Raw genomic sequence first — 288,358 nt, 5'->3', positions numbered from 1 at the left:
AACAGTGCAGCTGCTGTACCATACCGTGAAGCAGGCGGTCAGGATGCTCTCGATGGTACACCTGTAGAAGTTGGTCAGGATTGTGTCCGCCCCCATGTTTTGACAGCAATTTCCATGCCTGCACCTTGAGGCATCAGGAGCGTATAAAACCCCTACATAAAACACATGTTTTGTCTCACTGATGTTGGGGCTCTTGAAGAACATTGGATAAATCCCCAGGGCCTGATGGGATCTATCCCAAGTTATTGAGAAAGGCTAGAGAGAACATAGTGGGAGGCTTAACAAAGATTTTTGCATATTCTCTAATCACATGTGAGGACCATGAATACGGTGGAGTAGCTAATGTTATTCCTTTGTTTAAGAAGGGAAGTGGGCAGAATCCGGGGAATTATAGGCTAGTAAGCCTCACATAGGAAGGTATTAGAGAGGATTCTTCAAGATATGATTTTGCCCTATTTGGAAGAAAATTGATTAATTATAGACTGTCAGGTCATGTGTTGAACGGGTTTTATGAGGAGGTGACAAAGATGATTGATGAAGGTATGGCAGTGGATGTTGTCTCCATGGATTCTACCGATGCCTTTTAATGAGCCCCCCGTGGTGGGTTGATCTAGAAGAATAAGATTCACAATGACTTGGTCATATGGATTCAGAAATGGTTTACTGATAAAAGATAGGTTGTAGTGGAAGGACAATATTCAGGCTGGAAGTCAGTGACCAGTGAAGCTTCACAGCTTCAATGCCGGAACCTCTATTGTTTGTGATATATATAAATGACTTGGACATAAACGTAGACAGGTTGGTTAGTAATCTTGCAGGTGACTGTGAGATTGCTGGATCGCGAACCATGAGGAAGACTGTCAAAGTACAGTGGGATATAGATCAGCAACAGAAATGGGAGAAGGAGTGTAATCCAAGCAAATATTGCAATTTGGGAAATCAAATGCGTGGGGAAAATAAACATTCAATGGCATGACCATTAACAGCATCGACATACAGAGGCATCTTGCAGTTCATGTTCATAACTCCCTGAAAGTGGCAACATAAGTCAATAGAGTGGTAAAGAAGGCATGTGGTGTACTAGCCTTCATAGTTCAGGGCATTGAGCATAAGAGTCAGATGCAGCTTTATAGAACTTTGGTTAGGCCGCATTTGGAGTATTGCATGCGGTTCTGGTCATTGCATTACAGGAATGCTATGAAGGCTTGGAAAGGGTTTACAGAATAATGCCTGGATTTATGGTATTAGCTACAGAGAGAAGTTGGACAGATGGTTTTCTCTGAAATATCAGAGGTTGAGGGGAACCTGATAGAAATATATAAAATTATGAGAGGCATAGATAGGATAGACAGATAATTTTTCCCAGGATTGAAATATCAAACACTAGAGGGCATAGCTTTAAGGTGAGAAGGCCAAAGTTAAAGGAGATGTGCATGGCAAGTTTTTTGCACAGAGGGAGGTGAGTGCCTGGAATGCGCTGCAAAGGTGGTGGAGACAGATACGATAGTAGGATTTAAGACACTTTTGGATAGGCCAAATGATATGCAGGGAGCAGAGGGATATGGATTATGTGCAGGCAGATAAATATTGGTCCTGGCATCAGGCTCGGCACAGACACTGTGAGCCGAAGGGCCTGTTCCTACGCTGTACTGTTCCTCTGGTTAATTGTCTATTGCGGAATCTGCAGCTTTTTGTCCTCCACTTATATTCTGCCAATCTCTATTGCTATCTCTCCACACCCTCCCCCTGCCAGCTGACTGACTTTTATCTGCCAATCAACCCCTTCTCACCTGTATTCACTTATTGCTTGTTAGCTCTGGCCCCACCCCTTTCCCCCTCCACTTCTTTATGTTGACTACACCCCGTTCAGTTTTGTTGAATGGTGTCAACCTGAAATATCAATAATTCATTTACCTCGACATATGCTCCTTGACCCAATGTGTTCATCCAGCGGCTCTCCTTTTTTGTAGCCCCACATGAGAAGGACCACCTCACAACCACCCACCTGCCCACCCCAGAAGGCACCTCCCTCTCCATCTGTAGAGGAGTCTCCTGTTCCCTCCTTGGCCTCATTAAACACCTCAGAACACACAGAACGGGAGTGAATGCAAATTAACTTTGATCCCAAGAGATTGGGTAAGTCAGAAAATTATTTGTATTCTGCTGTAGTTTGGTGGATAATCTTTTTGCCCCCTAAACCATGGGTCTGTTATTCATCTCACTTCAAAGATTTGAGCACATAATCTCGGTGCAACAGTGCTACTGCAGAAACTGCAGCAGGTGTACTGGTCCGGTGACTCGGGTTGGATTTTGACCACTGATGTTGGAGTTTGCACTCTTTCCCCCATGACTGTGGGGGCTTTCTCCAGCTGCCCTTTTTCCTCCCACATCCAAACATATGCTGTTTGGTGGATTAAATGGCTGTTGTAAATTACCCCTGGTGTGAGTAGGTGCTAGGAGCATGAATGGTTGGAGTTGTTAGTTGTTACATAGAAGAATAGGTTGCAGGAAAGAGTGAGGTAATGAGATTGATGAGGTTGCTCTGAGAGCCGCCATGGTCTTGATGGTCTTCTCGTGTTGGAAGGAAATATGAGAACTCTGAGGTTAATGATTTGGAAGAGGGAATTAGGAGCAACACTCCTAATTTGCGGATGACACAAAGCTGGGTGGCAGTATGAACTGTGAAGAGGATGTTAGGTGGTTGCAGGGTGATGTGGACAGGTTGAGTGAGTGGGCAGATGCAGTATAATATAGATAAATGTGAGGTTATCTACTTTGGCGGCAAATACAAAGATTATTATCTCAATGGGGTTAGGTAAGGTGGAGGTACAGTGACACCTGGATGTCCTTGTAAGTCACTGAATGTCACTGAAATTTGGCATGCAGGTACAGCAGGCAGTGAAGAAAGCTAATGGAATGTTGGCCTTCATAACAAGAGGATTTCAGAATAGGAGTAAAGTGGTTGAAGAACTGCAGTTGTATAGGGCTCTGGTAAGACCACATCTGGAGTATTGTGTGCAGTTTTGGTCCCCTAATTTGGGGAAGGACATCCTTGTGATTGAGGCAGTGCAGCATAGGTTCACGAGATTAATCCCTGGGATGGCATGACTGTCATATGAGGAAAGATTGAAAAGACTAGGCTTGTAATCACTGGAGTTTAGAAGGATGAGGGGAGATCTTATAGAAACATATAAAATTATAAAAGGACTGGTCAAGCTAGATGCAGGAAAAATGTTCCCAATGTGGGGCGAGTCCAGAACCAGGGGCCACAGTCTTAGAATAAAGGGGAGGCCATTTAAGACTGAGGTGAGAAAAAAACTTTTTCACCCAGAGAGTTGTGGATTTGTGGAATTCCCTGCCACAGTGGCCAGTGGAGGCCAAATAACTGGATGGATTTAAGAGAGAGTTAGATAGAGCTCTAAGGGCTAGTGGAATCAAGGGATATGGGGAGAAAGCAGGCACGGGTTATTGATTGGGGACGATCAGCCATGATCACAATGAATGGTGGTGCTGGCTCGAAGGGCCGAATGGCCTCCTCCTGCACCTATTTTCTATGTTTCTGACCTTCTCAATACTCATACAATACTCCGTGCAAAAGGAAAGCCATAATTTTGGAATTACCCCTGAAAGAATGAAATGTTGAACCCCATAAGCCCTCAGGTACTCATGACAGTGTTGTCCTGACTAATATGTTCCTTAGTGAAGACATGGAAAGACAGTTGTTGTTTTGCAAGATCTTGCTCTGCACAAATGGTTGCCAGTTTTTCCCACATAGAAACCTAGAAAAATATGTGCAGGAGTAGGCCATTCGGCCCTTCGAGCCAACACCGCCATTCAATGTGATCATGGCTGATCTAAAATCAGTGCCCCATTCCTGCTTTTCCCCCATATCCCTTGATTCCTTTAGCCTTAAGAGCTAAATCTGCATTCAGGGAAAGTACTGTATTCAGGGAAAAGAGCATTCGCACATGCTGAAGCTGTGATAGGTTTATCAATGGAAGTCTTCATTTGTTCCAACTCCATATAGATGCTGTTTGGATCACTGTCTAAACATGTTCATTGATAGCAGCAGTCTCATAATTTAATTGAGCTATGACTATTATTCTTTAATAAGCATTTGGCACAACAATGATGTTGAGTTACATTGATTGATTAGTCATTCAATGGCAGAAATCAATTGCAAAATTAATCATGTGTAAGAAAGAACTACAGATGCTGGTAAAATCAAAGTAGACACAACATGCTGGAGTAACTCAGCGGGTGAGGCAGCATCTTTGGAGAGAAGGAATGGGTGATGTTTCGGGTCAAGACCCTTCTTTAGACTGCAAAATTTATCATGCTGGTTATTCTATGGGAGATCAGTCTATGGGCCACAGATTTAATTCTGAAATCTTGCCCATTGTGTGGCTATGGAATCGTTATCCTTCTCTAACATGTGAGGATGAAAATAGGCACAGGGATGTGCAGTGAATCGAGGTATAGGGATCATGTAAATGCAGATTAGATCTGCTTATCTTGGCTTCATGTTTTGTGCAAACATTGTGGGCTGAAGGGCCTGCTTCTGTTCTGTAATGTCCCATGTTCTATGTTCTATGAAAATAGTGTGGGCAATAGGGCCATATTATGAGCCATTCATGCGTATGAAGAGCTGTTTCAGAAAGCATATAAATACTCTGGAAATCTGGAGTTAAATCAGGAAATGCTGGAAATAATGAATTAATTATTAACACTATCCTACACACACATAGTACATACAATTTGACATTATAATACCAAGCCAATTAACCTACAAACCTGTACATCTTTGGACTGTGGGAGGAAACCAAAGTTCTCAGAGAAAGGTCACGGGGAGAACGTATAAACTCCGTACAGACAAGCACCTGCAGCCAGGATTGGACCCGGGTCTCTGGCACTGTAAGCTGTAAGGCAGCAACTCTACCACTGCTTTAATAAGGAATTTTATCCCCACACGGAAAGTTAATTAACCAGAACATTTGGGTTTGAGGTGTTTGGTAGATGAGTTAGAGGGGAGCTGAGAACAAATATATTTACATCAAATATCAATGGAGTTCTGGAGCTTACTATCTGATGGGGTGATGGAGGCAGAAATACTCATCACACTTAGATGGGCAAACACTTATGGGCTGCATACCAGAGCTGGAAAATATCTTTCATGGCTCAATTTTTGCTGCAAAAGGCACAATGGTAAATGGCTTCCTTCCACACTCACATTTTCTTTGATTCCATGTATCATTCAGAAGCCACTATACAGTATCTAATAAAACCATTGAGACATTAGAGACTGCAGATGCAGGAGTCTACCCAGGTACTTACCTCTGCAACATCATAGATGTCCCGATACAAGGTTAAAGAGCTGGAGGTGAGATATGACAAATTATTCAATGCAGTGCATTATTAAGATATGGAACACATTGCTCAAAGGGACAGTAGAGGTTTATTCAATAATAACAAGGGAATGAAAAGAATGTCTGCAGCAGAAGAAATTGCTGGGGAAATGTAGGGAGAACAGTGCAGGGATGCAGTATCAATTATAAGAACCAGTTGCTGACATGTTGGGCCAAATAACCCCTTGGTATTGTATCATTCAGTGATTCCTTTGAAAAAATTCTTTCATGTTTTATGTTTCAATGTTGTTCTTATCAATAGGCAAAGTTGGAAGGACCTGAGGGCAGGATATTAACACAGGCTGAATAAATAGGAGGGAAGACAAAGTGAATATAGATATAATGAGTAAGTTATACAAAGTTTGTGCCTATATCCAAGAGAGAATGCAAAATAAACATTGACTAACGGGGAAAAAAAAGTCTCGTACAAGATAATTGACTCGTGGAGAATAGTGATCAAAAAGATTACTTTCCTCATAAGAAGAGTCAGTGGTATAACATAGCATTGGGATTTTAAAAATGCATGGCCAATTAGATAAGTCACAAGCTGCAAGTATTGGTTTTGGCAAGACACCAAAGGACTGAGAATCAAAAGGGGCAGGAATTCAGCTTTGTTCCAATAAAACTGTCTTTAACAATTCCAGAAATTCCATAAAATTAAAGCAGAGATGAAGACCAAGTTGGCAGATTCTTCTATGAGGTGGAATGTGAAGAGAGAGAAAAGAAGCAAGATATAAATCAAGAGGAGTTTGACCTGAAGCATTGTAAGTTCTCAAAGATGGCATCAACTCTCTCACTTGTAAAGGTAGCAAAGGGGATACAAACAGCAAAGAAATATTACAGGACACTTCAACTTTAACTCAGTTGATTCATTTATCCTGCCTCTCCAATCCCAAATAAGCCTTGATTTTGAAGTACCTTTCCATTAATAGCATCAATGCAATTCACCAATCCTTCTACTAGCAAATTTCACAATTGCACCACTTTCTAGATAAAGGAGGTTCCTCCTCAATTTAATTTTGGATTTAATTATTATGGACGCATATACAGCCCTAGAAGAGAAAGGAAGGGCAATGGGTTGGTACATTCTTAGTACAGCATCCAGTGTGTTTTGTCCACCATGGGAGATGTGGATTCAGGGCAAGTTGGCAAATTGGATCCAAAAGTGGTTTAGTAACATGGGACAGAACGTGATGATGGAGAATTGATTTTTGTTATTAGAATCCTGTGATCAGCATAGTGCCACAAGGATCAGTGCTGGAACCTGAATTGTTTGCTGCATGCATTAATGATATGAATGTAGGAGGTATGATTATTAAGTTTTAAAATGACATGAAAATAGGCATTGTTGATGGAGAGGAAAATAGCTGTTTAGTCCTCTCCAAGTTTGTTCTCCAGTGTTGGGGATAGTGGGCCGAAGGACCTGCTTCTGGGCCGTACAAATGTGTAACTATCTGTCCATGATGCTTTAACTCTCTCCACGATGTGGGAATATTATTTATTTGAGCAAGCATGATATTTACCAGATTTAGAGTGGAATTCCAAGGCGTTTTCCTGTTTCCTGTAAATCCAGAAGGAAGGCAGAAGTCTTCAATATATTACAGTTAACATGTTAATCTTGGCATAGATTACATACATTGATGGGTTACTCAGAGCAACTGAGAAGGAAAATCCTTTGGTGAATTCAAATGTCCCGAAAGCAAACAATCAAATAAAAGAGGGTATAAAAAATCAATCCTCTTCTCCATGTCCTTGGAGGGTGTGATTCATAAATCTGCAGAACAGGATGTCAAGATTATTTTGCATATGCATGCCCTCAAGAAGGTAATGGCGAGTCTCCATCATAAAATATTTTTTTTAGAAAAGCTGCTCCTATAGTGCCATTGGTGAGATCGTTCCAGGATTTTGATACAGCAGCACTCTTCTTCTTGCGAATGAAACATAAATAAACCAAATGAATAGTTAGATCTCAAGCCAGGTGTTGAGCAGCCAGGTTGTTGTCAATGTGTGCCAGGTCCTGAGCTCCATTTGGTAGAGCGGGCACTCGGAGATTTGGTAGGTGGGAGAGCAGCACTGAAAGGGCAGAAGTATACTTCCAAGTCAAAATGATAATATTTTGAAGGGAAACCTGCAAGTTGTAGTTGCCCATGTTCCTGCTTTCCTTTTAAGGTCATGGTTTTTAAGGGTCAATCAAAGAAGTCTTGGCAAGTTGACGCAATGAATCTTATAATTTTCTTGGATACTGAAACCACAGTGTGATGCGAGTGAATGCTTTGGATGGGGTCCCATTCAAATAGATTTCCTCGTATTAGTAATGTTGAGCATTTTGAATGTTGCTGGAACTGCATTCATCCAGAGAAATGAAGGGGTTTCTATCACACTGGGCTTGACTTGCAGATGGTGTGAGAATGTGAGTCATTTATCACTAGATATGCAGTCCCTGACTCGCTCTTCCCGACAGGGTATTTTTTGTGGCTTCTCCAGTTAAGTGTCTGATTAACAGTAACCCCAGGATTTAGACAATTGCAGGTTGAGTGATAGTGATGCCATTAAATATGAACGAAAGTATCTGGGCGCTCTTGTATTGGAAGTGTTGAATGTTCATGACTAGGATTGAAATATTGCCTTAGTCTTGCTGCATGCAAGTACAAAATGAAGTTATCTGTTGTTAAAGAGTTGCAAATGGAATTTTACATTCACTGTGGCCTAATTATATGGGTGGTAATCCACTGATGGAGCCACTAAAGGAAGCCGGTTCTAGAATACCATCTTGAAGAATTTTGAAGTGATGTTGAGGGATAGAGATGGTTAATCTCCAACATGCACAATTATCTTTACAGTAACCCCTAATTTTAACGGATCCTTTTATAACTGATTTTGGATATCGCGGCCAAACCTGCCGATATTTCCCTTGGCTCACACTGCCTTTGCGCCCGCTTATAGCCCCGGCTTCTGCCACCAGCAACAAGGTGTACCAGCGAGCCTTTCTTCACCCACCTCACAGTCAGGTTGACGTTGCTGTTGTTGTGGTTCACATTGTAGCCCGTGGGGACAGCACTTACTTCGGGCTGCCACCAACGACGGGACGCGTTCGGTCACTGTGGAGCTTCCTCGCCTCAAAACCTGCTGCTGCTTCTTCCAGTTTACTGTCGCTTTGTCCGCTCCCGCTCATCCGCCACTGCCACCTCCTTCTACCGTCGCTCTTTTCACTCCCCCCCCCCCCCCACCTCCTCCTCCTTCATCACTGACTTACTCTACGTTGAAAGCAACAGCACGTTAGAAGTGAGGGAGCTCCAAGGTCACTGAGCACATCCTGTTGGTGGCAGCGACCTGAATAAAGAGCTGATTGCCAGGGGCTACAACATGAGCTGCAACAATAGCCATCTCACTGGACCATGCAGTGGGTGACTAATACCTCGCTGGTGCAGACCAGTGACTTTGCCGCCGAGTTTTAAGGTGAAACGACACAAAGTGCTGGGGTAACTCAGCAGACTGAATCAGTCTGAAGAAGGGTCCCGACGGCACCTATCCAAAATATCATCTATCCATGTTCGCCAAAGATGCTGCCTGATGCGTTGAGTTACTCCAGCACTTTTTGTCCTTTTGTATATTAACCATCACCTGCAGTTCTTTGTTTCAACTGCATTCAATGATGATACCTTGCTCGGTTATAACAGACAATCTGCTTTAACGGACACTGTCCCCGCCCCCAATGGCCCATTATAACAAGGGTTGACTGTATTTATAAATCTGAATAGTGCAGAGTTATCCAGTGAATCTCGTTGACCTTGGTTTCTTAGATGTTAACAGAAGTCACTCTCAGATGTTGGTTGTGAGCTTCTATGATAATTGGCCAAAATAAGTTTAAACGGTCTACTGTTGAATGAAGAACAGCTAACCCAGATCACACCATCTTTGTGCTCCACGTCCAACTCAGCCTACCAGCTGAGGCCTAATAGTCATAGAGCTGCTTCTGCTCCCACTAGCAGAGGAATAACTATCCTTTTAGATTCTGCTAACTAATCCAGTAATAGTTCATTTGGAAAATGTCCGACTTGAATAAGCTTCCTGTGTCAATTTGTTCCTTATGCTAAAGTTGAAAAGCCCTTTGTTCTGCTCAGTAACTTTAAAAATAATTTTGTACTATTTTGGTATTCCTGCTAATTCCTCGATTTTATTTTTGATTTTTTGGTCCACGCTCAAAACTGGTAGGCTAAATTTTAATTCCATCAGCTGAAGTGCAGGTTTTAGTTTAGTTTCACTCTCTAGTCATGCTCAAAATTGAAAGCAGATTGTTTGATCTCTGTGTTTGATTTAAAAATTCCTGTTCTCCACTAGTCAATACTGGTAGCGGGATGCCACAATGACGAAACCAAAATGTAAAAATGTTTATAATAGTTACTGTCATTGATGTGAGATTCTTTTCCACAAAAGGAGTATCATAGCATTTGAGGAGAAAGTATAAGGTTCATGTTCATAAGAGATAGGAGCAGAATTAGGCCATTCGGCCCATCAAGCCTACTCCCCCATGGCTGATCTATCTCTTCAACCAAATTGGGAGCCATCATGATCATAGGCCTAGGCTTAAGCATTCCATTACAAAAGAAAATATTATTGTGGATTCCATGTTGATATTTATAAAATTATGATTGTTAAGTGCATTTGATTGCTGAGTGTGCCAGTTATCCAGTTCTAGATGTAGAGTATGGAAAGAATTGTGATAAAGTTCTGTGCAGATGAAGCATGTGAATGGCATGGACACACACACAAAATCAGCTCTTAACTGAGGGTTGTTGGCTGTTTCAGAATTAAAGTAGCGTAAAATCAAATAAATGGCAGATGCTGGGAATCTAAAATAAATTGCTGGAAATACTCAGCAAGTCAAACGGCATCTGTGGGAAGAGAAACGGTGTAAATGTTTCAGACTGAAGACTATTTGTCAGAACAGTCCGTTATCTCGGTGCTGGGACTGCAGCTATTTACAATATACATTAATGATTTAGATGAAGGGATTAAGAGTAACATTAGCAAATTTGCAGATGACACAAAGCTGGGTGGCAGTGTGAACTGTGAGGAGGATGCTATGAGGATGCAGGGTGACTTGGACAGATTGGGTGAGTTGGCAGATGCATGGCAGATGCAGTTTAATGTGGATAAATGTGGGGTTATCCACTTTGGTGGCCAGAACAGGAAGGCTGATAATAAATACGAATGGTGTCAAGTTAGGGAAAGGGGAAGTACAACGTGATCTGGGTGTCCTTGTTCATCAGTCATTGAAAGTAAGCATGCAGGTACAGCAGGCAGTGAAGAAAGCTAATGGAATGTTGGCCTTCATAACAAGAGGAGTTGAGTATAGGAGCAAAGAGGTCTTTCCGCAGTTGTACAGGGCCCTAGTGAGACCACACCTGGAGTATTGTGCGCAGTTTTGATCTCCAAATTTGAAGAAGGACATTCTTGCTATTGAGGGAGTGCAGCGTAGGTTCACGATGTTAATTCCCGGGATGGCGGGACTGTCGTATGTTGAAAGAATGGAGCGACTGGGCTTGCATACACTGGAATTTCGAAGGATGAATGTTCTTATTGAAACATATAAGATTATTAAATGATTGGAGGAAACATGTTCCTGATGTTGCGGGAGATCAGAACCAGGGGCTACAGTTTAAGAATAAGGGGTAGACCATTTAGAACGGGGATGAGGAAACACTTTTTCACCCAGAGAGTTGTGAATCTGTGTGATTCTCTCCCTCAGAAGGCAATGGAGTCCAATTCGCTGGATGCTTTCAAGAGATAGTTAGATTAGATTAGATTAGATTAGATTTACTTTATTAATCCCCTTATTCAGGGGAAATTCAGATGTCCTTGCAGCACACTAATAAAAATACAACATAGCATTCAAGAAGTTCAACACCAAAACACAAAAACACAAAAACATCCCCCCATAGTGGTTCCCACTGTGGGGGAAGGCACAAAGTCCAGCCCCCATCCTCTTGTCCACCCAGAGTCGGCCCTATTGAGGCCTCCACAGTCACTGCCACGGCGCCCGATGTTCTCGCCGGGTGATGGTGCTCTGGCGTCGGGAGAACCCCCAGCGGCTTGGGGTGCCAGGAACGGCCGCCTTCTTACCGGAGATCGCGGCTTCCAAGCCAACAGACCGCGTTTGACGGAGCTCCACACACTGGCGATCTCGGCGAGAGATCCCAGGCTCCGGGATGTAAAGTTCAGCGCCGCAGCTGGCCGCTCCACAGAACCGCGGCTCCACAATGTTTTCATCGGCGGTCCCAGCATACTGGAGTTCCAGCACGGCGACCCAGGAAAGGCATCGCCCGCTCCGCAATAGCGCTCCAGCGCTGCGCCGCCGCCAAAGCCGAGGTTCTGGCCAGGTCCCCTCAGGAAACGTCGCTCCAGGACCCGCTGGTAGGCCGCGAGGACAGGTCGAAGGTGCTGCTCGGAGGAAGGCAGCCTCTCCGACCAGGTAGGGACTTGAAAAAGCAGTTTCCCCCTTCCCCCCCACCATCCCCCACACATAAAAAGATTAGATCCCCCGACTACACACTTTAACGTACTAAAAATAATTAAAAAGAAGTGAAAAAAACGACAGCTGCAGGACAGGCAGCCGTACAGGACAGCGCCTCCTTAGATAGAACTCTTAAAGACAGTGGAGTCAAGGGATATGGGGAGAAGGCAGGAACGGGGTACTGATTGGGGATGATCAGCCATGATCACAGTGAATGGAAGTGCTGGCTCGAAGGACTGAATGGCCTCCTCCTGCACCTATTGTCTATTGTATCACTTCCCATAGCTGCAGCGTGGCCAGAGTATTTCCAGCATGTTTTGATTTATATGAGCCTGTTTTACGTGACACATACATTACTTCAGTAATGTCTAAGCCAGTGGTGGAGGCTTGAGAATATGAAGACTTTATTCATACCAGAACCACACTCCTTCTCCTCCATGATTTATTCTCATTACAGTTGGAGCTGTACTTGATGATTAATGTAAGATCGCTCTTATCTCTGTATACAGAAATGACATTGGAATGAACATGAGAGACTCTGCATTAGCGTTTGCTGATGGTAATTCAATAACACAAACCACAAGGAAAACACAGGTAATTGGAGAATATCATCAGTGAAGGCAACACATAGGTCAAGCTGGCAGGTCAATATGTCAGTCTGTAGAACAACTTGAGATAAAAGGAGAATAGATAGGTAGTAAATGTTAAGGTTTCCATGGGGTGAAGGAACAGAATATTCCTGATTGCTGTTAAGATCTTTGAATGCAGAATTGCAGACAGAAGAAGCCATTAAGGTGGGAAATTAAAATCCGAGTTTCATGTACGACTCTGCCTTTAAAATCAAGAATGCTCCATCTGATCAATGGTTTGATGGACAGTACTCACTGGGGCAAAGAAGGTTAAGGGCAAGAAAATAAGCGGGAGGATGGAGAGTGGAGGAGGCAGAGTTATCAAAGGAATTGAGTGAGGAGATATTGGAAGATTGTTTTACCGGTTAGTTAATGTAAAGTTACATAATGATGAAATATGCTCTCTTCCCCTCTCTTTATTTGGCCTCTCAATTTGCCCCAATCTTATGGTAGCACATTCAATAGCCTTGTCTACCACAAGAGGTGATGAGAGAGTCTGTTCACATGTAGATTGGGTGCCACCAATCCCTAGCAATGGTCTGCGCCATTGTGCCAGCCAGGTGCAAACCGGAGTCTCAGATCACAACGCTAACTGACTGCACCTCTTGCCCCATCCCGCCCAACACCAACCCTCACAGGCAGCGTTTGCTGTGCACTGAAGTACACAATGATGAGATCACTTCACCCAATTCATTGCTGGGGAGCGCCAGTCAAGGTCTGAAATCACAATCAAGAAGCAGTGTTGGAGAGAGCAGGAGTTTGCTGTGCTGCCAGTGATAAATCTCTCTCTGTATATTATGCTCCAAGTACCCCTTTTACCACTGATTAAATTTGCCATCCTGAACAGGTATCCTTGTGAAATCCAGGTTTGGGTTTTGAAATTAGACCCGAAGCCATCCTGGATTATGTGGTTCAGTAGCATATAGTCACTCATCCCCCTTCTGTCATGGGGTAGACTGAGACTGCCAGCTCTTTTCCTCCGCCCCCCCTCCCCCCTCCCATTCTTAGCACATCCCCAATCCTTTCCACTCATCACGTTAATTTCATGCTTCATGTATTTTGCGTTTTTATGACTGTTGGCAGATCAACTTCCCTCCTGCAATAAATAAAGTTCCATCGTGTCATATCGTAGTGTACAGTTGCCTACAATCCTAGCAATACAAACTGTGTCCTGTAGGTGGAGAAACACAAAAAGCCACGCGTTTCTTTCCACAGCTATAGGTCATCTTAAAGTGCCAATTAAGTACTTTTGAAACCCAGTCATGGTAGCCTCTGGGTAGCACAGTGCGGCTAGTAGAGCTGATGCCTTGCAGCTCCAGTGACTTGGGTTCAACCCGAACCTTTGGTGCAATCTGTGTGGACTTTGCACATTTTGCCTGTGACCACATAGATTTGGGTGTTCTGGTTTCCTCCCAAAATGCGCATAGAGTAATTGAACTTTATAGATTGCTTCCAACGTGTAAGGGAGGAGCAGAATCTAGGGGAAGTTGGTGGGAAAGTGGGACGAATTAAAAATGGGATTAGTGTAGAATTGATTATTTGTGTGGAATTGATTGTGGACTTTAGGAGAGCTCCCCCTCCCCATACCCCACTCACCATCAACAACACCACAGTCACATCTGTGGAGTTTTTTTAAGTTCCTTGGAACCATCATCTCCAGGGACCTTAAATGGGAGGCCACCATCCTCTCCACAGTCAAAGGCTCAGCAGTGGATGTACTTCCTGTGGCAGCAGAGAAAACAAAATCTTCCACAGGCAATGATGGTCCAGTTTTATACTGCCGTCATAGAGTCTATCCTCACCTTCTCCATCATGGTCTAGTTTGGCTCAGCCACCAAGCATGACATCCGGAGGCTGCAGCGAACCATTCGATCAGCCAAGAATGGCTGCAACCCCCCCCCCCCCCCCCCATCGTTGACCTGTACACTGCCAGGGCCAGGAAGAGAGTGGGTAAGTCATCTCTGACCCCTCTCACCCTGGCCACAAATTCTTTGAAGCACTTCCCTCTGGAAGGCGACTCCGGACTGTCAAAGCCACCACAGCCAGACATAAAACCAGCTTTTTTCCACGAGGAGTTGCTCTACTCAACAGCCAAACGTCTGCAGCCATCTTGTGCTCTGGTATTTTTTTTCCTTCTTCACATGTTAAATTATAATGATTTATTTTTAATTGTCTACTGTGCAGTATATTGTGTTGTTACTTGCGAGCAAAGCACCAAGGCAAATTCCTTGTATGTATACATATTTGGCTATTAAAATGTATTTAGTTCAATACAATCTACACTTCACACTGCCTCGGGAAAGCAGCCAACATAATCAGGGACCACTTACACCCCAGTCATTTAGTTTTCCCCCTTTTCTCTCCTCATCAGGCAGAAGGTACGAAAGCACTTACTACCATATTCAGGAACAGCTTCTTGCTAACTGTTGTCAGATGACTGAACGGACGGACCTCTCATAAACCAAGGCTGTAGTTCCAATCTCCCAGTCCACACAAATAGGCCATTGCACATTTTTATCTGCACTTTCTCTTTAGCTGTGTCACTATAACATTGTTATTCTGAACTAAGATTTTTTATTTATTTTTTAATTACACTACCTATTATTCTTGTGTAGGGCTGGGTTGTACGCGTATGATTTGCCAGGACAGCATACAAACACAGCTTTTCATTGTATCTCAGTACATGTGACAAAAACTGAGATGGAGAATAAATGTCAACACTGTCAATGACACCCCCATCCTGCAAATGGATAAATGTAAAAATATATATGACATCATTACTAAAAAGTAAGTTGCTTTATAAATATGATTCCTTCTTTTCCTTTATACTGAACCCGGTCAGGGTTGGCAACCTGCAGATGAGTTGTGTGCACTGCCCATGTTCCTGACTAGCATCATGCTACTATTTAATTTGAGAAAAATATGGACCTTCAGCATTTAGCAGGCATCTTAGACAATCGATAGCGAGGTGGTGAGGGAGCGGGAGGGGTTCATCCAATGGCTCCCGGCATTTGAGGTGCCTTAGCCCGCAACCAGCCTGCAACTTTCCGCCCCCCCCAACTCCGACAAATTACAGCTGGAGGAATCTAGGCTGATCTGGATAAATGTTTAGGACCATCAGCCTCGGAGTCCCGGATCCCTGGAACAAAATACAAAGGCGCTCACAACAGCAGAAGTATTTGCACAAAGGACATGATATCATGATTTTCTGAAAGCCTTTTCTCAGGGAAACAACAGACCCATTCATATACGTACAATATATGATGCTTTTCTCATCTGTCTATTTTGAGCTGATCCATTGGCAAAGGATAGAGATGAAGTAATGATACACTAGACCGGTCCTCAAACTTGTCTCATATTCACAATATAACATGAGTTGCATTCTAAGTCCAACACAATTTTTCTCAGAAGTTCCCTTTAATTTGTTTCCAGGACCATTCGATAAAATTTATATCTATCTTACCCCATCACGACTTAGAAGGAGGCCATTCAGCCTGCCGGGTTCATGCTGGCTCTCAGGGGAACAATCAAATCCCTACAACTTATTCGCTCTTACACATGCCACCATGTCCATTTTGACTCTTTTTGTCGTTAACCTACAGGATGGCTAATTTACAGCTGCTAATTGACTACATGTTGCAGAGCACCTGAAGGAAATCCCATATGGTCACAGGGAGAACATGCAAACTCTGCACAGTTAGCACCTATGGTCAACATTGAACTGGGTGCACTGTGCCACCCTCAATAACATAAGCAACAGCAGCACAGAGTTCCATTGCCCCTCTGAGGTGCCGATGCTTCCTTAGATTTTTAACATGAGCATGATCAAAGGTTTATCATGGAGCAACATGAGAGCAACATCGGGACGAGTGACCAGAAGGCTCAGTGAAAGGGAAAGGTTTGAAAAGACATATTAAGGGGAAGGAGTTCCACAATCTAGGGACTTGCACAAAGCATGACCTCCAGTAGTAGAGAAAATAGAAGTACATCTCATCTTAAATTCATACTCATCTACTCGCATTCCAGTCCAAATTTTGGTCTATCAGTTCCCTATAATTCAAGCTAACACAGTTCTGTCATGGGCATCCTGAGCCAGCCCTTCATTAACACACATTGTTATCAATCGTAGACCCATTTGCTGTACTAACTTGCATTAACATTGAACTTTAAATCAATGTTAAATCAAACTGAAATAAATCATTCCAAGAGCCACTTCACATGAGGCACAAACTGATACCTAAACCGTATCATGAATAATCTGGATGGTGGGCAATAGCTTTGTTGGAAGGGGCAGATCTTATGAGTCACCTAAAGGTATAGAAAGTGATAGACAGAGTTGCAGGAGGGAATGTCACAGCTTGTGTGTGTAGGAAAGAACTGCAGATGCTGGTTTAAATCGAAGATAGACACAATAAGCCAGAGCTTAGTAGTTAAAGCCACAGTGGATCGGTTAAATTCAGGGAAAGTAGGAAGCGAGAATTGGAAGCGCACCTATGTGTAGGTTAAGGTTTATTATTGTCAAGTGTACTGAGGTACAATGAAAAGCTTTGTTTTGTATGCTAACCAATCAAATTAGATAATTCTATACAAAAACACAATTAAGCCAAACTCAAGTGTAATAGGTAGAACGAAGTGGAAGATGCAGAGCATTGTAGAGCACAGTTCCATAGACAAAGTTCCAATATCCACAATGGGATGGAGGTGCATCGGGCATTACCTTAGTTTATGGAAGAACTGTTCAGCAGCCTGATGACATTGAAGAAAATACTGCTCGTGAGTCTGGTGGTGCACGTCAAGCTTCTGCACCTTTTGCTTGGTGGGAGCTTGGAGAAGAAGGGACGTCCCACATGGTGGCGATCACAATAACAGGGGTAATGGAAATGTCAGAAAATAATGAGACCTTTAAAATCAAGGCTTGGCTTAATTAGGAACCATTGCAAGACCAAGCGCGGGGTGGTGAATGAACAGGACATGATACAAGGAGGATTCGGACATCCTCTTCTGGAAATTAATTCTATGTACCCATTTATGGATAAGTTAATAAAGATTTGTTCTCAAATTCCAGAGACACACAGACTGCAGGTGGTGGAATCTGGAGCAACGAACAATCTGCTGGAGGAACTCAGTGGGATGGGCAGCACCAGACTGTTTGTTTCTTCAAATTCCACTTACAGATTAACAAACCTACTTGAAGTCAGCTGTGAACTGATTAGCGAAGGATATTAATGGAACTGTGGTAGTCAGGTTAAATTAAGAACCAGGCAGCTCTGATCTAAATGAAAGGCAGAATGGACTCGAGTTGAATGGGCCAGTCCTGGTCCAAGTTCCTTAAATAGTTTTCTTGTCTCTCACGGGTTTGGCCTGCGGCTGTTTGACTTTGACAGCTGCTCAGTCATTGGACAGCTGCACTGCCTCAGATTATTCAGGACCAGAATAAAGAAGAGATGTTGTCAGAGCTGCAGCGATCCCACAGCATGCAGGCATTGGACAGAATGATGATATACGTTCAGCAGGTGCTAGCTTTGCCAGGAAGGCGGATAGTCTACACGTTGAGTCCCACTATCAGGTGATGCCAAGATGGTACAGAACACCAAGAAGTTTTTTTTTTTTAAAGATATTCTATTGAGCAACTTCGTATCAGCATCTTTCAGCATAATTCAGCAGTAACGCTCTTATCATTTGGGGTGGAAAGGTTTAGAATCAAATTCTGTTTCAAAATCTTGGCCATATGATCTGGGGGCACCAGTATTAAGGAGGGGGCCCTGCTGGCCTGTTGCTGCATCACTCACTGTGGCCGTGCCTCTGGGCCTGACTTTTCTCTTGCACCCTTGGACCAGTGACACTCGGTAAGGATGTGGACATGCACAACTCTGTTGCCAACCCCTGTATCTGTTGACAAACACCATGATCTGATTTAGCAATGACATTATGTTACATTTCTCACCATCTTTTCAAAATATGGAATTCCCTCCTGAATTACTGTCCCTCCCTGTCTCTCTTCCATCATTTAAGACATTCTTCCAAGCCTACCTCGTTCACATGCCACTTGCATGGGTTGCAGCCACGCTTGTCTTTATGGCGGTTACTTTGAAAACTCCTTGCTCCAAACATATCCCAAGACCATTCCCAACTTTTTCTCCGCTACATCGATGGTTAAGATGGTGAGATCATGTTGGTGGTTGGTAGATCATTATTACACCCTAGCTTATGGGAGGACCATTCTGTAATCTGATGTGGATGAACATGTTCCTGAATCTGATAGGTGATTTCAAGTGTTTTATCTTCTGTCCGATGGCCTGAGGGAACGACTAGTGTGATAAAAGTCCTTTATTATGTTGAAGATAGGCACAAAGTGCTGGAATAACTCAATGGGTTAGGCAGCATTTCTGGAGAAAAAGGATGGGTGATATTTTGGGTCGAGAACCTTCTTCAGACTGAAAGTCAAATACGTTGGCTGATTTTCTGAGGCAGCGGAGTGTAGATGGAGTTGATGGTGGGGAGGCTAGTCTGTGTGATGGACTTGCCAACATCTACAACTCACTGCTATTTCTTGCATTCTTGGGCAGAGCTGTTGCCAAACCAATCAGTGATGCATCCCAATTGGATGTTTTCAAGGGTACATCTCTAGAAGTTGGTAAAGTTATTGGAGACTTGGCCAACCTCCTTTGACATATGATGAAGTAAAGGCATTGGTGTGCTTTGTTGACCACAGCTTCAATGTGGTTGGTTCAGCGCAAATGGTTGATGATATTTATGCCAAAGAAATTGATGCTTCGACTATCTCCACTTCAGCGCCATTAATGCTGATTTGAGCGTGTACTCCACCTCGCTTCCTGAAGTCAATAACTAGCTCCTTTATCTTGCTGACATTGAGGGAGAGGTTGCTGTCTTGACATAATGTTACTAAGCTCTCTCTCTTTCCTGCATTTTGTCTCTTCATTGTTCGAGATCCCGTCCACTACATGGGTGATGTCATCTGCAAACTTATTAATAGAGTTAGATTTGTATTCATGCAACAGATTTCGGCGTTGAAAGCAATCACAGTAGCAATTAACAAACAAATTTGATGTTATGCCGCCTAAGGAATTGTGAGAGTAGAATACCAAAGCTTTCAAGTTTTAAGAACCACCCTTAATAAGGAAAGAGAAGTGGAGTTCAGGCAAGGAGTTCTGGAGCTCATGGAGATTTTGCTTATGCTATGGGGAATAACAAACGTTCAGGACAGGGGGCGCGTATGCAGGGTTATGGGTTGCAGCAGATTGCAGATGGGTGAGATTTTAATTATAAGGGCCATATTGGCATTTATTACTGTTCCTGTTAGAGCCTCTGTGCATCATTGGCAGGGCCAGAGTTTATTAACATAATCGCCTTGCGAAGGTAGTGGTAAGGCCCTTTCTTGACTTAGCGCAGTCCTTCTAGTGAAAGTACATTAGGGAGGATTTTCTGAGATTCAGACAGCGATGATAAATGACTGGTGATACACTCCCAAGCCAGGATGGCATGCATCTTGGAGGGGAATGTGCAGTGTTCCCCTGTGCTAGCTACACCTGGCGGTAGAGGTTGGGAATATGGTATGGTATGGTATGGTAAGTAACTGGGCTAAGTGTTCGGCTGGCGACTGGAAGGTAGCCGGTTCGAATCCCGCTTGGAGTGCATACTGTTGTTGTGTCCTTGGGCAAGGCACTTCACCCACCTTTGCCTGTGTGTGAATGTGTGTGAGTGACTAGTGGTGGTCGGAGGGGCCGTAGGCGCAGATTGGCAGCCACGCTTCCGTCAGTCTGCCCCAGGGCAGCTGTGGCTACAGAAGTAGCTTACCACCACCGAGTGTGACTGAGGAGTGAATGAATAATGCGATGTAAAGCGCCTTGAGTATTAGAAAGGCGCTATATAAATCCCATCCATTATTATTATTATTATGTTATAAATGGTTTACTGTATATAGCAGCAGTGAAATAGGGGGCCAATTCACGGATGATTTGACCTCGATGATATCAGTCTCTGGAGAATTGGTGGAGCTGCACTCATCCATCCATCCATCCTCCCTGATTTATGCCTTGTGAATGATGCGAAAGTCCAAGATGTCACACAGTCAGTATATGCTGCAGGATGACCTTCTCCCACGGTCAAAGAGTTTATATGATTGGTACAGATGAGTTTCTATTTCATGGTAATGAGGCAGGCATGCCAACATGCAGCAACATATTTAATTTAGGGGTAAACGTGTCAAGTAACATAGAACTGTGCAGCACAGAAACAGACCCTTCAGCCCACAATGTCCGTGCTGAACATGATGCCAAGACCAACTCTTATCTGTCTGTATATAATCTCTATCCCTCCATTCCCTGTATATCCATGTGCTTATTTAAGAATAAGGAGTAAGCCAGTTATAACGGAGACGAGGAAACACTTTTTCTCACAGAGAGTGGTGAGTCTGTGGAATTCTCTGCCTCAGAGGGCGGTGGAGGCAGGTTCTCTGGATACTTTCAAAAGAGAGCTGGATAGAGCTCTTAAAAATAGCGGTCAGGGGATTATGGGGAGAAGGCAGGAACGGGGTACTGATTGGAGATGATCAGCCATGATCACATTGAATGGCGGTGCTGGCTTGAAGGGCCAAATGGCCAACTCCTGCACCTATTGTCTATCAAACATCTCTTCAATGCCACTATCATATCTGCTTCCCCTACCCCCCGTATATCTCCTATAAACTTCGCCCCTCTCAACTTAAAGCTGTGCCCTGGAGCATTTGATATTTCCACCCTGAGAAAAAAGTTCTCACTGTCTATGCCTCTCATAATTTTATATACTTCTATCAGGTTTACCCATAAACTCTGGCACAACATTTAGGCCATAAAAGCATTCCAGGCAATGACTATCACCAACAAGAGTCGAACTACCGACTGATGGCCATGGTGATGCCAGGGTGTTTAAAGTGGGGCAGTCGATAATGTTTGTGCCATTAATTGCCAGGAGCTGGTAGTTCAACTCTCTCTTGTTGGAGATGGACATTGCCTGGGATGTTTATTGTCTAACATCACATTTAATCCAAACCAGAATGTTGTCTAGGTTTTGCTGCATTCAGGCATACTTGCCTCATTTGCCAAAGAATTGTGAGTAAAAATGATCACTGTGCAATCATCAGGGGACATCCCCAATTCTGACCGTACTATGGTAGTAAGGTCATTGATGATTCAGCTGAAGATGTTTGGGCAGAGGACACTGCCTAAAGAACCTTAGCAGTGATGTCCTTGGAGAGGAAACCTTGACCTTCAACAGCCACAACCATCTTCCTCTGGACAGGAGGTACACAAAAATGCTGGAGAAACTCAGCGGGTGCAGCAGCATCTATGGAGCGAAGGAAATAGGCAACGTTTCGGGCCGAAACCCTTCTTCCTTTTTTGGGCCAAAACCCTTCTTCCTGCCAGTAATTCCTCTGGACAGGCATGGCTCCAACTATTGCAATGTTTCCCTTTGATGCAGATTGATGTTCATTTTACCAGGGCTCCTTGATGTCTCACGTTGTCCATTGTTTCTTTGGTGTTCAGGTTAGTCAGTTCTCAGTTCACCCCTAGATGATTTTATGTATAAATAAACATTTTGCATATAAATAAACATTTGAAATTGCAGCAGATTGAGCCACTTGGGCCTATTTAATCAGCCTACTGAGATCTGGTTGTAAACTCAACTCTGCATTACAGTCTAGCCCCCCAAGTAACCTTATGTTCGCTGTCTTATTAAGGCTGTATCTATCTCTGGATTAAAATATTAATTGATTCTACTATATCTGCTCTTTAACAAGAACACCTATGCCAGAATCCTGTACATTGACTTCAGCTCAGCCTTTAACACCATCATCCCACAGAGACTTGTAGAGAAACTAACCCTGCTGGGCCTCAACACCACCCTGTGTCACTGGATCCTGGACTTTCTGACAGAGAGACTGCAGTCAGTCCGTGTTGGCAAGAACACCTCAGGCTCGATCACGCTGAGCACTGGCTCCCCTCAAGGCTGTGTGCTCAGCCCGCTGTTGTTCACACTGCTCACACATGACTGTGCTGCTAGATTCAGGGACAACAGGATTATAAAATTTGCAGATGACATCACAGTGGTGGGACTCATCAGTGGAGAGGATGAAACAATGTACAGGGAGGAAGTGAAACAACTAGTGGACTGGTGCGGCAACAACAATCTAGAACGAAACGTAGAAAAAACAAAGGAGATGATTGTCGACTTCAGGAGGTCGCAGCCCAAACACACACCCCTCAACATCAGTGGCACCACGGTGGAGAGAGTGGAGAGCATAAAGTTCCTCGGAGTGCAAATAACAGATAGTCTCACCTGGTCCAGGAACATCACTGGGATTGTCAAACGGGCCCATCAGCGACTGCACTACCCGAGGAAACTCAAACAGGTCTCACTTCCCACCAACATCCTTAGGACTTTTTACAGGGGCACGGTGGAGTCTGTACTCACGTACTGCATGAACACGTGGTACTCCACCTGCAACTGCTCAGACAGGAAGTCTCTGCAGAGGGTAGTGAGGGGAGCAGAGAGGATCATTGGTGTCTCGCTACCCTCGGTACAAGAACTGTTCCAGAGCCGCTGCCTGAAAAAAGCACTGAGCATAGCAAAGGACAGATTGCACCCCCTCCACACACATCTAGATCTCCTGCCATCAGGAAAGAGATACCGCAGCATCAAAGCCCGGACAACCAGACTGCTAAACAGCTTCCTTCCACAGGCTGTGAGGCTGCTAAATAGTAATTCCACCTGATTCTGCTGCTTTTGCACTGACAATTTAATAACTGGCACTGAGTAATAACTCTGGCACTGGCTCAGGTCACTTAAATCAGCTGCCCTGGACATTTTACGACTTTTTTTTAAATTGTATTTTAATGTTGCTTTTTTACCTGCACTTTTTTAAACTATTCGTACTGTTTTTATCAGGAACTGGATTGTTTTTATTTATATGTGAAATGTTTAAGTTTTTATGTGCGATGCTCCGGTATTCCCTGAGAAACGTCTTCTCATTTTGCACTGTACAATTTGTTGCTTTGCATGATGACAATAAAGGATGATGATGATGAAGAGTTGAAAGATTCATGCCTTTCTGAACCAAGGCTGTGATGAGGTCTGGGGGCAAATTCTCATCACTTTGCTGAAGACTGTATGGACTGATGTAACAGTGATAATGCGTTGGATTTGGCCTGCTTTTTACAAAGTGGACTGACGGGGTGATCTGTATCTTGACGGGTCGATGCTAGTGTTGGAACTGTGCTGGAATGATTTGCCGAGAAGTACAGCTAGTTCTAGAGCCAGACACAAAATGCTGGAGTAACTCAGCGGGTGAGGCAGCATCTCTGGAGAGAAGGAATGGGCGACGTTTCTGTACCCGAAACGTCGCCCATTCCTTCCCTCAGAGATAGTGCCTCACCTGCTGAGTTACTCCAGCATTTTGTGTCTACCTTCGATTTAAACCAGCATCTGCAGTTCTTTCTTACAATACTTCTAGAGCCAGGTCTTCAGTACTATCGATGGGATGTTGCCTGGTCCTGTTATACTCAGAGCTTTAAGCAACTTCTTGACACCACAGGGAGTGAATCAAATTTCCACCCCATTTGCAGTTCACGACTACTTTGGGCTCCAGCAAGCAGCAAGCACTGTTTGATCTGCAGCAGCACACAGGTAAACCACAGAGCAGTGCATTCCAACACTCTGGGGGGCGAATAGACCTGTGGCATCAATGGAACGTTTTGCCACTAATACATTAATCTCCTCGGCCACAGAACTGATTCATCGACTTCCACATATTTCTTTTCATCCCTCTTAATATTTGACAGCCTTCAAGGTTAATTTAGAAATCTGCAAATTTATCAGCTCTTCTGTTAAATGTCATTAGTCCTGCTCTTGGATAGTTTATGTGATTCTCCTGAGAAGAGCTGTTCCCATCTGATGGCTGTCTCGTGCATAGAATTATCCTTGCCTTTTATGCACTAAGCCTTGTCAGTCCCTCGAATGTTTTGCTTTCACATCACATACCCCTGCTGAATGCCACAACCATCTCATTAGTCAATGTCCTCATATTGAAGAAGAGAAAGGACCTGATTGCATACAAATTGCATTACAATCTAATGTGATTCACTCCAAAGCCAGTGACTGCAGCCAATTTATCTTGTTCTGGTATGTCAGTAATCAGAATAATTGGTCTGTACTTATAACTGAAGGTATATTGATAAAAGCCCACATATCGCAGACAAATTGAGCATCAGTTAAACATACTTTCTGTCTGGTATATTATTGGTATTTGTCTAATTTGATCGCCAGTCTAAGATTGTACAGTTCAAATTTGTCAATAATTTTTCCCCTAGTGGCCATCTGACGGTAATACTATAGGGATGTGTAGGAAGGAACTGCAGATGGCTTAAACCGATGATAGACACAAAAAGCTGGAGTAACTCAGCGGGTCAGACTGCATCTCTGGAGAAAAGGGATAGGTGACGTCTCGGGTCGAGACCTTTCTTCAGACCAACTATCGGGACGACTGGAATGCGGAATGTGAATGTTACATCTTTATGATAAAATATTCTGATTGTTTTTTTAGGGTTAAATTTCAATGCGAGAGTGGATCAGAAGAAGCAATAATGCTAAATACCTTTATGAGATTTAAGCATGTTACTGATGGGGTCAGAGCATCAGCACCAGGTGGAACTGTGATGTATGAAACCTTAATGAATACAGAACATGAATATGAAAAAGAGTAGGCCATTAAACCAGTTGATATTGTTCTGGCATTCAATTTGACCTGCCTGCAGGGAGAGGGGGAAGAGGGTGATACAAGAGTCAAGAGAGGGATGGAAAAAGGCCTTAACATCAATGCCACACAAGTAGATGCCTGTAGGAACAAGGAACTGCAGATGCTGGTGTACAACAGCAAACACAAAGTGCTGGAGTAACTCAGTGGATCAGGCAACATCGATAAGTGACATTTTGGGGCGGTAAACCTGTTTGGTCGTGAATAGTAGCCCAAAGAGTCGTACCTTTTTCTGGTCGTCACTGGATTTTCAACATTTTGAAAAATTTCGGCGACCTGCTGCGACTATGACGGGTGCTGGCAAGTCGCCAAAAAAAATTGCGTAAATGGGACAGGTCCTTAACCACATTCGCACTTTGTGCTAGTAATGACATTATGTACTTTAATTGACATCATTGTCTATGCCAAGCAGTCTCTCTGTATGTGTACACGACAGACTTGCATCAAATTTCCTGCAAGTGTGTTCCACACACACACATGGTGTGGTTTTAGATCAGATTTGTTTGACAACAGGGCATTTTTTAACCCTAGCGTTGTAATAGTGATTTTGAAATTACAACATTCTTCCAAATCAAAGCATCTAGCTCACTCACATCCCTTTGGAGATGGGAATCTGCAATCCGCACTTAAGGGCCTGTCCCACCAGCACGCGATTGCATGCGTCAAGCGCGACCAAACGTGGTGGCTTGAGCCGTACGGCCTCGCGGGGCCGGTCCCACTTCCAACCACGGAGTCCTCTGGAGTTGTGCGGGGCTGGTCCAGACATCATACTCACCAATCAGCTGGGCAGGATGTGGGCCGACTGAATTTGGATGGCGCACAGCGTCGGGTGGTTACGTCATCACTCAATGGCACTCCGGGCAGTGACGTCATTGCGCAACGCCACGCGCTAGGCGTACGGTGTCATGACGCTGCGTACGTTGTCGAGATGGTGCGTAAGCCCGTCGAGGCGCTGCGTACGGCCTCAATGCGGCTGCAGGCCGACAGGCCGTTGCCGAGCGGAATTTTTGGACAGTCAGTTTTCCGGAGCAAGTTTTTCGATGTCGGGACCAGCTCCGCACAACTCCATACGGCTCCGGTGATTGAAGTGGGACCGACCCCATGAGGCCGTACGGCTCAAGCGACCATGTTAGGTCGCGCTCGCTGCATGCAGTCGTGTGCTGGTGGGACATGCCCTTTACTCAGCTTAGGTACCTTTTGGCCCCCACAGCTATGACATTGCAGTTGGCACTTAACTTCCTTCTAAAATAGTATAGTACGTCATTCAGCTAAGAAGACAGCTCTCCTCCATCCTCTTCAGAATAGACAATAAACAGTGATCTTTCAGTGATGCCCACAATATGCAAGTGAATTAAAATAAGATTAGGTGGTCAAAGGAAGACATGTTCCTGGTCAGGGTCAACGCTCCTTTACTCTTCCTTTTAAATCTCAGGTTTCAGCTTCTCACAACAATCCTTCACAAGCTGAGGTCCATCCCTGCTCCCCTGAAAGGCCAACTATGATCAGTCTTTGCCCACCCCCACCCCCAGTTTGTGAGCTAAAGATGAAAGTGGTGCGAAGAGGTAGTTGCTACACAGCAGACTGTGGAAGGAAGAATCCAAACCTAAAGGAATGATTCAGCAGTAGCAACGTGTCTTCAGGTTTGGTTAATAAAGAGTGATCTATAAAACTGTTAAAACCTAAAGACAACGGTAACTGAACCATCCTACCAACCATTCCTGAACTACTATCTACCTCATTGGAGACCCTCGGACAGTCTTTAATCGGGCTTTACTGACTTTATCTTGTACTGAACGTCATTCATGTTATTCCCTTCATCATGTATCAGTACACTGTTGATGGCTCGATTGCCATCATGTATTGTCTTTTCGCTGACTGGTTAGCACGCAACAAAAGCTTTTCATTGCACCTCGGTACACGTGAAAATAAACTAAACTCAAACTCAAAGTAAACTAACAGAATTATATCAATTATAACACATTTGAAATAGTTTAAAGACATTTAGCAATATAATTTTAGTCATCAATTCTCAGCTTAGTTCATAAAGCAAAAAAATTGTTCTTCAATGAGAACAAATAGATAACGTCAAATTCTGAAGAATTCCAAAAATGTGCTCTCTATTCATGTGAGCTACACACTGGGCACGTTTTAATATCCTAATTCTCCAGTGATCGTGCAAAAGCAGGAGTGAATTATTTCCACATTCTGCTGGGGTTTTATGTGGCACTTCTTTTATGAGCCTCTTTTATGTGGCACTTCTGTGAACAAGCCGCTACAATAGACGGCTTGCTGCTGTGAATGAGCCAGAATGAGCTTGGGTTTGGTAAAAAAGGGAGAGATGAAAATTGCTCTCTCAGAGATTGGGAGAGATTGGGTCCTGCATTCATGAGAGGCTGTGAGAATTGGGATAGAAGAGATATTGGTCATGTCACCTGCCTGGCAACTGAAGAATTTGACTTTGTTCTCTCACATCCCCTCTCTCTTTTGCACTCTCCCTCTTGTTTATTTTTTCTCTCTCTCTCTCTCTCTCTCTTTTTTTTTCCATCCTCTCTCTCGCTCTCGCTCTCGCTCTCGCTCTCTCTCCACCGCTCTCTCTGTTACATTCAACTAAAGGAGGTGACAGCAAGAATAAAATGTTGCCCGAGTCACCATGCTGCCTGACATAAAAGCACCATTAAGTTGCACCTTTTCACCCAGGCTGTGTAGAGTGATGCATCCAACCATGCCCTCAGCAGTAGGTAATGGAAGTCTGCAATTGAAATAAGCTTTATCCTAATGAACAGGCGAGGAGAGAACATCCAGAAAAGGAGAAAGTCTAATTATGGTTCACTCTCTCGTTTAGTTTCAGCTTTATCACGCTGTCAGGTTTAATTTGCCTCAGACGTGTCTAAAATCTACATCCCAAGATGAGCCAGGTGATATCAATTATGATCCCAATAGTTTACGAATAAATTGCTCTGCTGAAGTTGTGATTGATGAAACAGCCCATGCCTCAACTATCTGGAGTTTTGAGGCAGCAACAGTACTAGCTGCACCAGTGTGACCTTCCCCACCACCGAATAAAGAGACATCTTTTCTTGTGCCCCTGCAAGTTATTCTCTCTAACACGTGTGGACGGTCATGGTGGCGCAGCGGTGGAGTTGCTGCCTTTTAGCGAATGCAGCGTCGGAGCCCCAGGTTTGATTCCGACTACGAGTGCTTTCTGTCTGGAATTTGTACGTTCTCCCCGTGACCTGCTTCGAGATTATTCTCCGAGATCTTCGGTTTCCTCCCACATTTCAAAGACAAACAGGTTTGTAGGTTAACTGTTCAAAGGGGAACTGCAGATGCTGGAATATCGAAGGTACACAAAATTGCTGGGGAAACTCAGCGGGTGCAGCAGCATCTCAAAAGGGAACTGCAGATTCCATAGATGCTGCTGCACCCGCTGAGTTTCCCCAGCAATTTTGTGTACCTTGTAGGTTAACTGGCTTGGTAACTGCAAAAATTGGCCCTAGTGGCTGGGTGTAGGATAGTGTTAATGTGCGGGGATCGGTGATCAGCGGGACTCAGTGGGCTGAAGGGCCTGTTTCAGCACTGTATCTCTAAACTAAACATGCTCATCAACTCCTTATTGATTCACTTTGCCAACAAGCTACGCTGTGGGATAAAGTACAGTTTACATGTCACCACTTCTTTCGACTAATGGCAATGGACAACCGACTATGAGTATCAAATGCAGATGTGGAAAGGTTTGCAAGAACAGCCGAGGCCTGAAGATTCACCAGACCCGGATGAAGTGTTTGGAGGGACAGGGAGTGTCACAACGCACAGGTATTTTACCTGGTGAGACGCAGGATGAGCCGGGCCCGGAATCACCCCATAGAGCCCGAAGCCTCCAAGTGGCGCAACTAGTCCCTCGGGACAGTTCTCCGGAGAAGGTTCGAGTCAAATGGCCTCAGGCCTTTAAGACGGCAGTCTGGCATCAGTTCGGCGAGGACGTCGACAAGGTGCTAGAAGCAACTGCGAAGGGAGACGTGGACCGAAGGCTGTGGACGATGACGACAATCATCGTCAGCCTAGCTGTGGAAAGGTTTGGAGCAGTGGAGATGAAGCCGGCAGAACACCTTTCACCATAAACCAACGAGCCACAAGATCCGGCAGGAACTGAAGTCCCTCACCTTCGTGAAGGCCGGAGTGCAGCTGCCAAGAACCACAGCAGCCAGGAATCAGTCAGGAATCCTGGCGACTGCGCAGGACTGGCAGATTTCCGTAGACCTGGTGAAACAGCTGAAGTTCCCACAGCACATTGCCACGACCACCCTGAGTCCAGACATCCTCCTGGTCTCGGAGGCGACCAAAAACATTGTCTTGTTGGAACTGACAGTGCCGTGGGAGGACCGTCTGGAGGAGGCCCACGAGAGGAAGATGGCCAAGTATGAAGAGCTAGTCATAGACTGCCGCAAGCAGGGCTGGAAGGCAAGGTGTATGCCCATCGAGGTTGGCTGCAGAGCAGGGCAATCGCTCTACAAAGCCTTGAGTGCACTGGGCATCAACGGAGTGGTTAGGAGAAAGGCCATCAAGAACACCACAGAGGCAGCGGAGAAGGCCTCGAGATGGCTCTGGATCAGGAGAGGAGGTCCATGGGGAGGAGCGAATGCCACCTGAACACAAGTCGTGGTCTGATCAACCACGGCTGGGTCGCCTGGGTGAGGGTTTCTGATGTTGAAAGACCCGAAACACCCAATGACCCTAGGTTACATCGCTGATGATGTGTTCAGGAGCATCTATCGATGTATTTGTATCAATGGGATGTGGTGGGAAAGCAGAGAACCCAGAGAAAATGTGCCTGACAGCAGAGCAAATTCCACGCAGGCAGCCTCAGCGAGTAGGTTTGAACACGGGTCACTGGAGCTGTGAAGGCGACAGAGTGGCACTGCTGATAGAGCTGCTGCCTCACATCACCAGAGATACGGATTCAAGCTTGATCTGGATTCTGTCTGTGTGAAGTTTGCACATTCTCCCTGTGACCACACGGGTTTCTTCCAGGTGCTCTGGTTTCCTCCCACATCACATCTGGTTTCCTCCCACAAAGATACATAGGTTTGTAGATTGCCTGCCTGGTTGCTGGCATGGGCCCGACAAGCAGAACGATCTTCTGGGTACCTGTAACAAGTGTAGCACTTCTTCAATGTGGCAACAAAGTATCAGCCTAGGGGTTTTGTACTCAATGGTTTTATACGGTCTTGTGACTTTCAGAGGCTGGAGGCAAGGCTGACACTATAAACTGTCATTGTAATTATACATCACCACACACAGTGTTGCCCACTTACATTGTTGGACCATTCTTTCACAGAGCCGTTATGTGTTCCATCTGGCACACATCAAGCAACTTGAAATCCGACTTGATTTTACACAGAGAGTGGTGAATCTGTGGAATTCTCTGCCACAGAAGGTAGTTGAGGCCAGTTCATTGGCTGTATTTAAGAGGGAGTTAGATGTAGCCCTTGTGGCTAAAGGGATCAGGGGGTATGGAGAGAAGGCAGGGATGGGATACTGAGTTGGATGATCAGCCATGATCATATCAAATGGCGGTGCAGGCTCGAAGGGCCGAATGGCCTACTCCTGCACCTATTTTCTATGTTTCTATGTTTCTAAATCAACCCTTCAGTTATCAATGAATTGAATTCAACAACAACAACAAAAACTTGGCCTTTTGTGTCAACTGTCTGGATTCTTTGCAGAACAACACTCACACTCAAAACAAAGGAACGTGAGAGCTTTTAGAAGCACTCGATTCCACTGAAGCAGTGGAGTCTTGACAGTCTGATAGATTGCAAAATAATGTTCCACATGCCACTGAGTGAATGTCATTTAACTGTGGCCCATTAACCTATTATCACCTTAAATAGCAGACAAGGGCTATTAGCTCTCAAGCCCTCTGACAGTCAGAAGGCTGTGAGTTCAAGCCTCCCTTCGGTGCAAGTCTGAGAATGCTTGTACGAGAAGCCAACCTTCTGATAAGATGTCCGCTATAAGGAAGTGGAGAGTGAGCATTTGTCAAATGCTCTGGATATGAACCAGAGCAATGGAAATCTAACTTGTTGCAGCTCCACAAGCTCCACGATGTTAGGCCCAACGACACCGGAGACTCGACAGGGAAAAGTCGGGTCCCCGTACAGGGATGAGATTAAACGGTTTCCCCCACCCACTCCCCCCACCCCCCACATATAAACAGCTAAAAAATAATAAAAACTAGAATCAAAAACATACATTTAACGGGACAAAAATTTTTTAAAAAGACCGACTGACTGCAGTCGACCGCTGCCGTTAGGCGCTGCAACACTCCAGGCTGTTAAATAGTTGCCCCTCACATTCCTATTTACATTTTTTACCTCTCACCTTAAACCTATGTCCTATGGTTCTTGATTCGCCAACTCTGGGTAAAGACTTTATGGATTTACCCTATTTATTCCCTTCATGATTTTATACAACTCTATAAAATTATGCCCTTATCGTCCCATGCTCCAAGGAATTAATTTTTGGAGATGTATATTTTTCACATTGAAGTCTGGCTCAGCCAATGACACCTAGGAATAGACTGGGTGACAACCAAGACTAGTTTGGTGACTATTGGAGAGACAGTTGACGGCACGGGAAGCGGCACCCGGGACAGGCTGGGTTAGCATCCCAGTCTGTGTCTTTCGTGAGTAAGACACCCAACAAAGCTACGGAAAGGCCTAATGAACCACCGTGGCCTAAAAATCCATCAGGCGAGACTGAAATGCTCGGAGAAGGAGAAAGAGGTGCAGCGCACAGGCCTTGAACCATGTGAGATGCAGGAGGAGCCCGGCCAGGACTCACCCCACAGAGCCCAGTCCCTCCACGCACTAGAGTCTCCCAACCCTCGCAGAGTAGTTATTAAGATGGCTGATCCGTGGGCGGTTGCTGCTGGGACGCAAGTCTGGGCCTGATCAACCTCGGCTGGGTCGCCTGGGCGAGGGTGTCTGTTGTGAGATCCGAAACACCCGATGACCAGGCATCACTGAGGATGCGTCCCAGCGCATCTAGAAGATGTATATTTTTCACATTGCTGCTAAACTAATTTTACATCCTAATGGCTGAATAAAGGTGAGCTGAATCATCCCCAATGACTCTGTAAGATAAGAAGTGCAGGAATAGGGTCCTAGCCTGCCCAACTTCTACCTACAGCTCAGGTCCACAAGTCCTGGCAACATCCTTGTATCTTCCATGTTCAGTGCTTTGCATGGGAAAATCCATTTTTCCTAGAGTGGAATGAGATTGCAATCATTTTATAGAGTCAGAGAGTAATACAGTGTGGAAACATGCCCTTCAGCCCAACTTGCCCACACCAGCCAACATGTCCCAGCTGCACCAGTCCCACCTGCCTGCATTTGGTCCATAGCCCTCCAAACCCGTCCTTTCCATGTACCTGGTGTTGGGCGAATCTCTACATCGGTGAGACCAAGCACAGGCTTGGTGATCGCTTCACCCAACACCTCCGCTCAGTTCGCACTAACCAACCTGATCTCCCGGTGACTCAGCACTTCAACTCACCCTCCCATTCCGAAACCGACCTTTCTGTCCTGCAACTCCAGCCCAGCCAGAACCGACAGATGGGTTCCCATAGCCGACTTGCATGGCTGACTTTGCGAGCCGGTCTCTCGCCCTCCTGAAGCCATGACCCTCGTTGGTCTGGCAAAATGGATAACACGATAAGGCTGGAACCAAGGATGCTGGAAAATTAATGCTGGGCTTGAACGTTTAGAAGTACTTCACTGGTTGTAAAACACTGTGGGACATGTTCAGGTTGGGGAAAGGCATTATATTGATACAAATCTACCATTGTGTTAGGCTGCCAGAGTTACTCTCACACTCTGGCTATGCTGTCATCAGCCTATCCCAATCATTTGAACCTGGCCTTAAAGTTCAAGGGGCGTATATGCCAACATACACATTTCCCTAAAAGACCATTGTTTACATAATTTATTGAAACTTTAAAATGCTTGATTTTTGTTTTTCCAGTTTTTTGTAATGGCAACAAGGTAGTGGTGTAGCACCAAATCTCATCTACTATACAGCAAATATATCAAAGAGCAGATGTATCTGAATGCATAAGAGTCTGATGTTATAATACTAGGCTCAGGTAACAAGAGAATACATTTATTTCATGGATTAATCAACAAAACATGGCCAGATATTGAGAGAATTCATTATTGTCAGGCAGTTATTGTAAACCTGAAAGGGGGGGGGGGGGTTAGGGACTATGGATCTCATGTTACGATTGCCTTTGAGGAGAATTATCGTGTCAATTCCCATGTACCACATCTGTAACCATAATTAACTGGAAATAGCACTAATTTTACATAACTTGGCAAGTACTGCTCTAAATATATGCCTTGGTTCGTGAGGAGACCTACACTTGTGAAAGCCAAGAACAACTGTCAAATAATTGTGTTAAATTGGGTTGTTTCATGCATTTTCCTCATGAAAAGGATACAAAACGTTCCAAAAACCGGTGTGACATGATTCATCTTTGTAAGAATAAAAACATCCAAATCATTTAAGCTGATTAATTTATTAATGGAAACACTGACAATAAATATAAATAAAAATATCCAAATCATTTAAGCTGATTAATTTATTAATGGAAACACTGACAATAAATATGACTTAAAAAAAATTAACAATCCAGAATATGAAGTAGACTTGGAAATTGATTTGCGTTCCATTTCATGATTGGAATCAGCAATGAGAGGCATTTGGGAGACTGTGTCTGGCCGAGAATCACGCTTCATATCATCTATATAAAGGTTATATAATATAACATATAAACTAGTGCCTGCCACATCTCCATGCATGCTTGTGGCTAAGGGGATCAGAGGGTATGGAGAGAAGGCAGGTACGGGATACTGAGTTGGATGATCAGCCATGATCATATTGAATGGCGGTGCAGGCTCGAAGGGCCGAATGGCCTACTCCTGCACCTAATTTCTATGTTTCTATGTTTCTATACATCAAACATTATATGTCAAAAGATGTCTGATTGCCTGCCTTACTGCCCAGAATAGTTTAGTGGAGTTTGGGGAGCATAGGACACAGCTCTGCTTCTCTTCCCTCTGTGAGGGTTCCCAGTAAATACAAAATTGTATAAAATACAGGCCGAACACAGATTTTCCGGCACCCTTGGCTCCAGAGTCTTCCCGTGTTATCCATTTTCCCGGACCAACAGAGGTCAGTAATAGTGTACATAGACTTTCAGAAAGCATTTGATAAGGTCCCACATTGGAGATTAGTGGGCAAAATTAGGACACATGGTATTGGGGGTAGAGTGCCGATATGGATAGAAAATTGGTTGGCAGACAGGAAACAAAAAGTAGGGATTAACGGGTCCCTTTCAGAATGGCAGGCAGTGACTAGTGGGGTACCGCAAGGCTCGGTGCTGGGACCGCTGCTATTTACAAAATACATCAATGATTTAGATTAAGGGATTCAAAGTAACATTAGCAAATTTGCAGATGACACAAAGCTGAGCGGCAGTGTGAACTGTGAGGAGGATGCTATGAGAATGCAGGATGACTTGGACAGGTTGGGTGAGTGGGCAGATGCATGGCAGATGTAGTTTAATGTGGATACATGTGAGGTTATCCACTTTGGTAGCAAGAACAGGAAGGCAGATTATTATCTAAATGGTGTCAAGTTGGGAAAAGTGGAAGTACAATGGGATATGGGTGTCCTTGTTCATCAGTCGATGAAAGTAAGCATGCAGGTATAGCAGGCAGTGAAGAAAGCGAATGGCATATTGGCCTTTATAACAAGAGGAGTTGAGTATAGGAGCAAAGAGGTCCTCCTGCAGTTGTACAGTATTGTGTGCAGTTTTGGACTCCTAATGTGAGGAAGGACATTCGTGCTATTGAGGGAGTGCAGCGTAGGTTCAGAAGGTTAATTCCTGGGATGGCGGGACTGTCATATGCTGAGAGAATGGAGCGGCTGGGCTTGTATACTCTGAAATTTAGAAGGATGAGAGGGTATCTTATTGAAACATGTAAGATTATTAAGCGTTTGGACACACTAGAGGCAGGAAACATGTTCCCAATGTTGGGGGAGTCCAGAGCCAGGGGCCACAGTTTAAGAATAAGGGGTAAGCCATTTAGAATGGAGATGAGGAAACACTTTTTCACACAGAGAGTTGTGAGTCTGTGGAATTCTCTGCCTCAGTGGCCGGTGGTGGCCGGTTCTCTGGATACTTTCAAGAGAGAGCTAGATAGGGCTCTTAAAGATAGCGGAGCCAGGGGATATGGGGAGAAGGCATGAACGGGGTACTGATTGTGGATGATCAGCCATGATCTCATTGAATGGCGGTGCTGGCTCGAAGTGCTAAATGGCCTACTCCTGCACCTGTTGTCTACTAAAACCAGTTGCCGGAAAATCGGTGTTCGACCTGTTGTTGCTCACAGATACTTGTGTCCTGTCACTTATTTTAGCTTGTACTGATTAATAAGATAGTCTGAGTGGGATGGACCAGAAGCCTGCTCAGCTTCTGTGAGGGATTCTGAATTATACCTTGGATCCTTACAAAGAAAGGGGAACATAGAAAGATCATTCGGCCCCTTGAGTATTTTCCATCATTCAACACCACCATGGCTGATCCTATACTTCATGTCCACTTTCCTGCCTGTTTCCATTTCCCTGATTTTTTTCCCATGTCCCAAAAACCCATTCATCTCACACTTGAACACAAAGTTGGGCATCCTCAACCTCTGGAGCAGAGAATTGTCTGAAGTTTCAACCCTTTATCCTGAGACTGTGACTCTCCTGCCTAAAGACATTTCCACTCAGCAGCCGCCCTTTCAGGTTCCAACATATTCAATGCATTCATTTGAACACATGATGGATAGCTCAGCCTAATTTCAGGGAGAATGTTTTCCAGCCACCCTTGCAGTAAGGCCATAGCTTTCCATATGTGTAGGAAGGAACTGCAGATGCTGGTTTATACCGGATAGACACGAAAAGTTGGAGTAACTCAATGGGACGGGCAGCATCTCTGGAGAGGAATGGGTGACGTTTCGGGTTGAGACCCTTCTTCAGACTAGTTAGGATCTAGTTATCCCTAACTAGTCTGAAGAAGGGCCTCGACCCAAAACGTCACCCATTCCTTCTCTCCAGAAATGCTGCCTGTCCCGCTGAGTTACTCCAGCTTTCCATATGTGGGCCTGTTATCCCTGTGAACAAGTCTCTCTACTCCATACTCTTTAAAGCATACCAGAAATAACACGTCTGCAAAGGATTTGATGGCTGCTCCCTTCAAATCACTGCACGTTGAATAGTGGTGTGCTTTGGGATTTACGGGACATTTTCAAAAAGACGAAGCAGACAAAGGCTTATTCACATTCACACACTGCTCTTATTAGCTGCGTAACTTCCTGTCATATGGATATTTAATCTGCACATCTGTGAGCCTTCACTGATTTAGGTTGCAAACTTGGTACATGAGTCACAGGAACAGAATTCGGAGCATGTCGCTAGACATCCAGCACATTCGTTGCTTCAAGTATGCATGGGGTATGAATTGCATAAGAATGTCTGAACTGCCACAGAGATAAATCACCTGTCCACTGCTATAGAAAGCAATTTAATCACCGATTTCAACAGACAGTTTGGAATGTGTGACTGGACTTCCACTCAAAGGAGCAACAGTATCACATTGAAGGAAGACTCGCCTTTCTATCACACGTTTAATGACCGCAAGAAAGTGACAAGAGCTTAATGCTCAACAAACTCCTTTGAAAGTCTGTTGTGCTTTATGAAATCCAGCAGCCAAATTTACATGCAGTAAGCTCCCACAAATTTTGATAAGAAGGGTTTTGGCCTGAAACGTTGCCTATTTCCTTCGCTCCATAGATGCTGCCTCACCCGCTGGGTTTCTCCAGCATTTTTGTCTACCTTCGATTTTCCAGCATCTGCAGTTCCTTCTTAAACAGAATTATGTATTTCTCAGGTTTCTGACTAGATCGCTCTTACATCCACCTGGGTGGATGTCAGACTTTAAATTGCCAGCTCCTCTGGAAAATCTAAGATAATTTAGGTCATTCTGATATTTCTGATGCTGGATAATAATAATAATGATGTTTTGGTTTCTTTCCAGAACATTGCTCGTGAGAATATTTTATATACTTGCTGATTCTACTTTTTAATGTTCACATATGAATTCTTCATGACAGCTTCCACCACAGCAATTCGCTTCCACAAAAGAAAGTCTCCAACAAGTGGAGTGGGAGAGGGCAGTAGAAAAGAGGGGGAGAATATGCAGAAATGTAGTGCAATATCCATCCATCATTTTAACTGATCTGTGCAGTGTGTGTGTGCGCATGTCTATGTGTGTGTGTTTATATGTGTGTGTGATCGTACACATGTGCATGCATGTATATGTGTTTATCAGAATATATGTGCACGTGTTTTGGTGTTTGTTCATGTAAGTATGCATCTGATTGGTTGTTATCTGGCTGCTTGTACCTGTGCATCTGCATGTTCCTTTGTGTACATTTGTCTGTCTCTAACTGAACGTGTTTATATATATAATAGTGTGTGTCTAACACGGTGTATATGCATATGTGCAAGCCTAAATTTGTGCATGTGCGTTTGCGCATGTGTGTGTTTCTGTGTTGGTGTGTTTCTGTGTGTCTATGTGTGTATTTCTGAATGCCTGTATGTGTGTTCGACTAATCTCAGCTGGAGGGATAGACAAAAAATGAGTCATTTCCTCTGCTAAACTTTCAACACTTATGTGGTGAAGGATACAATGTTCCCCTTTTGGCTAATGATGCTAAAATAAACCGAAATAAGCATGAATTAATTTGAGAAGTCATCAGGGAAAGTTTGCATTAATAGAGAGTTTTGTTAGACTTACATGAGTCTAAGACCTTTGCTTGGACTTGGCTGATCCAGTATTCCATTACTCATTTGCCCAGCATTGAACTTTTCAAACCCAAACTTCTTTCCAAGTTCTTTCATGTGAAAAGATTTTAACAGGTGGATGAAAATAAATAAAGGATGTGCTCAACGTATCCTTGAAGAAATACAAAATTAGTTGTGATAAATGTGCTGCCTTCTGCATGAAATCTTTTTTCCCCATTGCTTGTAGTTCTTTAACCTCAGGCTGTGGTGTTCAGTCTAAATTTCCATTTGTGATCTAAATTCTAAACTGCCAGAGATGTCTGTGAATAGTTCTCAAGAAATTTGCATTCATCATGTAAATTACATGGCCTTGCTTAAAGCTGAAAAAATACTCCCTTGCATCCGATTCTGATATCTGTCTTTGATGATAGAATGACACACAAGGGCACAGGCCCTTTGACCCAGTGAGATTATGCCGATCATCAAGAACCCAATTACACTAATCCTTACAAAATTCTTAAGGGGTTGGACAGGCTAGATGCAGGAAGATTGTTCCCGAAGTTGGGGAAGTCCAGGACAAGGGGTCACAGCTTAAGGATAAGGGGGAAATCCTTTAAAATCGAGATGAGAAAAAAAAATTTACACAGAGAGTGGTGAATCTCTGGAACTCTCTGCCACAGAGGGTAGTCGAGGCCAGTTCATTGGCTATATTTAAGAGGGAGTTAGATGTGGCCCTTGTGGCTAAGGGGATCAGAGGGTATGGAGAGAAGGCAGGTACGGGATACTGAGTTGGATGATCAGCCATGATCATATTGAATGTCGGTGCGGGCTCGAAGGGCCGAATGGCCTACTCCTGCACCTAATTTCTATGTTTCTATGTTTCTATACACCAAGCCCATTTTGGTTTCCCCATATTCGAGACATTTAAAAAGCAGGTATTTCATTGACTCGGGAAGAGACAGGCCAGCCAATAAAAAGATGGCACAGTTTAGCAGAATGGCCTATTGGGAGCAGCCGGGTTGTGAGAAATCCTGTGTTGTGGTTAAGTGCTGTGTTGAAGAGAAGTGCAGTACTGAGGCTTTGGTTCAAGAAGCCTCAGCGAGAGGGTTGAGCAGGCGGTGGAGGCAGGTTAAGGTATGATCTGGTTTTTTTCTGTATCATTCTTCCTAGGTTTTTGGTGCTGTAGGTGGGATGGTGGAATGCTCCTCCTGCAGGTGTTGGAAGTCAGGGGAATTTCCAGTGCCCTTGAGGACTACACCTGCTGTTATTGCATTGAGCTGCAGCTGTTACAGACCACATTAAGGAACTAGAGCTGCAGCTAAATAACCTCAGGATAATCTGGGGTGTCATAGATAGGAGTTATAGTGAGGTGGTCATGTCTTACTTTGCCAGGGAGTGGATGGGTGACCATTAGGAAAGGAAGTAGGTAAAGAGCGCAGGAATACCCTGTGGCCATTCCCCTCGACAACAGGTTTGCGGGAGAGGGGAGCAGCAGCAGTTGTCTGGTCTGTGGTGCCGGGTCTGGCTCAGAAACACAGCTGGGATGGGAAAAATCAAGCAGATGCCTGGATTAGTGGTATTAACTCTAGGGAGAGATTGGATAGACCTGGATTATTTGCTCTGGAACACTGGAGATTGTGGGGAGATCTGTATATAAAGTAATTTTATATAAGTATATAAAATTATTAGAGGCATTAACTCTGTTGACAGTCAGAACCATTTCCCCATTTTTAAGGTGAGAGGGGCATAAGAGATGTGAGGGGCAATTTTTTTTTACACAGATAGAAACATAGAAAATAGGTGCAGGAGTAGCCTGCACCGCCATTCGATATGATCATGGCTGATCATCCAACTCAGTATCCCATCCCTGCCTTCGCTCCATACCCCCTGATCCCTTTAGCCACAAGGGCCACATCTAACTCCCTCTTAAATATAGCCAATGAACTGGCCTCAAATACCTTCTGTGGCAGAGAATTCCACAGATTCACCACTCTCTGTGTAAAAAATGATTTTCTCATCTCGGTCCTAAAAGACTTCCCTCGTATCCTTAAACTGTGACCCCTAGTTCTGGACTTCCCCAACATCGGGAATAATCTTCCTGCATCTAGCCTGTCCAACCCTTTAAGATGATGGGGAGTGCCTGTAAGGTGCTGCCAGGGATGGTGGTTGAGGCAGATATGATAGTGGCATTTGAGAAACTTTTGGATAAGCACATAGATATGCTGAGAATGGAGGGATATAGATTATGTGCAGGTAGATAAGAGATGGTCTTGGCATCATGTTCGGCACAGACATTGTGGGCTGAAGAGCCTGGTCTTGTGCTGGACTGTTCTACATTCTACATTCCATGCCTATCAACTCCTCCCAGTTACTGCCAAAAATGACAATTTGCGGTGCTCAGTAAAATCTACCAGATTGCACAACTTTGGGAGGAGACCCAAGCACCCAGTGGAAACTGATGAAGTCACAAGGAGAACATCCAAACTCCACACAGTCAGCACCAGGATCGAACCAGGATTGCTGGAACTGTTAGGCAGCAGTTCTACGAGTTGCGCCACTGGGCTGCCCAGGTGGCTCAGATGAGGCTGGCAAGTCAAGCATGAAACTCCACATCTGCATGCATGTGGTTCAACATGGAAAGAGGCCAGGTTGTCCACCATACCAATGCCAGCTTTATGAACAGCCTATCTAATTAATCCACTCGCACATAGTCTTGTGAATAGTTTTCCTTCTGATGTTGTATAAAATGACCACTTCAGGCAGAGCATTGGTGCTTGAAATATTTTCTCCCGTTGCTTAAACTTCTTTAGCTTTGCATTATGGTGTTGTCTAAATTTCCGGTCCATTTACCAAGGAGCTACCAAGAGAGTCACAGCCAGGTATTCCTTTACCCTCACAGCTCTGTGTGCCGGTGGGTCAATTATAAATACACTGTGCATTGTGCAGATAAATTCCATGCAACTAAATAATGTCCGCTGGGACCTCACAGAGACTATCCGTCACCAGCCCCTTTACAATTGCTTGTTCCTGTGTGCACGGAATCTTTGTTTAACTTTTAACAGCATTGAGAAATTATTAGCCTTGGGCATCATTGAGACTCTGTGCTACATTAAAAATCTTACCACTTTCAACCATAAAATGTTTCCAGCCTCTGTAAATCTCAGGAGACCGTATGTTGGTTAATAGAAACATGCTAAATGATGGCTCGCTATCTGTTTAAATTTTTTTACAGTACAAGCACTTGGAAAATGTCGACTACTTAATGGTTACATTTATAAAGAACAATCAGAATAAGTATATCCAATCATTTCAGTGCTATTGTCCATTTGTTTGAATTGAACTTTGCAAAATATTACATGCCAGAAATGTACTTTGATGCACCAGCAAAATCTTTTTGATTGTGTGTGACTGACTACCTCAGATTGGTGATGACTATTTAGCACAGCCCTATAGATTTTAGTTTATTTGGTGAAATGTGAATCACAAGAGATACAGTAGGTGACATGTGGTTGAAATGCCATCACTCATTTTCCATTATTGGCCTGAGTAGAAATCTCTCCCAATGCCCTTGAGTGAATCCCTTAGCTGTAGAAAATGAGTCAGTCAGACCCATTTGCCACAGTCTAAAAACAAAGTGCCAGAAGAACTCAGGGGGTTAAGCAGAATCTACGGTAGGAAATGGACAGATGATCTTTCATATCGGGAGCTTCTACTGATCCAACCCAAAACGGCATCTGTCCATCTCCTCCACAGATGTTGCCTGACCCGCTGAGTTCATCCAGCGCTTTGTTATTTGCTCAGGATTCCAGCATCTGTGGATCTCCGTGGCTGCAGTCAGACATGGTGTGAGTTAATGATGCAGGAGAATGGGAGAAGACGCCAAAGTCAAAGTGGTTTTCATCACTTGATTACTTCTTCTTCTTATCGAGTCCACACACAAGATTAGAAGTTGTTCAGCCAGAGCTGAACACACTTCTCGGCATCTGCCCAATGGTGTCTGTCTTGCGCTTCTTGTGCTTCTTGTGCGTGGTGGTGGAAAGATTGGTTGAAACAGGGCCGCGACGTGAACGCTCTTTCCTTGGCCCCACTTGATTACTTGAAGTTAGAGTAATCAATGTTCATACCACTGGGTTGTAAGCTGCCCAAGCAATATATGAGATGCTGTTCTCCCAATTTGCATCAGTCTGACATCAGCCTGGATGAGAAGACAACCTTTCATTCAGGTTGATCCAAGGAGTGAAAGTAAAGCCATTGCATTGCCTTTGCACTTTGAGAGCAATGATTCTAACACTACTGGTGAAACAGAATGAGACAGAAAAATTTGCATAGGAAACATGTTGACCCAGCTGAAAGAACTAAATATTTGTTTGGCGTATTGTCCAGGCATGACTGGGGTCAATATTGAAGATGTTGCCATGTTTGGACTTTATAGTTACTGCACCAAAATCTAATTAGACTGTAGACTTTAGAGACACAGCATGGAAACAGGCCCTTCGGCCCACTGAGTCCATGCCGACCAGCGATCATCACCATACAATAGCACTATCCAGCACGCTAGGGACAATTTATAATTTTTGCCAAAGCCTACAAATCTGCACATAGAAACATAGAAAATATGTGCAGGAGGAGGCCATTCGGCCCTTCGAGGCAGCACCGCCATTCATTGTGATCATGGCTGATTGTGCCCAACCAATAACCCGTGCCTGCCTTCTCCCTATATCCCTTGATTCCACTAGCCCCTAGAGCTCTATATAACTGTCTGTTAAATCCATCCAGTGATTTGGCCTCCACTGCCCTCTTGTTATGAAGGCCAACATTCCATCAGCTTTCTTCACTGCCTACTGTACCTGCACGCCAACTTTCAGTGACTGGTGTACAAGGACGCCCAGGTCTCGCTGCACCTCCCCCTTACCTAACCTAACCCCATTGAGAAAATAATCTTCCCCTTTGTCTTTGCCGCCAAAGTATATAACCTCACATTTATTTATATTATACTGCATCTGCCACACATCTGCCCACTCACTCAACCTGCCCAGGTCACCCTGCAACCTCCTAACATCCTCTTCACAGTTCACACTGCCACCCAGCTTTGTGTCAACCGCAAACTTGCTAGTGTTGCTCCTAATTCCCTCTTCCAAATTATTAATATATATGGTACACAGTTGCGGCTCAACCCCGAGCCTTGCGGCACTCCACTCGCCACTGCCTGCCATTCTGAAAAGGACCTGTTCACTCCTACTCTTTGCTTCCGGTCTGCCAACCAATTTCTATCCATGTCAACACCTTATCCCCAATACCATGTGCTCTAATTTTAGTCACCAGTCTCCCGTGCGGGACCTTATCAAAGGCTTTCTGAAAATGTAGATACACCACATCCACTGGCTCCTCTTCATCCATTTTACTTGTCACATCTTCAAAAAATTTCAGAGGATTAGCCAAGCATGATTTCCCTTTCATAAATCCATGTTGACTTGGACTAATCCTTTTACTGCTATCCAAATGCCCCATTATTACCTCTTTAATAATTGACTCCAGTATCTTTCCCACCACCTTTCATGCTAACAGGACTGTAATTCCCCGTTGAAAAGTGGGATAACATTAGCTATACTCCAATCCACAGGAACTGATCCTGAATTTATTGAACATTGGAAAATGATCACCAATGCTTCCATTATTTCTAGAGCCACGTCCCTGAGGACCCTGGGATGCAGACCATCCGGCCCAGGGGATTTATCATCCTTCAGTCCCATTAGCCTACCCAATACAATTTCTCGGGCTAATGACAATTTCTTTCAGTTCCTCTACCCCCTTAGATCCTCTGTACTCCAGTACATCTGAGAGATTGTTTGTGTCTTCCTTAGTGAAGACAGATCCAAAGTACTGTTCAACTCTTCTGCCATTTCCTTGCTACCAATAATAATTTCACCTGTATCTGGCTTCAAGGGACCCACATTTAACTTTGCTACTCTTTTTCCCTTAACATATCTAAATAAGCTTTTACTGTCCTTCTTTATATTCCTGGCCAGCTTACTTCATCTTTTCAGCCCGTATTGCCCGTTTTGTTTATTTCTTGTGTCCTATGAAAGTTTCCCAATCCTCTGGCTTCTGGCTACTCTTTGCTGTGTTATACATCTTTTCTTTTAGTTTTATCTATCCCTAACTTCTCTTGTCTGCCACGGTTGCCTCTTGCTTACAATCTTTCTTCCTTTTTGGAATGAAATTATCCTGCGTCTTCCAGATTATGCCCAGAAATTCCTGCCATTGCTGTTCCACCGACATTCCTGCTAGGATCCCTTTTCAGTCTACCTTGGTCAACTCCTCTCTTATGCCTTCATAGTCCCCTTTGTTCAACTGCATCACTGACACTTCCGATTTAACCTTCTCCTTCTCAAATTGCAGATTAAAACTAATCATTTTATGATCACGCCCTCCAAGCGGTTCCTTTACCTCGAGTTCACTTATCAAATCTGGTTCATTAGACAACACAAAATCCAGAATTGCCTTTTCTCTGGTCGGCTCTATTACAAGCTGCTCTAAGAATCCATCTTGGAGGCACTCTACAAACTATCTTTTTTGGGGTCTTGAACCAACCTGATTTTCCCAGTCTACCTGCATATTGAAATCCCCCATCACCACAGTGGCATAACCTTTGTTACATGCCAGTTTTAACTCCTGCTGCAACTTACACCCTACATCCGGGCTACTATTGCTGGTGCTGTAAGGCAGCAACCTTACTGCTGCCCCACTGTGCTGCCCTTATTTGGCACAAAAAAGAGGAAACCAAGCTTCACATAGCTGGACTTGAACTACCAACCAATTAGAATAATTCCAACAAAATTGCTGAAGTAGAATTTTTCTAAGATAAAGATTTTCTTTATGTTTAAATAGTTGTTTGAATTACTGTTAAAGAATGCAATAGCCAGCAACAGGAAGTAATCTTACTTGTTCAATGACTAATTTCAACACTGATTAGGTCCAGCTAAAACAGAATGGAATTAACTATTTATTTTTCAAATTCTATGGCTGCTGTTAATTGTTAATTCTCAGGGCAATGATAAAGCACAAACTACTCTACACTCGGTGTTTAACCAAGTACAGACCCTTGTGTCAGCTACCCTCACTTGTGCTGCCTTCGTGTATTGGGCCTTTATCACAGGAATAATGTGCTCATTCTCAACACTCCATGTAAAAGAGATTCCTGTTAGCTTGAATAGTAAACTTCCAGCTTCTCTGAGGTGAAGCACAGTGCTTGGCTTTGTGTGGCTATACAGTTGTGATATTCAGTTATGAAATAATGACAGTTTACATAAGAATTAAGTTAAAACCACCCATGAAACCCAAATTAATCCTGAGTTAACAAACGTGAGAAACAATAACATTAAATTCCTAAAGGGTTCAATAGGATAGATGTGAAGTTGGTGTTTCATCTGACTGGGATATCATAGTCCTAACATAATGGGTCAGCCATGCAATACAGTTGTCATATATAAAATTCTTCATTCAAAGAATAGACATTTTGAAGTTTCTTACCTAAAAAGATGTGTTTAGTTTCAAAGTCTTCTTCTTCTTATGTATGGCGTGCATGGGCTAAAGTTGTAGTACTTCTTGTTCTATTTGATCTTATTTGATTGTTCATGCCAGGTTGATTGCATTCGTCGAAACAGGGTGGACCAGGTGAAGGTTGCAATCTCCCACCCCAAGTTTCAAAGTGTATTTGGGATAGAGATCAATTGATTCTTTGATGTTAGAACAATATTCAATACTGGAAATTAAAGGATATGGCATTAATGCAGGCAGAGGCTCTGATGAAAAGATTAGCACAATCTTATTGATTGATAGAGCAGACTCGTCACTAAATGGCCTACTCCTACTTAGGACATAGAACAGCACAGCACTGGAGCGGACACTTTAACCAACATTGTTTGTGTCGAAACATGATGTCAAGTTAAACTGATCTCATCTGCCAGTACATGGTTTATATCCCTCTATTCCTTGCACTTCCATGTGCTTATCTAATATTCTGTTAAAAGCCACTATTACATCTGCCTCCACCGCCATCTCTGGCAATGCATTCCAATCCCTCGCTTCTCTCTGGGTAAAAAACACTTGCCCCACACATCTTCATTAAACTTTCCCCCTTTCATCCTACAGCTGGGGCCAAGGAAAGAGTGTACACATCACAGCTCTGTTTCCACCATTCTTTCCACCACTACGCAAAAGAAGCACAAGGAGCGCAAGACGCCTTTGTATGCAGATACCGAGAAGTGTGTTCAGCTCTGGCTGAACTATTTCAAATCTTGTGATGTGGACTCGATAAAATTCAGCGATGGACATTGCCACCCTGGGAAAAAGATTTTGACAGTCAACTCTATCTATACCGCTCATAATTCTATATACTTCTATCAAGACTCCCCTCATCCCCCAACGTTCTAGAGAATCCAATCCCAGTCTATCCAACCTCTCCATGCCGCCGAAACCCTCTAATCCAGGCAGAATTCTGCTAAACCTCTTCTGCACCCTTTGCAAAGCCTCCACATCTTTCCTGTAATGGAGTGATCACAACTGCACTCAGCACTCCAAATACTTCTATTTCCAGAGCTCTAATCCACCTCAACAGAATTTGGGCTAAATTGCGGTTTTCTGCTTTGGAAAATATGAAAGTTAGCCTCTGCTTTAATCTGATTAAAGGGGCTGGTTAAACTCTTAAGAAAACTGCCTCACCAACCACAGACTTCACCAAAGCCTATACTTTGGTGGCATTGCACCAATTTGGATAAAAGCTATTATTTTACAGTTGGGATAAAGACTTAAATTATGTGGTAGAGTGGTAATGAGTAGTCCTATGCTTTCTTAAACATAAAAGGTTAAGGAGTGATTTAATTTATATATTTAATACGATTAAATAAATCGATTGATGATTAAAAGCAACTGATTCCTCTAACCTTCTCACCCCTCTCTCTTCTCCCCTCTACCATCAGGCAAGAGGTACAGAATTGTGAAAACGCAAACCTCCTGATTCTGGGACAGTTTTTCCCCCAGCTGTTATCAGGCAACAGAACCATCCTATCAACAACTAGAGAACGGTCCTGAGATACCATCTATGTCATTGGACACCCTCAGACTATCCTTAATTTGACTTTATCTTGCACTAAACATTATTCCCTTTATCATGTATCTGTACACTGTGGATGGCTCAAATGTAATCACATACAATCTTTCAACTGACTGGTTAGTATGCAACAAAAAGCTTTTCACTGTACATCAGTAGATGTGACAATAAACTAAACTAAACTACAGAAAGGGCAGAAACTGATGGAGCACAATACGAAAGTTAGTGATTTCAGAAACATTTCTTCATGTAATGGAAACTGCAAATCTTTCCCTCTCCTAAATAGGAATTTGGCCCTGCTAGTCCATGCCGACCAAGTCATCTATCTGAGCTAGTCCCATTTTCCTGTGTCTTAACGAGATTAGTATACAAACTTAAAGCACAGGGCATTGGGGGTTCAGTATTCAGTATTGATGTGGATTGAGAACTGACTGGCAAACAGGAAGCAAAGAGTAGGAGTAAACGGGTCCTTTTCACAATGGCAGGCAGTGACTAGTGGGGTACCGCAAGGCTCAGTGCTGGGACCCCAGCTATTTACAATATATATTAATGATCTGGATGAGGGAATTGAAGGCAATATCTCCAAGTTTGCGGATGACACTAAGCTGGGGGGCAGTGTTAGATGTGAGGAGGATGCTAGGAGACTGCAAGGTGACTTGGATAGGCTGGGTGAGTGGGCAAATGTTTGGCAGATGCAGTATAATGTGGATAAATGTGAGGTTATCCATTTTGGTGGCAAAAACAGGAAAGCAGACTATTATCTAAATGGTGGCCGATTAGGAAAAGGGGAGATGCAGCGAGACCTGGGTGTCATGGTACACCAGTCATTGAAAGTAGGCATGCAGGTGCAGCAGGCAGTGAAGAAAGCGAATGGTATGTTAGCTTTCATAGCAAAAGGATTTGAGTATAATGGATGGGATTTATATAGCGCCTTTCTAGAATACTTTCTAGAATACTCAAGGAGCAGGGAGGTTCTACTGCAGTTGTACAGGGTCTTGGTGAGAGACCACACCTGGAGTATTGCGTACAGTTTTGGTCTCCAAATCTGAGGAAGGACATTATTGCCATAGAGGGAGTACAGAGAAGGTTCACCAGACTGATTCCTGGGATGTCAGGACTGTCTTATGAAGAAAGACTGGATAGACTTGGTTTATACTCTCTAGAATTTAGGAGATTGAGAGGGGATCTTATAGAAACTTACAAAATTCTTAAGGGGTTGGACAGGCTAGATGCAGGAAGATTGTTCCCGATGTTGGGGAAGTCCAGGACAAGGGGTCACAGCTTAAGGATAAGGGGGAAATCCTTTAAAACCGAGATGAGAAAAACTTTTTTCACACAGAGAGTGGTGAATCTCTGGAACTCTCTGCCACAGAGGGTAGTTGATGCCAGTTCATTGGCTATATTTAAGAGGGAGTTAGATGTGGCCCTTGTGGCTGAGGGGATCAGAGGGTATGGAGAGAAGGCAACTACGGGATACTGAGTTGGATGATCAGCCATGATCATATTGAATGGCGGTGCAGGCTCGAAGGGCCAAATGGCCTACTCCTGCACGTAATTTCTATGTTTCTATGTTTCTATGTAAACCTTTCCTGTCCATGTATCTGTCAAAATGCCTTTTAAACATGTGGCCTTTTAGGACAAAATCCTTCCTCAGACTGAGAGTCAGGGGAGAAGGAGACTGGAGGTATGAAAAGGTTCAGACCAAATCAGTGCCGACATCAATGACCAGGGAAAGTTGGAGCCCACAATGGTCCATTGTTGACTGTGGAAGAGGTGATAAAAAATGATATATGGACGTGAAAAGTGGAACTAGCAGCACAACTGGGGGAGGGGTGGAGAAGGAGAGAATGCAGGGGTTACTTGATGTTAAAGAAATAAACATTCATATCGTTGGGTTGTAAAATGCCAGGTGAAATATGAGGTACTGTTCCTACAATTTGCATGTGGCCTCACTCTGACATTGGAGGAGGCCCAGGACAGAAGGGTCAATATGGGAATGGGAAAATGAGTTCAAATGTTTGGCAACTGGGAGATCACGTAGGCCAAGTCGCACTGAGCGTGTTCAGCAAAACGTTTGCCCAGTCTGTGCTTGGTCTCGCCAATATAAATGAGTCCAAACGGAGAACATCAGATTGAAGGAACAGCACCACATATTTCGCTTGGGCAGCTTATGCCCAATTGAAGGAACAGCACCTCATGTACGCTTGGGCAGCTGACAACCCAGCAGTATGAATTTTGATTTCTCTAATTTCAAGTAACCCCAAGATTCCCTCTCACCACCCCTCCCCCACCCCAGTTGTCCTGCCAGTTCCACTGTTCACACCCATATATCCCTTCATTATCACCTTTTCCACAGCCAACAATGAACGATTATGGACTACACCTTTCCCTAACTCAATGAGAGTAGGGAGGAGGGAAAAGGACCAGGAGGACTGAATGGGGGAGGGGGTTGGTGGTGGGAGATAGTTGGAGAAATGGATGTGCACCAAGATGGAGGAGGGGCACAGGAAAGAGAGGGGCAAGTGTCACAAAATTGGAGAATTCAATGTTCAAACTGTTGGGTTGTGAGTTACCCAAGCAAACAACTGAGGTGCGGTTCACAGTTTCCATGTGGTACTCTTGCAATGGAGTAGATCGCGGACACGAATGGTGGTTTAGGAATGGGAAGAGGAGTTAAAAAGATTGGTAACTGGGAGATCCAGCAGGTCTCAGCGGTCAAAGTGCAAATGTTCAGCGAAACAGTCTGTGTTGGTCTCACTAGTGTAAAGGATGTCACATTGGGCACCACCGCGGGGCGTGGACTTCATATCGGAGCTGATCCCTTGCCTGGGATCGCTCCAACAATGGCCTGCGGACTTACCATCAAGAGCTCGCAGCTTGTCCCAGTTCTGCAAAAGGCACATTTAGATTGACCAAATGGCCTAGCAGCACAGAAGCCTTTACTCAATTTTAGTGTCCTGGCATCTCCAATTTGGCCAGAATTAACACCTGCTCCTTTCCCTTCCTCGACCATCTCATCTCCCATCCCTGAGACCCATATTTCCCAAGGGTGGTGGTAGCCAAAGCCCTAAAGAAGATGTTTGCATATGTAGAAGAGCTCAGCAAGGCCATTGACAGCCTGGCCTCAGGCAAGGCCCCAGGCAGCAATGGGATTCCCCCTGACCTGATCAAGCATTGCAAGACTACCTTACTGCTCCCTTTATATGAAGTCCTCTGCCAGTGCTGGCAAGAAGGAGCTGTACCGCAGGACATGAGGGATACAACGATTATTACCCAATACAAGAACAAGGGCGAGAGAAGCGACTGCAACAACTAAAGAGGCATCTCCCTCCTCTACATCGACGGCAAGATCTTTGCTCGGATCAACTTGATCCGCCTGCAGAAGCTGGCAGAACGTGTTTACCCAGAGTCACAGTGCGGTTTCCGAGCTGGAAGGTCAACAGTAGACATGGACTTCTGCCTTCGCCAGCTCCAGGAGAAGTGCAGAGAACAGCTGATGCCCCTGAATGTGGCTTTCATTTACCTCACCAAGGCGTTCAACCTCATCAACAGAGATGGCCTATTTAAGGCTCTGCCAAAGATCGGATGCCCACCAAAACTGCAGAGCATGATAGAATTCTTCCACATGAACATGAAGGGGACAGTGCAGTTCAATGGCAGCTTCTCTGAGCCCTTCGACATCCGCAGTGGCGTCAAACAAGGCTGCATCCTCGCTCCCATACGCTTTGGGATTTTCTTTGCTCTGCTCCTGAAACATTCCTTCGGCACTGCAACAGAGGGGATCTACCTGCGTACTAGATCAGCTGGCAGACTCTTCAACCTCACCCGCCTCAGAGCAGACAAAAGTACGTGAAGCTCTCATCAGAGATATGTTGTTTGCCGATGACGCTGCAGTTGTGTCCACACCCAGCAGGAACTACAATCACTGATGGACCGCTTCTATCGGGCTTGCAAGGACTTCGGGCTGACCATCAGCCTGAAGAAGACGAACGTCCTCGGGCAGGGTACAGAGGCACCGCTTGTCATCACAGTTGACGACTACGAACTTGATGCCGTCCATCAGTTGACGTACCTCGGCTCCACCATCACCGACAACCTCTCCTTGGACACAGCGATTGATAGGAGGATCGGGAAGGCAGATACAACTCTCGCTCGCCTCACAACTCGAGTGTGGACCAACCCGAAGCTGACAGTGAAGACAAAGATAGCAGTCTACAACGCTTGTGTCATCAGCACGCTGCTGTACGGCAGTGAGACATGAACTACATGTGCCAGACAGGAGAGAAGACTCAACACCTTCCAAATGAGAAGCATCCGCTGTATCCTGGGCATATCCTGGCAAGACAGAGTGTCTCGCGGGCTGGGCCATGTCCACTGCATGGAGGATGGCCATATTCCAAAATACATCCTCTATGGAGAGCTGACATCTGGGAGGAGAACCATCGGTCGCCCCCAGCTACGTTTCAAGGATGTCTGCAAGAGAGACATGAAGGCGCTCAACATCGATGTGGAGTCCTGGGAGAGCCTTGCAGCTGACCGCACGAGGTGGAGAGGTACCCTGAACCAACATCTCAAAACGGGGGAAGAGAAACTGTTGAACGCAGCGGCAGACAAGCGGGCACGGAGAAAAGAGCGCAGCAACTTCAACAAACCAGAGACCACACACAAATGTGACCTTTGCCATAGAGACTGTCACTCCCGCCCGCATTGGTCTCTTCAGCCACAAGCGACGCTGCTCTAGCCGAGGTTTGGAGCAAGCAGCCAACAACTAGGATGCATCACCCATGGTCAGTCATGACCGAGGGGGATCTATGGAGGTATTTGACAAGGTTGCGCACAGTACCCTTTCCAGAAGGATCAGTGCTTGGACCTTGGTTTTTTGTGATATGTATTATGGTTTGGATGTGAATGTACAAGATATGATTGGCAAGTTTGCAAATCATCTAAAAGTTGATGCTGTGGACAGTGAAAAGGTTGTCTAAATACACAGTGGGATACTCAATTCCTCAACAAGAAATTGAGAAATTCATGTTGACCAGGGATCTTGGGAAAGTTGATGGTCATATCTTGAAAACTGTTGTTCTCAAGATATGACCATCATGTATAGCACCATGGAGGTGCTATACATCTTAAGGCTTATGAAGGAGTGGAGATGCACAGTCTCCCGGTGCAGAAAGACTGGGGGGTGACTAATGCTGTGTCTCTATTTAAGAATGGCTGCACAGAAAAAATTGAGAACTATGGACCAGTGAGCCTAATAGTTGCTGTAAGAAAGTTACTGGAATGAATTCTGCGGGATAAGATATACATTTATTTGGAATGACAGGGTTTCATTAGGGATAGTCAGCATGGATTCAAGTGTGGGAGATCATATCTCACAAATTTGACTGAGTTTTTTTGAAGTAACCAAGAAGATGGATGAGGGCAGGACTGTATATGTAATCGATACGGACTTTAGCAAGTCCTTTGGTAGGCTGCCCTGGAAGGTTAGATCACATGGGATCCAGAGGGAGCCAGCTAATACAAAATTGGCTTCATCGTAGGAAGTACAGGGTGGTGGTGGAAGGTTGTGTTTCAAACTGGTGTCCTGTGACTAGTATTTAAGAAGGAACTGCAGATGCTGGAAAATCGAAGGTAGACAAAAATGCTGGAGAAACTCAGCGGGTGAGGCAGCATCTATGGAGCGAAGGAAGTAGGCAACGTTTCGGGCCGAAACCCTTCTCAGGGGGTTCTGTGACAAGTGTTGTGCTTCAGGGATCGTTGCTGGGCCCACTGCTGTTTAACATAGAACAGTACAGCACAGCAGAGGAACAGGCCCTTCAGCCCACAATGTCCATGCCGGACATGATGTCACGTTAAACTAATCTCCTCTGCCTGCCCGTGACCCATATCTCTCCATATCTGTGTCTATCTAAAAGACACTTGAATGCCACTATTGTATCTGCCTCCACCACCACTTCTGGCAGCTGATTCTAGGCTCCCACCACTCTCTGTGTAAAAATCCTTGCCCTGCACATTTTCTTTAAATTTAGCCTATGGCCTTGAGCTTGCAATATAATCTCAGGACTTGAGGGAGTGCTGTCTAAAGTACTTTTCAACAGCGCTTTTTTGTGACAGTACAGTGGCTTGCAAAAGTATTCATACCCCTTGAACTTTTCCACATTTTGTCACGTTACAACCACAAACGTAAATTTATTTTATTGGGATTTTATGTGATAGACCAACACAAAGTGGTGCATAATTATGAAGTGAAAGGAAAATGATACATGGTTTTCAAATTTGTTTACAAATAAAAAACTGAAAAGTGTGGCGTGCAAAAGTATTCAGCCCCCTTTACTCTGATATCCCTAAATAAAATCCAGTGCAACCAATTGCCTTCAGAAGTCACCTAATTAGTAAATAGAGTCCATTTGTGTGTAATCTAATCTCAGTATAAATACAGCTGTTCTGTGAAGGCCTCAGAGGTTTGTTAGAGAACATTAGTGAACAAACAGCATCATGAAGCCCAAGGAACACACCAGACAGGTCAGGGATAAAGTTGTGGAGAAGTTTAAAGCAGGGTTAGGTTATAAAAAAATATCCTAAGCTTTGAACATCTCACAGAGCACTGTTCAATCCATCATCCAACATCATCATCGGTTGTAACGTGACAAAATGTGGAAAAGTTCAAGACGTATGAATACTTTTGCAAGCCACTGTATGTGCCTCACGGTCAGGCATACCGGCGTGTCTAAGAGGTTAACACCTTTTTGACTGCAAAAAAAGCAGTGCTTTTGAAATAAGCGTACTTTGTAATGTGAGGAAAGCAACAAATAATTAGCACGCAGTAAAACCCATAAAGTTGTAAGGACCAAATAATGAAGGGAAGATTTAAGGCAAGGACAGGGCAACAGCAAAAACTCTTGTATTATTTGTCAAAGTCAGGCTGTGGGATCTGTTCACCCCTCCAGCCAGCATCATTGCAATTAAACACCTCATTTGGAACTGCACAAAACATTGCCTGAAGAAGGGCCCCGACTCGAAATATCACCTATCCAAGTTCTCCAGAGATGCTGCCTGACCCGCTGAGCTACTCCAATACTGTGTGTCTTTTGTAAACCAGCATCTGCAGATCCTTCTTTCTACCTTCAGTCTTGATATTTTTCCATTTTGGATTCAAAATGTCAATAACAATTGAACACACGGTTTCAGCAATTGTCAATCAGCCACAGCTGACACTGTGTGCAGTTGCCATTTAGTGATACCATAATGAAATAAATAACCACATTCTCCATTTTGAAATGGTAAACATTGAACAGAGCCAAGTCCCTTCATATCCTTCAGTTGTAACTTAGATCCAGTTGATATCGACATTTGAAACCCAAAATGGAAAAATAAATGTTAGTTTAGTTTGGCGATACAGTGCAGAAACAAGCCCCTTAGGCCACCGAGTCCACACCGACAAGCGATCCCCACACACTAAAACCGCTGTCTCACGGTGCGAGTCGACCCACGAGTGACCCCGAGTTTAAATCAAATTAAACTCATGGTAATCACGTACAATTAACATAGCGGGAACGTCGGAACTCGTGGACGCAACTTAGCGACTCGTGGCGCTGACGGTAGGTACCCGGGAAACTTGTTAACTCTTGAAAATTTTTAAACATGTTAAAAGATTTCCATGAGTCAAATCTACTCTTGAAGTTAAAATTTGAAATATTTAAACTCGTTGTAAGAACGTAGTGGCCCGTGAGTTTACCGTAGTGACTATTGAGTCTACTGTGGGTTTGACCCGAGTGCCAGAAGTGAAATGTTGAAGATTAGTCAGATCTTAATGGAAAATGAATGAATGAATGAATGGATGGATGGATAGGGGGTCTGAAATTAACTTGGATATTTTCAATGGGAGAGAGCCGCCGATGAAGCTGAAGGTACAGAGTGAAGATGGGGGCTCAAGCATTGATGGGAAGGGTTAATACCGGGCGGGACGCGTGAAACGTGACCATACTGAGGGAATTCCCACATATATGAAGGAGAGAGAAACGTGTGTTCTACATAGATTATGTTTGAGCCAGCGAGGAGACATTTCTCAGATAATGATTTTACAATGTGAGGTGACATTATAAGCCATGGGATATAGACACAAAATGCTGGAGTAACTCAGCGGGGCAGACAGCATCTCTGGAGAAAAGGAATTGGTGACGTTTTGGGTCGTTTTGTGCTGTGCTGTTGCGGTATCTCTGGATAGAAGTAATGGGTCTCGACCCGAAATGTCACCCATTCCGTCTCTCCAGAGATGCTGCCTGTCCCGCTGAGTTACTCCAGCATTCTGTGTCCATCTTCGCTGGCGAGGAACCGTGCCTGCCCTTTGCAAGTTTTCGCTCTCGAACACAGATAGCAGCGGATTATTATGGGAAGAAACTCGCGTTCATGCCGCACGACGTGTTTGACCACCTGCCCCCGCTTCTCAAGAAACTTGTGCTGAGCGGTAACCAGCTGCGGAGCTTCAACTGGGGCAGGCTTTACCTGCTAGGCTGGTTGGAGCTGCTGGACCTCGGTAGCAACCTGTTGACCACGGTGCCTCGCATGCTGTCCAACTGCACCCAGACCCTGCGCGTCTTCAACCTCGCCCGCAACCAGATCTCCAAGCGGACCAAGGACTTCCTGCAGGACGTGACCTCCCTGCAGTACCTGGATCTCAGCTACAACAACCTGAAGACCATCCAGGCCTCCAGTTTCCCGAACAGCGCCATCAAACACCTTCGGGAGCTGTGGCTAAGCGGCAACCACTTTCTCTGCACCTGTGACACCAGGTGGTTCGTGTGGTGGATTAATCGGACCACGGTCTACATCCCTCGCCTGGTCACCAATGTCACCTGCGCCTCCCCCAAAACCCACCACGGCCACGGCGTCGTCATGGTGGACCTGCGCTCCTGCGAGTTGGACTACCTGGTCATTGGCCTCTACACTTTCTCCGCCTTGATCACCTTCTTGCTCCTCTATTTGATACTTAAAACAGGCCTTCATTCACGGTGGTGCAACTGCCACAGCGAATGCTGCATCAGAGACCCGGGTTCGATCCCGACTACGGGTGCTGTCTGTACTGTGTAAGTTCTCCCTGTGACCTGCGTGGGTTTTCTCCGAGATCCCCCCACACTCCAAAGACGTACAGGTTTGTAGGTTAATTGGCTTGGTGAATGTAAAATTGTCCATAGTGGGTGTAGGATGGTTTAAGTGTGCGGGGCTCGCTGGTCGGCGTGGACTCAGTGGTCCGAAGGGCCTGTTTGCCCTCTGTACCTCTAAACTAAACTAACAGGGAAGAACACTGGACCTTCTTGGTCAGTTTATTATTTTACACTTATATACATAATAATAATAATAATAATAATAATAATAATAATAATAATAATAATAATAATAATAATAATAATAATAATAATAATAATAATAATATATTTTATTGTAATTGCACATCAGTGCAACGAGATTTGGTATGCAGCTTCCAACCGATGTCAAAAATAAATAAATAAACTGTGCGACGTGACCATCTGAGGGAGACAGTCCAGGTGGGATGGGGGGCACTCAGCAGGGCCAGTTCAGAGCCGCTATAGCTCTGGGAATGAAGCTTTTTCTGAGTCTGGAGGTTCGGGCGTAGAAGGCCTTGTAACGTCTGCCGGAGGGAAGTAGTTCGAACAGCCCATTACAAGGGTGTGAGGAGTCTTTGTGGATGCTGACGGCCTTCCTGAGGCACTGTGTGTGGTAGATGCCCTCCAAGGCTGGTAGCTGTGTCCCAATAATCCTCTGCGCTCTGTGGATGACGCGCTGAAGAGCTCTCCTCTCCGCCTCCGTGCAGCTGAGATACCACACAGAGATGCCATATGTTAATATGCTCTCTGTGGTGCAGCGGTAGAAGGTTGTCAGCAGCTGTTGGGGCAGACCAGTCTTTTTTAATGTCCTCAGGAAGAACAGTCGTTGTGTGCCTTCTTGACCAGCGCGGCGGTGTTGGTGGACCATGTGAGGTCCTCTGAAATGTGAGTGCCCAGAAACTTAAAGCTGGACACTCTCTCCACATTTTCCCCGTAAATGGAGATTGGGGCGTATTCTCCATTATGGGACCTCCTGAAGTCAATAATCAGCTCCTTGGTCTTGGAGGTGTTTAGTGACAAGTTGTTACGTGCGCACCAGTCCGCCAGGTTCTGCACCTCCGCTCTGTATTTTGTTTCATCACCGTTGCTGATCAGCCCAATCACTGTTGTGTCGTCTGCAAACTTCACGATGGTGTTAATGTCGAATGCAGGAACACAGTCATTACACATTACACAGATCAAGGAGTGCGAAATAAAGCTGGCAAGCCGAGGTCATGCAAGAAACGGAGGAAAACGGGAGACGATTTTATTCAGCAACTCCGTTCTGGCAGAACATCTATCCTGTGTTAAGAAACCTAACTTTCAGGGGATTTAAATCTTGAGTTCAACTTCTACCTGAATTTAATCGATTTACAAAAGCTTTCAAGTTCTCCTTGCAGTCCGTTTCTTAAACATCTTTACGTTTTGCGCTTTTTTTGACAGCCAAGTACTTTAAATGCCATTTATTGCAATGTAGCAATGATAGGCAAGGATTTGATAAAAGCGGTTAATTACATGACAAGAGAAGCATGCAGCTACATAAGAGACACGGAGAAGCTGATCATCGGGGCAGTTCTGTCCATGGTCATGGGTGGCTTTTTATAGTAAAAAAAACTGCATGACATTTTTACCCGTGTGATGATTTTTCCACACGTCGGTAGTCGCTGTTGGCTCAAGAGTAACTCGGGAGAGGAACTTAGTACATCGCAGAAATGAGAAGTAAACGGCAAACTTAGACATACACGTGGGAACTCGTTTAAACTCGTGAACATAAACTTGGAATCTCGTAGACAACCACGAGTTTGATTTTTTCTTTCACTCGGGATCACTCGTGGGTGGACTCGCACCGTGAGACAGGGGCTTAACAGTATTCTACACACAATTGGGACAATTTTACATTTATACCAAACCAATTAACCTCCAAACCTACATGTCTTTGGAGTATGGGAGGAAACCGAAGATCTCGGAGAAAACCCACGCAGTTCACTGGGGACCGTACAAACTCCGTACAGACAACCACTCGTCATCAGGATCGAACCAGGATCGAACGCTGTAAGGCAATAGCTCTACCGCTACGCCACCGTGCCGCCCCTTATTTTTTATTGTTATTAGGGAGCAGTGCAGCTGAGAAGTTAGTGCTTGAACCCAAAAGGAATATATTACAGAAAACACTCCGCAGGTCAGGCAGTACTGCAAAAAGTGAAGCATACTTAATGTTTCAGGCTATCGACCCTTCTTCAGAACATCTTCCCAGTTCGACCTGTTTAAATCTTCCATCAGCGCTTTCTGACCTGCTGGGTATTTCCAGCGTTTTCTGCTTTTATCTGCAGTTTTACTTTGGATTTTTAGAAATGTACCACTGCTTATCCTGTTCCGTGACTTTTATTAGACTCAGTAATGGATGTGGCTATCGGTCCTTCGCTAGAAACATTGTTATTTTTCCAATCCTCATCACAGCGGATCATCAGGCCTAAAAGATTATTTGTGCAAAGCTTACTAAATAAACTGAAACTGATCTTGCCTGTTGAAGCAGCCATTCAATTTAAAGTCTCTTAATCCCTGCAGAAAGATTTCTGTTCTTGGCAAAGAAGATTGGATTGTAGATCTCAAGAACGAATGGGCATTTTTGGAACCAGTAAGAAACATTTGATTCCTGACTCTGTAAAAGATGTGATGAATTAAATGTGGGCTTGCTCACAAAGCATTCATTATCTGCACAGGATTACTTCATGGTTATAAAGGAAAGCATTTCCTACACCCTGACATCAGCCTTTCCGTTCCAGCTACTGGCCCACATGGTTTGCATAAAATTCATGGACTGGAGTAAATAAGCCAACTTCTTTATGTCTTTGATTGCAATCTGCTCAGGTACAATTACCAAACTGATAATTTAGCAACTCGCTTCTCTTCTTTCCCCCTCTGTGTTTCACCCACAGTGAATTAAACTCAAATGGTCAGTTCCAGCTTTTAGTTTTGTTGTTCCTATTTCTGAATTCAAATCCAAACTCTGAGGCCATCTGGAGGTAATAACAGTCAGACTGGTTCCCTGTTGCCTCACGGAGATGTAATGACATTGACAAAGGCCAGATGTCAAGTGCTGAAATAATGCTAGACACCCTGGAATGCACGCAGTCATAATTTGTTGAGTCTTTCAAAAGTCTGCCTTTACAGCTCTATAGGCCAAATATTACGAGTGGTGCTATTAACCCACAAAAGCTGCAAATTTACCTGCCTTTGCACTTTGCCTTTGCTTTAATAGAACATCAGGACACTAAAAGTACGTAATTCAGCCGTCCTCAACTGCCCTGCCATTCACAACAAAGCCTTCACAGCAACTTTGGGAGGAGAATTCAAAATATTCGCTATTCTCAAAGGAAATATTTTTTTTCCTCATATTTCTTCTGAATCGTTGACCCACAGTTTAGGATCACAGTGTTGACCCTTGGTTCCAGATGACCCAGCCAGTTCTGCATCTATTCTGCCAAACCCTGGAATCATTTTGTAACAACAAGACCGCCTCTCATTCTTCTAAACACATGGGAGTATAGAGCAAGTCTGCTACAATTTCCTTCAAAGAGCAATTCCCCCTTTCCAGCAATCAATATGATGAACCTTTGATGCACTCAATCTATCACAAAATCCTTACACAGATAGGGAGACCATAGAAGAGTCTAAACTTAGTCATGCCAGGGTCTATGTAATTGCAGCAAGACATCTTTATTCTTGGACTCAAATACTCTTGCAATAAACCTCAATAAATATTCCATTTGCCTGCACATTAACATTCAACAATAAAACTGCAAGGGAACCCAATTCCCTCTGAACATCAGCATCTTTCAATCTCTCACTAATAAAAGCACAAATTTTCTGTATTTTGGACCATGATGGATGACCTCACATTTTTCCTGATGTGCAAAGTCCTTAGTCATTAAATCTGCCAATATCCCTCAGGAACTTCTGCATACTTCCCACAAACTGCACTGACACCCAGCTTTGTATCACCATCAAACACAAATGTACTATGCATGGTCACTTCTAAATCATTGATTTAGATTACAAAGAGCTATACTAACCCCCACTAAGGATCTCTGCAGCACGGCACTGATCACAGCCTTCAAACCCCCAAATGGCCTTTTCATTCCTATTTCCATCATTATTTTCTGTCTGTTACCCAATCAGCAGTCTTTCGCATCTTTTCATGAGTGATATCAGGATAACTGGTCTATTAGTCTTGTTTAAATAGTGGGGTTACATTTTCTACCTTCTTTTTTTGTCATTGTAATTTTGGAATATGATAACCAGCATCCACTGTGTCCTGATGCTCCAAGATGCAGGTCCTGGAAATTCAACACTTTCTGTCCTATTCATTTCTCCAATTCTTTTTTATAATTAATGCTCATTTAATTTAGCTTCTCATTCACTTGAGATATTTTGTTCTCCATTATGTCCAGGCAGTCAGAGTTTCTTCAAGGAAGACAAACAAATATTATTTTAAATTTTATTCTATTTCATTTTTCCCTGATAAAATTTCCCTTGCCTCTGTCTGTAAGGGTGCACATTAACTTTTTCTGATCTTTTCCTCTTTACATACCAGTGGAAGAATTATCGGTCTGTTGTTGTTTTCACTAACTTAATACTGTTTCTGGAGACTGATGTTAGGAATGCACTGTGGCCTAACTGTGAGTGCAGGCTGAATCTAACTAAAGTCTCAGTGCTGGGGATGGAGGCTAATGTTGATCCTTTCCTGCCACTGGATTAGAAGGGGAAGAATTGTTGGTGATAGCTCTCTAATATTATAAGGATGTTGGCTGTAAGTAGTGATCAAAGTGTATGAAGGGTAGAAATCGCTGTAGTTCAGTTAACTCTAAGCTTTGTGCTGGGTCTGAGGTCTTGACTTTAAAACTTTTTTTCATCAGAAAGCTAAAAGCTCTGCTGGGATGGTGAAACTGATGCTGAACCTAACCACCAGTCTTTGAGTTCACTGCTAAGTTGCTCCCAAGATCAGGGGTATGATCCACATTTTCAAGTACCTTGTTGTGGACCTCTTAATACGAATATACCAAAATATTTGTAACCCTGGTTGTTGTGCATTCTGTTACCCATAACTTAACTCATCTTTAATCCCATTGTTGAGCTTGCTGACTTATACTTACCTGAACAATTAACAATTGCTTAACAATTCTTCCCTATACCTAGCAATGTTCCAAAATGTTGAGATTTAAAAAATCAAGTCTGCAATTTATCCCATCAGATAAAGCATAAAAAGAAGTTTAATTTGACACCTAATTCACTTTCATATCTTCAGTATTAATAAAGTTATGGCCATTTTCATACTCGGAAATTAGCATCTTGTTCCCTATTGATTTTCCATTGACTTAACACAAAAGCTGTGATCGAGGACAGTGAAATGGCCATAACTTTATTAAAAATTAAGAGAACTGAAATAAATTTTCAGTTATTATAGATTGAAGCATTCTGAAACAAATATTAAACAATGTTACTTGGATGACCTGAAATTAAAGCATATAATTAGTTAGTTACCCAATTGTAGCTAATTACAAAACTCAATTACAAGATCTAAACATCTATCCATTTCTTAAGGAAAACTTAACATTTTTTAATAGCCTAAGTGTCCAAAGAACATTCACACAAGAATTCACAATAAAACATGATTTTTAAATCTCATTGACATTAATTTATAGGCCAAATGGAAGGGATTTAGTGTTCAATTGCTGTAAATTAATGGCCATTTAAATCAGCTTGCAAGTGGGATTCTGTGGAACGCGCTGGTTTGGAACGCTGCCATTGCGGTGAATTAGAAGCCCATATGGCATGAAAAACAGTGCGGGATTGAATGGGCCCCCAAGTCAGCTACTCGCAACATAAAATTTTGTATAAAGGGATCTTAAGAAGCCCTTTTTAATGTAAAAATAAACAACCTACCTTGCCTTGTGCCCTACATGAGATCCGTCCCGTTGCCGGGGCTTGCGGCTTTAGAGGATGATTTTTAATCTACTCTAACAATGAAATAACCCAATTTAGTTTAAAAATACCTGCAGCGAACGAATTTCGCAGCGATTTTTCGTCAGCAACTAAGTAGGCTGAACAATATCGATTTCAACAGCCTAGAGAAAATCGCGTTTTAAACCCGCCCCCCTCTCGAAGGCGCCAAAGTCGCGCACACGTGCAGCGGCAGAACTGCAGCGCCGCTGAAGGTAAGTTTTGCAACATACCTACTCTACCTGTAACGTCTTCCAGGCTTATAACCCACTGGAACATTCTCATTCTGGACTTCCCAGCTCTGAACGACTATAGATAACAAGGTTTCAATTCATTTCCCGAAATCTCTCTTCCTCTATTGCTGCCTTACATCCTTTAAATCCCATGACAAAGCTTTTGATCAGCTTTCCTAGCATCACCTTATGTAGTAGAGGGTCAAGTGGTGCTTAATAATGCCTTCATGAAGAACCTCAGAACTTCTTTGCACCATGAAATGAGCTGTATGTAAAGATGCATAGTATATAAAGTGGAGTAATTGTTGGCCTTTCTTATTTGGGATTTTGTACTATCCTGTTTTATTTGCATTTCTCTTTGCTTGGACTTAAATTGTGCTTCAAATTCCACTTTTATAGAGTTACAATTCCACTTTCCGCAGAGACCATTCCCTCCACAACTCTGGTCAACTCGTCCCTTCCCACCAAAACCACCCCCTCCCCAAGTACTTTCCCCTGCAACCGCAGGAAGTGCAACACCTGCCCCTATACCTCCCCCCTTCACTCCGTCCAAGGAACCCGACAGTTTTTTCAGATGAGGCACTTGCACCCCCTCCAACCACATCTACTGTATCCGCTGTTCCAGATGTGGACTCCTGTATATCGACAAGACCAAGCACAGGCTCAGCGATCGTTTTGCTAAACATCTTCGCTCAATCCGCCTAAACCTACCTGATCTTCCAGTGGCTCAACACTTTAACTCCCGCTCCCATTCCCACACTGACCTTTCTGTCCTGGGCCTCCTCCATTGTCAGAGTGAGGCCCAGCACAAATTGGAGGAACAGCACCTCGTATTTCGCTTGGGTAGCTTACACCTCAGCGGTATGAACATTGAACATCTCTAACTTCAAGTAGCCCTTGCTTTCCCTCTCCATCCCCTCCCACTTCCCAGATCTCCCACCAGTCTTACTGTGCCCAGCTACATTTGTCCTGCTGAGTTACTCCAGCATTTTGTGTCTATTTTTGGCTCAACTGGTCCATGCTGACGAAAATTACCCATTTAACCAAGTCCCATTTACCCACCTTTGGCCTATATCCCTCGAATCCTTCCCTATTCATGTACTTGCTCAAATGTCTTTGAAATGTTGTTATTGCACCTGCCTCAACTACTTCCTCTGACAGCTCATTCCATATACCCAGCATCCTCTGTGTGCAAAAGTAGCCCCTCAAGTTCTAACTAAATCTATCCCCTCTTTCCTTAAACTTATGCTTTCTAGTTCTTGATTCCCTGACCCTGGGAAAAACACTCTGTGTATTCACATTATCTAATCTCCTCATGATCTTATACACCTCTATAAGATCACCTCTCAGCCTCCTGCACTCCAAGGTATAATGTCCTTGCCTACCCAACCTCGCCTTATACCTCAGGCCCAGAAACCCCTTCAACATCTTCGTAAATGTTCTCTGCAATGTTTTTTTTTAATCTTTTTCTCTGCCTCTTTTATGTCCTATGTTTTATTGAGTAATGACTTTGAGTCCTGTTTATTTAACACTTTCTTCGGCCATATGTAAATGACTTTTTTTCAAATGAAAACACAATCTCAATCATTTCCAGCCATTTGTTGTTATTCCAGATATTCAACCAGAATCGAGGTGCATTTGCACAAGCAATGCACTTCCAGGACTGACTGTCCACTCTATGGAGTCAGTCCTTGTGCACCGGCTGCTTTCAGCATTGCTGAGCTGAATGCACCGACAATTTGCCAAACCTGAACTCTCATGGGATGCTAGCCAATCGATCAGCTTTTCATAACACTGCGCACCCTGTAACTCCTGCAGTGATATAAAGGGCCATTCCCACTCTGGCCGGCAAATTCAGGAGTCTGCCCCACAACACTGGGGGCCACCTCCTTAATCAGAAACTCGCTCCTAATCAGCACTGAGATTGCTGTTTCAATTCCATTGCCAGTTCAAAACAGGAAAGGCCCTGCTCCCAACCCCACTGGTGAAAGACTTAATGTAAGGATGGAGGATAAGGTACAGTATAGGCCTTGCACCAGTATCTGAGCTGCCACTCCGTGGATTTAGATGCCCTTCTGATGCTGCATCACGGAGTCTTCACTCACTCCTCTTGTTCCTCTTCCCCACTCTGAACACTTGCGAGAGGAGGTGTGCGGTCTCTACTTAGCAAGCCAGCAATAATTGGGATGTTAACTCTGAACATGTCTGCATGGTTCCTTTCTTTAAAATGTCCACCACATATTTAACACCGATAGGTCACTTCAGTGAGGCACAGAAACGCATCAAAGAATCAGAATATACTTTTGTACCACGGATATTGCATGCTTGTTCCAGGGAACCTGGTTTTATGGAGCTCAGCTGCCCACATTCAGTGCCATATCCCACCTGACTAGAGTGGTTAATGGCAATTTCCTGCCACGCTGCCAATATTCCACCATTAGTAGGTTCCTGGGGAGTAACAACAAGTTATTTTCTGCTATAAGTTAATTTAAAACTTTGCTCACCATTTGGAAATACTCTTGCATTTTCGCTTCTCTGCTTATAGCTCCCTGATCTGGAAATGTATTTGCACTAAAATCAAAGAGCTAAGACTGTATGGAGTGCAACAATTACCATTCTTGTGTAGCAGTGTGAGGGTGTTTCATTTTTCACGCACTTGGTGATACGGAAACAGGTGTATCCAGCATGAAAAGGAGGCACACAAAATGCAAACACTCATGCACAAAAATAAATAAAATGCTGCATTAGAGGCAAACACATAATGTTGGCCATAGTGTTTGGTTCACTTGGCGAACACATGTTTCAAAGACTAGCTGCCTTTCAGTGGGGGAGGGGTGGGCACTCATTGGTTGGGTTTGAATTAGTGTGACAAGGGGAGAATAAGTCCCTCTACAGCCTAAGTCAATGCATGTCAGTAACAAATATAGGGTGTGGAGAACTCACCTTCACATACCTGGTGAGGTCATGATATTTCTTTCTGCATTACTTTCTACACTTCATGTTTCGGGTCTCGACCCAAAATGTCACCCATTCCTTCTCTGCTGCCTGTCCCACTGAGTTACTCCAGCTTTTTGTGTCTATCTAAATGTCAGAGTGTGTGTGTGTGTGTGTGTGTGTGTGTGTGTGTGTGTGTGTGTGTGTGTGTGTGTGTGTGTGTGTGTGTGTGTGTGTGTGTGTGTGTGTGTGTGTGTGTGTGTGTTTCTGTGAGTGTGTGTGTTTCTGTGAGTGTGTGTGTGTGTGTGTTTCTGTGAGTGTGTGTGTTTCTGTGAGTGTGTTTCTGTGAATGTGCATATGTGTGTGTGGTGTGTATGTCCATGTGTTTCTGTGTGTATGACTGTCTGTGTATGTGTACGTGTGTGTGTATGCGTACGAGAGCATGTGTTTGTGTGTTAATGTATGTGCTATTTCTGTGTAGGTAATGTGTGTACATCTGTGAGCATTTGTGTGTACACGTGGGTACATGTGTGGATTCTGCTGAGGGTCCTGGATCTGAGGTATTGGCTGTTTCCCTTCCCACTAGCTGGCCTGCTGGATTTCTACTGTATTTCCCATTTTTATTTCAGATTTCCTACATTTGCAGCATTGTGTTTATTTATTTATTTATTTATTTATTCCGAACAAGTAAAGACATTAAAGACATTAATATTAACAAAATCGAAATTATCAAACAATTGGACATTACAATCAATATTTACAAAGCAATGAAAAGAACAAAGGCAAAGTTCCAATGTCCAACTCTGTGTCTGTACAAGCTCGAAAAGGAGTGAGAAGAAGAATAACTTATTAAATCACCCCTTTTCCCCAACACTTCTACCATATTTAAAAATCAATTAATTACTAATAATAATACTACCCTAGGCAATTTCCCATAATACCTACAGACATATATATACATACAACTATTATGCACATACAAACTTCATATCTGAAGTACCCAAACATAAGTAAACAATAGTAAAGCAATAGATAAACATTAACCCCCACTTGTCAACCATCCCCTCCATCCCTGTACCCCTTGAAAATTATTTTTTTATATATCATTTTAAAATTATTCATGTTTGTGCATTGCTTTAATTCCCCGTTCAATTTATTCCACACTCCTACTCCACAAACCGAAATACAAAAGGTTTTTCTAGTCGTACGGACTTTTTGTTTCTTAAAGTTAAATATTCCTCTTAAATTGTAACCCCCCACACGCTCGTTAAATAATTTTTGAATGTTTCCAGGTAAATTTTTATTTTTGGCCCTAAACATTATCTGAGCTGTTTTGAATGTAACCAAATCTTCTAATTTTAATAATTTTGACTCTAAAAATAATGGATTCGTATGACCCAGATACTTAGCATTATGGATAATACGAATTGCTCTTTTTTGCATCATGGTTAATGAGCGTATCGAATTTTTATAGTTATTACCCCAGACTTCTGCACAATAATTTAAGTAGGGTAAAATTAATGAACAATAAAGAATACGGAGTGATTTGTAATCCAGAGCTTGCTTGGCTTTGTATAATACAGAGATACTTTTTGACAATTTTAATTTTACATGTCTAATATGTGATTTCCAGCTTATTTTATCGTCAATTATAACCCCAAGAAATTTATTTTCATGCACTCTTTCAACCCACCCCATTTATCTTTATACTTACTAGTGTATTTATTCTACAATTACCAAATAACATTATTTTAGTTTTATTGCTACACATGTGCATATGTGTTTGCAATTTGTGTGCCTCTCTTTCATATTGGATGCGCCTGTTTCCATATCACTTAGTGCTTGGAAAATAAAACACTCTTACACTGTTGCATAGGAATGGTAGTTGGTGCACCCCAACCGGTTTTAGACCTTTGATATCAGTGCAAGTGATTTTCCATGACAGGGAGGTATGAGCATAGGGGAAAATGCAAGATTATTTCTACATTTTGAGCAAAGGATTTAAATTTAGTTTCTGGGTAAAATAATCTGCTGAATCTCCCCAGTAAACTGCTCATGGTTGAAACAGTTCAATTAACAGATGAGGAAATACCAGTGACTGAGCTGAATTGCTAAATGGCATAATTAGCGAGGTTCTCAAAACAAACGCCTGTTCCTGGGTTACGTTATAATGAACAACAGAAATTTTAGAACCAAATCTATGCGATGCCCGAGAAAGTAGTTCTGTGGTCTCAGAGCAACTAGAAAGTTGGGAAAAACAGCTTGACGGAGATTGTTCAGGAGAATTCCCAGCCACTTGCAGGACAATGGGATGGTGGTGATGTTTCGAAGGTTCTCTCTCTCTCTCTCTGTTCACACTTGAGATATAAAGTCTTTGTGACACACAATTGAGGAATTGGAAATATTTAAGGCTAGGTAGCTGAACATCTGTGACATGATCTACCCTTGACAAATCATTGTGATGCAGAATGTTTGTTTTCCATGGTGCATTTTTCAATCAATCAAGCACAACTCTTGTGGTGTGGGAAGGAACTGCAGATGCTGGTTTACACCGAAGATAGACACAAAATGCAGAAGTAACTCAGCGGGTCAGGCAGCATCTCTGAAAAAAAAGAATAAGTGATGTTTCAGGTCGAAACCCTTCTTCAGACTGAGAGTCGGAGAGAGGGAAACCAGGGGTATGAAATGGTTCTGAACCTTTTTCACAACTCTTGTTGTGTTTTTAATCCAATGAAAATTATTCTTTTATATAATCTTCTTAGATTTCGAATCATAAGAACCACATGAGCCAATTGACCAAAAGGGTTGAGCTCCGTTGAATTGCTGACAGCCTCGCAATCAGCTTGGTTTCCAGGTGGGAACCACGGTAGAAGAAAAAGATGGTACTGCATTAATATTTATTTATGTGGCTCAGTTGCAATCTCAATCTGACAATGCTCTTGTGAAGCAACTCAAGATGTTTTACATTAAGCCTGCTACTCAAATATATTGTTGTTGTTGTTGAGTCTTCGATACCCTAAAACAATCAGCACAAGGAATAATGTGTAGGATGGAACTGCAGATGCTGGTTTAAACCGAAGATAAACACAAAAAGCTGGAGTAACTCAGCAGGACAGGCAGCATCTCTGGAGAGAAGGAATGGGTGATGTTTTGGGTTGAGACCCTTTCCATCTCTCCAGAGATGCTGCCTGTCCCGCTGAGCTTTGTGTGTCTATCTTCAGCACAAGGAATAAGTCAAGACATCCAATGAAATGAGCTTAAGTGAATGTTTTTTTTAATCAAAGTAAACTTTATACAGAATAAAAAATATATACAAAACATGAACTGTGCAAAACTTTTTCCGACATTCTCGGATGCTCTGCACACATTCATTTGTGCAGTATCATAGTGTTAACAAATATTTTACCCAACACCTTTGCCATTCATGTGCCCCCTGGGGAGATATCCCTTCCCCCATTTGCGGGTGGCTCCACCACACCCTGCCGCTCAATGTGCAGTAGTGGAAGGACCCTAGACCGTGGTCCTCCCCGACAGAGCCTTGGCATTGGCTGCACCGAGCTTCTGTGCGTCCCTCAGCATGTACCCCTGCAGTCTGGAGCGGGCCCGTTAGCTGATGGACTGATGGACATCTCACTCTGCTGGGAGGTCAACAAAGTTTGGGCAGATCAAGTGAAATTTCTGCCTGTCTTGGTGCCTGACATCTGTTCAGAGTTAGTGATTTGTACTAGCTGCTTGACTATTTAAGGTCACTGCTTAGTAATAACAATACACCTTTGATCATGCAATATGCTCTTTCTGGTATCAGAAAATCAATCAGAAGTCTTTGCACCATTTTGCTAACAGCTGAGGAAATACTGGACTTCAAATAACTTAACCCTCCGAACAGTGAATTCCACTGCATCTTTCCAATTATAGATAACTTCAGATAAACCTGTCAGAAAGCTTCCAATCACTTGGTGTGTTTGGTGTGTTTGATGAAAGTGGACAGGACTGAAGCCTCCTTGCTCATGTAAGCAGCATAGCTAATGGTTTTCTGTGGAAGCTTTTTGCTTATGGAACGTGTTACCACTGATAGTTAACCACGAGGCAATGTATCACTGAAGGATAATTTTTAATAACTAGCAGTAATAAGTCCTCTTTCAAATATTATGTTATTTTCACAACTCCATGGAGCACAAGTTCAATATTTCAGCATTTATCTTCCTTCGGGAAGTAATTGACCAATTAACAATGCGTTTGAAGAAAAGCTTGACAAAGGGTGGAAGTCACAGAAGGAAATACTGAGGCCATAGGATAAAGTAGGTTGTAGGTTTGTATGGAGCTGTTCACTCCCATGGTTTATTTTCATTATTGGCCATGACCCAAGTACACTTAGAGGGGTGGCACTGAACAGGTTAATACCATCAAAGACCAACTTAGTCCAATGGCCAGTGAAATTCATGATCTATTTCTATCTCTACCATGGGGTTGCTGAGGTAAAAGGTTTTGGTGTATTTAAGCAGGATTTAGATAAACAGCCGAGAGAGAAAGACAGAAAGAAATTCTAGATGAATTGAAGAAGAGATGGAATGATGCTTGCGTGGACTATAAATCCTAAAAGAGTTAGAGACTTTTGGATTGGCATATGGATATACAGGAAATGTAGGGATATAGATTATGAGCAGGCAGATAAAAGTTGGTCTTGGCATCATGCTTTGCATAGACATTGTGGGCCGATGGGTCTGTTCTTGTGCTGTACTGTTCTATGTTCTATTAAACCAGGCTCAGAGTATTGGGTTAAGTGGCCTGTTCAATAGCCACACATAGCATGAGACAGGGCTGAGCGATGAAGCATACAGAATAACCAGATGGTTTTTCTTTATGCCTTTGGTGTTTTGACTCATTAAAATCCCCCATTCAAGGTAAAATTGCACCAGGCCAATAACTGAGGGCAATTTCCCTCAATGAAATGAAGGCTGTTTGCTACTTATTGCTCCTTCTTGAGAAATCAAAATGTCTTTGCTTTCAAGTGGTAGCAGTCACCATGCAGGCTACCTTTCTGAAACTGTTGCCAGACATTGAGTTTGTAAAAATTCACGCTCCCTCGTGTGTCGGCTGATTTCTTGACATTCCGCAAATAACAACAAATTGCAGCACTTGTAACATAAGTGGCCCATAGGAGCATTACGGGAAAACTGATACCATCACAGGGTATGGTGGCTGACCAAAGGCTTACTCAGAAAGATAGTTATCAAAGAAAATTCCTGGAGTGAAAGGAAAGAGGTTAGAAATGTTTACTGAGGGAATTCGAGACCTCTGATGACCTTTGTGGAGTTGCAAAACTCAGGGATACATAAGGGACATGATCCAGGGGAGGAGCATGGAGATACGAGTCAAAGTGGTTACAGAGTTAGGGAAAGCAAAACAGTGAAGGAATGAGATCCTTAAAATCAAGATTCATGACCTTCAAGAAATAATCTGATACATTAAGGATAATCCGCAAAGCAAATTTGAAAGAAGGCTGAATTGAATTTTGTTTAGTTTAGTTCATTGTCACGTGCACCGAGGTACTGTGAAAAGCTTTTGTTGCGTGCTAACCAGTGAACGGAAATACAATACATGATTACAATTGGGCCATTCACATTGTTCTACTGTTGGAGTAGAGATTTACGAGTGGAGCGATTGTAATGCGTGATTGCAGATCCATAACCATGACCAGCACACAAAGAGTCGCCTGGCTTGGGCGCCATCTTGAAATTTGAAACAGATGATAGTGGATATCCAAAAGCCCTTTATTTTCTGGATGAACAACTCCCCATTACTGTAGGAGCTCATCCAATGTTGCAGTTCTTCGATTTTAATATGTCCTTTACTGACACCAACAGTGGGCTGGGTTCTACACTCCAGAGTTCCCAGCCGAAGCCTTTCTATCTTTTGCTTCATCCTTTCAATACTGAAAATGTATCTCTTGGCTAATAGTTGTGGCCATCTGCTCTAATACCTTGTGTGGTTCAGGGTCAGATTTCATCTGGAAATACCTCCTTGCTGTAACTTTGGGCCATTCTACCATGTTAAAGGTCCAAACTAAATGCAGAACTGATCACTCCAGTTGATCCAAGGTCTTGTGGTTGTCCACTTTGGATTCAGTCCACAGATGAAAAAGGAAATGAATTCACATTGCTATGGGGTTGAGAGTGAGGTCACATTCCCACTCACAAACTCACCCAACACTGGGCTGGAAACAAACTGCTGGAGGAACTCAGTGGGTCAGGCAGCATCCGTGGAAGGAAATGGACAGACAGCTATTTAGGTCTCCACTCTACGCACTAATCACTTAGAGCAACAGAGAGAAATCATAGGAACTTTCTTGTTTGCCAATGTAAACACAAATAACAAAATAATTAGTCTTCTTCTTGCGTATGGCATGCAAAGCCTAAAGATGTAGACACCAAAACACTGCATCTATTTGTTTTCGCACGTCGGGTTGATTACATTAATCGAAACAGGGTGGACCACGTGAAGGTTGCAATCTCCCACCCCAGAATAATTAGTAGTTGAGTCAGTCAATGTGAGAGAGTCAGAATTTAATTATGATCAAATTACATGAAACAATGAAGTAGAACTTATTGGGAAACTAGTTTTCTGTTAGATATTGGAATGTACTGCGCAAGTCTGAAGAAGGGTCTTGACCCGAAGCGTCACCCATTCCTTCTCTCCAGAGATGCTGTCTGACTCGCTGAGATACTCCAGCTTTTTGTGTCTGTCTTCGGCCAATCCCAAACTCCAGTAGCCTGCTACATGTAGACAGGTCTCAGTCAGTGGTATCAGGTTTGTGGAACCCATCCTTTAGTTCACCAGCAGCATTTTTAACTTTGCTGTGCCAGAATCCAGAAGCAATGCGGCAGTGCATTCAGATTCCAAAAAGACTGCATTATCTTGGGCAATGGCAGGGTTTAGCAATCCTGGTTGTTTTTCAAGACTTCAACAATTTAATGCTATTAAATTGCATGATTGATATAATTGAATAATAGACATTTTAACAACTTTCAGCACTTTAATATGAAAGGAAACTTGTTTTTCTTTTTGCGGGAATGGAGGATAGGAGGAGAAGGAAGGCAACAGAGGGAAGGAAGGGAGAACAGGTGAACAGAAGGAGGGGTGGGGGAAGGGAGGTGCTAGGAACTGCAGATGCTGGAATCTTGTGTAAAACACAGAGTGCTGGAGAAAATCAGCAGGTCGGGCAGCATCAGTGGGGGGAATGAACAGGTGACATTTTGGACCCATCTTCAGATTGGAAAAGGAGGGTCTGCAAAGGTTGAGAAAGGGGGAGGGGGTTTGAGAGACAGGGATTGTAAGAAGGGGGGGTTGAGAAAAAGGGAGGCAAAGAGATGGAAGAAAGATAAGGGGAGAGCAGTGATTCAATATGATCAGCCATGATCATATTGAATGGCGGTGCAGGCTCGAAGGGCCGAATGGCCTACTCCTGCACCTATTTTCTATGTTTCTATGTTTCTATGAAGACAGGCTGAGCACTGACTTTCAATCAATGCAGCTGAGATGGACTCTGCGGCTGGTAGATTGCTGGTAGATTGCAGGCTAGTCATTCTGTGCTCCTACTTTCCCATCACTTTTATCACATAATTTCTCTACCTCTTTCCTTTCACTATTCAATTTCTCCACTTATACTCCTGCTGCCCCTTATCCTATTCTAGACACGCTAGAGGCAGGAAACATGTTCCCAATGTTGGGGGAGTTCAGAACCAGGGGCCACAGTTTAAGAATAAGGGGTAAACCATTTAGAACGGAGAAAAGGAAACACTTTTTCTCACAGAGAGTTGTGAGTCTGTGGAATTCTCTGCCTCAGAGGGCGGTGGAGGCAGGTTCTCTGGATACTTTCAAGAGAGAGCTAGATAGGGCCCTTGAAGATAGCAGAGTCAGGGGATATGGGGAGAAGGCAGGAACGGGGTACTGATTGGGGATGAACAGCCATGAACACATTGAATGACGGTGCTGGCTCGAAGGGCCGAATGGCCTACTCCTGCACCTATTGTCTATTCTCTTTTCTACTCTTGTCTCCATTTAGTGGCCCTCTTTCACCATTCTCTTTTCCTTCTGCTCTTCCCATCTCTCCTTCTCTCGCTATCTCTCCCCTTCACTCCCATTATCCTTCAACTCTCTCCCCCACTCTGTCACTCCCTCTCTTTCTCTCCCAACTACCTCCCCTGCCCCTCATCGTTTTCCTCTTCCTTTTTTTACCACACTCACTGTCTCTTCCCATTACTTCCCAAATCTTCCTCCCCATTTCTCTCCCCCAATGCTTCCGCCGCACTTTCCCCACTCCCTCAATTCTCTCTTAACACCGGGGGAATGCTCTCGAGAGACGCGGAGAGCACTCGCTCCGCAAGGACGTCCTACTCCCTTTTCCCTTTCTCCCTTCTTTCCTTTTCCTTCTTCCCTTCTTCCCTTCTTCCCTTCTTCCCTTCTTCCCTTCTCCCCTCTTCCCCCTTCCCCCCCCCCTCCCCTTGAGTGGGCCCTCCCTGTCACCCATCCACATTTCCCTTCTCCTCCTCTGTCTCTCTCCTCACCCCAACTCTCAGAGTGGGCCTATTATAGAGTCATAGAGTGATACAGTGTGGAAACATGCCCCTTTGGACCAACGTCCACAATGACCATCATGTCCCAGCTACACTAGTCCCAACTGCCCACGTTTGGTCCATATCCCTCCAAACCTGTCCTATCCATGTACCTGCCTAACTATGTCTTAAAACAGTTATGTTAACAGTAATGGAAAATAATACAGCTGAAACAAAAAAAAGAAATGCTGGAAGAATTCAGCCAGTCAAACAGCATCTGTACAAAGCAAAACCAGTCATTGTTCCAGGATAGAACTCTTCCGTGGGACATGGTGGAGAGTGGAGGTTTACAGTTTTCAAAGGGTCAGGTCAGACGGAGGTAAGTTCTGCCTTCACTCTGATGCCTCAGTGCAATGTGGCTGAGAGACCTCCCAGCAGGCTTCACCTTGGCCTCAGGATGGCAGTGGTGGGTAAAACTGGCAAGGCCCTCAACTCCCTGCAACCTCAGGCCGTGTTGCAACCCGCTAGAGAAACTGCCTAAACCCAGATTGACTCACAGTCCCTGTTGAAGAACTGCTGTTCTGGATCATTAGGTTGTGTTCCTGGACCAACGTTCTCCTCCTCCTGACCACTGTATGGAGTCTAGAAAGAGAGCTGTCGGTGCTTCAAAATAAACAAGCAAATAGAATTTTACCGTAAGTGAAAATAAATAACTACAGATCCTAGACATCTGAAATATAAACAGAAAATGCCGAAAACTCGTAGCTGCTCAGGCAGCAACTGTGGAAATAGTTTTAATATTTCAGGCTGAAGACCCTTTATCAGAACTGATTTTCACTTTCCACAGATGCTGTCTGACCTGGTGAATTTTTCCAGCATTTTCTATTTTTTAAACAGATTTTAAATTGCTTTAGCATTTTGGAGTGAAATAAAGAACAAATGTTGCTTGATCCGAATTGAATTGTGGGACAAAATTTTATTTTATTACGAACTTTTATCAAATGCTTTGTTTTGATCCACATAATCAATCCCTTATATTTACGTTACTAGACTCCTTGTCCCTTTGTGAAGCTCTGGGCATGTTTATGGTTTTATCATTAGTTCATTCCATGCCAAGGGAACACTAACCCTGAATCAAACGACAGGCAGCTTGCATACAGGCTAGGGTTCAGGAAGGTCAGGATGTTTAAACTCGCCTTAATCAAAAAAGAAAAACATTCTCAGTCAAACATGCATACCATTAAACTTGAAAAAGGCCATTAAGGAATGTTGCGAGTGTAATCAGGCTTAGCTCAGCTTCGACATCCTTTGTTGATGTGTCTCAGTCCATGTAGCAGAATGAGACTTGTCCTCTCAGGGTGATGACAGTGTTGTTGATAACAGCACCGCGGCACAGATCGTGAAGATGCTGCCTTACCCAAGCAACCCAGATTCCTTCATGACCTCTGGTACTATCTGTGTGGACATGCTCCCTACGACCACATAGATTATCCTCTGGGTGCTTCAGTTTCATCCCATGTCTCCAAGATTTACAAGTTGCTTAATTGGAAGCTGCAAATTGTCCCCAGTGTAGGGGTGGGTAGCAGAAACCTGGAGGAATTGATGAGAATATGTGGGAAATAGGTTGCTGAGGGAATTAATTAGGCTATAGGATAGTTTCACCGGCTTGTATGCAAAACAAAGCATTTCACTGTACCTAGATAGTTGTGGCAATAAGTATAATCAAACCATTGTTCTGTGAGCTGACATTGAATTAATGGGTCAAATGGCCTCCTTTTCATGTGGTGCAACACGTGGGAATAACTGGGGAACAATAGAAAGTTTGTATCCTTTTTTTGATACTCAGTTGCACTACAATGATAAGAACTATATTCTACACTCTGTATCTTTCCCTTTGCTCCACCTAATGTAATTGAGTTTAGCTTGATTGTGTCTATGTATAGTATTATCCGATTTGATTGTTTCGCAAGCAAAACAAAGTTTTTCACTGTACCTCAGTACACGAGACAATAATAAACCTAAACCTAAACGTTTGGGCGGCACAGTGGCGCAGCGGGAGAGTTACTGCCTTACAGCGCCAGAGAACCGGATTCAATCCTGCAGGTCTAAGGGGGCTGTCTGTACGGAGTTTGCACGTTCTCCCTGTGACCGAGTGTGTTTTCTCTGATTTCCTCCCACACTCCAAAGACGTACAGTTTTGTAGGTTCATTGGCTTTGGTAAAAATATTGTAAATTGTCCCCAGTGCATAGGATAGTGCTAGTGTACTGGGTGATCGTTGGTTGTCGCAGACTCGGTGGGCTAAAGGGCCCTTTTCCATGCAGCATCTATAACATCTAAAGTAAAGTCTATGAGCTGTAGAGAAATACCAACATTGCAAGTTACCAGCTGACACACTCTTTAGGGATCACAGCAGTTTCTAGCCAAATATTTCACAGCAAACTGCTGACACATACGCATTAGTTTATTGAAGGTAGACACAAGATGCTGGAGTAACTCAGTGGGACAGGCAGCATCTCTGGAGAGAAGGAATGGGTGGCGTTTCATGTCGAGACCCTTCTTTAGACTGATTTCTTATTTCTGTTTGTTCATGTCCCACCAAATCAATTTCCACATACCTCGACCATCCTATCCCACCCCCCTGGTCTAATCCCTCCCTACCTATGTCCAAGACACCTCACAAGCTCTTTGTCTAAAAACAGCATCTGCAGTTCTTTCCTATGCATTGGTTTATTGGTTTGGTGCACGTAAGCAGATCTATTGTCTAACTCTGAGCCAATTCTCTTAAGTGATGGTAAATCTCTCAGTGGCCAGTGCATAGCAGAGGATAGAGCATTTCGGCACAGAGTGGTGAACTGCCAGAATTTCTATTCTGGGTTCATACTAAAAGGCCTGTCCCACTATTACGACATACTTCACGGCCTTTTCTACTCGTGGACATTTTTCATCATGTTGAAAAAACCTACTTGATACCACAAGTACCTACGACTAGCATCACGGCCTGCTATGACCCACCTACGACCTCCTATGACCTACCTACGACCTACCCACGACCTCCTACAACCTTGTGACGGCCATGCTGTGAGTATGTCAAGGGCAAACTCGGCAGAGGTCGTGAATTAGGTCGTGAAAGTGGGACAGGCCCTGTAGGGCTCTCCACCACCTTTCATTTAGAATCATCGAATTATACAGCAAAGAAACCATCCCACCATGTCCATGCTGATCATTGTAATTAGTTACTCATTTATAGTCCATAGCTTCCTATGCTTTGAACACTTGAGCATTTGCGCATCAAATACCTGGACCTCCTGACAGTCTACCGAACAGGGTTGATGACAATCATGAGTGGGTTGGTGAGAGAACCGTGAGGGCTCGGTATTGGGACCCATAATCGGATGTTTGAGAAATGCATGGCTCCCCAGCCTTTAGCTGCTTCAGTTCAAGGAGCAAAGTTAAACTAACCTTGAGTCGAGAGCAAGGATATCATAGAGTCATACAGCAAGGAAACTGGCCTGTCGGCCCAACTTAGTGTCCAACATGTCCCATCTACACTAGTCCCACCTGCCCATAACCCTCTAAACTTGTCCTATCCATGTACCTGTCTAATTGTCTCTTAAATGTTATGATCGTACCTACCTCAACTATCTCCTCTGGCAGCTCAGTCCATATACCCACCACCCTTTGTGTAAAACAGTTACCCCTTAGGTTCCTATTAAATCTTTCCCCCTCACCTTAAACCTATGTCCTCTGGTTCTCAATTCGCTTACTCTGTGTAAGACTCTGTGCTGTTTCCCGGTCTATTCCTCTCATAATCTATATTACTAAAAGTCTGATCTTGACCACTCCTGTTGTTCTGTACATTGATTTTTTTTTAAACGCTGCCACTTACGGCTGTGATTTTTGGCCATCTTACTCAGAGTCTCCCTCCGCTGCGCAGGACAAGAGGATTTTTCCCATCGATGAAAAATAAAAGAGTTATTAGTGTTTAAAAAATGTTGAGATTCTCTCTCCTGAAGGCCACGCCCCTTCCGGAGGGACTATAAAACCCAGAAGTGTTGAATGCCTCACTCAGTCTCTGCAATATGGGGGAGCGAGAAGGTCACAGTTTCTCAGTCTGAGCTGTGAATAACACTGAACACATGTCTACTAAACTGTGAGTGGTTTTACTGACCTGTCAGTGCCCTTAATGTGGTTTGAAAATATAGTTTGGAAATGCTAAAGCTGTGTTGCCATTGGTTTGGAAATGCTAAAGCTGTGTTGCCTTTGGTTTGGAAAGGCTAAAGCTGTGTTGCCTTTGGTTCGGAAATGCTAAAGCTGTGTTGCCTTTGGTTTGGAAATGCTAAAGCTGTGTTGCCTTTGGTTTGGAAATGCTAAAGCTGTGTTGCCTTTGGTTTGGAAATGCTAAAGCTGTGTTGCCTTTGGTTTGGAAATGCTAAAGCTGTGTTGCCTTTGGTTCGGAAATGCGAAAACTGTGTTGCCTAATTAAAGTTTCCTTGCCTAATTAAAGTTGCCCTACCTAATTAAAGTTGCCTTGCCTAATTAAAGTTGCCTTGCCTTCTATGTGATTAAAAGTCTAATCTTCACCACTTCCTGTTTGCGCTTTATATTGATTTTAGAAAAAACGCTACCATGTACGGCTGTGATTTTTGGCCATCATACTCAGAGTCCCCCTCCGCTCATCAGGTGTCGAGGATTTTTCCCATCGATGAAAAATAAAAGAGTTATTAGTGTTTTAAAAAATGTTGAGATTCTCTCTCCTGTCAATCACGCCATGAAGGCCACGCCCCTTCTGGTGGGAGGCGGAGGGACTATAAAACCCAGATGTTATGGGCGTGGCCCAGTCTCTGCAAGATGGAGGAGAGAGAGGTCATGACTCGCTGTCTTTAGTGGCCTTGCACCCTGCTTGAAATGGTATGAAACTGCACTTGAATTTGGTGGCCTTGCACCCTGCTTGAAAAGGAATTTCAAGGAATAGCCGTGAGTCAACTGCCAGCCCACCAGCCGTGAGTGAGTGAGCTGCCAGCACAACAGGCTTGAGTGACTGAGCCACCAACCCAAGAATCCATTCGCCCCACAATATCCATACAAGCCCTCTGGAAACCAATTCCTTCAGCCCACAACACCCATACAAGCGCTCCAGAAAGCCCTCCAACACTGGCCACCAATATTGGAATTGGTGGATAGGTGGAATATTGCGTTGGAGGACCAGCCCTCCCGTGTGATGCTGGGACTTAGCCTAGTATAATATACAGTCTATAATGTAAAGTCTGTTAACAATATGTGCTCCTACGTTAATTAAAATAGTCCGTAAAATATCTATGAGCAACAATGCAAAGCAGTGTAACACGAGTTAGTAACTTTCTCATTGCAGAATATAAGACCTGTTGTGCCTTAGGCTTCAGCAATTCCAGGAGCATTGCCTGAGCCTCTTGTGTCTCCTTGCTACAATCAAAGTGGGAGCAGCCCCAGTTCAATTTCCATCATTTGTGATGAATGTAATCCATCTAATGTCACAGGCAATCCTTCTTGGCACTTTGCAGCTTCAGTGCACATTCATGCACTTGATTTTAACATTGTGCAGTTTGCCAATAATCATGGAAACTGGGTTCATCTAAGATAAATGGTTCACGTTTAGTGATGCGGAATATTGCCAAATAAATGATACACTCTCATGCTGAGCTTCATGAGACATAACATCAGCGTTAGTCCTTACAAGGGGCCATAGACCTAGACTCCATTACTCTACAGACATTGTGCAGTGTCCCTTCTTTTGCCAGGATTAGCCACCAGCTTCTTCTCTCCCTTCACAGGCTTGGAGAGCCGAACAATTTATCAGCAACTAGGTCCACTTTGTGTTGTAATGGTGTGGATGGCAGCCTTTTAAAGAGCAACCTTGTCCATTTGCTTTACTTCTTCGTTGACTGACATGAAATGGCAGCGTAGTGAAAGGCCGTCAGCTCCAAGCTTTGTGAGTAGCCATCCAAAGGAAGGAATGCAACAGCTCATTGATGGCCAATAAGCCATCAATCCTGACCTGATTCACAACTGCCTGCTACTGCCCCTCACGACTAAATGTGAGGGCTTAAATTCTCTGGAGAGCAGAGCAGTGAAAGGTGATCTACTTGCAACGTTAGATTGTAAGGAGAGTGAAAGGATAGCCTGTTCCCCTTGGCTGAAGGGTTTAGATCTCAGGAGAACGATCGGGATAAGAAGTTGGACATTTGGGACTGGGATCAGGAGAAATGTCTTCACACAAAGAATTGTGAACATTTGAAATGTTATTACACTAGGTTGTTGTGCATGTTCAGGTACTGAAACTGTACTGGAAGCTCAGAGAATTAATGGATGTGGCGGCCAGGTAGGGAATTGCAATCACAGTAGAAGATCAGCCACAATTGTATCAAAGAGTACCTTCTTCTTGCGTATGGCGTGCACAGCCTAAAGTTGTAGGACAACTTGTTCTATTTGATCTTTTTGATTGTGCATGCCAGGTTAATTGCATTTGTCGACACAGGGCAGGCCATGTGAAGGTTGCAATCTCCCACGCCATCAAAGAGTGGAATAGGCTTGAAGAACAATGTGATGTGCTCATCTGCTGAGGTCTGAATGATATGAGGTGTCAGAAATAAAAGCCTGCACTTCAACTTCAAAATAATTTGCAGCTCCTTACAGCCGATGATGCAGTGTAGTCACTGTTGCAATGTCAGGAATACTGCAGTCAATTTGTTCATAGCATGCTCCTATAAAGAGGCAGGCAGCCATCCACACAGTGGCGTGATGCGGGCGAAATTCGGAAATATTACTCCTGAGATAAATATCAGCTTGCCCATTAAAAGCAACTCATCTTTTGTGATACGTGAAATATTTTACAGCAAACCCAAGTGTGAAGGCAGGACTAGTGTCTTCTGATTGACGCCCAAGGTGTAAAGGATAGGCTATGTTGTACAGAAATGGTGTGTGTATTCACTATAATTTAGTGAAAGTTGGTATTCTGTTCAGTAGAAGATGGGGAGAGGGGTGTGTGAGAGGGAATAAAACTGATTAAATTTAGTAATTTAAATATTTGTTCTGGTAGGAGTGAGCAGATAAAACGAGATGTTTGTTTAAGAAGGAACTACAGATGCTGGAAAATCGAAGGTAGACAAAAATGCTGGAGAAACTCAGTGGGTGAGGCAGCATCTATGTAGCAGTAGACAAAAATGCTGGAGAAACTTAGCGGGTGAGACAGCATCTATGGAGCGTAGACAAAAATGCTGGAGAAACTCAGCGGGTGAGGCAGCATCTATGGAGCGTAGACAAAAATGCTGGAGAAACTGAACGGGATATCGTTTTTAAATTTAGAGACCGACCCTGTCTGACTAAAATTTATGGATAGATTGATATGTAGTCAACATATATATAGTATATGTAGTAGTAGATATATGGGAAGCCTCTCTCCGAAAAGTAGCAAAGTCTTTACTGGGCAGGGGTAATTTCGGGAAGCAAATCAAAATGTTACAGATGAGACTGGTTGTTATTTGTCTTGTAAGAGTACAGAACTAAGCTGAATAGATGGAGTTTCGATACAGATCAGACCTGATCGAATTGTAAGTTAGAGGAAGTCAGGGAGGATAACTTGCTTACTCCTATTGAAAGGTTTCACTACAGCCTTGACACTGTAGGGATCCCTAATAACTCCATGGGCAAAATCAAAGAACTAAAGGAAAGTCTGGCTTTTGTGGAATGGGCTGTGAGAGTCTAATGCTCGGAGCTACAAAGCTGAAATTGTTTCAGCACGAGAATTCCTTAAAATGTGATACCTCTTTACCAGGAGCATGTAATGAATTCCCAGGGGCACCACAGTGTTGTGAAATACTTTAGGCTGACCAACAATCCACACAAGCTTTTCCTTATAAGGCAATGTAATTCCTGCACAGAGGAATGACAACAAGACAGAGTGTCAATTCCAGCAGCAATAGAGGAGTGTAATGACCTTCCCGGTGGGGGTTGCACTATTTAACCTACTGTTCAAGAAATTGAGTTTATAGCCACACAGCTAGCTCGTAAACTGACCCACCAATAACTTATAAAGCATGTTGCCAGTTTGTCTAATTCTCACCGAAATGTGCTTGGAACAAAGTTTTCTATTGAAGAAAGTAGATTTACATTTATACAGTTCCTTTTGCATCTCTTTCAGAAGCTGCCAAAGCGTGCTACAAAATACCGAAGTACATTTTACTTTGAAGCATATTCGCTCAGTTTATACACAGCAAGCACTCACAAACAGCAGAAAATCTGTTCTAATTATGCTTGCTTGAGGCATAAATACTGACCTTGAATCCGGGGAGAACTCCGATGCTTTCCTTTGAACTATTGCCATCTCTATTGCCGCCACTACCACTATTGCAGGTAGGTTTGCGATTTTATCTGAGAAACAGAAGAGTTAGTGCTTTCTAATGCCGGTGGTGTCTTGTCACAACAGGTTAATGAGATATCATCGAATATAACCACCTCACAACATATCCAACGTCCCATCCCATCAGCCACCACCTTGCCCATCTGTGCTTTTGCGTTCGGTCACCTCAGAAACAAGCCATCATCGAACCCCGAAGGACTAGCTTAGAAACAGATGGAGGGAAAAGATCGCATGCCACAATTTCACGGAAAACTAGTGATTTTGTTGTGTGCAAAAAGCCTGCTGCATATCATAACAATGACACTTCAGAAGGTAAAACTGTAAAGGATACACAAAATGCTGGAGAAACTCAGCGGGTGCAGCAGCATCTATGGAGCGAAGGAAATAGGCAACGTTTCGGGCCAAAATCCTTCTTCAGCATCTGCAGTTCCTTCTTGAACAAACTGTAACCCCATGGATGTTTGCCCATATTTGGGTCACGGAAGGTGTTAGATCTTACATTATGATCATAACTTTTTCTGTACCGTAGGTGACCGCTATTTCTATACATTGGGTATGCAAGCATACGATTTCACTGTGCCTTGTCATATGTGACAATAAAGTATTCCATTCCACACTGAAAGAGGCCATTTGGCCCTAAGGCCCGTATCAGCTCCCAGGGAAGCAATCATATCAGTCTCATTCTCTCTCTCATTACTTTCCTGTAACACTGCAACTTATTCTCTCTCATCAACACCCATCAACCTCCCCTTTACTTTTGCAATTAACTTATTCTGAAGAGCAATTTAGAGTAGCCAGTTAACATGCCAGTATATCATTGGGATTGTGGGAGGGAGGAATCTGGAGCACCTGGAGGAAAACCATGGGCTTCACAAAGAGAACATTCAAACTCCAGACAGAAAGTGCCCAAGGTCAGGATCGATCCCGGTTCACTGGAACTGTGGCATGTCTTTCTTTATTGGGTATTTGTAATGTAAATACATACTAAGGACAAATAACTGCACAATATTGAATCAGTCTGGGCTGCCTTCATCTGGTTCATGGTGTGTGGTGACCCACAGCTCACAAATATTTCAATACTAGCACAATTTCTATCACCATGACATTCTTCACCTTAAGGTCCATGTGTAGCTGGGATTCAAACCAGATGTTTAAAAGATAAAAGGATAGGGTACTGTGAATCACATCGCCCAACCCACTTTCAAAAATGACACTCTATATATAAGGACATAACAATAATAAAACTGGGCTGGGGTATGCTGGCTGAATGTTGGACATAATGCACTATCCCACGTTGACTGGCAATTTAATCCCTCTTTACTGCCCGACACACTACCTTCCAACAGCTCATAAGGGAAAATTAATCAGGAATAGGATCAAAACTAGTTTTCTTTGTCTCCTCTCTCTCTAACTTTGTTGCCCCTGCTTCTGCTTTTCCTAAAATTTGCAGAGACCATGATCCAGGAATCAGCAGTGCCTCAACCAATGATACTATTGCCTCTGAGACAGATATTAGTGACTCCACTGCCCCAATGAAAAGCACCCACCAGTCTTAATTCTGCCATGTCGGAACATATAGAGTGCTGCACTTTCGGACGTACTTCTTTTCATATAGCGTGTTAAGGAAAAATGTTGTCTTCCATCACAAATGAAAAGAGACAATCCCATGATTGTATTTCGTTAAGGTAAATCTTTCCTGATATCTTGCCCATGATCCTGGAACCACGCAATATCATAGAACACAGAACAAAATAGGAACAATCCCTTCGGACCACATTGTCTTACAAAGATCTTCGTCAAGGCCCCTACAATCTCCTCTCTTGCCACTCTCAATAATGTGGGATAAATGCCAGATAAATCCCTGGGGATTTATCTGACCTAATGCTTTTCAAGAGACCCAATGCCACCTCCTTGATCCCAAACAGCCCCATACATATTAGTATTGCCCACATTGATCTCAATTACGTCCTTCTTCTTGGGGAATGCAGATGCAAAGTACTTATGTAGAACCTTGCCCCCTTTACTCTTGAAACCTTCTCCCTACTTACCCTTTGGTTTTTAATGTATGTTTAAAATGCCTTGGGAAATTCTTTAAACAATTTGCCAAAGGTATTTCATGGCACCTTTCCTGTCCCTGTTTCTGTCGATGTTCTCGCTGTTGATGGGAATTTGCTCGTTGCAAATCGGTTGCTACAATGCTTACATTACAGCAGAAATGTCATCAAAACGCATGGTTGACCTTAACTGCTGTGAGGCAGCCTTATGCCTTGGAGATGACAACTAAATGCAAATCAGTTTTGCTGTTAATAACAATTCACCTTTGCATGATTCAAATTGACATGATCCATCAAACATTTTTGTGTTGTCTGGGGTATTTCTGTTATTAATTAATTTGTTTAACATTACAAGATGGTCACAGCAATCTACCAAGTGGGAGAGTGGACATACTCAGGATTATTGATCAAGATATATTGATTGCAAAATTAATGTTAAATAGGAGGAGACCCAATATATGTAACTGCCAAGAACTAGGTCATTTTCCTGAAAGGCCCAGTGTGATCTGAAGACCATATCAGTGTATGGACTTTACAGTGAAGATAGCCACAAAATGCTGGAGTAACTCAGCGGGACAGGCAGCATCTCTGGAGAGACGAAATGGGTGATGTTTTAGGTCGAGACCCTCGTCACCCATTCCTTCTCTCCAGAAATGCTGCATGGCCTACTCAGTTACTCAAGCATTTTGGGTTTTTTCTTCGGTTTAAACCAGCATCTGCAGTTCCTTACAGAGTTTATAGAGTTCTGTTATCTTTAAGAGGAGAATTTCAATGGACATAGCTGCTCAGAGCTATTGATTCCGAGCATCAATATACAATCAGACATTGGAGGTGAACTTCAGAGGATGTCCTACAAGTGTTTACTGGGGACAATTCAGGTCTGAGAAACATATAGAAGCACAATAAACTGGCATAGAACCAAATTACCCTACATCCCGAGGGTCTACCTAAGGAAAAAAAAAGACTTTACACATGCATAAAGTGACCATGTCAGGTTAGTTGGGCCAGGCATGTACCTCTGTAACTTTTGGAATAGTAAATCTTTCTGATTTTGTCTAAGTAACAAAACCTTTCACTTAAGCATCATCTACTGCTTGGTAAAATGCCCCACAGCTCTTCATAGGAGCATTGACAAACACATTTAGTGTTGTGATGCATACTTTACAGATGAACAAAAACTCAGCCAAGGTTCTTGGTTGTAATATGTCAAATTATATATGATAATGCTTTTGTGAAAAGTCCTGGAATGATTTTGCAATTATAAAGGCTTATGCAAATGAAGCTGAAGGAGGAATTTCAAGGAGGAGGGAAAAGTGGAGAGGTTTATACAGCATATATCCAACCGAGGGCATGTCTTCCAGTAGTATAATCACAGAAAACAGGGTTGTACATGAGGTAGAAGAGGTTTCAGAGATAAAGAGGGACAAAGCCAACGAGTCATTTGTATAAAAGATGAAAACTAAATATAACTCAACTAGGATGGAATAGTTCAAACTGCATCAGGATTAAGTCAGTTCATTTTAATCCATTTTGTTCAAAACAGCTAAAATGTTAATTTATCTGGAAACAACATGCTTCCTTTGTAAAATCACAAGTGTTTGAGGAGCTGCAAAAGCATAAACCATTCTTCTTCAATCATTTGTCTTGATTTAGCCTATAAAAATGGCTAGTAAAATAATCAACTGGTTGGTCATAAGTTCCAGGAGTAGAATTGGGCCATTTGGCCCATCAAGTCTACTCCACCCTTCAATCATGGCTGATCTATCACACCCTCTCAACCCCATTCATCTGCCTTCTCCCCATAACCCCTGACATTCTTACAATTCAATTATCTGTCAATTTTTGCCTTAAAAATATCCATTGACTTGGCCTCCACAGCCTTTTGTGGCAATGAATTCCACTAGATGTGCAAGGTTATGCACACCTAGTGGAATTACAGTGTGTCAAAACAAAGTGTGTGCTGGATTAAGAGTTACTTAGCATAATGGCCCAATGGCATAGATTTGTATGATGCCTTTCCCATTCTTTACAAGATGTTCTGTTGGCAGTGAAGTGCTTTTAAATAATAATTATTTTTGTGATGTAGGAAGCACATCGACACACAAAGTTGCCATAAACAGCCATGCCATAATAATAAAAAAATAACAGGCCTCAACAGCATTGAATGAGTGATAAATAAAGGCCAAGATGCCAAACAAATTCCTCAGCTATTCTTCAAAATTGTGCCATTAGATCTTTAATATCTACCTGAGAGGGGAGACAGGGCCTCAGTTTAATGTCTCTTCCAAAAATGGTGTTCCATCAGTTCAACATTCCTCCATTACTACACAGGAATGTCAACCTTGATTGAGACTATCTTCTGAGCCACTGATGACACTGATTACATATGCCACCATTTACTAAACCTTTCCTTGTTCTTGGAAAAGTGATTACCAGATGGAAAAGTGATTAAAAGCTACATTTTCATGGCATGAATATATAACGCAATAAATCCCAGTAAATGTGAACTGTGTGATCGAAGTAGCACAAAAATAAAACGTTTAAAATTCCAGATGCAGGTAATCTGAATTGAAAACCGAAGATGGTAATAACTTTCAACAGGTTGAGCAGCAGCCGTGGAGAGAGTAGTCACATTCAAAATCTTTCATCGAGATTAGGAGAGCACAGAAGCAAGTTAGTTTGAAGTTGCAGAAAGGGACAGGGATCAGTCAGATGGATTGGAAGAATTAAAGTGAATCGCCCCTTCACCTGAAAAAACCCAAGGTGAAGCACAAAGTGTGGAAGCTTGTGAAAGGTGGCGGAAATTGCATAAGATGATCCGCTGAAGGTGGAAGCTGGTGGGGTGGAATGTGAGGCCCTGGGTAATTCTATCCTTGTTCGCTCAAGAGGAGAGGAAGTGTTAGAAGAGGTGCAGCAAATGGAGAAGATGGCATTGAGGGCTCTGCTATGGTAGCGGGGCAGCATGCTTCAGGAAGAAGGAAGACATTTCAAAGACATATTTGAGGTAAATCTTATTAGCAGAGCAGGGGCGGGAGAAATGGGAGTCCTTTCAGAATGTAGGGTGAGAGGAAGTAGTCAAGATAGCTATAGGACTCTGGATTTGTAAAGGATATTGATCATCAACTAATCTGCCGAGGTGGAAGCTCAGAATGGAAAGGAAAGAATAGGAGATAAACGATGTGGAGGGGAGAGCAGAATGAAAACTGACAGCAAATGTGAAGCTTTCAAATTCTGCATGAATGGCAGAAACAGCACCTATAGAGTCATCAATGTACTGGAGAGAGATTTGAGGAAGGTGTCACCAGTAGAACTGCAACAGAGACTGTTCCTCATATTACACAGAGACAGATGAATCGCAATAGCTACACCTTTAACCCAGCTTGAGTGAGTGGAGTTGAAAGATAAGTTGTTTAATGTGAATGCAAGCCACATGGGGAAGGATGGGGAGAGGGAGAGAGGGAGAGGGAGAGAGAGGGAGAGAGGGAGAGAGAGAGAGAGAGATAGAGAGCTAGATAGAGAGATTGAAAGGGAGGTATGTTAGAGTGAGTTAGGGGAATGGCAAAGTTGGGGTGGTCAATGTAATGTCAGCAGATAGTGATCATGGTGGCAAGTTTTCTCAGCTCCGTGCTGGCCCACCTTGCATCATTTAATCATATTAACATGTGCAATGAGGTGAACTAGTTGGATCTCTGTTCAAAGATGAAACAGGGATCCATCAGGGCATTTTGATGTAGGATAGCGTTATAGAAAAATTGGATAACTGTGGATGAAGATGAACCAGGTAACTGGACACTGCCAATGTGATAGAGATGTCACAAATGTAAATGGGAAGGGGCTAGGCCAGGAGAGAAAGGATGGAGTCAAGGTAGAAAGAAATATGTACAGTATGGCAAAAGCAAATTGAAACAACAAATTGAAACAACAGAGTCCTGCTTGTGGTTTGGGAAGGAGGCTAACATAGGCTATGCATGGCTTGGGGAACTATCAGGCTGGAAGCTGTAGAGAGAAGGCCTCCAGAGGAAATTCAATCAATAGCCTCCAGACCACAATGGCCTGATATTCTGTTGGCGGTGTCGTGGTTCATAGCGAAGTATGAGATTATATCTGAGTGCTAACATCTGCTCTCTATGAGATGAGGGTCATTCACAAACCACCACTGCATTATGCTAGGCAATGATAATTTTGTTGGTGGTCATGAGTGAATGGAATGCTGCAAGATTATAAGGGATGGTTATAGTGAGTTAGGGGAGTGGAAATGCTGGGATCGTCAATGTAATGTTGATGACGGTGGCAAGTTTTCTGAGCTCCACGCTGGCTCGCCTTGCATCATTTATTCATGTTATGATGGTTAAAGAACTTCAGTTACTTTGGAGAGGTTGTGATGTGCAGAGAATAAATATTTATCTGCTGTTGGGGAAACCAAATTTAGAATTGGTTCATCATAGCAGTGATAGAAACCCTTCTTCCATTCTTGGTTCCACCCACCCCAGCTCTGTGGAAACGCAACACAACTCAGCCAAGTCCAAATGGGCATTAAGATCTATTAATAGAATTGCTGAAAGATTCATTGGAATAAGACATATTCATGTAACGTTCAGTAGCTTAGCAGTGGAGCTGGCAGTGTAGAAGCTCAAAGCTGTGCAACATAGTAAGAAGGGTTTACATTCCAGGCAAATCCTGAGTGAAAACTTTCTGATGAATCCAGCAACAATCTGTATTTCTTCATCTGGAATAACCGGGGCTAGATGCTGTTCAAAACCCCAAATAATGTGTCATGTGCTCTGGTGACAGATTCCAAGGTTACCTGTAGAAACAAGGAACTGCAGATGCTGGTTTGCACAAAAGGGCACAAAGTGTTGGAGTAGCTTACACTGAAGAAGGGTCCCGATCCAAAATGTCACATATCCACGTCCTCCAGAGATGTTGCCTGACTCGCTGAGTTACTCCAGCACTTTGTGTCCTTTCCAAGGTTGCCTGCTGTCCTTTCCACTATACGATTGCACTGCACTCTCAATCTCATGCCTTAAGGCTCACATTCACCTCTGACAAGAAGGATGCAGGTTCAAGTCTCATCCCCTAACAATGGAGCACAAATCTCTAGCCTGATGCTCAGGTTTATTATTAAGGGAGTGCTGCACTGTTGGAGGTGATGAAGAAGGTACATTGCGTGCTTTCTTTCACAAGTCGAGTCATAGAACATAAAAGTTGGGATGTTATGTTGCAAATTTATAAAACACTGGTAAGACTGCACGTTGAGCATTTTGTGCATTACTGGCCATCACACTCCCGGAAGGATGTGGTTGTGTTGGAGAGAGTGCAGGGGAGATCCATCAGGAAATTGCCTTGATTGGAGGGCTTTATCATTGAGAGAGATTGAACAGGCTGGATGTATTTTTCCTGGAGCATAGGAGGCTGAGGGATGATCTAACAGAGGTATGTAAATAATAAGGGGCATATGTACTATAAATAGTCAGAAATGTTTCCCATAGTAGAGGTATCTAAAACAAGAGGCATATGTTTAAGGTGAGAGGAAGGAGCTTAAAAGGGGATATGTGGTCTTTTTTTACACAGAAAGTGTTTGAAATCTGGAACTACTGCCAGAGGAGGTGATGGAGTCAAATGCAATCACCACATTTAATAGACATTTAGACAAACACTTGACTAGACAAAGTATGGAAGAATATGGACCAAATCTGGCAAATGGCACTAGTATAGATGGGCTAAAAGGTCGGCATGGGAACTGAGTGAGTAAGAGAATGAGCCCCAGTAGCGACTTTCAAAAGGAAAGCAGATGTAAAGTTCAAAGGGAAACATTATAAAGACAGCTGTGGAAAGGAGAGAGGGGAACAATTGAACCTGATGGCCCAAATGGCCTCCTTCCCTGCTGAATGATTGTATGAGTTTCCCACATTTCCCATGGTTCGTCTGCTATTGCAGTCATTGAGAACTTTTAAATATATTTTATGATGTAATCCTAGTACACATTGAAAAAGGATACAGACTGCTTTAAGCTCTTGAAATCTGGTATGCGATGTCAACAGTAGGAGCTCGTCACCTCAGAGTTTTGGAAGAAACCACCGGCTTCCAAACACATGGAGTAAGTTCTGCTACTAAACTGGAACTTGCCAGCAGACCTGGAAAAATGGCAGTAAAGCAAAAAGGCTGTCTGGACTATTTTTAGTGCAATTCCGAATGGGCGTTTCTAATGGTCTTTTGCTTTCTCTTTCTCTCATACACACAGACATAGACACATACATAGGCAACAGCCACACAGATACACACAAACACATAATATGAATGTACACAATTACACACATTCACGACCTCTTGCCTGCCACATAAACAGCACATATACTAACATGACCCACACGAGGGTCATTACTGCACACTATTCCCATGTTGAGGCCCCCTCTGCCATGACCCTACTCTAGGAGGAGCAAGCAGCTAGCAGCACGTCAAAGCAGAAAAATGATAGACATGCCAGCTATCCCTCTGCTCAGCTCCTTCTCGCTGCACATACCAGGCTCGTGTCAGCAGTGTGGAGAAAATGCCCCCACGTTACAGTTGAAGAAAGCATTGGTCTAGTGACTGAAATGAGTGTTTGCAGCACATCTTACCGGCAGTAACGTCTAGCAGGAAGAAATCTTGCAAGCCAAATCTCCTTCACCTCCTGCCCCCCCCCACCCCACCCTAGTCTGCTCCCCTTTCTTCAACTTACCTGAGTGCTTCTCCTACATTCTCTTTGGTGACTACAATCTTCTGTGTCCCTCCTCTAGGATGGCAGAGAATGAACTGCAGAAACAGAGACTTCAAGCCATAGTAGTAAGTCAATTCTCTTTATCGCTTCTCTGGCAGATTTTTAACTTAATATGGACACTCGGCGCATGTGTCTTGTCAAAGGAGACACAGCTGGAAAGTGACAGACCAGACCAAAGTGACGTCTGGTCAGCTTACACCCAGGTCTACAGGTCAATACAACTTTTACTAACAATTGTGTTAAAATGTGCTCCTGCATGGTGCATTTGGTATAAGTGTGCGTTGATATGTTTAACCCTGTTCCAGTTTTGCTGCTGGTTCTGTCTGTGAAGTCACCGTTTCATGGTAATTTTCTTTCCTCTGGGTAAATGGACCAACTTTTTTGTAAAAAACTTAAATTGCAAGTTAAGCCCAAGGAAACTCCAGTGATCATTAAAATAAAGATTGCAGTGAGCACACAGATTCTGAGTCGGTGGCTGTGTGTGATTAAAAGCAGAACGACATTTACAAACAGCACTCCAACCTGCTAAGGGCGCTGGATTAAACTTCAGCCTTTGCTGGGTTTTAACCCTTTGAGGACTGATTTTGCTGCATACAGAAAATCAGCATTACACAGACAGGGATACTTTGCCAATTCTTTTTTTGCTAGAAATTCCAGAATGTCTTTGACCTCTTCGATCATGAGAAGAATATGTAGTGTTGGGAAATGAATTTTGTTACATGTGACACATGTAAATTTGATTTTTGATTTACTGCACCTTTTCACATAGGGGTGTTACCAAAGAGCACAATTTGAGGCTTACTGAAAAGTATTTCATAGTTCTGCATTCTTAAAATAAAACTGTTGTTTGGAACATGTAGTTAAAACCATCCTGCATAAATTCTACCTTGGTCTGTATTACGCCAATTTTAAATAGTTCTCCTTTTTCAGTGCTATTGCAGTTATGTATTTTGGTTGAAATTTGGGCTCTTACCATAATACTCAAACATGCCTTTGTTTGAGCAATTTGGTAAGGTCTGTAGTCTGTGAGGCAGGATAAAGGGGATCAATAGTCAGTACAAAGGCAAATTGAAGTTCTGCTACCAATAAGATGTTCCTGTGCTTTAAGATCTATGCTCTCTTCCGATTCTGGTTTCTCCTTCATTCTGCTTTTCATTCCTCCACTCTTTACAGTTGTGTCTTCAGCTACTTGGTTGCAAAACTGAAATTCCCTCCAAAAGCCTATCTGCCTCCCTACACCTCACTTATTTAAAACATAACTAAAATAAACCCTTCTTTGACGAAGGCAATGATCATCTGACTCTAAAGACTGACATGGTACATTCAAATTTTGTTCCCATGAAGTATTTGAAGTTGCTTTGTTACATTAAAGTTCTAAATAAAAATAAGTTTTCCTGTTCAAAACAGGGTATTAATGTTCGTTCCCTGACAGCTGAACTGTCAGTGTGCATTTGTAACTGGCTTGGAGTTTTTTGGTGATAAATAATTTGAGGTAAAATGACTGAGACTTCCTATGTAAATATTAGGCCCTGTCAGCGACAAGAGAAGTTATGAGCAGTGATCAATGTGGGAAGAAGTCTTAAATAAAAATGGAAATGGCATGAGCAGGAATTATCCCCGCTGGTTAGGGACTGGGCGCAGAAGAATCCTCCCACAACCTTTCACCAAAGCGTAGAACAGCTTGATTTCAGTTTCCAAGTCAAGGTGTTTGCGCAAACAATTTTAATGAGAAGGCCGGCCAGCTACTTTGCTGGGTTCATTTATCCCAAACCACTGAGGATTGCCTGGGTGGAGGATCCTTTGGGAATCTCTAATAATAGCTGCTGGGTTTCAGCCAGCCTGTGAACGGGAGTGAAGGTTGAGGACAATGACTGTAAAACTCTTCCCGAATACCCTCAGGCGTCAGCTGTGTGACATTTGCAAAGTTTGCATTTCATGAGATCCCATGTCTTTAAGAACTCAGCTACTCGGGGCAATGATTTTCTGCAGGAACACTCCATTGGAATGTAGGAATATTTTTAGTCCAGTTCAGCTCTGACCTGTGAGCTAATGTTACGTTAAGCATGAGAATCCGGCTGCTTACAGAAAAGCAGCAGTTTTATGACCTTTCTCCCACCATCTCCCAAAAACATAATTGCTGATTTGTTTTCCTGTGTTCGTATTCGTCTTAATAAAATCCCTGTGATTTATTAGAGTAAATTACATTGCCTCCTCAACTATGATGCAACTGGTAGAGCTGCTGCCTCACAGCACCAGACACCTGGTTCGATCCTGACCTCGGATGCTCTCTGTGTGGAGTTTGCACATTCTCCCTGTAACTGCATGTATTTCCATCGGGTGCTCTGGTTTCCTTTCATATGCCAAGGACGTGCATGTTTGTGGGTTAACTGGCCTCTGTAAATTGCCCCGAATGTGTTGGGAGTGGATGAGAAAGTGGGGTAACATAAAACTAGTATGAATGGGTGATTGATGGCCGGCATTGACTCCGTGGGCCGAAGGGTCTGTTTCCATGTTGTATCTCTAAACTAAACTAAAACTCTTACTGGTATTTCAATGTAAGGGTTTGGAAAAAGTCATTTCAATTGATACATGGAAAAAGGTCAGACCTATAACAACTTTAGATATCATGATAATGTTGTCAAGTGATCAACTGAACCCATGTTGAAGGGCTGCACGCCCTCAATAATATGATCAAATCAAAGGTACATATGTACAAATGGAATCACCAATTATACACTCAGAACATTTTGCCTCTGCTGGCACCTAGCAATAATATAAAAATACATCTACATTTTTTAAAGACATAAAGTGCTGAGAAGTAAAAAGGGGATGATCAACTTATTGGGAGTATACTATAGGCCCCCAAATAGTTAATAAGAATTAGATGAACCAATATGTCGGGATATTGCAGGCAGCTGCAAGACTAATAAGGTTGTAAAGATTAGGGGATTTTAACTCTCCCAATATAGACTAGGACTGCCACAGTCCCAAGAGCTGAGACAGAGTGGAATTTGTCAAATGTGTTCATGAAAGTTTCTTTGGGCTATATGTAGAGGGCCCTACGCGGGAGAGGGCAAGGTTTGACCTCCTCTGGGAAAGGCAAGTGACTGAAGTGTACATGGGCAAGCCTTTTGAAACCAGCAATCACAGCTCTATTAGCTTTAATATAGTTATGGATAAAGACAGCACAGGTGCACAAGTTAAAATTTTGACTAGAGCCAAGGCCTACTTTGATAGTGTTAGACAGGAACTTGCTAAAATTAATTGGAGTAGGATGTTTGCTGGAAAAGCACGTCCGGAAAGTGAGATGTTTTTAAAAGAGTGATGATGAGAATTCAAGACATCCATGTTCCTGTTAGAGTGAAGAGCAAGGTAGCTGGGAGTAAGAAACCCTGGCTGAAGAGAGAAATTGAGGTACTGGTCAGTAAAACAGGGAGGCATGGCCAAGGTATAGGCACCTGGGATCAAGTGTATCCATTGGGGATTTGGGGGACTGAGGAGCATACTTAAGAAGGGAATCAGGAGGGTAAAAGGGGGCAGAAGATAGCTCTGGCAGATAAAATTAAGGAGAATCGTAAGAGATTTTATGATCAGTATGAAAGACAGTAAATAGGGCCCCTCAGAAACCAAAATGGTCACCTGGATGTGGAGCTGCAATAGTTGGGCAATGTCTTCAATGAGTATTTCTCCTCTGTTTTTATTGTGGAGAAAATATGACTAGGGAATATGGGGCAGTGAATGAATACGTTTTGAGGTCAGTCTGTATTATGGTCGAGGAGGTGCTGGACGGTCCTAAGGTGTATGAGGGTTGATAAATGTCCTGGGTCTGATCAGATATATCCGAGGATACCGTGGGAAGCCAGAGAAAAAATAGCAGGAGCCCTGGCTGCGATATATGAATCATCATTAGACATGTGTGAGGTGCCAGATGACTGGAGGGTGGCTAATGTTGTACCTCTAGTTAAGAAGGACTGGAAGGAATGCCTGAGAATTATAGACCAGTGAGCCTAACATATGTGGTAGGTATGATATCAGGGAGGATCCTGAAGTATAAGATATATATGCATTTGAATAGACAGGGATTAATTAGAGATAGTCAACAGCATGGCTTTGTACATAGGAGATTGTGTCTTTTACGAATTTTATTAAATATTTTGAAGAAGTAACCAAAACTGTTGACAAGGGAAAAGCCCTGTTGTCTTTATGAACTTCCACTTGGCCTTTGATAAGGTTCTGCAAGGTAGGCTGCTCTGGAATGTTGGATCTTTTGGGATCCTGGCAGAGCTCATTGAATACAGAATTGCCTTCATTGGAAGAAGCAACGGGTGGTGGTGGAAGATTGTTTATTTGAACTGGAGGCCTATGACAAGTGGTGTGCCTCAGGGATTGGTGGTGACCCCATTACTGTTTGTGGTTTATATTTTGGATGTACAAGGCATGAACAATAAATTTGCAGATGACACTGAAGTAGATGGTACCATAGAAAGTGAAGACAATTATTAAAGGTTACAGCAGACTTTTGATCAGATGGGCAAGTGATCAGATGAGGAATGGCTAATGGAGATAAGTGCAAGGTAGTGCATTTGGAAAGTCAAGCCAGGTCAGGACCTTCACAGTGAATGGTAGAGCCCTGGGGAGTGTTGTAGAACAGTGGGATCTAGGAGTACAGGTACATAGTTCCCTGAAAGTAGCATCACATGTAGAAAGGATGGTAAAGAAGGCTTTTGATATATTGGCCTTCATCAGTCAGGGAATTGAGTATAAAAGTTGGGGCATCATGTTGCAATTGTACAAGACATCAGCGAAGCCACATTTGGAGTACTGTGTTCGTTTTGGTCACCCTGCTATAGGTTATTTATAGGAACAGGTTGCGCAGGCTAGGACTATTCCCTGGAGCGTAGGAGGCTGAGGGATGCTCTTATAGAGGTGTGTAAAATCATGGTGAATCTATAGGGTGTATGCATAGACTTTTACCCAGGGTAGGAGGATCAAGAACCAGAGGACATAGATTTAAGGTGGGGGGGGCAAGATTTAATAGAAACCTGAAGGGCAACATTTTCAGTCAGAGGGTTGTGGACATATGGAACGTGTTACCAGAGGATGGAGTTGAGGCAGGTCCTATTGCAGCATTTTAAAGAGTCTTGTACAAGTACATGGATAGAAAAGGTTTAAAGAGATATGCCAAACATTGGCAAATGGGACCATCTTAGATGGGCCATTTTAGTCAGTATGGGCTTAAGGGTTGGGCTTAAGGGTTTGTTTCTATGCTGTATAACTCTATGACTATATCACTTGAAATTTACATGATTTAATGTTTATCAAAAGCTGAAATAATTTATCTGAATTAAAGACGCACTTACTTAAGTGTTTAAAACTTGAGGTGGGGTTTGAAATCAAAATGTTGTGTGCAACTTTTGCATTTCCAAATCAGGTTCAAATGACAGCTTATGTTTGCAGTTAATCGATTTTCACTTGTACCAAGAACACAATGCTTAGAACAAATAAGAAGTAAAACATTCTTTTGCACCTATCCACCAAAATAATTGAAATGCAGACTTCAAGGGTTGAACTAAGTGGAAAGATTACATAATGTAAGGTCACATTCAAAGGTGAAAGTAACATCAAGTTCTTAACGGCACTTTCCACATTGCTGCCATTGCTGATTTAATCTATTTGTACAGACCGCATTAATCATAATCTTACCTATATGCTGTACCAACCCACGTTCACTTATTCTCATCTAAATTCTCCAGAATAAATTATTTCTTCTACATTTTCAAGATTTTAAGGGGAAATTATAGGAAGTGTGAAGAGAAATAATTTCTGCTGGTTTGAAATTCCAGGGCAAAGGACATCACCTGAAAAAGAGAGCCATATTTTAAAGTGAACTTAGGATGGTTAGAAAAGGGAATTCTCTCACAAACAGGTCTGTTGCTGAATTAGTGACAGGTACAAAAGGCTAAAATGCAAATATAGTAAGCAATTAGGAAATCTAATAGAAGGCTACTGATTATTGGAAGAGGAATTCAATAAAGAAATAGGGAGCACTGTGTTCTAAGTACAATTATATCTTCTTCTCGGGCAGACCCTCTGAATTAAGAGTGACTTGTTCCCACTCCTGGGTTACTGGTCTGAGATTGCTGGTGAGACCAATGCAGTTACTGGAGGCTTTGGCAAGACCACATCTGGAGGACTGTGTATGGTGTTGGTCATATTTAAGGAAAGATGAAAATATGTTGGAAGCAGTTCAGAGAAGGTTTAGTAATACCTTGAATGGGGCTGGTTGTCTCCTGATGAAAGATTGGACAGGAATGGTATATATTCACTGTAGTTTAAAAGAACAAGAGTGGGTATAACTGAAACATATAAGGATTTAAAGGTCTTGACAGGATGGATTTGGGGAGGCTGTTTCCTCTTGTGGGAGAATTTAGAACTTAAGAGTGACTGTTCAAAAGCAAGGGATCCCCTTCTTAAGGCACAGATTATGTGAATATTGTTTCTGTCAGAGGGCTGTGAGTCTTTAAGACAGAGGTAGACAGATGTTTAATAAGCATGGGGTGAACATTTCACGAGAGACAATAATGCAGAATTGAGTCTGTCAGCCTCGCCAACGGTCTATCAGCCTCGCCAACTATCTGTCTTCGTCTTTTACACTCTTTGTGTTTTTAGTTTGTTGTAAAATGTATGTTTTAGCTTATCTTTCATTTTTGTATTTGTGGGGGGGGGGGAGTGGGGGAAACTTTTTTATCTCTTTCCTCGACGGAGATGCGACTTTTTCCGTGTCGTATCTCCATCTGCACTGCGGCCTAACATCGTGGAGTTGGCTGCCTCTTGTTTGGGACTTCTAGAGCTCCAAAACCACGAAGCCTGCGGACTTTAACATCTTGGAGTGAGCGATCCCTTTGCCAGGGGTCGGCTTTGGTGCTCCAACCTGCGGTAGCTGTGGATTTTATCATCGTGAAGCTCGCGGTTCCTGGTTAGTGACTGAATTCAGGAACTCCAAGCCGCAGGAGTTTCGACCATCCCAATATGGGAGCTTAGACCGCCTCGACGTGGGAGCTCGGTTGCCGGCTGCAGATGGTTCGACCCCTGACCACGATAGAAAAGAGGAAAGAAGATAAGACTTTATTGCCTTCCATCACATGTATGTGCAGGAGCCGCTGTGGTGGATGTTTGTGTCCATTTTTTATGTAGTTGTGTGTCTTGTGGCTTTTTTTGGTATGACTGTATGGCAAACCAAATTCCTCGTTTGCTGCAAAACATACTTGGCTAATAAATTACAATCATTATGACGATTATGATTATGATGATCAGGTCACACGTGATCTCATTAAAGTCATGAAGCATGCTCAATGGTCGATGGACACACTCCTGCTCCTAATTCATATATTCAATTGCTCATTTTGAATCTGAGATTGATAGAGCATTGATAAATCTTTTATGTGATGCTGTAAATGGAGCTGCTGTGATGCAAAACAAATTTCAGACTTTATTCTGACAATAAAGTAATATCGTATCGTATTGTTATTATTACAGAGCTAATTGGAGCTCGAGCACAAATCAGCCTAGGTTGTGCTGAATGGCAATGCAGACTAAATGTCCTAATGTTTCTACAACCATAAAATTCAGAACAATCTGATATTGAACAAAATCATTGACTGCTCCTAACAATAAATACACATTTTTTGTATGGCGTAGAGAGCGACCTATTGCAATACAGAAGGTACTACAAATAAATGGGAGAACAGGCTAGATATATCAAAGAACTTTACCTCCCTGTCAATTTAGGATATGTATATAACTGTCTGTCCTTAATACTGTTTAGAGTTCTGCTGGGCTTTCAAACATTCTGTGTCCCACGTCCCTGCCACAAAAGCTTGCATTCCAGCTAGACTCTCAATCGTAAACCATGTGCCCTGAGTGCACTTTTGTGCAATAAAATACTCACAATAAATACTGACAGTAAACTCTGCAGCCTGCAGATAAAGAAGGTTAGTTCCTTCGTGCAGTTCTGCTCCCAAGAGAAAGACCTCTCACACTCGCTCGCACATTATTATTTAAAATGAACTCTCATTTCTTGCCATGATTGTAACAGGTTGCACCAATGAATTTACAGCCCCCTCAGAACTGTTGAGTATTGAACCTGACACTATGGGCAAAGTAATACGTGTTAATGATGCACTTCATTATGGATGTGCAAATCAACCAGCAAAATTAGAAATGATCCATGAGTTGCAAATCTCTGACATTTTCTGGCTGATCTACAGCAAAAAAAAAAGTATTTCAATGAATAGTGCTCTGAAAGGAATAAACTCGATGGGTTGAATGGCTTCCTTCTGTGATATAATTCCAAGTATCTTTGTGGCATTTTGATATTTCCTCCACAGTCAATCAATCCAAGCAAGCCAGGAAAGGGAAACACAAAATGCTGGAGTAACTCAGCGAGCCTGGCAGCATCTCTGGATAGAAGGAATGGGTGACGTTTCTGGTGGGGACCCTTCCTCAGGAAAGCCAGGAAAGGGAACATGTTCTTTCAGCTCATCCACAAATGTAGTGAATGGTGAAGGCATTTTCAGAATTGTCAGATTTTATTTCTACTTCTCCTGTCAGTCTCTTTTTTTTCTCTCTCTCTTAATTTAATCAGTCTTCATCTGCTTCCTCAGAGGAAGAGCAGGGAATTCTTGCCAGTTTGCTGAGCCAGGATTTATTACTGTATTAACGTTACTAAAACATAGGTAGACTTTAGACACAGAATGGGGAAACAGGCCCTTCGGCCCACCTAGTGCGCACTAACCAGCGATCACCCCAGACATCAGCACTATCCTACACAACCAGGGACTTTCTTTATTCCAGCCAAGAAACTCCTATTTTGTGGCATCACTCTTTATTGACCTAATGGCCCATTGTCTCTCCATTACTTTACAACCAATTGTCTGCCAACTTCCTGATGTCTTCACTGTTGTAATTGTCCCCCAAGGGAACACACCACGGGTATTGAGCAGATCCTGAGGCATCACCCTCTTGGACCACTGTCAAGGCCTTTGATCAAATCAGCCCACAAATGACTACAATGAGAAGCCAACTTGGGCCAGGATGTCCATCTTGCACTAAAAAATGTCCAGTGCCATTCTGTCAACTATTTCCAGAAACTGTAGTCAGCCTTTATCCGGAGAAAATATCACATGAGCCCCAAAAAGACTAGAGAGAAGTTGAGTCATAAAGAAGAAATATTTCCAATGGTAGGCAACTAGACAGTAACAAGGCACAGATTCAATTGCCAAAACAACGCACGGCTACAGGAGAAGTATTGGGTGAGCTTGCGATCTGCAGAGCACTGCCTGGAAGGGTGGCAGAAATAGATTAAATTATACAGCTCATAGAGGGGATGAATAAATGTTGTCATTACAGCATGGTGAGGAAAAACAAGATAGTTGAACTTAGTGGAGAACTTCAAAGTACTAGCAGAGACAAAATAGGCTGAATGGCCAACTCCTGCATCATGTGCTCTGTGATCACTCTTCCATGTTCCATGCCGCTCATAACTTGGTGCGGATTTGTGTTAATTGAAGTTATGTTGCTGTGGGGACCTTTTAAACTCTCCGTAATGTGCTGAAACCACGATGAAGCTTTTCTGCAATGAAACCAGAATGTTTTTTCTTTCAAATTTAATGGGAACCAAATTATTGGTGGACTTTCTAACATTACTGATCTTGCAGTGAAAATAATTGCTGAGGATCATGTTGGCTAGATTATTACACCCATCTTGGGTAGGTTGTTATTACCGACCCAAAATGGGTGGGTTGGTGGTAACAACGACGTGCCTTTCTTCAACACTTGGAATGGAGTAAAATATAACATTTACCCTCGTCCTCAACTTCCAAACCAGCAGAAACTTACTGTCCCTTCTCACATTAAACCTATGCCCTCTAGTTCTTTATTACCCTACCCTGGGCACTCGCCCTATCTATTCTCCTCATAGAACATGGAACATAGAACTGTACAACACAAGAACAGGCCCTTTGGCCTACATTGTCATGACATTATATACTTCCCACAGGTTCCTGCGCTCCAAGAAATAAAGTCCTAGCCTGCCCAATCTCTCCCTGCAGTTCAGGGCCTTGAGTCCTGGTGCCCCCCCCCCCCCCCCCCCCCCCCCCCCCCCCCCCCCCCCCCCCCCCCGTCAATCTTCTCTGCACTCTCTCCAGCCCAAGGGATTTCCTCCTCCATCAGGTTGACCAAAACTGAACTCCATGTGTGGCCCCACCAGCATCCTGCAAACTACAAGCGAACGCCCTACTATACTCAAATCACTAACCGATGAAGGCCTGCATGCCAAAAGGCTTCTTCACCACTCTATCTACAAGGACATCACCTTCCATGAACCATGCATCTGCACTCCAAGGTAGCAACTCATTTAGAGCCCAGAACTGGAACAGTGCAAAAGTCCGAGAGCTGAAGGGCTGCAGAAGCTTTCAAAAATAGAGAGGGACATGAATATAAAGCTGAGAACTTTAATACCAAGGCTTCAGCTAACAAGGATCTAGTGCGGGACAGCAAGCACAGGGGAGATAGATGAAGGGGACTTGGTGCAAGTTACGAGACATATTCCATCCTTGGCTAAGTAAGCTCAGTTGCACAGGTGGTCTAACGTTTGAGTTGGAAATGTAGCACAACTTTCACTTCCTTGTCGTATAAAGCAGAGAGGTGAACTGATTGTCCGTATCACAAAAGCATGGAGCTCTGCCAGATCTCTTCAGTGGGAATAGAAATCTGGCCTCGGTTTTGACATTGCTTCTTCTTAGTAGTGTAAACATTGGCAAGAGAAAGGGATTATAGTTTATTTTAAATTCTCCAGTTTGCAACTTACTCTTTTTCTTTAATCTGTGATTTATTAGCACTTTTACTGTGACCTTAACTTGAACGCACTAAAAAAAAAAACATTTGCAAGGTTTTTGCCCATGAAGCCTTGGTATAGATACTGACTCAGTACGCTAACGTGAGAACACGTAAACTGAGTGTTCATAGAGATCACAATACAAGATGACCACACAGCTCAGCCAGGCCTGGGTCAAAGATGGTGCTACTCAACCAGAACATAAGAACACAAGGAATAGGAGCAAGCCCTTATAATTACTCCACCAGGCAACATTGCGGCTCATTTTCTACCTCAGAAGGCTGTGGAGGCCATGTCAATGGATATTTTTAAGGCATAGATAGATAGATTCTTCATGAGTATGGGTTTAGTTTTTTAGTTTAGAGATACTGCACAGAAACAGGCTCTTCGGCCCACCGGGTCCATGCTGTCCAACAATCCCTGCCTATTAACACTAATCCGACACACACTGGGGACAATTTTTACATTTACCAAACCAATTTACCTACCTACCTGTAAGTCTTTGGCGTGGGGGAGAAAACCAAAGATCTCGGAGAAAACCCACGCAGGTCACGGGGAGAATGTACAAACTCCATATGGACAGCACCTATATCGGGATTGAACTCGGGTCTCTGGCGCTGCAAGCGCTGTAAAACAGCAACTCTAACACTGGACTACCGTGCCACCCGTCAGGTGTCAGGGGTTACGAGGAGAAAGCAAGAGAATGGGATTGAGGGAAAGATAGATCCGCCATGATTAAATGGTGGAGTAAACTTGATGGGCCGAATGGCCTAATTCTGCTCCTATCACTTATGAACCTATGAACCTCAGTGCCACTTTCCACAGTTGCTCAATATTGTTCAGAAGGAAATATACGTCTAGATGCAAATGTCACCATGGAACATGGAGAGAGAGCAGGAATATGGTGATTAGGAGCACCAGACTTGATTATATGTAATGATGGAGCAGGTTCGATTGACTGAATGGCCTACTCCTGCTCCCATTATTTTTTAATATGCTTTTGTTTCCACATTTGAAGTAAAGCTTTTGCTTGTTGCATGTTAATAAGAATGAACTTGTGACAGTCAATGACATTGGTTTTAAACGTTCTTTCCCTCCCTCTCTTTGAAGGAAAAAAGGCAAAGGCAGATGGCAATTGAAAACAAACGACACCAGCTCGAGGATAAAATACTTCAGCTGCAGCATCACAAGGTAGGAGACCCATGCCAACCTGTAATTCCCCTCAAAAGCTCAACACTGTTGTGCTCGTTGGTTCCATGTGACGTTGCTGCTACTGGCTGCTGTTAAATGGCCACAATGGCATGATCAGCAGCTCATTGCATATCTTACATTCTATAATGAGTTAAGCCCCTGTCCCACTTAGGAAACCTGAACGGAAACCTCTGGAGACTTTGCGCCCCACCCAAGGTTTCCGTGCGGTTCCCGGAGGTTGCAGGTGGTTGCCGGAGGGTGCAGGTAGTGGAAGCAGGTAGGGAGACTGACAAAAACCTCAGGGAACCGCACGGAAACCTTGGGTGGGGCGCAAAGTCTCCAGAGGTTTCCGTTCAGGTTTCCTAAGTGGGACAGGGGCATTACTGCATTGCTCTGCTGCCTTGTTCTTGGAATTGGGTAGGTCCTCCATGCACGGATACTTAAGCATGGAGGAATTTTGGTCTGCTAGCAAGGGAAGGTTTCTTTTTCCGAATTAAGACAGAAGATGCTGAGAACACTCAGCAGGTCAAAAGATGGATACATAATACTGGAGTAACTCAGCGGGTCAGGCCGCTTCTCTGGGCAGAAAGGATGGATGTCCAGTTCGGGGTAGAAGGGTCCTGACCGGAAATGTCACCCATCCTTTTTCTCCAAAAATGCTGCCTGACCCGCTGACTTGTGTCTATCTTCGGTATAAACCAGCAACTGCAGTTCCTTTCTACACACTCAGCAGGCTAGGCAGCATCAGTGGAGAAAGCAACAGAGTGAACATTTACAACAGAAATGAAAAAAATTGTTAGAGAAGAACGAAAGAGGGGAGCCTAACCAAGAGCAAACACAAGGGGAGATTTGGGGAATAATCAGCAGGTCAGGCAGCATCTGTGGAGAGGGAACCGCAGAGGGGAAACCACCTCATTACAACAATGTCAAAGCCCAGAGTTGAAAGGCCAAGTGCCATGTTTTTTAAAGAGGATTACAATCCCGTGCAATTTGTAATGAAATTCCTTGTGTGTGAATACTTGGCCAATAAACTTAAACTTAACACTTAAAAACATAAATTATTGACTGGCAGATTATCGGGTCTATAGGGTCGGTTGTTCCCTCAATTATTACATCTTTGTCCTTTAACAGCTAACACATGGTGCTTTCGAAAAGGATTAACTGGACTACTTAACAGTAATATTTCATAAGGAACAGGGGAAGAATAAGACTGCCAAAAATTATGTAATAAAAATTGACTATGGCTGCAGACTATGGTTTTAATTCAAGTCAAACAAACATTGCGATAAATCTGGTGAGCGGAAGGATTGGGCTTTGTAACTGACACATACAGTAGTAGTGATTATTAACCAGTGACTAAAGGGATCATTCTCCAATACAGGAGACCACATTAGTTGGCCAATAATCCAGTCTGTTCAGGTGGAACAAGGGGATGTTGGTTGTATTGTGGTCAACCTCAGTAATGTGGCAGGTGCCCCACACGTGCCAGTGGCCCAGACAAAGGCAAAGTAATGCGGGCTGATGGAAACTAAGATAAATACAGAGAGGTTCTGGAAATACTCAACAGGCCAGACAGCATTTGTAAAGACAGAGAGAGGATTAGCATTTCCCGTCAATGGTCTTTATTCAAACTGACAAGAGGTGATTACCCTTAATGTTTCCCTCTCCACAGAACCTACCTGACCTGCTGTGCTTTTCCAACAAGTTCCTATTTGTAACCCATTAGCAACGTCTTATGAAGATTTTACCTGTAAACTGCTGACTTCAGGCTCAGGATCATTTTACCATTACATTATTCTTCTGAAAGCAAGTTCCTGCAGATGATATCCCTGCCACAGCAACCTCTGCATGTGTCCAATAGTTGTCAATATTGAGCAAACGGCAGAATATTTGCCATGACAATTGCAGCAGTTCTCACTCCAGCAAGACTTTATATAATTCCTCTGAATTTCCCATGGCCTTGCTTATCTTTCAGCCCTTCAGCCCTTCAATAACTTGACGCTCTTCTGGTCTCTTGTACATCCCTGATTTTTATCATTGCTCCATTGGCTCTTGTGCCTTTGCGGCCTAGCCCGAAGCTCGGAAATTTACTCCCTGGGCCTCAGTGCTCGCCATCTCTTTGTGCAAATCTCATCCCAGCCGCCCGCTGGCATCACTTTGCAGTGTGAGGGAGAGCTTGTGACAAGGGACAGAATTGGAGCAGGCTGTATCATAAAGTGGACACATAAGGGAGATTACCCCCCTTACACAACCTCACTTGCCTCCGTGGCACCTCCTGGCCGCTGATTTCCAGCTGTCACTGGGAGAGGACTTTCAAGTTCCGAATCACTTCCAAGTAATCAGCGCAGCAATGACGAAGCCAGTTTACCACCCAGTTTTGGGTGGAAATCTCTCGTCCTGCTTTAGCACCCGATTCTACATGCAAAATGCCACAGGGCTACTTAAATGTATTATTGATTGGTTTTATGAAAGTTTGCGAGGGGGGGGGGGGGGCATCAGCCTGGGGCAAAATCAATGTCCAGGCAGCTGATTTTTGCTTTCTGTTTGACATAATTTTACCAGCAGGATAATAATGGGGACTTGGCAGGGGGGGGGAATCGAAGGGGGACCCGGTGGGGGGGCGCCTGCAGCCATGTGCGCCAGAGGCCTGGTTTACAGATGCGAGAAGAAAAGACTGTTCAATGAACTTTTGTAACTTTGTCAGCGCCAGAAACGTGGCCACTCTTTGTGCCGAGGTGAAGTCTACTGTATGACATTACCGGGTTGTATACAATAACATAGGTTTCAGTGTACCTAGGTACATATGGCAATAACATATCATTGACTTCAGTGGTTTGGACAAAACTGCAACCTCACTTGGCCTCTTGCAAAATGAAGTGTTGTTTGGTGGGGTTCAGTGCTGTGGGGTTCCTGTCCTGCTGACAACCCTTGAGTTCCTGTCATACAACCCTTGAGTTCCTGCCATTAATCACAGCTCAAAGTAGCGAGTAAAGCCTGAATAAAACACAAAGTGCTGGAGTAACTCAGCAGGTCCCCCCCCCCCTCCCCAATATTTCAAAAATAAACTGGCATCTCACCCATAGAAGCAGCACCAGCCCCAGCCCCTGGTGAACGTTCCATTGTGTGATGTCACAATGCCCAATGTTCACATATGTCCAATCGGAATGGATTCATTTACATATGCCTTTGCAGGAGCCCCAGCACCTGGTGAACGTTCCATCGTGTGATGTCACAATGCCCAATGCTCAAAGACATTGTTGCCATAGAGGGAGTACAGAGAAGGTTCACCAGACTGATTCCTGGGATGTCAGGACTTTCATATGAAGAAAGACTGGATACTCGGCTTGTACTCGCTAGATTTTAGAAGATTGAGGGGGGATCTTATAGAAACTTACAAAATTCTTAAGGGGTTGGACAGGCTAGATGCAGGAAGCTTGTTCCAGATGTTGGGGAAGTCCACAACAAGGGGTCATAGTTTAAGGATAAGGGGTAAATCTTTTAGGACCGAGATGAGAAAAACATTTTTCACACAGAGAGTGGTGAATCTCTGGCATTCACTGGCACAGAATGTAGTTGAGGCCAGTTCATTGGCTATATTTAAGAGGGAGTTAGATGTGGCCCTTGTGGCTAAAGGGATCAGTGGGTATGGAGAGAAGGCAGGTACAGGATACTGAGTTGGATGATCAGCCATGATCATATTGAATGGTGGTGCAAGCTCGAAGGGCCAAATGGCCTACTCCTGCACTTAATTTCTATGTTTCTATGTTTCACTCTCCTCACCCCTCTCCCTCTCCCACCCATCCCTCTGTCCCCCACCCCCCTTCCCTCTCTACCCCACCCCCTTCCCTCTCTCCCCCCGCCCCCTTCCCCTCTGTCCCTCTTCCACCACTCCCCCTACCCCTCCCTCCCCACTCTTCCACTTCTCTCCCTTTACCCCACCCCTCCCCCAACCCTCTCTCTTCCCCTCCCTTCCCCTCTCTCCCCCACCCCTTCCCCTCTGTCCCTCTTCCACCACTCCCCCGTCCCTCTTCTACCACTCCCGCTACCCCTCTACCCCTCCCTCCCTCCCCACTCTTCCACTTCTCTCCCCCTTCACTCCTCCCCCTCTCCCTCTCCTCACCCCTCTCCCTCTCCCATCCCTCTCTCCCCCACCCCCTTCCCCCTACCCCTCTGTCCCTCTTCCATCACTCCCCCTACCCCTCTCCTCCTCCCTCCCCACTCTGCCACTTCTCTCCCCCCTTCCCCCTGCACTCCCTCCCCACTCTTTCCCCTCTCCCCCTCCCCTCCCTCCCCATCCCCCTCCCCCTCCCCCACCCCCACATCTCTCTCCCCATCCCCCTCTCTCACCCCCTACCCCGCTCTCCTTTCCCTCCCAAATCTGTCCCGTTTCCTCCTCCTCCTCTCCCCTCCCTCCCCTCTTCTCACCCCCCCTTCCCCCACCTGTGTGTTTGGGGGGTGGTTAATGTGAGTGTGATGCCGCAGCCCCCCCCCCCCCGCAAACGCCGTTGGGGAAACACACCCAACGGGTCTGCACTTGGTCTAGTGATTCTATAAAAGCAAGCACAGCAGATGCTGTCAATCTCTGCAGATGCTCAGCTGGCCGGGCAACATCTGTGGAGAGTGAAATGGAGATAACATTTCATCCAAACTAATGATTCATCTATTGGCTTTTCTATTTTCATTGTTTGAATAGAACTGAATGCGTTGTTTGTGCACTTGGCACTTCAATGAAGCTTGAAACATTTCCCACTTAAATCCTCCCTTTTTTGCTGTTCCAGATTAGTAAATGTTTGAATTAGGACAGCCAGTCCAAGAACAGAAGGTGTTCATCCCACTCGTCATGTTTCACCGTGGGCAATTTATACTCTAATATCATTTGCCTGCATATTCCTTGACACCCTCTGACTTATGAAAATCCATCAACTAACATTTTAAGGTCATAAGGAAGAGGAGCAGAATTAGGCCATTCAGCCCATCAAGTCTGTTCCGCAATTCAATCATGGCTGATCTATCTCTTCCTCCTAACCCCATTCCCCTGCCTTCTCCCCATAACCCCTGACACCCGTATTAATCAATAATCTATCTCTCTCTGCCTTAAAAATATTGATTGACTTGGCCTCCACAGACATCTGTGGCAAACAATTCCACAGATTCACCACTCTCTGACTAAAGAAACTCCTTTTCATCTCCTTCCTGAAGGAACGTCCTTTAATTCTGAGGCTATGACCTCTAATCCTAGACTCGCCCACTCTATCCAAGCCTTTCACTATTCGGTACATTTCAATGAGGACCCCCCATCATTCTTCTAAACTCCAGCGAGAATAGGCCCAGTCCTGTCAAATGCTCATCATAAGGTAACCCACTCATTCCTGGGATTATTCTTGTAAACCTCCTCTGGACCCCCTCCAGGCCTAGCACATCCTTCCTCAGATATGGTGCCCAAAATTGCTCACAATACCCAAAATCCTTTTGATGTTTTCCATTGACCCTCTCACAGCCCCAACAGTATTTTGGGAGAGGAAGTTCTGGATTCCACTTCCCTTTGTACAGAAGAGTGATTCCTCACATCACCCTGAAAGACCTGGCCTTTATTTTAATGTTTTGCCCCTTTATTGTGGACACCCAGCAGAGGAGGTAGCTTCTCGTAATCTTTCTCTTTTGGACCTTTATATTGCCATAAAGATGCCATTTTTAATGCAAATTGTTACAGCTGTTGATCTATTCCTCCTTTTACTTTTCTCTTGGCAATGACCAGTCAATCAAGTTAACAGTAGCTGTAAAGGAGTGTCGCAACCATTGCATTCCCAAGGATATTTGACCTTTCTTATGTTATTCATTATAATATTTTACATGAAGCAGATGAGAACAGTTGTGAAAATGTTTTCATATTTGTAATGGAGGAAACCTGCAGAGGTCCAGCAGAACAGTTTCCACAGCTGGTGTTTGACCCTGGTTCTGCCCCAGAGAACTCCCTTAAATGCGGGAATGCTGCTTGATTAAAGTGATGGGAAGCAGCCAGGCATTGAATTAAACAACCAAATCGACAGTGTCATTGAAATCCATTCAATTTACTCCCATCTGATTCAAAAGCAATCCCAGTTAGGGAAATGCATTTTCTAAACTACTTAACATGTTTCAAAATTAATGGAGCTACTTCCAGACATATAGCGCCTTAAGCAGTAAAAATATTCCATTATTGACAGGAATGTTTTCAAACAAAGTATGATGCCATGCCACATAAGAAGACGCTAAAATGGGTGACTAGCAGCTTGGTCAAAGAGATTGGTTTTAAGCAGCGTCTTAAAAGTGCAGAGAAAGGTAATGTTTAGAGGGACATTTGTGGGGAACAGGGTCTGGATGTTTACAGGTAAAATGCTAACAATTACAATGCAATGTTTTTATGATTTTGCTACCCTGGTAGACTGAATTTTTCAACAGACCTTTCTTCCTTTCCTCATCCAGTCCAAAGCCATGCGAGAGAGGTGGCTGCTGCAAGGAATCCCTGCCTCATCACCGGAAGAGGAGGAAGCAAGGACCAAGCAGGTCCAGGCAGATGAGAACAAAGCAAAGAAATTGGAGGAAGCCATTCGCAGGTCAGAGACCATGCTCGTTATTTGCTCGTTATTTAGTTTGCTCGTTATTTAGTAATCCATTTTACTCTCACACATATCTGAATATTGATGCTGGAGCAATGATTTTGAGTGCACATGATGAATTTTATATTTACAAAATAAATGTGTATTAGATATGAGTAAATGATGGCCTTAATGCATCACCCTCTACTGCATGTGTGATTGCTATCGGTTTATTATTGTCATGTGTACCGAGATACATTCAAAAACTTTGTTTTCATGCTGTCCGGACAAATCAGACTATACATGAATAAAATTAAATTGTTATACTCAAATACAGTAGATTGTGCAAGGGAAATATAGTATTACAGAATATAGTATTACAGCATAATAACACGACACAACAGCTACACAGAAAGTGCAGATAAAAAAGTGCAGATATGGAGATGGTGATATATGTGATGGACTGGGTTACATCCACAACACTCTGCAATTACTTGCAGTCTTCGCAGAGCAGTTGCCAAACTATGTTCTGATGCATCCCAACAGGACATTTTCAATGGTGCATCTGTCAAAGTTGGTTAGAGTCGTTGGAGAAATGCCAAACCTCCTTAATCATCTGAGGAAGTGAAGGTCCTGGTGTGATTTCTTGGTTGTAGCTTCTATATGGTTTGTCCAGAAAAAAATGTTATTACTAGTTACACCTAGAAACATGAAGCTCTCAGCTATCTCCACTTCAACACCATTGATGCTGACGGAGAAATGTACACTAATGTTTTCCCAAAGTCAATAACTCGCTTCATCTTGCTGACGTTAAGGGAGAGCTTGTTGTCTTGATACCATGTTGCTAAGTTCTCTGTCTACTTCCTGTACTGCATCTCGTTATTGATTGAGATCCACAGCCCACTACAATGGTGTCATCTGCAAAATCATAAATGGAGTTAGAGCAGAATTTGGCTTCACAGTCGTGGGTGTATAGGGAGTATAGTGAGAAGCTGAGAACGCAGCCTTATGGGGCACTGGTGTTGAGAATTATCGTGGAAGGTGTTTTGCTGCCTATCCTAACTGATTATGGTCTATGGATCAGGAAGTCGAGGATCCAGTGGTTTGGGGGTTGCTAGGTCCTGGAGTTTGGAGATGAGTTTGGTTGGGATTATTGTGCTGAAGGCAGATCTTCAGTCAATAAATAGGAGTATAGCTTGGGTGTCCTTGGTATCCAGATGTTCCAGTGATGAGTGTAGCATCAGGGAGATCGTGTCTGCCACGTAAATATGGCTGTGGTAGGCAAACTGTAGAGGATGAAGGACATTTGGGAGGGTGAAGTTAACATTTAAGAAACATTTAAGAAAGTATACAGGATACTTGCCTTTTTGAGGTAAGGCATTGAAAATAAAAGACAGGAGGTTATACTAGAACTGTATTAGAAACAAATTAGACCACAGTTGAAACCCTGTCAGGGAGAATGTGGGTGAATGTCAGGGTCATGAAAAGAAGGGGAGAGTGGGAAGGGGAAGAAGAAGATAAAGAGAATTATGAGAGGCCTGGATAAAAGGGTAATAACCGATTTACCTTAGTTGAGAATGAAATAACCAGATAATTGGTAAAAAGGATAAGTGGGGAATTGAGCAATACATTCTGCACCCAGAGGCCAACAAAGGTTTGAAAATGACAGCTGCCGTCTCCCTTTCTGGTATATGGGTCCCGATTGAAATCCAATATTAGATTGCATATGCTGTCAATTGGACTGCACATAGTGGAATGCTTTGAGAGCATTGAATGCACAGATTCACAGTTCGCAAAATGCATTGCCAGGATGCATTGTGCCTCTGCTCATACTTTGAAGGGGACGTTCAATTAATCCCCTCACCCTTTTGCCCTAACCCTGCCCTCCATAATGCTGTGCATTGGTTGAGAGCTCAGCCCACCATTGATGCTCTAGTTGCAATGCAAGGCTTAACCTCTTCACCATGTGGCTCAATGTGGAGTGAGCTACTATGGCATTGTGTACTAGCTGCCTGTGAGGGTCATAAGGAATAGGAATAGAATTAGGCCATTCTGCCTATCAAGTCTACTCCGCCATTCAATCATGGCTAATCTATCTCTCCCTCCTAACCCCATTCTCCTGCCTTCGCCCCATAACCTCTGCCACCTGTACTAATCAAGAATATAATCTATCTCTGCCTTAAAAATATCCACTGACTTGGCCTCCACAGCCTTTTGTGGCAAAGAATTCCACAGATTCACCACCCTAAAGAAATTTCTCCTCATCTCCTCCTTAAAAGAACATCCTTTAATTCTGAGGCTATGACCTCTAGTCCTAGACTCGCCCACTAGTGAAAACATCCTTTCCACATCCACTCAATCCAAGCCTTTCACTATTCTGTATGTTTCAATGAGGTCTCCCCTCATTCTTCTAAACTCCAGCGACAACAGGCCCAGTGCTGTCAAACGCTCATCAGAGGTTAAACTACTAATTCCTGGGATCATTCTTGTAAACCTTCTCTGGTCCCTCTCCAGAGCTAGCACATCCTTCTTCAGACATGGTGCCCAAAATTGCTCACGATATTCCAATTGCGACCTTACCAGCGCCTTATAGAGCCTCAACATTATATCCCTGTTTTTGTATACAAACCCTCTTGATATATATGCTAGCATTGAGTTTGCTTAGAGGGCTAGTATAGGTTGGGCTGGGATGAAAAGTATAGTTCAGGGTGACACCCTGGTCACCACACTGACTGCATGCCATTACTGGGGAGAGGCAACACAGGCTCCTTGTGCTGAAAGAGCATCCAGATGAACAGTTGAGTTGAGTTGGGTTTAGTTTATTGTCACGTGTACCAAGGTACAATGGAAATTGCATACAGTTTTGGTCTCCTAATCCGAGGAAAGACATTCTTGCCATAGAGGGAGTACAGAGAAGGTTCACCAGACTGATTCCTGGGATGTCAGGACTTTCAGATGAAGAAAGACTGGATAGACTCAGCTTGTACTCGCTAGAATTTAGAAGATTGAGGGGGGAACTTTTTTCACACAGAAAGTGGTGAATCTCTGGAATTCTCTGCCACAGAAGGTAGTTGAGGCCAGTTCATTGGCTATATTTAAGAGGGAGTTAGATGTGGCCCTTGTGGCTAAGGGGATCAGGGGGTATGGAGAGAAGGCAGGTACGGGATACTGAGTTGGATGATCAGCCATGATCATATTGAATGGCGGTGCAGGCTCGAAGGGCCGAATGGCCTACTCCTGCACCTAATTTCTATGTTTCTATATTTCTATGAAAGTTTTTGTTGTGTGCTAACCAGTCAGCAAAAAGACAATACATGATTACAATCCAGCCATCCACAGTGTACAAATATATGGTTAGGGGAACAACATGAATAACGATTAGTACAAGATAAAGTCCAGTAAAGTCAGATCAAAGATAGTTTGAGGGTCTCCATTGAGGTAGATAGTAGCTCTGGACTATTCTCTGGTGCACATCTCAGCCCAGTGCTTTCCCTATAGTAACAAACTAAATATCCTACCACCAATGTTGAGTTTTACTCTTCTGTCCCTGTCAGAGTTCGAAATGGATGATCAGTTTTTGGAGCTTGGTGTTGGGCGTACAAATGACAGAGCCAGCCACACAGAGCCAACTTCAGGGATGACAGATGGCACAATGGCCTAAGTGTTCGGCTGGCGACCGGTAGGTGGCCGGTTCGAATCCCGCTTGGAGTGCATACTGTCGTTGTGTCCTTGGGCAAGACACTTCACCCACCTTTGCCTGTGTGTGAATGTGTGTGAATGTGTGTGAGTGATTGGTGGTGGTCGGAGGGGCCGTAGGCGCAGAATGGCAGCCACGCTTCCGTCAGTCTGCCCCAGGGCAGCTGTGGCTACAGAAGTAGCTTACCACCACCGAGTGTGACTGAGGAGTGAATGAATAATGCGATGTAAAGCGCCTTGAGTATTAGAAAGGCGCTATATAAATCCCATCCATTATTATTATTATTATTAACTGAATGTAAAGAGGACCTACTGTAGGTGTTAAGAATGTTAAGCTGGGAGAGGACACTAACTTTGGTTCACTTGTCCATCTCGAGAACTTGAAAGGCTTTGCAGAGACTATAATGGTTATAAGGACGAGGAATTTATTTAGCCAAAAGCTGATAAATCTGTAGAATTCATTGCCACAGATGGTATTGGAGGCCATGTCATTGCACATTTTTTAAGCGGAGATCGATAGGTTGTTGATTAGTAAGGATGTGAAATATTACAGGGAGCAGGCCGAAGAATGGGCTTGAGAGGAATAATAGATCAGCCACTCTGGACCGAATGGCTTAATTCTGCTCCATCTTATGGTATATTGGTCTCATATCTTTGAAGTGGCTGGAAGAGCAAGAAAACAAATTAGATAAATGCATTTGAAATAGAAAACATACACTGGGTTAGGGGGAAAAGTGGGGGAATTAATTGAAAGGCCCCTTCTAAGTATCAGCAGAGGCACGGATTCCTTCAGTGCTCTCCATTTGCAGTGTTCACTGCTACATTTCACATAATAACACATACTAGCTAGACTCAGACACATCTTCAGATCATCGGTGAATAATTAATTGATATGAAAAGACACCTTGTCCAAAGAGAAAAAATAAACAGTGAAATGGAGAGGACTCACATTTAAAGTTGTTTAAAGGATTAATACCATCTGTAGAGTTTAAAGCAAATTTCATATACTTGTAGGATATTAAATGAGGCTGGGCAAAAGTGATTATTTCCATATATACAAGTCAAAGCAACTGGAGAAGCTCACATCCATTAAATGCCCCCTTAAAGAAGTGTTAGATAGATGGTATTAGTTTAAATGAATTAGTTGTGTAGTTAATTTATTTGGATTAGGAGCAGCAGCAGCAAGTTTAACAGCTATTTAAGGTGACGGCAGAGATTGTGGGTGGGTTGCAAGACCATTTCTCGCACCATCAAACCAGCTGGGCTGTTTCATTTGCAACATGGCCTGCATAGAAAGGAAAGTAATAAATGCAGTGGCTTAAAGTTAAATACAAGAATTGAAAGTGCAGAAAATTGAACCACTCAATTGATCGATCACATTCATTGCATGGGCCATCTACACTAAGCTGTCTCTAGAATATTACAAATTCTTTATTGCTTAAGCAAGAGATTGCAGCCATGGCTTTGACAGCCTTTGGATATCTTTATGATTGCTGTGGGCACTGAATTTCTTTTGAATTTCAGTCATTGAAGCACTGTAGGGAATGGGACACTGCAAAATCACGCTGTCATCAATTAAACGAATGGGTACCTTGTTGGTTGCTTAAAGGATACATTTTTGATCATTGCCCTGCTCTACTTCAAAAGGTCCTGCATCATCACTTAAGGGGAGAAGAGAACTGGAAAGGACCCTGGGCAGTGCCTCATCTGACATTGCAACAATCCCTTTGTACTAGGCAGCGCTAGGCTGGATTACAGGCTGGAGAATGGAACTGGAACCACAACTATCCAGCATTAAAATTCCCTTGATAGTGGGATGGTGAAAATAGCTTCAACAAAAATAGCTTCTTGCAGGTGAATAACTTGCAAAGCTATTAGGAAAAGCTGATGTACGTTTAAGGTGATGAATGTGGGAGGTCTTGTGGTGAAACCCTGGTTCACACATGTTTCATCATCCACACCAGCCCAGCCCCATCTGTATCTGACCCTGTCAGGTATCACCTTGTGGCAATGAACACCAGCCTACCAGCTTGTGCAAGACGTTTATAGACCATCTAGACCGTCAGCACCTCATTAACCTACAATGCAGGAACCCAGCGTCAAGTCACTCTGAGAAAAAGACTTGCCAAGAGCAATTACTGAACACAGTTTGATTTTGTAAACAATGTCCGGGAACAATTGTGTATAAGAACGATTAACCCTTTCCAGTGAGCTAATCAAAAGAACAAGGACTGTTGGATTTTTGAGTTACATTTTAACAGAATCTTTATGATTACTGTGAAAGTAATCGAAAAGACGCAACAACAGCTAAATTATAGCAAGGTGGAGAACTGCCCGTGAAGATATTGTGAGAGATTTCAACAATGTGACTTTGGCCAAACGTCCTGACAAGATATCTGTCAGCTCCTCGCTTCAGGGAATGTTGGATTGGTGCCATAGAGGGGAAAGTTTACAAAGAAAATGTTGGATGTGTTTCATTGGCATCAATCTGGATTTGAATAATGTTATTTGACACAAGTCCAGTTAGTAGGTATTGGCCGCAGATCAAAAGGCAGGGATTATACTGGTTTAGAGTAGGCCATTCTTCAGAGGCTGAGGAATGATTCAAATCTCAAACAATGCATGAGGGTATTTTCAGAGAGTAATGTGCTGTGTTTATAAATCTAATGCAACTCAAAAGAGCAAATAGCCACTGAAAAATGCCACCAGACGTTTGCAAAAAAATCGCCAGATACATTTGCAAAAAACGTGAATGAGAGAAAAAAGGGGACAAAGAAAGAAATTCATAAATTCATGTCATAGGAGCCGGTAGGCCATTCAGCCCATCGAGCCTACTCTGCATTTCAGTCATGACTTATCTATCTAGCCCTCTCAACCCCATAATCCTGCCTTCTCCCCATAATCCTTGACAGCCATACTAATCAAGAATTTGGCAATCTCTGCCTTAAAAATACCCAATGATTTGGCCTCCACAGCCATCTATAGCAATGAAATCCACAGACTCACCACCCTCTGACCACAGAAATTCCTCCTCAACTCCTTTCTAAAGGTGCGGCGTTTTATTCTGAGGCTGCGGCCTCTGTTCCTTGACCCTCCCACTAGTGGCAGCAGAATGAAGGAATAAATAGGGAGAAAGAAAGAGGAACAATGAGAGTGGCGATCAGGGAGAAAGAGAATGAAAAAAAATTAAGAAATGCAAAGAGAGACAAGGAAGACAAAAAAAAGGAGGTGGAAACTATCTTGCATTTCTATAGCCAGTACTTTTGAACTATCAACACTGATGTAAAAAAAGAAATCACAGCATAGTAAACTCCCACAAACAGCAATGAGGTAATGATCAAATAATCTTTTCTAGTGATAAAAACCTTATCTTCTGACTCCAGAATGGTTAGGTAGCTGCACGGCAGGGAGTTTTACTTTAATAGTTGCACTGCTGGAGTAGGTGTCAGAGGACAAGTGAGGCTGATGCAGGATGAACCTATCTGCATCAGCTAGCAAGAGTCAGAGCAGGGACACAGGGGGCACTGGCATTGCACTGATTGGGAACAGCCTGCAGCTGACAATGGCGTATTATTTGTGTAGGGAGGAACTGCAGATGCTGGCTTACACCAAAGATAGACACAAATGCAGGGCAGGCAGCTCCTCTGGAGAGGAATGGGTGACGTTTCAGGTCGAGCCCCTTCGTCAGACTGAGTAAGAGAGAGAGACATAGTGATATAGATGGGTAAGGTGTGAAAACACTGTCCCATTGAATTACTCCAACATTTTGTGTGTATCTTTGGTCTACTATTTATTGTGTGATAATGGTTTGCAGATTAGTTAGGAACTGGGAACAAAGTAAATTTGAAAACTCTGAAAGCAGTTTCCACAAAAATGGACTCTGGGGACTTATTTATTTTACGTGACTTAAAGTGTCATTTCATAAATGTTTTCCCTTTCATACTCTGCCGCGGGTCTACATGCCAACTATCTACGCCATTTTATGGGAATCACTTTCAAAGCACTAACAAAGTTCAAAGTGCCTAAATAAATTCAACAAATTTGGGGATTTGAAAGATAACCTGCTGTAAACTACTTGCCAGATTATATTGTGTAGGAAGGAACAGCAGATGCTGGTTTATATCGAAGATAGACACAAATTGCTGGAGTAATTTAGTGGGTCAAACGGCATCACTGGAGAAAAAGGATGGGTGACGTTTCGGTTGAAGACCCTTCTTTAGACGGTCTGAAGAAGGGTTCTGACCTGAAATGTCACCCATCGTTTTTTTCCAGAGATGCTGCCTGACCCATTGAGTTACTCCAGCACTTTGTGTCAGATTATATTGTCTGGCTCATTTCTTCCTGCCTTATTTTCACTCAGTGAATTTGCTCTCACTATATAGATAGTACCGGATGGAAGTAAATCTCTACCCCATCCAACCTTGGCTAGCATAAGTAAACAGTTTTGATTACATTCTATAGCCATCCATTTTTCCTTTCTCTTCAGTTCTCAATCCAATCTAACCTTGAATGTTGACATACATTCGACCAAGACCTTTCACCGTGGAAGTGAATTCCAGTGGCCCAGATCTGTGTAATGAACTATCTTTGCCCCATGTACTTGAGCCTGTTTCTATGGATCCCAAGAGCTCTGCAGTGTTCTTTGGCCAACCGTGTCCTTCACTTTTATTTTTTCCAATGCTTCCTGTAAATTGATTGATAATCCGTCAGTTATTCAGAAAACTTAACTTTTTTGTTGTCCCTAAAACATTAACTGGAAATGCCCACATTATGAGTTTATACTCCCTTTTGAATAGAATGCAAAATAAAAAAGATGAAAAGCTGAATGTGCAAGAATTTGTAATTCTTTAGATTTCTGGCCAAATTCCAGAATTAGTTTTACCCACACAAATCCCTAATGTGTTAAATGATTATTGCAAGAGAGAGGACTTTGTCCCTTGTTTGTCCCTTGTTTGGCCCATCTCCCTTCATTCTCTGTACACCCCTGACATCCCAGGCATAGGATTCCTCAGCCTTGTCATCTAAGCCATAATTCTGGCTGGCTGCACACCAAATGCAAATATCACTTTTTGGAGCTTGCTCCCACACACTAAGCAGTCAGTGAGCAGAAGATCGCAATAAACAAGCAGGCTTGGGAGGTGCGTAGTCTGCATGTTGCAGCAAAGCTGCATGCAACACGCGGTTTTTAACTGTCCTGAGATATTATCTGTCCAGCCTGCCTTAATAAAGAAAATTAGCTACGTTAACTAAAGCATCTTTAGAGCTGACTGTATCAATATCAGCCTCTAAGATACTGGAGGGTAGCCAGCACGTTAAACCAACAAAGTATTTTTATAAACAAAAGGCTTTACAGAGAGACAGCTGCCAGGATCGTGTTGTGGTGTATCAGTCCAATCTGCTGGACCACACTCCTTCCAAGTTTTGAAATCTTTCTCGTCTGCTACAATGAACCATCTCATACCGCTCTGATTTCTTTGGGTTCACTACCTTCAAAGAGCAAATTTTGGCAAGCTTCTGTTTAGTCTCGTTGTTCATTGATAACACATCCTGTTTGTTTTAGCTACACCACCTCCAGATTAATGGATTGCTTATGCGAGATATAACACAATGCCTGAAATTTAAATGTAATTTGTTTCCCTCGTACCAACATCTTGGCATAGACATCATCTAGTGGGTGCGTCTCCCACATAATTAGCCTGATTTGGCGCCAAGATTATTATGAATGACACAAACTGCTGGAATAATTCAGGCCACATCTTTGGAGAACTTGGATAAGCGATGTTTTGTGTCAGGACCACTCTTCAGCCTGATTGTAATGGGGGACGCGGAGGGAGGGTGGGGAGAAAGATGGAAGAGGAACGGGGATGGGATAAAGTCTGACAAATGATAAGTGGATAAAAGTGAGGGAGAGGGTAAATTGGCAGATGGTTGGACAAAGGCCAGAAATAAAAGGACAAAAAGTGTGAGATAGGGATAGAGGAGGTGCCAATTGTGAAGCCCGGGGAATGAATATAGGTCGAGCAAAGAGGAAAAAAGGAAAATAAATGGATGGAGGGGTTTATAGGTTAGTTATCCAAAATTGGAGAATTAATTGTTCACACCATTAGGCTGCAAGCCACCCAACCGGAATATGTGCTATTCTTCCAATTTTAGGTAACTAACCTACAAACCCCTTTCCACCTCCACCCCCATGTCCCCCTATTTTCCCTTCCCCATATTCTTCCACCTATATTCACTTCTCTGGCTTCACATTTTTCTATCTTTATCTCCTTATATTCTTCTCACACCTTTTGCCTTTTCATATATGGCCTTTGCCCAACCATCAGCCAATCAAAAACCTCCCTCGTCACATGCCAGACTTTGTCCCGTCCCCACCTCTCTTCCAGCTTTCTCCTCCCCGACTACAGTCATTCTGCAGAGTGTCCCGACCTGAAAAGTTGCCTCTCCATGGTCTCCAGAGATGCTGCCTGGCCCGCTGAGTTACTCCAGCACTTTGTGTCTTTTTTCGTAAACCAATATCTGCAGTTCCTTGTGACACCAAGATTATTATGTTCAACTGCTACTCTGAATCTGATCATGTCTCTTTCCCTGCATACCTATCACTTCCATTCAATGGACTTTCAGTATCCAGTTCCTCTTTCAACTATTTGTGGAGATAATTGTCAAGTCCACGTCATATTGCTGATCATATTGCTGTCCACAATAATTGCAACACCTAAGCAATATTGGCCCGTTCTTTCACTCTTCAGACTATTATCTTGCACTTCATCAGGTGTACTTCCTGCTGTTGGCAACCGATATTTCCAACCTGCCTTTGGATCACACCATTGCTTTGAATGCCAGAATTAACTCAGTCTCCTGTGGCAGCCACTTCCTCTGGCTGACCTCCTGGGTTCCACAAATATCCAATCCCCCATGAGTCAGACGTTCAAATCTGAACAATCATAGCTCTTTCAAGAAATTGTCAAAGGATTCGAACTATTCCTAGTTGCGTGCAATGAATTAGTCACGGCCCACTGTTTCATTTCAAGGGGCATTGCAACGTGCTTGCACTGCATTCTCAAGGGTCTTATTTGACTGTTTATTGGTAGAATGCGATTCTGTGGTGTGGAGCCATTGAGATATTTTGGCTGTTCTGGTTTATTTGGCTAGTCAGCTCAATATATAGTGTCGCTTATTTCAGTCCTGTTTCAGTGAAGTTACCACATATAATAGCAGGTAGCTTCAGCCCATTGGAATAAATCATCATTAGCAAAAGAAGGGTGGTCAGTAATAAAAGGTTACTATTACTCCTGTACTCATTGGCCATCAAGTTATTGGCCTTTAGCAGTTCCCTTGAGGAACCTGCACACCAGGAAATGTTCATGTCATGTTAATGTCATGTTTTTGTTGATTTAAAACTAAAGCAACTTTTATTTAAGGCCTTCAGCAAAATATCTTTAGCGTTTCAACATGACGCCTCATATAGAAATTGTCATTGAGATATTACGGCAGAAGACCAAAACCTGGCCAAAAAGAGAGATTGTCAACAAAATAGAGAGAGTACAGAGGAGATTTACTAGAATGTTGCCTGGGTTTCAACAATTAAATTACAGAGATAGGTTGAATAAGTTAGGTCTTTATTCTCTGGAGCGCAGAAGGTTAAGGGGGGACTTGATAGAGGTCTTTAAAATGATGAGAGGGATAGACAGAGTTGACGTGATCAAGCTTTTCCCTTTGAGAATAGGGAAGATTCAAACAAGAGGACATGACTTCAGAATTAAGGGACAGAAGTTTAGGGGTAACATGAGGGGGAACTTCTTTACTCAGAGAGTGGTAGCGGTGTGGAATGAGCTTCCAGTGGAAGTGGTGGCGGCAGGTTCGTTGATATCATTTAAAAATAAATTGGATAGGTATATGGATGAGAAGGGAATGGAGGATTATGGTATGAGTGCAGGCAGGTGGGACTAAGGGAAAAAAAGTTGTTCGGCACGGACTTGTAGGGCCGAGATGGCCTGTTTCCGTGCTGTAATTGTTATATGGTTATATGGTTATATGGTCATGATTATTTTAAAGCAGGAAACCAAGGTCATAAAACAGTGGGAATTCCTGAACTTGGAATATTGCCAGCAGAAGAAATGTTGCTATGATTTGACCTATGGATTTATGATCCAATCCGAAAAGTGCAAGGTGCGGACAGCAGGATGACAACACAGACTTGGGGAGGTGTTGGACAATGGAGGGATTTGAAAACAAAGGCGAGAATTTTTAAATTGGTATGAAATCGGGCACAGGCAGCAATATTTTGGTTGATGTCTATTTTAAGGAGAATAGGTGATGAGACCAGCTTGAAGTACATCAAATGGTCTAGACAGCAAAGATTGGCAGCAAATGAACTCTGGAATCATTACATAAATATGTTGACCGTGAATATTTTCTTCGAATGACAAAATTCTAACTTAATTATGAGTCCTAATGTGTGGGGTTGTCCGCTGAATTTACTGTATGGTTTGTGTGACCATCAGCAGTCAGAAGAGTTGCTGCCATCAGTACTGCCATCACGTCCTTCTGGAGAAGGAGAGCTGCGTTGATTGGTTGTAGCCTCGTGTGAATGATACAAAATAGTTGTCTAAAATAAAACCAATCCATTCGAAGCTAGACTGATTTAGCAATGTGAACAGCCAAGAGTATTTAATGCAGTTATGAACTAAGATGGCTTGTGTTGTATGGGATTTTTAATTTCATCTTGCTGATGATTGATTATCTACTGGCATTTAACTCTTATTGCATGTGCTCAAGAATAGACCAGTTTTGCGACTATCCTTGATGCATTTTTCCCTTAGGCATCTGCTGTGATTCATTGACATGTACTCTTGCATCTGAATCTAGAGTCAGTCTCAGCTCAGCTTCAAACACCTGAGCTGAGACTCCAGTGCATTATTGATGGAGTGCTACGGTATTGAAGAAACCTTCTTTTTTGATCGGATATTATATCGAAGAACAGGTAGTTCTTTCCTGACAACCAGGCTGATATTTATCCTTCATCCAGCATCATAAAAATTATCAATATCTCACTGAAGATAGACACAAATTGCTAGAGTTGCTCAACGGGATGGGCAGCATCTCTGGAGAGAAGGAATGGGTGACGTTCCTTCTCTCCAGAGATGCTGCCTGTCCCGCTGAGTTACTCCAGCATTTTGTGTCTATATTCGGTGTAAACCATCATCTGCGGTACCTTCCAACACACATTGTTATCTCACTGCTGTTTGTGGGAACTTGTTGTGTGCAAATGTACTTCTGCATAAATAAATCTTTGCATCAGCAACCACACTTCAAAACCAGATTATTGCCTGTAATGCAGTTTGGTATATCCTCATGTTAAAATAACTTTTTAAAAAAACAAGTTTTTCATTCCATGTTCTAAATAATATGGATTACCAGTCTTTGACCAATGGCAAATATCACTACCAAGGCAGCATAGTGTCACAGCAGGTAGAGCTGCTGCCTGACAACTCCAGCAACCATAGTACAATCCTGAGCCTTGATGCTGTCTGTGTGGAGTTTCCACGTTCTCTCTGGGACTGCATAGGTCTCTTCCAGGTAGCCCACATCCCAAAGAGGTGGGATTAGCAAGTCAATAGGCCAATGACATTTACCTCTGCTCAGTAGACAAGAGGTAGGATTTCAGGGAGATTTGAATGGAACAGTGAAAATAGGTTGCAGGGAAAATTAATGAGGGAATAAGATGGTCTCTGACCCAACCATAGATTTGTTAGGTGAAATGGCTGTGTCCTGTGTAATATGCAAATAAGAACAGTTTATATTTACCTAAATAAAAATGTTAACCAAGCTCATTATGAGGTAAATGTAAACAAAAGAAAGAATCAACTATATTACAGAATATTAACCTGCTCAGGCGCTTGGCTTAAAGCAATATTATGTATTGAGGCTAATAATCCACTTCAGTATGAGTCTAAGCTCCTTAATTAAGCATTATACACCAGTGCTTCAAGATAGGATCAGGGGGAAATAATATTTATTACTTTTAAGCAGGATTTAAGCATGGACTGTCAATTAATAATTGCATCAGTCACGCTGACTGTAATGCCTGTTATAATAGACTCAAAACCACCAAACAATTAACCCATCACTTTCACCATTTCCACTTTCCTCCAAGAGGGAACTTGAACATATATGGCTCACTGTCCAGCAACCAATTACATACCCTTCATCGAGCCACAAAAATAGCATCAGTCAACTTCTTTTAAACAGTCCAGCTAAAATTGTTTGCATGCTATGCCTTACCCATGGCCAATATTAGATGTAAAATTATAGTGTCATGGAGAATAAACTCATCTGTCTGAAATATAGTGGGAGTCCTACTCTGTGCAATCTTTTTCAATCGCCCAACGCTGTTACCAAATGTACAGAATTGGCAAAGAGTTCACATTCATGTAAAAAATTATTATACATTTTTAAATTATCAGTTATTTGATCGAAGATTGCCAGTCCATGTCAATGTAAGCCTTCCTCAAGATAGAAGATAGATGATTGCCACTCCCCTCACATTCACATATTAGTTTCCCCAAGATTCTGCCAGTCACCTGGGCAACTTTACAGCTGCCAGTTAACCTACCCACTTGCACATGGTTAGGATTGGGAGGAAACCAGAACATCCAGTGAAAACCCACAGGATTACAGGGAGAGTGTGCAAATGTCTATAGCATCAAAGTCTTGGTTGAACAAAGGTCTCTGGCGCTGCAAGCCAGCAGTACCATCAGTTACGCCACCATGCCGCCAAAATCTTCATGATAAATCAGGAGAGACAACATAGAAACATAGAAAATAGGTGCATGAGTAGGCCATTCGGCCCTTCGAGCCTGCACCGCCATTCAATATGATCATGGCTGATCATCCAACTCAGTATCCTGTACCTGCCTTCTCTCCATACCCCCTGATCCCTTTAGCCACAAGGGCCGCATCTAACTCCCTCTTAAATACAGCCAATGAACTGGCCTCAACTACCTTCTGTGGCAGAGAGTTCCAGAGATTCGCCACTCTCTGTGTGAAAAATGTTTTTCTCATCTCGGTCCTAAAGGATTTCCCCTCTATCCTCAAACTGTGACCCCTTGTCCTGGACTTCCCCAACATCGGGAACAATCTTCCTGCATCTAGCCTGTCCAACCCCTTAAGAATTTTGTAAGTTTCTATAAGATCCCCCCCCTCAATCTCCTAAATTCTAGCGAGTACAAGCCGAGTCTACCCAGTCTTTCTTCATATGAAAGTCCTGACATCCCAGGAATCAGTCTGGTGAACCTTCTCTGTACTCCCTCTATGGCAAGAATGTCTTTCCTCAGATTTGGAGACCAAAACTGTACGCAATACTCCAGGTGTGGTCTCACCAAGACCCTGTACAATGCAGTAGAACCTCCCTGCTCCTATACTCAAATCCTTTTGCTATGAATGCTAACATACCATTGGCTTTCTTCACTGCCTGCTGCACCTGCATGCCTACTTTCAATTTTGCCACCAAAATGGATAACCTCACATTTATCCACGTTATACTGCATCTGCCATGCATTTGCCCACTCACCCAGCCTATCCAAGTAACCTTGCAGCCTCCTAGCATCCTCCTCACAGCTAACACTGCCCCCCAGCTTTGTGTCATCCGCAAACTTGGAGATGTTGCATTCAATTCCCTCGTCCAAATCATTAATATATATTGTAAATAGCTGGGGTCCCAGCACTGAGCCTTGTGGTACCCCACTAATCACTGCCTGCCATTCTGAAAAGGACCCGTTTACTCCTACTCTTTGTCATCTTCCGTCAAAAGGAGCAATAACCATATGCATTTCACCCATGAATCATTGCGTTGGGAGAGGAAGTTCTTTTTAAAATTCTAATTCATTTACTGTAAATGCATTTTGCTGCCAAAACCACAATTCATCGTCCAAACCAAACTGCTCCTTGGATTGAGTCGTTTCCTGACGATTTCAGAGGGCAGTTATGAGCCTAACGCATTGCTGTATCAGGTGGTTGGGGTAATGAAGGCAGATTTTATCCCCAGATTAATATTAAAGATTTTAACACTCAAGTAGACGCTGTTACTGATATCACTTTATTCAAATCCAAATTCAAATTCCCTCCTTACCAGGCTAAGGCTTTAACTCATATATCACAGTCTGAAGTCCAAGCCTCAGCAATTGAACCAACTCTAGAATGACTACTTGAAAAGGATAATGGAAGCAGGTTCAATTTGCAACTTTCAAACATGAGATCAGATTTATATAGACAGGCAGTGGGAGACTGGAGTGAGAGAGTGGAGTAATTGGATAGCTCCAATTATTGACTGAATGGCAGGCAGTCTCCTGTGCTATCATTATTATGAAGACGGGATTCACGGTCTTACAAACCGGAACTCAAACTGAAGGAATGCAAAACTACTTTCAAATCAGTCATGAATCAGATGATTAATGTCAATGTAAAATACGCCAAAGCTTGAATTTTAACCTTTTTTCAAGTTTCTATACATAAAATTATGTTTTCTTTTTTTAATGGAGAAACAGTTACAGAATAGTGGTCCACGGTCACAACACAATTCCAAATTGCACTGACTATATTTGTGCAATTTTGTTGACGTTTTTGTTAGACTACCATGATTGTAGCCATGTTTCCATAAACTGTTTTCAGCTTTCCCAAGAGAGGCAATTAGTTGAAATTGTAACATTTCTGCAGCTGAGACTGATTTACAAGTAGCATGGCTTACGAAACAATCACATTTCTATTTCAATTAGCTTAGAATTTTTTGTTTTACAACAAAGAAAATGACTCCAAAATTCGATGGCCTTTCACAGTGGCCTCCCGCTAAAGTTGGGTTTTTTTAATTCGTTCACAGGATGTGACCATCACTGACCACACAAAGGTGTGTTGCCTATCCTGTGGTTCTCAAACATCATCACCTTGATACATTTCATGAGGCCACTTCAAAGAGAGTGTTAAACATGGGTGGAAATCCTGGGGGAGGGAGGGGGGACACGTCCCTCCCCCCCCCCCCCCCCCCATGTTTTGAGAGGTGGGGGACAATCCCATCCATGTTTTGTAATCCGAAATTCGGTGAAAATAAAATTATTAAAATCTCTGCTTTCCACGAGACAATGAGGGTGTCACTGTTAAGCGCTTGTTAAATGTCTCTATTAACACCATATTAACACAATGTGTCACCAATTGTGTTTTGACCTTCTAAAGTTGTCTGATGTGGGTACAATTACCATTTGGTCAGTGGGGGCGCTGCAAGCCGGCAGCTCTGCCAGCAGTGTGTTAGATTTTTCTACTTTTTTTGTTTTTTTAGCATGTCCCAATGTGTGTTTTTAATGTTTCTCGGTGTGTCTTGTGTGGGGGGGTAAGGGGGAAACCACTTTGGTCGTCTCCTCCACGGAGAGGCGACTTTATCCATGTCGCCTCCCCCGTGGCCTAACATCGAGGATCGGTGCAGTCTTTCCCGGAGACGCGCCTGGGGCACGGCAAGGACTCTTTCGTCGCGGAGCGGCCAAGCCCTCGCCGGGGGTCGCTGGAGGGGAGCGCTCCGTTTTGTTGGCCCGCGGCAGCCTGAAGCCGCGGTCTGCGGAGCTCCAGCTGGCGCGGCGTCCGGAGCCTGGGATCCCTCGTTCGGGACCCCGGAGGAGAAGAGCTTCGAACGCCGGCCTGCTGCCTACTTCTAACCGCGGGCAAGACGGGGACTTACCAACCGGAGCGGGATCCCTCGCCGGGGATCCCTGGAGAGGAGCTCCGACCGCCAGCCCTGCGGTCTGCGGTGCTTCTGGCTGTGACGCAGCGGGGACTTTAGATCTTCGACTGCCGGCCTGTGGCCTACAACATCTTGAAGCCACGGTCTCTGGTGGGGAAGCACCGATTCAGGACTTACCTGGACTTACCTTGTCTGCACATCTGGACGCCCGCAGCGGCGACTGTGGAGGGCTGTGATCCCGACCACAGGGGAAAATGGAGGAGGACTGTCCAAATGTTGTGCCTTCCACCACACTGATGAATGCTGTTGTGGATCTTTGTGTTAAATTTTTATTGTGTATTGTGTGTTCTTTTTTTTTTGTCCCGCTGCTGGCAAATTCATTTCACTGCACTTTATGTGCAAGTGACGAATAAAACTTGACTTGAATTGACTTGGATGTATTGGTGGATGACAAAGATTTTAACGGGTATCAGATTTAAATGGTTCAGGTCATTAAGGAATCCGGTCGAACGGGTTTCGGCTTGCAGGTAAGTCCCTCACTCATGTTATTTAATATGTTTTTTTTCTGCTTGCCTTTATTTGCTTCAGTTTTATTTGTTTGTGTTATTTATCACATTGTAGCTTTTGAAAGATTCAAGCAGGAATCAGATGCTCTCTAAGGGCTGAATCGGCCCTTTCGCAGGGCCTTTCATTGCCCGGCGTGGCTTAAAATCAAACTGCTGCATCGAGGCGATTGAGGCTCCTGATTTTGAAGCCCCGCCAGCCAATTTTAAGCTGCGCGGGGCGATGAAAGGCCCCACGAACGAGCCGATTCAAGTCCCACGATCGGGGTGGACGAAGCTGCTGTTGCTGGAGTTCGGTCCCCAAACAGGTCAGCTCCCGATGTTACCGTCCATAGGAACCACGGCTGAAGCCTCCGAAGCCTGGCGCATGTTTGTTTGTGCGCATGCCCGCGAGTGCGTGTGCGTGCGTGCACGCAGCTGCCAAGAAATTGTGTCCCCCACATGTTTTGATAGCGATTTCCGCCCCTGGTGTTAAAGGTCAACCATAGTGGCTGGGGAAAGGTGATATATTGAAGAAGGGTCTCGACCCGAAATGTCACCCATTCCTTCTCTCCAGTGATGCTGCCGATCCCGCTGAGCTACTCTAGCATTTTGTGTCTATCTGTGATATACATAAACCAGATTCAACTATTTTAATTATCTGGAGATGCTAAATGGTCTTGCGGGGTGAATGTGGAGAGGAATTTAGTTTATATAGGTTTAATTGGAGTTTGAAGAATGAGGGGGGACCTCATTGAAACATACAGAATAGTGGAAGGCTTGGATAGAGTGGATGTGGAGAGGATGTTTCCATTAGTGGGAGAGCCTAGGACTAGAGGTCATAACCTCAGAATTAAAGGATGTTCTTTTAGGAAGGAGATGAGAAATGTATTTAGTCAGAGGGTGGTGAATCTGTGGAAATATTTGCCACAAAAGGCTGTGAAAGCCAACTCAGTGGATATTTTTAAGGCAGAGATAGATAGACTATTGATTAGTACAGGTGTCCAGGGTTATGGGGAGAAGGCAGGAGAATGGGGATAGGAGGAAGAGATAGATCAGCCATGATTGAATGGCGGAGTAAACTTGATGGGCCGAATGGCCGAATTCTACTCCTATTCCTTATGATCTTATGACCTTATGAATTGTTCTCCTGTGGGAGAATTCAGAACTCACCTAGGGTAGATGGGAATGTGCATTTGAGGTAACGACCAGAACAGCCATTTTATTAAATGGCAACACAGACTTGAAGGGCTGAACTGGCTACTCATGCTCTCAAATTTGTACATTCATTTGATCACTCTTACCGATGGCAGTTTTTAAAACCATGGTAGATTTCAATTTGTGTAAGAAGGAATGGCAGATGCTGGCTTAAAATAAAGATAGACACAAAATGCTGGAGTAACTCAGCGGGATAGGCAGTATCTCTGGAGAGAAGGAATGGGTGATGTTTCTGGTGGAGGCCCTTCTTCAGATTGATAGTTGGGGAAAAGGAAACAAGAGATATCGACAGTGATGTAGAGAAATATAGAAGAAATGAATTGCATATCATTCAATCATCACCCCATCAGCCATTGCACACAGCACATAATCCTCTAACATTTTCACCAACCCAAATGGGATCCCACCACTAGTTACATCTTCCCATCTCCACCCTTTTCTGCTTTCCACAGAGACGGTTCCCTCCACAACTCCCTGATTCACTCATCCCCTCCTCCCAAACCACCCCCTCCCCAGGTACTTTCCCCTGCAACACCTGTCCCTATTACCTCCTCGCTCGACTCTGTCCAGGAACCCCGACAGTACTTCAGGTGAGGCAGAGGTTCACTTGCACCTCCTCCATCCTCATCTACTGTATCCGTTGTCGTGGTGTGAACTTCGATACATCGGCACAACCAAGAACAGACTGAGTGATCATTTCATTGATTACCTATGCTCAGACTGCCTTGACCGACATGATCTCCCAGTTGCTAAACCTTTAACTCCCTCTCCCATTCCTACACTGACCTTTCTACACTGTGCCACCTCCACTGTTAGAGTGAGTCCACATGCAAATTGGAGGAACAGCACCTCATATTTCGCTTGGGCATCTTACAATGCAGTGGTATGAACATTGATGTTCCATAATTTCAAATAACCCATATATTCCCTCGCTCTCTCTGTCCTTCCCCCACCCTAGACATCCTGCTAGTTTCACTGTTTGTATCACTTCATTATCACAGCCAACAATAGTCCACAGCTATCGAACTATTGTGGGCTCCTTGGCCATCGATGCTGGCTGTGATTTGTTTTCAATCCTCTAGTTACCCTCTCCCCTGACAGTCTGAAGAAAGGTCTCGACCTCAAATATTACGTATTCTTTTTCTCCCAAAATGCTGCCTGTCCCGCTGAGTTACTCCAGCATTTTGTCTTCAGTGTAAACCAGCATCTGCTGTTCCTTCCTACACAACAAGTGACCAGCAGAAGTAGTTGAGGCAGAAAAAACAACAGTATTCTAAACAAATTCTCGTAATATCATGTCTATTTACAGTAAGTCCTTAGGATTTTCCATCCTGGTCATAAGACATTTGGAGTTTTAAATTTGTTTTATTAGTCATTGTTGTTTGATTTATATCTAAGCTTGTAGCCAATGCCATATCACCTTCCTATCTGAATCTCCATCAAAATATGGATAGTTAGCACAAGTAACAATAACAGAACTAACTTAGATTATTCTATCGTTAAGATAGGGTCAGGTTTCTTGACATATTGGCGATGCACTCATCCATGTGAGGTGGTGTGTGGAGTGTGGAATTTACAAAGTCACTGTCATAGTATCGTGAGAGGGAGGAGAAGGATGGAAGGGGGTGGAGGGGGGGAGGCTAGGGATAGGGACAGGAATTCTCCTATCTTAGATTTTTCAGAGTGACATGGCATAGGATAACATAAGGACATAACATTAATTTTAACATTGCTGGAGTAACTCAGCCAGTCAGGTAGCATCTCTGGAGAACATTTTCAAACACAAGAAGGGTCCTGACTTAAATGTTACCGAAGATAGAAACAAAATGCTGGAGTAATTCAGCAGGACAGGCAGCATCTCTGGAGATCATGGATAGTTAACAGGAAGGAACTGCAGATGCTGGTATACAACAAAGATAGACACAAAATGCTGGAGTAACTCAGCGGGACAGGCAGCATCTCTGGAGCGAAGGAATGGGTGACGTTTCAGGTCAAGACCCTTCTTCGGACTCAACCCAAAACATCACCCATTCCTTCTCTCCAGAGATGCTGCCTGTCCCACTGAGTTACTCCAGCATTTTGTGTCTATCTTCATTGTATACCATCACCTACAGTTCATTCATGTTACCTATCCATGATCTCAAGAGATGCTGCCTGACCCACTGAGTGACTCCAGCACTTTGTGTTTTTTTTGTAAACCAACATCTGCAGTTCCATGTATCTCTTTTAACACTACTGGATATCTCAAATACATTGAAAGATGGACTAAGGATGGCACAGGCCACATTAGCATATTTCAGGGTAAATAGCCGTCAGCCTGTTCAGAGATACGTTTCGTAGCATTAAACCTGTCCTTTATGGTTACTAATGTCCCCCTGTGGCAACAGCATCTCCTTTGTAGCCCTCTCAAATCCCTTCTCAATTTTAAATGCTTCAAGTAAACTCACCATAACCTCCAGCCATCTCACGTTTTTCCTATATACTATGCAATTTACAAAAAAAGTTTAATCTATTTTTTTAAGAAATAACAACTTGCAAAGGAACACTGTAAAATGAAATTAGTTTCTGAAAGTCCTTCATTAGGAATTAACCCACCTAAAAATGGCCCAAAGAATGTTAGTTTCATGTTAGTTTATGGTTCTTAAAATAATCAAATACTCATTCATATTACATAGGAATCTGATGGTGGTTTCCCTTAAATTCTTTACATAGGATGTCAATTTATTTCCTAATAAAAATAATTATGAATGTACTATTTGTTCTGCTAGTCCTCCTTGTACACTGCATACCTGTTTTTTTAATACAATCACAATCGTTGTCCTTTACCTCAACTTGCAATAGGTTGGGGTAACACGGGACAATTATTCTGGTTAGAGTCAAATAATTATCCTCTCACTGAGAAAATGAAGCCTTCAGCAAACTGAACAAGTCATAACTGGGCAATTTTAACACACGGGTCCTCTCAGACAAGGGAGAAACAATTCCAGTGTAGTTTACTTTGTTCTGTGACCAAGTAAATGTAGCCAAATGTATAGATTCAGCTGTGGTACAGAAACACTATTGTTCATCTCACTAGTTATTTCTTTCAATGGAATACGAACAAGGACTGTAGTTAATGGATAGAGGGCCCTTCTTTTTAAAAAAACAACTCATTCTAGTGCATATTTTTGTAAGTTTCTTGTTATTTATGTGTTCATAGAAGGGTGGTTATTGAACATAGTTACAGAAACTGTATCACATGCCAAGAATGATTTCAATTAACTGTTGCTGGGATTTTTGCTGAACTGCCACCGGAGAAGGAAAAGTTACTTTCCCTATTTCATGGATCATAAAGATAATCAAGTATTCCTTGCCCAGAGATTGGGTGGTTTGCAGAATGCGCTACTACAATCTGGGGTCGAGATGAGTAGTGTGGATGCAGTTAAGTAGCGTCCCATTAAGCACATTAGGGGATAGAATAAATGTAAATGCTGAAACGGTTAGATGAAGAAGAGTAGGAGGATGCTTGCGCAAACTACAGTGGCTTGCAAAAGTATTCATACCCCTTGAACTTTTCCACATTTTGTCACGTTACAACCACAAACGTAAATGTATTTTATTGGGATTTTATGTGATAGACCAACACAAAGTGGTGCATAATTGTGAAGTGGAAGGAAAATGATACATGGTTTTCAATTTTTTTTACAAATAAAAAACTGAAAAGTGTGGCGTGCAAAAGTATTCAGCCCCCTTTACTCTGATATCCCTAAATAAAATCCAGTGCAACCAATTGCCTTCAGAAGTCACCTAATTAGTAAATAGAGTCCACTTGTGTGTAATCTAATCTCATCATAAATACAGCTGTTCTGTGAAGGCCTCAGAGGTTTGTTAGTGAACATTAGTGAACAAACAGCATCATGAAGCCAAGGAACACACCAGACAGGTCAGGGATAAAGTTGTGGAGAAGTTTAAAGCAGGGTTAGGTTATAAAAAAAAATACCCCAAGCTTTGAACATCTCACGGAGCACTGTTCAATCCATCATCCGAAAATGGAAAGAGTATGGCACAACTGCAAACCTACCAAAACATGGCCGTCCACCTAAACTGACAGGCCGGGCAAGGAGAGCATTGATCAGAGAAGCAGCCAAGAGGCCCATGGTAAATCTGGAGGAGCTGCAGAGATCCACACCTCAGGTGGGAGAATCTGTCCACAAGACAACTATTAGTCGTGCACTCCACAAATCGGGCCTTTATGGAAGAGTGGCAAGAAGAAAGCCATTGTTGAAAAAAAGCCAGAAGAAATCCCGTTTGCAGTTTGCCGCAAGCCATGTGGGGGACACAGCAAACATGTGGAGGAAGGTGCTCTGGTCAGATGAGACCAAAATTGAAGTTTTTGGCCTAAATGCAAAACGCTATGTGTGGCAGAAAACTAACACTGCACATCACCCTGAACACACCATCCCCACTGTGAAACCTGGTGGTGGCAGCATCATGCTGTGGGGATTCTTTTCTTCAGCAGGGACAGGGAAGCTGGTCAGAGTTGATGGGATGTTGGATGGAGCCAAATACAGGGCTCCACAGAAAACCTGTTAGAATCTGCAAAAGACTTGAGACTGGGGCGGAGGTTAACCTTCCAGCAGGACAACGACCCTAAACATACAGCCAGAGCTACAATGGAATGGTTTAGATCAAAGCATATTCATGTGTTAGAATGGCCCAGTCAAAGTCCAGACCTAAATCCAATTGAGAATCTCTGGCAAGACTTGAAAATTGATGTTCACAGACGCTCTCCATCTAATCTGACTGAGCATGAGCTATTTTGCAAAGAAGAATGGGCAAAAATGTCAGTCTCTAGATGTGCAAAGCTGGTAGAGACATACCCCAAAAGACTTGCAGCTGTAATTGCAGCAAAAGGTGGTTCTACAAAGTATTGACTCAGGGGGGCTGAATACTTTTGCACGCCACACTTTTCAGTTTTTTATTTGTAAAAAAATTTGAAAACCATGTATCATTTTCCTTCCACTTCACAATTATGCACCACTTTGTGTTGGTCTATCACATAAAATCCCAATAAAATACATTTACGTTTGTGGTTGTAACGTGACAAAATGTGGAAAAGTTCAAGGGGTATGAAAACTTTTGCAAGCCACTGTATATATACCAGCATGGACCTGCTGGGCCAAATGGCCAGTTTTGCACTCTGATGGTTAGTAGTTCTCTTTTGAATAGGCCAGGTTGGTATATGCGTTTAGATGAAGACAGGTTAGGGTCAGGCCCAGATGTGGTGCTCCAGCTGATATGTTTAAGATGGTGGCTTGAATAATATACAGATGAAGCACCACCACCCACGGGCAAAACTGTGGCAAACGGTGAAAGCAAGTGTGAGGCCATTCACTATGGATCCACAAAAGAGAGACTACAATACTTTCTTATGGTCTAAGTCCAGTAACTAGTGGGATCGAGGGTAGGGGATAACATGGGGAGAAAGTAAGAGGAGAGGGTAGGGTGGAAACAACAAAATGTAAGTATCTACCAACACAAATCACAAAATATTTAATAGATACACAAAGTAATCAAAAAGGCTCTTGGAAAATGGTGGTAAATTAATTATTTTACCCGATCAAGAATATCTTGACTGTTGAGATCATAGAAGGATATTATCTCACCTTTTATCAAGCACATTAGATTGACACCAATCGGTCTTTACATATTATCAAAACATATTACGATATTATCAACAAAAAAAAATTTTTGAAACAAGATTTTCCGGGCAGGTAACATATGTGGAAAGCGAAACTGTTCTAGTTTGAGGTCTGAGATCCCCATCCGCAATTATTTTGATACTTAGACCAGCTTTATTCAGCTGGAGCAAACCTCAGATGTATATTAATGGAAATGTATATCAATGTATAGTGATAATAACGTGAGGAAAGTTGTCAGCATTAACTTTCTTTCATCGCAGGTATACCACCCAGCATGAGTATATCCAATATCTGTCAGCTGGAGTCAGTGGAAACAGTCATAGTTCTGGGTTAGAAAGTTGAGTTTCAAGTCCCACTCCAGAGACCTGGCGGCAATATCCCGGCAGACATTCCTGGTTCAGGGTTGAGACTGTGCTACTATATAAGAGGGGCTATCTTTTCAATGACACGCAAAATCAAGATCCCACCGTGTCTCAGGTAACCCTGAGAGATCCCTTGGTGTAATTTTGTGAGCAGAACAGATGAGTTCTCCCTATTTATTCTGGCTGATGTTGATCCCTTGATTAACATTGCTAAACATGATTGCATAGTGGGTTGTGTCAGATTGCTATATGTTACAATGATGGCCATTGTATGAAACTATTTCATAGGAGGTAAAACTTGGAAACGTTCTGGGCTTTGTTCCCTTGTTTCTTTAGGTAAAATGGCATCAAATAAAATGTCCTGTTTGAAGCCAGATTTATACTATCCAGATGAAATTTTTCTTATGGCCGTGTCCCATGTTACGAGTTAAATCCAAGAGCTCTCCCCAGTTTAAAAAAAAATCAAACTCGTGGTAAGCATGGAGAATGAACGTAGTGGGTACGTCGGAGCTCGGGGATGTCTCTTAGCGGCTCGTAACGCTAGCGGCAGGTACTCGGGAAGACTCGCTAACAGCAGGTAAGCTCGGGAAGATGTGAAGATTTTTCAACATGTTGAAAAATGTCCACGAGAGCCCAGAGTACCGACGATCGGCCATTACCGTAAATCTCCGAGTTCGAATCAGGGCAAACCCGGGAGAGCTCTTGGAATGAGCTCGTACCGTGGGACAGGGCCATTAGCATGCAACAAAAGCTTTTCTCTGTACCTCAGTACACATGTAATAATAAACTAAAACTGAAACTGGAATCAAAATGAGCTTAAGAAATACGAGTAGTTGTCTGATTGAAAGTCCGCCAGTTGCTTGAACACAGTTGGCAGGTATTGGGAGATGCTGTGACTTGTTGGAGGAGGACAGAGAAGTTTATTTAGAAGTAGTAGGTAAAAGCATTGGTTTTCTGAAACTCATGGAGATGTTGATGTCAAGCTGCCATGTTCACAAGACGGAGACCCATGAAACTGCAGATGCTGGAATCTTGAGCACCTTTCCAGGGTGTAAGGTGACGTTTCAGGTCAGGTCTGAAGAAGAGTCCCAACCCTAAACATTACCTATCCATTCCCTCCACAGATGCTGCCTGAGCAGCGAGTTACTCCAGCACGCTGTGTTTTATTTTCGCAAGATTTTCTTAATTGATTCATTCATCCATAGAATTTGAACAGAGGCCACTCATCCCCTTGAATGGGTTTCACCATTCAATTAGATAAAGCTGCTCTGACCCGCAACACAAACCTGTTCTCTCACTTTACCACCACATTCCTGGATAACTTAAATAGCGGTGCAGGATCGTCAGAAAATCAGTTCTAAATTTAATTGACCCAGCAAATTCCAAAGGCGTTTGAATTCAGTACAATTTAATCCCTGCAGCCCCATAGACCTAAATCATTATCAGCAGATCCTGAGGCTTGGACATCAACAGGGCGCCTGCTACAATCTGTTCACTCACTATATCTATGCAATCACACTACCCATCACTCCCTCCATGTCCACCCACACCCATTCTTTGCCGGGCAGCCGGGATAGGGCCACACTTTGATCTCTCCACTTCTTTGAAATCCATACAAGGAGGAAGAATGGGAACATCTGCCAATACCCCAACAACCTTGGGTCAGAGAATGTGCAGTGACAGAGTCCCCAAATACTAAAGCTAGGTAGACAGACACGTGTGAGTGGTTGTGAGCCAGTGATCTGAGGACTCAGATGGTGTTTCCAGCTGTGCGAATGAAGCTTAAATTGCTAGACTCCTGATCTGAGCCGTGGCTCCCTTGAAACCCGGTATGAGCTTTCAAAAATAAATCTCATAAATTGTGCTGCTAATCTCAGATGATGGCTTTATTTACTCTTGTACCAGTGTGATCCCAGCTGCCTTCTCATGTCAATGACGCTCATGATGATGGCCATTACCGTTTGGTGATGTATTTACTTCAAATTCATTCGTCCCACACATGTGGCAGCAAATGGAAAAAGCCACAATGCACTTCTTCTTCATTTCAACATGTGCCTGAACAGTAACAGCTCACGTGCTCAACCAATGAGCAGAGATGGCAGAGCTGCTGTCTCACAGCGCCAGAGACCCGCGTTCCATCCTGACCTCAGGTGCTACCTGCGTGGAGATTGCAAGTTCTTCCTTCGGATTTTCCTTTGGGTTCTCCAGTTTCCACCCACATCTCAAAGACATGGGGGTTTGTAGGTTAATTGGCCTCTGTAAACAGTTCCTTGGGTGTAAAAAATGAATGAGAAAGTGGGATAATAGAGTGTGGACAGATAATCCACGGTTGGCATGGACTCAATGGGTTGAAGGACATGTTTCCTTTCAGTATCCCTAAACTATGAACCATAAATACTGAACTTGCAAGACAACTATCTCCTGAAAAAGACTTTTTTTTTAAGCGCGGTTGTGTCTTCTTTAATTCATTAATTGGAATGTGTTACCATTGCAAGGCTGAGACAATCTCCAGCAATGTCCTTCAAATGGTATTGAGTTGCCTTCTTGAACCACCACAGCAGTCCTGGTAGTGAAATTACTCCCACAGTGCAGTTGGGAGGGAGAAATGCAAGGTTAGGACCCCACAACTTTGAAGCACAGGCAATGTACAGTATTTCCTCATCAAGATAGTGCGTGACTTGGAAGAAACTTGCAGATGGTGACCTTTTCATGCACCCTGCTCCTCCACTTGGTTTGTGATGTCACATGTTTGGAAGGTACTACCAGCATAGCCCAAGCAAGTAAATTAAATGCACTTTTTAAATGGTTCATACTGCAACCACAGTGATGAAGGAATAGAAACGGTGGGCTGCTTTGCCCTGGATGGTGTTGATTTTCTTGTGAGTTATTGGAGCTGAATTCATCCAGGCAAATGGAAAGTTCTTGATATTACCAAATACCCAGCCACTGAATTTATATAATTGGTCTAGTTGGCGTTCTACTTAATGGTGACCCCCCCCCAAGGTATTTATGGTGAGGAATTTGGTAATGATAATGCTCTCAGATATCAAAATGGGTAGTTTATATTCTCTTATACAGTTGGAAGAAGGGTAGCGGATAAAGGGATATGGGGAGAAGACGTGAAACATCATCTATGCATTCCATACACAGTTCCACCAACACTTTGTGTCTTGCTCTTAGTTATATTTTCTCTTGTTGAAGATAGACATTGCCTGGCACTTTTATGGTGTGAATGATACTTGCCACCTATCAGCTCATGCTGAATGTAGTCTCAGTCTTGCTACATGCTTGCATGGGATGCTTTGTTTGCTGAGGAGTTGTGAAAGGCATTGAACATTGTGGAATCATCAATGAATAACCCCAGTGCTGACCTTATAAAGGAAACAGGGTTTATTTTGGTTCGGACACTGTCTCATGTGCACCACCACTAATGTCCTGCGGATATGATGATTGACTTCTAACAAGCACAGCTATCTTCCTTTATGCAAAGTATGTCTCCAACCATTGGAGAGTTTTCCCAATGATATTCATTGACTTCAGTTTTACTCGGGCCCCTTGGTCCCACATTTAATTAAATGTTGCCTTGATGTCAAGGATGTAGTGTACCTGAACTTTCAGAAAGCATTTGATAAGTTCCCGCATAGGAGATTAGTGGGCAAAATTAGAACACATGGTATTGGGGGTAGAGTGCTGACATGGATAGAGAAGTGGTTGGCAGACAGGAAACAAAGAGTAGGGATTAACGGGTCCCTTTCAGAATGGTAGGCAGTGACTAGTGGGGTACCGCAAGGCTCGGTGCTGGGACCGCAGCTATTTACAATATACATCAATGATTTGGATGAAGGGATTCAAAGTAACATTAGCAAATTTGCAGATGACACAAAACTGGGTGGCAGCATGAACTGTGAGGAGGATGCTATGAGGATGCAGGGTGACTTGGACAGGGGTGAGTGGGCAGATGCATGACAAATGCAGTTCAATGTGGATAAATGTGAGGTTATCCACTTTGGTGGCAAAAACAGGAAGGCAGATTATTATCTAAATGGTGCCAAGTTGGCAAAAGGGGAAGTACAACGAGATCTGGGGGGTCCTTGTTCATCAGTCACTGTAAGTAAGCATGCAGGTACAGCAGGCAGTGAGAAAGCGAATGGCATGTTGGCCTTGAGAGGAGTTGAGTATAGGAACAAAGACGTCCTTCTGCAGTTGTACAGGGCCCTCGTGAGACCACACTTGGAGTATTGTGTGCAGTTTAGGTCTCCAAATTTGAGGAAGGACATTCTTGCTATTGAGGAAGTGCAGCGTAGGTTCACGAGGTTAATTCCTGGGATGGACGGGACTGTCATATGTTGATAGAATGGAGCAGCTGGGCTTGTATACTCTGGAATTTAGAAGGATGAGAGGGACTCTTATTGAAACATATAATGTTAATGATTTGGACATGCTAGAGGCAGGAAACATGTTCCTGATGTTGGGGGAGTCCAGAACCAGGGGCCACAGTTTAAGAATAAGGAGTAAGCCATTTAGAAAGGAGATGAGGAAATTCTTTTTCACACAGAGAGTTGTGAGTCTGTGGAATTCTCTGCCTCAGAGGGTGGTGGAGACCGGTTCTCTGGATGCTTTCAAGAGAGAGTTAGATAGAGCTCTTACAGATAGCGGATAAAGAGATATGGGGAGAAGGCAGGAACGGGGTACTGATTGTGGATGATCAGCCATGATCACATTGAATGGCGGTGCTGGTTCAAAGGGCCGAATGGCCTACTCCTGCACCTATTGTCTATTGACATTCAATCTCACCTCACCAACGGCATCAGCTCTTTAGTTCATGCTTCCGCCAAGGTTATGATGAGGTAAGGAATTGAGTGGTTTTGTTGAAACCCAAACTGGGCATCAAAGAGTGGGTTATTGGCGACTAAGTGCCACTTGACATCCGTTGTAACTCTCTTGTGTTTTGTGGACAGGACAGTTTTGGGCAATTTTTCAGATTGTTGGGTAGATGCCATTGTTATAAATGTACAGGAACAGCTGTGCTGGTGATACAGCTAATTCTGGAGCACAGGTCTTCAGTACTACAGCTTGGATGACATCTGGTCTCCGTAGGCTTTGTTACCTACGATACATGTAGCAATTTCTTGGTATCACATAGCTGTAGTCTGGCTTCAGTGAGAGTGAGGACCTGAAGAAGTCAAAATGAATCATTCACTCCACACTACTGGTTGCACATGGTTATGCATTTTCTGTAATGTAGCTCTGAGCAAAGTGTCCTATGTGGCAGAGCCTAGACCTGAGGCCAGACATCTGAGAGTGATGGTGATCTCAACTTTCGTATTGAGATCAGTGACTCCATCTGCAGGAGCTTGGACTTGAGTATTGTGGCACTGAGTATGGTGTCAATGAGGACATGTGTGAGCAGGGAGAAGTGTGAGTTAGGACAGGTGTGAGTGGGGAAAGGTGTGAGTAGGGAGATTATATTATTGCTGCATCGTCTGGTGCAGTTGTATAGTTTTACTATGTATCTTGAGCCACATAATGGAAACAAGATAAGACCATTCAGCCCTTTGAATTAGAGCAAGACTGATCCCTATCAATAACAGCTCCCTGTGACCCTTGCTGCTTTTCCAAATAAAAAGCAACTAATGCCCCTGTCCCACTTAGGAAACCTGAACTGAAACCTCTGGAGACTTTGCGCCCCACCCAAGGTTTCCGTGTGGTTCCCGGTGGTTCCCGGAGGTTTTTGTCAGTCTCCCTACCTGCTTCCACTACCTGCAACCTCCGGCAACCACCTGCAATCTCCGGGAACTGCACGGAAACCTTGGGTGGGGCGCAGAGTCTCCAGAGGCTTCCGTTCAGGTTTCCTAAGTGGGACAGGGGCATAAGGCTCATCCGAATAAGCCTTGCCTGTATGAATTCCCCTACACTAGACAATCTTTTTCTTACTTGCCGAAGACTTGTCATGGAATTCCTTTCTAATCTTCTCACCTTATTCTCCTCCTTCAAGAAAATTCTTATGGCAATGTTGAGACAACATCTGGGGCACAGCAAACAGTATTGATCACATTATTTAAGTATGTGAATGCATTGAAAGCTGTTGTGAGAAGTTTTACGAAACTGATACCTGGAATTGATGGTCTTTTCTACCAAGGACAGGTTGGACACACAATGCTTGCATCCACTGGAGCTTAGGAGAGTGAGAGAGGATGATTGTTAACATTTATTTCCTCATCCACAGAACAAGGGACGCTGTTTAAAATTATGTGGTCAACCTTTAAGGCAGGGATGAAGCAAAATATGTGTTCTCCCAGCGGATGGCGAGTCTTTGAAACTCTCTTCCTGCGTGGTAGTGGAAACTGAGTATTCTGAAATTCCTCTTGCAGCTCCGCTGGTTGTGAAAGTTGTTACTGATTGTAATAAATGTTAAATGTTTCTGACATTCAGAGACATTTAGAACTATTAAAATTAAAATAATTAGATGTCAACATACTAATTATAATTTAAGTGCATAAATAATTTAAAACATTAAATTAAAGCAAACAAATGTTTAACAGGGACTCTGCATCTAATCCATTGATTTATGATCCTCACTGACATCAATGTGATTGATGAGATGATTCAATAGAATAAATATTAGAGAATCCCAGCAAGACTGGTCTCCACTTGGATTCCAACAGTGGAGCCAGCTGACAGACTTGACCTACTGACTGCATCAGTAAGATGAGGATTTCCATGGTTCACAGTGCATGCAGAGCAGTCCAAGACGTGTACACAAACATTTGATCAGGCCCCTCAGCTAAAGCCAGCTAAAGCCAGCACCCGCTAACCCCGACACCGTAAGCTGGCTTTGAGTACAACAGCTTCACTAACTAGGATTTGAATGCTGTAAGAGCGATTTTACTTCGGAGTCACATGAGTGACTACGTGAAGAACCCCGCCAGGACGCATGCGTGTCATATCGCTTTCACGCTTGCGAAACGACAGGCGGGGTGGAGCGTTACCCCGCAGCGGTAAGTTTGAAACCGCGACCTGCAGGTAAGTGATTTACTCTGCGGTAGTTTTTGTCCCCGCGCTGTTTTTACACAGGGGGGGAAGCTGGACAAAATAGTGTCCACAAGTGCTGCGAGTGAAGCTGGCTGGGGAGGACCGCGAAGTTGCGGGAGCCAGCAGCAGCTGAAGGCACAAGCCCCGTAAGGGATCAGCTCTGCCGACTTTTGGTCCCGCGCCGGCCAGAACACCACGGCCGGGCGGGAGACTATTCAGATGGAGCCGTCAACTTTTGACAAGTCGAAAACGGCAGGAGGCGGGGTGGAACGACGTTCCCCCGTAGCGACAATTTAAACCCAGGACCTGCAGGTAAGAGCTGCGGTCTTTTTGTGTTTTCCCATGCTGATTACAGGTGGAGAAACCAACGGGCTGCGACAAAGCTGGTGGGCTAGCAGCGGCCAGCGGCACTTGAATCACCTATAATGGGATCAGCTGTGCCTGATGTCGCCTCCGCACCGGCCAGATCCACTCCGCGGCCGGACGGTAAGGCAAGACAAAAAAACATCAAAGTCGTGGACTCAGAGGAGTCCGACTTTGAGCAGCCGCGGGCGGCCAGCGACCGTGAGCGCTGGAGCCGGATGGAGCGGTGTGTGGAGCATTTGCTCCAACGTGACAGGCTCTGGGAGATGGAGTCGGGTCACAGTGGGCTCTATGGCAAACCCACAGCAGTACCTCTTGAAGGGTTGCACAGTGCTTCTACCTCATCAGAGGGGAGCACTGCGGGTCAGTTCTGAGCTGATCTGGAAGAGGGGTTCGCAGAAGAAAAGTCAAGTGTGCAGGGGGTGCAGGAACAAGAACACCTACTGGACATGGTGTCCAACTTCATACAGCCAGACCAGACTGGCCAAAACCTGGAGCAAAAGCTAGCTGCCAGTATAGACTATATGTCTCTAAACCAGCTACAAGAACAGGCTGTACTGGACACCACATCAAGACACCAATACTACTATTTGGAGGCAACCTATCGAAGCAAGTCAAGGAGCTCGATGAGGAAGCAAAAACCCTGGGACTAATAAAAGGGACTCCATCAAAAACCCACTACAGCCATAGACAGCACCCCTACGCACCCACCAGTAGAGCAAGACCGACTGGTGAAAGCTCGAAGGCCCGGTACACAAAACATGAGTCTTTTTTAGGCCATGGCCCAGGCCGGCCTTCCTGGAAAATACGCATACCTCCAACGTCAACCAAACCACAAATCCAGACACCAGCGCATCAACATCAGCGAAGAACTTACAAAAAGAAGTAAACCTGCCACTGGTAACTATGGAGGTAGGTGGGTCTGGTTCCCTACAAAATACAGGGAGCATGGAGGTTGGGGGGGGAGAATACACTCCTTTCTGAATGCATGGAGCAAAGGTGTAATTGAAAAAACCCAACACGAACCACTAGAATTCGTGTCCAATATATTTACCAAAAACAAAAAGATGGTGGTTGTCGCATCATCATAGATCTGACCAAATTGAATACATTTGTACAATATATTCATTTCAAAATGGAAACCTTTGTTACTGCTAAACAATTAATTTCCAAAGGTTACTTCATGGCCAGCATCGATTTAAAAGATGCTTACTATTCAGTGCCTATACGAGGTGACCACAGATGTTACTTAAAATTCAACTGGATGGGACAGCTCTGGCAGTATACAGCACTACCAAATGGTTTATCATCAGCCCCAGGCTGTTCACAAAAATTTTGGAACCAGCCCTAGCGTTTCTACGGAAACAAAAACACATCGTCATGGCATATCTAGATGACATACTTATTGTGGGCAAAACTTTGGAATTGGCCAAACAAACTGTAACAGCCACAAAACAGTTATTTGAAACTGGGGTTTATTATCCATCCAGTTAAATCTAAATTAACGCCTTCCACTACTATGGACTATTTGGGGTTCACAATTGACTCAGTTCACATGTCGGTGACTTTGCCAAAGGGAAAGGCTATAGACTTAATAGAGGCTTGCAATAACCTCATTGACATCAGTAACCATCCATCAGATTGGTAGCAAAAGTAATTGACAAAATGGTGGCTGCTTTTCCAGCCACACAATTTGGACCTTTACATTACCAAAATTTACAGAGAGCAAAAATACAAGCACTCAAAATCAATGCTGGTCATTTTGACAGACCAATGCAGCTACCAATCAAAGCTATAATGGAACCAAAATGGTGGATAGATAACATTTGGCTTTGTTTCAATCCAATCATTGTCAGTAACCCTTATATGGTGCTACAAACTGATGCCAGTGCACTTGGTTGGGGTGCCACCAATTCCATCTCCAGCTGTGGAGGTAGATGGACTGCTCAGGAGGCATCATTATTACTAACACTGGGCATAAACTACCTGGAAATGTTGGGTGCATTCTATGGCCTAAAGTCATATTGTACTGGGTCATATCACCAGCATGTTAGACTACAGATTGACAATACCACCGTGGTAGCATATATCAACCACATGGGTGGAAACAAATCGACATCATGTGACAATCTGGCTAATACAATTTGGCAGTGGTGTATCCAGAGAGATATTTGGATATCAGCTACTTACCTACCAGGTAAACTAAATTTAGTGGCAGACACCAGGTCACGCAAATTTAATGAAAACACCGAATGGATGTTGAATAAAAAGTATTTGCTGATATTACAGCACGATATGGAACACCAGATATCGATCTATTCGCATCCAGGCTTAATCACCAGTTATCAAATTATGTTTCATGGGAACCAGACCCTGGGGCAGCGGCGACAGATGCATTTTCACTGCATTGGGGGGAAAATTGTTTATTTATGCATTCCCTCCTTTCTGCCTCATCAGTCGGGTATTAAGGAAAATACAGCAGGACTTTGCGTCTGGTATTTTGGTAGTACCCAATTGGCCTACTCAACCATGGTTCCCAGTGATAATGAACATGGTATTAGAACCATGTATCACCATCCCGAATACACCAGACTTGTTGGTTCATCCCGTAACAAGGGATAGCCACCCATGCCATAACTATTTGAATTTATTAATTTGTAGAGTTTAAAAATACCTCTACTACAGCTGGGACTGACGGACCGAACAGTGAACATGATTTCGGCGGCCCAAAGACAGTCCACCAAAAAACAGTATCTGGTCTATATCAGGAAGTGGGAGATGTATTGTAACAAAAACAGCATCACCTACAGAGATATGAACATCCCATCTGTTCTGAAATACCTGGCAGGCCTCCATTATGATGAGGGGCTCAGTTATAGTGCCATCAACTGCGCCAGAAGTGCCTTATCGACTTATCTATGGCAAGGAACAGAGCGTCACTCTGTTGGAACTCACCCACTGGTAACAAAACTAATGAGCGGAATTTTTAATACCAATCCCCCAAGAACCAGGTACTCCCAAATATGGGATGTGAGTATTGTCCTGAAGATGCTCAGGAATTGGTCTCCAGCAACAGCTCTGTCCCTACATAGACTGACATTAAAAACAGTCATGCTAATGGCATTGGTCACGGCACAAGGGTACAGTCATTACATAAATTAAGACTGGACAACATGACTTCTTCATCTAAAAACATTACGTTTCATATTTATGAATTAGTGAAACAGAACAGACAGGGATCAGCGGGCCTCAATATCGAATTTAGGTCTTACCTAACAGATGATCGTCTCTGTATAGTAAAACATTTGTCGTTATATATGGAGAAAACGAAAATCATCAGAGGCAATGAGAAGGCACTTTTAGTCAGCCATAAGCAACCACACAAAAAAGTGTCGGTCCAGACCATCTCAAGATGGCTAAAAAAGGTTCTAACACAGGCTGGGGTGGATACTAATATTTTAAATCTCATTCCACCAGGGCTGCAGCTACATCGGCAGCTATGCAGTTGGATGTACCAATGGACCAAACCCTCAAGACAGCAGGATGGTCAGGGGAAAAAACATTCCAACTATTTTATCATAAACCAGTCATTAAACCTGGAACATTTGCAGAAACAATTTAAGTTCTGTAATTTAATTACCCCATAAATAGGGGTTATAATTTGTGTTAATAAATTCATGGATATCAGTGCCGGATTCATGTCTAAAATATGTTGACACAATTCCTCCTAGAGTCGTCAAGGCAGATGTGATGCATGGACTCGTTTCCACGGCATGAAATCACAGAGCTTTAAAATCTTCACGTAGTCACTCACGTGACTCCGAAGTAAAATAGTAAGATTAAACGAGAACTTACCAGTTTGAAGTTTGATCGTTATTTTATGAGGAGTAACGTTGAGGGATTACGTGCCCTCCGCTCCCACCCTTGATCATATACTTAACTGGTATCTCTTCTCTAATCTTACTATGTTTAGTCATTACAGTTATCTGTGATTTCACACCGCTGCTTTGAAGAATGACACGCATGCGTCCTGGCGGGGTTCTTCACGTAATCCCTCAACGTTACTCCTCATAAAATAACGATCAAACTTCAAACTGGTAAGTTCTCGTTTAATCTTACTATTAACTCTTCTAATGGGATGTTTAGCTTTTTGAGGCCAAGGATTACAGGAAAAAACATTTTAACTCCCAAGGCACCCAAAAATTGAGAAATGCGTGTTTGAAGTGAAAAGCTGCTGTTCCACCCAGAACAACATCAACTCAGCTGGGTCGGGCATGGTGGAAGGAAGCCAAGGGGCCAATGGATGGCACTGCTAAGGAGGAGGTGCTATTCTGTGCAGGCATATTGGAGGTTGTACTACATGGCTCCAGGATTGCCTCCAGCAAACCAACATCTGCGGCACAGTTGGGAGTGGAGGAGAGTTGGCAAAAAAAAGAAATTCACTCAAAAAATATTCAGGGTAAGGAACCCATTGCTGATTGAGTCAGACTGAGCAGAGTTAAAGAGTAGCTGGATAGCTGCAGAGCTCTCGCCAAGACATGGAAAGTGGAATTAACCAGTGAAGCAGCTGGAAGAGCTGCTGCCTCCCAGCACCAGACACCTGGGTTTGATCCTGGCCTTGAATGCTGTCTCCGTGGAGTTTGCATATTCTCTCCGTGACCACGTGGGTTTCCTCCTGGTGCTCTGATTTATTTTTAGTATTTTTACCATTTAGTGGAAAACAGGGCCTTCAGCCCACCGAGTCCATGCTGACCACTATGCTATCCCACTTTCATATCTACCCGCTACACACTCGTGGCAATTTACAGCAGCCACATAATGTACAAACCCAAATGTCTTTAGTATGTGGGAGGAAAACGCAGCATCGGAGGAAATCCATGCAGTCATAGGCAAATCGTGCAAACTCCACACAGACAGCACCCGAGGTCAAGATTGGGACAAGCATACCCATGCCTCTGGTGCTGTGAGTCAGCAGCTGTGCAACTGTGCCTCCTATTTCCTCCCACATCCTAAAGATGTGTGGGTTTGTAGGATAATTGCACTCTGTAAATTGCTCGCAATGTGTAGGGAGTGGATGAGAAAGTAAAGGATAATATAAAACTAATGTGAGTGGGTGATCAATGGTCAGCGTGGACTCAGTAGGCAAAAGGGCCTGTTTCCATGCTTTATCTCTAAACTGAAATAAGCCTAAGGTCCATTTCCGGCCAGCATGGTTAAGATGACACAAATGTCCACCTGCAAGGCTGTATGTTTCAGTGATTTTCTTGTGGCCACAAGAGTTGTGGTTGTTGCCCCACCTGCCCACTCAGCGCATCTCACTTTTTCCACAGTCTCTGCACCATCTTCCACCTTCACGGTTCCTATCTCTGCGTGGCCCCAGCAACGAAAGCACAATCCCAATCCCCCTGCAGGTGTGAAACTGACTGCTGCTAGTCTTTGCAACTGGCATATATATCCATGCCATTGGAGGTGGCAGATAGAGAGCAGGTGAAATGTGTAGGAAGGAATTACAGATGCTGTTTTCACTGAAGATAGACACAAAATGCTGGAGTAACTCAGCGGGATAGCAGCGTCTCTGGATAGAAGGAATTGGGGTCAGTCAGTACGAAGAAGGGTCTCGACCCGAAAAGTCACTCATTCCTTCTATCCAGAGATGCTGCCTGTCCAACTGAGTTACTCCAGCATTTTGTGTCTATCTAGGGAGCAGGTGAGACAGACAGACCAGTTCCAAAGAGAGTGCAGCAGAAAATCCATCCCACAGCAATGCACAGGGGTGATATATCACACAACAAGCATCTTTTGCCTCCTTCCCTGTAACCTAAAGCATTAGCTCTGTTTCGCCTCCCACAGACGCAGCCTCATCTGCTGAGCTTTTCCAGCATTTCCTGTTTTTATATTATAGACAATAGACAATTGACATTAGGTGCAGGAGTAGGCCATTCGGCCCTTCGAGCCAGCACCGCCATTCAATGTGATCATGGCTGATCATCCCCAATCAGTACCCCTTTCCTGCCTTCTCCCCATATTGTAGATATGTAAAGGATTACACACATTGTTATCAATGTAATCCTTTGCCATGGATGTCAGTTAATCTTTCCTTGTCCGATAATTGTTGAGGAGGTAGGTGGTAATACCAACTCCAGAAACTATTCACCAATACCAAAAACAATCAGAGATAGTCACAAAAAGCTGGAGTGACTCAGCGGGACAGGCAGCATCTCTGGAGAGTAGGAATGGGTGACGTTTCGGGTCGAGGCCCTTCTTCAGACGTCTCGACCCGAAACGTCACCCATTCGCTCTCTCCAAAGGTGCTGCCTGTCCCATTCAGTTACTCCATCTTTTTTAGTCTAATCTTCGGTTTAAGCCAGCATCTGCAGTTCCTTCTTACAAAAAGCAATCATAGTCCTGTATCTGAACAGCCTTAGCTTTTATTTCATAGAATAACACAGCATGGAAACAGGCCCTTCAGCCAAACCACTTCTATGCAACCATCATTCCAATTATATTCATTTATATTTATTCCATTTTATTAACCGTGCACTCACAACACCTCTCTGCAGGTCCTACCATTCACCTAAGATCCAGGAGCAACATACAGTGGGTTGTGGGTGGAGGCTGTAGCAATCAGAGGAAACCCACGCAGTCACAGGAAGAATTTATAAACTCCACACAGACAGCAATGGAGTTCAGGATTGAACCCAGATTACTAGAGCTCTGAGGCAGCAACTCCAGGAGCTGCACCAATGTGTACACTTTACTGCCTCTTGCAATGTAGCAAAATGGCAAATTAATTTCTTCCTGCCATTAGCCAGAGCTCTGGATAAGTAATCCAGTTACATTGTCATTCTGCAACCAATCTCCATTGAAATTAAGCACAAACTATCTCGGAAGACAATTTATTAAGAAAGACTGATCCACTTACCTGGAAAAGTGGATATTAGCATTCAGGAAAAGCAATGAACCTATTCAGATCAACAGCTGTTTCTCATGTTAATTCAATCTATTGAGCCTAAGAGAAGAATGAATCCTCTAATCTATACACTGAAAGAGCCTAAGTGAATTAAAATGTGAATTATGTATAGCCGTGCATCTTCACCCTTTGTTTCTGGACATTCTATTGCTTGAATACCCAGTGTAAAGAAGTATGCAGTGAGACTATGAAATCACCTTGAAAGCTGGCTGAGAATTTTGTGCATTGCATTTATTCATGAAAAAATGACCAAAACATAAATTCAAACTTAGAATAGGATATTGTTTTTAAAACATTTTATTTAAAAATATGTGTTTACCTTCAGAGAGAGGGCCCATCAGGCGGGTCTATCATATGCTGAGAGAATGGAGCGGCTGGGCTTGTGTACTCTGGAATTTAGAAGGATGAGAGGATATCTTATTGAAACATATAAGATTATTAAGGGTTTGGACACACTAGAGGCAGGAAACATGTTTCCGATGTTGGGGGGAGTCCAGAACCAGGCGCCACAGTTTAAGAATAAGGGGTAAGCCATTTAGAACGGAGATGAGTAAACACTTTTTCACACAGAGAGTTGTGAGTCTGTGGCATTCTCTGCCTCAGAGGGCAGTGGAGGCCGGTTCTCTGGATACTTTCAAGAGAGAGCTAGATATGGCTCTTAAAGATAGCAGAGTCAGGGGATATGGGGAGAAGGCAGGAATGGGGTACTGATTGGGGATGATCAGCCATGACCACATTGAATGGCGGTGCTGGCTCGAAGGGCCGAATGGCCTACTCCTGCACCTATTGTCTATATTGAGACCTCGACCCGAAATGTCACCCATTCCTTCTCTCCAGTGATGCTGCCTGTCCCGCTGAGTTACTTCAGCATTTTGTGTCCATCTCTGAATGTTAGTCAGAATCAGCAAAGATTCAAGAACAGCGTATGCGCAGACAACAGGAAATGAGAACGCACTTTTAAGTGGAGATTGAAATCTTATCAATTCAATTTGCCACTTGGGTATTAACTTAGACTGAGCTCCATTGCCTTTGAGACACTGCTAAAAATGCAGATTTTTTTGTGAGCAATCTTGGTGATATGAATCATGTTGAACCAGTCTATTTTCAGATTCCCTAGTTACTGAAAGCAGCCCTGCTCCAAAATCTGACATAGAGCTGAAATTTATTGCAATGCAGACTTAAAACATGCCCTGAACACTGCCTCCAATCAATACCAACTTGAAATGTCAGTGCAAGTTTTATTTCACTGCTGTTAGGTCATTATAATTTATGGTGATAGTTTCTCCAAAGCTAAGACCCATGAATATGAAACCAATAAATCCAATAGGAAATTTATGAGAAACTTCACATCCGGAAGTAGGTGGAATGTGAAACTCTGTATCACATGGAGAGGATGTGGCAAGTGGCATTGCTACATTCAAGGGGAAGCTAGCAAGAATAAAAGTAAAAGGGACGTGAGAGAGATGAAGATAGTGGGAAGAGAATAGTGTATTTGACTTAACACAGGCCACGGTCAGATAGGTTGAATATCCTGGCGCCACAATAAATTTGATGTAACAGTTATTGGGTGGAGGTGCCTAAACAAAATAAATTCCCTTTTGGGAGAGGTTGGGCAGGCTAGGAGTTTATTCGTGCACAGGAGAATAAGCGGTGATCGTATAGAGGTGTATAGGATCATGAGGGGAATAGATAGGTTAGTTTTACAGAGTATTTTATCCAGAGCAGGGAAATCAAGAACCAGGAGACATACGTTTAAGGTGAGAGCGGAAATATTTAATAGCAACGTGAGTGGCAACTTTTCCACACAGAGGGTGATGATATGCAACGAGCTATCAGAGGTGGTGATTGAGGCAGATACTATAACATTATTTAAAAGATGTTTGGACAAGTACATGGACAAGAAATGTTTAGAGGGATAAGGGCCAAACTTAAAGGCCTGTCCCACTGTACGAGGTAATTCAAGAGTTCTCCCGAATTTCCACCGATTTGAACTCAGAGAATTACGGTAATAGCCGCTCGTAGGTACTCGGGGCTCTCGTGGACATTTTTCAAAGTTGAAAAAACAACACGAGATTACCGCATTTCCTGGGTACCTGCCGTTAGCGTTACGAGCCACTAAGAGACGTCCCGAGCTCCGACGTACCCGCTACATACATTCTATGTACTTACCACGAGTTTGATTTTTTTTTAAACTCGGGAGAGCTCTTGGGTAAACTCGTATAGTGGGACAGGCCGTTTAGACGCGGGACTGTAGATGGGGCATCTTGGCAAGCATGGGCAAGTTAGGCCTGTTTCCATGCTCTTTAACTCTATGACTCCATGCGACGATGAACAATCACCAGTATTTTGGGAATTACAAACCAAATAGTTCATGTAGACCACAAATACATCCAATTCCTGAAAAAATTAATGCATTAGAAAAAAAGCATGAAATATCTTTGAAAGTGCACCTCACTGTAATAGACATTTCTGCTCCTATATTTTTCATTCGTGTTGTCTTTTAACCAGACCATAGAAATAAATGAAAGCTTGTAACATTGAGCTCCATGAAGCTTTATTCTTGTTAGACAGACTGAAGAGGCGAAGATACATTTTTATGGGGGGAAAATGTCTGGGTCGCGTTAGCAGGTTAACCAGCCTCAGAGAAGTTTCCACCTGAGAATAACATAAATATAAGAGTGTATCCAACAAATGAATGGGAGATTTAGTGGAAACCTCTTGAAATGTTTAGAATGTGAAGTTTGCAACTATGAAGAATAGGGTCGTTTAAGAGAAAACTGGAGAAAACAACAGGTATGTTTGGCGACTTTATCAAAATCAGCATGGACTAATTCGACACAATTACCAATCTCCGGGATGCAAAGTTTTTGGGTGGAAATTCAGCTTTAGTCTTTTGTGGTGAATCACCTCTGGGTGATGTTAGTGCCGCATAGTCCATCTCCAGAATTGAGGCCAATGAGCCACATATCAAAACAAAATCTGAACATTTGATTCACTCCCCGAAAAAGAAAAAACCCTATTCCTCCAACTGAGGTCAAAAGCGGTCATTACTGACTTGAAATCAGAACATGACAATCAAATGTTGTCATGTACCGAGTAGATAAGTATCAGATGGCCACTGTTCAGCATTGTGAGTAATCAAACACGGCTAATTGAAGAAAATATTATGCTTGGATACGCAGCATGCTTTAAGTGTTATGTCTAGTGCAGGTTTTGCTGCATTGTACAAGAAGAGAAATTCACTTTGGTCACTGGAATGTTTTGCTGCGATTAGGGTTGCTCTCGAGGTCTGGAAACTTTGTTCTTGTGGGCCATAAAAAACAGAGTGACAATGATTTATCTTAGCAATCATCACAGCACCGTAAAAAGAAATAGACCCAGTCCATGCTAAATAAATGTTGTGTGCCATTGTGCCTTACAAATCCAACAGTTAACAATTACAGCAGACCTGTGCCAGCAAAGATCATAAGATCATGTGATAGGAGCAGAATTAGGTCATTTGGCCCATAAAGTCTACCCCACCAATCAATCATGGCTGAGTTATCTCTCCCTCCTAACCCCATTCTCCTACCTTCTCCCTATAACCCCTGATATCCATACTAATCAAGAATTTATCTATCTCTGACTTAAATAAATCCACTGATTTAGCCTTATGTGGCAAATAATTCCACAGATTCACCGCCCTCTGACTAAAGAAATTCCTGTTTATCTTCCTAAAAGAATGTCCTTTAATTCTGACAATATGACCTGTAGTCCTAGACTCTCCCACTAGTGGAAACATCCTCTCCACATACTCTCCTATCCAAGCCTTGGCCTTCAGCCAAAGATGGACTGACATCGATAACCTAGGGTCAAAGAAGGTGAATTCATTTGGAGGGTTAGTTAATGGAAGTAATAAAAGGCATCTGACGATGAAACAAATGAAGTGTTGCTTTGTTACTTCAAAATACATGTACTATTTGTGAGCTGAGGCTAAAGGGGGACAGCTGGCATGCAGGTCAATTTCATGTACAATCGGCTCACAATTAATTTCTCGACTCCTTTGCAATGGAGTCACTGGCAGGCTTTCCAGCAAGCAGATGAATTTACATTAAACAGAGGAGAAGCATTCTACAGAATCCATTTAAACAATCTACAGACTCCATTTAAAGCAGTCTATGGACTCTATTTACTACAGTGTAAGACGATTTAAAACAGTCTACAGATTCTATTTCGAATTGTACAAGATGTTGGTGAGACAGCACCTGCAGCATTGTGTTTAGTTTTGGTTATTCAGCTATTGGAAAAATGTCACTAAGCTGGAACGAATACTGGGAATGTCACCAGGATTCGACGGACTGAGTTATAGGGTGAGGTTGGGCAGGCTACGACTTTAATCCTTGGAGCAAAGGAGGATGCAGAGTGATCTTAAAGAGCTGCATAAAATCATGAGGTGAAAGCACATAATCTTTTTCCCAGGGTAGGGAAGAACTGGAGGGCAGAGGTTCAAGGTAAGATGGCAAAGGTTTAATAGGAACCTAAGAGGCAACTTTTGCACACAAAGGGTGATGGATACATGGAACAAGCTGCTACAGGAAGTAATTGAGACAGGTATGATACAACGTTTAAAATACATTTGGACAGGTGAGGTTTAGAGAGGCATGGGCCAAACGTGCAAATGGGACTAAATTAAAGAGGGATCTTGGTCGGCAAGGACCAAAGTTGGGCCACAGGTCCTGCTTCCTTGCTGTATGAGTCTATAACTTTGTAACTATTGTTAAAGACACTTTACAAACCTCAACAAACAATTCTCATGATGAAAACTTGGCAATGTTTCGCTCTACCAGGATGATTTCTCCAGCTAAATAGTTCTATAATAAGATTCCTGCAATAACAAAAATAAAGGGTGCAACATTCAAGGGAGAAATGGAAAAAGTAGTTGAAGGGAACGAAGTTGCTGGGCTTTGGAGACCAGTCAGTTGACTTGGATGGTCACGTCCCAGGGCTGGAAACTGGAAGTATCCTGAGCTAATTCTGCTACCACCATTATCTACTGCGACAAGTGATGGCTCCCACTGATTGTCGCCGGAAGCTTGCTTCCTTTTCCGGTCGGACGATGACAGCGAGGTCAACATTTGTAGCAAGATGGACACGTAAAGAAGAAGACTTGGATGGCTTTACGAAAGAGCCGGAATGGTGTCAATGCGCTGAAATGTCTCATTCTGGGCTGTATGGCTTAATGCTCAGAACAGAAAGTAATCAAGAAGGAAAGTAAAACATTTGCTAAAATATATGGGATATCATTGCCAAATTTTTAATTCATTCTTGGTTGACAACCCTCGGTGATAGGATATTAGTCACATACAATACAATACAATACAATACAATACAATACAATTTATTTGTTATCATTTGAACCTCTTGAGATTCAAACGAAATTTGGTTTCTGCAGTCATACACACAAGAAAAAAGAACCAAGACACAACCAAAGATACTAGAGCTCCTCTAGTATCTTTGGACCCAACACAATTTACACAAACATCCATCACAGTGAATCTCCTCCTCACTGTGATGGAAGGCAAAGTCTTATCTCTCCCCTGCACTCCTCATTCTCCTCCCGATGTCAGGGTCAAAGCCCCCGGCGGGCGATGGTAAGTGTCCCGCGGCCATTAAAGCCGCGCCGGGCGATGCAAGGCCGCGCTCCGTGTCTTGGTGTTGGAGCCCCCGGCGGGCGATGGTAAGTGTCCCACGGCCGTTAAAGCCGCGCCGGGCGATGTAAGGCCCTGCTCCATGTCATCCTCAACCCCGCAATTCGGGGTTTGTTACAACAACATGTTGTAAATCTAACCCTTCTCATTGATTTTAATGGGGCTGAATGCTAGAGTGAAGTACAACAGGCCGACATATTTGTTTATCTTAGACTTTGTAATACCTTTCTCTGTGAGATCAGTTCTCTTCGACCTCTGCTGATAAAGAGAGTGACAGGAGATTTCATAAAAATGTAATCCCATTGGATGCCCTGAACACACTGCTGTAAAAATGTTATACAACAGGATCAGTTTCAGCCATGACTCTGACAGTGATTGCCGATGACAAGTCAACTTCATTGCGTTTACATCTGCTGAAATTCACTGTGAATCAAGCAAGGAGGGGAAGAGAATGAAAACCAGCTTTCATGATGTTTCAGGCAAGCCAAAAGAGTGTCAGGAGCGTAAATCCCACTCCCATGGGAAGTGGCTGAGGAGAATAGCAAATATACATTAAAGAGAAAACTGGATAACCAGATGAGGGAGATGAGAAGGAAGATTAGGCTGCGAGGTCAGACAAGGCTCAAGTTGAACATGGGGCCAACTGGAGACACAAGGAAATGCAGAAGATGATTTACACAAAAAGGACAAAGTACTGGAGTAGCTCAGCTGGTCAGGCAGCCGCTGCAGAGAACATGGATAGGCATTTCAGGTTGGGACAATTCTGTCCTATAAATTTAAATGCCTTTTAGAATTGCATGCTCCTGATGTTTCCAAATCAAGAGAACAACCATTAAAGATGAATTTCCACAGTGTTTTTTTCCATGTGTCTTCTGCGGTTACATCAGAGGTGGTGCAGAAAGCTTAGGGCAGCATGTTTAGTGATACTAGTCATGTCCAATATCCATCAGGGCCATGGGCTCTGATCTGGGATAGTTCAGAAACTCAGACCAGGTCTGCTTTCAGCCAGCCCACTGTTCCAGCAATGCAGTTGTTGAGTTAGAGGCAGCAGGTCGCCACCTATAGGGGGTGGTGGTTCATTTCTGAAATTCACATGATGTGATCACCCTGCCACTGAAACAAGATTTTTGGAACCAACAAATAGAAGTAATGAAAGACAAAACCATTTATTTTAACTTCCTCTCCTCAACAGCCATGGACTTTGCTCATAAAATGTGGCAGATCTCCAGTTCACAGAGACACTTGGACCATCATGGGTGATTGTCATTCTAATCAAAGAAAGGGGTGAAAGCTATAATTTGCTTCCCTGCAACTGGAACAAGGCAAACTGGTTTGCAATGCCTTGGTTTATACTTTTTTTATTATGATAAGTGGTATCCAGTGATGGAAATGGGTTTTAGGAACTAGGGGTACTCCAAGGCCGTGAGGCTGAGGTTGGGAAGGAAGGGGGGGGGGGGATTTTTTATGTGCGGTCATACCCATGTAAGAGTACAAGAATACATAACTTGTTTGTGTATTTATGATATAGTTTATTGTGTATTATATGTCATAGCTGCTTTCTTGCATCTCTCTCTCTCAGACTGACGAAAGCAATGATCATAGAGTGGAACAGATGGCATTTCAGGTTGAGACCCTTCTTCAGACTGACAGTCAAGGGAAAGGGAAATGCAAGATATAGGCATATCTTCCATTCATCTGTCCTTAGTACCGTCTATATCTCTTGTTCCTCTTTCCCCTGACTCAGTCTGAAGAAGGGTCTCGACCCGAAATGTCATCTATTCCACTCTATGATCGTTGCTTTCGTCCGTCTGCCTGCTCGTTCGCTCGCCCGCCCTTGGATTAAGTAGCGCAGGACAAAGCTGTGAATTCACGCCATTCCCCTTCCATTCCCAATCTGATCTTTCTGTCCTGGGCCTCCTCCATTGTCAGAGTGAGGCCCAGCGCAAATTGGAGGAATTGGAGGAATCGCTTGGGTAGTTTACACCCCAGCGGTATGAACATTGACTTCTCTAACTTAAAATAGCCCGTGCTTTCCCTCTCTCTCCATCCCCTCCCTTCCCAGTTCAGCCACCAGTCTTACTGTCTCCGACTGCATTCTATCTCTGACCCACTCATCCCTGACTTCAGTTTTAAAAAGGGTCTCAACCCAAAATGTCACCAATTCCTTTTCTCCAGAGATGCTGCCTGTTCCATTGACGTGACCATCCAAGTAATCTGACTGGTATCCTTTGCCTCCAACCAAATTACTGCCTGTTCAGCGGCTTCAATCCAGAGCCCGGGGGGGGGGGGGGGAGAGCGTCTGGGCTGTGGGCGGGGCGGGGTGCGGCCGATGACCGGCCAAGTGTGAGTCGACTGCGAGCGGGTGGCGACCAAATGACTGTGAGTCGGGGGGAGGGGTGATGTAACTCGCAGCGCGTAGAAAACACTGAGCGTGAAAAAACATGCGCAGCGGGTCACGAGGAGCAGAGCCATTGTGACGTCATCAGCTCGTTAACTTTAAAAATAGATTTCAGATTTGTGAACAATTTTAATAAATAACTCAAGAAATAATGCATCCATTTTTCAGATAAGGCGATTTTTGACATCACAGCGTAAATCTCTATCGGAATATGCAAACATTTCACCATTAGTGCGTCATGTTTTCGAGGAATCGCACACGAACATCACACACACACACAAATACACACACAAATAAATACACATCCAAGATCAGACTTTTAATCGTTATAAGATAGTTAGATGTGCAGAGCAAGTTTTTTACACACACAGAGATGTGTGCCTGAAGTCTACTGCCAGGGGTGGTGGTGGAGGGGAATACAATAGTGGCATTTAAGAGGCTTTTAGATAGGCACAAGGATATGCAGGGAATGGTGGGATATGGCTCATGTGCTGGCATAGGAGATGAGTTAAACCGGGCATCAGGTTCGGCATGGACAATCTGGGCCATAGAGCCTGTTCCTGTGCTGTATTGTTCTATGTTCCATGTACTATAGAAGGGAATTCACCAGCTAATAGAGAGGATTTGCATGGGAGGGAGGAAATAAAATAATAGTATAAGCACATGAGGAATGGAAGCTGGAATTGACCATTCAACCCCTTACACCTACTCCACCATTCACTGAGGTCTGATCCAATTTTTAACACCAATGCCACTTCTCAGCAAACTCTGCCTTGAGGATACTCAGCAACTGATCCTCCACAGTCTTCTTGGGTGGACAATCCAGAGATTTATTCCCGCTTGGTAAAAATATTTTTCTCGTCAGTGTCCTGAATGGCTGATCCTTATTGTGAAAATGCGACCCCTAATTCTAGACAGCCAGCTAGTCCACATTGTACTCCATCCAGCCGTGAGTAATTTTGCAAATTTCAGTGAGATCACCTCTCAAAGGCAGAATTGGTTTAATCTCTCCTCCATATTTTCTCATCTGAGAGATCAGTCCAATGAATCGTCATTGTACTCTATTGTGCCTTTCCTTTGTTTGGGGAATCAGACTCGTGGTCAATATTCATGATCTAGTAAGGTTGTATATGATTGTGTGAAGATATATTTAATGTGGAAGAAAATGGTATTTGAAGATCAAGAACTAAAATACAGTACAAGCTCATGGTTTATTGGGTAGAGTAATCCCCATCTTCCCATTTGCTTCAGAGATATGGACGACCTACAGCAGATACCTCAAGACAATGTTTCTCTGTGTCTTGTGTGGGTTAAGGGGGAAACCGTTTCGGTCGCCTCCTCCACAGAGAGGCGACTTTTTCCATATTGGTCACCACAGAAGTTACAGAACCAGAATCATATCACCCTCCAACTCCAAACCTCTGCCCAAGAAGAAAAGACGAAGTCGACATCATCTGATGGCCCCCTCAAGCGAAGACTGCTTTATGTTTGGAAGAGTGACTGACAGCAGTATGTGGCTGCTGGTAATTCAAGAGTTGACATGAAGAGGCTTGAAAATGGCCATGATTATACTTCACTCCTGAAACATTATTTACAAATGCATAAAGCTGAAAAAAAAAAGTAGAGCTGCATGAATTAATTTCTCATTTAGATTCAATTCCAGTCCTAGAGAGAGTGCAAAAATGATTCACTCGACCTTTCTCTGGCTTGAAGGGTTGTCTTATGAAGATAGATTGAGCAGACTAGGCAAATATTCCCTAGAGTTCCGAGGAATGAGGTGATCTCACTGAAACATAAAATCATAAAGGGCTTGACAGAGCAAGTGCTGACAGAATGTTTTAACTATCTGGGGAGTCTAGAAGCAGGATCCTCAGATAACGGGTCAGCCATTTCGGACTGAGATGAAGTGAAATTTATTCACACAAGTGGTTGAGAATCTTTGAGTATTGAAGATATTCAAAACGGAGGCGAGTAGAGTTTGGGAATGAAGAGAACCTTGGAATTGTAGTGCCATGTGTGAAAGTGAGGTTAAAGGTCAGTCATGATCCTTTTGATTGGAGGAGCAGGTTAAAGGGCCAACAGCTCTGCCTCCAATTTCTTAAATTCCTAAGATTTTTGCAAGAATGATTAATTCTATTGTTGTTTTCAGACTTTCATTATTTTCCCTATTGGTTCATGGGCCCCAGCTCTCTTTACTCTCCCTTTATTCCCTTCCATGGTGTATCCACAATTCATCTTGTTTACATTCACATCTCCTCCTTAGACATCTCCCATCGCCGTTCTGTGATTATTGTCGTTGAAATTTCCTTCCTTTTAATCAGTCTAATCACACTATCATTTATTTTGTTTCCGCCAAGTACTATTATCCTCCATTTTCCTTTCCTCTTTTTCATTTTCGCACGAACCTAACATTCCCAAATGTTCCCTTTCTCCATAGGCTATCCATATGTTTTTCCCACTTCCCTTTAATTAAGTCCATTATGTTGGTTGTGAAGTTAGACAAAGAGTGGAGAGAATTTGTAAGTGTATGGAAAATGTAAAAACCTTGAGCAGCTCACCCCTCCTCCATCTGTTGTAATTTAACCCTTACAAGTCCCAGTATAATTCAAAGGAACATTGGTGAATTAGATCTAAAAGAATATCACCTGAGGTCATAAGATCATAAGGTATAGTAGAATTAGGCCATTCAGCCCATCAAGTCTACTCCGCCATTCAATCATGGCTGATCTATCTCTTCCTCCTAACCCCATTCTCCTGCTTGCTCCCCATAACCTCTGACACACGTATTAATCAAGAATCTATCTATCTCTGCCTTAAAAATATCCACTGAATTGGCCTCCCCAGCCTTCTGTGGCAAAGAATTCCACAGATTCACCACCCTCTGACTAAAGAAATCTTTCCTCGTCTCCTTCCTAAAAGAATGTCATTTAATTTAAAGGAATCTGTCTCATACTCTTCCAGTCTATGGGGTTGACCAGGGGACTGCTGGCTAGTGCTGTCCCCACCACTGTCCCCATCACTAGGAAGGAGTTGTGGCCAGGCAGAGCAGCCAGAGCTGTGTTAGCAGAGGGACAGGGTGGAGAGACAACATGTAATAATGAATGGCCTAGATAGGGTGGACGTGGATAGGATGTTTCCAGTAATGGGAGTGTCTAGAACCAGAGGGCACAGACCACAGAATAACAGGACGTACCTTTAGAATGGAGAAGAGGAATAATTTATTTATCCAAATGGTGGTGAATCTGTGGGATTAATTGCCACAGATGGTTGTGGAGGCCAAGACATTGGGTATTTTTAAAGCAGAGATGGATACATTCATGATTAGCAAGGGCATCAAAGGTTATGGGAGAAGGTGGTTGAGTGAAAAATAGATCAACCATGATCGAATGGTGGAGTAAACTCAATGGGACGATTGGCTTAATTCTGCTCCTATGTCTATGGTCCGATGGTCCTATGGTCCTATGGTCTTGCATGGAGGGGAGCTTCTTCATCCTCTTCAATGTACCTTTATCATCCTGAAATCTTGGGATACATTTATATAGCATCTTACTTCAAAGTACCAAGTGCCAAATAAATACATTCAAAATGAAGTCACAGTTATGATACAGACATCATGGCAGCCAATTAAAGAACAGCGAAATATGATTATAATACAAGAGTTTGTTTCCATGTTTTTGTTTGAGGTATAACCTGCAATCGATAATCTCAGCAAGTAAGGCTACAGAATCTTTTTCAAATATCAGTGATTCAGAACATTAAAATGTTTATTATTTTCTATTCCCAAGGTAATGCTGTGTATTGTCTTATAGCATGCACTTTCAGTTACTTAGTTTGTCCATAAGGACGTCAGTGGTTTTAAAGACAATTGAGATGATTGAGCAGTCTTATGTCAGTCGTTTAACTTTTAAAAGCACGCAGATGTGAAGTTACTTCAATTTGACTTGCAATTTTGACCTGGTAGTAAAATTAATGGAAAGGAATTGGGTTTCTGTGTGCATGGTTACCTGCACTCTTTCAGTCTATTCCCCAATAAAAGTGGCTGTTTAAACACTAATCTATTTGTAAGATTGAGCACAAGCAAAGTGTCAATTGCTTTCCCTGTTCATTGTTTGGAATTTCCAAGTTTCTTGCTTAATAGCTGCAGGATATCATGTGGTGGCACAGCTGGTAGAGCTGCTGCCTCACAGCACCATAGGCCCAGATTCAATCTTGACCTCACGTGCTGTCTGTGCAGAGTTTGCACCTTTTCCCTGTGACACCGTGGTCTTCCTCCTGGTGCTACAGTTTCCTCCCACACTCCAAAGTTGTGCAGGTTTGTAGGCTCTGGGAAGTTAACCCTAATGTGTCAAGAGTGGATGACAAAGTGGGATAATATAGAATTACTGTGAACATGAACAATGACCAACATGGACTCGGTGGGCTGAAAGGCCTGTTGCCATGCTGTATCACTAACTTAAAACTATAACTATCATATTAGATACTGTAGATAATGCTACTACTAGGTGGCGCCGACGATGGCTGCCTCGCCAACGGTCTGTCTCGTCTTTTTCTTTATTTGTTGTTTTTAGTTTGTTGTAAAATGCATGTTTTAGTGTACTTTTAGTTTTGTATTATGTGGGGGGTGGTGGGGGAAACTTTTAAAATCTCTTTCCTCGACGGAGATGCAACTTTTTTCCGTGTCGTATTTCCGTCCACGCTGCGGCCTAACCGTGGAGCTGGCGGCCTCTACTCTTGCTGTGGTCCGACTTTGGGATCTCCAACCGTGAGAGCCTGCGGATTTTAACATCGTGGAGCTCACGGTCCCTTTGTTTGGGGCCGACTTCAGGAGCTCCAAGCCGCAGGAGCTTCAACTGTCCCTAAGCGGGAGCTACGATCGCCCCAACATGAGAGCTTCGATCACCAGCTGCGAGAGCTTCGAACGCCCCGACTGTGGATTGTTCGACTCCCCCGACCGTGGGAAAAAAAGGAGGAACAAAGATAAGACTTTATTCCCTACCATCACAGTGAGGACTGTGGAGCCGCTGTGGTGGCTGTTTATGTCAAATTTTATGTAGTTGTGTGTCTTGGTGCTTTTTTGATATGACTGTATGGCAAATCAAATTCCTCGTATGTTGCAAAACATACTTGGCTAATAAATTACAATTATGATTATGATTATTATGAGTATGATTAATATCATTCAAAATAACTAATTGCTAGCTTTTAAGTACACTGAAGAGGTGGTGGTTAACTTTAGCGGAAGTGTTAGCCGAGATTTTTGTGCAATGGTGAAAGGGGCAAGACATGTTTGTGTCCAATTTTGCTACTGAATCTGTAACAAACATACAGATTAGGAGCAAGAGAAGGACACAGTCCTTCAAACCTGCTCCATTTAATAAGGTCATGGCTGATCTGACTGTAACCTCAACTCCATATTCCTACAAAATCACGATAACCCTCACTGCTTATCAAGAATTGATCTACCTATGCCTGAAAAATATTCAAAGACTCTGTTCCCACAGCCATTTGGGAAAGAGTCTCAAAGACACAGTCCTCGGAGGGAAAGAAAAGTTTGATTTCTATGAGCAGCCAAGTTTGTTTAAACAGCGATCCCCAGCTCCAAATGCTTTGACGAGTGAAAACTTCCTTTCCATAGACAACTTGTCAAGTTCCTTCAGGATTTAATAGTTTCAATTCGTTCTCCATTCATTCTTCGAAACTCCAGGGAATACAGACCTAGTCAGTCCAACCTTTCCTCTTGAAGCAACCCACACATTTACAAAAATTCAAGTAAACCTTCTCCGAAATGCCCCTTCCTTAAATAAGGAGACCAGTACTGTACACAGAAAGACACTTATAATCTTTCTTATCATTAACGTAAAAATCTGAATATGCCCATCCATTGTCGTATTAATTTCCTATCATTACTCTGACAGATGTCCCTGTGGAGGTTGAATGATGGGAAAGGAGCCGAAGGGATTTCACCAGAACTGGTTTTCCACACCCATCTTTCAGAATTACAATATGGATCTGGCATTATTCCAGTGGAAGATTAATCTTAACAACAAAGTCCAAAACCTTCTTGTTTTCCAAGTGTGACCTCACAGTCCTAGTAGCCTGCTTCACACGAGAGTTATTGATTATGGGGACACCACCACCTGCAGATTCCCCTCTCAGTCGCACACCATTCCAATTCAGAAATACTATCACAGGTCATTCATCATCACTGAGTCCAAATCATGGAACTCCTTTCCTAACAGTGGAGGGTGAGTACCATTGCAATCTCCTCAGAGCATTTACAGATGGAGAATGAAGGCTGGCCTTGCCAGCGATACCCAAGTCCCAAGGGAATATTCCTAAATGGTCTTCACGGCAATGGCATGTGTATCTGGATGGCCAGTTCACTTGTTTCCTTTTCCATTTGACTTTGTAGTGTCCAGCCATTGTGGACACATAGCTTAAAATTCCTCTCCCTGAATAAAGTAGCTTGCAAAATCATAATAATTTCAACTTGATTCTATCATTCAAATTTACACCTCACTCAAACCTACCCTTTGTTTCTTTATTCATCCGCTTACCATTCTTGAGCCAATGAATCACTCCTGACTTCCCTCTTAATTCAGGTACTTACTACAGGTACTTAACTCATTGCCACAGAAGGCTATGGAGACCAAGTCAATGGATATTTTTAAGGTGGAAATTGATAAATTCTTGATTAGTGCGGGTGGCAGGGGATATGGGGAGTAGGCAGGAGAATGGGGTTGAGAGGAAAAGATAGATCAGCCATGATTAAATGGCAGAGTAGACTTGATGGGCCGAATGGCCTAATTCTGTAGCTAAACTTATGAACTTTGGAACTTACTACACTTTTGCCTTTTACCTCACTCTCCCGTTCCTCTGTCCTCAAAAGTTGCTTTGGCTCTGACTTGCAACAGTTCAAATAGAAGGTCACAGACTGAAACATTGCTCTATTTCTAGATCCACAAAATGCTGTCTAACAGGATGATATGTTGTGATACGCCAGCCAACGGGATGATATATTATGGACAAAAATTGTAACGATTTCCAGTGATGGAAAGGCAAAGAACATCCAGTGAATATCTCATCTCTTCTCCTCAGGCAGCTCATCTTGATGAATGATAAGACCTAACTGGCAACGTCTGTGTTGGTTTGATTAAGGCTCACCCAAATCAGCACTGAAATAAAAAAATTTGTAATAGGAATTTATTATAAGTAGGAATCTGAGGGGTAACTTTTTCACACAAAGGGTGGTGGATGTATGGAACATAGATACATAGATACATAGAAAATAGGTGCAGCAGTAGGCCATTCGGCCCTTCGAGCCTGCACCGCCATTCAATATGATCATGGCTGATCATCCAATTCAGTATCCCGTACATGCCTTCTCTCCATACCCCCTGATCCCTTTAGCCACAAGGGCCACATCTAACTCCCTCTTAAATATAGCCAATGAACTGGCCTCAACTACCTTCTGTGGCAGAGAGTTCCAGAGATTCACCACTCTCTGTGTGAAAAATGTTTTTCTCATCTCGGTCTTATAGGATTTCCCCTCTATCCTTAAGCTGTGACCCCTTGTCCTGGACTTCCCCAACATCGGGAACAATCTTCCTGCATCTAGCCTGTCCAACCTCTTAAGAATTTTGTAAGTTTCTATAAGATCCCCCCTCAATCTCCTAAATTCTAGGGAGTACAAGCCGAGTCTATCCAGTCTTTCTTCATATGAAAGTCCTGCCATCCCAGGAATCAGTCTGGTGAACCTTCTCTGCACTCAAGCTGCCAGAGGAGGTAGTTGATGCAAGGACTATCCCAACACTCAAGAAACAGTTAGACAGGTAAATAGATAGGACAGGTTTGGAGGGATATAGATCAAATGCTGGCAGGTGGGACTACCGTAGTTGGCCGGCGTGGGCAAGTTGGGCCGAGGGCCTGTTTCCACACTGTATCACTCTATGACTGTATAATAGGCCTAATCTGAAACTGTACCTTTAAACGCTTGGTTTGTGCTTGGTGTGTGAGTGCTCTCTGCATCAGAGGCTGCTCCATTCGCCTTGGACATCCTTGTCTTTGAACCAAGATCTTGCTCCATCAAAACGGTGTTGTAGCAGGGGTGCAGCAGCACACAAACATCTTCCTTTCCTCAGCATAGAGTGGGAGCATGTTATCTTCAAGCCTGGGAGATTGGCCAAAAGAAGATAATTTGTGTAACATTTCAATTCCAAATTTGATTATTAATAAGTCTGATTGTGGCCATTCCAGATAAACAAAATCATTGTGGTTAGCACTTGACAGAGGGAATATACCTGACTTTGACTTTTATTGCAAGATATCACACCAATGTCAGATGATACCCCATACTTAAGGTGAGAAGCACAGGGGTCTTGAAACCTCCCGATCTATTTGTAGACATCATGCATTACAATGGGATGCTCACCATTCCTAATTTTTTTTTCCTTTCGTTTAAACAACTAATTACGTTCATATAGACTCCCTCCACTTGGCACACTCTAATTTGCAGAATGAATCACCCCCAACTGTGTCCCCTTGAACTATCTGTCTCCTAGGCTGGAACACTTCTATATATGCCAGCCACAGGATGATAAACTGTGTTTGATAAAGAAGAGATACTTCAAAGAGATAACACTGTGACAAAGTTCCCTCCAGTAGCATTTTTACTTGGTCCTTTTACATTACAGAAGGACCTGCATTAATTGGAGCTTGCTGTATTACCATTTTGATATTGCCAATCTCATAATTACTGCTGCATTAAAACCAAGCAGGCCCCAAATAACTTGGAAACCACTGACTATCATCAAACTGACTGAGAGACATCTTCAAAAGGAGAAACATAGAAACATAGAAACATAGAAAATAGGTGCAGGAGTAGGCCATTCGGCCCTTCGAGCCTGCACCGCCATTCAATATGATCATGGCTGATCATCCAACTCAGTATCCTGTACCTGCCTTCTCTCCATACCCCCTGATCCCTTTAGCCACAAGGGCCACATCTAACTCCCTCTTAAATATAGCCAATGAACTGGCCTTAACTACCTTCTGTGGCAGAGAATTCCACAGATTCACCACTCTCTGTGTGAAAATTATTTTCTCATCTCAGTCCTAAAAGATTTCCCCTTTATTCTTAAACTGTGACCCCTTGTTCTGGACTTCCCCAACATTGGGAACAATCTTCCTGCATCTAGCTTGTCCAACCCCTTAAGAATTTTGTAAGTTTCTATAAGATCCCCCCTCAATCTTCTAAATTCTAGCGAGTACAAGCCGAGTCTATCCAGTCTTTCTTCATATGAAAGTCCTGACATCCCAGGAATCAGTTTGGTGAACCTTCTCTGTACTCCCTCTATGGCAACAATGTCTTTCATCAGATTAGGAGACCAAAACTATACGCAATACTCCAGGTGTGGTCTCACCAAGACCCCGTACAACTGCAGTAGAACCCCCCTGCTCTTATACTCAAATCCTTTTGCTATGAATGATAACATACCATTCGCTTTCTTCACTGCCTGCTGCACCTGCACCTACTTTCAATGACAATTCAAGGAGAAAGTCGTTGATTACCCACAGCTCTCGGAAGGTTGCTGAAAACCAAATTTATATTAGGTTATATACATGGGCTTGTGAAAGGTAAACCCAAGATCTTTCTGTCTGGTGAAAAACTGGAAGCAAAAAGAACTGGGAGACTATGCACACAGATCATTAAAATATTATGGAAATATAAACATTATAAAATATCAAAAGTACAGCTAATATGCCACTGGACTATAGGCCTTTATATTGGCGGACTGGACAACAAGGGATAGAAGTTGCAAAGAAGGCATAGAAACCCTGGTTAGATCACACCTGGAGCACTGTGAGCGGTTCTGGGCACACATCCAAGGATGTGCTGGATAAATTCACCAGAATGATATTTGTACTCCAAGGGTATATTGCAAGGAGATTGCATATGTATGACAATTCAAGGATAAATTTGATTAAAGATTTGAACATATTTAGGAGACTCGAGATTGGAGGGAGAGAAGCTATTTCTGCTGATAGGAGGGTTCATGGCCAGGAAGTAGAGTTCAGAGGTTATGGCTTTCAGGATTGAGATTAGGAACCACTGCTGTACTCAGGTGGTGGTAGAAGTTGGAAGCACCTTTCTGGTAGATGGCACTGAGTCAATTGTTAATTTTAAATGTGAGATTTATAGAAGAATCAATGCCCATGAGCCCTGAGGAATGAAGCCAGTACAACATGAAAGCCCTTAAATGGAGCAATGAAGATCTGATGGACACATTCACTTAGGACGTTGGCCCTTTCCCAAACCGTCGTGCAGCATTCAATACTGAAATGTCCCCCCAATCACATTTTCTTTTTTGTGTTGATGGGTAATCCATAAATCAACTTGACCTAAAATGGAAGCTTCTGACAGATGAGAACATTATAGCGGAGCCAAATACCTGGCCAAGAAGTAAACAGCTGTAATGGAATCAGCCTAGTGGAATATATTTGGCCATTTCTTTTTCTTTCATTTCCCAAAGACATTAATTTGCAGGAACCCTGTCTGTGGGTGCCAGTTATCTCCAAATGACTAGCCAGAAGTAGCAGATCTTTGCTTGGAGTTCATTCAGCAGATTTTCTGCTGTTCTTTAATTGTATACCGTAAGGCATCCCATAAGGTAATAATCAAATTTATTTCCCTATCCAAAGTTGGAACTATTTGAACACAAATCCCCAGTTGTCCAGACGCCCACTATGTTCCCACTGGCTTTGTGTTTATGCACATGGATCAATTATTGTCCCATGGTTCTAGATGGTAAGCTCGGGATTCCATGAAATAAACTAGAGATTCTATGAAAGATTCTTTGTATTAATTAGCAAAAATTAATCAGGATGTTTGCACCCATGGTCCTCGCTGGTACAGTTGCCAGTTTTGGTGGAACTTGGCAATGTGACCTAACCTTGAACTTCCAGTAGCCCACAAGTTTTTGTTTTACTCCTTTCAATGAAGATGATCAAATAAATATTTTTCCAAGGTTGCTCCCGCCTGTACCCTGAAGATTAATCTTTGAAGGAGAAAAGTACATGCGTCACAATTGCTAAATATGGTTGGGAATATCACCACCAGTCATGGCAAGGCTGTGTAAAATTGAACCGTTTGTACAATTGGTTCAATTAAGTAATTGCAACCAAATGGCAGAAAATCAATATCATTGATTCGAATACATTTCTTCCCATTTATGTTCTGGAGACTTTAGTACAATCCTAGGTAATTTGCAACTGCAAGACAGGTATGAAAACAGGTTCAATGAGAGGATCAAAGAGATTTGACAGTGGACCACTCTTGGGAAAACACCATTGGCTTCAACAATGACAGGGCTTGTTGGTTCAATATGACACAGCCTAGTGAAAGTCTCTAGTGAAAGAAATACCTAGTGAAAGTCTCTATTCTGTATGTGAAAGTAAAATAAAGAGGAAACAAAATCACACAGCAATATTTAAACCAAAGTATTAACCCAGTGGTAGCACAACCTCTGTAGGTCAGAAATTTGTGAAATAGGTTTATTCTAGAGCACTTTTATGTCCCACCAGCCTTCTTTCAAAATTTAGCAACTCAAAATGGGGGTGCGTTTTCATTGCCGGGAAATACGGTACTTTAAAAGCCGATTTGGCTTTTAAAGACTTTATAAAAGTCGACTGACAGCTTACGGAGAGAACAATCTGCGCATGCGCGGTTTAAGATTTTTTTAAAGCCGACTGACTGCCTACCCTGAGTAATTACTCACGGCACGTGCCTGGGCAGCACATTCCTTGATTCGAACCACTCTGTGTGAAGTATTTCTTCCTTAGATCCTATTAAAATCTAATATCAAGTCATGCAGGTGAAATCAAAAGATATATTGTGGTGTTTCTAATGAGAGCAGTTGAGTTCTAAACTGTATCCAGGTGAAAAACAAAATAATCCTGCAGTCTACATCAGTGAGTAAAATGATCTGGCTAAGCACCTACTGTTTATGGAGAGGAGATAGAAATTAATGGTTTGGGCTTGGCAGCTGTGGAAGATTGCCTGATGAGATGAAATCTATGATGGTTTGGGAGAAGGTGGCCTGGTGTTCATTGGTGGGGTCTTGGTCCAGGGAGAGGTATAAAGAGCTAATGGTCCAGGGGGGATATATGAGGAGGTGCCCAAGAATTGTTGCCTAACCTCAGCAAGGTTGTCAGTCTACTAGATCAGAGCAACAGTGCCCTTGTCTGTGATGATGAATTGAGTTTGGAATGGAATGAAGGAAGAGCTGTGTGTTCAGAGGTGTGAGGTTGGAGTGGGTGTGAGGAGTGGAGAAGTCAAGACACTTATGTCATATCAGCAATCAGAAATGAAAATAGTGAAATGAGAAAGGGCACAAGGCCAGAAGGACTTGTTCAAGAGAAAGTGCTGTCGGCAGTAGAAATCGCCTTCAATATGTCAGGAACATTTTACCAAAGTATCAGGTGCAGAGGCAGAGACTGGGACCTGGGACTAAATGTTGTGTCAGAATAGGGTAATAGGAGGTGTGCTCAGGTGGGGGGACTGGGAGAAATGGGGGGTGGGATGAGGGTGGTGTTTGGGTTGGAGGTGGCTAATTAAATCAGAGGGAGGTAGGCAAGGAACAACAGAATCAGTGGCAGGGGAAGAGCAGGAGGGCCCCCGCATCGTGTCAGGAGTCTGGAACCTGTGCCTCCATGCTCTAAAAACATAACAGCAAGGTAAACATTAATAAAACCCACAGGTTTTCATATGAGGTCAAAAAATAAGATGTTTATTACTGCTGCTATCAATAAATGGAAAAAGTACCAACAACATTTTGACCTATATATGTTAGCTGACTTTTAGCTGCTCTTTAAAATGAGCTGGCAAGCCCATCGGTTTTGGGACACATGATAATAGATGACAGCCTCTCCAATGATGCCAGCATCTTGCCTGGAAAATTTGCCTTGCAGTCTTTTCAAGGCCATCATGTCCTCCCAACAGTGTCCAGCAATGAAGGCAGTACAGTAATACAAGTGGTGCACTGGACAGACCAAGGCACTGCCCAGCTGAAGCACCACCTCTTCCCCCTTCTATTCCAGGCAATTCCTCATTCCTGAGACAATGGCCAACATTCAAGTTTATGACACTGATGCCTATGCACAAGAAATTCACGTACTGACTTCAGCTAACTGACTTCGCTATGCCACAATTCCTTGCCATTTGGAAAACAGTTAAAAGGATCAGAGTGACCTCCAAGTGAGAAGTGGAGGGTGCTGTCATACCACCCCTCTCCCTTAACCCTCCCCCCCTCCCCCCTTACTTCAAATATACTTCATTGGCTATTTGTTGGGATATTATGAAAGATATTGGAGAAGTGGTGTTGAGTATTTGATGTGTCTATCTGCACACCTTGTTATTGCCACTTGGTGTCCCACTCTAGCCATTTATTCGTGAATGAGACATGCTCTACATGCCCAAGTGACATTTGGATTAAGTGCAGGGAACTGAGTAAGTGCTTCAAAGTATGGAAAAGGAAATGCATAATTGTGGGAGTGGTGTGGGAAATATTTCCTTGCATTCCATTCCAGGCTTATTTCTTCAAAGAAAATAAGACACAACTGAATGGCAGCTAGACAAAAGGGAAATCATTTTAAGAGCCTGCAGTCCTCAAAAATAGCAGAGAATGGAGTTTGGTGACATTCTATATAAAAGTGACATAATCGGTAAAAGAGGCAAAGATGAAGTGAGGAAATATGTTTATTCAATGGGCTGGTGTCATCTGCTTTGTGTTGTCTGAAAGGTTGACTGAAGCAGGTTAAAAAATAATTAGTAAATGAGGATTTAGGGACATCCTTCAAGAGGAAAATTCATTCCACAGGGGTTTCTACAGAGTTGTTCAGATATGGGTCTCTCTTTCATGCAGCCTGCGCAGATATAAAACACAAAGTGCCTGCACAGTAACTAAGTGTGTCAGACAGCATCTCTGGAGGACATGGATAGGTGATTTTTCAGGTGGAAACCTTTCTTCAAACGGATTGTAATGGTGGGGTTGGGGTGGGTGGGGGCTGGAAAAGAGGTAGGGATGAGACAAAGTCTGGCAAGTAATAGGTGGAGGAAGGAACTGCAGATGCTGGTTCAAACCGAAGATAGACACAAAAAGCTGGAGTAACTCAGCGGAACAGGCAGCATATCCCTGGAGAGAAGGAATGGGTGACGTTTTGGGTCTGAAGAGGGTTCCGACCCAAAACGCCACCTATTCCTTTTCTCCAGAGATGCTGCCTAGGCCGCTGAGTTACTCCAGCATTTTGTGTCTATCTTTAGTAATAGGTGGATACAGGTGATGTTTTTTTTATTGGCCGCTAGCTGGACAAAGGCTAGAGATAAGGAGAGAAGAAGGGTGGAAATGCAAAGCCATGATGGTTGAGTGGCCTTCTTTCAATCTGTAACATTCCAAGAAGCTGTGATAAAAATTTATTTTGTTCGACTCTTCATTTTCTGCAGGTTAATTTTGAGTTTAACAGGTTGGCCTCCTCCCAGATGTTTATATTGGCATCTTCCACAAAACTAAAATTGAGCACCAACTATAAAGAAAACTGACACTAAGCTACGCAGGGAATTGGTAGCACAATTGATTGAAGTCCTGGTCAAAGAGGTAGGTTTCAAGGCCCACTTGCAAGGGGAAGTGAGAGGTTAAGTGATATTGAGGGATGAAACTCCAATGTTTAGGACCTTGGTGGCTGAATGAATGACAGCCCATGGCAGACCCATTAAACTCAAGGATAATCAAGAGCAGAATTGGAGGAGTGGAGATATTTTGGGTGGCAGGACTCATGGAGAATTAATTCATAAGGCAAAGCAAAGCCTTTCAATGACTTGTAAAAATGGACAAGAATTTAAAAATTGTGGTGTGGCTGAAACAGGAGCCAGTCCAGGGTGATGGGTGCCTTTGCCAATTAGGACACAAACATCTGGAGTCCCATTTGTTCGTGGCATTTTGGAAGGAGTTCCATTGAACAAGAGAAACCTACAGTATATGTTGCCATTAAAAATTTCACATTTCCCATCCACATCAACCCTTCCCACCACCCTCCCCATCCCCATTCTGCAGCCCTTATCTCAGCATCAATTGTGGTTCAGTGGATGACTTTCCACGTTCCGTAGTTAGACAGATGCAGGTTCCTGTCCTGTTCTGGTGGTTTGTGCATTAAAGATCAAGACTGCCGCCCCTGGTGAGGGAATGCTGCACTGCCATAGCTGCTGTCTTTTGTATGAGGCCTCATCTAGTCTCTAAGGTGGATGACAAAAGGCCCGCTGTTTTAAATGAAGAGCAAGGGAGTCTGTATTGCGATTTGCAAAAATGGTTAAGTCTCATTGGGATCGAGGATGACCTGGAGCGGGGCCTTACATCACCGCCCGGCGTGGCTTCAACGGCTGCGGGACTTTGCTAGAGCCCGCCGGGGGCTCCAACAACAAGACCCGGAGCGTGGCCTTGCATCGCCCGGTGTGGCTTTAATGGCCGCGGGACAATTGCCATCGCCCGCCGGGGGCTTTGACTCTGACATCGGGAGGGGAATGGGGAGTGCAGGGGAGAGATAAGTTTTTTTGCCTTCCATCACAGCGAGGAGGAGATGCGCTGTGATGGATGTCTGTGTAAATTGTGTTGTGTCTTGGGTCTTTTTTTTCATGTGTGTATGACTGCAGAAACAACATTTCATTTGAGCCTCTATGAGGTTCAAGTGACAAATACATTGTATTGTATTGTGTGTATTGTGTATTGTGTGTATTAACATTGGTTTATCTGGTCATTATCATGGTGCTCTTTGTGGGAGCTAGCCACATGATAATTTGCTCCATTACAGCAGAAATCACAGGGATATAAAGTACTTAGGATGAGAGCAGAATGCAAACACAAGCCAATTTTGTCTCACTGATTCCCAATGCACTGAATGTGACGGTGGCTCTCTAAGAGCGAATGACACTTAAGATCCAGTCTCTTGACCTCTCACAGACTGAACAAAGCCTGAGGAGAACATTAACATATCCAATGATGCATCATTAAACAACTTGGGACGCCGTGCTGCAAGGAGCCATCTCATACCATCCAGACTGGAAAGAATGTTTTTCTTCCATTCAATGTAATATCCCCAGGCAGAATTGTTGTTTTTGTTGTTATTTCTCCAGAATCCAAAGCTAATTGAATAACCAGTTTGGCGTCTTGTAGCCTTGTCATCTCTGAGAATAACCTCTCAGGTTGGCACGGTGGCGTAGCAGTAGAGTTGCTGCCTTACAGCACCAGAGACCTAGGTTCAATCCTGCCTACAGGTGCTATCTGTATGGAGTTTGCATGTTCTCCCAGTGACCGCATGTGTTTTCTCCGAGTGCTCCAGTTTCCTCCCACATTCCAAAGACGTACAAGTTTTTGGGTTAATTGACCAATAAAAATTGTGAAGTGACCCTAGTGTGTAGGATCGTGTTGGCGTACGGGGATTGCTGGTCGGCTCGGACTCAGTGGGCCGAAGGGCCAGTTTCCACGCTATATCTCTAAACTAAACTAAACATCACATAGAGGTGCCATGTTTTAGGTGAGATGTTAAGCTTTGATCAATGCAAACGATAAAATGGTTGCATTCTGATGAAGGTAGACAAAAATGCTGGAGAAACTCAGCAGGTGAGGCAGCATCTATGGAGCAAAGGAAATAGGCAACAATACGGGTTGAGACCCTTCTTCAAAGAATCCTCAAGATATGCCTCCTTCTTAAATATTTTGTCTACTCCACTGCAAAATCTCCTCAAGGTATGCCTCAGTCTTATCCATTCTGATGAAGATTAGTTATATTCTTTTGAATCTTTAGCTAATGGCCACTACTTAGTCTGTATCACTAAATAATGATTAGGTGATCATCACCATGTTACTCATGAGAGCTTGCTCTGTGCAAAATGGCAGTCATGCTTCCAACACCAGTACCTCAGAGAAACTCCTTTGGTCGTGAAACATTCTTGCACAGCTTAAATGTTTAACTGTCAAGCTCTACCTAATGTCTTAAACTGTGGCCACTTTTGCAGAGGTCTTTAATTTGCCTCAATGAAGCAGCTGTAGATATCATGGGTCTTCCTGGAAAAAGGTCTCCTGACAACAATGGAAGATCCCCATACTGTGGTGTACAGATTTGGATTGGAATTCCACAAATTTCAAACTCCACATGGTGAGGTTTTGGAAATCTGTCAGTGACATGGGGTTAAATACCACCCAGCCACCCCAATCTCTATCTCACCTCTTCCCAAAAAATCATTCATCCTTTGTTCTGTCATTGAAGATTGCATGAAAGCCTTCAACCAATGCAACCTCCAACCAATGCAACGTACAGATGTTCGTGTTGTATTGTATTGTATTGTATTGTATTGTATTCAAATTTATTGTCATTGTCTCAATTAGAGACAACGAAATGAATTTCCCTTTACAGTCAGTATCATAAAAATAAATAAATAATAAATAATTAAAACATATTAAAAATAAAATAGAATTTAAAAAAAAGCACAAACACAGAAAGTCCACGACACAACATAACACAATGGCACCAAGGTGAGGAAGGCACCATAGTCCAGCCAGCCTCCCCTCCGATCTTCCCAGCTGTTCACCCATGGTCGGGGCCTTCCGAGCACCCGCAGTCGCCACCCCGGGCAGCCCGATGCTCAGGCCCTCTCGCCGGGCTGATGGAACGCCGACGCCGAACCCCGACGGTGAAAATCCTCCTCAGCGGCCCGGACCTCCCGATCAGCCGCCTCCCACAGGAGTCCGCAGCTCCCGAGTCCGCAGGCTGAGCCGGGCAGAGTCGCAGGACCCCACGATGTTTGTCAGCGCCGCCCGCGTTGGGAGCTCCGCGAACCACAGCTCCAGGATGTCGGTGCCGCAGGCCCAGCACTCCGGGCTCCAGACGGCGATCCCCGGTAAGGCATCGCCAGCCCCGCGATGTATCAGCGCTGTCCCGCCGCTGCTGGAGCTCTGATCGGTCCAGGCAGGAAAGGCCGCACCAATCCAGTAGGTAGGCCGCTGGGGGGGGGGAGAGGACGCGACTCGAATAATAGTCGCGTCCTCTCCAGGAAGCGACTGAAGGACGGTATCCCCCTTACCGTACCCTCTTCCCCCACATTAAAACATTTTTAAAAAACATAAAAAACACACTTCAACATAACAAAAAAAACAAAAAAACAAAAAGATGGAGGTGGAGGCAGCTGGCACCAGCCCCACCGGAAGTACAACACGTTGCTTCAAGCTTCTGTCACCCCTTATAATAAAAGGTGAGCTTTCTGTTCCATTGAAACATCGTCAATCTCACTTTTGAAACTGCACGTGGAGAGTCATTATCAGTTCCGCTATCCAAGCCACACCTATTGGGAAATTATGGATACTTTCCCTAAGATTCGGGTAAAAAATATTACGGACTGTATGGTAAGCATAGCCAGCCAACTATGCTTTTACATAGCCAGTTCACAGAAATTGAGACTCAAGAGGCACCAGATGCTGGAATCTTGACCAAAATGTAATGCGCTGGCCAAACTCAGTCTGAAGTCTGAACTCAGCCTGACCCGAAACCTCGTCAGTCCATTTCCCTCCACAGATGCTACCTGCCTTCTGAGATCCTCCAGCAATCTGCTTTTTGCTCCAGTTCTCAGAAATTTATCCCCAATACCTTTCAGTGAAGCTTGTGTTAAATCAGTAGCTTTGAGTTTCAAACTGTCTACTACAGCTGGTTTTCTGTTTAAATGTTCCTATGTTAAAAGACAAAGGGAAGATTTTCAATTCTCTCAACCATTATAACTTGAGATCTTCTCAGTCAATGGATTGCTCTTTGAAATGTGGTACCTTGAAATGTGGCATAGCATACTCCCACAAACAGCACAATGACATTGACCTACGGTGTCAGTTGTCGGTGGAGGTATAAATATTTAAGGGTTAACTCTCCCACAAAATAGCCATTGATTCCCACTTAAGACAACAGATGGGACCTGCGTTTAGAATCGCTTCTGTAAAGAGCATCTACTTCTGCACAGGACGCCATTACAACTGCTCACAGAGGATCGGTGTGATTTTTACCCTCCAGTGTCCAGACCAGGACTTGAACCACTGCCTTCCAACTTGACACTAGCATCAACTGTGCCACAGCTGAAACCATTATGTAGTCGCCATTGCTGTACAGAGCGTCACAGAAACAACCTTTCTACAGTCGTCTCCCAACAACATCAACACCAACCATTTTTAGTGCATGTGTAGAAACAAAGAACTGCAAATGTTGGTTAATACCAAAGATAGATACAAAGTGCTAGAGTAACTCAGTAGGTCAGGCAGCATCTCTGGAGAAAAAGGATAGGTGATGTTTTGGGTCTGGACCCTTCTTCAAACTGAAGAAGTCTGAGTCTGAAGAAGGGTCCCGACCTGAAACGTTTGTTTAGTTTTGTTTAGCTTATTTTCATTTTGTTTAGTTTAGCTTAGTTTAGTAAAACAGCGTGGAGACAAGCCCTTCAGCCCACCAAATCTGCGTCGACCAGCAATCACCCATACAATAGTTCTATCCCACATATTAGGGACAATGTTACAGGTCAATTAACCTACAAATCTGCACGTATTTGGAATGTGGGAGGAAACTCGAGCACCTGGAGAAAACCTAGGCGGCCACGTGGAGAACATACAAACTCCATTCAGACATCACCCAGAGACAGGATCGAACCTGGGTCTCTGGCGCCATAAGGCAACAACTCTACCGCTGCGCCAGTGTGCATTGGACATTGTGCATTCTTCAGTGAACTGGGGATGACATGCCAATTCTCTTTTGAACTAGTGTCATGGGATCTTCTGTTTATACCTGAGTGCAGACAGGATTAACGTCCCCTGCCATAAACACACTTAACTTGTGGGGAGAGAAATATAGTTGAAAAAAAAAACACATGGGCATCACTAACAAAACTGGCAATGATTCTACAGCTGAAATGACATAGAAACATAGACATAGAAACATAGAAAATAGGTGCAGGAGTAGGCCATTCGGCCCTTCGAGCCTGCACCGCCATTCAATATGATCATGGCTGATCATCTAACTCAGTATACAGTGACATATAGTAGGCAATGCTCTCATGGATATAATAAGTTCTACATACGTTTTAGTTTGTTAGCTTCAGATATAAGTAAAATACCCATGTTTCTCAATTCGAGGAAATTCCCCATCCTGACACCAAGCCTGACTCTGGCTGCAGACCCAGCCAACCATCCGTGTCCCATCTCCGATCACTCTCATCCACACTCCAACCCACACTCCATCTGCAACCCCCCCCCATATCTACACACAAGACCCCGGATAGAGCACACACAACCCTGGTCCACTCTCCGCACCCTGGATTTGGACACACACCTAGTTCACATTCAGTCCATATTGGTGGAAATGTGTCATCCTCGATAACAATCAGCACAGGAGCACCTCAAGGCTGCGTGCTCAGCCCCCTGCTGTACTCACTCTATACTCATGACTGCGTAGCCGGACATAGTGCGAACTCCATCATCAAGTTCGCCGACGACACCACTGTTGTGGCCACTCACTCATCTCCCCCTGCTATCAGGTAGAAGGTACAGGAGCCGGAAATCTCCAACATCCAGGTTCAGGAACAGCCTCTTCCCCACAGCCACCAGACTATTAAACACAACTTCAAACAAACTATGATCTATAACAGACCATTGCACTTTATCTGTGTATTTATGTCTGTATATATATATTCTATGGTATATGGTCACACTGATCTGATCTGATTTGGATTTTTCCTTAAAATATTCTGTTGTGCTGCAGCAAGCAAGAATTTCATTGTCCTATCTGGGACACATGACAATAAACTCTCTTGACTTGACTTGAGCCTGGCTCAGGCACACACACAGTTCCTCACTATGGCTCTTTGCACACCCCCATCACACACTGGCAACCACAGAGCTGTCCACACACCAAATCCACTCTCCAGACCCTGGCTCCAGCCACACACCCGGTCCACCAGCTCTGGTCACACCCCATGTCCACCCTCTAGTCTCACCCAGCCCAAACCCCTGAGCCCAGCTCCAACCACAAACCTACCCCAATATTCTGACTCCAACGTTGTGAATACATGGATTAGCAGATGGGTAGTCAGTGAATAAGCGGGCTTAGTTGTATATCTAAATGTGCAATACTACCTTCATATGCATCTTAAACCATCAGCATTCATCTTGTGCTCTGCTCTCCAGAGAGGGACAACCCCATGATCTTCTCATTCCACAGCAAGGCAAGGCTACCCCATAAGCCATGGTATCGCAAGCATATTGTACATGGGAGCTGGCGTAACAATGTGCTTTGGTTCATTGATTCTGGACTAATAGCCAGTAGTCTGAGGTGCTGATGTCCCAGCTCCGATTACCCTCGTCCACACTCCATCTGCAATCCCCATCCACACACAGGACCCCGGATAGAGCTCCATGAGTATGGATAGCACCATGGCAACTGGGGAGTTAAAGTCAAAGAATTAAAGAATGCTAAAATGATAAAGCCAATATCAGCATTAGTGGTCACAAAACTACTGGATCAGGTTAACTGATCTCCCCTCAGGGAAAGAAGAAGCATTGCCCATTTTACTCAGTCTGGTCCACATGCAAGCTCCACACACATTGTCAAGTGGCTGAGTCTCAAATTATAATCATAGGGTCATAAAGAATTACAGCACAGAGACAGACTCTTCAGGCCAGTGGGTTCATGCCGGCCATCACATATCAATTTCCCCCAGATTCTACACACTAGAGGTTATTTACAGAGGCCAATGATCCTACCAATTTGCTCGCCTTTGGAATGTGGTAGAAAAACCAGGTGAAACCCACACAGTCACAGGAAGATTGCGCAGACTCCACACAGACAGAAATAATGGTCAGGATTGAACCTTGGCCTCTGCCTCTGCCTCTATGAGGCGATGGCTCCACCAGCTGTGCCATGGTGCCACTCCCATGGCTCCTCAGCTCAGGGGCAATTAAGGAACAGAAAATATACGCTGTGCTCGCCAGAAACGCCCACTTCCCTCGAATCAATTAATAAATAAAAATTAGTCGGAGGGACAATGTGCGGCACCTATAAAAGCTTCTTTACAATCTCACTGCTCACTGATGAATTAGCACCCAGAGCAGTGCACGGAGGCCCCTTTTGAGTCAGGGAGCTTCCATCTGCAGCAGTCACGTAATTCTCTGTGCACAGTGCGAGGATTGCACTCAGATTGGAGCCGAGTTGCAGCTGAGCCCAGCTTCTGACACCTGGGTAACAGGAGAATTTAATGCACTTACTCTGCCTTCACTGACCCCGAACAGATTCTTTAGAAGCGTAACGAAGCAGAAAGGAGTGGATGGGATTTGTGCGGGCTATGAATTTCTCTCTTGGTTTGCACCAGGCTCTATTTTGAATGAAAGAAGGCAGCTAGTTGGAAGAAAGGGTCCGAGGAGAATGGCAGGAGGTAAGATGTCAGCACTGGTTTCAGAGATATTGTACTGGCGAAGGGATCTGGAATTGCAGCTCGAATCATTTACAACCAAGGTGATCCATCCCAAACAGGAATTGTAAATAAGGTTAAAGGGATTTTCTATTCGATCGGCTTCTTTTATTAAGATGCAGCACTGCACGGTGGTTGATAAATGTAATTGTTGCAATGAAATACGTGAAGAATCCTGGATGTCTGTGAATGATCCATTCAAGGTATTCAGCGGAAGGAGGATTCTGCAGGAATGGCTGATTCAATCCTCCGTGAAATTGTCTGCTGTTTTGGATTGTCTCTGATGCAGCCGGTTCTGTTGTTATGGGCAGTATTTCTGGCTGGTATTTGACCTGCGTTAACAGCAGTTGTCAACATGCTCCATGTCCTTGATGAACAATGATATACACACCAGAGGGTCAGTGATAAGGACGTTATTTTCACAGAATTATCAAGAACAGGCTGCAGATTTTTTCAAAGAAAGCCTTCACCTATCTATATATACACACACATCCATGATGAATGCAAGCCGCTGGTTTGATGACTGAAATAATTAATTTTAAATTACCACATTTCATTGTAGGAGCTCTCCATTTTACAAAGGAAAAAAAAGATATCCTCTTGCTTGATTTTAATAAATGCAGTTCTAATTAGTCTTACTATGAGTAGGATTTGGAACTGTCCCAAATTCCCTTTTGGCTGTCTTCCGAGGTTAAAACCAGGAATTCTTGTACAAATTCTTGTACTTCCTGGCACCACTGGAATGTTATCATGGAGTCACCTTCAATGGGTGGGGAGCTTTTTCACTCTGCACTGGGGATAACAATATTATGAATATGTTTCTGTTGTTGCTACATGCTGAGAGGATACAATTGAAGTACAAAGCACTGACTATATACAGTTAAAATGCTTTGACTGTAGTTCCAAAGTTTGCATTTTTATCAATTGTAGCTATTTCTGTCACCTTTCGTCAGAAAACTATGTATACAAATCCCGCTCTATGGATCTGAGCTCAAAAGATCCAGGTTGACACATGTGGTTCGGTACTGTGGGAGTGGTGCTCTGATATGATTGCTGCCCTCTGGGTGAAATATTAAACCAAGGCCTCCTCCATCCTCCCACAAATAAAAGATACAGTGGCAGTGTTTTGTGGAAGGTCGGGAGAGCTCTCCCTTGAAATTCATCCCTTCATCAACATTATCTGGTCATCAACATTGTGCATATTGTGGAGCTTAATGTTCATAACCAGAGATGCTGGGTATATGGAATGAGCTGCCAGAGGAGGTAGTTGAGGCAGGTACCATAACAACATTTTAAAGGCACTTGGGCAGGATAAGTACGACTTTGAAGAATATATGCCAAATGCGGGCAAATTGGACTGGCTAGGTGGGGCATCTTGGTTGGTAAGGTCAAATTGGGCCGAAGGGACCGTTTCTATGCTGTATGACTATGACTATCAATATTGGCTACAAAGTGCTTTTGGACATCTCAAGATCATGAAAGGTTTGAATCCCTATTCCAAAACATCCAAATGCTGAAACATCAAGAAACTGCTGAGTCTCCCAACCAAAATTCATTTTTAATACTTGGCATTAAGACATTTGTCCCAAAAGTCAAGATGTCTTCCAGTGCAATGCTATAACTTCAGGGGAAAGCAGCTGGAAGCATTGGGTTCAGAGTGAGGCTTCAGATTAGCCAAGTCCCATCAATGTGCTGACAAAGTCTTTCTGCATTTGGAGCCTCTGCAGCTTCCAAGCAAGACCTCCCACACCAGGAGGCCTTGCAATAGTTGAAGGGACTGGGACATGGAGGAAATTCCCCTAATCTCAGCCTTGAAAAGGACCCTGCTTTGAGTTGTCCAGCAGTAGATTGCCCAACAGAATTAGGCTATCTTTCTCCCCCTTGAAGCAAGTCAGGCTCCTTGGGAGAAGTGAGGCCAGAACCCTCCCGCAAATAAACTAGTGATCCATTGGTTGTATGACCCCTCGGAGAATGCTTCCATGGCTCTACTAAGTAACCGCACTTTCACCACCCACCACCATCTGTGCCCGGCTGTAATTTAGTGGAACACACTCTTGCCTGTGGCACCAGACTGTGAGTTCAAATCCCACTCTGTAAAGTGAAGCACAGAAACTGCAAGAGTTCAGGATTTCTGTACATCTGCGGATGGATGCTGGGGTCAACTCACCCATCAGGTTCTGAATCATGCATGACAGTGGGTGGGTGGGTGGGTGGGTCAGGAGGGATTTCACACAATGCTGCCTTAGGACTGATAGTGTAAGAGCCTTGATGTTATCACGTATACTAAATAGTCCAATTGAAAACGGAAGTCTTACTGGCTGTGGGATCTGCCCATCGACTGGGACCTGAACAATGGCAGGAAATTTCAGAGAGAGGTGGAAAGGAATTTATAGCAGCCTTAAGTTTAGCAGTTTCCTGACTGGAATAATTTCTCAGATGATTGCTGGAAAAGTCCACAAGTTTTTCTCTGATAACAATTTCAACGATTTAACCTCAGCGTCCAGTCTCCAAGGTGAAATTTGCAAACATTTACAACTGTTATCAGTGCTTATTATGTGTCGTTATCCCCCTCCCCATGAAAGTACAAATGTGAGATAAACCACAGTACAGCAATGGACAGGAACAGGCCCTTCAGCCTGCAATGTCTACGCAAAGTCAATGCGAGAATAAACTAAATTCATCTGCTTGCAAATTATCCACATTCCTCCATCCCCTCCTTGTGCCTCTCCAAAAGCACTATTGTCCCTGCCTCCATCACCACCCCTAGCAACGTATTCCAGGCTCCAACCATCCTCTGTGTAAAAAGCTAAACTCACACATCTCCTTTAAACCTTGCCCATTCCACCATAAAGCTACGATCTTTCACCATAAATCGCTTCATATTTTTAAGACAATATGACGCCCAGAAAATCAGGTTCTATGATTCATCTGCACACTGTCATCTAAAGGTGCTGACTTGTTATTCTTGGGCAATCCCACCAAGGTTGGGTAACGTGTTTCAAAAATGTCAACCATTCAACTCCTGATGCTTAACAATGGGGGTTCTTCGAACAATTTCCGCTTAAGTGGCATCAAACCAAAGAGTAAAGCATTAGAACACATGACCACAAGTTTGGTTAAATAGTAATTAAATATTAGGCTTTTAAGTAGAACTTCGAAAAGAGAGGCAAAGAGGTTTGTGGATGGAAAAGGTTTGAACCGGGGCAGCTGGAAGTGTGCACACGATATGATTATATGACTTTATGAATTCATTCCATGAATGGCATCACAACAGAGCCAAACCCTGGCTTCTCCAGGCATATGCTCAATCTCCAACAGAGTTTACAAGCTGTTCTATTGACCTTAGGTATTCCTTGGCACAAGATTAGGAAATTCACCCATCGTAATTTATTCTACTCTAGATTAAGTTGTTTCTGCTAAAAACAAGCACTGAAGAATATTTCAGGCCTTGGCTGTGTATTGTGAATTGGCTCCTAAACCTGCTTCTAATTGCTGCTGTAACCAGTGCTGAGGTTTACATTATCCATACCGTAAAGTTGCATAGCATTTATCTTACTGCAAAAACAGCAGCTGTGACACCAAGTCCCTTCACAGCAAATTGACAAATTAGATTACTTTAATTAAATCAATCTGGAATTTTTTTTAAACTAATATCAATAATGGTGGCCATAAAATAACAGGATTGTTGCAAAAAGCCCATCTGGGTCATTTCTCTGCTTGAGGGAAGGAAATCTTACCCACTCTGGCCTGTGTGACTCCTGACCTACAACTCTGTGGTTAACTCTTAACCACCTATTGAAGCAGTGAAGTCGGCCTCACATGCAGATTCACTTAGGAACACAGTTGTCCAGTTACCATGTTTATACACTGTACTCTTCTATGTTCCATGCCCTGTGAAGCCAAATTTAAGGAGCCCACTAGGCATAAAATGGCTGCTATTTTTCCTTCACCACCACAGAATCAGGAGAGGGGGACAGCCTTTTATGGTTAAAATGAAAATAATTTTCTTCATTCAGAAAGCTGTAGATGTCAAGGATCCTTCACCGGAGAAGAGGGGGGAAGTCCAGTGGAAGATAGAGTGTTCGATTTTTAGAGACCAAATAAGTCAAGGAGTATGGAGATCAGAGGCAGAAAATAAGACATATTTCTCCTCATTCTTAATGGGCTGAAAAAAATCCATTCACCAATTCACCTGGCACCCATGCACTGTATATCAGGGGCAATATACTAACCAATTCATCTATCAACCTGAGAAAGATACGTAATGCTGGAGGAACTCAACGGACAAGGCAGCATCTCTGAAGGACATGGATAGGTGACAGTTTGGGTTGAGATCCTTCTTCAAAATATTTAGTCTGAAGAAAACTCCTAACGCGAATCAATGTTCTCCAGAGATGCTGCCTGACCTGCTGAGTTACTCCAGCATTTTGTGCCTTTCTTTGGTAAGCTAGGATCTGCAGTTCATTGTTATTACAGTCTAAGACCAGCATGTCTTCGGGGCATGGAACGTAATCAATGTACCAGGGAGATACCCTCGAGGGAGAATTTGCAAACTCCACACAGACAGCACCATAAGTCAGGATGGTACCAGGTCATTAATGTTGTGAGGCATCAGCTCTACTAGCTGTACCACTGTGCCTCCCACTGAATACTGCAGCATTAGTGGGACTGTAGGACTGTGGGACTGCCTGAAAAACTTCCTGCACCTATTCCACATGCTTCCTTTAAGAGAACACTAATGCAATTATCAAAAAAGCACATCAGCGCCTCTACTTCCTGAGAAGATTACGGAGAGTCGGTATGTCAAGGAGGACTCTCTCTAACTTCTACAGGTGCACAGTAGAGAGCATGCTGACCGGTTGAATCGTGGTTTGGTTCGGCAACTTGAGCGCCCTGGAGAGGAAAAGACTACAAAAAGTAGTAAACACTGCCCAGTCCATCATCGGCTCTGATCTTCCTTCCATCGAGGGGATTTATCGCAGTCGCTGCCTTAAAAAGGCTGGCAGTATCATCAAAGACTCACACCATTCTGGCCACACACTCATCTCCCTGCTACCTTCAGGTAGAAGGTACATGAGCCTGAAGACTGCAACAACCAGGTTCAGGAATAGCTACTTCCCCACAGCCATCAGGCTATTAAACCTGGCTCAGACAAAACTCTGATCATTAATAACCCATTAACTGTTATTTGCACTATCAGCATTTATTCATGTGTGTATATATTTATACAATGGTTTATGGATGCACTGATCTGTTTTGTAGTAAATGCCTACTATGTTCTGTGTGCTGAAGCAAAGCAAGAATTTCATTGTCCTATCAGGGACACATGACAATAAACTCACTTGAACGAACTAAGTTGAACTGGGATAGAATATCTGAGCTTGGGGGATGCTTAGAACTTAGAATAGAACTGGGATAGAAGGATTGTGAGAGCTGGTACCCAAGCTAGACACAAGGGAAGATGGGGCGCCCTCCACATACAGTCTATACAACACCGACATAACACCACCAGTGGAATTGTAATGCCAAAACTGCCATCTAGGATGGGGAACATCTTTCATTGCCTTTCTTTATTGCAGACTCGAGGTGGAAATAGAACAATTGGAGAGCGAGGAATCCCAGATCGCTGCCAAGGAGCAAGTCATTCTGGAAAAGCTGAGGGAAGCTGAGAAATCCATTGAGGACCTGCAGAAGGTAAGCGGATTGGAGGCCATGACTCACTTGCTGCTGAGGGGGAGAGCACTGGAAAGAATTCCGAGCTTAGAACCTATACTGCCAGTGGTAAGGTGAATAAATAGACAATAGACAATAGGTGCAGAAGTAGGCCATTCAGCCCTTTGAGCCAGCACCGCCATTCAATGTGATCATGGCTGATCATCCCCAATCAGTACCCCGTTCCTGCCTTCTCCCCATATCCCCTGATTCCGCTATCTTTAAGAGCCCTATCTAGTTCCCTCTTGAAAGTATCCAGAGAACTGGCCTCCACCGCCCTCTGTGGCAGAGAATTCCACAGACTCACAACTCTCTGTGAGAAAAAGTGTTTCCTTGTCCCCGTTCTAAATGGCTCACCCCTTATTCTTAAACTGTGGCCCCTGGTTCTGGACTCCCCAAACATCGGGAACATGTTTCCTGCCTCTAGCGTGTCCAAACCCTTAATAATCCTATATGTTTCAATAAGATCCCATCTCATCCTTCTAAACTCCAGAGTATACAAGCCCAGTCGCTCCATTCTCTCAGCATATGACAGTCCCGCCATCCATGGAATTAACCTTGTAAACCTACGCTGCACTCCCTCAATAGCAAGAATGTCCTTTCTCAATTTAGGGGACCAAAACTGCACACAATACTCCAGGTGTGGTCTCACTAGGGCTCTATACAACTGCAGAAGGACCTATTTGCTCCTATACTCAACTCCTCTTGTTATAAAGGCCAACATGCCATTCACTTTCTTCCCTGCCTGCTGTACCTGCATGCTTACTTTCATTGACTGATGAACAAGGACCCCCAGATCCCGTTGTATTTCCCCTTTTCCTAACTTGACACCATTTAGATAGTAATCTGCCTCCCTGTTTTTGAAACCAAAGTATAGGGATCGGGGATAATCTGTAAGCAGTCAAAGGTCTTTTTAAAGTTGTAGACTTGTAGAGTTGTCGAGTTAGAGGACATTTTTCAGACAACATGTGTGGTAGACATTCAGAAGAGAAGAATGTCCTGAGTCAATTTTATCTTTCACTCTCTGCTCAGGAAGGCAGTGACTATTGCTGTGGTGTATCACATTGGATCATAAACACTGGATGGACCAACTACCAACCTCCAATGTTGTGGCCAAAGGTGACCTGACCTGTCCTTCCCTGGACCTTTGTTTTCCATCACCTGGGCAAGAGTACACTGTTATTTGCGAGAAGCAGTTGTACACATATTGGCAACTGATTAGGTCCTTATCTGGTCAGATGCTCCTTGATTGTCAAATATTATCCCACCTACACTGGACTGGGTCAAACATGGCCCAAATCTATCAACATGGTGGCCACTGATCTACAATAAGACAGTGGGCCATCCAAGCTGATTCTCCATCTCTGAAAGAGAATTGATAACAAGTGGCAACCACCTCTCAAGAGGCCTGTCCTGAAGCCCCACTTCCACACTGGCATAGTGATGTTTTAACCACCTGCCTTCACTTACCTTGCAGCTCAGGGCTGGGTGACTCCACTCTGAATTGGGCCACTCTAGATGTGGTAACTGTGACGGGTATAAAACGGGTGGGCTGAACGACAAATGCAGCCCACAATTCAACCACTCAAAGACAAGCTAACCAACAAGGAGGAGATGGCTGCCCTGCAAATCCACAGGGCAGGAATGGGTATCATCCAATCAAACATTCTGACAGCTGACATCAATTTTTTTTAAAGTACATATGCTTTATTTTAATTTCCCCTGAGTTTTCCTCGAGATTAATTACTTTGTGAGCCGAAGGGTCTGTACTTTACTATACTATACTATATTATACAATACTATACTAGGCCGCACTATACTATACTCTATGCCATGCTATGCTATACTATACTATACCACGGTACTATACTATACAATACTATACTATACTATACTCTACTATACTATACCACTGTACTATACTGACATTTCTTGCCAGAGATCTGAGCAGAGAAACCTAGACTGTCTCTTCCCTGAGGTCCTGAGGGAGTGCCAGCCAAGATCAATAGGAGGTGGTTGCTGAGGCCACTTTTGCCCTCTCAGGTTGATATGAAAGTAGGACAGGGAGATTTTCACTGTGTCCTGTGCAATATCTACCTTCCAATCAAAAACACTAAATCAGATATCTTGGGCAGCGACACATTACTGTTTAGTTTAGTTTAGAGATACAGCGTGGAAATAGGTCCTTCGGCCCACCTGCAATCTCCGCACATTAACACTATCCTACACACACGAGGGACAATTTACATTTATACCAAGCCAATTAACCTACAAAGCTGTATGCCTTTGGAGTGTGGGAGGAAACTGAATATCTCAGAGAAATCCCCGCAGGTCACGGGGATAACGTACAAACTTCATACAGACAGTACCCGTAGTCAGAATCGAATATAGGCCTCTGGTGCTGTAAGGCAGCAATTCACTGCTGCACCACTGTGTTTGTGTGAAGCAGTTGCTTTTCATGGTCTCTGCAGCACCACAGTGGGCACTTACGTGCATGACTGGCTATAAAGTGTATTGAGATAGCAGGAAAAATGGCCCAAATCTATCCGCCATGGTGCCCACTCATCTACAATAAAACAGTGGGAACATGGAAGACACTATAAATTGATCACTATTTTTATAATATTAATATATTTTTATAATTGGTCAGAGTTGGCATTGAATGCAAATGGAAGGCTTATCCTTCTGTGATCTGAAGCAAAGCCATTGATGGAGATCTTTGGCCAACTTTATTCAAAGTTCCTGGGATAGCTGGGCTGAGGAGAGATTGAGCCACCAGGCCTCAATGAGCCAGGCCTCTATCCTCTAGAAGAAGGAAAGGTAACCACATTAGAAGACACAAAATACATGGATGACTTGGGGGTGGATGTTTTCCTTGTTGGAAGTCCTAAACCAGTGGTCGATTAAACCAAGACAAAACCAGGATGGCGATTCATTAAGGATTCTCTTCTTCTGCAGATAATAGATGTAAAATGTGGATGCTTTGGAGAGAGTGCAGAAGTTACCACAATACTACTTGGATTAGAGTGGATTGGCTATAAGGAGAGGTTGGTCAAACTTAGACCATTTTCCCTGCAGCATCAGAGGCTGAGGGATGACCTGACAGTAATACATAAACATACATAAGTTATGGAAAGGGTAGATAGGGTCTTTTCCCAGGGTGGAAATGTCAAATACTAGAGGGCCTAGATTTAAAGTGAAAAAGGAAACCGTAAAGGAGATGTTTTGCACGTTCTTTTACAAAGAGAGTAGTAGAAGCCTGGATTGAGTTGCTTGGAGAAGTGATGTAAGTAGATATGATGGCCTTCATTTAAGAGGCATTTAGGAAGACTAATGAACAGGGAGGGAATTGAAGGACATAGACCACATGCAAAACAGACTTCCAGTTTAAATTGACATCATGGCCAACACAACATCGTGGTCAATAGGGTCTGTTCATATGCTGCACTATGTTGCATGTTATGTTGTACTGCAGGATTCATGATAACTGGGGTAAGATGTCACAAACACACAAAGGTGGTCTTTATTTGGTGATGTTGACTGAGGTATATACAGTATTTACCTAGGGTACTCAGGAGAGCTCTACTTCTTTTGTGTTTAAAATACTGTACATCCTTACCATTTAACCATTGAAGCAGTGACAAGGTTATGCTGTGCCACGTGGGGAAGATATTAAAAGCATTCATCAATTATGAATTGATAATATAATTATTAAGTTATAGTCCTAGCTCCTCAGAGGTCTGAAATGAGCATTCAGACTTCCATATTTAACCAGAACATTTAGTGAACTCTGAAAGTTAAGAGCAGAGTAACGGTATTGATGACTTATCAGACCTAAACTGAACAATTAAGGTGAAAGATAAACCATAATCTAATTGAACAAGTACAAGGGGCTGAATAGCTATCCCTGCATGTACTTCTTATGTCCTTATTACAGATTGTTGTAACATCCTATCTGGTTCACAAATGTTCTTTGAGGATCTAGATTATAACACCTCATGAGGTTCTTTGATAATTCTTCTACAAAGTACAATATAATACAAGTTGCAGTTTCAGTTGGGATTGAGAATCATTCGTGACTAACCCCTCCACACATTTTATTTAGCTTAACGGAAGTACCTCCAACCGTAGCAATTGCTCATAAAACCATATTATAATAAGCGTGTTACGTTGCATTGCAGTGACTTAGAAGGAGACCCATTCAAAACAACTCGCCACCTGAAACCGTGCACCATTAAATCAGTTCATGGTTCAACACAAGCCCCCAGAATTCTATCTACCTGTCATAGTTTCACAGCTCTGAATAAAATATTGTTTTAAAATGTGTATTAACCTCACTTTCTAAATTACCCGTTGTTCCCTGACTCGACTGGTTTATACAGTCACTGAGTTATAACGTCATGCAGCCCAGAACAGGCCCTCTGCTCACTGTCTGCAACAAACATTTATATTATCCCTGCATTGATCCCATTTTATTCGCCCCACATTCCCATCAATTTCCCCAAAACAACAAATGCAAACCACTTCGGCACTTATCTGTACATTTGTGGTATTTTGCATTGCCCAATTAGCCCACCATCTACATGTCTTTGCGGTGTAAGAGGAAAGCAGAGCAACTGGTGATCTCAGGGAGCATATGCAAACTCCACGCAGACAGCACCAGAGGGCAGAATCAAACTCGACTCCCTGAAGCTATGAGGCAGCAGTTCTACTAGCAAAACACAAAGTGCTGGAGGAACTCGGCATGTTCAGGCAGTATCTGTGGAGGGTATGGACGGACGATGTTTTGGGTCGGGATCCTTCCTCTATGATGGGTCCCAACCCAAAATGTCGTCAATCCATTCCCTCCACAGATGCAGCCTGACCCGCTGAGTTCTTCCACCATTTTGTTCTGCTCAAGATTCCAGCATCTGCCGTTTCTTGTGTCTCCAGCTCTATCAGCAGATTGAGGTTGAGATTTCTTATTTGCCCTTTGGGTGAGGATGTGCTTCCTAACATCAGCCGCAACCAGCCAAGTTCTATAATTAAGGTTAAGCCCCCTTATTCCGAACTGGCCTCCTGAAGAGGCAATGGTTGAAATCAATCTATCCCAATCTTCTAGCAACATAGAAACATAGAAACATAGAAAATAGGTGCAGGAGTAGGCCATTCGGCCCTTCGAGCCTGCACCGCCATTCAATATGATCATGGCTGATCATCCAACTCAGTATCCTGTACCTGCCTTCTCTCCATACCCCCTGATCCCTTTAGCCACAAGGGCCACATCTAACTCCCTCTTAAATATAGCCAATGAACTGGCCTCAACTACCTTCTGCGGGAGAGAATTCCACAGATTCACCACTCTCTGTGTGAAAAAAGTTTTCCTCATCTCGGTCCTAAAAGATTTCCCCTTTATCCTTAAACTGTGACCCCTTGTTCTGGACTTCCCCAACATCGGGAACAATCTTCCTGCATCTAGCCTGTCCAAGCCCTTAAGAATTTTGTACTTTTCTATAAGATCCCCCCTCAATCTTCTAAATTCTAGCGAGTATAAACCGAGTCTATCCGGTCTTTCTTCATATGAAAGTCCTGACATCCCAGGAATCAGTCTGGTGAACCTTCTCTGTACTCCCTCTATGGCAAGAATGTCTTTCCTCAGATTAGGAGACCAAAACTGTACGCAATACTCCAGGTGTGGTCTCACCAAGACCCTGTACAACTGCAGTAGAACCTCCCTGCTCCTATACTCAAATCCTCAAAACAGGTGATGTTTATTTCATTAGGTGTCCTGTGATAACATAAGCCTCTTCAAAAACTAATCAGATAATTTTATGACGTACTGTCAACATATCATGAACCTTCCATGGGCAGGGATGTGCTTGGACTGTGCATCTTGTCCTCACCATTAAACCCTCTGTTATCATGTTTAGGTAAATATCTGCCTGGAAAGGCACCATAACCATGCTGAAGACTGGCCCTCAGCGCTGAGCGCAGCAGTGCAGTTAGGCTCAGAGCCGCTGTCTGTGCCACTGCAGCAGAACACCCAGTGCTCCAGTATCCCAGCCCTCGTGCTAATAATCCTGTGAATAGCAACTACCATGGAGAGTAGTCGTGGAAGCTCAAGGCTGACCTTTTGGTCTCACCGAGTGGGCCCCACCAAAACCTAATTGTCTCGTTCCTCAACCAGAGCAAAACCGGCAGCGTGACATTTCTTTAACAGCTCCCCACTTCGTAAATTTGTGTCAAACATCAATCGAGGCCACCATCAGTGAGACAATCCCCTTCATCCGCTTTAAAAGAAATCACCCAGTTTCTTCACATACTGTTTGACTGCAGCGGAGTTCTTGTAATCCATAATGATATAATAAGCAGTCACGTGACTTCTCATGCACTGATACGCAACTGGTTAGGTCTGTATGAGGAGTCATCTCACTCTGCTTTATAATAACTGCAATGGCAACAAGGAATTTCAGCAGATGCATAGATTTTAATCTTGCTACCAGTGTGCCTGCCTTGAATAATCGTGCCTTGTGTACATTACTATGTTAATAAGTGTATGCTTTATTTTATTTCACAGAGTTTCTCCAAACCTGATGGGGGTGAGTAAGCTTTTCATACTGAGTTTAAGACATTTTGGTTTGCAAGGGATGTACGGTTGTCGGTGGTATAAATGGGGACTGCAGTTGTACACATCACCTTCACTAAGTGAACACACTTGCACAACACAGCTCTGAAAGGGGAATAACCCGTGTCAATTACATAGGCCCCTTCTAATTCTGTATTGATATTTTCAATTAAATATTAATAAATTAAATGCTATTCATGTTGCTAAAATTTATATAATTTTGTAATATTAAGATGCAATCCAAGGTTTTTGAGACTTAAATTATCTACCTCCATACACCCAGTGGTTGGGTATATTCAGGACACAGAGATTAATATATAAGGGATGAAGGCTTGGATAAGGAAGTGGACAATATTAATGAAAGATGTAGTTGTCTTGAGGAGCTTTGGCACATACCTTTTCTTCTCACTATATAATGTAACATCATCATTTGATTGCCAGTGGGAGGGCATTCGCCACATTGTACAGACCCGGAATGCTTTCCCTAGATTCTTCGGTCCTTACCATTTGTGGTTCTTTCCGATAACCCCTCTGATCTTGGTCATTGAAAGTGCAGACAATGCGTGTTGCTGGCGTAACAGCATTTATATTTCTATCAGCAATTCCCTTTGTGAGTCAGGTTAAAAGTTGCCTTATGAACCTCAGTAGGCCTTGCGGAAGTGGTATTCCTACAGTGCTGTTAGATAGGGTGTTCTGTGACTTTTGTAATTTCAAAAATGTGCCTTATTCAAAATGTATAGCAGAAATATTATCAGTAAATGCATTTTTATATATTCATTATGCCATCCATTCATACATTTTGTTATAATGCATCAGTGCCACTCATGCACCCTCCATAAGCAAGGAATCTATGAAGCACCTGACAGATTGCAAATATAGGATCCATACCCTCAGTGTCCAGTGAGTTTGTTTCATTAGGTGTCTTGTGATAACAAAAGCCTCCTCAAAAACTAACCTGAGAATTTTATGACCTACTGTCGACATTTCTCCTTCCTTTCTGTGCAAATCTATTGTAAGGCCCATACAGGGCAGTTCAGATAATAAGTGGTGAATTGGCTTGGCATTGATATAGAATATACCCTGTATAAATGAGCACCCCCTGTCCCTCCAAGTACTGCAGTGCCCTAAATGGAGCTGAGTCCAATATTTATCCTAACAGCTCCTAATCCATTCGGTGTAAAATCTTGCACACATGAAATACCCTGCAATGTTTAACTTTAGTAAAGGAGCTACATGTATGCATGTTGTTGCTCTGACACCTTGCTAGTCAGTATACGTGCTTTTCGTAGGTGTTTGCTGTGTCCAAATTGACTTCCCTTTTCCTACCATATTGGTGTTATGGCATCTTGTGATGTTCGTTACTGACCTCAATATGATAAATATTTGTCCAAATCATAAGAATAAAGCTGGTATTAAAACATTGCAAATCTGAGCAAAGAATTTGAAATTAAGAAAGTTATAACAATGACTAGTGTATAAATTGTTGATGGTAAATATTCAGAACGGCTAACAATTCTTTATGACATTATAGATTGAGTACACGGGGCTCTTAACAATACATACATTTCATGGTTTCAGTTGCTTAGTTAAATGCAATTTTGGCACTCCAAAGGTCAAAAACATAATTCTAACTCAATGGAGCTTTTATGGTTAGATTTAATAATACAATCTATTGTTGCTGACACTGTGAGTATCAGCAATTAAAGAAGAGATGGTATTTCTAGTATGCCACATCTGCCTATTAAAAGACAGTAGTTTGAGTCATTTTTGGTTTTGTAACAGGGTTGTTAGAAAAGTGTTTCCAACCAATTCAAGCAGTGAGAGTCATGAGGGCAATGTAGGATACCCCTACAATAATTTTGTTTGCTTAAATTATTTGAACCATACCATCTCACCTCTTGACCAAAGAAAACCAACCTTAATTATATTTGAATCTATGAGAGTTGCTAGTGATAATGCATTAGGGTCAACCCATGGATAAGAGAATAGTTGGAATTGGTGTGCTTGATATCATAGTTTCCTGTCTCTGAATCAGGACACTGTTGGTTCACCTCAAGAGATCTGAATGCAGTCGATACTGACACTCTGAGTGGTGTATTAAAGGAGCACCACAGTATCCACTGTGACACCTTGCAAACAAGGACCCCGCTGCCGTCTCAAATATCTGTAAAAGATCTCACAGCACTATTTTGAAGATTTGAACGGATTCTTCTACGTCAATATCCAGGTCAATAATTACCCTTTAACCAACAGCACTAAAGAAGCAATATAACAACTGCTTCTGTGTGCACAAATAGACTTCCCCTGTCCCTACAATGGCTCAGTTCAATGGCAATGCTGGCAGTGCAGGGAATATGGTGGGTGTAAAAGAACGAATGCTGTTGATTAGATAGATGATAAAAGCTAGTTTCCTCAAGTTGGAGAGTCTGGGAGGGTATAGTGCCAATAAAAGCATTGGTTGTGTAGGAATGAGGTATGGAGAACTCATTTACTCAGAGATTGGCCAATCATTAGAATTCTTTAGCTTACCAGGCTCCCATTGCAATATTTCAGGTGGATCAATAAAATTTGAGCCACAAAGACAATCAGTGGAGATGGAGACCAGACAGAAAAATCAACAATGTTTAGTTTAGTTTAGTTTATTATTGTCGTGTGTACAGAGGTACAGTGAAAAGTTTTTGTTGATGGTTGCTATCCAGTCAACGGAAAGACTATACATAATCAAGCTGTGCATTGTGTACAGATACAGGATAAAGGGTATAATGTTTAGAATAAAATAAAGTGCAGTAAAGTTCAACTAAAGATATTCCGATGGTCTCCTGAGGTAGATGGTATGTCAGGACAGCTCTCTAGTTGGTGATACGATGGTTCAGTTGCCTGATAATAGCTGGGAAGAAATTGTCCATGAAACTGGAGGTATGCGTTTTCAAACTTGTACACCTCTTGTCTAATGGGAGAGGGGAGAAGAGGGAATGACTGGGGCGAGACTCGCCCTTGATTTGCTGGTGGCTGTGCCAAGGCAGCGTGGACTGTCGATGGAGTCAATGGAAGGAAGGTTAGTTTGCGTGATGGACTGGGCTCCGTCCACAACTGTCTACAATTTTTGCGGTCTTGGATGAAACTGGTCCCAAACCATGCTGTGAGGCATCCCCATAAAATACTTCCTATGGTGCATCTGTAGAAGTTGGTGAGAGTTGTTGGGGACATTTTGAATTTCTTTAGACTTGTGATGGATTAAGCATGATGTTGTTGAATTGGAAAACTGGTTCGCGGATATTCCTGTTACTGCTTCTGACGTCCTCTCCTATTGAATCAGACTGCATTCAGCAACCTCGCGTTCAATGCTTCTCACGGTCTGCGCTCATTTCTTGCCTCTGCCTTAGTCAACCTCAGTTCCAATACTAATTGATTTAAAGTCTGCCCAGGTATAGTTCAGTGGTGCTTGTGCAAGGCTGGCATGTTCCTTTGCAAGGTCATTCAGAGATATGTAGGCAGGAACTGCAATGTTGGTTTACACTGAAGATAGACACAAAATGCTGGAGTAACTCAGCGGGACAGGCAGCAACTCTGGATAGAAGGCAAGGCAAGGCAAGGCAACTTTATTTATATAGCACATTTCATACACGAGGCAGACTCAAAGTGCTTCACATAAAAACATGTCATACAATAAAATGAAATAATAAAATGAAATAAAATAGAAGAATTAAAAGAAAAGAAAAGCAAAATTAAAAATGCATTATAAAAAGTGCAAAAGTTAAAAGTTCAATGTAGTTAAGATTTAGCTGAAAGCTAAAGTAAACATAAAAGTTTTCAGTCTTGTTTTAAAAAGTGGTCAAAGTTGAGGCAAGTCTTAAATCTTCAGGAAGTTTATTCCAGCTATTTGTTGCATAGTAACTAAATCCTACTTTCCCATGTTTTGTATTTACTCTGGGAATCACTAACAGATTGGTTTCAGAAGATCTTAGCAGTCTAGAAGGCTTATATAGTGGAAGCATGTCAGTGATATACTTTGGTCCTAAACCATGTAGTGATTTATAGGTGAGCAGCAGGATTTTGAAATCAATTCTCTGACATACAGGGAGCCAATGTAAGGATTTAAGAATTGGTGTAATGTGTTCAAATTTTTTGGTCTTTGTTAGAACTCTAGCAACAGCGTTCTGAACAAGCTGTAGCTGCCTGACAGTTTTTTTCGGAAGACCTGCAAGGAGACCGTTACAATAATCTAGCCTAGTAGTAATAAAGGCATGTACAAGTTTTTCTAAGTCTTGAGCTGACATGAGTCCTCTTATTCTTGCTACGTTTTTGAGGTGATAGTAGGTCCTTAGACTCGGTCTCTGGATTGCTCCTCCAGTAAAATAACTTATTTTCCAGCATATCTATATTTAATTAACTAGATTAAGTGGGACCCGTTGGGTCCCATGTTCACACGGGAGGGCTGGTCCCCCAATGCAATATTCCACCTCTCCACCAATTCCAATATTGGTGGCCAGTGGGTGGGGTGGGTGGCTTTCTGGAGCGCTAGTTTGGGTGTTGTAAGCCAAAGGGACTAGTTTCCAGAGGGCTAGTATGGTATTGTGGGCCAAATGGATTCTTGGGCTGGCAGCTCAGTCACTCAGGCCTGGTGTGGCTGGCAGCTCAGTCACTCAGGCCTGGTGTGGGTGGCAGCTCAGTCACTCAGGCCTGGTGGGGCTGGCAGCTCAGTCACTCAGGCCTGGTGGGGCTGGCAGCTCAGTCACTCAGGTCTGGTGTGGCTGGCAGCTCAGTCACTCACGCCTGGTGGGGCTGGCAGTTGACTGACTCACGGCTGTTGAGCTGGCAGTTCACTCACGGCTGGTAGACTGGGAGTTGATTGACCATTTCAAGTAGAGTGCAGGCCACCAAATTCAAATACAATGTCAGACCATTTCAAGCAGAGTGCAGGCCACCAAATTCAAATGCAATGTCATACCATTTCAACCAGAGTGCAGGCCACCAAATTCAAATGCAATGTCATACCATTTGGGCTTTATACTTCTGCCCCCTCTCCCCCCCCCCCCCCCCCCGGAAGGGGCGTTACCTTCATCATGGTGATTGACAGAGAGAGGACCAATCAGCTGATCTCAAGATTTTTTAAACATTCATAACTTTTTTATTTGTCAACGATCGACAGACTTTAAAATCTGTCACCTGAGCCAAGGTGTTTTTGTTCAGTCCTAATATTCTATCACTTACCTCTCCCTGCCTCACCCCATCCCCACCCCTATCTTAATATATGTGAATTTCTAATGCAGTAACACAGACCTATAACACAATACCCTAAATGTAGTTGTTATTAATAATATTTGATGTCAAGAATCACAATTGACAAGTGGGACTTGAGCTCAGATAGATGATAGTAAGACCATTAATTCAAATCTTGGCCAAGGCATTTGGACCATTTGTGTTAATGTGCTGTCCCATGGGAGAGCCATTCATCATTGCATTGTGCATTCAAACATCACAGCAGGAAATTCAGGCATTCCACAGCGCAAAATATGTGATGGTTCCGAAATCATGTCAAAACCAACTACGTTCCAGCAGAACTGTGGCAGAATCCTACCAGGGAGCAGTGTTTTACATTAATCAGATTTGCACCAAAATTGATCATCACACAACCACAACACATGTGTTCCAGAATTTGAGGAAATGCAATGTCGAGATCCACAATTAATTATGAGAAAGAGTTGGAACCTATATCATGATGTTGGCCGTGGTACAGTGGGTGGCGCATCTGCCTCTGAATCAGATGAATGCGGTTTCAAGTCCCACTTCTAAGACGAGCACATAGACCCAGGCAGCATTTTAGGACTGTAGAGAGAGAGAGAATATGGACTGCCTTACATGCAGTTCCTCAGAGTGCAGTGGATCTGTTCCTTCAAATGGCCCTGAGAGATACCTTGGCACTATACTGAGGGAACGCAGAGGGATGCTCCACAAATCACCAAGATATTAGTTACCCCTTCAATCAACCTTACATTTTTTCCATTCTTTCACCTTCACATGTGCTCCATGGGCAACAGAGTGGTGCAGCAGTTAGTGCTGCTGTCTCACAGCTCCAGCGACGCAGGTTCAATCCTGGTCTCCTGTGTTGTCTGTGTGGAGCTTGCATGTTCTCTCTGTACCCATATGCTCTTCCCTTGCCTGCTTCAGTTTCCTCCCCCATCGTCAAAAGCGTGCAGGTTGCTAGGTTAATCAGCTGTTGTAAATTAGGTCGGTGATAAATGAATTTTGGGATGGAGTTTGATGGCCGCGTGAGAGAGGATAGGTCACAGGGAAATAAGTAGAGGGATTGGGATTCCGCTAAGGGCCAGGATGGACTTGATGGGCCGAATGACCCTTTCCATGCCATGAGGAAGCAAAATATTGTCAAAATGAATATGACGCTGCTATTTGTGGGAACGTCTTGTTCATTATAAAAGTAATGAGAAGAACTTTTTTCACACAGAGAGTGGTGAATCTCTGGAATTCTCTGCCACAGAAGGTAGTCGAGGCCAGTTCATTGGCTATATTTAAGAGGGAGTTAGATGTGGCCCTTGTGGCTAAGGGGATCAGAGGGTATGGAAAGAAGGCAGGTACGGGATACTGAGTTGGATGATCAGCCATGGTCATATTGAATGGCGGTGCAGGCTCGAAGGGCCGAATGGCCTACTCCTGCACCTAATTTCTATGTTTCTATGTTTCTAATGACAGTAAAAAACAATTTGAGAAGCGGTGAAAGGAGATTATGTTGCGTTGCCTGTGTGACGGTTCAGGTGCTTTACACATTGAAACAGTTTGTTTTTGGAGCCCCAGTGGATTTCCTCTCTGCAAATGTTGCTATAATCAAAGGGCTGCGACGTGGGAGTGCCGTCGAGCCCTATTCAAAACCTGGAAACACTGATTGAATTAAATGTTCAGCGGCTTGCAGGCGAGCCTCGATATTTCCTGCCTCAGCTACCCTATTTAACGCCAATCATGGGATTGTGATCCTGTTCATTGTTTCCTCTGATCCAGCTGTTCAGTGCAACAAAAAAAAGGCTGGTGCGGCTGCTGATTTTTATTGTTCTGCTCTAATACACTACTCCCGAGGACTCTGCTACATCAGCAGCAAGTCTCGTAGCCCTGCCAGTCATTTTGTTTTCCCATTTCCTTTCCCACCAACCAGCCCCCTCCCCTCCCCAAACAGATGCACTGAATTACGATTTTTCTCGGATTCCCGACCTTCCGACTCTCTGCTCACAAAGGAAGGAGACGATGAAAGGGGAGGACGGCACGGAGGAGGTAGCGGGTGAGTGGCAAGAGGGGGTCTGTGTAGTCTAAATGGTACAATATTAGAGGAAGTGTCCAGGGAGCAGAGAGACGTGGAGGGGTCTGGAAGCACAGAGCCCAGGAGGTGCCGTCTCAGATCTGTGAAGGTGTCGGGACAAGTTGGGAAGGCTGTGAAGGGGGCATACAGGTACATTGGCTTTACTAATAATAACGGCAGTGTACAAACGCAAGGAAGTTCTGCTGAACCTTGATGAGACACTGCAATGCCTCTGCTGGAACATTGTGTTCCATTCTGAGCACCAGGCTTGTGGAAGGATGCCATGGTCTGGGGCAAGGCTTCAGATGAGGATTGTGAGAATGGTACCAGGGATGTGGGATCCCGTGTGTGAGGAAGCTGGGGCAAGTTCTCCTTGGAGAACAGAAGGTCACAGGAAGATTCACGTTCAATATCATGGAGGATTCCGATACAAAATTTCGGGAATTTCGTCAATGATCAGATGGTATTGGTCTAAGGCAAAAGAACCATAGGAGGGGATGAAGAAAGTTTTTTTTTGTTCTCACAAAGTAAGCTGTCATCATCGGGAGGCTACTACCTGAAAGATTATTGGGCAAATTAAAGAGAAGAATTTCTTGAAGACAGAAACATGATGGAGTTGACTGCAAGAACAGGGAGTAAAATTAAATAAAATGTTCTTTCAAAGCTGGCACAGGCTAAATGTGCCAAATACCCTCCTCCTGTAGAAACAAGGAACTGCAGATATTGGTTTACAAAAGCTGAATGATTATGTTAACTGAATGATCTGATGGATCATGTATCAGTTATTCCTCCACTCTCCTCCTCGTCTATGTTTGACCCATCAGAGGGAGAAATGGCAAGTTTGATGTTTCACCCATGATTTTTCCCCTTACCCAACGGAGTAAAACTCTCTTCTGTCACCAATGCTAGTGCACACACCTGGCACAATGGAATCGGTGCATGAATGAAAGCGAAGGCCCCAACCACCAGCTGATAGCCTTGCGCACAGCCACATTCTCCCAGTTCCTTTTCCTGAAGAAATCCCTATTTGATTCCCTTGAACAGGATCAATGGATGAATTACCCTCGGAGGCGGAGGGGATTTGGCCAGATCCCAATTCTATTCTCGGTAAAACTGGCCAATGCATTCGTGGGGAGATATTGTGACCCAAAACATCGCCTATCCATTCCTTCCAGAAATGCTGCCGGACCAACTGAGTTATTCCAACACGTTGTATTTTGTTCAGGATTCCAGCATCTGTGGTTCCTTGTGTCTTTTGTGATTGGGTATAGGCCTGCGGTCCAACAACATGTCACAATTTTAATAGTTCTACTTTAAAACTGTACTCTACTATGGAGGATTCACTGGAATGGGACTTACAATCTTTCAGTGACATTCTAGTGTGGGAGTGCCGCACGTTCAGATGTGGCTGATTTGAACCTATGTTAAACCAAGGGCCCCATCTGCTATCTAAACTGGATGTACAGTTTCAACGAAATAAATCTCTCTGCTACTCTGAGCAATATTTGTCCTTAAATCAACATTTCAACAATGGATTATCGCATTAGTGTTTGCGAGGATTAGCTTTGCACAAATTAGCTGCCACATTTCCTGTATTTACTCTAAACTCACTAGACTGAAGAAGGGTTTCGACCCAAAACATTGCCTATTTCCTTCGCTCCATAAATGCTGCCTCACCCGCTGAGTTTCTCCAGCATTTTTGTCTACCTTAGACTACAACAATACTTTGTTCATTCTAGGGTACTGGGACATCTTTATTTGGGTATCAACACATTTATCAATCTTTCCTTATAGTGTTTTGTCTACATTTTTCCTGGGTAAATCCATTAGGTCGTGAGTGAATGGACCATCTCATTGACTGAAGTTTATCCCTTATTTATTACAGTCTAGAAGAAGGACATTCAACCCATCATGTCCATACTAGATCCTAGCTGAACAATCCCATCAGTCCTATCTCCTTTACTGTAACATGGCTTGTTTCACATGCCCATCCACTCCTCTTTGATTCTTCTGCCACTGGATGTAATTTCCAGTAGCCAATTATTCTACCAGCATGTCTTTGAGATGAGAGGAAATCAGCACCCATGGATTTTTGATTAATACGAGTATCAGATGTTATGGGGGGAAAAGGCAGGAGAATTGGGTAAGGAAGGAGAGATAGATCACCCATGATTGAATGGCGGACTAGACATGATGGGCCGAATGGCCTAATTCTGCTCCTATCACTTATGATCTTATGAAAACCCACATGGTCACAAGGATCACCACCAAAGATCAGGATTGAGCCTGCGTCTCTGGAAGAGTCAGTCAACAGCTCTATCTGCTGTATCACTGTGCTGCCCTTTAATCCTAATTAACGGAGCCTGACTCGCAAATTATATTTAGCTTTGAAAGTCTCTTTCTCTGCTTCACTGCTTGTCAGACCATTCGCATCAATGGTCAACATTTACAGGGAGTTCATTCTAACCTGAGTTGGAATGAGGAATGTGAGGGAGATCATGTGGACCACAAACACCAGCACAGAACAGTTGGTCAGAATGGACTGCTTCTGTACTGTACATCTGGTGTAACTCAATAGATGTACAAAAAAATGCGTTCCTTGGTGCTGCCTACTTTCATATTTGCAAAGCATATTATTTAAGTACTCTTATTTGCACTCCTGTGGTTGTCTGGCCATTAGCTGTATAGAAACATAGAAACACAGTAATTAGGTGCAGGAGTAGGCCATTCGGCCCTTCGAGCCTGCACAGCCATTCAATATGATCATGGCTGATCATCCAACTCAGTATCCTGTACCTGCCTTCTCTCCATACACCCTGATCCCTTTAGCCACAAGGGCCACATCTAACTCCCTTTTAAATATAGCCAATGAACTGGCCTCAACTACCTTCTGTTGCAGAGAATTCCAGAGATTCACCACTCTCTGTGTGAAAAATGTTTTCCTCATCTCGGTCCTAAAAGATTTCCCCCTTATCCTTAAACTGTGACCCCTTGTCCTGGAATTCCCCAACATCAGGAACAATCTTCCTGCATCTAGCCTGTCCAACCCCTTAAGAATGTTGTACGTTTCTATAAGATCCCCCCTCAATCTTCTAAATTCTAGCGTGTATAAGCCGAGTCTACCCAGTCTTTCTTCATATGAAAGTCCTGACATCCCAGGAATCAGTCTGGTGAACCTTCTCTGTAATCCCTCTATGGCAACAATGTCTTATCTATTGTCCCTTAGTCTAACAAAATGCAAGGCCAAAGATTTAAATGCAAAATTTCAGTTTGATTCTCGGGTTCAATGGTGGGGAACTACTGCCATGTTGGAGCTGCTTGCCAGTAAGCTGCAATGCCAAAGCAAGTCGCCATCTGTCCCTTGGGTGGAAAAAGATTCCAATGCACTCCCTTGGAGATGAGCAAGGAAGTTGTTCTGGGGTACTGGCCAATGTTTGTCAGATCATCAGCATAACAAAAGGATTATTTAAGAATTAACATACCGCAGTGTATTGGAGTTTGCTGTGAGTATATTGGCTGCCACGTTTCCTAAATTGAAGTGACAACATTGTAAAAGATCTTCATTTGCTGTGAAAAAAGTTAAGACTACTATTGAGATGCAAGTCTGTCCATCTCCTAGGCTGTGGAGGTCATTTTTACCCTGACATTATATGCCATTGAAATCCAGGAATCATTTTGGGAACTTTTCTCTGCACTTTGTTATATTATAGAGTTTACTCTAGTGTATTGTCACGTGTATCGAGGTACAGTGAAAAGCTTTTGTTGTGCCCTAACCAGTCAGCAGAAAGACAATACACGATTACAATCAAGCCATCTACAGTGTACAGATAGATGATAAAAGGAATAACGTGAATAACCTTTAGTGGAAGGTAAAGTCCGATCAAAGATAGTCCAAGGATCTCTAAGGAGGTAGACAGTAGCTCAGGACCATATATATAACCATATAACAATTACAGCACGGAAACAGGCCATCTCGGCCCTTCAAGTTCTCTAGTTGTAACTCATCTGCCCACTTATATTTCACACTTTTTCACTCCAGTCATTTCCTCTTCTGCCCTTTTACGTCAGGCAGAATATCTAAAAGTTTGATAGCACTACGGTACTCAGAAACAGCTTCTTCCCCTCTGTTATCTGACTACTGAACGGTCCACACTTAACCTAAGGTCCACACTTAATCCAATCTTCCAACCTACCTCATTGTGGACATTGGACTTTTCTCTGTAACTGTAAAGCTATAATGCTGCAAAACTATACTTGGCACTCTGCTATTTTTCTCTTTGCACTACCTGTTGTATTTATATATGCCTTGATTGCACTCGTATTATCTGATTTAATGGGATAGCATACAACCAAAATCTTTTTGCTGTATTTCAGTACGCATGACAATAATAAATATCAGATACCAAATATTAACAACATTTATTTTCTAGAGAGCATCTTTCACAAACTTGGGAAGATCCAAAACACTTTGCTGTGAAAGGGAAATATAGTTTGAAGTATAGTCCATGTTATGAAACAGGAAACATCGCAGTCAAATTTTGCAAAGCAAACATGCACCAATTCTTTCCACCAGTCGCACTCCGTGATTTAGAAAGTGAGATATTCTGCCTGTGCAAGATCACTAATAGTTGCATTTTCAAAAGGCTTTCCAATGTATATTTTTAGTTTGGGAGAAACTGCTCCCAAAGTAATTAGCAAATGGTTGTGTGTGGATTTTTAAAAACTCATTACTTAAGATTTCTAGATGATGGCTGGATCATTTTTTTGATAACACAGATGAAAATTAGGTTAAGCAAATTCCACTGTTATTACTCTTCAATATATATCATTATTGTCAGGTGAGGACGAAGATAGGCCTTTTCTTCCACTAGAATTTAGCAGTGACCAGTAATGTCAAGGCCAAAGGTCCCAGAGCCTGAAACTGGAAGCTATAGTCCGAGCATAAAGTTCAAACATTGCAGACTAACGTAAAGATAAATCTTTTTTGGAATTCTCTGCTCCAGTGCCTCTAATATTCAATTTATTCAAGGCTGAATTTAATATTTTTGTGCACAAAGGCGTTTGGAGGATGCACGATTGGACAGGGAAGTGCACGTCAAGTAGTGGTTCAGTGTGATCTTATTGATGCTAGCAGAGGTTTGAGGGGCAGAATGGCCAATGCCTTGCTTCCATTTCCTAGATCAATTTGTGGGATAATTTAAAGTAAGCTGAACATGTTGATCTGTGGCTGGTTTTGTGATTGATGAGGTGCAGATGGATTTGGACGTACTGTGTCTTTAAAAAATTGCTTTCCAAGACTGTATTTCCTCAGCTGCAATTAGCAGTAAATGTTTCTGCCTGCTAAAACTATGTCCAAGTTAGAGTCATAGAGAGATACAGCAAGGAAACAGACCTTTGGCTCACCAAGTCCTTGCCAACTCAAGCACCCATTTTTACACCATTGTTAACCCAGTTTATTCTCTCACATTCCCATCAACTATCCCTTAGATTATACCTACGATACAAATACGATGAAACTTTATTCATCCCCAGAGGGAAACCTCTCGCCTATCGTGGCAGTTTACAGTGGTTGATTAACCTACCAATCCGCATATCTTGTTCAGTTGGTCAGAGGCAGGCCGACTACTCCTATAATGTTTATGTTCTTGATATTGCAGCAATGTATGCCATGGAGATCAGCGTAGAAAAGGACAAGCTAACAGGGGAATCCAAGGTCCTCTCTACAACTCCCGTGGGCACTGAGGGAGTCCACCAGAGAGGGGTAAAGGTTTACGACGATGGCAACAAGGTTATGTACGAGGTATGTTCTGGAGGTGCGGTGGTGGAGAATGGGGTTCATCACTTAACTACGTCAGAGGTGGACCAGCTGATACACAGAACAGGGAGAACGAATGTGGTCAGTAAATGTGTGTCGGAAGTACTGACTGTGTCGGAGAGCAGTGCGTCGCCAGACGATTCGCGGAGTGGCGGAGATAGCGGACTGAGGAAGGACATGGTTGTGAAGGAAGTCCGGCACAAGGCTGGTCAAGCGGGGAAGGTGGTCCAGCCGATCCCTCCAGGGGAAGCTCCCAAGGCCAGCGAAGACCATCCAGTGACAATGATCTTCATGGGCTACCAGAATGTGGAGGACCAGGAGGAAACCAACAAGCTGCTGGGCTACGAGGGCAGCATGCAGGCTGAGCTAGTGCTGATTGACGAAGATGACGAGAAGTCGTTGCGTGAGAAGACTGTGACAGACGTCTCGACAACGGACGGCAATGCTGCAGAACTGGTGGCCGGCAAGTCCATGACCGAGGCCTCCGAGACCCTCTCAGCGGAGGAGAATGAAGGGACAGACACTGCGATGGAACCAGTCGCAGGTACAGACAAGAAAAAGCGCTGTAAGTGCTGTACTGTCATGTGACCGCATCTCAAGGCTTTGTGGTCACACTGTCTCTCACTGACTTTAACCTCATTTTACTAATCACACTGCCTGTACTGTGAACTGGGAGGGACCTTCCTTAATCCACTGGAAACCTCCTCATGAATGCTCAACCAACTATGGTCTGAGCCACACTAGGACCTTGTCCTTTGAGTTTGACATGGAACATACACCACAAAAACAAGTCATTCAACACCACAGTCCATATCAGTGTTTATGCCCCATTTAGGACCTGCCCCCTTCCAACTCTCACCCTCTCAGTACATTTATTCCCTCCTCCCACATCTTGGAACTACGTTTTCTCATGCAACCATGTCATGTTAGAATGACCTAATTTTAATCACTAACAGGGTGAAGAAGTTTCCCCTGAATTCATTATTGGGTTTATTAACGCCTTTCTTACAGTGATGTTTGTGGTTTCTTAGATAAATGATCACAAACGTCAATAACACGAAGACTAAAATTTTAAAGAAAAGGATAGAATAACAATAGCCAGTTAATGTTACAACAAAATTCATGGATAAAACATAATTTTGCAATAAGCTTTTCATTCTGGTTTTTCTGTGCCGAAATCTAATCACAAACATTTCAATTTTTGCCATTTGTTTCCTGAACAACTTCCTTTCCTGAAGTCTTTATTCTTTTTAAGTGTCAATTCATACACATTAACATTTTATCCTACAATGCAAGCAGGCATTTGTATATATCATCCTTCATTCCAGTTCAAAAGGCTTCCTGGTTTCCTTCATATTTACTGAGGTTTCTGCCCCTGGTTTGGCAGTCAATTATATAGTGGCTTCTAGGTGACCACAAGGTTAACTGCTCACCTAAACTGTGATCTTTAGAGTATGGACTCGCCACATCAGGCTTCTGTCCCCCGTAATGCCTCATGCCCAGTAACTCTGATATCAGCAAGAGCTCAATCAAACTGGAGATAAACAGCAAATCAGGAAATAAAAATCGCTAATTATCAATAAACATTTAACAATTTGCAAAGGGTCACTTAAAGTTAGACCGTATACATAGAATAAGGAAAAAGCTGAAACATCATAAACGATATTTTAAATATATATATAATTTTGTGTCATTTTAAAAAGATGGGCATTTTGAAATAACTAGCAAAGAGAATGACAATCCACACATTTAACATTGGTTTTTAGGCTCAGAAAGGCTTCTTTTACCATAATTGATTTATTATGCTGTTAAACACTCAGTTAATTCTCAATCTAAAGTATTGGCAACTATCTGAAGAACTTGTCAATTCACCGATTTCTGGTGAAAGCAGCAATGATGTTTACTGCGGATATTACTGAAAGCAACTTCTAGATGTCTGTGCTTTACGCAGTGTGTGTGTGTACCCCAGGAGATGGGGTCAGATTTCTTTCATCGTAGCATCAATATCTTCACTATTATTCGCATCCAGTGAAGCAATCTATACTCTTCAGTCCTTGCTTCCACTTAGAAGTTGCTGAAATGACATTGCACATAAGACCAATGCAGGCTAGTTTCAAATGAACAAAAGCAATCCCAGCGTAAAGATGCAGAGTGTTCTGGTTTGAGGTGGAATGAGAAGTGCCAGCAAGGGAATGAGATAGAGGGATATCTTCCTTCCCCTGGTTTGACTTTCTGCTCTTGCTAAGTAGATGTATGCTATCTGGGGTAATGGAGCTTTGAAGCTGAGAGTTGTAAATTCAATTTCCGGTCAGTGTTGGATTTTTCTCACCTGAAATACCACCCTTGCTGGAGCTGCAGCAGTTGGCAAAAAATAGTTGCTCAACTAACTTTGATTTACCAGTCCTGATTGCTGGCCGGAAACCCTGCTAAAGTGTACTGATGCATGGACATAAAGCCAATGAAGGATCCATATATGTTCAGGAGAAGCCCTGTGTAAAATTACCATGGGAAACCAATAAAAGTGAAAGTGAGGAGAATTGCTGGCTCCATATGGAACGTCTTGCACTGATAAGCAAATACAGGGTCTACCCATGGATTGTGAGTGTTAGCTGAATGTATGGTGTATAAGCTGTTGCCCAGGAGTGCCACTATATTGTCAACTATTTATTTCCTAAAACCATTATCCATTAAGCAATAGTAGACATATTTTCTTTTTTTGGTCATTAACGTACCTTTTAAAACAATCAACGTTTGTTAATGTTCAAAAAGTGTTGCAAATAGTGCAGTGTCACCAGACAATAATCACAGCAATACATTGAATGTCAGCATGAGATTTCCAAATCCCTTTTTGCTGCAGACGGATAATTGACATATTGTGCAAATCTGTATCCATTTTCACAGAAAGCCCGTATATAAATCCCTAAAGATGGATATCTTGTTATGACGTCCCCTTGGGTAATTATTATACAATTATTCTATTCAACAGCAACTTACAAGAATTACCCCTACAGCTGCCCTTACTTTAACTGAGGTTCACTCCAAAGCAGCGAATAGATGGATTGGGAAAAAAAGGCAACTGCTAAAAAGTTTAACTCCATACTCAACGGGCTTTGTATATGAGTCACTAATAATTGGAAAAAGAGTAGAAATATAAGATAGGGGGGTGGGGAATTGAGGCAGGAGTTGATAGCAAATAATCAAATCTCCTTCGATGTTCAGAAGCATCTTGCCTTTGATCATTGTTGTTTGAAATCGACGACAGCTTTGACGAGGAAAGGGGCTCGAGACAGAAACAAAAACTTGAAAGAGTCGTCAAAGAACAGAGAGCATAAACTTGCAGAAAATCATGAATAAACGCGAGTGCTTAACCGTGGAGTCCCGATATACAACAACGCAATGCAAGGACCTACCCAGTTAATAAACTGTGGCGAAGTTTGGGTCCCTGCAGGTAGTTCCTGATGTTGCATACAGGTACAAAGTGGACAACAGCAAGCCAGCTACACTCTATTTCCATTGAAGTATGTGTGTTTTCATAAAGATCTCTCTGAACCTTGATTTCTTGAATTACATTTAGCAATTTCTGAATCGGCTGAGTATTTATTTTATATTGATAAGTGGATTTTTCATAAGGTCATAAGTGATAAAGTAGAATTAGGCCAATCAGCCCATCAAAGCTACTGCGTCATTCATTCATGCCTGATCTATCTCTCCCTCCTAACCCCATTCTTCTGCCTTCTCCCCATAATGTCTGACACCTGTATTTTTGTATTGGTAGGAAATTGTGTGGGTGGGCGATCGGGCGACAAAGTCCTATCTTTGGAATATTGGTGCCTTTCTCCAATATCTATGATTGCACCGAGAGGTGAAATACTTTGCAGTGATTCCAGGGGCTCTGGATCAGTGACCGTTGACGACAAGGATAACTTGACTGGGTTTGGCTCGGCTACCAGCTTGCTTCTGTGATTTGAAGCCTGTTCATAATTGGCATCCTGTACAACCTAGCTGGTTCAACCTCAGCTCCAATCCCTCCTGGTTCACAGTGCTTCTATTACCCAACCAACCCATGAGCACAACAGAGAGAACTAACAGTAAGAAGCAGTTGTTGATTTTCTGCAATGCCTTTTGGTAACTGTGCCTGATTTTTTTTTTCTCTCTTTCTATTGCCAAATCCCATCCACTAATGGGTTTTTTGCCTAGTTTCAATTTGATTAAGGATACTACTGTATATGAATGTTCATTGATATAGTCTATAATTAATATCTTGTTGAACTGATGGGCAATTCCTCAACCCTGTTATTTCAATCGGTAAGAGTTGTGAATTTCCTACTTTTAAAGCAAATTTTCCACTCAATTATTACTTTTTTTCTGAGACATATCTAGCAGGTGACGAACATGGTTATTCTATCAGAGGGGTGTCTTTTGAATTGACCATGTTGTACCTTGTTCTATTGCAGTTTGTATGAGATTTCTACTTTATCTTTCCTTTTTTTAAATCATTATACTCCAGAGAAAACGTAGTAACTATTGCTGTTTCTAAACATTCAATGCTATGTACGATTATTGTTCTCTGTTCCCTTTTCCTTTGGTGCCGGTTCCAGCGAGCTCTTTTACATTCCCTCTTCAAGCCCCTCATCCACACACAAACACCCATGCAATGGGGACTTAAATCAACAACTTGAAGTCATAATTCCCCGTAAGTAATTGATTGCCCTTGTTGCCATCATGTGCACAAGACCTGGCTTTTGATGCAGTATGTTATACTGAATTAAATTGTTTTTAAATAAATAAATAATGTGACACAAGGGACTGCAGTTGCTGAAACCTTGAGCAAAACACAAAGTGCTGGAGAAACTCAGTGGGTCAGAGAGCATCTGTGGAGGGTACGGACAGACGACTTTTCGGTTCGGGACCCTAGAAATAACGTGTTTTTGCGGAGCACGTTGAACATAAAAAATAAGTCTCAAAGTGCCCTCCAACAGCACTGTTCTGTCATTGAGCCACATGAGAAGATATTGAGGTAGGTAAGTGTCTGGTGGACTTAGGTTTAGTTTTAAGGATTTTCCTTAATGAATGAAAGAAGAGGAAGGAGTATGGAGATGGTCAAGGAGAGATTTCTGGAGATTTTGGCAGCTTACGGGAACACTCACGATGAATGAATGCTTAAAATAGGGAGTGAAGAGAACTCTGGATACTGCATCTCTATCAGATTGTTCACAATGATATGCCTGCTCACACACATCACACAAACGCTGGCATTCCCGCATACGTCACACATACATAGACATGCCCGCGCATACGTCTCACGTACACAGGCATGCCCGCGCATATGTCTCACATACACAGGGATCTCTGCATACACATCACATATATACTGACATGTCTGCACACATGTCTCATACACATAGACATATCTGCATACATCAAGTTACATACGTGGACATGCCCACATACGTCTCGCACACAGGGACATGCCCATACATACACCTCGCACATACACGGTCATGCCCATACACACACACACATCTTGCTAATGGATGCCACATCACTCGGAAACATGCCTTTGTTCATGTAGCATGCACACAGGCATGCCTGCACTCTTTTAATAGTTTCCACTGGGATGCTGGTAGTATATTTAGATGGGAAGTAATTCAAATGGAACATTGGTGAATTTAAAAAGTGGCTCAATTATTGCCATGGTAACCCTGTGTTATCTGCCTGTGGGACATTAAAAATAAAAAGACGCATTATGTTGCAGCTTTCATAACTCCAGGATATTTCATAGTGCTTTACTGCCTTTTTTACTTTAGTCACAATTTTATCATGAGGAGTAAAACCATTGATTTGTGCAGATGAGGCTCCCAAAAACAACTATTCAATGGTGGCCTGATTGGTTAGAGACATGGTTGCTTGTGATTGTTGCATCTGGTGTTGGGATTGTCGAGGGAAGCAAATCATCCCGCTTTGTCTGGTCAAGCCTCTATGTAACTCCAGGTCCATGCAACAACATGTTGACTATAAAGATCCCTCCAAATGGCTTGGGTTGGACCAAATCCCCATTCTCACCACATGGCCTCCAGTGCTTCATGGTGGTTGGCATGATGGTGGGACAGTTAAAGCTGCTGCCTCATTGTTCTAGGGGTCCAAGTTTGATCCTGGCCTTGGGTGATATCAATATGCGGTTCACATATTTACTCCATGACTTTGGGGAAAGTGGTCCCAGTGCTGATTAGTTGGTTATTCTACATGGTCTTTTAGTGCAAGTTTTTAAAGATCAAAAAGAGTGCTGATGCGCATATTAATTGAAAGATACAGCATGGAAATGGGCCCTTCAGCCTACTATGGCCACAGCAACCATCAATCACCTGCTCACACTAGATATATGTTATCCTGCTTTCACACCCATTTCCTACACTCTGGGGGCAATTTACAGAGGCCAATTAACTTACAAGCCAGCACATCTTTGGGATGCTGGGGTCAACTGGAGCACTCGGAGGAAACTCCCGCGGTCACAGGGAGAACGTGCAAATTCCACACAGGCAGCACCCAAGGTCAGGATCGAACCCAGGTCTCTAGCGCTGTGATGTAGCAGCTCTACCAGCTGCACCACTTTGTCGCCATAAGTGAGAGAGAATAAGTTGCAATGGAGAGGAAATGGGTTTGCTCTCTGGGAACTGGAACTTTGACCCAAGCATGCCACCATTTCCAAAAGAGGAATGAGAGATGAGCATTACATTTTGACCTCACTACCAGAGGAGGTAATACTAAAATTTAAAACAACAATTGATGCGTTCAGTTTTTCTACAGGCTATAATACATCTTTTCGCAATTGGATCATGCAGAACAAAGGGGGGCCATGTCGGCCAAGAGGAGTTATTTAAACAATTCGTACCTCCAAATTCCTGCTTGGTTACAACCCTGTAGATTACGGCCCATCCAGGCACCTTTTAATTGCGATGAGAGTTTCTTCTTCCATTGTACATTCAAGCATTGCATTCCAGGTCACCACTGTATGTGAATAAATTCCTCAACTCATCTCCAATCCTTCTACATGTCACCTTAGATTTATATCTTAAAGGGGTTGATCTCTCTGCCAAAGGCATGTTCATCCTGTTTAGTGAAATTCCCTTTGAACTAAGGAATCAGTAGGCTGCCCTGAGTGGGGCAAAAAGATAAAATTACTGACGACTGAATACGTGCAATCTTAAGAAGTGAATATTTTGTTTAAAAGTAAAAATCATTTTCAATTGCCACTTTTGGGTGGGAGGCACATTATTGTACAACTCAGGGAAAAGAGAGTGGTCAAAGTATACACAGAGGAAAAATACACTGTACGTAACCCATCCTAAAATTCATGTGCGTACAGAGGGATTATCATGTGATTTATTTTTATTTAGATCATCTGTTCAATCCTTAGACCAAACTATGGAGGATGTTGAGTCTTGCCATTAATTCAGCTGCTGAGGCAAAAATTCCTTTGTCAAACTCGTCAAGCTGGATGCTTTCTTCCTTATGCCCCCAAGGAGACTCAGAAGCCCAGGAAATGGAGGCAGGGACATTCTTTAAATATCCCAAAGTCTTATTTCAAAGACTACTGATCCTGCATGGAATTTACAGTCCATGTGTCCCTCAATATCATTGTGATGACCTTGGGGGGGAATAGCTTGGGAAAGGGGTGCTGTAAGGTGTTTTGCCGAGAGCTTGAGGGTTAATCAATTGCTAAACCTTTCATAATGAGGTCTCTTTGTTACTAATGCTATGATATATTTTTATAGTGTTGAAAAGAACTTGCTTCAATAATCTGAAAAACAAACTCTCATATGGCAAGAGCACATGAGGAATAGAAGTGGGAATGGGCAACATGCCCCCCTTCACCTGTTCTGTCAATCAATAAGCTTACACCTGTTCCTCTACCTCAAATGCGTTCTCCTGCTCAATCACTTCAAATCCTTTGAATATACTCAATGACTGAACATCTGGAGCTCTTTGGGGCAGCAAACTTCAAAGATGTATATATTTTCAGTTTAAGGGAATCAATCTACATATTTGTCCTAAATGACCAACTCCTTATCTTATTATGGTGCCATTCATAGTTGGTAGCTGTTGCAGGCAGAATTTGATCAAGTGCTCAGGGATCTCCTCAGTGAAGATCCTAGAGTCCCTTAAAGATGCCTGCACTAGTTCCCTCACAGTATTTGCTTTCCGATTACTCTGGTTCAATGGGATCAACACTGACCTCGCTCCTTGAGACCAATGTTTGCAGAATATTAGATTTCAAAAGGCAGTAGAGTTGCCCTCCATTCAAACTGCAATGGGGAATATTTCATAATCACCATGAACATTTTTACCACTGTAAACATTTATTCCTGTAATTCCCTTTGTTTACAGATGCAAACCTATACCAAGAAATACAAAAACTTATTCACCAATGACAATGGGTTCAAGTGGCTTTGATACTTTTGCACAATAGTCTAACAATAGAATACCATGGTGATAAAATGACATTGGCCTGAAGGTGTTATTCAATGTCAGGTTCAACGTTGTCATTAAAATCTAGGGCACCTCTAATGTAATCAAAAATAATTACTGCCTGCAATTCGTCAAGTATAGAGTTAGCACTAGTATATTTGAGCTATTGATATGGTGGGGTAGGAGAATAAGGTTTCATTTTAAATATGATTGTTACAGTGGCCTTAAATGCAAGAGCCATCTCTAATAATGCTCCACCCAGTTGTGCCCATAATGAAGCGTAATGCCATTATTGCTTTCACTAAATGAGCACCACAGTTGAAAACAAAATCCTTTGGGGACCTGCCTTAAAATTTGTGGAAAAATTTATAGAGCCAAGATGTATCAGTTTCATGCCCCCCACAATGGTGAAAATGCATCAAATCTTCTGATCGTCCACAGAATTTAAGATTAATGCAATCACAGGCACATTGGGGTGTGAATACATGTCGACCCCCATTTCCTCCATTGTAATAATGATCACACTTCAAAAGTATGGCTGCAACAGTAAAGCACTATGGGATGTCCTGAGGTTGTGAACTGCATTCTAGAAATGCAACTCTTCTTCTTAGGATTGATGCATTGTTAGTTTGTGGTTTTTGGCTTAAACTAGTTTTGACTACATTTATTTGACAGGATTTTGCATATTTCTGCAAATTTAAAACGGGTGTTGTAAGTGCACAGGCTTCATTTACAGCCACCATTGTCCTTCATCTCCCCTGCTGAAGATCTTGGTCTTGACTATGAACAACATCCTGGTCTTGATAATAACCAGCAACACAGTGTTGTGGCAAATGAGACTATTGGTGCTTATTCTGTGCAGCATAGAGCTATGATGGGTCAAGTGCAGTAGATGGAGGTAAGTATGTCGCAGTCAGGACTACCTCTGCATTGGGCAGTGCTAATTCAGTAATGGGCAAAGAATATCAGCAGTAGAGGTGGGAGTTAAGGCAATAATGTGCATTGTTTAACTTGGGTAGAGCTAAAGACACGAAGGGTGGGACAAGTTGCAAAAGATGAAGCCAACACTGCAGAGGGTGGTGCGAAAAACACATGGATCTAAAGGCACAGCTGCGGGATTGGAGTTTTAGTAGATAATATAGTATCAGACAGTGCAGGTGTTACTGTTGGTCTGGAGTTATAGTAGGCAGGACTAAAAGTGTGGAGAGAAGATGGTAATAGATTGAACTAATACAGAATGGGACGAGTTAAAAATGGAGTTGGTGGAGCTAAAGCTGTGGTTCTCACGTTTGCAGAACATTTCAAAGATTTGATTTAATTAGATACACACTTAGCTATTACAACCTTTTATTGTCACACTTTTATTTTACTTGTTTTTTATTTGTTTAGTTTGCATTTTTACAAAATTCCAATTTTATATCTTAAATTTTTAAAAATCAATCAAAAAGGATGCTATTAATCTGTCCAACAGAAGTGGGCTTTCGGGTATTTAGACGAAGCTGAACTGGAAACGCAAAAGACTTGAAACTCTAAAGTGCCTTTTATGACACAAGGAACATCCCAAAGTCATTGAGAGTTAATGAAGTAGATTAGAAGTGTCGTCACTGTGAGAAACATGACGGGCAATTTGCGTGCAGTCAGCTCCTATAAGCAGCAAATGATCATTTCTGATGGTGCTACTGAGGTTATATATTAATTTGGGAACTGGGGGTGTCTGCATGAGTGGACAGACAAGACCTTGGTTTAATACTTCATCCAAAAATAGGGAACTAAGCAGCGCTACACTCTTACAACAATGCAGTAGAATAAGTTTGTATCAGTTAATCTGGTAAAAAATAGTTGGGTCTTAGACGGCTAAATGATGAAGGGGGAACGTTGCCATTTGGCCATTCCTCATTCACTTAGTGAAATTATACTGTTTGTAATTGGATATTGGCATTAGATGAAATGGGCCTCGCCATTCTTGCAGCAAAACATAGCAGGTGCATGTGCTGAGCTCAAGGCTGTGCAAGTGCCAAGGCTACCACTTTAAGTACTTCTTCAATCATTCCATATAACTGGGTCAAATCTAAAAGGCTTCTCAATGTATTAATACTTTGAGCAACCTCTTATCTGGCATTCAGCAAGAGAAAGAATTCCAGTTGTCAATGTAAAATGACATGAAGCACAATTAGTAAAATTCTTTACATTGATTTTCATCGACTTTTATATTTTTTGTTACAATCTTTCCACAATTCCACTCACTTACCCCATTAAAGTCGTGTCAGATTGTTTTTAAACAGCTGTCAAATTTATACAATTCGAATCATTTAACAGAGTTCTCATTGAGAAAATTCAGTATGCCAGGAAAGTCAGTTAAAACCAAAGAGTGCCACTGCATCAAGAGAGGAGGGGGGTGGGGGGAGGTTGTTGGGAGGGAGGGAGAGAGGAAACACCATGGTTTCATTGATAAATCCTCTGGCCAAATAAATGTAAAAGAGCTCGGTGACTGGGGATAATGCTGTGCTAACACTGGTTCAAACTTGCTGCATTTTCTGCTGTACTCTTGTAACCTGAAGTGTACTTGAACTGTACTGTTCTGTTCTGATAAACTGCCACTGGCCAAGCTGTAACTTCAGCTTTTCTTCTGTACTGGATTAATATGAATAAACTGGCTCTACACAGTGTCTACACAAGATGGTCTCTGCTACATTTCTTTCTAACCCTCACTTTGCAAGATACTCCAGACTGCAAAAAGAAGAAGCACTGTTCTGATATCACAGCTTGCACTAAAACGTTACTAATCTCTTTAACTTCCACTCTGCACGAGCATGTACCTCTGTTCTCATTGTTTCTACTACTGCAGCAGCTTGTTACTGCCTTAAGCAAGTGCCTTTTACACTTGGATTCCTGGGGTGTTAGGCAATGTGGACTCTCTGCAGGGATGGCAATGAGACGCTGAGGTCGATCATTTAAAAAAAAAGTACAATGCCCTTCATGAACTGAAATGCTTTCCTGTCAATGAAGAGGCACTTTAAAGTGATGGTATTTAAAAGTATAGTCATGGTATTTAAACGTGTAGTCATCAATGCAGTACAGCAAGCAGGCACTTTGCAGTATAGCAGGCACGGCAGCCACTTTGTACTCAGCATAGTCTCATAAATAACACTGTACAAATGACCAGGCTGTCCATTTTAGTGATATTGGTTGAAGTCTAAATAACAGCCAGGACACTGAGGATAAATTATTATTCCTCCTTCAGAATAGTTATGTGGGATTGTTTTAGATATACCTGGGTCGATAAAGAGGTGTTCAGTTTAATATCTCATTCACAAGATAGCAACTTCAACAAAGTATCACTCCCTCAGTACTTTATCCTTCAGTCTCTGGAGAGAGGCACAGGTTCAGTAGCTCCAGAGGTGCAAGCTCTACCAACTGAGCTGCTTTTGAGAAACTGGATGTATTTGCAAAGAGTTAATTTCATTTCACTGTGGTTCGGGAATGAAGGTCTGTGTGGTTGATACTCCAAACCAACAAGGCCAAGTCCCTCCAAACAGAACATGCAGACACAAAAAGAAGCATCTCGCATTCAGCCATGGAACAAAACATTGTTAAATAACCGAATGGTAATCACACAAAGGATAATGTACAAACCCAAAGTCATTCAACATCTTTCCAAATTGAAGGAGAATACAGAAAATATGTTGGAGCAGGAGAAAAGGTAAAATAAATGAATATGCAGAAACGGGCCCTTCAGCCCAACTGGTCAACGCCAAACAAGATGCCCCATCTAAGCTAGTCACAGTTGCGGTGTTTGGCCCATATCCCTCTGAACCATTCCAAATGTACCTGTCAAATTATCTGTTATTGTAGCTGCCTAAAACACTTCCTCTGGCAGCTCGCTCCATATATGAACAGCACTCTGGTACTTGATTCCCCTACCTGGGGAAAAGACTGGGCATTCAGCCTACCTTAGTTTAGTTTATGATAGTCACGTGTACTGGGATACAGTGAGAAGATTTTGTTTGCATGCTATCCAGTCAACGCAAAGACTACATGAATAACATCATGCTGCCAAAGTGTATGCTTCCACATGATTTTATACACCTTTATAATATCGCATGCTCCAAGAAATCAAGCCAAATCAGTCCAGCCTCTCCCTATAACTCAGTCCCTCGAATCTTGGCAACAACTTTGTAAATCGTCTCTGCACCCTTTCCAGCTTAATGCCATCATTCCTATAGCAGGGTGACCAAAATTGAACACAATAGGGCTGACATGGTGGCACGGCGGTAAAGTTGCTGCTTTACAGCGCCAAAGTCCCAGGTGCTGCTTGTGTGGAGTTTGCACGTTCTCCCCGTGACCGCGTGGGATCTCCCCGGGTGCTCCGGTTTCCTCCCACACTCCAAAGACGTACAGGTTTGTGGGTTAATTTATCTTTGGTAGAAATTGTAAATTTTCGCTGGTGTGCAGGATAGTGTTAGTGTATGGGAATTGTTGGTCGGCGTGGGCTCAATGGGACGAAGGGCCGGTTTTCTGTGCTGTATCTCTAAACTAAATTAATACTCCAAGTGTGGTCTCACCAACACCCTGCACAACTGCAACATAAAGTCCCAATTTTAATGTGGCCAGAGCAGTTCAAGGCCAACATTTGTGGCCTGCATGTGCATTCTCCCATGCCGTTACATCTAACACAAAATACAAAATAGACATGAAATGTTGGCAATTCCTGTTTTGTTTAATATCCTACCTCTGGAAAAGTTTCCATCTCCTGGTCAGGAGTAAGCCACGATGGGAGTCATGAGAGTCTTTAGTTTGAGATGTTAGGGCACCAGAGGCACTTGAGGTTGGGTGAGCAGGGCTTAATGCATGACAGAATGTGGGAGGTGGAAGTTCAGCTGAAATGGCACTTATGTCAGGTCGGTTAGCTGATAGACAATTAGACAAATCCCTCAAGAAGTGACAAAGTGTTTGGATGAAGTTTAATGAATTGAGAGGGAGGCAGGGGATGGGATAGAAGGGGGTGATGTGGCATTGATGATGGGAATGGTCATAGTGTCATGGAGTTACACAGCACAGGCTTTTTTGCCCATCAAGTTGCTGGCCATCAAGTACCCATCTGCACTGATCTGATTTTCCAGCACTGATTCATAGCCTTCCATGCTTCGACCATTCAAGTATTCATATATATCTGCTTCTTAAATACTGTGAGAGTCTCTTTCTCAACCACCTCCTTCTGCAGTTCCAGATTACAGTTTACCTCTTGGTGAGAATATTATCTTTCAGCTTCAATTTAAACCTTGTACCCTTTACCTAAAACCTATGCCCTCTGGCTTCAGATACTTCTGCAATGGGGAGAAGTTTTATATTAACATATCTTCTGTCAGGCCCCCCTCTGCCTCCACTACTCCAAGAGAAACAAATCCAGTCTCTCCTCATAACTGAAATGCACCATCACAGGCAACATCTTCTGCACCCTCTCCAGTGCAATCATATCCTTCCTATAAGGCGGTGACCAGACTTTCACACTTTATTCCAGGTAAGTACTAACCAATAATTTATACTGTCGTCCCATAACCTCACTACTCTTCTATTCCATATCCCATATGCATCCTTAACCATCTTATCTACCCATGCTGCCACCTTCAGGAATCTTTGGATTTGTACACCAATGTCCGTCAATACTCCTCAATGTCAATGTTCCTCAATACTCTCTAGCACCTTCCATTCATTGTGTATGTCTTACCCTTTTTAGTCCTCCTGAAGTGCATCACCTCACAATCCATCTGCTATTACCTTGCCCACCTTAACAAATCATCATTATCTTCCTTCGTCTAAATCAACCCTGCTCACTATTAACAACGGCCTTCGCGATCCAAATCCAAATTCATATCCAAATAGTTATGTTTATAATAAATAGTAAGGATACCAGCCATCACTATTATACACCACTGATCGTAAGTTTTCAATGACAAATCAGCCCTCTTTCATTAGTCTGAAGAAGAATTTCGACCCGAAACATTGCCCATTTCCTTCGTCCATAAATGCTGCCTCGCCCGCTGAGTTTCTCCAGCATTTTTGTCTACCTCTTTCATTAGCCCCAGGTTTCCTATTAGTATGTGATTTTTTGGCCTAATTCCCCCTGTAGGACCTTATCAAAATCTTTCCTGAAGTTCATATCTATTACACCAACTGCACTGCCCTCATCAATATACTTTTCTACCTCTTTGAAACAAAAGAATCAAATTTGTCAGCAGGTCTGGAGCTCTTGCCACTTGACTTTTGAACGCCTTTCACATTTCCAATGTAGACATACCTACCAGTGGTTACTTCCAGTATACTTTTGCAAGGTCCTGTCTTACAGTGTTGAAATCAGCCTTCTCCTAATTCAGAACCTTATTTTCTGGTTCACCTTTCCCACTTGAAAATCACAGTTATAATAATAATAATAATGGATGGGATTTATATAGCGCCTTTCTAATACTCAAGGCGCTTTACATCGCATTATTCATTCACTCCTCAGTCACACTCGGTGGTGGTAAGCTACTTCTGTAGCCACAGCTGCCCTGGGGCAGACTGACGGAAGCGTGGCTGCCAATCTGCGCCTACGGCCCCTCCGACCACCACCAATCACTCACACACATTCACACACAGGCAAAGGTGGGTGAAGTGTCTTGCCCAAGGACACAACGACAGTATGCACTCCAAGCGGGATTCGAACCGGCTACCTTCCGGTTGCCAGCCGAACACTTAGCCCATTGTGCCATCTGTCGTCCCAGTTATAGTCATTATCTCCAAAATGCTCTCCAGCCATTTGCTTGCTTTCATTTCTTAAACTTAGGTCCAGTTTTGCCCTTTTTCCAATAGTATCAATGTCCTGGCACTTTAAATTACATTTGATTGTTGCATTAAGTTTTATACTTAATCAGTTGTTTCTTATAAAATGCCTAAATGAAAATAGCATGGTTCAAACAGACTGGGAGAGAGACTGCACTGATTAGATAGATGTGACGTGTATGGCAGAAGTTCACCAAAGACACAGTAAGAAATCACTTTCCATTTTGTGAGTTAAGTGCATGATAATGATTGCACATTGAACTTAATTTCTAAAATTTGTCAACACTGATGTCAATGCAATTGAATTTCAGACCCAGAGTTCAATGCACATGTCATTTCACTGTGTATTTAGTACACACACAACAGAGGAAAATATTGCCCAGTGATTAACCGGATGAAGATGTAATACATCTGATGCCAATCACCAAGCTAAAGAAATATTCCATAGCTGCATCAAATTAAATGATTCCTGTAGTTTACCCCAGTAGCACTACATCTAATTTGTCAGCTACAAGATTCTTTGAGAATAAATGGTGGAATGGAGGCACCATCAATAAAATCAGTACAACTAAGTTTAGATAAAAGTTTGAATCAATATAATGATCAGTTCCAATCAGTCATAGGAACTTCTAATTAGCTAATGGACACAATCTGAGGTCTCCCGTTAGAACCATGTCAGATGAAAATAATTCACTTCCTTACTTTTTTAGCTCATGGTTACGTTTACTTCATGGATAATTCCACAGGCAAGTAATCAAGCTGTTCCCAAGCTTTTGCCTATGAATTTTATATCTTTTTCTTCTTGCGTTTGAGGCAGCAGAAGTTATGTAACACCCTCCAGGGGCTGTAGCCAATACAATACAATTTATTTGTGTCATTTGAACCTCATTGAGGTTCAAACGAAATTTGGTTTCTGCAGTCATACACACAAGAAAAAGAACCAAGACACAACACAATTTACACAAACATCCATCACAGTGAATCTCCTCCTCACTGTGATGGAAGGCAAAGTCTTATCTCTCCCCTGCACTCCTCATTCTCCTCCCGATGTCAGAGTCAAAGCCCCCGGCAGGCGATGGTAAATGTCCCGCGGCCATTTAAAGCCGCGCTGGGCGATGTAAGGCCCCGCTCCAGGTAATTTTTAACCCCGCAACTCGGGCGGGAGAAGTCGCCGTTGCGGAAGCCCCGAAAAGCGGTCTCCCAGCAGGGACCCGCGGGCTCCCGGTTAGGCCTTCCACATTCAGCTGCAGCAGAGTGATGCCATCCGGTTCGGCACCCATAGGTGCCCGCCCTAAAAAGGGCACATGCTCCGGGTTGGCGCCAAGCCGCAGCGACCTAGGTTGCATTCGGGCTGCAAGCTGCAACAACTGAGGATGCATTATCTCTGCTGCTGTCTCTGTTTGTTGTCGTTCGCCTGACTGAGGTCAGTTGACAGGGCTCACCACGGAGAGGTCGACAACATGAGCCCCTTTATCCATTTGATGGATGGAGAAGGCAGTGTAGAAATACTTCACCCCTCCCACACAACAAAAGTCTGTGCATCGGATCACAATCTCACATCACCAGGTTGAGAATCCAGGCACTAATTTTGGGCAGGGGCGCATTGTTTTACTCCTGGGAAGTATGGGAAGTGGTCAGTGATGCAGTTCTTCAAGAACTGAATCATCTAGAATGCATATAAGAAGAAATGTGTCATGGATTCCTTAAGGAAATACGTATTTCGAGGAAGTCCATGAATTTGTCCGAGAGAACTAGATTACGGAAGGAGCTGGTGGCTGGGAAACCAAAGACTGGTCTGTCCATTAATGATAGTACACCGTCGTTCGTTGGTGTTCCATGCGACATCAGTGCGTTCATTTAAACTATCTAGGTTTGGAACCAAAAAGGTTCATAAGAAACACAATGGGATAAATTTTCCACGAGATGAAATGGAATAGGGCAGTGCAAACCTATACAGTTTTCCCAGCTCCCAGCTGGACAATCCATCAGCTGATCCGACAGCTAGTTCCCCTGGCACACTGCCGGTAGATTGAAGTCAAAGGGAGGTCAAACCCTAGCGCAAAGATTGTGAACATTTTTTACTTGCATTTATTTACATTAGTTTTATTTGTTTTAAATGTGTGTTTTGACTTTTGGCTTCAAATCGTTACTTAATAATTTAAAGTAATTTAACATTTTTCATTTTGGGCCGCTCTCCCGTGATTATGAAAAACGATACCAATCATAAAATCATCATCATCATCATTGTTGAAAACATCAACGGGCACAGTGCCTTATAATGCTATGTACGACAGTGATTGCAACTTCTACTGAAGTGTGGATGGCCGTTGGCTCGTGAGGAGTTCATCCGCCCTTTGACAGGTCTTGTTTTCGGTCTGGCTGGGGGTCCACAGCCCCCTCCTCAACTGGCTAACCAGGTGGAGGAGATGATTTAGTCACTGACTATGCAACCATGGAGCAGGTAGCACAGAATTACATGGTACCCGTGGTGGGGGGAACTCCCCCCGACCTTACCTCATAAAAACTCAAATTAAACATTGAGTAGGAAGGAACTGCAGATGCTGGTTTATACCGAAGATAGACACAAAATGCTGGAGTAACTCAGCGGGTCAGGCAGCATCTCTGGAGAAAAGGAATAGGTGACGTTTCGGGTCAGAACCCTTCTTCAGACATCAAATTAAACAGTAGGTTTGACAATGCTGAACTAGAATGATGAACAATTATTGTCCATGCTGCCGGACATTAGGTCTGGGAAAGGTCCCCTGTTGCTACAGGCCTTGGTGGCCAAGAACAAAGATGTAGAACGCACCCACCATCCTGGTGGAGAGAGGCTCCTTTCATCCACTCTGCTATTCAGTTGTTCCTCAAAACAATGATCATCTTGTCTTACAAAACAACCCGTTCTTCCAAAGGTGGCGACTTTTGAAAATTATGAGGATTCAGTAACTAGGATTAGCTTGGATTTTCAGAGCTGATTTGAAAAACACTTCCTCTGTGTCGACCTTCCAATTAGTAACGGCAATTTAATTATCTGGACTCAAAACTGCACGAGAGTTAGGAAGCAAAGAGGATCAAGAAAAGCAAAAGATTTTAACCAGTCGAGGGATCTTTGAGCTTTCCGGTTAATAGGATCTCCTCCAAAGCATTGGCAGGCTTCCATGAAACGTCTGTGGATATTGGCACACTCCTATAGTCACCTACCGAAATGAGAACACTGCTGCTATCCAAGAATTCATTGTAAACTGCATATCCACAGCAGCAGTTCTAATGTGTTAGTAATGTCCTGGATATGAGTAATACTGAATTATAGTGTCTCTAGAGACATAGAACATAGTAGTTACATTGAACATAGAATACAGCACAAAAACGTCACCCCACAATAACCATGCCGAATATGACACCAAGTTCACCTAATTTCACCTGCCTGTAGATGATCGATATCCCTCCATTCCCTGCATATCTGTGTGCCTATCCAAAAGCCTCTTAAATGCCATTATTTTATCTATCTCCACCACCACCCCTGGCAGCATGTTCCAGGCACCCACCACCTCTGTGTAAAAAACCTTGCCCCAAACATATCCGTTAAACTTATCCCCTCCCGCCCTAAAGTTATGATCTCTAACCTTTGACATTATCACCCTAGAAAAAAAGGTTCTGACTGTTTACCCTATTTATGCCTCTCATGATGCTCATCCTTCTATCGAGTTGTTCCTCAGCATCTCTTCTCCAGAGAACATAATCCACATTTATCCAACCTCTACTTTTAGATAATACCTTCTAATCGAGGTAGCAATTTGATAAACCTCTTCTACACCCTCTCCAAACCCTTCACATCCTTCCTGCTATAGGACGACCAGAACTGCACACAGTACTCCAAATGCGGCCTAACCCTATAAGTCTTATAAAGCTGCAACATGACTCTGATACTCAATGCCCTGAGACATGAAGGCAAGCGTACTTTATGATTCATTTATCTCTCTGTCTACTTACAATACAATACAATACAATACAATTCAATTTATTGTCATTTGGACCCCTTGAGGTCCAAACGAAATGTCGTTTCTGCAGCCATACATTACAAACAAATAGACCCAAGACACAACATAATTTACATAAACATCCATCACATTGCTGTGATGGAAGGCCAAAAAAACTTATCTCTCCACTGCACTCTCCCCCCCGATGTCAGAGTCAAAGTCAAAGTCAAAGCCCCCGGCGGGCGATGGCGATTTTCCCGCGGCCATTAAAGCCACGCCGGGCGATGCAGGGTCGCACACCGGGTCTTGGTGTTAGAGCCCCCGGCGCGCGCTCGCAGTCCCGCAGCCATTCCAAGCCGCGCGGGGCGATGGTGTAAGGCCCCGCTCAGGTGCTCTTCAACCCGGCAACTCGGGCGGGAGAAGTCGCCGTTGCGGAAGCCCTGAAAAGCGGTCTCCCTCCAGGGACCCGCGGGCTCCCGGTGCCGCCCGCCAAACCCGCAGTTGCAGCCACCGAATCTCCGGGGGTCGGGTCGCAGCAGCGTCCACCACAGCTCCACCCGCTCTGGACTCGGCCAGCTCCGCGACGGTGAGGTGAGTAGTCGGCACCACAGCCCCTGGTCTTCCTGTTGGAGGCCGCTCCTCGTTGCAGCCCCAACGACAACGGAGACCCGACAAAGAAAAGGTCGGGTCTCCCGTGCAGGGAGAGATTTAAAAGCTACCCCCCCCCCCCCCACACCACCCCCCCCCCCCCCCCCCCCCCACACACACATACCCCAACAAAAATAACAAAAACTACATAAAAACATAAGACATAAAATAATAAAAACACAGACGGACTGCAGAGGCCGCTGCTGACGAAAGTCGCGCCGCCCACCGCGTGGCGATGTTGTGTTGTGTTGCCACTTTCAGGGAGCTATGCACCTCGACCTCAAGATCTCTCTATACATCACTACAGTTAAACTTGCCATGAACTATATACTGTCCACTTAAATTCAACGTCCCAAAGTGCAGCACCTCACACTTACTCAGATTAAACCAAGTCTGCCAATTCACTGCCCATTTCTGTGGCTGACCTATATCTTGCTGTATACTTTGATAGCCTTTCGCACGCTCTGTGACTCCAGTAATTTTGGTGTAATCTGCAAACTCACTCATCAACTCTTCTACATTTTGGTCAAAATCATTTATACCGATCAAACAACAGAGGTCCCAGCACAGATTGCTGCAGAATTCCACTGGTGACAGACCTCCAGCCAGAATAACACCCTCCACCACAACCCTCTTTGAGTCTTCTATGATTAAGCCAGTTCTGAATCCAAATGACCAAGTCACTGTAGATCCCAAGCATCTTAACTTTCTGGATCAGCCTACCATGAGAGATTTTATCAAATGCCTTACAAAAAATATATGTGGACAACATCTACTGCTTTACCCTCTTCAATCACCTTTGTCACCACCTCGGAAAACTCAGTCAAGTTCATAAGCTATGACCTGCCATGGACAAAGCAGTTTAGCCCCATATCTGAGGAAGGAAGTGCTGGCCTTGGAGAGGGTCCAGAGGAGGTATACAAGAATAATCCCACAAATAATTGGGTTAACATATGATGAGCATTTGAAGGCACTGAGTCTGTACTCGCTGGAGTTTAGAAGGATGATGGAGGGGAGCTTCATTGAAACATACCAAATAGTAAAAAGAACTGGATAGAAATGAGAAATAATTTATTTAGGTGAATTTGTGGAATTCATTACCACACATAGCTGTGGAGGCTAAATCAAGGCGGATTATTTTTAAGGCAGATATTGACAGATTCTTGATCAGTAAGGGTGTCAGGGGTTATGGGGAGAAAGCAGGAGAATGGGGTTGAGAGGGAAAGGTAGATCAGCTATGATGGGTCGAATGGCCTAATTCTGCTCCTAAAACCTAATTCTGCCCCTTGAACCTAGAACGCCATGTTGACTGTCCCTAATTGGCCTATTCCCTTCCAAATAAGATTAAATCATATCCCGAACAATCCTCTCTAATATCTTCCCTACCAGTAACGTGTGGCTTTGAGGCCTGGATTAGTTCTACTTCCCTTCATAAACAAAGGAACAACATTGGCTACTCTCTAGTCTTATGGAATCTTTCCTGCTGCCAGAGAAGATACAAAGATTGACATCAGGGCCCTGTAATCTCCTCTCTTGTCTCTCCCAATAACCTGGGATAGATCCCATCAGGCCCTGGGAATGTATCCACCTTAATGCTCTTCAAGAGCCCCAACATCACCTCCTCCTTGATTTTAAACTGACTAAGCATATTAGTATTCCCCACACTAATCTCATTGTCTTCCAAGTCCTTTTCCTTGGTGAATATAGTTCAAACAACAACAAGAACTGCTTCTATAACAAAACAAGATTCATTAACAACAGGAATGAGCACTTACATTGTATACTAAATAATTTATCCCAGGGTTTCTTTCCTTGTCTTTAACCCCAATAAAATATATGGCTGCAGGGATGGTGTGTAAGAAGTTGAGAGGGTGAGCAGAGGGAAGGGGGTATTTGTTTATGATGCTTTAGTCTGACCATCATGTGGATGGGGCAGGGTTGATAGCTCAATAACTTTGCATTAAAGTAACTAAAAATTATAGAAATTAATCTGATCTGGTAGCGTCAAATTTATGTAATAATTTAACTCTTTCGTTAACTCCAAGCTTGTGACTTCCTTTATTATAAACTCCAATTATTCAATTGCTTACAGCTCCTTCATAGAAACCATTGTACATGAAAATCCAAATCAATGCACAAGATGATCTCCACATAATCAAATAGCATTATTTCCTGCAGCAATTTCCGCCAAACAATTATTTGTCAAATCCTTTCAGACTGATATCAAATCCAATTCTGGTTCATAATAATTCACTGTGTTTTTAAATTAACTATCCCTATGTTGTTCTTTTAAGTTGTCTATTTTAAATTTCAGTATACTGCCAGTGGAAACAATTTGCTCTCTTTCAAATGTGCCATCATTTTGAACTTCCCCTATGAACTTCTTCCATGCAAAGGGGGGCAGCCCCATTTTCTCAAGGCTTTGGACCAAATATTATCAACCTCTTGTAAAGACGAGCGAGCCAAGGGAAGGTGATGGGGGTTGATGGGGGTTTAGGGGATGAGAGCATTAGAGTGTGAGGGCGGCTGACATGGGTATAAATCATCAGGATGCAGAGAGCTGAAGGTTCAAATCCCCCAAAACATCAACCACAGATGCCGAAAATCCGAAATAAAAACAAAAATTGCTGAAAAACGCTCAGCAGGTCAGGCGGCATCTGTGGAAAGAGAAACAGAGCTGGCGTTTCAAGTCAAAAACCCTTTGTCAGATAAAGGTGCAGTTAATTTTACTGCAGTGTTGCTCGTTGCAACATTATTCCTTTAATAACACAGCATGAGGTGGGTCTTGACTTGATGTGAAGTGGATGAGAACGGCATCGGAAGCCCATGTGAGATCAATGAGGAAAGGTATAACATGGTGTAACAACTCAGTTCCGGCCCTTCAACCCGATTACAGGGGCATGTGCAGTGGGCGTCAAGGGGCTGCCGGGAACTCCTGGTGATCGTGAGAATAGGCACGAAGTCACGGACACACTGAGGAACATAAAGGACCTGAACAGTGCCCCCAAATGGTTAATAAGTTTAAATTAAAAATTGAAAATGCTGGAAACATGCAGCAGGGCAGACACAAGCTGTGGAGAGAGAAACAGTTAATGTTTCAGGTTGATGTCCTTTTATTAGTTTCCCTCTGTTTCTTTCTCCACAGATGCCGCTCAACCTGAGGAATACATTCACATTTTTCTGTCTCTATTTCATATTTCCACCATCCATTTTTCTAGTTCTTTTGACAATTTTAAATTTCTGCACACATGCCTGATCATTCACAAATTAATATCTGTCCCCTTGGATGTTTGGATGGAGAGATTTTAAGCTCAGTTTTATTTAGACTGCCAAATAAGCAAAAGCTCATCCACATTCAGTTAGCTGACCCCACTATTAAAAAAACAACCCATTGGAGGAATTCAGCAGGCCAGACAGCATCTGTGGAGAAAAATAAATAGACCATATTTCACACGAGAAGCTATCTTCAGTCTGAAGATCCAGTCTGTTCCCTCCACATATATGCCTGGTCCTCTTTCATTCATCAGTTTGTCAGATCAGAAATTCAGTTTCATTTCTTTCATCGGTCTTTCATTTCTTTCATCAAGATTCCAGCAATCACTGACATCCTCACTATTCCTTCCCTACAGGCTGCGGCACAGTTTGCTACCAAAAATAAGGCTGATAGGTGACCTGAAAGAGATGCTTAAAGTTATGATGTTTAAGAAGGAACTACAGATGCTGGAAAATAGAAGGTAGACAAAAATGCTGGCAAGCGTAGGCTTAGCGATCGCTTTGCCGAACACCTCCGCTCAGTTCGCAATAACCAACCCGATCTCCCGGTGGCTCAGCACTTCAACTCCCCCTCCCATTCCGAATCCGACCTTTCTGTCCTGGGCCTCCTCCATCGCCAGAGTGAGGCCCACCGTAAATTGGAGGAGCAGCACCTCATATTTCGCTTGGGCAGTTTGCACCCCAGCGGTATGAACATGGACTTCTCTAATTTCAGGTAGTCCCTGCTTTCTCCTCCCCTTCTCAGCTCTCCCTCAGCACACTGGCTCCTCCTCTTCCTTTCTTCTTCCCACCCCCCCCCCCCCTCCCTCCTACCCTCACATCAGTCTGAAGAAGGGTTTCTACCAGAAACGTTGTCTATTTCCTTCGCTCCATAGATGCTGCCTCACCCGCTGAGTTTCTCCAGCATTTTTGTCTACCTTAAAGTTATGATAGTAGAAAGTAGCACAATGATTGGTAATGAGCTGGTATCCAGAATCCTTGACCTTTAACCTGGAGTTCTGAGTTCACATCACTGTAGCATCATGAATGATGACCATCACACTACTGGTATCTTATAAATGTACACCTGCTTAATACTTCCTCAGGAAAGGCAAATGCCATCCTTATTTGATCTGGCAATATGTGACTGCAGCCTCCAACAATGTTTGGCTTATAACTGCCCTCTGTAATTACCCTGCTACCGATTGTGGAAATTGACAAAGACCCCTGGGTCAGCCACATCTTGGAATGAATTTGGATTTAAAAAATAGCAAATTAATATGTTTCCACTACACCTATTTAGTTTAGTTTAGTTTAGTTTAGAGATACAGTGTGGAAATAGGCCCTTTGTCCCACTGAGTCTGTGTCAACCAGCAACCACCCATACGCTAGTTCTATCCTGCACGCCAGGGACAATTTACAGAAGCCAAACAATCTACAAACCTGCAAGCCTTTGCAATGTCTGAAGAAACCGGAGCAGCCGAAGAAAACCCGCACAATCCCAGGGAGAAAATGCAAACTCTGTACAGACAGCAACCAACGTCAAGATCGAACCCGGGTCTCTGCCACTGTGAGGCAGCAACTCTACCGCTACGCCACTGTGCCGCCCTGTGCAGAAACCAAGATTAAGAGCCATAAGGTTGGTACAGTGGCACAGCTGGTAGAACTACTGCCTCACAGCGCCAGAGACCCAGGTTCAATCCTGACATCAGGGAGTGGAGTTTGCAAGCTCGTCCTTGACAGAGTGGATTTTCCCCAGGTGCTCCAGTTTCCTCCCACATCCCCAGGTACGTGGGTTTGTAGCTTAATTGGCCTCTGTAAAATTGCACCCAGTGTCTAGGGAGTGGATGAGAAACTGGGACAACATTGAACTAGTGTGAATGGGGACTTGCTAAATTAAACTAAACTTAAACCCACCATAAGACATTTGCAGGAAAGGTATTTCTCCAAGTACATTTGCAGTGTGGAATTCTCGTCACCCTGAGTAGCTGAAGCATCTATGGAATTAAGGGAAAATCAGGGAAGAAAGGAAATCAAATGCAAGATGAATGGGTAAGATGGAAAGATATAGGTGAAGGATTGTGTGGAGCAACATCACTGGAATGGACCTATTTCGGTGCTGGGCATTCTGTGTGATGTGATGCAAAGTTTCCATAACTTGCCATGACCCAATTTAGATGAAAGTGTTTAGTTTGAGTTTGCCTGGCAACATGCCTCCACCAACGTTCTAACATATACAACACAAGTTCAAAGATCCCAGGGCAGCTATTAACCAGCTCCTGCAGTCTGCAAGAACAATAGAGGTCTCTGTTCAGTTCACTGCACACCGTTCATCATGAGGGAGGCTCTCTTTCAGTTAACAGATGGCACTGGAACCTGTTCCCAGCTCTCTCTTCTGCCATGAGGGTGGGAGATAAGTGTCAAATGTAAATTGAGTAACAGTGTCCTGGGGAGGGATTAGTAAGAGCAAGTGTTACCTCATCCCATCTGCTTAACTCAACAGGAGCATTTGGTTCTGGATGAGGGCAGTGAGTTTCAGAGTCACTTTCTCTTTCGTTCAGTGCCTGCTGTCCAGGAACATCCAACAACTTAGAATGCACCAGTTTGCACATTTGGCTTTCAAATTCCCCCCTCTCTCCAAGATCTTCTTCTTGGAGAAGATTCGATTCATGGCTTTTCACACATCCCGCTTATTTACTCAATGAATTTGAAGTTCAGACCCGCATCCTGAGAGGAAGTAGTGGGAGGCTGTGAAACTTGTCAATGAATATGCCACCTGTCACTGTAGCATGCCAAGGAGACAGACCAAGAGTGATAGTGGGGAAAATTCAATGAGGAAAGAACAGAAAAAACATTCTTAGAGGTCTTCGTGATCACAGTATTTTGTTGTTCACAAGTGGTGTTAAAGGAACATCACTAATGTCCAAACTGCAGAAGACAATCGGCACATGGCAAGATCCCACCCAAGCAAAAACAATGTGGCAAACTGTTTCAGTAATGTTAGGGGTCAGGGATAAACATTGGGTCGGGAGCAGTTTAATTCGCTCACTTCGAGTAAGTGCCACTGAATATTACAGATGGAGATTCAACTTAATATCACATCCAAAAACAGTGCCTTCAAGAATGCTGAAAACCCTTGTCACTATATCAGTGTGTTGGCCTTGCAGTCAAGCACTTGAATGTCTGCAACCTTCCAGCGGACAAAAGTGGTCCTGACTAAATACAGCTAAAGCGACAAAATAACTAAAAATCGGACGCATTTGGATGTTACATTTATTCCAGCACTTGTCCAACAAGTTATTAGATTGGTGGCTGGTCTGTAGGCCAGGAATATCTTTCATTTAAAACACCATTCTGCAATCCTTTTGCTTTGGTTTGGCAGTTCTGACTCAGTGGGTCAGGCAGCATCTCAGGAGGACATAAATAGGCAATGGTACTGATAGCACAATTTTAGGGTAGAGGGAATTACTTTGCATTCTGATTCGTAGGTAGCCTTTCAGAAAGTGGCATTGTAGGATATAGACAATAGGTGCAGGAGTAGGCCATTCGGCCCTTCGAGCCAGCACCACCATTCAATGTGATCATGGCTGATCATCCACAATCATACCCCATTCCTGCCTTCTCCCCATATCCCCTGACTTTACTATCTTTAAGAGCCCTATCAAGCTCTCTCTTGAAAGGATCCAGAGAACCGGCCTTCACCGCCATCTGAGGCAGAGAATTCCACAGACTCACAACTCTCTGTGTGAAAAAGTATTTCCTCGTCTCCGTTCTAAATGGCTTACTCCTTATTCTTAAACTGTGGCCCCTGGTTCTGGACTCTCCCAACATCGGGAACATGTGTCCAAACCCTTAATAATCCTATATGTTTCAATAAGATTGCCTCTCATCCTTCTAAATTCCAGAGGATACAAGTCCAGCCGCTCCATTTTCTCAGCATATGACAGTCCCACTATCCCGGGAATTAACATTGTGAACCTACACTGAACTCTCTCAATAGCAATAATGTCCTTCCTCAAATTAGGGGACCAAAACTGCACACAATACTCCAGGTGTGGTCTCACTTGGGCCCTGTACAACTGCAGCATCTGGGCCCAGTGTGTGTTAACTACTGGTGACGCAAGGAACTGCAGATGGTGGTTAACAGAAAAAACGCAAAGTGCTGCAGTAACTCAGTGGGTCAGGCAGCATCTCTGGAGGATATGGATAGGTGATTTTTCAGGTCGGGAGACTTTTTTAAACTTCTGAATCTGAAGAAGGATCCCGACCAGAAACATTGCCTATCCATGTCCTCAGAGTCTCTTGCCCAGAGTAGGGGAATCGAGGACCAGAGGTCATAGGTTCAAGTTGAAGGGGAAAGATTTAGATAGTTGAGTGACTGGGCAAATGAAGTTTAACACAGGGAAGTGCAAAGTCATGCACTTCAGTAAGAGGAATCAAAAGATGGTTTATCTGAATGGAAAGAGGCAGTAAATAGTCATAGAGTGTGGAAAGAGATCCTTCGGCTCAACTTGTCCACACAGACCAAATTGTCCCATCTACACTAATCCCACCTGCCTGTGTTTGGCCCATTTCCCTTTAAACCTGTTGCATCCATGCACCTGTCTAATTGTTTCTTAAATGTTGCAATAGTACCTGCCTCAACTACCTCCTCTGGCAGCTCATTCCATACACCCAACATCATTTGTGTGAAAAAGTTACTCCTCTGTACCCTATTAAATCTTTCCCCCTTCACATTAAACCTGTCCTCTGGTTCTCGATTCCCCTACTTGTGAATTTGGTGAGGCCGCATTTAGAATATTGTGTTCAGTTTTGGGCACCATGTTATAGGAAAGATATTGTCAAGCTTGAAAGGGTTCAGAAAAGATTTACGAAGATGTTGCCAGAATTAGAGGGTGTGAGCTATAGGGAGAGGTTGAGTAGGCTGGGTCTCTATTCCTTGGAGCGCAGGAGGATGAGGGGTGATCTTATAAAGGTGTATAAAATCATGAGAGGAATACACTGTAGATAGGGTAGATGCACAGAGTCTCTTGCCGAGAGTAGGGTAATCGAGGACCAGAGGAAATAGGTTCAAGATGAAGGAGAAAAGATTTAATAGGGATCCAAGGGGTAACTTTTTCACACAAAGTGTGGTGGGTGTACGGAACAAGAGGAGGTAGTTGAGGCTGGGACTATCCCATCATTTAAGAAACAGTTAGGCAGGTACATGGATAGGACAGGTTTGGAGGGATATGGACCAAGCGCAGGCAAGTGGGACTAGTGTAGCTGGGTCATTGTTGGCCGGTATGGGGAAGTTGGGCCGAAGGGCCTGTTTCCACGCTGTATCACTCTATGACTCTATAACAGCATCAGATTAGCATGGGAGTTCCAGTACTCACTCCAATGGCTCGCTTGTGAATCAGGATCATATTATTGCCTTTTTTATTTGTGGGATCTGGGAGTCATTGACAAGCCCACGGTTATTGCCCTTGAGATGAGGATGGTGGAACCCTTCTTGAAATGCAGTTTAGTTTAGTTTAGAGATACAGCATGGAAACAGCAAGGCCCTTTGGCCCTTTGAATCAACCAATGATCACCCTTACATTAGTCCTATCCTACATACACTAGGGACAATTTACAGAAGCCAATTAATCTACCAACCTGCATGTCTTTGGAGAGCTGGAGGAAACGAAAGCATCCGGACAAAACCCACACGGCCACAGGGAGAACATACAAACTCTGTACAGACAGTACCCAAAGTCAGGATCGAACCCGGGTCTCTGGTGCTGTACGGCAGCAACTCTACCATTGTGCCACTGTGCCACTCACCTTCTGGTGATGGTGTTCCCACATTGCTGTCAGGTAGAGAGCTCAAGGATTTTGATCCAGTGATATTGAAGGGAGAGTATTATTTTCATGTCAGGACTGTAAGAAACTTAGAGGGACACCTGCAAGAGGTGGTATTTCTATGCTCCTGCTGTCCTTGCCTTTCTTAGTGGGAGGGACTCTGGGTTTGGAAATGTATTAAACCGTACACTAACATGACAGGGTTGCTGTTTCAGCTGTCAACAAATCATGAGGAGGTCTACATCTGGAGGCTTTCTCTCTACAGAGTTCATCATATTGTCTCTGCGGCAAAAGGAATCCTCCTGGTTTTTCTATCCCCCAAAACTTTGCAGTACTGGGAAAAATAGTTACATTGGTCCTCTCAAATCCAAGAGTAAAGGTACCCATGGGAGAAGATGAATGAACAATGTCTCCTCAGAAGTTATGTAATACCCTGAGTTGTGCCATCTGTTAGAAATGAATTTTGGTTGAAAGCTTCAATTGTTGCTTTTTTAGGGACAGGGGCAAGCGACGTCTTCCAATCCAAAGAGCTGGATCAATCGACAGAGTTTGGCATCGCTGGAACGCAACGGGACACAGTGGTGAGTCACATCCTACCTTAATACACTACCTGAAATCTTTATATCTCATACCTCGTCAGTGGCGAAATGAGACAGGGCTGATTTGCTGTGGCTCATAGTAGCTCAGTCCAACCAGGTGATAATCGCTGCAAATTGTCATGAAATGCAATGGAACAGATTTGTTTGGGTGTGCAGAGACTTTGTTCCATGATCTGGAGCCTTAAAAGAGCGTCGCATTAATCACTGAGATTATGTCTGAACCCAGCCATCAAGAGGTCTGTGGCACTTTTCTTGCTAATTAAGATTTCAAATGAAAGCTGCAATGGGGCAAGTATTTTGCAGATTTAAAATGAAGTACCTCAACTGCTTCAGAGTAAATGTTCTTCTCTCTCCATCTTCAATCTCTTATCATTCTGCTCTCAGCCCTTTGGCAATGTGACCTACGCTTAATCCCTTGTTTTGATTCCGCATTCAACACCATGCCCTCGTTGATACAGGTCCTATCCTAAGTCAGAAGATTGTGGATTTCAATCTCACCCCAGATACCAGAAAACAAATCTAAGTGGTACTGAAGGGGAATGCTGCACAGTTGGAGGTGCCCTCACAGTGGCTTGGTATCATGTTGGTAAAGACTAGGAAACATGTTTCTCGGACAACATCCACCCCTCAATCTATATCACTTAAATATGCCGGGCAAGATTGGGTAAGTTACTGAGTAGAAATAGACACACTTTAAAGAATACCTCATTGAAAACGTGGCACCGTATTCTGAGGATGCAAAAGGAAAAATATAAAGTCTGCACATTTTCTCCAGCTATTGACTTCCTATAAAAGCTTAAAAACAAGTTAAAGATTATTTTGGGGGGGAATGCCTAAATAAGGTAAACTTCTAACATTGGAATGGACGATTTAACCTTTGTCTGCCATGTAATAAACCCATAGATGGTTTTTAAAGATCCTGTTTGCAGCTTTATTGCCAAGTAAAACGGAAAACAACTCTTCATCGCGTGCAAGTGTGGATTAAAAACCTTTGCCTATTAAAGTCAGTGCAGAAAAGGCTGACGGAAGATTTAATAAAGTTACTCAAAGTTATGACTTGTTGTGATTGGGTAACTAGGGGGAAACTATTCCTTGCTGGCAGGAGGATCAGAAATCAAAAGACAGATCAAAAAATAATTGGCAAATGTTCAAGAGTTGGATGGAAAATGAGGAAAATTATTTTACTCCATTGCAATACAACGGAATTCGCTGCTTTGAGGGGGGTGCTGGAAGTAGATTCAATGGTAACTTTCAAAAAGTGATTGAATAAGAAAATACTTTGTAAAAAAGGAGCAACTAACTGGATATAGCTTCTCAAGGATGGCAAAATGGAATGAATGGCCTCTTGGTGAGCTATCCTTTCCCTCAAATCTCTGAAATGTTACTGGAACTTAATAAAACAATTAATTTACTATTAAGTACTGAGCCGTGTGAGCAGTCTGGGTGCCACAACTCAGGAAGGATATGGCAGTCCTGGAGAGAGTGCAATTTAGATTTACCACAAATATACCTAGGCTCCAAGGATTAAATTACATGGAGAGATAATGCGATGGAGAGTTGTATCCATGGAATTCAAATGGTTAAAGAATGATTGAAGTTATCAAGATTGTATAGAAGACAGATAGGATCGATGGGGAGAAACAATGTCCGCTCACTGGGGTGTATAGGGCGAGGGGGCATAGTCTCAGCATTCGGACCAGGCATTACAGGAGTGAAGTTCAAACACGTTTCTACACAAGAGGATGGCGGAAATTTGGGACTAGCTTGAATGGCCCTTCATGCTAAGGCAATTACTAACTTAGAAAATTAGTTTGATATTGTTTTTTTGTTAAACAGAGGCATTAAGGAATATGGGAGCCGTGTTAGTAGATAATGACATTAAGACACAATTAGAAATATATTGTCTATACTGTACAGTCAATGGACTGGAGAAACTATACATTCATCTTCATTCATTAATTCATCCAACACTTACATTCCTTCTTTCACCACCTGAGCTGAATGCAGGATCTAGTGCTGCTGCCTCAGCTCCAGAGTTCCACGTTGGACCCTGACCTCCACTGCTGTCAGTGTGAAGTTCACTAATTCTCCCTCAGCGATCTTTATGGGTTTTCCCTGGATACCCTAATTTCCTTCCTCATCCTGAGGACATTTTAGTTGGTAGGTTCATTGGACACTGTAACCTACCCATAGGGGTGGTGTAAGATAGGAGAATCAAGGTGGAGTTTACAAGCATAGGAGCAAAATAGGTTGCAGGGAGGTTGTTGGCAATCTCAGAACCTGCATAAAGTCAATGGACTGAATGTGTTGTAAGAATAACACTTGAAATGTGAAGGAAGTCCCAAAGTGTTTTGCGTTCACTTGTAAAAGTGTAGCCTATTTGCATACAGCATACAGTTGGGATGTAGATCAGCTGTGGTTTCACTTAATAAGTTAAATAGCCCACTTCCGATCCCATGTTCTGATGTAAAATCATTCGGTTTTAATTCAATAATAGGCCATTTGCTGATTAATCCGGTGAAATGTGCGGATGATCCTAGACTCATGAATCTGGACCATGGTTGCCAGCTGACTTGAGCGTGGAAGCATATTGTTCGTTCAAAGCAAATCACAGCTTGGCCTCTTAATCTCCAAAGAGCAGCCAGCAGAAGCTAATGGAATTCAGGAATAATATGGCAATCCAATGTACTTGAGATAAGCAATAGGAAACCTCTGGGATGCTAAAAATACCATCACATCAGTAATGCAGTGCAATATAGGTCGAACTGGATTCTCGTTCTTAGATAAAGCTGTTTCTCCAAATATCTATGCAACGGATAAAACTGAATAGTGCATCATGTTAATTGAGTTTTGATTAGACAGTGAGTGTGAATTGAAAACATTCAGCATTTTACTTATGCTAAATGTATGTCCAATTAGATTTTGTCTATTTTGCTACCTAAAGCATTAATATCTCTGCAGTTATGATTTCAGTGCTATTTGTGCATGGATAATAGTTTACATTTTAAAAAGTAACTCCCTGGAGGTGAGCTTCACTTATTGCCTATTGAGAAATGAATGATGATCCACCTTCTTGAAGCACTCTTGGTCACATAGTGAAGGCACTCACATGGCGCTCGTGAGTTAAACGTTCCAGCAACACAATGGAATAATGATGCCTTTTCAGATCAAGATGATGTGTGATTTGAAGGGGAACTTGCAGGAGGTGGGATTCCTCACATTGCCTGCCCTTGCTCTTGCAAGCGGTGAAACTCCTGCTGCCCAGTGTTGATCTTTCACCTCTGCCACAAGCACTAGCAATTGTTTAGTTCAGTTTAGTTTAGAGAAACAGCACGGAAACAGGACCTTCGGCCCAACGACTCCGTGCCAGCCAGCGATCCCTGCACACTAACATTATCCTACACACACCAGGGACAATTTACAATATTACCAAGTCAATTAACCTACAAACCTGTATTCCTATGGACTGTGGAAGGACATCATAGTTCTCGGAGAAAGCCCACGCAGGTCACGGGGAGAACGTACAAATTCCGTACATACAGCACCCATAGTCAGGATTGAACCCGGGACTCTAGCGCTATAAGGCAGCAACTCTACTGTTGTGCCAATGTGCCGCCCTTGTGCACATAAAATGCCCCTGTCCCACTTAGGAAACCTGAACGGAAACCTCTGGAGACTTTGCGCCCCACCCAAGGTTTCCGTGCGGTTCCCGGAGGTTGCAGGTGGTTGCCAGAGTTTGCAGGTAGTGGAAGCAGCTAGGGAGACTGACAAAAACCTCCGGGAACCGCACGGAAACCTTGGGTGGGGCGCAAAGTCTCCAGAGGTTTCCGTTCAGGTTTCCTAAGTGGGACAGGGGCATAAGAATATGAGAATATCAGAAGCAGGCACAGAATGGATATTTAGCAAGGTCAGGTCGGGGGGAGTTCCCCCCCCCCCCGCCACGGGTACCATGTAATCCCAGGCTACTTGCTCCATGGTCGGATAGTCGGCGATTAAACCGCCTCCCCCACCTGGTTTGCCAGGTGAGGAGGGGGGCTGTGGACTCCCAGCAGTCCCAAAAACAAGACCTGTCAAAAGACGGATGAGCTTCTAGCCAGCCAACGGCCATCCACACTTCAGTAGAAGTTGCGATCACTGTTGTACATAGCATTGTAAGGAATGATGATAAAGCACACACACCAAAATCCTTTACTTCCAGCGGCGGAAGTCCGCAGGAACTGGAGGACAGAGATGTGTGGTGCGTCCGTCACCGTTTTAGTTGGAAACCAGCACCACTGTGTCGCTAATGTTTTCAACAACGATGATGAATGAATGAACGGATGAGCAAACGAAAACTTTTTATTTCTAACTGTCAACATGACCAACTGTCTTGACTACTACCTTTAACCACTCCAATCTCCCCTCTGAACGCATGGCCCTCTGCGCACTTCACTGACAATGGAGGTGCCATGTTAGTCTGACCTGTGCAGTGCTGAGATCAGGCGCCAGCCCTCAGACACCTCCTCATACCTACCCCTTTTCCATGAGCCTACAGATGAACCTCAGGCCATCATCTCCCAGACTGATCTCCTCATCTCTGGTGATCTGCCCTCCACCACTCCAATCTTATCGTTCCCCAGCCCCACACAGCCCACTTCTACCATCTCCCCAAAAACCACAAACAGAATTGCCCTGGCGGGCCCATTGTTTCTGCCTGTGCCTGCCTCACTGCCACGTACTATGATTCTGGCCCCTCACCCTTAGTCCAATCCTTTCCCACCTACATCCGAAACACCTCACATGCTCTTCAATTCTTTAATAACTTTCAGTTTCTAAGCTCCCATTCACTCATCTTTAGCATTGACATCGTTTTTCGACACCTCCATCCCCCACCAGGAAGGTCTCAAGGCCCTCTGTTTCTTTCTTGAACAGAGACCCAACTAATTTCAACACACAACTCCACGTCTTTCTGCCTTCCGCAGAGGCCGCTCCCTCTGCAACTCCTTCGTTCACTCATCCCTCCCACCCAAACCACACCCTCCCCAGCATCCCCAGGAGATGTAACACCTGTCCCTATACCTCCTCCCTTGTCTCCATCCAGGGACCCCAGCAGTCCTTCCAGGTGAGACAGAGGTTCACGGTCACCTCCTCTAGCCTTATCTATTGCCCACCAACACTTCTTGGAGCCCATCTGCATCTTCATCACTGATCATATGCCCACTTAGTGTTGTGTAATCAGCAAACCTGCAGGTGTTATATTTTAATCCGTTTTACAAATTGTTGATATAGATTATGAATAATTGTAGCCCAAGCACTGATCCCTGTGTACCCCACTTGTTACAGCCAGCCAATCCATTGTTTCCTCTCCGTTAACCATACTCGTAACAAACCCCATATGCCGTGTGCTCTGAGTTTGCCCAGGAAACATTTGTGTGGTCCCAACCCAGAGTCTGCCACAAATACAAATACATGCAATCTATACTCTGCTGGTCATCTTTAATGACTGTCAATACATTATACAAAGATAGACACAAAAATTTGGAGTATCTCCAGAGATGCTGCCTGACCCACTGAGTCACTCCAGCTTTTTGTGTCTATCTTCGGTTTAAACCAGCATCTGCAGTTCCTTCCTACACAATACATTATACAAACCTGATTTGTTTTCATTAATCCACATTGAATCTGCTTAATCATTATATTGTAAATGCCTTGATTTCACATTGTTTATTATGGATCCCAGCCTTTTCCCAAGTGCAGGGCAAGCTAACAGCTCAATAATACTCTGCATTATGTTTCCTAGTTTTCTTAAATATGAGTGCATTGAGATATCGCAATTTAGGACATTAATTCCTCAAAATGCAGTCAAAAACATTTTATAAAGTGGCAAATTATTCAATGTGACAAAAGATTTTTTCACGATCTAACGTGACACACTTCAACATCAGATGTAGGTATCGGTAGAGTGGCAGCTGGGCAGCAATACAAAACTCGGAACTGGAATCTGCCATCCAGCCACTCAATGCTGCTCCAGCACTCAGAGATCAGCTGATTTGCATGTTCACCCCATAACCCTGCCTTGCTTCCATAGTCCTTTGACCTTTGTATTTATGCATGGCTCATATCCTTAATGCCCTTACCTTGTGACACACATTTCCCTAATCCTCCACGCGGAGCTTTTTTGTTTCTAGTGCTGGTTTCTCCGCCCTTAAGTCTGTCCAGATCTCTGTGCACCTGCTTGCAGGGCTATTAAGAAAGCCAGGGCACAGAAATCACCAGGCCAGCTGTATGTTTAAAGACATCGGTTGAGCCAGTTGGGGTTCTGGCAAGAGACAATGACAAGGTGCATGTACAAAGCTTAGCTGAGCGAAGCCTCCTGCAGCTGCTCTTTGCTTTGCTGCCAGAGGGATCCAGACATGATAGAAAGAGCAGCCAGATGTTACAGATGCAAGGAGCCATAGTGTTACAGCTGGAACGTTTGCATTAAAATGGCTACAGGCATTAGTGCAACTCATTGTTCACACCTCATTCTAACCATGATCATTGATCATCTAACAAATGATCATTCACATTTCCAGCATCTGCAGAAAGCTTTTTTTTAAATAAAATAAATCTGAATATGAATTAATCTCTTTTAAAGACAATACAAATAAAATGAGAGTCATTATTTGAGTGTTCTTTTACTTTATGGAGAGTCATAGTTAAACAGCACAGAATAGGCTCTTCAGCCCAACTTATCCATGCCTTCCTAAGCTAGTCCCATTTGCTTGCCATAACCCTCTGAACCTTTCCTATCCATGAACCTGCCCAAACATCTTATCATTGTAAACATCTCATTGTAATTGTGGCTGGCTCTACCACTTCATTTGGCAGTTCATTCCATATACCCACCACCCTCTGTGTTTAAAAACTTGCCCTCAGCCCACTTTTAAATCTTTCCTCTCTCACCTTAAACCTCTGGTTTTTGACTCCATTGCCCTGGGAACAAGACTCCATTCACCTTTATACATTTATACATTTCATGAATTTATAATTTATTATAATGTCACCCCTCGGCCTCCTTCACCCCAAGGAAAATAATCCCAGTCTATCTAGTCTCTCTTTACAACAGAAGCCCTCAAGCTCCAGCCTTGTTAATCTTTTCTGCACCCTCCCCAGCTTAATCACATCCTTCCTACAGTGTTGCGAGCAGAACTGCACACAGAACACCAGGTGCAGTCACACCAATGTCTTGTACAGCTGTTACATGACACCTGAAACACCTGGACTCAATACCCTGCCCGTAAGTGTAGAAAATAACTTGCATTTCTTCAGCAGTTTTCGCATCCCGTCCAGAATGCTCCAAATCATTTTGTCTAACATTGTCTGCCAAGTTGTTTCATGTTTCTCAGATGCGTTTTAGTTGATTGCATTCACATCTCTGAGTCAGAACGTTCGGCATTCAAAGCTTCGGCACTCTGAAGCAATACTGGGGGAGTGCTGCCTCTATTATTATAATGGAACACTGCCAGCTCTCTCAGGTACCATTTGAAAAGAGAGTATTGGACCGCGTTTCAAAAGATAATATAAATAACTCTGATGTTTAGTTTAGTTTGGAGATACAGCGTGGAAACAGGTCCTTCGGACCACCAAGTCCACGCCGACCAACAGTTACCTGTACACTAGCTCTTTCCTACACACTAGGGGCAATTTACAGGAGACAATTAACCTACAAACCTGCACTTCTTTGGGAGATGGGAGAAAACTGGTGCACCTGGAGTAAACCCATGCAGTCACAGGGAGAACATGCAAATCAATCCAAGTCTATCTAATCTCTCTTTACAACAGAAGCCCTCAAGCTCCAGCAACATCCTTGCTACAGCACCCGTAGGTCAGAATCGAACCCGGGTCCCTGGTGCAACAATCTACTGCAGTGCCACTGTGCTAATTACAGTCAGAGACATAGAGTGATACAGCGCAGAAACAGGCCCTTCGGCCCTACTTGCCCACACTAGCCAACATGTCCCACCTGCCCGCGTTTGGTCCACATCCCTCCATCCCATCGTATCCATTGTGCACAGCATGATAATGATCAAATAGAGTCATGGAGTCATACAGCACAAAACCAGGCCCTTCGGCCCAATGTGCCCAAGATGTCCCATCTACACGAGTCCCACCTTCCCATGGTTGGCTCATATCCTTCTAAACCTTTCCTTTCAACCATAAATGTTTCCTATCAATGATTGGGAGATAAGTGCTGGCTAGGATGCCAGATTCTTCAAAATAGCACATAGAAGAGCCGGTAGAACTTCAATTTATTCAGCAGTTTCTCAGTATTGCAGGTCTTCCAGAACCTTCTGACCAGAGATCATAGTTCCACCAACATTAGATCCAGTTGATCCACATGGAAGAATTTGACAGGCAATGTCAATTGAGACAGAAATATTAGGAGTCATTGCAATCACGCTTTGATACTAAACTGACCTAATGATTGAAACTAATAACAGTATATTTTCAAATGGATATAAATTTATAAGCACAAGACTTTCCATCAAAATTACACCTGTGCCCATTCACCTTGTTTTATGCTTTAATATTTGAAGTCAATTTTAACTCTAGATCCAAACTTCTAGACTTTGTCCCAACTAAGAGCACAATTTTCATGTTTTACTGGAACTGGTGAAGTGAAGAGATATGGAGCACAATTTTAGCGTCTAATGTTACAACTATGAAGGTCAAACAATATAAGAAAAGAGACATGAGCGACACAGCAGGAAGGGAACTAAAAGTATAGAGATGGGAGGTTACGGGGCCAAGATTACAGACATTACATGTCCAGTTAAATCCAGACATGCACAACCTTTGAAGAAGTCTCCCATCTCTCATACTAATGTTAGAATCATCGCAGGGCATTCAAGCCCTCACGTCAGTGCTAGCTCTTTGAAAATGACATCTCATGCATCCACCATGCTCATGAAAAATTTCTCCTTAACTGTTAGGATACCATCGGTATTTGAAATCTGATATCCCTGTTTTACAATCAACTACCATGTCAAATCTGCCTTCCGGCAAAATCCGATCACACTGGCTATCTATGAATGAAAATATGAATCCCTTAATCAAGCTCAGAGATGGGCTCCACAATAACCCTTTATCTAAGTTAAAATCACTTTGCACTCATGTGACCCAGGAACAAGTGCATCTTAATTGGACAATGTTCCCGAGATACAGATGCAGGATCTGTCGAAGGGTCCCAACCTGAAATGTTGCCTATCCATGCTTTTCAGAGATGCTGCCTGACCCGCTAAGTTAGTCGAGCACTTTGCATCTTTTTCTTTGTAGACCAGCATCTGCAGTTCCTTGTTTCTCCATTAACCCTGACCTGTTGCTTCCCACGAAGGTAGCACACTGGCTGAATGCTGCCTACTTATTCACATGAATGCTGCCTACTTATTCACATGAATGCTGCATGCGGGCATCACAAGCTATGCTGCACAATGGCTTCTCAGCTCAGCAGGGGAATCAACATTGTGAGTGATTCGCACTTCTTATAGATAGATGGCACTCCTTAAAGCTATTCCATGCGTCTTAAAACTACTCTGCATCTTTTAAAGGGAAAGTTCCCTTGTTGTTGCAGCGGGTTCTGACAGGTGACCAAATTTATTCTGACCCACACCCCATTGAAAAATGCACAACATGGGAGAGATAAGACTGCACTGTTCTTCAATGCACCAAAGAAGGCCTCAGAGCAGGAGGTGGGGAGGGATGGGAAGTACAGATGGTCTCGAGGCTCTCAAGACACTGCAAAGACAGTGGGAGGAAATGGCTGTGAAAACCAGTGTGAGGAATGAAGCCTCGTGAGCCTGGATTCAGCACTGCAGGAAGTAAAGAGACCTTGCAGATGCGGGCACGGTCAAGGAATGCTTCTTCAATACATCCCACCGCTGCATCAGAAGCCATTCAAGGCACCACATCTTCATCACTCTGCTACTAACAATCTCGAGAAAATAGTTCCTGCATCTAGCATTGATATCTTCCACCTCACACTCAACAGATGCCAATATTTTGTGACCACTTTCAGCTGTTGTAGTGTCCAAACAATAAATGCTGTGATCTAAATTGTCCAACCATTTTGTGGTGAACCGATGCTGTAACAAACAGAACAAATTCAATCACTACTCTCGAGAAGATTGCTCAATGAGTCCAATCAAACCTTCCACGTGCGTCTGCTAGGCAATTGATCAAAAGTGGTACCCCCATTTGGCTGAGATGTCAAATGGAGACCCATTCTCCCTGCTCTTCTGCTTTAGGTAGATGTTGAGATCTCAGCAAATTCGTCCAGTGGCTAACGATGTCACTCAATAAACGTTGCCAAAATTATAATACCCATTTTTCCCAAATTTCACCCAAGATTACACCAGTAAATTGCTTTACAACATTCTGAGATTCTTATATATGTGCAGTCTTTTCTTTTTCTCTTTCTGTCTTTTAGCCACTTTTCTATCTTTCCTTCGCTACATCTCTTTTGTTGCTGATTGAATTAATCTGTGCTGAAATGGAATGATGCATTTGATTACATAACAAATTTAGCTTATATTTATGGAGTGCCCTTAAACCCCTAAAATGTCTCAAGATACATCATAGATGGTACATGGATGCAAGTTATTAGAAAACAATTGAATTACTTTATTGACAAATATACCTGTTTTCCAACTAGAAAGTATGGGGAGCAGTGAAGAGGAGTCCCAACCCAAAACATAGTCTATCCATTCTCTCCACAGTGCTGCTTGACCTGCCGAGTTACTCCAAAACGCTCCCATAAGTTCTTAAGTGATAGGGACAGAATTAGGCAATTCGGCTCATCAAGTCTACTCTGCCATTCTGATCAATCTTTTTCTCTCAACCCCATTCTCCTGCCTTCTCCTCGTAACCTCTGACACTTGTACTATTCAAGAAGAACTCCCTGTTCTACTCTAGAATTAAATTGTTGTGCTTTTGGTCCTTCTGTGTGCTGAAGCAAAGCAAGAATTTCATTGTCCTATTAGGGACACATGACAATAAACATGAACTTGAACTTTTCAGTTGGACGATAAACGCATTATAACCATTGATGAACTTCTGAAGTGTTATCAAAGTTCTAAAGTAGGAAACATTTAATTTATGCACAGCAAAGCTCCCAGATATGGCAAACACGATAGCATTCAATAAATAACATCCAACAGGGGAGCAGACTGGGACTTGGTCTGGCATCTCATCCAAAGGACACTACATCCAGTAGTGCCGCACGTCTTCTGTGGTGTGGACTGTGATGTGGACTGTGTTGTGCTGCACTAAGTTTTTGTGTTCAAGTCTCTGGACCAAGTCCATTTGGAATGAAGTTTCTGTGTCCCAATTCCAGTATGTGGTGTTGCTTCCCTGTTATACCCATAACTTGATACTGGGACAATGTGACCTGAATCTTTGGAATCCTCCAATCTTAGAATGAAGAGGTTTGGATGCCACCCGGCAAGATCAACTGCAGTAAAATGAAGCTGGTCAATGCACATAGCCAGCATCATTTCTCAGTAGCCATAGCAACACAGTGGCATGGCAGTAGAGATGCAGCCATACAGCGCCAGAGACATGAATTTGATCCTGACTACAGGTGTTGTCTGTACAGAGTTTGTCCGTTCTCCTATTGACCGCATGGGTTTTCTACCGGTGCTCCGGTTTCCTCCCACATCCCAAAGACGTGCAGGTTTGTAGGTTAATTGCCTTCTGTAAATTGTTCCTAGTGTGTAGGATAGAACTATTGTATGGGGCGATCATTGGTTGGCACAGACTTGGTGGGCCAATGGGCCTGTTTCCATACTGTATCTCTAAAAGTAAAAGAAAAACGAGAAGCTCAATTAATGAAAATGCTGGTTTAGAAGCCAATTTGGGGGGAAGTAACTGGACAATTACTGGGCAAGTAACTGGGTGGTCACCGTTGCATAGCGGTAGAGTTACTGCCTTTCAGCTAATGCAGCGCCGGAGTTCCCGGTTCTACGGGTGCTGTCTGTATGGAGTTTGTACGTTCTCCCCATGACCTGCGTGAGTTTTCTCCGTGATCTTCGGTTTCCTCCCACACTCCAAAGACGTACAGGCTTGTAGGTAAATGTACAAATTGTCCCCAGTGGGTGTAGGATGGTGTTAATGTGCGGAGATCACTGGTCGGCACAGATCCGGTGGGCCGAATGGCCTTTTTCCACCCTGTATCTCTATCTCAAAACTAAAATTAATTTCAGGTGACCTGTTATCTAGCGTGGCAAGGTTTCAGATAACAAGGAGGTAAATCTATCGTACAGGTCATTCGGAGGCCGGAAACAGAGCCTCAATATTCTGGACCCTAATGTTCAACAAGTTTAATAATTTTTAAGAAAATAATAATTAATCATTTAAAAGATTAATGTCATTACTACCAATTATTGTCAAATAAAGTGACACTGTTTGGGGAAAGAGATAAGCTGCTTTGACATGATCAGGCCTCTACACAGTTTTGGTCATCAAGCAGTTGTTGCCAGCACCTTCTCAAAGACAAATAGGGACTTGGACGGCAAATGCTGACAAATAATCTCCCGTCCTTTCTACAGTGCAACTTTGCTGCAGGCACATAATCACATATTCCTCAACCACCAAGAAACAGGTGCCATTAACAACAGCTTGCCTCATGTAGACAAATATCATGGAACAAACTAAAGGGTTCTTTCGAAAGCACTACATGTCTGGCAACTTGTGGGAGATATTTGCATGGAATTTATTGCACAGAAAATGACCGCTTGGCCTAATAAGTCTTCAGCTGGCATTTATGTTCCACACATCCCAATAATTTTATCTCTACTATCAACATAAGCTGTATTCCTGGACATATTCTCCGGACATATTTATCCAGCTTCTCGTTAAATGTACCTATTTAATTCTAATCCATCGTAGCTTTAGGGAATGGTTTCCTTACGCTCACAACTCCAGGATTCCCTGTTTGAATTGTTAATGTCTACTTTACTCTGATATATTCCTGCAAGCAGAAGAGAGGAGTTAAGGATTAAAACCTGGATATGTGAATACCTTTGTCCACCCGTCTACCTATCAAAAAAAAAACCTTCACCTGTATCCACCTATCACTTGCCAGGCTTTGTCCCACCTCAACATCCTTTCCAGCTTTCTCTCCCGTCAGTCAGTCAGTCCAGTCCAGAGATGTCACCTACCCATGTCCTCCAGAGATGCTGCACCAATCTTGCATAGAACTCAAAATGCGGGAGTTACTCAACGGATCAGGCAGCATCTGCTGTTTCTTGTAACTCCATGTGAATATCTTACTTGACAGAGGGAATTAATTGGCATAGTGATGATGCCTACTTGAGAACTAGGCTTGTCCCAGGACAGAGTGCTGAGTAGGAAGCTTAGATCGAAATGCAATTGTGGGGTCGCTCTGTGTCCTGTGTTTCAAGAGAGGAGAGAGAAGAATCAATAGGGGGAGATCACAGGGCTCTTGAGATAGTGACTGGGGATCAGATTGACTATTAAGGTGACAAGACGGTGGATGGAAATGAGTGGTCAAGCTGGTTGTACTGGTTGGTTTGCAATCATCAGGCTAAATGGAGATGATTATCACAGAGCTTGAGGTACATTTGGTGGTTGGACCTGCAAGAAATGCTCCTACTACTGTTCACCCACAAGTATAATAAGAACCTAATGTAGTGAGTACTTCTCATCTGCTTTTACTTACCGTGCTTCCTTGGACTTGAGAACCACACTTTAGATGCACTAAAACTAAAGTTCTATACAAATGGAAGCATACAATTTTCTTAACAGCAGTAAGCAATGGACAAGTCTCCTGACTGTCCTTCCTCCATTAAAACTGAAAATGAAAGTGTGTTGACACCAGATTTAAACCATTTTCAATTCTCTCTTATTATATGGTTGAATCCGTAAATTTGGACTCCTCATATGTTTCACCATTCAATCCCTTCTTTATTTTTTTTATCTCAGTCTTGTCTTTTCAAGAGACAGTGCATGAACTTTGGGCATACTTTACATTTTGTTCAACCATTACCTGACCTAATCTGCACCTCCGCGTTAAAAGGTTGCGAGCCAAATTTCCAAGGCACTTTTTGAAGAAGTCAATGGCTATTTAATTCAAATGTTTACACAAAATTCTGAAAAATCTTTAACAACGGCACCTTTTGTAAATATATGGCATGTGAGTCAGCATGTGGTATTTACATCTTTGAATCAGAATGTTGTTTGTTCAGGTCTGGAACTTGGATGTGCAAATATAAGCTATTGTTCAAGTTCAGTGCTCAGGAAATGCTGCATAAACAGAGTACCTTCTTTCCGATGACATAAAACATTCAGCGATACCATTGCAGGTAAGTTAATTCATGGTGTCCTGGCCAATTAAAATTCTTCAATCAAAGCTAGCATTCAAAAGATAAGTGATGTAATTTTTTATCTCATAGCTGACATTCCATATTTCTGCTGTAATTCTTACATTTCATAAAGTGTCTAATTGATCGGAAAGTGTTTTGAGATACCCTGAGGTTATTTCTAATCCTGCTGTTATCTCTTATCCTGCGATTATCTCAAGAACTCCAGGAGTCCTGTCGTTCATGTTGATTATTTGGTAAACTAGTTAGGAAACAGAAGTGCTGGGGTTTACAAACACCTGCACAAGTGCCACTTTTGCACCAGTCCATAGCATAGTGCTAACTTGAAAATATAAACTCAAATTTGAATTAGTTAACGATGTGGCACAGTCATATGTTTGAGCAGAACATCTCCCAAAGAAAATAAACTTAATGTTATTTATTCAATGGTCTCCTGCCAAAAGGTTATTTTTATGAAATATTCATGACATCAGATGGAGCTGACACCCACGGCCCATTCCCGGGGTAGCAAATGTTTCGAAGCATTGATTCTGTAGCATAATAGCTTTAGACAAGCATTGAAGACTGCTATAAATGAAGCAAAGGCTGCAGGCAAATTGCTGCAGTGTACAACTGGGAAACTACACAAATGGAAAAAGTGGTGCTGGTGAAACTAGAACATCAAATAAATTCTGGGTCAAAGTAAAACTGTGCATAATTCACAAATAAAACTGTGAACTACAAAACAGGTGACGTGATAAAACTAGAAATATAACCAACCTGCAGCGTAACAAAATAATTTATTATGTTCAACAGACCTAACATAATCCATAAACAAGATGATCCATTTATTTAGAGCATGGAAAGGTGATGAAAATCTGAACTAACAAAAGAAAATTCTGTATGTGTAGGAAGGAACTGCAGATGCTGGTTAAAACCAAACATAGACACAATGATATAAGTATGATGTAGTATATCATATCTATGCCACTCATAATTTTACATGATACTCTGTTTCTCTTCCCACTGATGCCGCCTGACTTTTCATTTCACTTTTCATTTCACTGCACATCTCGTATGTGTATGTGACGAATAAACTTGACTTGACTTGACTTGACTTAAGTATACCAAGCATTTTTTAGCTTTATTTAATTTATAAAATACGTCTAACAGAGCAAAAACATCCCAAAGACCTTCACAGAAATAATCTCAGACGAAAGAAAATTCATAACATATTAGCCTCAAGCTCTTAAATTTTCTTCCCAAACTCTCTCTTCTTCTCCTTCCTTTTCAAGGGGATGGTGAGGATTTTAGCAACAGAAGAGTTGAAACCAGAATGCTTTGGTCAATGTTACAAAAGTGGAAGTTGAAAAACATGTGATGGTGTGAATGGGACTTCAAAAATTAAACTGGGTCAAATGCAATATCAAGATTGTGCAGGGTTTGGTGGCCTCTCAAGCAGGTGCCAGGGAAAGGGATGACATTAAAAAGGATACAAAGTGCTGGACTAACTCAGTGGGTCTGGCAGCATCTTTGGAGAGCATGGAAAGGTGACATTTTGGGTCGGGACACTTCTCCAGACTTGGTGGCTTGGAATGCAATTTGTGAATGTGACTATGATGACAGCTATGATCTTCCCAATATTAATCTGGATGAATTTTCTGCTCATCCAGAGCTAAATGTTGGATAAACTGACTGATAAATTACAAATCGTGGAGATGCCAAGAGAGTTGATGGTGGGGTGCAGCTGGATGTCACAACTGTAAATGTTAAAACTAGCACCATATTTTCTGATAACATGGGGATGCATGAAGGTGATAGATAGTACGGGACCAAGAAAGGATCCTCGGTGGAATGCCAGAGGAAATTGTGTGGATGCAGGAAGAGAAGGTTCACCTTCACCCTGCTTTGATTGCATGATAAGAAGGGAAGCCAATGAATACAACACCATCTAGTTGGATGACAAAGGCATTGGAGGAGGATGGTTGTAAAAAGGGACCAAAGCAACAGGCGGGCTAAGAAGAATGGAGAGATTACCTTTTATCACAAGCACATGGGGAGTTATCCACAAAATAATACAAAGCTGAACATTATCTCCAGAGTAATATTAACCCTTGCATAATCAACCATATAAAACGTGATGCAAACAATGTAACCAGTGAATATGGTATAAAATAAACTGGATGTGTATACAGTTTACAGCAAAAGCAACAGTGAAAATCTGGGTACAATTTGTAAACTTGGGAAAGCTCATTGGCATGAATTGTATCTCAAGGCTGTTATTTTCCCAAACACCACTTCAGAAAAATGGCTCAGAGTTGTGATGAACTTGGGAGACGTTGTTAGACAGCATGGTTTGCCATCCACCCAGAGGATAGAAGCATTCTACAGGAATCCTGTAGCTACTCCCCAAACTTTTTCCACGCTAAATCAATGAAAAATGGACATTGCAACTGTATTGGCTTCTTAACAGAAGTAATCATGTACAGTATGAAATTGTGCAGAGAAACTCCTGACATTAATTTCGTAGGAAGGTTTCCACCCCCGAGAGGCACAAGAGACTGCAGATGCTGGAACCTTGAGCAAAACACAAAGTGCTGGAGGAAATCGGTAGGCTCGGCAACATCTGTGGAGGTAAATGGACAGACAATGTGTCAGGTCCGAATCCTTCAGTCTGAAGAAATCCTAATCCAAAACGTTGTCTATCCCTTTCCTTCCACAGATGTTCCCTGGCCGGCTGAGTTTCTCCAGCAATTTGCTTTTTCCTCCCCCTGAACTTTATTTACTGGACCTGGAAATGAAAAAGACTATGACGAATGATACAGACACATTAAAACATAAATAAATAATAAATCCAGTTGATGAATTTTAAATGAACATCTACCTTCAATAATAGGGCCTGTAATGGCATCGCTGTTGTAAAAATCTATCTGCTTTATAATGTCCTTAATGAATGGGAAATATGCTGTCCTTATATGGTGTGTGATTCTGTTGCAGTCTGAATTTGCTACTGAATGGAAAGAATTTATGCCTTTAGGGGAAAGCCAGATGAAGAGATCTTATAAATAAATCAGGGGGGGAAATCCGATTTATAGAGATGTGAGCACGTTGAGGGGCATGCTTGTTCGTGACCTAATTCCAAACATTCACTGGTGCAAAATGCAACATCCTATGGGAGCTTAACCAACATTTTTTTTCTTCCAGTCTGAAGAGAAATCCGTGCAATTCTTTCATTGACTGATAGAAGGACAAAAAAAAAGATACTTAGAACTTCACTATTTATCCGCCTCGCAGAACGAATTGAACATTGCCCTCACCGTTGACTCCACTCAGTCCCACAGGAGGCGTTAGCTCGCGTTGAACGGGATTGTTCACAAACTAACCACCCCAAGGCAAATGTTGATAAATGTTTCATGACCCTGTTCGTCAAGGAAGCGCTGATAAAGATAACAGATGGATCTAAGGGAGCTGACTAAACGGACTAAAGAGCAAAAGGAATTGAAGGTTAAGCTGGTTGGGTTAGATGATGAAACGGGCTCACAGAAACGGGCTCACAGCATTGACCTGAGAGGCGAAATCGCGCATATTTCTACCCGTCTCGACCAGGTATGCGTGAATGCCTCGCAATGTGTACAAGAGGAGATAAATAGTGTCGACGTTGTCGCATTTGGAAAGGCGTGAAAACGCTTCAGTGTAACCTGGAAACCACGGGGATAAGATAATAACTTTAAAAAATGTGAACTCAGCAGAAAAAGGGCACCCAGCAGATGTTCATCTTCTGCACCTTGCCCCAAACCCATCTCTTTGATAGATTGGGGTAGGTGGAAGTCTTTTAACAAGGTTTGTGGCGAGGCGAGAGAGGTGGTTTGGTGTGTACTGCAGATGCTGGTTTACACCAAAGATAGACACAAAATGTTGGAGTAACTTAGTGGGACAGGCAGCATCTCTGGAGAAAATGGACAGGTGACATTTCGGATCGAGACCCTCTTCGGACTGGTGACAAGATGGATGTCCTTACAATGATTAGGAAGAAACTGCAGGTGCTGGTTTAAACCGAAGATAGACATAATAAGCTGAAGTAACTTATTGAAGAAGGGTCTCGATCCGAAACGCCACCTATTCATTTTTCTCCAGAGATGCTGTCTGACCCGCTGAATTACTCCGGTTTTTTGTGTCTATCTTCATGCAATGATTCTCAGGTTTGTTAGAAATGGAAAAGATGTTTCTACCTGAGAAAGAATCTCCAAAATAGAGGTCATTGGTATAAGGCAATCGCTAAAAAATCAATGAAAACAATCGGAGGCAAGACCCTCAGGGCGATGAGATGGTGCGACTTGCAGTGGTTAATAATACAATGGTTTGATGCATTTGAGGGAAGCCATGTAACCCGGTGCTTCCCACAAATACGAATGAGTGAGGTGAAGGGGGCTCGGATCGGCGCTGTTAACTCTATGCAGCCTTTAACGCTTCGATGAGACGCCAGAGTTTGAACGGCCATCTGTGCATTAAGGGGAGGAAGGGCTAACCATGAAATAGAGAGGATTTAACAAATTCCTAAAGCATGACTTGTTTTTTGAAATAATTGGGCCCAGTTTTGATTGGACCAGGGCTTTCCCCATGTTCCCCCCACCCACCAGACACTCGCTAAAAATGTTTAGTGACTGAATAGCAGTGACTCGGTTGCCGACGCTGGATGTTGAAGGCTGCTCTCCCCCTTATTCCCCACCCATCCTGCTTTGTACTGGTAGGTGTACAGCCAGCCAGCCAGAGAGGGAGGGAGGGAGGGAGAACTCTCAGGCACACGTTGCCTGGCTTCATTCATTATTTAGAGAGAGGAATATACACCCACATGGTGGAGAGAACTGGTCAGCGCTATCATTCAGCCACAACAACTGAACCCCTCCTGGATATTTCACCAACTTCACTGCGAACAGCTCGCTGCTCCGTCTCTGGGTGGTCTCGCCGGCGCTGGGACAAAAGTTGCCGGACCCAGTAAGGTAGGTGTGCGGGACCACTTTAGATGGGAAAGGAAGGATGGGAGGGTTAAAAAAGAAAAGAATACAAAGGGGACGCTTGACTGTGTCGCAAGTGCCGAGGAAGGCAGGTTTGCCATCTGCATCTAAACACTAAAGCGATTCGCAGCCTGCAGAGTGTCCCCAACCCCAACCCCACCCCCACTGCAGTTGGCTATCGGTTTGTGGAGGAGCGCTGATGCACTGGTTCCGGCCGCTGAGCTCCGCGTCCCAGCAAGAGCCAGCCAGCCACACGCTTCAGCCAGACCCTCATCAGAGGCAGGCAAGTGGACATTAAATATGAGCAGGCGGGGGGCGCGGGGGGATTGGGCGAAGAGAGGGAACCATTGAACAGTGGACTTGATGGGATGGGAGATATAAACCATCAGAACCGCGTTGGTGTTTCATTTACAAGATGTTCGCGATATAGTTTGCAGTGGGGTCTGATACTGGACACCCCAGAGAAAATTAAATGGTGGGGTTAATTTAAGAGTCTGGCCGCAACAAAAATAGTGGCTGTGTGTGTGTGTGTGCACTTGTGCACACAGGGTCGGAGATCCGTATCATTCATTGTCTGTGTCATTGGGCTGACTCCCTGGAATATCTATGCAACCTCCCTCACCAGATGCTCAGTAAATTCCTCCCTCTGAACTGTCTGATTTCCTTTTGAAGGGGGCAGTTGAACCTGCTTCCATCATTCTCTGAGGCAGAGCAGTCCATATCATGACAACTCACTGCGTTTGGCTGGGAGACAAATCTCATCTCCCTACTGAATTTTTAATCTGTCGCCTTGTGTTACTGTCCTCCCTGCCCTCAACATCTGCCTCGTGTCCTTATTTATTTTATCAAAACTGGGTGTAATTTTGAGCACTGTGATCAGCTGTTCGCTCTAAGGAGATCAACAAAAAATGTCAAATTGCCTATTTTTGACACGGGTAAGGAATGTGTCACAGGTGCCTTATCACACAGAGAGGACCTGGAGCCTCAAGGTGAGATGTAGAGGGGGAAACAAGAAGGAGAGTGGTCAGAGAGGCAGGTTGTAATGAGCGGCTGCACAGAGGAAAAAGGCTTAGCAAGGGAATTGTCGAGTTTGAGCCAGGGGATTGTAGGCATGTTGGGAGCATAGAACATCAGCCGTACAGAAGAAACGCAGTGATCCAAGGGTTGTACAGAGGGAGGTTGAGCCTGGACTCTATCTGAGTGCTTCTGTCTTGGGAACCAAGGAAATTGCTGAGTGTGTAGGAAGGAACAGCAGATGCTGGTTTAGACCGAAGATAGACACAAAATGAAGAAGATACTGATGTATCGATCCAATAATTCAGCCGGCACATCATCTTCCTAGAGCAGAACTCAGCAATTTCCTTGAAGATGGAAACAAAATGCTGGAGTAACAGCAGGATAGGCAGCCTCTCTGGAGAGAAGGAATAGATGATATTTCAGGTCTGAAGAAGGTTCTCAACCCGAAACGTCACCCATTCCTTCTCTCCAGAGATAGAAACATAGAAAATAGGTGCAGGAGTAGGCCATTCGGTCCTTCGAGCCTGCACCGCCATTCAATATGATCATGGCTGATCATCCAACTCGGTATCCCATCCCTGCCTTCTCTCCATACCCCCTGATCCCTTTAGCCACAAGGACCACATCTAACTCCCTCTTAAATATAGCCAATGAACTGGCCTCAACTACCTTCTGTGGCAGAGAATTCCACAGATTCATCACTCTCTGTGTATCCCGCTGTTACTCCAGCATTTTGCGTCTATCTTGAAGGAAATTGCTGAGTTCTGTCCTGGGAAGATTAGGTGCCTGCTGAATTATTGGACCGATACATCAGCATCTTCTTCATTAATATCTGCAATACAGAGTGTTGACTATTGAAGGTTCTGCCTCATCTATTAGGATGACAAAGATGCTCTCAACATTGCAGTCAGTTGTGCTGTATCACTCCGAAGGCCAATCAGCCCCTCAATTAGATCCTAACCATAACTCTATCCAACCACCTTGGTTCCTTAATCCTAAGTATCCCTTGAATTTTAAAATATTCATCTTGTGTCCAGTTTTGAGTGGGCAGCTCCAGCTTGAATGCTACAGGATTTTTGTTTTAATTTCAGGATTGCCTAATATTGGAGGCTTGCCAACTTGAAATGCAACTGAAGAGTTATTTGCCCTTCAATGCCTTTCATTTATGTAATGCCCTTAACACCATTGTCTCAAAGTGTTTCGTTGGATCTTTGTGAACGGTTGTCACATGACCATGTGATAGGTAGGGCTTGGGCTCTTACCTGTGTGGTTTTGTCCTGGGATGTAGGGTAAATTGCTGAATTCCGCTTTAGGAAGGAGAAGAGCTTCCTGGGTGTTGGAGCTGTACATGAGGGGATTAAACTCCCAGTCAAAGAGGTAGTTTCTGCATTCCTCTCACAGGAGAACAGTAGGGTGGAAAGGTTCAACAAGGGAATATAGACACAAAAAGCTGGAGTAACTCAGCGGGATAGGCAGCATCTCTGGATAGAAGGTAATGGGTGACGTTTCAGGTCGAGACCCTTCTTCAGACTGGGCAGGGAAAAGGGAAGCGAGGGGAGACGAGAGATATAGACAATTAAGTTGCAGAGAGATAATGCTGACCAGTGGTGGAGCAATGGGATCTACAAGTGACCAGAAATTGAGAAGCAGAGACTTCTCATGAGTGGGGAAGATTTTAGAAATGAAGGGAGAGATGCCAAGGAGGGATATGAACATAAGACTGAGAATTTTAAATCTGAGTCAATATATGTCGATGATTTGTCACAGTTCTGGGGACATTCCCGGCAGATGAATACCTAAAAAAAATGTTAAGCCACAAGTTAAAACTCTGGCACATTTTAGACTTGCGAAGCCAGCATAAACACGGAAACCACTGGAATATCTTGGATTTCAGTTTTTTTTTAATGATTTAAGGTTGCATTATCTGCAATGTCAATGCATCGTAGATTGTGGTCTTAAATGCAACCCCATGGAACCTAGAGAACTAAATTGCAGGAACCTTCTCTCCCAGCGTATGTGATGGTGCCCCATAAAGTGAACAGAAATGTTACATGAAATAATAACCCCCCAGAGTTCTCAGATGCAGGATGGTAATATAGAGTAGAAATACTTCCTGTTATATTAGCTAAATAGGCAGTGGGTATGTCTAAAAAATGGCCCTGAACCAAAACTGTCCATTCCCTCCATAGTTGCTGCATGATCCACTGCATTCCTCCAGCACGTTGTCTTTGCTCAGTGTAGTAATAGTTTTGCACTGAACTCCAAATCCGGAGTGCAGTTGTCCTCAGTTGAATAGGTTCCCATTACTTCTGAAGATCAGCTGCTGTTCCACAGGAAGTTTATTAGAGGTGTGATGCCGCATTGTGGCAAGGATGGTTGGGGATCGTAGGAAATAACCTTCTCTGAGACTGGTCTGTACTGAGAAAGGTTCTAACACGGACCATGTCAGTTACTCGCCAATGCTACTCCAACACTAGTGTTCAGGCCCACAGCCTGTACCAACAAGACAAAGCATGTCTGCAAGGGCATTTTAACACCACCACCACCTGCAGATTCCCTGCCGTCACATGTCATCCTGATTGGAAATGTATTGCTATTCCATCTTCATAGAGTCATACAGCATCGAAACAGGCACTTTGGTCCAACTTGCCCATGCCAATCAATATGCCCCCACCTATGTTAGTCCCATTTGCCTGCGCTCATCCTATATCCCTCTATCTAAAACTATCCTATTCATGTACTTACTTACTGCCTATTATGCCTCCTGGCATGTAGGGCAACAACAAAGGTCCTCCACTCCTGTCTGTTCTGGGCTAGCTTCTGGACACTACCCCAGGTCAGGTCCATCAAGCCCAGTAGTGTTGATTCCTTCAGTTGCTGTTTCTGTAATATATTTGTTTTACGAGACAGGGTTGTTAACCCTGTGCTCAACCCCCAACCCGGAGAACCAGTGGATCGCTCTTCGTCTCGCCTCTACCCTTCGACCTGTCCAGCATGGGAGACCTTAACAGGAGACGAATCTCCCGCTGGCATAACTCTAGGGGTCACTGAGACATACAAGCTCCCCGACCACGACAAGGTTGCAATCCAACGGGGGAGATCCTATTCATGTACGTCTACATTTTTTTTTTAAACATTGTGATAATACCTACCTGAACTACCTCCTCCAGTAGCTCATACCATACACATACCGTCCTTTCTGTAAAGAAAGTTGTCCTTCAGATTCCTATTAAATCTTTCCACCACTCACCTTAAAAGGTCATTTTTGGTGGATCTAAATCTTAGAATTTACAACCCCACAGTATTGTGACAGTACCTTCACCAGGAAATCTGTAGCAGTTCAAAATGTGAGTCACCTTCTCAAGGGTAATGCACAATGGGCAATTAATGGCAGCCTTGCTGATACTGCCATTATCCAAAAAACAGAATTTGTTTTTAAAAATATGAAGTATTAGCAATTGTATCCAAGGAAGAATATCAATGTCTAGGGGGAATAGAATTTCTGTGGAGTTGGCATGTTCTCCCTGTTACCACAATGGATTCCTCCAGACATTCCAGTCTCTCCCACACTGCAAAGATGTGCAGATCTGTATGTTAATTGACCATTGCAAACTCCCCCTAGTGAGGTGAGTAATAGAATCGGGGGGGGGGGGGAATATTAATAGGACTGTGGAAGAATAAGAATACGGGTGTCAGAGGTTATAGGGAGAAGGCAGGAGAATGGGGTTAGGAGGGAGAGATAGATCAGCCATGTTTGAATGGTTGAATTGAGTAGATCAGCCATGATTGAGTAGACTTGATGGGCCGAATGACATGATCTTATGAATTATATGGATTAGTGTAAATGGGTGTTTGATGACCAGCACAGGATCAGTGAGCTGAAGAACCTGTTTCTGTGGCGTATGCTTTTTGACTATAGCTGACCTAATTAAGATGATTAAAATATTGAAAGAAGTCGACAGGGTAAATAAAGAATGCTTGTTATTGCCTCCAGGCAGGAACGCATAAGCAAATTAGTTAGGGTGCTCTGGTGTGATGTCAGGGAGCGTTTTCACACAAATTAATGAAAACAAAACTCCCTAGGCTGTCGGAAGGAGGGATGGACTATTGTGAATTAGAACCTGACTCATTTCTGATGGGCAAGAGCATTACAAGATGTGGGAGCCAGGACAGGGAAATAGAATTTGATCGGACATGATCTACTTGAATAGTGAAACAGGCTTGAGAGAGTGTGAATGTCCTGATTTGTTCTACATTTTAATTTATATGTAACAGCTCTCTGGTCCAAGTGCCAGTGAAATGTCAGAGCAGAAATCGAGCTGCTGGAGGAAGTCAGCGGGCCAGGCAGCATCTAGGGAGGCAGAGAGATGTTCGACATCTGCCTCTGCAGTGTTGGCCTTCTCCTCTGCCTCTATAAATGCTGCCTGACCCGCTGAGTTCCTCCAGCATCCTGGAATATTTATTTTTTCTCCAAGATCCAGCATCCGTAATCTCTTGTTTCTCCAGGTAAGATGTTGCTTCACTGATCTCCCAGATGGCAGAAGAAGGGCAACAATTCGAGATTCGGGCCCTCTGTGCTTTGGGTCATAATGAGGTGTGTCTCAGCAGCATCGGGAGAATTATGTAAAAGGATTGTGTGCTTGTGATTTGATATAATGTGGATATTCTAACCTGATATTAGAACAGGTTCCTGTTCTAACATGACACGAGCTCTTGAGTGTAACTGAGTACATTGGGGAAATAGTCACGATTCAGATTCAGAAGAGATTCAGAGCAGCTGTTGGGGTTTGTGTTTCGTGCATGGTGTCAACTTTTTGCACGTTTTTCATGTATCATTACAACATCCAAGGGAGCCATTTGGTCTATCGAGTACTGCAGGGTAGGAGTGAACTAATAACATTAACTGGCATTGTGTAGTTTAGAGATATAGCAAGGAAACAGGCACTAATTGTATCGTACACACTGGGAACAATTTACAAAATCCAATTAGCCTACAAACCTGCATGTCTTTTGAAAGTGGGAGGAAAGCAGAGCACCAGGAGGTCACAGGGAGAACGTAAGGACTCCGTACAGACAGTACCCACAGTCAGGATCAAACCCGGGTCTTGGGACTAAGGCAGCAAATCAACCACTGCTCCACTGTGCTGCATTATTGGTTTACTAATGCGTGCATCGAGATACAGTGAACAACTTTGTTTTGCATGCTGTCCAGGCAAAACATCCATCATACATGAATCCAATCAAACTGTACATGAGTACAACAGCCGGTAGTGTAAAAAGAGGAAGGAAACAGAGTGCAGATTATGGTGTTGGGGGTACTGAGAAAGTGCAGGCAAAGGAGAGTGCAAGAGCTGCCATGAGGTAGATTGGGGGATAGGGAATGAATCTTAACTTATAGGAGGTCTGTTCAAGAGTCTTGTAATAGCAGGATGGAAGCTGCCCTTGAATATGGTGGTACGTGCTTTCATGCTTTTGTACCTTCTGCCCGATGGGAGAGGGGAGAATAGGGAATAACTAGGATGTGAATGATTCTTGGTTATGAGAGCGACAGTCCCAAGCCATCCTGAAGTGTAGATGGATACAAGAGGGGGAAGGGCGGTTTGTGTCATGAACTGGGCTCTGTTGGCAATTCACCAGGAATGTATGAAATGGCTGGGCCATCACATCTTGATACTCCGAAGGACAATAACCATAAAGAAAGACACGTGCATAAATAACTCTTTGCTACGTGCGTTTTTAATGAAGACCTGGTTCTGGGAGCGCTCTTGCAGAATGTTCATGAAGTTGACCAATTTACCTCTACTTTGTATTTAGTTTTCCCTTTATGCTTGCCTCAAATGGTGTGTGCTGGGATTAGAGAGGGCTGGAATGTTTAACTGATACGAGGAGATGATGCAGAAGTTGCAAATGGTTTGCATATAGCATGAATATTAGCCTGCGCAGATGGGTTGAATGGCCTGTTTGTAGACAGCAGACCTGAATTATCTTTGGGTCATCCTATTCCAACCTTCAATCTGGTATTCTCAATTGCAGTCCCTACATTCTACAAAGCCCAGAGGAAATTTCTAGGACAAATGTAATCCTGAAACAAAGTAATTATAGTAGTTAATTATAAATAGACTAGCAAATCCATAAATTCTGAAAATCGGCCATTTTCAGAGTCGTTAATTATTTTTTAAATGAGGCACAATCTGTGCCAGTACTGCATAAGGAAGTGAAATCTGCAGCACACATGTAGATGTTGTCAGACAAAATTGCTGGAGAAACTCAGCGGGTGCGGCAGCATCTATGGAGCGAAGGAAATAGGCAACGTTTAGGGACGAAACGTTGCCTATTTCCTTCACTCCATAGATGCTGCCGCACCCGCTGAGTTTCTCCAGCAATTTTGTCTACCTTCGATTCTCCAGCATCTGCAGTTCCTTCTTGAACATGTAGATGTTGTCATCAGAGGGAGCCACATGGTGGACAGCTGGAGAAAGTGGCCCAGAGACTCCTCAACTTCTAAGTCTCTAGAAACCTGTTGCATGGATTTATTTTTTACACAAAGGGTGGTAGGTGTATGGATCGAGCAGCCGGAGGAGGTTGTTGAGGCAGGTACTATCGCTGTTGAACGTTGAAGAAACACTTAGACAGATATATGGATAGGATAGGTTTAGAGGGATATGGGCCAAATGCTAGCAGATGGGACTAGTGTAGATGGGACAGGCATGTTGGTCGATGTGGGCAAGTGGGGCTGAAGGGCTTGTTTCCAAGCTGTATAAATCTACGACTCTATAGATGTGCTGCAAGGAAGAGTGAAAATACAGTCTATCCTGAAATCCCACAGTCAGTACCCTGAGGTGGTGTTGTTGGGTGGCCCAATTGAGTATGAGACTTGTATCTGCGCAACTCATTCAGCGAGGTATCAGTCTGAAATGAGTTGCAAACACTGTCCATTAACTGAGGGTTTGGATTCGATTCCAATGTCTCTCCACTCTAACCCAACTGTTGGCTAGCAACTACAGAGGTAAAAAGAGTAGTTCAGCCAAGCACTGGAGGACTTCCAGTAACTTTACAACCATTAACAGTATGAATCAGTGCTGCTCAATGCAGAAATGAGGCACGTTAATAACTGTCATTTGTTTATTTGTTGCATGTTTCACATGCTTTTTTTCTGCTGCTTCAGCAATTTCCAGGACCAGTCAAGGTGACCTATTTGCTGATTCAGTGTAGCCATCAGTGCATTCTGGCTGACTCAGCAAAATAACAGCAAAACACATTTGTGCTGCAGGCCTGGAATTTGGTGGAAGCCTATGGGCTGATTGTCATCCCCCTTGTGATGCCAGAGCGTTCAGCACTCCCGCATCAAAGGCACCAACCAGCGTGGAGTGCAAAATACAGGCTGATGCTTCGCGTACGGTGGAGAAGCAGGAAGCCAGATTTTAATGAGTACTGCTCCTTGATTTATTGCTTAAATGATTTATCGTAAATGGAAAATCTTGCGTTATTTCTGGTTTGAAGCACAAAGCACTAGCGTAAATCAGCAGGTCAGGCAGCATCCCTGGAGGGAATGGAGCAGTGATGTTTCGGGTTGGGACCCATCTTCAGACTGGGATCTTCAGATTCAAGATTCACTCAAGTTTCCAACAGTTACAGTTCCTTGCGCCTCCATTTTACTGCTCCACTGCTAATTCTCCTCAACATGTAACAATTTTCCTCCTGGGAGTTCTGTGAGCCTCACGGTCATTGCTCCCCTTTTGTGATTCCTGCCGCTCGCTCTCCTGTTCATCGGCCATGTTCTGGCTCAGGCTCACTACTACAGCCAGGCATGTTTCACCAACACTGCTCTGCATTGCCATCTTGTCCCACATTGCTTCTTACTCCGATTCCTGTGACCCCCCCAGCTTGGCTCCAACCAGAATCTAGGGTATCTACACTCCACCCACCACTTCTTGCAACAGTTCAATCTAAAGAAGAGTCCCAACCCAAAATGTCGTCTGTCCATTCCCTCCTGAGATGCTGCCTGACCCGCTGAGTTACTCCAACACTCAAGATTCCAGCATCTGCAGTTCCTTGTTTCCCCTCTTGGGTTACTTCTGGCCTGTCTTAATTTGGGGTTGAAGACAGATTTTACTTTCTACAACACCATTCTGTCCCAAATCATCAGACAATGAACCATCACGGTGCGAGTTCAATCCAAGGGCTCTCCCGAGTTTTAAAAAAAATCAAACTTGTGGTAAGCACGGAGAATTAACATAGTGGATACGTCTGAGCTTGGGGACGTCTCTTAGCGGCTCGTAACGCTAACGGCAGGTACTCGGGAAGACTCGCTAATGGCAGGTAAGCTCGGGAATACTCGTGAAGATTTTTCAACGTTGAAAAATGTCCACGAGAGCCCCAAGTACCGACGAGTGGCCATTAGTTCGAATCGGGGCAAACTCTGGAGAGCTCTTGGAATGAACTCGTACTGTGGGGCAGGGCTTTTATTAGACTAGCTGGGCAGAATTTTGCTTCTGTGTTGTTTAGGATGATTCTATATCCTGTCACTTTATAGAGGGAATCCATCTATGGCATTGCTTTAATAACAATTGCATGAATCCTGGTGGTAGAGTGGGGTGCAAGTCACGTGGACCATTCTGTCTATAAGTGTGATGTCTCTGGTGTTGGTGTCCTGCAAACCTCCGAGGAACTGACCATTGAGTTTGACTTTAAATTTAACAGATTGGCTCAAATGGACCCGAGATGGGGCTTTTATACCTTGTGGGGCCACGGTAGAGTTGCTGCCTTGTAGTGCCAGAGACCCGGGTTCAATTCTGACCACAGGTGCTGTCTGTATGGAGTTTCTCCTTGTGGCCGCATGGGTTTTCTCCTACACTCCAAATATTTGTGGGCTTGTAGGTTAATTAGATTCTGCAAATTGTCCCCAGCGTGTAGCATAGAACTGGTGTACGGGTGATTGTTGGTCGATGCAGACTTGGTGGGTCGAAGCGCCTGTTTCCATGCTGTGTCTCTCTAAACTGATTCTGCACCCCATGCCCACCCCCTCCCCTCCCAATCCTCCATACCTTATTCATTTGGATGCTACAGATTCAATTTAGCAAACTAAACTAAACTAAATTGAATCTGTAGCAAATGAATAAGGTATGGGGGAGTGGGAGTGAAGGGGGTGGGTATGGGGGGGTGCAGAATCTGTAGCTCTCTGCCCTCCACCAGTAGCAAAAACCAAGCCCCTGTGGGAACCTCCATCACTGTCTCCAGATCACTGCATTTGCTGGCTTCACTTATGGCTCTGTGGATAGCAAGGTGCTCTCTCTGATTAAAGGTCCCAGGTTCAAGAGCACGTGGCTCACGCTGATGGGCCTGTCCCACTGTACGAGGTAATTCAAGAGTTCTCCCGAGTTTTCCCCTGATTCGAACTCGGAGAATGTCCGTAGCGGGTCTGTAGGAGTTCATGGATGTCTCGTAGCGGCTCGTACGAGTAAAAATTAACAATTTTTTTCATCACGAGTATTTTTTTACTCGTGGACATTTTTCACGGTGTTGAAAAAACGTCACGAGTTTACCGGATTTCCCGAGCACCTACCGTTACTTGTACGAGCCGCTCCGAGACACCCACAACACAATACAATACCATTTATTTGTCATTTGAACCTCACATGAGGTTCAAACGTAATTTGGTTTCTGCAGCCATACAAGGAAAGAACCAAGACACACACCAACACAATTTACACAAACATCCATCACAGTGAATTTCCTCTTCACTGTGATGGAAGGCAAAGTCTTGTCTCTCCCCTGCTCTCCGTTCTTCTCCCGATGCCAAAGTCAAAGCCAAAGCCCCCGGCGGGCGCTAGCAAGTCCGCGGCCATTTAAAGCCACGCCGGGCGATGTAAGGCCCTGCTCCGAGTATTGATGTTGGAGCCCCCGGCGGGCACCAGCAAATCCGCAGCCACTTAAGCCGCGCCGGGCGATGTAAGGCCCCGCTCCAGGTCACTCTCAACCCCGCAATTCGAGCGGGAGAAGTCGCCGTTGCCGGTGCCCCGCAAAGCAGTCTCCCACCGGGGACCCGCGAGCTCCCGGTGTCACCATCCACCGGAGTCGGGTCGCAGCAGCGCGCCACCGCAGCTCTCCACGCTCCTAAGCCGGCCAGCTTCACGATGGTAGATCCGCAGCACCGCCGGCTCCGTGACTTGAGCCCCCAGGTCGTTCCGGTTGGAGGCCGCTCCACGGTGCTAGGCCCCAACGGCAACGGAGACCCGACAAGGAAAAGGTCGGGTCCCCGTGCAGGGAAGGGATTTAAAAGTTTCCCCTACCCACCCCCCACCCCCCACACATTTAAAAGCCCACTACAAACTATACCCTCAACGGGACAAAAAAAAAAAAAAAACACAGACAGACTGCAGAGGCCGCTGTGACGTCGGTCGCGCCGCCCACCGGAACTCCTATGGACCTGCTACGGACATTCTCCGAGTTTGAATCATGGGAAATCTCGGGAGAACTCTTGAATTACCTCGTACAGTGGGACAGGCCCTTGACACTCCCACTGCTATACTAAGAGAATCCTGCAATGTCACAGGTACAAATTACTCTTACCCTTCCAACAAGGTTTAACATTTTGTCTGACACCACTTCGGTGAACCAGTGAGGGTTGCTTTGCAACATTTCCCTGGCTAATATTTATCCATTAAGCAATTGGACTGACACAAAGTTATTTGAACCTGATCCCAGGGTGTTCTCAGCTCTTAGCTTGGAGTCCCTAACTCTACCCAGTAAATGCTGAAGACACATGCTGGTTCCTCAAGTTCAAAGTCGGGGAAGCCAACATTCCACAGAAAGTGAAGGAAGTGTTGGTTGATAATAACATCTTGATCCCAAAGCAGGAAAAAATACAGGAAACACCACAGGAAGAAAGTATTGTGGGCACCTGAACTTGGATTGGAGGGTTGATTAGACCAGGAAAAACACATCACAAAACCTTTGCTGGGATGTCAAAAGGCATCTAAGTTAATCATTTTGCATTAACCCTTGGGAGTTGTGCGAGAGGTTTGTTTGTAATTCCAGTCACAACTTCGTCGTTGACAATGGAGGAGGGGTAAGGTGAGGGTGATGTGAAAGAGGCCTGAGGGGCAACTTTTTCCACACAGAAAGTGGAGGGTATGTGGACTGAGCTGCCAAAGGAAGATGTGGTACAATTCCAATTTTTAAAATATTGCAACTCACTGAAGCCACAGACAACATGTGCGCTGGAATGAGTAACAATAGAATCTGAAGAGGCGTCTCAACCCGAAACATCACCCATTCCTTCTCTCCAGAGATGCTGCCTGTCCCGCTGAGTTACTCCTGTTTGTATGTCTATCTTCGGCTTAAACCAGCATCTGCAGTCCCTTCCTAGGCAATATACTGGACTGGAGTAATGCGATATGTGTGAATCCAGGTGAGGCTTTAAATCTTAAACATGTTTCCAGATTGAACCTGACCAAGTCTCTGACATCCGTCTCCGATCACTGGTAACGTTTGTAATTTTTCAGCAAAGCCCTGGGATTCTTAACTGCATCAAAAACCCAATATATACAGGTATATTTATGCAGCACCATAGAGCATTTTGGTGAGTCCGGAGGAGGATGCCAGAAATGTGGTCAACGCAAGGAGTATTTGATGGATGAGGTGGGAATGATGGTGAATTGAGAAAGTGAGTTCTAGAGTTAGACTTGAGGTAGCTGAAGTCTCTGCCTGTCAATGGTACAGCCACAAATGCCCAGAATTACTGGCATACGGAGGTGCCTGGGTTGTTGGGCTGGAGGAGGATTCCGATTCGGAGAGGGATCTGAAACTGGGGTTTGGGAGAATGCTCTGAGAGTCCGAAGTGAACTCGCTGATCAAGTTGAACTTTCATACGCCGCATGATGAAAGCTTGGAATGAAGTGTTTGGGGAAGCAATTAAGGCAGATTACATCAGGAATTTGAAGGAGGAGTTAAACAAGTAATTGGTTTTAAAAAATCAATAAAGAGATCAAGATTATGAGGCGCCTATATTGTCCAGATGGACTGAAATGGCTTTTTATGCTTGTGCAGTAAAAAAAAGAATAATTTCCTGTTGCCATTACATAAACGTTCCTGTAATGGACCTGCAATTTTAGAAACACATTAAATAAACTTTTGAGCACAGAGCTTTTAAAGGCTTGTTTGTATTCATCAAAGATTCTCTAGTGGACTAGCTCACTAAATTTACTCCACAATAAACTAGCAGTGTGCACATTAAAGTCCAAAATACCATGCACAGCCTTTGATCTCTTTGCATACATTGTCAATGTCATGCATGACATTGCTAATGTTGACTCATGTCTCTAAGTCAGAAGGTTGTGGTTTCAAGTCCGGTCCCCAGAACTTGGAGTACAAAATCGAGGCCGATGCTTCACTTGCTTTTAAGAGGGAGCTGCATTGTCAGAGCTGTATAGTTAAACTGAGCCTCTGTCCAAGCTCTTGCAATGTAAATGCAAGTAATCCCATGGCACCATTTCAAGAAACACAAAGGAAGTTCTACCTAGTGATATTTATTCCACAGATAGACACAAAATGCTGGAGTAACTCAGTGGGACAGGCAGCATCTCTGGAGAGAAGGAATGAGTGACATTTCGAGCCGAGATCCTTCTTCAGACCCAAAACGTCACCCATTCCTTCTATCCAGAGATGCTGCCTGTCCCGCTGAGTTACTCCATTATTTTGTGTCTCTCTTTGGTTTCAACCAGCATCTGAAATTCCTTCCTACACAAATATTTATTCCACACTCCATATCGCTAAATCAGGCTATCTAACCATTAACACGGTGCTGTTTGTGGTAGATTAGCACTATGTAGCTGATGCGTGTGTTATGTTGGAACCGCATCTATAAATCAAGTACATTTTGTCTGCAAAGTGCATTGGAACGTACTGAAAGAGATATCAGTGATGCTATGCAAGTCTTTTCATTTCATTACCCTGAATTTCCATAGCTCACCCACACTAGGATGGCATTCCAATAGCTAGTGAAGTGTTGCCATGACCACAGCACAAGGTTTGCTGCACATCCGTGTACACTCATGGTGACACACGTTGAACTGAGAAATGTCTCCCCATTTTGCTTGGAAACCTTCCTAAAGTAAACAGATGGTGACGAGAAGTTGGTCAAAATAAAGTTATAGTTGGCTTTCTTTACAGAATTGTAACCGTTGAAATAGTGTCATTGACTTTAAACTGATTTCAGCACAGTAAGTGCTTTTTATTTTGGTTCTCATATTTTGCTATTCCCAAGTTGTGTTCCAACTGACATTTGCTATGTCAGTTCCCTGCTCTCCCCACCCACACTAGACTATTCCAGTAATTCACACTTGTCCTACCACCCATTCTAACTGATGTTGTATCCCCCGTTCACATTCATAAAGTTCTGGCATGCGGGGAAGGGTGAGTTTAAAAAAACTGATGATGTATTAACAATCAAATCTAACCCGGTCTCCCTAACTTGTCCTTGGGATGTAGTGTTAGAAAAAGATCACGATAAATGTTGATCTTTTAAGACATCTGTTTCAAAGCTGCTGTATTGAGGGAACTGATGGGAACAGTTTTTGCAGGAAACTCTCTAAATATACTGAACTCCCACAAACACGTTTCTGTTGTTCTTTCGGTACAATGTTTTCTCTAAACTCTCCGTCCAGAGCAATGTGAGCGTTTGATTCGCGTATTTCACATGGAATTCTCTCCAGGGACCACGATGCTGTTCTAGGAAATAATTTTGTTTCCAGTCCTTCCGCTGAGACCTTGGAACAAGGCTCCATCTTCTCTCAAGTGTGCAGAGAAAAATGACCTGGCACAGTTTGAGTTTTCTCCAGTGTCCCGGCTAATACTTGTACTTCGCTCAATATCAATGAAACAGATTATCTGCTCATCACGATATCACCTTTCGTGTAAATTGATGTGTATAACGTGCCAGTATCACAATAGTGTAGACACTTCACGGTACTTTCTTGGCTATAATATACTTTGAGATGGGTATTTTCCATTTGTATTGCTTTCTGAGGTGCAATTTGGCTAATCTCTTCTTCATTCAGCCCAATTGCCCTCATTGAATTATCCAATTTCAAGTAACACTTCTCTATCCCATTTTCCCCTGTGCCCCTCCCTGGTGCATCCATATTACTCCCACTATCACCCATCCCCTCAGGACCCTGCTCCTTTTCCCTCTTCTATATGATCATCTCTATCCCCATGTTGTCAATTTCCCATTTATTCCCATTTACTCCATCCATCTGTTCATCAAACTCCCCTCACCTGCATCCACATATTACTTACCGAGCTTTGTCCCAACCCTACTTCTTTCCCAGACTACATCGGTCTGTGGGAGGGTCCCAACCCAAAGCATTTTCTGTCCATTCCCTCCACAGGCACTGCCTGACCCACTGAGTTCCTCCAGTACTTTGTGTTTAGCTTAAGAATCCTACATCTGCAGATTTTTGTGGCTCCAATTGCTCTGATGACTGGTATATGTAATGCTCGCCTCCTATAGTTCAAATCCACTGTGTTGCATCTGTGTTTGGAGAATTGGGAGGGAAATCATAGCATGGATAATCTTGGTCACGCAAGAGATTGCTGAGGCTGGAATCTTGAGCAAAAATCAATGCACTGGGGGAATTCAGCCGGCCAGGCAGCCTCTGTGGTGAGAAATGGACAGATAACATTTCATGAAGGGTTCTGACCCAAAATGTAATCTGCTGAATTTCTCCAGTACTTTGTTTTTTTGCATGGGAAACCTTTCCCTTTAAGTCTTAAAGCTATAATGATGTTACAAAGGGTTGAAGGGTTTCGGCCCGAAACATTGCCTATTTCCTTCGCTCCATAGATGCTGCTGCACCCGCTGAGTTTCTCCAGCATTTTTGTCTACCTATGATGTTACAAAGGTTGTACTGGGGATGTAGACTTTTACCTGGCCTTTTACCAGTATTCCTGCCTAAGGCCCTATTTAGGTAGTCTTTCTCTTAGAACTAGCTTACGTTTCACTGAGTTACTCCAGCATTTTTAGTTTTTCTTATTGCTAATATTATATTCTGCTCATGCCTCTTTCCTTTCCTCTACATTCCTTCATTTCTTTTATTGATTCTCCTTCTTCTGCTTACCTGGTTTCTATGTAATCAATTAGTTTGTTCCATGTGGATTTTGTTTAAAAAATATCCTATCACTTTTGGTGAACTTTAAGTTGATTTTCCTTGTTCCTTCGCCCAAGTCAGCAGGTATAGAGAATGGGAGTTTTGACGTTTTCTTGATGGTCTGGTGTTCTTGCTAAAATAAATTCCTTGGACAACATCAGTAAGAAGAGCAAGGGCAGCAGGTACATGGAAGCACCACCACCTACAGGTTCCCATCCAATTGCATACCGTCCTTGTATGGAAACATATTAATGGTTCTTCCTTCATCACTGCTGATTCTAGATCCTGGAACACTCTTCCCCAATCCAATGATACGGTGGGAGATAGATTCAAAAAGCTGAAGTATCTCAGTGGGACAGACAGCAAGCCTGGAGAAACGGAATAGGTGACGTTTCGAGTCGAATCCGCCGCCTGGGCCTGCATGATCTCCCAGTTCCCAAACACTTAAATCTCATTCCCATTCCCATGACCTTACAGCATCTCTGGAGAGAAGGAATGGGTGACGTTTCGGGTCCTGACTCTGAGTCTGAAGAAGGGTCTCGACCCGAAATGTCACCCATTCCTTCTCTCCAGAGATGATGCCTGTCCCACTGAGTTACTCCAGCATTTTGTATCTGTCTTCGGTTTAAACCAGCTTCTGCAGTTCCTTCTGACACCTTTTGTCTTCCCCCACACTGACCTTTCTGTCCTGGGCCTCCTCCATAAATACTCCTGCTACGATATAGTGGGGGTACCTGCACCCCATGTTCCTGTGGGTCACCACCTCTTTTTGATGGCAATTAGAGTTGTGAAATTAATGCTGACCCTTCCAGCCAGCAACATCCAGATCCTGAAAAATGAATAAGGAACACAATCTAGTCATTATTTCACAATCTCAGGATATCCTTAAAGGCCAAGTACATTTTGATGTGTGTTCACTACCGCAACAAAGGACATTTGGCAGACAATTTCTCTCTCTCGTGTATCTACAGGCAGCATTTAAAAATGCCGCCAGTGCTTTGTTCCATTAAAGTAAGATGAAAGATAATCATTAGCTCCCTTTTAAAAGAATGAACTGTTGCATCCACCAGAAAAGCTAGATGTTTGCACTATTTGATTATCATTCTGATGTCAAAGAGGTTTTGGTGGAGAGATTGACTTTTAAAGGGTTTTTGCTAATGTTCCTTACACAAGGAACTGTCTCCTGTGGAACAGCATTGCTGTAGTGACCCAGCAGCCTGGGCTGATTTGAACTCCGGATTTTAACAATGCAGAATGAACTGAACAATTGACTGAGCAAGACCAAACAATCAAAGCTGATGCTTTGTTTACTTGTTTGTCCTGCTGGGACAGCGAGTGCGTTAGCCATTGAGGCAATGTATACATCCTGCCCTTGAAACCCAACCGTGTTTCATTCCAGCCGCATAAGCACAGGATAGATGGCATCTCCTCTGATCAGACATGCTAAAATGGGATTGGGATCGATTCACAGTGCCGCTGGGAAACTGTGATCTACCAGCAATGCAGCGGATGATCTCCGTCATTTTCCCACAGCCCGCATACATCTTCCAACAGGATACACAGTTCATGGCAACTATGGCTCAGTTGGGAGAAACCCGTGTTTCCGTGTCTAGACTGTGGGACTCCGATGCTCGTTCCAAGTGGTGTATTGTCAGAGACCCTGTTTCTCTGATGAGATGATTCTTGAGGCCATGTCTGCTCTTCTCAGCTGAGTTATCCCCCACCATGTTATTTTGAAAATTAGAGGGGAGATCTTATTGAGCTGCCTAAAGATGACCTCAGAACCCACCGCACTGAAGAAAAATGTATCTGGTCATTTATCGGAGTGTTTGTGCTTGCTGTGTTCATACCAACCATGATCATTTCCCATTTTATAGCAGATTAATTTATTGGCTGTGGGAGGCATTGAGATAATCTGAGGTAGTAAAAAGTGCAACAGAAATGCTAGTCTTTGATTATTTTAAACCCGATTGCAGGGTGAACCAGTAATGCTTTAGACAAACTGTAAATGGGAGAGGGACATGCAGAGCTTCCTTTTAATTTTAACATTCAACAAGGGCTCAAGACGGTTTATTTATAGAGGGAGATGGAGCACGGAAACAGGGCCTCTGGTCCATGTAGTCCCTCAGGACCAATCGCTCATTTACAGTAATCCTACATTAATCCCATTTTTTAAATGTTTGATAATTCTTCATCAATTCCCTCCAGTTTACAACACTTGCCTGCTCAGCCTATCAACCCCACATGCTGTAGGAAGGAACTGCAGATGCTGGTTTAAACCGAAGATGGACGAGATGCTAAAGTAACTCAGTGGGACAGGCAGCATCTCTAGATAGAAGGAATGGGTGACGTTTTGGGTCAAGACCCTTCTTCAGGGGAGAGGGAGATACAGAGATAAGGAAATGTAAGGTGTGAAACCCATATGCTTTTGCAATGTAGGAGAAAACCAGAGTGCCCATTGGAAACCCATGTGGTCACAGGGGGAATGTGCAAACCACCCAGGCCACACCCAAGGCACTGTAAGCCACCAGCTGTGCTTGTTGTGTAATCCATTCCTGAGCAAGTTCTTTGACCTGATCTCCTCTTGCCCAAATGAAATAATTCCTCAAGGGCACATCCAAGGGTTAAGACTAACCACTCATTATAGTGCAGTTACCAAGAAATTGGATCACATAGAAACACCTGTGCACCACATGTATAACTTTCATTGAAAGGACAATGGTAAATGAGCATCAGGAAGCAGTTGGGAGCTGCTCAGTGTTGTCTATGGGGATATTTACTCGGGCAGGCACAGGCAATTGCCCACTCAAGCTAAAATGAAGGCCTTGGCAATAATTGTGAGGCCTGCTTCATTGCTCCAACCAGTCCTGGCCCATGGAACCTGTCTCAGCCCCTCCTTCAGTGATGCACTTGACTGCCTCTCCCTCAGTAACAACATTTCCCCCCCGCCCCTCACCATCATTCCTCACATGTCAGTCGCTCTTAAACTCTTGAGCTGCCACCCACCCTGTCCTCACCCCAGCCCCAACTGTCTAAATTTACCTAGCCAGCCCACCCTCCGTCTCTTTCTCCGAGCCTGCTACTGTGAAGGGGGAAGCTTACCTATAGCAAGGCCAGTTCAACAGACTGCAGTACCTTGGGCATCAAGGAGCGGGTGGGTATTTCAGCACAGGTCCTTAGACAGAGAGTTCAATGGTCAGTCACCTCACCAGCTGGTTTCATGGCCTGAGCCTGTTGCCTCTCAACTGTTATAGGCACAGTGGCACAGCTCTGAGACCCGCTGGCGACAGGGCCAGAGACCTAGGTTCAATCCTAACTTGGAGTTCGCACATTCTCCCTGTGGCTGCATACGTGTCCTCCAGGTTCTCCATTTTCCTCCCATATCCCAAAACGTACAACATTGTAGGTCATTTGGCCTCTGTAAAATGCTCCTAGTGTGTACGGGGTAGATGAGAAAGTGGGATGACATAGAACTAGTGTATGGCGATCGATGGCCTGCGTGGGTGGGCTGAAGAGCCGGTTTCAATGCTTTACCTTTCAATCAATCAATCAACCAAACTCCCACAAACTGGTAGGCATAAGTGTTAAATCTTGTGGAAAGATATAGTGTTGTAAGCAAAACATACTAAAAGCAGGTGTGAATGACTGATACGACTAAGTTCAGACCCATTAAAGCAGCAACAGTATGGAACAATCACTGACATTTTGAATTGGCAGAAACTTGCAAGGAGAATCTACCTGAACCATTCATAGCAATACTGTCATCACCCAGATACATTTGCTCCACTACAAGTGCTTTATAAATGATGGCAGGGGTCACTGCGTGATGTGATTATTGTGTATTAGTACTTGCCCGACTGGTGGTTGTTAAAGAGTTAAACAATCAAGGGCCTTCAACAGAGTCAAGTCAAGTCAAGAGAGTTTATTGTCATGTGTCCCAGATAGGACAATGAAATTCTTGCTTTGATTCAGCACAACAGAATATAGTAGGCATGAATACAGAACATATCAGTGAGTCCATATACCATCATATACACACATCAATAAATAAGCAGATAAAGTGCAAATAAACAGATAATGGTCTATTAATGTTCAGAGATTCGTTTCAGTTGAGTTTAATAGCCTGATGGCTGTGGGGAAGTAGCTATTCCTGAACCTGAACGTTGCAGTCTTCAGGCTCCTGTACCTTCTACCTGAAGGGAGCAGGGAGATGAGTGTGTGGCCAGGATGGTGTGGCTCCTTGATGATGCTGCCCGCATTTTTGAGGCAGCGACTGCGATAGATCCCCTTGATGGTAGGGAGGTCAGAGCCGATGATGGACTGGGCAGTGTTTACTACTTTTTATAGTCTTTTCCGCTCGTGGGCGCTCAAGTTGCCGAACCAAGCCACGATGCAACCGGTCAGCATGCTCTCTACTGTGCACCTTCAGATGTTAGAGAGAGTCCTCCTTGACATACCGACTCTCCGTAATCTTCTCAGGAAGTAGAGGCGCTGATGTGCTTTCTTTATGATTGCTTCAGTGTTCACGGACCAAGAGAAATCTTCAGAAATATGCACGCCCAGGAATTTGAAGCTCTTGACCCTCTCCACCATCGATCCGTTGATATAAACGGGACTGTGGGTCCCCATCCTACCCCTTCCAAAGTCCACAATCAGTTCCTTGGTTTTGCTGGTGTTGAGGGCCAGGTTATTGTGCTGCACCATTTGGTCAGTCGGTCGATCTCACTTCTATACTCTGACTCGTCCCCATCAGTGATACGTCCCACAACAGTGGTGTCGTCAGCGAACTTGATGATGGAGTTTGCACTATGACCAGCTACGCAGTCATGAGTATAGAGTGAGTACAGCAGGGGGCTGAGCATGTAGCATTGAGGTGCTCCCTTGCTGATTGTTATCGAGGCTGACACATTTCCACCAATACGAACAGTCTGTGGTCTTTGAATGAGTAAGTCCAAGGTTTTAAACAGGAACATCAGCAAAATAAACTTACTCCAGGCGCAGAAGGGGATATTAGGACAGGCACCCCAAACGGTGTGTATAATCTACAAGCTCATGGATATCAGCTGCCAAATCCAACTCCTAAACTGCAGACAGAGGATTATCAGAAGAAACCAGCCAGAGCAAGCTGTTTGCATGTTGCAGGAAAGAGATTCCTAGAACTTCCTCCAATGCTACCTGAAACATACAAATTTAAAACCACTTTCCCATTCGGCTTTTGTGGAATGTTTCAGGTTAGGAATGTTCTGAGGTGTTGTATAGTTAGCTGTTTTCCAAAGGAATATCATCTCATTGTGTCATGGTCGTACACCAATGCTGATGGTCAGTTGCCTGCTTATGGTTTCTTCTTCTCTACCACCCCCACCCCTCTTCTCCAAACCCCAATCAATCTCCAGAGTATTTATTATTAACAATGTACCTGACAACAAGTGAAAGGAGGATCAGAACCGGTTCTGGGGGTAGCATTTACTGCTCAGTCGTATCACTCTGTAAACAGTGTAAAGTACAGAGAAAACAAACTACACCAACCTCTTCCAATAAAAACAGGCTGACTTCTCCAAACCATATCCCAGTGAGTGGGGGGTAATTATACGTGAATTCAGTACAAGATATCAATCTCAGTCACTGACAACAAGCTGGAAAGAGTGCAGAATTATTTGTTGCCAGGGCTCAAGGGACTGAGTTATAGGGAAAGGTTGGGCAGGCAAGGACTTTATTCCTTGGAGCAGAGGAAACTAAGGGGTGATCTTATCGTGGTGTATAAAATCACAAGGGGCTTTGATAGAGTAAATGCACACAGGGTTGGGGAATCAAGAATGCGAGGGCAGTGGTTTAAAGAGAGAGGAGAAAGGTTTAACGGAAACCAAAGGGACAACTTTTTCATACATAAGGTGGTGGGTATATGAAACGATCTGTCGGAGGAAGAAGTTGAGGCATGTGCTACAACAACATTTAAAATACAGTGTTTAAGAAGGAACTGCAGATGCTGGAAAATCGAAGGTACACAAAAATGCTGGAGAAACTCAGCGGGTGCAGCAGCATCTATGGAGCGAAGGAAATAGGCAACGTTTCGGGCCGAATCCCTTCTTCAGACTAACGGCGGGTGGCGGGGAGAAGAAAGGAAAAAGGAGGAGGAGCCCGAGGGCTGAGGGATGGGAGGAGACAGCCCGAGGGCTGAGGGATGGGAGGAGACAGCAAGGGCTAACAAAATTGGGAGAATTCAATGTTCATGCCCGCAGGATGCAGACTCCCCAAGCGGAATATGAGGTGCTGTTCCTCCAATTTCCAGTGTTGCTCGCTCTGGCCATGGAGGAGACCCAGGACAGAGAGGTCGGATGGGGAATGGGAGGGGGAGTTGAAGTGCTGAGCCGCCGGGAGGTCAGGTTGGTTATTGCGGACCGAGTGGAGGTGTTCGGCGAAACGATCGCCCAGCCTCCGCTTGGTCTCACCGATGACAAAAGGTCAAAAGCCCTGTTAACTGCCCTACACTAGTGGTTAGGTTTGGTGTATTATTGTTGTCTCTGCGATGCACTGAAAGGTTGTCCTGTGTACTATCAAAACAAATCACAATGTACATGAGTACAATCAAACCGTTCACAAGTACAACAGGTGGTACAAAGAGAACAATACCAGCGAGCAGAATACAGTTACAACATTGTAGCTTTACAGTGAAAAATTGCAAGGATCTGCAACAATGTAGGTTGGAAAATCGGGACTACACCCTAACATGTGGGAGGATCGTTCAGTAGCCTGATAACAGCAGGGAAGAAGCTTTTTCCTGAATCTGGAGGTTGTGCTTTCAAGCTTTAGTATCTTCTGCCCAATAGGAGAGGGTAGAAGACGGAATGACTAGAACGAAACAGGTCCTAGGAAGGGTCCCAACCTGAAACTTGTACTCTCCAGAGAAGCTGCCTGACCCTCTGTGTTACTCCAGCATTTTGTGCCAATCCTTGATAACTCTGGCTGCTTTCCCAGGGCAGTGTGAAGTGTAGATGGAGTCGATGGGGGGAGGGGCTATATCCATAGCTCTGCAATTTTACTCAGTCTTGGACGGGGATGTTGCCAAACCAAGTTTGTAATGCCTTCCAATGGAATGCTTTCTTTGGTGTATTTATAGAAGACATTAAGAGTTGTTGGATACATTCCAAACTTTCTTACTCTCAGGAAGTAGAGGCGGTGGTGAGCTTGATTGGCCATTGCTTCATTGTAGTTAGTTCAGTAGAAATTGTTGGTAACATTTACAGCTAGGAACTTGAAGGTCTCCACCATCTTCACATCGGCACCATTGATGCTGATTGGAACGTGTACACCACAATTAGCAATCATGAAAACAATAACCAACTCCTACATCTTGTTAACATTGCGGGAGAGGTTGCTATCTTCTCATCAGCCTATCAATCTACTTCCCGTACTCCCTCACATCATTGTTTGTCATCCAGCCCACTACACTGATGTAGTCTGCTAATGTCGATAAAGTTAGATCAGAATTTGGTTACGCAGCCATGTGTAGAGAGTACAGTAAGGGGGTGAGCACGCAGCCTTGTGGGACACTGGTGTAGAGAATTATCGTGGAGGATGATTTGTCATCTATCCTCACTGATTGTGGTTTATCAAGGATCTTGTTGCATAGGGGTGATGCTTGGGTCCAGGAGTTTCAAGATGAGTTGGGTTGGGATTATGGTGTTGAAGACAAGCTATGGTAAATACTTAGGAGTCTAATGTAGGTGTCCTTGTTATCTAGATGTTTCAGGGGTGTGTAGGGCCAGGGACATGGTGCTTGTTATGGACCTGTAGTGATTGGACGTCAGCTGAAGTGGATGAAGGTTGGTTGGGAGGCTGGAGTTATGAATGCCATGCCATCTTTGGAATGTGGGAGGAAACCGGAGCACCTGGAGAAATCCCACATGGTCACAAACAGAACATACAAACTGTATTCTCAAAATGATTCCATGGACTGCTCCCTTTAAGACTGGTACTTTTCTCTCGACTGCTAGCAACTCTATGGTTGGGGCATCCAACGTAACAACTGTTTACATTTTTAATTGTGAACTTTCTAATTTAACCACCCCAACATATTTGAGAGATTGCTGATATTTTCACCCCATTGCACCCTTGTCCTCCCCCCCCCCCCCCCCCCCCCCCCCCCAAAGGTAGTTTCGTATTCTAATTCGGGAACAACTGAGTGGGAATTATTCAGTGTTCAGGAAAATGAAGATGTGGAGGAATTTCTTGGATTGAATTTAGTTGCCGTGTCATTGTGTGCGTGTGAAAGTTGGGATTGTACAGAAACTGTGACTTGAAAATAAACAGAGATCTGTGTGTATGTTCACATCATGTTCCTTTCAAGGATTGGCAAGTGGGGTAGGGGGAGGGAAGAGAACTTTTTATTTTAATACTCGCATTAATTTGCAATGTACTGTCTGAAATGACGATGAAAGCTGTTTCAGCAGCTTTTTAAAAAGGCCTGAGGGAGTCACTGCAGAAATTGCAGGATACCAGTTTGGGAATTTATTCAGGGAGTTGTCACAGAAATGATGGCTACTGTGTGACTTTTAGACTTTGGACTTTAGAGATCCAGCGCAGAATCAGGACCTTCGACCCACCTGGTCCGCGCTGACCAGCGATCACCCCGTACACTAGCATTATCCTACACACTAGGGGCAATTTATAATTTTACCAAAGCCAATTGACCTATAAACCTGTACATCTTTGGAGTGTTGGAAAAACCGGAGCACCCACAGAAAACGCACGCAGACACAGGGCAAACGTACAAACTGTGTACAGACAGTACACGTGGACAGGATTTTTTCCTCACAAGGGCGACGCGGTGGCGCAGCGTCGGAGACCCGGGTTCGACCCCGACTATGGGTACTGTCTGTGCGGCGTTTGCACGTTCTCCCCGTGACCCGTGTGGGTTTTCTCAGAGATCTTCGGTTTCCTCCCACACTCCAAAGACGTACAGGTATGTTGGTAAATTGGCTTAGTAAATGTAAAAATTGTCCCGTGTGTGTGTAGGATATTGTTAATATGCGGGGACCGCTGGTCGGCGCGGCCCTGGTGGGCTGAAGCGTCTGTTTCCGCGCTGTATCTCTAAACTAAACTAAAGTGCCCTGGAGATGAATCTTTCAAGCCTCTAGGTCCCAGTTGACATGGGCTTGCACAAGTGATGAGTTAAATTGTCTCCTTGTGCTGCAAGCCTCCCGACCATGACTGCACCCTGAGATTAAAGTGAAACATGGCTTGCTGTAAACGAGGTGTGTGGAAATATTTGTGGTTCTGGTCTGAAATAACGTTTTGACCGTTTATTATCTCTGCAATGTTTTCCTCTGGAGGTTGGTGGGTGGGGGAAGTAGAAGAGGGTGTTGGTGACAGTGGGATGATGTTTCAGATTAGGGAAGTCCAAAGTGGCCTTGCCACTGGTTGTGTAATCTGAACTAACGATATTAAAACATTTGATATCAAACTCTGAAGAGGAAATAATGAAAATTATTTTCAGCAGAAGGCAGTGTCCTAAAATATCACTGAGTATGATTTGGGCCCTGGGCCAATAGATTTATCTGCTAAAGTACTGCAAATTTGAAACTAAAACCTGTTTAGAATTGCTGCTCAGTTCTTGCTGTGTAATGAGCACATCCTGAGGTGAAGGGAGTTTTCTGCAAGGGGACAGGAGCTTGATGGAGGAGCGAAAGCTGAGCATGAAGCTGATTGAACAAGGGGAACCAGCAGGAGCAGACAAGTCTCCCAGAGGAGTCGAGGATTGAAGCTGGTTGTCAGATACCAGGCTGTGAAAGGTGGCAGAAGTGCAAATCCAGCATTAGACGGGACCTAGAGGACTGGAAGATTAATTTCCAGGGAACTTGTATGAAAAGCCAAGCACAATATTTCAATAAGCATCTTTAAAAATATATATTTTTAATGGATTCCCTGTGGACTTTATTTGTGATTAGTTATTATCACAACTGAGCTGTTCAATGTATTCAGATATCAAACAAAAATGGGTCCTGATCCGAAACGTTAATGGGGCTTTTTCACGGGGCGAGTTGACGCAAGATGTCACCAGAGTGAAGTGGTCGTGGTCCAGCACGAGTTTCGCATGATATAACGGGGGGTAGATAAAGAGTTCCCACGGTACTCGACATTTCTGTTATTTGTGCGAGTGACTTGTCCGTCTCCCGAGCTTTCCCGTTAATCTTGAATGAACATCGTGAACTGTAGTGTTGTTAATCACGTGGCACAAATGATGTTACTTTGTTTTCACACACTATATTGGGTTTTTTCACACACTATATTCCTCCCTTGGTTGAATTGGCTCATTTGGAGACATGCCTATACAGGTGCACAACCTTTTATCCGAAAGCCTTGGGACCAGACACTTTTCGTAATTCAGAATTTGTCGGTCTTCGGAATGGAAATGTTTTTGCGTAGATTTTAATGGCTGGCTCAGTGGTAGAGTGCTCGGCTCATATCCGCAAGGTCGCGAGTTTGCGCCTTGATCCTGGCAGTTACTCGATCGCGAGTTTGAGTCTTCAATGTCGTTTTTTCTTGCAGAATAAATGTTTGTATGAAATGCAGTATAGGAGAGGTGTACTGACTGTGTGGGCAGAACTTTGGAAGTGATTGCCCACCAGTCTAAAAAGCCACTGTGTCTCCCTGTCCCTGGGATAGCAGGGGGCGATCAAACAGCACAATACCCCCCTCCCCCTCCAACTCCAGAGGAATCTGCTCCCCGATGGGCCGCTACGGCGACAAGTGGCAGTTTGCCCACAGCCCGAGCTGCGCCCCCTCATCCGCCACCCCAAGAACAAGACGTACCTTGCACACCGTCAGCTTCTGCCCCTACGTGTTACTCTGGAGTTGGAGCGGGGCTGGGCTGGAGTTGCTGCTGGCTGTGGGTCTCTGGGATCTCCGTGCTTGCAGTGGGCCTGGGGGTCGGTGGGCGGTGGTGGGAGCTGTGGAGCCTGTGGACCTACGGACCTACCTCCGTGGAGCTAGCCAGCTTCGGAGCGTGGAGAGCTGCGGGGGCGAGCTGCTGCGACCCGACTCCGGTGGATGGTGACACCGGGAGCCCGCGGGTCCCCGGTGGGAGACCGTTTTGCGGGGCACCGGCAGTGGCGACTTCTCCCGCCCGAATTACGGGGTTGAGAATGACCTGGAGGGGGGCCTTACAACGTCCGCCGAGGCTGAGTGGCCGTGGACTTGCTAGCGCCCGCCGGGGGCTTTGACCTCGACTTCGGGAGAGGAATGGAGAGCAGGGGAGGGACAAGTCTCTGCCTTCCATCACAGTGAGGAGGAGACTCACTGTGATGGATGTTTATGTGAATTGCCCCCTCCCTCTGCAACTGCAAACAACCCCACTTTCCTGCAAGGGCGGTACAGTTCCCGGAGGATGGCAGGTGGCCGGAGACGTCAGGACCAACAGGAACCCGCTCCCCGATGGGCCCCTACGACGCCCCGAGCTGCGCCCCGTCATCCGCAACCCAGGTTCCTCTGTAGTTGGAGCGGGGCTGGGCTGGGCTGCTGTTGGCTGTGGGTCTCTAGGTTCTCCGTGCTTGCAGTGGGCCTGGTGGTCGGTGTCCAATTGGTCCTGACGTCTCCGGTGACTGGCACGGTCCTGCTGCAATCGCCGACGTAAAGACAGTGCAAAGCTTCCGCGCCGGTGCAATGGGCGGGGAGCTGGAGAGGGGAGGGAAGCAGAGGGGCGTAGGTGGGGTGAAACTGAAGGGAGCGACAATCTGCACTGTGTATCGTGAGTCTACCGTGGGAACTTTTTAACTCAGCGGGCAGGCAGCAGCATATTGTCAATTATTAACCATCCCGCGCAATATACCCTCACCTTCTCTTTTATGAATGGGGATTTAGTTCCCCTTTCTTCGAGGACCGACCGGAGGTTCCGCTGTCACCTCTGCGGGCCGCCCTCGGTGAACGTTTTCAAGGACCTTTCTTCAAGGACCGAAAAAATGGCCGCTATTCGGAGGTTTTCGTTATTTGGATCTTCGGATAAAAGGTTGTGCACCTGTACTAACTATGTGCATCGAGAACGCTTGCGTGAAGGCAGAAGGGTGAGATTAATTAAAAAGAGAATTAAGAGGAAGTCTCACTGGGTGAAGCCCATCTTTCAACGGATACCTCAATTTGGACAATATGATCAGCTGCTTAATGTGCTGTGCGAAGAGGATAAAAGTGCATTCACAAACTTTGTCAGAATTTCACCCGAGCTCTTTAATGAGCTGAAGAATAATCTGTTTTTTTAAGACAAATGTTGTTTGGTGTGATGCACCTTCTCTCAATATGTGCAAGAAGTCGTCTTTTTATTTTGTCAAATAGGAATAAAGACTTTGTCTCACATTGACCGTGATGGTTGTCTTATTTTATTATCTACTGAGAGGTGAAACTTTCAAACGTTTAACCAGTCAGTAGACAGACAATAAATAGTAACAATCGAGCCATAAATGGTGTATACATGATGAAGGGAACAACGCTGTGTGCAAGATAATGTTTAAAATCATGCGAGGAATCGATCGGGTAGATGCACAGTCTCTTGCCCAGAGTAGGCGAATCGAGGACCAGATTACATAGGTTTAAGGTGAAGGGGAAATGATTTAATATGGATCTGATTAAATACTGTCAGTAGTAAACCCGATCAAAAACAACATCAGGACGTCTATTAAACACCAGAGATCCCAGTAAACACCCAGCCGAGACTTATTACAGGTCTAGTGGAAAGACACAAAGCGCTGGAGCAACTCAGCGGGTCAGGCAGCATCGCTAGACAACATGGATAGATGATGTTTCGGGTCGGGACTCTTCTTCAGCGCTGAGTTACTCCCGCATATTGTGTCTTTCCAATGCAGATTAGCATCTGCGATTCTTTGCTCCTGCATTACGGGTCTATCTCGATTCCCGATAAAGTCTAAAACCCATCCTCCAGAGTTCTCAGCCCAGGGCGCCCATAAACAAGCCCTTAACTCCACACTGGGGACAGAGGCTGAGAGGTGTACAAAACCATGAGACGAACAGGCAGGGAAATAGACAGAGTCCAGGGTAATATATGTCCTTTGCCCACAGAGGGGATTCGAGGACCAGAGGGCATAGGTTCAAGGTGAGGGGGGAAGATCTAATAGGAATCTGAGTGAGGGGTAACATTTTCGCACAAAGGGTGGTGTGTGTATGGAACAAGCTGCCAGAGGAGGTAGTTGAGGCTGGGTCCATCCATACATTTAAGAAACAGTTAGACAGGTACATGGATAAGACATGTTGGGAGGGATATGGATCAGACGCAGGCAGATGGGACTAGTTTCGATGGGACATTTTGGCCGGTATGGGCAAGTTGAGCCGAAGGGCCGGTTTCCACACTGTAACTCGATAAAGCCAGTGAGTATACGATCTAAGATAGTCCGAGGGTTTCGAATGAGGTAGGTAGTAGTTCAGGAATGGTCTGTGGTTGGTGTTAGGATGGTTCAGTTACATAAGTGCTCAAATGTAGGCACCGTTTTCGCAGTGGAAGCTCCGAGACTGCAGCGGGCGATTGTCGTGTTGGCTGGGACTCCTGTTATCCATGCAGGATAATGCCTATCCGTCCATGCCTATTTCCTTCGTTCCATAGATGCTGCTGCACCCGCTGAGTTTCTCCTGCTGAGGTTGGGCAGGCGAGGATTATGTTACTTGGAGTGCAGGAGGCTGAAGGGTGATCTAATGGAGGTGTATAACCGAGGGGAAATGCACAGACTTTTACTCAGGGTCGGGGCATCAAAAAGTAGAGAACACGAGTTTAAGGTGAGAGGGCAAGATTTAATAGAAAGCTGAGGAGCAGCTTCTTTACACAGAGGGTAGTAGGCAACGTTGCCTATTTCCTTCGTTCCATAGATGCTGCTGCACCCGCTGAGTTTCTCCAGCATTTGTGTGTGTGGGTGGGAGTAGGGGGGGAGGGGGTGGGGGAGGGAGAGAGATAAGGCAGCCTGAAGAAAGGGTCGCCTGTCCATTTCCCTCCGTAGATGCTGCCTGGCCCGCGGAGTTCCTACAGTCTTAGAAACTGCTTTAGACAAAAAGAGACACAAACTGCTGGAGTAAAATAGCTCAGCAAGTGAGCTACCTGAACACTCAAAAATGAAAAAGAATGAAAATGTGATTATTTCACCTCCCTTCAACTATTTTGTGTTTCAGCATGAGAGGGATTATAACATTAGAAACATTCATCTTGTAGTGATGTGTTAATGAAGAATTGCAGACATCAATCTGATAGTAAAAAATATATTTATTTAACAATGAGGTAAAACAAGCACTGACAATCAAACTGCTCAGTTACTCACCGTTCGCAGGAGTTCCCACGGTACCCGCAAGAGTTATTACGGATATCGCACGGATATCGCACTGGCCACTTGTTCATACAATGTTGCAATGCTCAACCACAAGTGTACAAGTCACTCTTGGAGAAATTCGAACTTTCTTGAATTTTCTCCCGAGTGACCAAGTTACACAATTACCTGCCGTTAGCGCCACGGTGGTCTACGGTGGTCCACGAATGCCGTACTGTTATCGCACGAGGTTCCCACGATGTTAAACTCTGGTTCACTCTTGCGTCAAGTCGCCCCGTGAAAAAGCCACTTAACTATCCACGTTCTCCAGAGATGCTGCCCGACTGTTTTACTCAGCAGGTGTCCTTGCAGCTGAAGCAGCTGTGCCACTGTACCACCCCAAATCTGACAACCCCCAGTCTAGAGTATTCACAACAACTGAACGCTTGCAGCCCTCTGGACAGCGAATTCCAAACATTCTTATGTTTCGATGATAAAGGTACTTCTCTTAGAATTTAGACCATAGAGCAGTAAGGCACAGGAACAAGCCTTTCGGCCCACAATGTCTTGCAGAACATGATGCTAAAACCATCGCTTCATCTCAGTCTCAAATGTTTCCTAATCCTACGCTGTTCAACTAAAAGATATGACTTCCTAGAATCTACCCATTGCAGGCCGTCCCAGGTTACCCAAGGGTTCCTGAGAACTGTCTGTAAGCCAATTTCTCCATAAATCAGAAATGTCCGTTTTCTAAAGCTATCCATACCACATCGCTCTTCAGACACTTGCAATGTCTTTCATTAATCTCATGGAATATAATGAATACTCAAGATATTATTATTACTATCTTGAAAAATGCTTTAAAAATAGGTGGGAGATTTATCACAGTCAAGATTTCTGTAAATCAGGTTCTTTGTAATCCGGAGCTCCTGTATCTGCTAAATCTTCAGTACAGCATCTGTCTTGACTAGGGTCAATCCAAAGTCCTCAATTTATTTATATGCTTCTGAAATGTGGGCACTGTTGCTATGTAGAGACTTACCAGAATACTGCCTGGATTAGAGCCTAATACAGTCCCCTCCATAATGTTTAGGACAAAGACCCATCATTTATTTATTTGCCTCTGTACTCCACAATTTGAGATTTGTAATAGAAAAAATCACACGTAGTTAAAGTGCACAATGTCAGATTTAATTAAAGGGTATTTTTATACATTTTGGTTTCACCATGTAGAAATTATAGCTGTGTTTATACATAGTCCCCCCATTTCAGGGCACCATAATGTTTGGGACACGTGGCTTTACAGGCTTTTGCAATTGCTCAGGTGTGTTTAATTGCCTCCTTAATACAGGTATAAGAGAGCTCTCAGCACCTAGTCTTTCCTCCAGTCTTTCCATCACCTTTGGAAATTTTTATTGGTGTTTATCAACATGAAGACTAACGTTGTGCCAATGAAAGTCTAAGAAGCCATTATGAGACTGAGAAACAAGAATAAAACTGTTAGAGACATCAGCCAAACCTTAGGCTTACCAAAATCAACTGTTTGGAACATCATTAAGAAGAAAGAGAGCACTGGTGAGCTTACTAATCGCAAAGGGACTGGCAGGCCAAGGAAGACCTCCGCAGCTGATGACAGAAGAGTTATTTCTATAATAAAGAAAAAAAACCAGAACACCTGTCCAACAGATCAGAAACACTCTTCAAGTATGGATTTGGCAATGACCACTGTCTTAGAAGACTTTATGAACAGAAATATAGAGGCTACACTGCAAGATGCAAACCACTGGTTAGCTGCAAAAATAGGATGGCCAGGTTACAGTTTGCCACAAAATACTTAAAAGAGCAACCCCAGTTCTAGAAACAGGTCTTGTGGACAGATGAGATGAACATTAACATATCGGAGTGATGGCAAGAGCAAAGTATGGAGGAGAGAAGGAATTGCCCAAGATTCAAAGCATACCACATCATCTGTGAAACACGGTGGTGGGGGTGTTATGGCCTGGGCATGAATGGCTGCTGAAGGTACTGGCTCACTTATCTTCATTGATGATGCAACTGCTGATGGTAGTAGCATAATTAATTCTGAAGTGTATAGACACATCCTATCTGCTCAAGTTCAAACAAATGCCTCAAAACTCATTGGCCGGCAGTTCATTCTACAGCAAGACAATGATCCCAAACATACTGCTAAAACAACAAAGGAGTTTTTCAAAGCTAAAAAATGGTAAATTCTTGAGTGGTCAAGCCAATCACCCGATCTGAACCCAATTGAGCATGTCTTTTATATGCTGAAGAGAAAACTGAAAGGGCCTAGCCCCTAAAACAAGCATAAGCTAAAGATGGCTGTAATACAGGCCTGGCAGAGCATCACCAGAGAAGACACCCAGCAACTGGTGATGTCCACGAATCACAGACTTCAAGCAGTCATTGCATGCAAAGGATATGCAACAAAATACTATAAACATGACTACTTTCATTTATATGTCATTGCTGCGTCCCAAACATTATGGTGCCCTGAAATGGGGGGACTATGTATGAACACAGCTGTAATTTCTATGTGGTGAAACCAAAATGTATAAAAATGGCCTTTATTAAAATCTGACAATGTGCACTTTAACCATGTGTGATTTTTTTTCTATTACAAATCTCAAATTGTGGAGTATAGAGGAAAATAAATAGATGATGGGTCTTTGTCCCAAACATTATGGAGGGCACTGTAGCTATAAGGAGAGGTCAGATAAACTTAGATTGTTTTCTCTGGAGCATCAGAGATTGAGAGACGTGATCTATTAAATTATGAGAGGCATAGAAAGAGTAGATAGTCAGAACCTGTTTCCTAAGGTGGAAATGTCAAAGACTAGGGGACATATTTTTAAGGTCAGATGGAGCATGTATAAAGGAGATGTGGGGGGCAAGTTTTTATCCACGGAGTTGTGGGTGCCTAGAATGTGCTATTAGGGATGGTGTTGAAAGCTGATATGATAGTGCTATTTAAGAGGCATTTACATAGGCACATGGACATCCAGCTAATAGGGGGATATGGATCACCTGCAGCCAAGGAGATTAATTTAACTTGTTTGTCCGGTACACCGATTATGGGTCAAAGGTCTGTTCCTGTGCTGTACTGTTCCATGTTCCATGCAAGTAGTGCAGTGCCAATATATGCACAAGAAGCCCCAACAAAGCGAAAGGACAATCTGATTTGTGATGTTGATTGAAAGATAAATATTGGCCAGGACACCGGAATGGACTTCCTGAGGTGTTTTTTTTCTTTTAAATAATT

At 43.5% G+C, this 288,358-nt stretch overlaps 2 protein-coding genes across 4 annotated transcripts in view; both read left to right on the top strand.

The window, feature by feature from the left end:
- Positions 1-91,264: 91,264 nt before the first annotated feature.
- palm2akap2 (PALM2 and AKAP2 fusion) lies at positions 91,265-208,828 on the top strand. Its single transcript, XM_033018198.1, has 6 exons — positions 91,265-91,451; positions 103,391-103,471; positions 109,934-110,064; positions 185,832-185,946; positions 192,521-192,542; positions 205,529-208,828. Exons 1-6 carry the CDS (start codon positions 91,407-91,409, stop codon positions 206,272-206,274), a joined length of 1,140 nt encoding a protein of 379 aa, XP_032874089.1. The 5' UTR covers positions 91,265-91,406; the 3' UTR covers positions 206,275-208,828.
- Positions 208,829-254,267: 45,439 nt separating this feature from the next.
- Positions 254,268-288,358, top strand: part of LOC116971220 (A-kinase anchor protein 2-like) — a 125,215-nt gene continuing 91,124 nt past the window's right edge. The window contains exons 1-2 of one of the 3 annotated variants that reach the window (XM_033018191.1): positions 254,361-254,606; positions 260,145-260,232. In XM_033018191.1, the coding sequence (XP_032874082.1) occupies positions 260,173-260,232 (60 nt within the window). In that variant the 5' untranslated portion in view covers positions 254,361-254,606; positions 260,145-260,172. The other 2 variants (XM_033018193.1, XM_033018196.1) reach the window with 2 other exon arrangements.

Source organism: Amblyraja radiata, chromosome 3, assembly GCF_010909765.2.
Source record: "Amblyraja radiata isolate CabotCenter1 chromosome 3, sAmbRad1.1.pri, whole genome shotgun sequence".
Lineage (NCBI taxonomy): Eukaryota > Metazoa > Chordata > Chondrichthyes > Rajiformes > Rajidae > Amblyraja > Amblyraja radiata.
Note: the sequence above shows the minus strand (reverse complement) of the source record. Positions and strands in the feature narration are given on the sequence as shown.

Bases quoted from the DNA above. Each gene is read 5' to 3' on its own strand.
- palm2akap2 (XM_033018198.1), top strand. From the start codon at position 91,407: ATGGCAGAGAATGAACTGCAGAAACAGAGACTTCAAGCCATAGTA. The intron at 91,452-103,390 runs GTAAGTCAATTC...CTCTCTTTGAAG, and splicing joins AGAGACTTCAAGCCATAGTA to GAAAAAAGGCAAAGGCAGAT. The intron at 110,065-185,831 runs GTCAGAGACCAT...TCTTTATTGCAG, and splicing joins TTGGAGGAAGCCATTCGCAG to ACTCGAGGTGGAAATAGAAC.